The 288,358-nt window shown below is 37.7% G+C and overlaps 6 protein-coding genes, 1 long non-coding RNA gene and 1 pseudogene across 21 annotated transcripts; 6 read left to right on the forward strand and 2 right to left on the reverse strand.

Moving 5' to 3' along the window:
• Positions 1-4,775: 4,775 nt before the first annotated feature.
• On the reverse strand, positions 4,776-61,089 carry LOC118972306 (uncharacterized). Its single transcript, XR_005061211.2, has 3 exons — positions 43,276-61,089; positions 34,116-34,162; positions 4,776-8,456 (listed from the first exon to the last, which is right to left on the reverse strand). It is a non-coding gene; the product is annotated as an uncharacterized lncRNA (long non-coding RNA).
• Positions 42,654-122,764, forward strand: DSE (dermatan sulfate epimerase). 7 transcript variants are annotated; one of them, XM_017653499.3, is made up of 7 exons: positions 42,656-42,930; positions 61,099-61,236; positions 66,881-67,349; positions 113,981-114,234; positions 115,474-115,713; positions 117,821-118,028; positions 120,119-122,764. In XM_017653499.3, exons 2-7 carry the CDS (start codon positions 61,125-61,127, stop codon positions 121,869-121,871), a joined length of 3,036 nt encoding a protein of 1,011 aa, XP_017508988.2. In that variant the 5' UTR covers positions 42,656-42,930; positions 61,099-61,124; the 3' UTR covers positions 121,872-122,764. The 7 variants fall into 7 exon arrangements, with proteins under 7 accessions (XP_036873555.1, XP_073075534.1, XP_017508988.2 ...); XM_017653501.3 differs by lacking the exon at positions 42,656-42,930 and adding an exon at positions 61,394-61,482 and having other exon boundaries at positions 61,098-61,236; XM_037017660.2 differs by lacking the exon at positions 115,474-115,713 and having other exon boundaries at positions 42,654-42,930.
• Positions 122,765-137,545: 14,781 nt separating this feature from the next.
• Positions 137,546-139,718, forward strand: CALHM6 (calcium homeostasis modulator family member 6). Its single transcript, XM_017653503.3, has 2 exons — positions 137,546-138,325; positions 139,011-139,718. Exons 1-2 carry the CDS (start codon positions 137,798-137,800, stop codon positions 139,431-139,433), a joined length of 951 nt encoding a protein of 316 aa, XP_017508992.3. The 5' UTR covers positions 137,546-137,797; the 3' UTR covers positions 139,434-139,718.
• A 32,081-nt stretch (positions 139,719-171,799) lies between these two features.
• Positions 171,800-215,508, reverse strand: TRAPPC3L (trafficking protein particle complex subunit 3L). Its single transcript, XM_017653498.3, has 5 exons — positions 214,216-215,508; positions 210,986-211,083; positions 208,218-208,317; positions 177,432-177,617; positions 171,800-174,104 (listed from the first exon to the last, which is right to left on the reverse strand). The coding sequence occupies exons 1-5, from the start codon at positions 214,255-214,257 to the stop codon at positions 173,985-173,987; spliced, it is 546 nt and encodes a 181-aa protein (XP_017508987.1). The 5' UTR covers positions 214,258-215,508; the 3' UTR covers positions 171,800-173,984.
• Positions 179,915-185,953, forward strand: CALHM5 (calcium homeostasis modulator family member 5). Its single transcript, XM_017653497.3, has 2 exons — positions 179,915-180,555; positions 183,968-185,953. Exons 1-2 carry the CDS (start codon positions 180,016-180,018, stop codon positions 184,355-184,357), a joined length of 930 nt encoding a protein of 309 aa, XP_017508986.1. The 5' UTR covers positions 179,915-180,015; the 3' UTR covers positions 184,358-185,953.
• On the forward strand, positions 211,490-230,935 carry CALHM4 (calcium homeostasis modulator family member 4). Of its 2 annotated transcripts, XM_017653496.3 has the most exons (4): positions 211,490-211,548; positions 219,430-219,434; positions 221,238-221,299; positions 223,439-230,935. In XM_017653496.3, exons 1-4 carry the CDS (start codon positions 211,490-211,492, stop codon positions 223,823-223,825), a joined length of 513 nt encoding a protein of 170 aa, XP_017508985.1. In that variant the 3' UTR covers positions 223,826-230,935. The 2 variants fall into 2 exon arrangements, with proteins under 2 accessions (XP_017508985.1, XP_017508984.3); XM_017653495.3 differs by lacking the exons at positions 211,490-211,548; positions 219,430-219,434 and having other exon boundaries at positions 220,260-221,299.
• A 4,651-nt stretch (positions 230,936-235,586) lies between these two features.
• RWDD1 (RWD domain containing 1) lies at positions 235,587-259,901 on the forward strand. Of its 8 annotated transcripts, none has more exons than XM_017653492.3 (7): positions 236,065-236,280; positions 243,671-243,736; positions 245,698-245,828; positions 255,414-255,557; positions 256,263-256,395; positions 256,896-256,958; positions 259,605-259,901. In XM_017653492.3, the coding sequence occupies exons 1-7, from the start codon at positions 236,208-236,210 to the stop codon at positions 259,724-259,726; spliced, it is 732 nt and encodes a 243-aa protein (XP_017508981.1). In that variant the 5' UTR covers positions 236,065-236,207; the 3' UTR covers positions 259,727-259,901. The 8 variants fall into 8 exon arrangements, 5 of the variants coding, with proteins under 5 accessions (XP_036873565.2, XP_017508982.3, XP_017508981.1 ...); XM_037017671.2 differs by having other exon boundaries at positions 236,227-236,280; positions 245,706-245,828; XM_037017673.2 differs by lacking the exon at positions 245,698-245,828 and having other exon boundaries at positions 236,185-236,280.
• A 19,108-nt stretch (positions 259,902-279,009) lies between these two features.
• On the forward strand, positions 279,010-280,136 carry LOC140845762 (cyclin-G1 pseudogene; annotated as a pseudogene).
• Positions 280,137-288,358: the final 8,222 nt, after the last annotated feature.

Raw genomic sequence — 288,358 nt, forward strand, 5'->3', positions numbered from 1 at the left:
TGAACTATCTTGGACTGGACTAAATTGTTTTGCCTTTTCATGGTGATAGCGGTGGCTGTAGGCAGGTTGCAGGTGTGTCAGCTGGGAGAAGAAAGTCCTTTCCTGCTTGCTGGATGCCGTGCCCTTCTCTGCTGCCTGTAATGGTTACCCGCACTCCTGAAGCAGCCACGGGCTTAGTCCCCTTAGCTGCTGTGGGCGGGGTCTCCATCAGAGCAGCATGGAGCCCTGAGGGGAGTGGCATGCACTCCAGGTGCACTCTTCTGTGCTAGCAGCACCCCTGCCAGGCAGCTGTGTAGCAGCAGTGGCCTTTGGTTCTGGCCTGGGCAGCTGTGCATTGGGGCTGGGATTACGGTCAGCTGCTGGGAGCACACCTGCTCCCTCTGGCTCAGCTACAGGTGTGTGCGTGGCTCTCCCACGTGGGCCTCTACTGGACTCCTATGGCTTCACTGCCGCCTGTATCCAGGCTGTTCAGTTGCGCCGCTGCAGGCAGCCTCTCCTGGTCCTCTCTGGCACTGTTGGCATACGGATCTGCTCCCGGTCCCTTCCAACACCGCCATCCCCGGCACACGCTGCCACTCTCCCACTACTGGGCCAGTGTGCCGGGGTCCATGCCAATTGGAGGAATGACTGGCAGGCTTGTATCTTACCCCCTTTGTGTGATGTTGAGTTCTCCCAGATGTAGATGTATCCTGGCTGTTGTACTGCATCCACTGGTGTATCTTTTAGGAATAGTTGTATTTATTGTATTTTCATAAAGATATATTTTTTGGAGAGGAGATTTCCTCTGAACTACTCATGCTGCCATCTTCCCTTGATCCTCCCCTATGTTTTTTTTCTAAGAGTTTTATGGTTTCATGACTTAGAGTCAGGGCTTTTTTTTTCCTGGTCTTCATGCGTTCACAATAAGGATATAAGATTTTGCTGTTTTATCATAAGACAGGCTCTGAGGCAAACTATGCTTGTCAGAGAGGTGATAGTATGGATTGCAGCATGTTTAATTAAATTGCTCCTCCTTCCTTTACTCAATCTCAATTTAATTAAGAATTAAATTTGAAATTAGTTTGCCTTTTTACTTTTTCTTAGACTTGAGGGTCATGGGAATAACCTTAAACTTAGTCATTTCATTTTCATTTTAACCTTCACAGTTATCTTGCAACTCAAACAAATATTAGTCATTTTAACAATGGGTTAGAAGAATTATTTGGACATTTCATAGGACTTTGGCTCAGGTAAGTTACAAGAATAATACATTTTCTCAGGAATTATTGCTTTCCTGATTTTGGATCTCCCATAAATTTTCTAAGTTTTATCAGGCTCTAAAAGTGCTTTAGCAGAATGCTGTGGCTTAAATATATTTGGGGAAATTATCAGATTCTCTTTATTCACAATATAGTACCTATATCATCTAAGGAAAATTTTAATAATATTGTGTAAAAATGCATTTTATAATTTCCTTTAAATTTTTCCTTAACCATTGTTTACCTATTCATGATGTAAATGGAGCCCAGTAGTAGCCCTTATAAAGCTATTATAAAGATGCTTTAGGAGGTGACTGGAGCTACAGGCAAAGTGATCCCTTCTTCTTACCCACGTCCTCAGAGATGTCAAATAAAAGCTGTGTTTAACAGTATTTACCTCTAAACTATGGCATCAGCAAGAGCTACATTCAAGTACAGGAATCTGTCAAGAGGCAGGCTCTGGTCACATTTTCTTAACATCTGTCTTCCAGCCACAGACTGAAATTCTTCTAGGAGTGAGTTGAGAGGGTCTGATGGGGATAACCCCAAGCCTGTGTCACCTCCTAGAGTTACTTGTCCAGATTCTTCTACCTCTCTGGATGTCTGGACATATAATAGCAGGTAGACTTACTTAATATTAAGTGCCAGGCACTGTTTCAAGCACCTTACATGTGAAATATGTTTATTCTTCACAACAATTCTATAAAGGTAGAGAGTGCAACACACACATACTTTCTTGGTCCCCTGCCCCTACTTTTCCCCCTCTATTGTCTTATCACTTTGATGCACATATTTTATTTATTTATTATGTTGCTGTTTTGTCTTTGCTATAGAATATAAATGTCACAAGGGCAGGAATTCCCATTGGTTTTGATCACTGGTATACCTCTAGAACAGAGGCTGGCACTCAAGAAATATTCATTGGATGTTGAATAAATGAGGTTCATAGAGAGTAAATAATTCACTAATGAAATGAATGATGCTGATGAAACTAGTAAAGAGGCAGAGTTACGAACTGATCACAGGCTGTTTATCTCCAGAACGCACACTCTAAACTGTGTTACACTGTGTAAAATTAGGCAACTGATGGCTTTTAAAGCTATGACTCATAATATTAATTTCACATTAGAGTTATATCTGGCACTTTAAAAAATACAGATGCCTACTAATCCCCACTATGCTCCATTAGATTCCCCTGTAGTGGGTCTGGAGTCACTCACTACATTTTGTCCTAAAATTTCCAAGTGAACTTAATTGGCATCTAAAGTAGAGAATCAATGCTTAAACTTTATCTCAGTAAATCCTTTAATTTTATATATCTTTGAAATTTATTATTAAAGGAGTTCAAACTAGGCTGGAGACAGAAAGGCAAATGGAAGAGAGTAGGACTAGAGCCTGCTTCTGAGTTACATTCATGATCTGGCTTACAGTTGGGTTCATGGTTGAGCTCATGAATGTTTCTATAAAGATTTACCAATTATGGGACTATATCAAGCTGAAAAGCTTCTGTACAGCAAAGGATACCATCAATAGAACAAAAAGACACCCTACAGTATGGGAGAATATATTCATAAATGACAGATCTGATAAAGGGTTTACATCCAAAATATATAAAGAGCTCACACACCTCAACAAACAAAAAGCAAATAATCCAATTAAAAAATGGGCAGAGAAGCTGAACAGACACTTCTCCAAAGAAGAAATTCAGATGGCCAACAGGCACTAATCATCAGAGAAATGCAAATTAAAACCATAATGAGATATCACCTCACACCAGTAAGGATCGCCCCCATCAAAAAGACAAACAACAACAAATGTTGGCAAGGTTGTGGAGAAAGGGAACCCTCCTACACTGCTGGTGGGAATGTAAATTAGTTCAACCATTGTGGAAAGCAGTATGGAGGTTCCTCAAAAAGCTCAAAATAGAAATACCATTTGACCCAAGAATTCCACTCCTAGGAATTTACCTTAAGAATGCAGCAGCCCAGTTTGAAAAAGACAGATGCACCCCTATGTTTATCGCAGCATTATTTACAATAGCCACAAAATGGATGCAACCTAAGTGTCCATCAGTAGATGAATGGATAAAGAAAATGTGGTACATATACACAATGGAATATTATTCAGCTATAAGAAGAAAACAAATCCTACCATTTGCAACAACATGGATGGAGTTAAAGGGTATTATACTCAGTGAAATAAGGCAGGTAGAAAAAGACAAGTATCAAATGATTTAACTCATCTGTGGAGTATAAGAACAAAGAAAAAAACAGAAGGAACAAAACAGCAGTAGACTCACCAAACTCAAGAATGGACTAAAAGTTACCAAAGGGAAAGGGACTGTGGAGAATGCATGGGAAGGGAGTGATAAGGGGGAAGAAAGCGGGGGAAATTACTATTAGCAGACATAATGTTGAGAGGGGGCATGGGGAGGGCTTTACAACACAGAGAAGACAAGTAGTGATTTTATAGCATCTTACTACACTGATGGACAGTGCCTGTAAGGGGTATGTGGGGGGACTTGATGATGGGGGGAGTCTAGTGAACATAATGTTGCTCATGTAATTGTAGATTAATGATACCAAAAAAAATTTACCAATTAATCCTAAATGATACAAACACTGGCCTCTGACTCATAACTAGAGACTTTACAATAGGCTGATAATGAACTAATAATGATCTATATGATTTAAAGTAAATGGCTTAACCATACAGTGCTTTAACCACTTGTCTTAGGTATTAAATATATATTCTCTAATAATAATATTAAATATATAATGGCATATTATATATTATAAAAGATAATAATAGTCTATTATGTATATATTATTATAAATAATATATATTCTATATATTCTATTACATTAAATATACTTTATGTCTTGTCCACAAGGAATTCAATAATCTTGCACCAGCAAAGAAACAGAATTATGACTCTAATATCCCATTAAGAAAAATAACTGTAATGAGGAATGTTCTGATAGAAAATGCTATTATTTTTATTAAAACAGTAATTAATAATTTCAAAATTATTGTTCCCTTTCAGATATCTGTGTCTAACAATAGATGGACATCCCAGCCTCCCCTCCCCCCCGGGATTGGACATTAGGAAATTGCTTCTTTCACAGCTCTTAGTTAATGATCCACACTCTACTAGATAAGTAGTATTTTTAAAAAGTACTTTTCTGGTGAAACATTATCCCTTCAAATCATGAGATAATCTTTGCCACAGCAATGCAATGGAACATGGAGCAGAATGACTGGAAATAATAGCTATCCCAGTAAGATTGTTATTTGCTGATGTGGTAGGTAACTTACTCATCCTAAAACTAATTACAGTAAAGAATGTATTTAACATATACCTGTAAAACTGAACATCCTTTTTTTTTTTAAAGTACTGTGCAGATACCTTAACTCATTCACTCATTTACTTTAAAAAATTATGTGAGTTTATGCTCTAAGAAGCAGATGCCATTTCAGGATTAAATATGCAACAAATTTATTAGGGTAAATGCCAGTAACAGAAAGTAGGGAGGGGAGAATGGAAATACAAAATGTGAATCTCATAATATTCTAGTGTTATTTAGAATCCTCCAGTGCTTTCTCATGGCCATTAGAATGTACAAAGTAAACTGAACATGGCCTGTGAGACTGCATGGTCTGGTGTCTACTCACTTTCACAACCTCAATTTTTTAATTCTTTCCCTTTACCTTTTTCCTCTCCAGACATGTTGGTGAACTTTTAGCTTCTTAGAAAATGTACTTCTGTCTCTTGTTCACAGGACTTTGCATTTGATATTTAGTCCCCACCTTTCCATGTAACTAAATCCTATTCCACTCACATCTCAGTTTAAACGTGACATATAAAAATACTGTATATGAATTCAGCAGTCAGTAGATGTCCCTCCCACTCCTCACCTCCAACTTTCAAAGGGATTTTCTTTATGCTAACACACAGGAGGTACAGTTACCAAAGCCATGTCTGCTGCTGGCCTTTCCTATTAATTCCACCATGACTTTGATGTGACTTTATTTATATCTTATTTAGTCATTTTAGGTGGTCAGATTTTCCTTAGTTTTCAGCCTGACTTCAGAGTACATGCAGTAGCAGGCATGATCAGGAAACCAAGATATTTTGCCTAATTTTGCCTACTCTGCTTTAATAGCTGGGAATGAGTGTAATAGCTGGGAGTTGGTCGTTTGGATTCATGGCAAGGACATGAGTTTGGGTGTCAAATTCAGGTTGTGACTCCAACTCCACCCCAGACAGCTGTTTGAGTTGACCCTTCAGTCTCAGGTCTGCATGGGCCAAAAGGACAGAGGAATCATGGTACACATGGAAGAACATGGTGGGTGCTGGTTGTTTAGGTTTGGAATCTTCACAAGATTGTTGTGAGGATTGAGGATTGCATGCAATGATATATAATATAAAGTACAAAAAGAGCCTGGCTTTGTCAGACACCAATGGTAGACAAATCTGGGTGGCCCTTGAGACCCATTATCACCCCTTTACCCCGCCAATTTTGAAACCCAGTCAACCCGAGTTCCCTCAGGCTGCTAATTGACTATGTCCTTCCATTGCACATATGTTCACTGCCCTCCCCCGCCCCATCCCTGTCAGTGTGTGGAGACTTACAGGGGCCAGGTGTCATCCTTCTGAGAGTTTGTATAGTCCTGACCTAAATCTTGAGTGATGAAGGCACAGGTGGTTGGTTGGGTGCACTCTCCTACTTGTCTGCTTTTAAGTATTCTCTTAATTAATCCCATTTCATATTTGTGCTATGGGTCACTGCCCATGACCCTTTTGCATGACAATTGGAGACCAGTGATAATTGGTAGGAAGCAGCAGAGTTTAACTGGCCCACCAAGGATGGGAAACAACCCTCATACAGGGGTCTAGTCACCTGAGAATCTAGGGCCGGTGTTTGCTAGTCCAAGATCATGTTTGGTGACACCAGAAGAGTCCTTCAAACACCAAAGCTCTCAAATCCTCAAGTCACTGGAAAGAGGTGGATTTTCTACAAAAGAAAACCTGGAAGAGTGTGACTCCTAGTTGTCTGATTTTTGTAAAGTTTCAGATATCGTTTTAGCAGGTCTGGGTAGAGGCCAGGCCTGTTTTTGAAGATGTCCATCACAAGCTGTAATGTGTACTACTGGATAAGGGCTGCGGCAGTAAGTCATCTCCAAAGTCCCATCAACTCTAGTTCAAGAGGCAGGTTTCACTGTAAAAATATGGGTTCTCTCCCTTGTTTTGTTAGAGAAATTATATAAAATAATCTGTTTGTAACCCTACCTTGCCTTCCTCCCCAAATTTCTTGTACCTTTCATAGTTCTTCATAAAATCTGATGCCCTGTGTTGCATCTGGGGTAAATACACAGTCTCCTGCAAAGTTAAGATGTTTATACAGCTTTTGTATGTCACACTGTGATGCTCTGATGCATGTTATGTAATTTTTTTCTGCATTCCACTTAAAGACCACTACTCTGTTTTACAATTTCTCCTTTTTATATGCAAAAGCCATTTTTAATTTGCTGTGTGACCTACAACATGCATTCAGATACTTTCCTGGCCCACCACTACAGTAACCAGGAGACAGCCCGCATCCTGGAGGAGCACACAGAAGATGGAAGGCTGAGAAGTAAGAGCCTACAGAGAAGAAAGGAAAATCTGAGGTAAGGGTTTTCTTCAGCTTATTCTTTGGAAGGAAAACCTTAATGTTTGAAATATCTTAGGGGCTGTTTGTGCCAAGAGTTACGAATCTTTTCCCAATTACTGTGATATTCATGCCAGTTTACCTCAAGAACTTGCTGATAACATTTAAATGATGCCAATGTAACACTGATTACCGGAGCCCTTTCATTCCATGCTGTGGGCACCCTGGGCATCCTTTGGCTGATGCTGAAGAGGCCAAATCCTGACTCACTATAATCATACTCCTTTTCTCTTGCTTGGCCAAGAAAAACTGTTAACATTCTCTTTCCATTTGTCAAATGTAAAGATACTGGGTGTCTCTAAAACTTACTGCTGAGCTACAGAGCATGAATTAGGATAGAAAGAAAAGTAAAATATATCTACATTTAAAAGGGGGAAATAGTGTGTAAGGGCAAGTAAAGCAGACAGATCACTAGAGAGATGAGAGAATAACATATTTTCCTAAATCCATTCCAGTGGAATAGTCCATAAAGATGGAAAGCCCAAATTAAAATATAACCCTAAGTAGACTCTTTAGAATGATTACAGTCAGGCAGTTGGGTTGTCATGATGTTTCACATTTCCTAAATGTAGCCTTGATGCTGATGTTGGGGATCATTTGTGTGTTCTTCAAATATGCAGGCCTTATACATTAGCCTTGGAGCTCCTGGAGAAACGGATGGCTTTCCCCTGATACTAGCGGGTTCTCGAGTAAGGAAAGGAAAGAACAGAGACCAGTCATGGGAAGGTATTTCCATCCTTCTCTAGAACAGATTCTGTTTTATGTTACTTAGTTACCCAGCACATAATGAAGAATGATCTATTATGATTCAAAGACTTTACAGGATTATTTCCTAGTAGAAAATTAAATGTTTCATGAATGTCTCCTTCTTATCTACCACAAGGTGAGCAAATAAATATGGAAGGGAGGGTAGGTTAAAGGACAGGGTTAGAAAAAAGTTTTGAGCTCCCAGATGTGACCTTGGGAGGCTGTATCTTTATCAGAGCTGTCTTTTATGAGGTTGAGGTTCCAGAAAAGATGAAGTTGGAGGAGGATGAATTTTCTTGTCAGAACCTTGGGCAAATGATTTGCTGGAAGAACAATAGCTGGTGTCCAGTGGATAGAAATCACTGGGATTGCAGTTCATTTAGAATTCAGAACTGCAAAGCATTCTCCTAGTACCCATGCCCAAAATGCTCCCAGTAACTATTTCTATGTGTTGCTGATGGGCTCATTATTGGTGTATGTTTCCTACCTTAGTGGCCATTTTACATACTTTTTACAAAATGTCTTACTGTATATTTTATTCGGTTAATATTGAGGGCAGTTGAAATCATTATTTGTGTTACTACAGAAGTTCTGTTCTTACACAAGTAAACTCAGAGACAACTGCTAAACATTAGAACTCTTAATTGGCACGTTTGCTGCTTTCAGTACAAGTTCAGGTTGCCCAACAGCGGCCAGAGCAGCACTTCAAAGCCAGAAGGGCAGCAAGTCATCGCAGTTCAGATTCTTCCCTGCTTCCCTGTGGAGGGGTCAAAACACAAACATCCTCAATTGCTGCAGCAGGAGGGAACAGGCCATCAACAGAATCCAACAGGAAACACTAAAGGGAAATTTCTTCTATTTATTTCGTGACTACTAAGAAGGATGTAGTTTAGTTTTTCCAACCAAACTTGTCAGTAAATCATGGAAAACATGTAACATGTAGCATTTTAATTAAACTCTGATTGTGAAGAGATTTAAAGTCGTTTTTTTTTTCAGTTATTTTACTTACTACAATTTATGCAATACTACATTGTTAAGATACTGGAATTTTACCATATATATATATTTTTTTAACTATGAACCAGAAATGTAACATTTGCTGCAGCTTGTTGAGAGTTTCCATATTATTCACTGAGCCTTTAATTAAATTTCTCAGCTATTTCCTTTCCAGACCCAGGAGGGTGTGCAACATATTAAGCAGAATGATTTCACCTCTCCTCAGGTTGTGATAGGGCGCTGAAAGTGTCAGATAAGGCCAGGAAATACCTCAGATGGTACGTCAGAGGTTTGTTTGCCTTACTAGAATTTGTAATCTTGGCATAGCAGTGGGTTTCCACTCCATTACATCAGAGTATATTACTGCACTGCTAGTGATGGCAGATAAGCAAAAATGAAGCACATTTTAGTGATTTAAACCAGCCTAGTGAAGGAGCAAGAGGGAATGTAATTGTATTTTTAATGAATATTTCCAGAAATAAATCAAAAGTTACTTCATTATTCTTATAACTACTTGGAATCTCTTGATTCCAGAAGACTATTTGGCCTGCTGGTTCAAAGGAAATCAATGTTCCTTTTCAGCTTCTCTCATTATTTTTCTCATCCAGCCAGTGGTGCACCAAGGATGGGATGGTAGGATCAGTCCAACTCTGGTACAGGCAATAAGGAAGTGCTTTGTGTATAGAAAATGTAAAAGGAATAACATAAAATAATAAAATAATAACAAAAGCCAGTCTGCTTTTTATTATCACTGTGCACTGAGAATATAATTCTGACAATGATGTTCCTCCTTTCTGAAAAAATCTTTTGTTGGTCTCAGTTCTAAACAACTGTTGCAATTGAAATTTAATGATATATAAGCTGAAAATTACTATATTTTAAAATTACTTCTCCTGTAATAAACATTATATTCTACATGGAAGTAATTCTAACTCTTCTGTATGTGAACTCAGCTAAAAATGTTTATTTCAAGAATAAACAGCCAAGTTCTGTGTTTTCATTTTCATAATCACTGTCCTATAATTTTTTATTTTGAATCTATATTTAAACACAGGCCTACATAGTGCCACAGGGGTTAGAGATATGAACTGAGCTTAAAGTGAGCTCAAATGATTCACAACCATTACAAACTTTTGAGACTTTTACCAGACATAATACAAATTTATGCTGTATTTTCTGGTGGTGTTTTAGTGAAAATTTTCAGCTGCAGAAACATATGAAAGCTGATAGAACTGATCCCAAAGAACAAAGACATGGCATTATTGAAGTTTCTGGAAATTTACTGTGAAATGGGATTTTTATGAAACTCTGATAAACTTATCTTTATTTTACAGTTGTCCTGTTTGTAGATCTGTTTCTTCATGTGAAAGAACTTTGAAATTAAATTATTTTAAATGTCAAATTAAAATATTTGAAATTAAATAAGAGGTGTCCTTCAACCAACTATGAGTATAGATACATTGACAGATCTGGGTATACTGTTTCTTGGCCCATAAATGTGGGAACATCAATTTGACAAAGCCATTGACAAATTTGCAGAAATGAAGGTTCAAAGCCAAGAAACACAATGGGATTATTCATCACCATGGCAGAGCAATAAATATTTTTCTCCTTTAAAAAAATATTAATGTACTTAAAAAGCATTAAACGTTAACTTTTTTCATTTTATTAATTTTTCCCAGCATTACTATATGTGCAAAATTTAATGAATGAAAATTGTCACTGCATTTCTTTTCTAGAGATAAAATTGTTATTTAATTTCTTCATTATTACTGAAAATACTTTTCTTATATAGAGGAAGAAATGCCAAAAAATGGTCCCTTTCAGATGGCAAGTATACTAGTTATGTCACTGCATTCATCTTTTCATTTTTAACTCAAAACAGACAAAATGCATTCCTTTTTAGTACCACAACTATGTTTTTGAAAATTATGTCAAAAAGCAGTTCATTTTAATAAGGCAAAGTCATAGTAACCAAGAAATAGAAGGAACTATCCTTCAATACAGCTTTCATCCACTATAGATTTGGGTAAAAATTATATTTAGAATAAATGTATGCTTTATGTTTTAACTATTTTTGTGTAAACTTAGAATGATGAAAAAAAACATAGCCTGTGAAATTTGGACATGGGGAAACAAAAATTGTGAATATCTATTAACAACTGAAATATGTTGACTCTCTAACTAAAACCTTCCACTCCAGGTCCAGATAGTTTCATTACTTAACTTTAGCCAATGTTTAAGGAATAAATATATTTATGCCATTTCAGAAAATAGAAAATAGAAAAACAGGAAACACTCTGTAACTTAATTTATGAGGCCCATTATAACCTTGATACCAAAACAAAAACAGGAAATTATGAGGAAAAATTTCTGGGCAAACTGAGTCAATAAATATACCAAAATTCTTAATGTCAGCTAACCAAATAACACATATAAATATTACATCACCAGTAAGTTAGTTGAGTTTGTTGTAATTATGCATTGTTACTTTAAAATTAGAAAATCAATCAGTGGAATTTATTCCACTAGAAGAATAAAGCAAAAAATCATATGATCATCATACTAGAAAAGTGTGAGAAACACAGTCACTGGTCCAAATTCAATAAGTGGATATGGAGACAAAGAGAACAGAAGAGTGAGGCTTTAATAAGTCTTGCAAGATCAGGTGTTTGGTGGGTAGGCACACCTGGGAAGTTTGGTGCCAGTAATTTATTTCCTAGTGCCCAAGTCCCTCCCCTGGTTTCTCATTGGCTGAGTACTGCGGGGTTCACATTCTTTCCCAGATGTCTCCTAAGCCTGTTATATCTATCCTTAACATTTGTCTTAACCTTATTGGTAGGTTTAAAAAAACTCAAATAGGTATGCCAGACCCATATCAATTCCCCCACCCCCACTCAGCCTGAGCAGCTTCCACCACTGGCCCTTTGTTAATACCTTACTGTCAAAATGTTGAAACATCCTAGTGGGAATAAATCACACTTAGGTTTTATACTCTTTCCTAACAAAAGCAGTTGATTAAAGTCAACATTTGTTTATGATTACAATACATCTTTTGGCAACTAAGAAGACAATTTCCTTAACTTAGCAAAGGATATCTACAAAACACCAACAGAAAACACCATAGAAATATTGAAAGCTTGCTTTCTGAGATCAGGAGTAAGAGAAGTGAGAGACTTATCACCACGTCTGGTCTGCCTTATACTGAGAAAGGTCCTAAATCAGCATAGTAAGGACAGAAAAAGAATTTAAAGAAGGAAATAAAACTGCTTATTGTATGGTGTGACTTTGTGTATAAGAAATTCCAAAGATCCTACAGACAGATATTAGAATTAAATGAGTTTAACAAGGCTGCTGAATACAGCCTTATTAAACTCATTTAATTCAAATGTCTATGTATAGGTTTTTAAAATTGCACTTCTATGACAAATAACAACAGAAAATAAAACTGAAAGAAAATTTATAATAATATAAAAATATTTAAAACTTAGGAGTAAGTATAAAAGAAGGTGTGATACATACAAAATCCCTGAGAGACACTGAAAAACAAAAATTAATGAACGCCTATACCACATTTATGTATTGGAAGACAGCATTTAAAAATGTTAATTTTCCGGGGGCGGAGCCAGGATGGCGGCGTGAGTAGAGCAGTGGAAATCTCCTCCCAAAAACACATAGAGCTATGAAAATATAACAAAGAAAAATCTTCCTAAAATAGAGACCACAGGACACAGGATAACATCCAGACCACATCCACACCTGCAAGAACCCAGCGCCTTGCAAAGGGGAGTGCATTTTGGAAGTCTTAAAGGGGCAGGACAGGTCACTTAGACCAGAGGCAGGGAATCTGGGGATCTCTGGGCACTCTAACCCCCTGGGCAGCAGGGAGCACAGAGGCCCCTTACAGAGATAAATAGCCTCCAGGCCGCTCCCCCTCCAACGGGGCTCCACCATTTTGGAGGAACAGCCCCAGCCAGGCCAAGCCCACAGCAACAGCGGAGATAAACCCCAAAGCAACTGGGCAGGAAGCAGAAGCCCTGTCTGCGCACAGCTGCCCAGCACAAGCAACTAGAGGTCGCTATTCTCCCAGGAAAAGGCTACAAACCAACAAGAAGGGAAGCTCTTCCAGCGGTCACTTGTACCAGCTCTGCAAACTATATCTATCACCATGAAAAGGCAAAACTACAGGCAGACAAAGATCACAGAGACAACACCTGAGGAGACAGACCTAACTAGTCCTCCTGAAAAAGAATTCAAAATAAAAATCATGAACATGCTGACAGAGATGCAGAGAAAAATGCAAGAGCAATGGGATGAGATGCAGAGAAAAATGCAAGAGCAGTGGGATGAGATGCAGAGAAAAATGCAAGAGCAGTGGGATGAAGTCCGGAAGGAGATCACAGATGTCAGGAAAGAGATCACAGAAGTGAAACAATCCCTGGAAGGATTTATAAGCAGAATGGATAAGATGCAAGAGGCCATTGAAGGAATAGAAGCCAGAGAACAGGAACGTATAGAAGCTGACATAGAGAGAGATAAAAGGATCTCCAGGAATGAAACAACACTAAGAGAAATATGTGACCAATACAAAAGGAATAACATTCGTATTATAGGGATACCAGAAGAGGAAGAAAGAGGAAAAGGGATAGAAAGTCTCTTTGAAGAAATAATTGCTGAAAACTTCCCCAAACTGGGGGAGGAAATAATTGAACAGACCATGGAATTACACAGAACCCCCAACAGAAAGGATCCAAGGAGGACAACACCAAGACACATAGTAATTAAAATGGCAAGGATCAAGGACAAGGAAAGAGTTTTAAAGGCAGCTAGAGAGAAAAAGGTCACCTATAAAGGAAAACCAATCAGGCTAACATCAGACTTCTCGACAGAAACCCTACAGGCCAGAAGAGAATGGCATGATATACTTAATGCAATGAAACAGAAGGGCCTTGAACTAAGGATACTGTATCCAGCACGACTATCATTTAAATATGATGGTGGGATTAAACAATTCCCAGACAAGCAATAGCTGAGGGAATTTGCTTCCCACAAACCACCTCTACAGAGCATCCTACAGGGACTGATCTAGATGGGAGCACCCCTAAAAAGAGCACAGAACAAAACACACAACATATGAAGAATGGAGGAGGAGGAATAAGAGGGAGAGAAGAAAAGAATCTCCAGACAGTGTATATAACAGCTCAATAAGCGAGCTAAGTTAGGCAGTAAGATACTAAAGAAGCTAACCTTGAACTTTTGGTAACCATGAATCTAAAGCCTGAAATGGCAATAAGTACATATCTCTCAATAGTCACCCTAAATGTAAATGGACTTAATGCACCAATCAAAAGACATAGAGTAATAGAATGGATAAAAAAGCAAGACCCATCTATATGCTGCTTACAAGAAACTCACCTCAAACCCAAAGATAAGCATAGACTAAAAGTCAAGGGATGGAAAAACATATTTCAGGCAAACAACAGTGAGAAGAAAGCAGGGGTTGCAGTACTAATATCAGACAAAATAGACTTCAAAACAAAGAAAGTAACAAGAGATAAAGAAGGCCACTACATAATGATAAAGGGCTAAGTCCAACAAGAGGATATAACCATTCTAAATATATATGCACCCAATACAGGAGCACCAGCATATGTGAAGCAAATACTAACAGAACTAAAGAAGGAAATAGACTGCAATGCATTCATTGTAGGAGACTTCAACACACCACTCACCCCAAAGGATAGATCCACCGGGCAGAAAATAAGTGAAGACACACAGGCACTGAACAACACAGTAGAACAGATGGACCTAATCGACATCTATAGAACTCTACATCCCAAAGCAACAGGACATACATTCTTCTCAAGTGCACATGGAACATTCTCCGGAATAGACCACATACTAGCTCACAAAAAGAGCCTCAGTAAATTCCAAAATATTGAAATTCTACCAACCAATTTTTCAGACCACAAAGGTATGAAAGTAGAAATAAATTCTACAAAGAAAACAAAAAGGCTCACAGACACATGGAGGCTTAACAACATGCTACTAAATAATCAATGGATCAATGAACAAATCAAAATAGAGATCAAGGAATATATAGAAACAAATGACAACAACAACACTAAGCCCCAACTTCTGTGGGATGCAGAGAAAGCAGTCTTAAGAGGAAAGTATATAGCAATCCAGGCACACTTGAAGAAGGAGGAACAATCCCAAATGAATAGTCTAACATCACAATTATCGAAACTGGAAAAAGAAGAACAAATGAGGCCCAAAGTCAGCAGAAAGAGGGACATAATAAAGATCAGAGAAGAAATAAACAAAATTGAGAAGAATAAAACAATAGCAAAAATCAACGAAACCAAGAGCTGGTTCTTTGAGAAAATAAACAAAATAGATACAACTTATTAAGAGAAAAAGAGAGTCAACACAAATCAACATAATCAGAAATGAGAATGGAAAAATCACGACAGACTCCACAGAAATACAAAGAATTATTAAAGACTACTATGAAAACCTATATGCCAACAAGCTGGAAAACCTAGAATAAATGGACAACTTCCTAGAAAAATACAACCTCCCAAGACTGACCAAGGAAGAAACACAAAAGTTAAACAAACCAATTACAAGCAAAGAAATTGAAACAGTAATCAAAAAACTACCCAAGAACAAAACCCCGGGGCCGGACGGATTTACCTCGGAATTTTATCAGACACACAGAGAAGACATAATACCCATTCTCCTTAAAGTGTTCCACAAAATAGAAGAAGAGGGAATACTCCCAAACTCATTCTATGAGGCCAACATCACCCTAATACCAAAACCAGGCAAAGACCCCACCAAAAAAGAAAATTACAGACCAATATCCCTGATGAATGTAGATGCAAAAATACTTAATAAAATATTAGCAAATAGAATTCAACAGTGTATCAAAAGGATCATACACCATGACGAAGTGGGGTTCATCCCAGGGATGCAAGGATGGTACAACATTCGAAAATCCATCAACATCATCCACCACATCAACAAAAAGAAAGACAAAAACCACATGATCATCTCCATAGGTGCTGAAAAAGCATTTGACAAAATTCAACATCCATTCATGAGAAAAACTCTCAGCAAAATGGGAATAGAGGGCAAGTACCTCAACATAATAAAGGCCATATATGATAAACCCACAGCCAGCATTATACTGAACAGCGAGAAGCTGAAAGCATTTTCTCTGAGATCGGGAACCCGACAGGGATGCCCACTCTCCCCACTGTTATTTAACATAGTACTGGAGGTCCTAGCCACGGCAATCAGACAAAACAAAGAAATACAAGGAATCCAGATTGGTAAAGAAGAAGTTAAACTGTCACTATTTGCAGATGATATGATTCTGTACATAAAAAACCCTAAAGACTCCACTTCAAAACTACTAGAACTGATATCGGCATACAGCAAAGTTGCAGGATACAAAATTAAAACACACAAAATCTGTAGCTTTCCTATACAAAAACAACGAATCAATAGAAAGAGAAATCAGGAAAACAATTCCATTCACCATTGCATCAAAAAGAATAAAATACCTAGGAATAAACCTAACCAAAGAAGTGAAAGACTTATACTCTGAAAACTACAAGTCACTCTTAAGAGAAATTAAAGGGGACACTAATAAAGGGAAACTCATCCCATGCTCATGGCTAGGAAGAATTAATATCGTCAAAATGGCCATCCTGCCCAAAGCAATATACAGATTTGATGCAATCCCTCTCAAATTACCAGCAACATTCTTCAATGAATTGGAACAAATAATTCAAAAATTCATATGGAAACACCAAAGACCCCGAATAGCCAAAGCAATCCTGAAAAAGAAGAATAAAGTAGGGGGGATCTCACTCCCCAACTTCAAGCTCTACTACAAAGCCATAGTAATCAAGACAATTTGGTACTGGCACAAGAACAGAGCCACAGACCAGTGGAACAGATTAGAGACCCCAGAAATTAACCCAAACATATATGGTCAATTAATATTTGATAAAGGAGCCATGGACATACAATGGCAAAATGACAGTCTCTTCAACAGATGGTGCTGGCAAAACTGGACAGCTACATGTAGGAGAATGAAACTGGACCATTGTCTAACCCCATATACAAAGGTAAACTCAAAATGGATCAAAGACCTGAATGTAAGTCATGAAACCATTAAACTCTTGGAAAAAAACATAGGCAAAAACCTCTTAGACATAAACATGAGTGACCTCTTCTTGAACATATCTCCCCGGGCAAGGAAAACAACAGCAAAAATGAGCAAGTGGTACTACATTAAGCTGAAAAGCTTCTGTACAGCGAAAGACACCATCAATAGAACAAAAAGGAACCCTACAGTATGGGAGAATATATTTGAAAATGACAGATCCGATAAAGGCTTGACGAACAGAATATATAAAGAGCTCACACGCCTCAACAAACAAAAAACAAATAACCCAATTAAAAAATGGGCAGAGGAACTGAACAGACAGTTCTCCAAAAAAGAAATACAGATGGCCAAGAGACACATTAAAAGATGCTCCACATCGGTAATTATCAGAGAAATGCAAATTAAAACTACAATGAGGTATCACCTCACACCAGTAAGGATAGCTGCCATCCAAAAGACAAACAACAACAAATGTTGGCGAGGCTGTGGAGAAAGGGGAACCCTCCTACACTGCTGGTGGGAATGTAAATTAGTTCAACCATTGTGGAAAGCAGTATGGAGGTGCATCAAAATGCTCAAAACAGACCTACCATTTGACCCAGGAATTCTACTCCTAGGAATTTACCCTAAGAACGCAGCAATCAAGTTTGAGAAAGACAGATGCACTCCTATGTTTTTCGCAGCACTATTTACAATAGCCAAGAATTGGAAGCAACCTAAATGTCCATCGGTAGATGAATGGATAAAGAAGATGTAGTACATATACACAATGGAATACTACTCAGCCATAAGAAGTGGAAAAATCCAACCATTTGCAGCAACATGGATGGAGCTGGAGAGTATTATGCTCAGCGAAATAAGCCAAGCGGAGAAAGAGAAATACCAAATGATTTCACTCATCTGAGGAGTATAGGAACAAAGGAAAAACTGAAGGAACAAAACAGCAGTGGAATTACAGAACCCAAAAATGGATTAACAGGTACCAAAGGGAAAGGAACTGGGGAGGATGGGTGGGCAGGGAGGGATAAGGGGGTGGAAGAAGAAGGGGGGTATTAAGATTAGCATGCATGGGGGGGAGGGAGAAAGGGGAGGGTGGGCTGCACAACACAGAGAGGACAAGTAGTGACTCTACAACATTTTGCTAAGCTGATGGACAGTAACCGTAATGTGGTTGTTAGGGGGGACCTGATATAGGGGAGAGCATAGTAAACATAGTATTCTTCATGTAAGTGTAGATTAAAAATTAAAAAAAAAAAAGAAAGAAAGAAAGAAAAGGGGGATTACTCCTTAATAGGATAAAACTATTGGTAAATCAAAGATCAACGCATGCTTTAAATATCCTTAATGTTGATCACTTAAAGGGTGTCAGATGATCAGCTATGGAGGTACTCTTTTCTGATAATATTCGTTTCTCTTAATTAAAAAAAAAAAAAAAGCAGTTACTGTGTGCTGACCTCCAATGAGTTCTGCACAGTGGTGTAGAGGGCATGTCAAAGTGTGGGCAAAGGGTCTGTTTGTTTCTACGCAGAAGATCAAGGCCTAGCTTGGATACCCAGAAAATGAACTAAGATACGATATGAGGAGGAGCTTCTGGCATCAGCACTCTCTGGAGGACTTGTGCCAGGGGATGATCATCAAAAATCCTCCACAGGGATCCGGACGATGCTGCGGTTGTGGCTGCATCCAGCCCACCGTCTCCTGGACTTGCCATAAGAATGAGGAGGGAGATGTCTAGGCTGGCATGTGCATACAGTGAGACAACGAATTTGACCGGATCTGTACTGTTGGAACTCAACCAGGAGTTGGGAGGGGTGCAAGTTGTAGCACTCCAAAATATCATGACTATAGACTATCTATGGTTAAAAGAACATATGGGATGTGAACAGATCCCAGAAATGGGCTGCTTTAATTTGTCTGATGGTTCAAGTACAGTTGGACAATATCCATCATATCATAGATTAATTTTCACAAATGCCTAGGGTGCCTAAATGGTTTTCTTGGCTTCACTGGAGATGGATGGTAATTATAGATTTGCTTCGTTTATGTCACCGTATTCCTGTTATGTTAATATGTGTGTGCAAATTAGTTAGTAGTTTAAAACCTATACATACTTAAGGTACTCTACAAGAAGATATGTCAAAGAAATAATCAATCCTCCCAAGTTTCCTTCATATGCTACATCTATAGCTTTTCTTCTTCCTTCCTAATTACAACCCTTAAATAGAATTTGTGCCTCATATCGAATTTACCGAGTATCATAATTCCTCCAGGTGGTAAAGATAGCTCGAGACAAGTGCTGGGCATAGAAGCCACAGGGCATAAATCTGCAAAGAAGTAAAAAGCTAACCTTTGCAAACAATATGGCTTCTCTCTCACTTACCAACTTTACATTTCCCTGTATGGCCCCGGAAGATGACTGGTTAGCCAGAGACGGGTAAGATTCCTCAAGGGAGGAACAACCTAAGATAGGCACAGTCGCAGGGGGGCTATCAGGTGAGAATTTGGGGATCAACAGAGGTGAGGCTCAGAACCTCACCCCCCCCTGCTTTGAGAGAAATCTTCTGCATCCGTGAATGTCTTGCTGCCCTTGTCTAGCCTGGATTAATACTTAGTCCATAGGCACACACCTGATCATCTGATCATCTACATTTGCCTTCTTACAGCACTAAACTATGTTTTCTACCTTTATCTTGCATCTACCTACCACTTCAGCATTTTATTAAAAATAAAAATAATAATAATAATTGGAGAAATGTGGGATCAACATATAAATCAAGTACAAAAATCAAACGAATATTCATATTTGACCTGATTATAGGTCATATTGCATGATCAAAACCGAAAGTTTCTGTGATGACTGCCCTTGTACTGTTCACCATGTAAGAATTTATTCACTATGTAAGAATTCGTTCACCATGTAAGAACTTGTTCGTTATGCTTCAGAAGATTGGGGACTGACGAGAATTAGGCTTGAGATGGATTAATGATTGTACATTGAGCGTTGACCCCCCTATACTGAATTTTATTGTTGTTAACAACCATTTGATCAATAAATATGAGAGATGCCCTCTCAAAAAAAAAAAATGTTAATTTTCCTGAAACTGGGTTTTAGACTCAATAAAATTCTGATTAAAATCCTAGAAAGTTCATATGTGTGCTTATGTGTATATATGTATTTGTATGTGTATATGTATATGAGAAACAAAGAAAGAGAAAAATGAACTTGAAAATATTCTAAAAAGTATATATGAAAACTCAGAGGACCAAGCATCAGCAAGACACTCTTAAATAGGAGGAAAAAAGTAGCAGGATTTGCTCTACTAGATATTAATACTTTTTGTATGTCAATAATAAGATAGTGTAGTACTGGGGTAAGAACAGATAAAAAGATAAATTCAACAAATCAGAGTCCAGAAGGAGACAACACCTTTGAAATAATTCATCTATGTATTAAACAGGGCACAAAAAGTAAAAACAAAAGGAAAAGATTGATCATTGAATTATGCTAAAATTAAGAACCTACATTTATCAAGAGACATCTTTAATTACCTGTAGTCAAGCTACAGAGTAGAAGAACATATTACATATGCAAGTCTTGTATCCAGCTTATATATAAAAAACATCTACAAATCAATGTATAAAACAACCGATTGAAAAATAATAAGCATTTTACAAAAAAAGGATACCCCAATTGCTAACATATAAAAGAAAATGTCTTTAATTTCTGTAATAATCAAGGAAATGCAAATTAAATTAAATGCAAATCAAAACCACAGTCTAATACCACTAGATTTCCTCCAGAATAGCTAACACTAGAAATACTAACAATCTCAAGTATGGGTGAGTAATTGGACCAACAGGAATTCTCATTCACTGTTAGCTATAAAGAAAGAGTGGAATTAACATGTTTCATGTCAATTCATGGATTGAACCAGCAAGCACTGACCAATGCCTGTCTCAGCTGCCCTTCAGGGTGGGTACTGTGTCTTTCCAGTTTACAAATAAGGAAAGCCAGGCTCAGGAAAGTCAAACATCTTTAATAAATCCATAAATCTGCTTAGTCAAACAACCTGCCTCTAAACCAGGTCTTTTCAACTCTTAACTCTTTTATTATTATCTTTTCACCATATCTATAAAAGCATCCTTTTAAAGTGCTATCCTCTCTTTTTAAAAAAGAAATATAAAAATTTCTCTTTTAACAATTTAAAAAATATCACTCTAATTACATTTGATGCCTTTTGCTCCTTACCCACAGGTAAGACTGCAGTTTAGAAAATACTGTGATCTGTGAGAGAAATTCAATTCTTTGCTATGTTGGTCTACATGCTAGCTGGTTTATTTTAATGGATTATATTTTACTTAGTGAACATTATTGTACTACCCTGTTTACACATATATCTCTCACTATTAAATTCTATTTTTGAAGGCAATTTCTTATTGCTATGTCTTTATTATTTACAGCATATGACACAAATGTCTGCTGAATGAATGGATGAATGTTAATCCTCAACAGCTTGACTCAGAGTGTGCAAGCTCCCATTTTAACCTTTTTAAAGAAAGCTTGAAAACACTCTGCTAATTTCCAGTGGAATTAAAGCCAAATTATGTTCTGAAAGGTAAGAATTCAACTTCATTTTTGCATTTGAAGTGATTCACAAACAATTCCACTTCTTGTTGCTCTCTTAATTCATATATTACCCAGTTCACAAACTATATCCAGTGAGTAAGGCTCTCTTTGCTGATGGTATTGTTTCTGTCTCCTCTTCTTTGTCAGAATTATGTTAGCATATGAACATCTCTTCTATACATTTGTATTCAGATATCAACTCATTTGGAATCCAGGAAGAATTTAATTTGGGCTATACTTAATAATAAAAAACTGTTTTATAGAGGGAGATCTAAAAATATGTACCTTGAAGTGTATTAACAGAAAATAAATTTCTGTTGAAAAGATTCATAATGACCTAAATAGAATTCAAACATTTGAATAAAATAATGATATACAAGTCTACAAGAATTCAAACATTTGAATAAGAGAATGATATACAAGTCTGCAAGATGCTAAAAATGTGATAGAGATAATTTTAGCCAAAGTCATGCTCATCTGAATGTAATAGTTGTAATTTCTAAAAGTTGTGTTAAAAATAAACATTTTAAAACTAATGCTATAATGTTACCTACATGAGTGACATGTGATCTGCTGTATTTGCTTGCATTTTTAAAAGAATTCTACTAATATAATTACATTGTACTCAAAATATCTATGCAGTTTAGGCTAAGAGTATAGTCTTTGTTGCAAAAAATACTAATGACTATGTGATACATATATCAATATGTATGGCTATAATGAAAATAGCTAATGATAGTGATAAACTGGAAATGTCCAGTTTACATTATACCTTTTTTAAAGCAATAACCCTATGAACTATATATACTATCATAACCCCTACTTCATAGATAAGGAAACTGAGGCATAGACAACAAATACTTGCTCAATCACACAGCTGATAAGTGGTAGAGCTGGTATGTGAATCTAAATACTTTAATTCCAGAGCTTCTCTTCCTCACTGCCATGCTAAATACCTAATATATGTGAAGAAAACATATAAAGTTGCTTTGAGAGGGACTTATTTTTACTTAAGTTTTGCCATAGTATCATTATTCATCATTTAAAATTAGGAATGCTTTAATTACAGAATATGGATGAATTGAAAAGCATTGGCATTACAGATTACAGAGTCTTGAGGTCAAATATTTAGAAAAAAATGTTTTGATGAGGTCTGAGATTTCAGACATATCACATAGTAAATGAGTTTTACATACTTTTTAGTGACTATTAGTGAGCAGAAATGGCCTGTGTGATTTCATTTTTTTAGAAATGAATCTGAGGACATTGAATGTAAATTAAGTCTGCTCTGATTTCTGTAGACTTTCTACTCCTGCATTTACTAACACCTTTGGAGGTTTGAAGGATCATCACAAAACGTGGTTTAGTGTCCTGATTAACCTTACATGTTTTGCTCTATTTATCTTCAATTAATATCATCCTTTCATAGTGAACTTTTAAAATTTGGATCCTATGAATTCCGAATTCATTATAATTCATGGATTGAATCAAAGCTTACCTTTGACATAAGTACCGGGTGAGTGGAGAGCCTAGCTAAACATTGACCCACACCCAACCAGCAGCAGCAGAGTTTTTGATACCTAATTTGCAAAAGTCCTTGTAGCTTATCCCATTCAGAAAGCTGTAGAGTGATGGAAAGCTTTTTCCACTTTCCAGCAAAGTACTGTACAAGCAGCAGCATGTTTATAAAAACAAGCAGCTTCTTGCCAGTTATTCAAGATTCTCCAGCTTCTTGTTGTCAAGGGTCTATGGACCTCTGAGGGCTTGCCTGGACATCCTTGTGCATGTCTGTCTGGACCTACAAGTACCTCAATGGTTACAAATAACAAAACCAAGTATTCCAGAAAGGTTTGCTCTGATCTTCATTGTGTTCGGCTCACATGCCCTGTGCTAGAATCTCTGTTCATCTCTATTACCAGTAACTTGGTCCTGTTCAGTAGATAGTTTGTCTTCATGTCTGTAACTGGCTAAAAAAGTCCAGAGTGGGATCTCCTTCATCCCAACTCTGTCCATTTGTTCACCATATTCCATGGCCATGTGTCCTGGACTTTTCTTCTCCCATAGCTGATGTGGCCACTCTCTGCTTCCAAGATCTAACATAATGTTAAATCTTAGAACATTTACAAGTTGTCAGGGAACATGTTCCCACCCACAAATAATAATCTTTTTTTTTCCCATTTTTCACTTTTCTTTCTTTTTTAAAGTCATGGTTTATTTCAGATAAATTGAAAAAAAATTCTAACTTTTTTTCACAATTGCAATTTGGGGTTAGTAAAGGGAAGTGGTGAATACAGTTTAGAAAGCAGTATTCTGCTCAGATTTTATTTTTTGAGCAATGGGAAACTCATTTTGTTGTTTTAACATGTTGTTTAACAGCAAAATGATCAGAGCTATGCTTTAGAAATATTAGTCTATTATATTTTTGATGGAATAATGAAAGAAGAGAACAAGGTCATGAAAGCCTCTTATTATCAGTCTGGGTGATAAAGTGATGAAATCCTAAACTAAGGAAGTAGCAGTGGAAATGAGTAGAAAGGAGAAAATTATCAGTAGAATTATCAGGACTTAGCAACTGAGTAAAGTGGAGGGGAGAAGGAATGCAAAACATAACTGAGCTTTCAGGTTGTCTGTTGCCCACTCTAAGTGCTAATGCTGTTATATAAATGTGGAATAATTTCCATTCTGCAGTTAGGGAGCTAGTGAAATATACAGGAAGAGGCATTTAGCCAGGCAATGGAAATACTGAAGCCATGTTATAGGATTTGAAAGTCACTTTACTAATAGTCTATAAAAAAAATGTATGAAATTTCTGTAAGAGTGTATAGTAAAGAAAGATGAGTTGCATGGTATTTTAAAATATACTCACTGAGAAAAGAAAGATTGAAAAAGAAAAGTACACAAGGGAGGAACATTCATGAAGGCGTGAGGGTACCCGTGACAGTACACAGTCCTAGAAGGCCAAGGAGGAGAGTTTCAGGAAGAAGGTTTATCTGCTTGGGGTTTGTTGAGTTGTTGTGCCTCTTGGATACACAGATTACTGTTTTTATATACAAATTTGGTAAGTTTTCAGTCATTATTTTTTCCATTTTTCTGTCCCCTTCTCATTGTTCTCTCTTTGTGGAGCTCCCATTACATGGATATTGGTGCATTTAATGTTGTTCTATAGGTCTCGGTTCTTCAGCTTAGATAATTTCTACTGATCTGTCTTTAAGTTCACTGATTCTCCCGCCATCTCGAATCTGCTGTTGAGTCCTTTTAGTGAATTTTTCATTGCAGTTTTCAAATCCAGAACATGCATTTGGTTCTTTTTCTTTTCTAATTTATATCACCCTTCTGAGAATTTCTCTTTGTTGATTCATTGCTGTCATGCTTTTCTTTAGTTAGGTTTAATTTCGTTCTTTAAACTAAATAGCTCTCTTTAAAATGAGTGCTTTGTACTTTTTGTCTGCAAATGTCTCCAACTTTTAGGACAACCAGAGACTATTTCTATTGACAGCATTATTTCTTGAATGTGGGTCACACATTCTTGTTTCTTTGCACATCTCATAATTATTTTGTTACAACTGGACATATTAGACAATATATTGCAGTAAGTCTGGATTCTGATTTTTTTCCTACTTCTGAAGGTTATTGTTGCTGCTAATTTTTGTTCACTTGTTTAGTAACTTGCCTAGGTTAAATTTGTGAAAATTTTCTCCCCTGACATTAGTATGTATGGATATCACTGATCAGTTTAAAATCATATATAAATGTACTTATATGTATATGTATATATAGATACACATATACATATTTACATGCTATATATATCTTATTATATATGTACATCTGTTTTTAATGAGCACTTTTATATATATTTATATATGTATATTTGTATATCAGTATATATATGCATGTGTATGTATATATGTAGTATATTTACACACACACACACACACACACACACACACACACAGCTGTTTTTATTTCAAGCCTGTTTCCTGAGGGTTTCCCTGTGTACATATGGCTTAGTGATTGGACAGAGGTTTGTGTGCAACACCTTAAGCCAGCAAGGCTTCTGTCCTCTGTTATATACTTTTGGTCAATCTCTATATGTGTAGGGTAGTTCACTCAAAGGTCAGGCTGTTTTCAAGTCTACTCCAGCTCTAGATTTTACTTTCTCCTGGGCCCTTTCTTATATACTTTGTGCATGTACACAACTCCAGGATTCGCCCGGAATGGGTGACTAGCTTTGACCTCAACCTCAGACTAGTAGAGCCATTGTCTCTCTCTGTCCACCTACCTAAGAGATTATTATTTCTGCTAAAAATGCTACTGGGAGTGGTTGTCTTACACCACTCCAGACTGAGTGAGTTCACACTTACCATGACAGAGTGCCAGTCCTCATGGCCTGCCCTTTTCCTATAAAATCTCTGTCCTTATGGAGTGGGGAGCAGGCAGGGAAGCAGCTCCAGGCCAGAATGCCACAGACTCTCATTATTCTTATTCAAAGTTCAGCAATTTTCAAGCCTAAACACTTCTCAGATTGGTGTATGCCTTTGGTCATACAACGTTTTCAGAATGTTGAAATGATTGTTTTTGTCAATCTTATCGAGCTTTATAGTTGCAATTTGGAGAGAACATTTGTCAGTCTCCTCACATAGTCATAACCAGAAGCTCTCACTTATTTATTGTCTTAAAAAATGAATTACATATTAATTATGTTTCATGTTTACATCCATAAAAGTTTTTAAAAGAATACCTCAATATACTTTTCCCTTTTACAATGTTTAGGAATCTGAGCTTGTAATTTTACCAGATCCAAGTTTCATTTTCAAATTTTTTATCAAAGTTTTTCTCTATTGCAAAGTGAACTGTATGTCATAAAGGGGTAGGATAATAAAAAAAATTGAAAAGTGATTTCCTATGCCTTCATAAAAACTGTTAAGTGGATATGGTTGAGGAATAGTATGAAGGTCAGTGTAGCATCAATCTACATTATTCTAGGACATACTTCCTTACAGAGTGGAAACATCTTATTATTTAACTTCTGTGTCAACAAGCTTCTTTTAAAGAAGCATAATTACAATCAGAGCTCATTCTTCAGAGAAAGGAACTTGCATATCTCCATTTCATATCACAAAAACTTATTCCAGAGATCCCTTCATAAGCCAATCTGAAAATCACATTTAGAAAATCACATTTCAGCACATTGAAAAATACATATAGGTCTTGAACTTCTATCCAAATTTTCTCAGGGAAAAGTATTAAACAGGACTTGATCATTATTAGCCAAATAATCATATAACAATACACTGACATAATTGCCTACTGTTTGAGAGAGCAAAGAACACAGTCACACATTGTGTTGTACTCAGTTGATGATTCTGATATTTAAGAGTGTTTCTTAAACAGCAAGTAATGGCTTTCTAAATATCAGTCAAGTTCTTGCTATTATATGGTATTCTCAAAGGGGAATTGTGTTCCATGCATGTATTTTCACTAAACGTGTACACTACATGTAAACATACTATCTGCCTCTAAGTAAGGAAAATAGCTTGGGTGTTTTCCATGACTTTGGACATGAACATTTCATTGTATAATGATTTTCCTGGCATATCTTCCTTTCAGAAAGAAAGTCCTGAAAGTCCTGCTTCATGAAGAATTCTAGTCTCTCTTCTGTATTTTATTAATTTACGGAGAACTTAACAGTCTTAGAAAAAAAATTGTTCATTTGTTAAAAGGCATTCAAATTGGCTAATGTTACTGATACTTTGGAGGTTGTTTTTTCTTAGTGTTTAGTAGACCATTTGTTGTGATTAAGCATGATTTTGATTCTTTGTCTACTTTCCTCTTTTCTCACAAATAGGACACACCATCAGTAACTTTCCTGTAACCGAGATATGATGTTTTCCTCTTGCTCAAGCCCCAGTCTCAAGAATCCACAGTCTCAGAACCCTTACTATAAGGGAACAGCTGTCTGCTTTCAGTTTGCTATCGCATAACCAGATGTCCTGGCAGCAAGAGGGTAACCCTTGGTGGTTCCTGAGAGAAACAAAGGGTCTGAGGTAGAAGATAAAAACAAACCTGATACTTCATTTTACATCTTAAAACTCTCGTTTTTTGTTTAAGAAAAGTGCTAACAAATTGGTAACCTTATTAACATTTAAATTCTTAGGAATCATATTTATAGCTGATTATATTATATTCTTATTATAAGGCTAAATATATCATAGCCACATGCTATTACATTCTATTTATAGTAGTGCTTGTTATTTGTTAATAACTTCATTATTCTTACCTCATTATAAAATAGTTACATAAAATACTGAAATTTTTAATAATTTCACAAAGAGAAAAAAATGTTTTCAACCATCTTGGATTATTTTTCATGAATCCAGTGTCTTTGAGTGTTTAATTTTAGAAACTTGAGTTTAACAATTTAAATCAAATGATCAGTCTTTGCTGATTAGCATCTTCTTCTCTGCCATCAGTGTACTCCAATTCTGATCTCTGGATATTTAGGAATTTGAGTTTGTAATTAGAAAGCTCCCTGGTGAACTATCAAAACTATCAATGGAGACAAAGATCTCGAAGAATGTTCATCTCAACTCTAGAACCTAGAGAACTGTCTCTTAATAATTACACACCTTTTTAGTGACTGCAGTTTTCCTATCCCAGAGTGCCACTCTTAGTTTATGAGAACTTTAAGTCCCATCATTAAACCTTTACTAACTAACTGTGTATAACCTCTTTGGTTACACTTAATTTCCACTGGACTATAACCAAAGCCCATTTTAGTCTCTCCACATCACCTAGGAAAAGTTAGTTAAAATCTCTAGACCTCAATTCTGTTTGTAAATACATAAAATGAAAGGGTCAAACTAGATGTCTAGCTATAACATTTCATGATTTTAGGCATTTATACATTCTTGGAGTCAGTATCAATACATAGTGGTGCTTACTGAATGTCACTTTGAGCAAATCAACTATTATTTACATACACGTAGCTTCCTTGGCACAACCAATCCTTTCAGATCTTAGCTTATCCTGCTTATCCTGTTTATATATCAAAGGATCAGTTCAACTAAAATGACTAGTAAGAACCATTTTTTTTTCTCAGTCACAGGATTTCCCCAAACATGAGGCTGCCTTAAATGATAAAGAACCTGTCCCAGGAGAATCTCTCAATATGGTGCTGAGCTGGCATGAATCATTGATCCTAATGTCTAGCCTCTGCATGGAGGTAGCTTAGAGTGGTGGTTCTGAAAGGCAAAAGGATTTAAAATCCACAGGGTTAGTGCTAGGTGGGACAGAGGTCAGTAGCTCTTAAACTGGGTAGTAAACATCAAGAAATTGAAAAATAAAAAGTAGGAATTTGGGGATGCTTTGAGGGGCACACTTCAAACCACCAAAGCCTTAGATGTTCATGTTAAAGAACTGAGAGAGTTGAGAAAAAACATCAGTCAGTTCTGGAGCTCCACTCATTCCAATAATATGCGTGGCAGAGAAACCACTACCCATTTTGCAACAAAGCAAGTCTTGGGCAAGCTTTGAGTAGGCAAAAATTGGCTTCCCAAAACTGATGTGGCTTGACAAGCCAACCCCCACATATGCCCCACACACAGAGCCTTCCTTTCTTTCCTTTTCCCTTTCCCCTTCTTTTCATCCTTCTGTCCCTCTTCTTATTATTCCCCAATTCTTCTTCTTTTCTTATTCTTCTAATTCTTTGCTCCCCACCCCAACCCCCACTCTTTCCCAGAATGATATGTGGAAATGTAGAATATGTTTGTCAGACAAGTCCATCAGGAATTGTTAAGAGTAGGACAGAAGTAGGAGTCTGGTAGTTATAGTAAATTCTTGGACATTACCTCATTCATTTATGTTAGTTAAGTACAAAAATTAAGGTCCTTTCTAATTTATTGCTTAAATATGCATATGAGTAAATGTGTGTGTATATGTATACAAGGAAGTGTATATGTTTGTGGGTCTGTGTTTGCATAAACAATGATGGATATTTTTCCAAATGAACTGATAATGACCTCTAGTGGTTTAGAAGAAGGAACTTTATGTTCTACTTTTCCTCTGGAGAAATTAAAAGATTACTAAGGGTGGTGGTGGGAGGGTGCAGAGACATTCATGTGTGTGTGAATGTATGAGTGTTAGGTAATACTGGGCAGAAATTTTAGGGATTACTTTCCTTCATTAGTATTCCAAATAAAGCTGTTTATGTCATGGATAGTTACTGGGAATAAATATCTTTATGAAAGTTTTCTTAATTTCCAGAAAATCTTAGAAATGTTTATCAGCAAGGTCTTTAAATAGACTTTGTTTTATTAACAGTAATAGCTACTTTTGAGTATTTATCTGGCATTGTGTCCAACATTTACATTCTTTATGTCCTATCCTCATAACCTCAAAAGATGGACATTAACATCCTCAGGGAGACTGAGATTTAGGAAGGCTAAGCAACTTGCCTGAAGTTATAGAGCAAATAAATTGTACAGCTTTGACTTGAGCATATGTCTGACTATCTCTAGTCATAGAATACTTGCCATTGTAACAAAGGAATTCAGATATGCGGCTTATTTTATGATTTTTCTCCTTTGATGAGAGTTTGTCTCTATGTCTGCTTTTTTGGGGACTAGAATGACCAATGTAAAATAACTTGATAATAATTATTTTAAGTTTAAGAAAATCTTATAGTCAGTCTAAACTTACTCAGATACCATGTACTGAATAATATACCATGGTTCTTAGAAGAGGTTTTACAGTAGATGTAAGCAGTCTTCATATACTTAATCATAATGTTATCTGCTTTTAACAAGTGATGTGGCATCACTTTCTAGAATCTAGATTTCAGGTAACTTCCAAATATACACCTACATATGCAGAAATATTTAGAGGTAATATTTCCTGACATATCTCTGTACCTCCTCATAAAAAGAATGAGGATAATATTTAGTGCAGGCTGCACAGGAAGAGTCTCCTTCCTCTTATTTGTCCTTGAAATGTGAGTCAAGGATTGGGAATTCATTAAGTAAATGTTTACCCAGACTATATAAATTTAATGATCAAAATCGCTTTTAAAAAATTTTAAGGAAGTTGGAAAATATTTTTATTTCCAACTGATAATCTGTTTTTATTTATTGAAAAGTCTCTTACTTGCTATGTGCTTCTTGGTTCTTAGACAACATAAGCTGATGTAGACCTTACAGCTACTCTAAGCTTCAGCCATTGTTCTCAAGTCAGGCTTTTTTATTTGCAAGAAACAACACTGCTTCGTGTTATCTCAAAAGTCATGAGTAATTTTAAGAGAAGTAAGTGGAGGGTTTGTACAAAAATGAACGAGGAAGCTCATGGAATTGCTGCACAATAAGGCCTTACAAGAACTTCAGTTAAAGCTAGTCAGATTGGGAAGCAGCTCAAGAAACCTCACTTGTTCCACTTCAGGGAAGGATGATATTTTTCTGGTGTTAATTTTTAAAATATTTGGTAGCATTTACCAGTGAAAGCAATTTGTCCTGGACTTTTCTTTGTTGGGCTAGCTGCAGGGGAGTGTGGTGGTAAACACTGTCACAATCACTGTGACAGCTTCTGCTATGCGGCTGCTCTATTGGAAGCCCCTGCTTTTCTTCCTTATTCTTAGATAAGAGTCCTTATTATTCTTAGACCCTAGACTCCTTTTTCTTCATTCCATTTATTTTAATGTCTCAGCTTTGCCAGGCTGGGTAAGGTGAAACCAAAGCAAGATACTCCTCTAGGGTCCCAAAAGGCTGGGTAAGTGGGTCGCTTACCCCGCTAATCCTTTCCTCGCAAAGGGAACTCTTTCTAGCTATGAAGTTCATTCTTGGCACTGAGAAATCCCAGCTGTGGAGTGCGATGATACAGGCAAAAGGAACTTGTCTTAATTGTCTTTTTATGCAGTTATTCTCAGGTTTTTTATTCCACAGTTTTGCTAAAGTTTCTTAAGTGGACTCCAGAGCTTTTGAAGAGCTGATTTTGTTTGCAGATAGCTGTCTAATTGTTGATCTTTGTGAAGGGAAGGAGATGGTGTCTTCTGTGTCACCATTTTGGTCTCACCTATTGGTGTTTGGCTGATTTTTAAACCTTCTGCTCCAATTAGGCTAGAGATACCTTCCTCTACATTTGAGACTCATTTCCTTTCTCTTTGGGATAACATTGCCTAAGGCTAATTCAACTAACCTGTTTTCTGAAAGTTCCCTAGTAGCCCCCTTTGTCCATGCTTAAATGATTTTGGAAGTCTGGAAAGCAGACTTTTAATACATGTGCCCATTTTCGTTTTTATGTGAGTAAAATGAAATCATTATGAACTCTTCACTCTGCTAAGTTCTCTCAACTACTCTGTTGCTATTCAACTGAAGACATCTGAAAGTGAGTATCAGCCTGGTTTGTGGGCAACCAATCTACATACAAACATTAAAGAGGCTCAAAATTAGATCTGTAACTATAGATGCAGCTCTGTCAAGTCACCAGCTGGATACATCCTGGCAAAGTAGAATCTGACCTCCTTTGTTTTGCCACAACTGCTCATTATTCTTTAATATATTTTAACTTTAAAAAATTAAGCTGCCTTCAGTACCTGAAAGCATCCCATGCTATCAGGATTAGTGTTGAAATATTCCAGCCCACACAGTGGACAGAAGATAGTCCTCTTGGTACCTATCTGGAGAGTCTCCAGAGAGGATGCTGACCACATGGCCACTGTTGCCCTTACTCCACCCACCTCTGAACACCATGAAGTCTGTTAGTGATGAGGTTTTCAAATACTGCCCTGCATGCTAATACAAACTGTCTGAATATAAATTTATCTAGTGAGATTTCCTAAGATATGACCCATGCCCAAGGAATTGGGTAGGCTTAGAAATTTTGTTTAGGTCCCTCCAGTAATTTTCTTGAATAGCTAGCTTCTGGAACCATGGCTCAGAACATCAAAGAAAAATATAACTCCTTGTGCCTATCTTATGAACTTTACACTATTATTTATAGCTGTGCTATCGAATATGGTAGATGATAGCCACTATTTACACACAGCTATTGAGCACTTGTTGTGTGTGTGGTTACTTGAGATTTCAAAGACATGTTGCAGTAACAATATTTTGGACATGTTGGGTTAAATAAAAATTTTATAAAATCTATTTAACTTGTTTTTACATAATTTAACATAGTTACTAGACCTTTAAAATTACATGTGGAGCTTGCATTATATTTCTATTGGACAGTCCTGATCTAGAAGGCATCTGTCCCACAGCTTAGGAATTTTGAGTCTTAAAATTCTCAAGTCCAAGGAATCTTGTTGATGATACAACTCTTTCATTTCATAAATGAGGATGCTGGTACTCAGATGGATGGATGAAGTGACTTATTCAGGTCACCTAAGTTGGTGAGAGGACCAGGATGTCCAAATCCCACATATCTGATCCCCATCATCCGGTGCTAACTGCCCCCTCCTGTGCTGCCCATGTTTGGCTGGAGTAGCCACACTGAGTGTTTCAGGTTTCCTGCAATTCTGGAGCATAGAAAGGCTTACCACATGATGCCCGTCCTACAGTCTCACCAGATCCCATCTGCATACGTCATGCATCCAAAATTCATTGCTGAAGAGCAGTATTTGGGCCTTAAATTGATGTCTCCCTTTTTCACAATCTCACATTAATTCCTAGTTTTGACTCCACATGGAGCTGTGCTTTTAGCAAGGTCTTGGTATCTTTCTAAAGCATGGATCAAAAAACAAAACAAAACCAACAGCAACAAAAAAACCCTCTAGCTAATGGAGAACTGAGAACCACTGAAATTCATTAATGATGTTTTGTCCCCCAGTGTTTACTACATCCTATTTTCTTAGGTGCTCACAAGACAATGTTCTCTCTTCTCCCTCCTCTAGTATTAGTTCGCTCTTTGGAAGGAACAAATACTGATGGATGGTGAGCAATTCCTTGGCTCCTGCCCTTTAACCATAAAAACAAGTTATTTTTTACACAGCATCAGCAGACCTTGCTTATGTAAAACTTTTTGAAGCTGAAAAATATTTTTCCTTCTTTCTCACCTTTAACAAAATTAAAAAATTTTAAATTAAATTAAAATTGTGTCATTGGTAGCATCTAAAATGTTTCTAGAATCTCTCCCCACCAAACAGGAGTATTTGCTGTTCAGAATGATGCATTCCAGGGACCTACTTTCTTGGATGATTCTAAGCCTGTTGAGATCCATGTACATACATGTCCCTAGGTGTATGAATATCCATTTGCTTGTGTGTGTCAAAGTCAGTGAAGGTGCAGAGAAATGCCTGGCTAATGTCTTGCATTTTGATATATACTTCCTGGGTTCTTTAGGTTTAAACTGAGCTATCAAAAAGAATTTATAGAGAGTAATTAACCCAAGGCACTGATTAAGTAACATGATTTAGTAAAATAAGATTATGTGAATAAATTGGGTTTTAGGATTTCTTAGGACTAGGTCACTGAAATGCTTTATAATTTCAGTCCCTACTGTCTAGTTGAATTCCCAGCATTGGCAGAAAGCAAGCAAGTTGTCCTTGCCTGGCTGCAAAGCCCTGTATCCAGTACAGCAGAATCTCTAATTGTGGTCCCCCTTCCCTCATTACTTACCAGGGTCCTTCACTGCCGCTGATTCCTTCTGAACATAGAGAGAGTTACTGTGAAAATAAATAATCATAGATGACAGGTTTAGAGATTATGGTATCAACACCACCGGCAGCAGAAGACTACAACCTATGCCGGTATGCACACACCATGCAATTATTTATAAATTGAGGAGGTGGGAAGAGTTTTTAAAGTTCTCTAGATTTGTTGAGGGGAAGAGCTATTCTTTAGGTATTAAAAACCAAGGAGGTAAAGTACTGGGGGAATTTGGTGTTTTGGGTCTGGGATGTGGAGTCTTTGGATATATCCTTCCCAGTGGCAGGATCTAATGAATCATCACCACCCAGCTGGGCCTTCTCATTGATAAGCTGACGATTTCTAGTCTGTGGGGAAGCCCTGGTGCCTTACAATTTTAGTGATTGTGAAATTTCTTGGTGTGCCTCAAGAACACATAATCTTCCTGTTAGAAGATCTATGCCACCCTTGGGAAAATCTTAAAGGTAGTGCATTGCTTTAAAAACCTTATCTATTTACTTCTGTTTCCTTCTCCTGTCAGTATGAGCAGGCTTCTAATGCCATGAGGTGTTGGTTTTTAAGCACAGTTGTCTCTACTTCTCATTCAGTTAAAGCGTTAAGGTATCTTCTTATGTGTTTAACAGGAAGATTTACATGGGTTAGAAAGAGTTCAGAATCCACTGTTTCAGTATCATATTGCTTAGAGGTCTATACCCAACATCTCTCTACACATACACAATAACCCCAGTGCAACGTATTTAAGCTGCAAGTTGCAATCCTTTAGTGGGTCTTGAAATCTATTTAGTTGATCAAAAACTGTCTTTTCTAAAGAAATAGATTAAAAAGATATAAACATTGATTTCTGAAACTTTTATACATATCTACTTCTCTTTGTCCATCATTTATCTATCACTCTACCTATCATCATCTATCCATATTAGTTTTAGTTAAAAACAAAAGGGTTTGAAGAAAATCTGTCTTGAGGGAACTGTCAGAAACAGATTATTAGACTTTGTTACAATTCTTGTGATTTCTCAAGAAACTAAATAAGGCACACTTCCTTTAAGTTTGTATATATGATGATGTCCTTCTTTCACAACTTCCTCCCACAGTTCTCATATTATTTTGCTTGTTTCTTTCTTTCCTTTTAAAATTGTGCGTAGGATATTTAGAAAAGGCATACTGCAGAGTCTTAAAGACATCTAGGTAAATTATCAGAGGCCTTTGCCTGGGTGGGTTGAGGCTCTCTGGGCCAGACCAGGCTCACGTTCCCCATCCCTGGAGCCATCCAGCAGAAGAGGCAGGTGGGACACTGGCTCCTCAGAGGTCTTGCCTTGGTGGCACTACCTGTCAATGGGGCATTAAATAAAAGAGGTTGTAGAAGAATTTAGGCACTTGTTCAAACACTGTCTTTCATACTTTAAGTGTGTGCTTGGAGACCAGTAGCCAATGAGACTTGCTTACACTTCTGAGCAGTAGGAAACACAAAAACAGTAAAAGAAATTTAAAGTGAAAAGTTTATAATGCTATCTAAAGCAGAGCATGATTTCTGAAGAAGGTGTCATAAGAAACAGTGTTTCCCTATACAGTTCTGGCACTTCATTTGCCCACTCAGGACGTAGAATCTGGCAATTCTTTAACTGTTGATCCAGAATAATTGAGTTGTCACTTGTCATCTCAATGCTGAAGCAACAAGTCACCTACAAAAATAGAGGCCAAAGTAATTGATATTTTCCGATTTATCCTTCATCAGAACTATTCTGCTCAATGGAGAAAGGAAGATATAGACACACTCGGCTGCCAGTTCCTGGTAAAGCAGCAAATAAGACTTTCTTATATATTTCTCAACAAAGAAAATACACAAGATTCTAACTGACAATGATGATTTCAATAAAAATTTTTTAAAATGTTATGTTTAGAATGGTATTTTAGCAACTTCCTCACTGAAAGTGAACAGTATATTTTACCCAGCTTCTTAGTAACCAAATGCAATTTAACAATAACCATTATTATCATAATTTTATGGATTTCAGCAGTCATTGTTAATCATCATAATCAAATTTAAATATCTTTTTTCCTATTTATAATTTTAGGTCAGCTACCATAGTTCCATGTCTTTTTTCCTATATTTATATATAGCAATACTGTTTTAACATAAGTTAAGTTCAGAAGCTTTTTTGGCTCTCAGAAAATGATATCTGACAGACCAGGGACATACAAAAGTTAGTATTATTCTTTCAAACTTAGAATAGAAACTCTGTAATATAGCTCTTTCATTTCAATATAGTATATATAACTGGCAATGTGGTTAAATGGAAACAACTGGGAGTTTTGAAATATTACTACAGATCAGAATTCTACAATACTTCCTTTTCTCTTCAAGCATATGTTAATCTCAGCACATCTGTTGTTTTAAGTGTTATGTAGTTCGTTTTTCTCTCACAGAATGATACCAACTGATTCGTGAGGCAAGTTTTCTTAGGTTAAATTGCTAGGCCATGGTCGTTCTTAATGGCATCCAATAAAAGCAAAATTCATATGGCAGCATTATTTTCAAACAACTCTCCACCAAATTATGTTGTAAATAAAGTTGCTTACAGAGAAGGAATATTGCTACTATGTATGTTATTGCTGAATTTTCCAAATTTATAGGAGAAAAAAAGAGTCAGTTTCTTCTGGGGTCACACTGATAGTATGTGAAAGACTCAGTCCTAGAGCCCAGAATTCTCAGTTTCCAGTATTAACTGATTCATTTCTCACCAAACAATTAAAATTTGTTTAATTCAGGCACATTTTAGTGACTTTTCCATTATAGCATAAGCCAACAATGTTGTATGCTTTGTTCTCTGTCTGCTTCATAACAACTGCTATTTGTTACAACATGTTGAATGACTGACTGATCAGAAAGCAAGATTTTATATATATACACATATGTACCTACTAATGTGTATATGTGCATATATGTGGCTGATCTTCACATCATAATATTAATCTGCCTACCAAATCAGAAACACAGTTATCTAGCATTATCCTTCTTGTATAATAGCAAGAAACTTGGAAAATCAATTCATGCAAAAGAAGGATGAAAATTTGTTAAAACTTTTGGATGCTTTAAAAATCCTAGGTATAATGAGGATACATGAATCAAGATAGGTAGAAGTTTACTGAAGATATCATCTCAAAAGCAAAAGCTTGGTTAGGTAGGAATTGTAAGTATTGTAGTTTTGAGCTTACTTTGCCCACATCAGTGGAAAATTATTTATAATTTATAACATATACCATCAAGTTTAGTAATGCTAAACAAAAGGGCCATCCCTTTTACATTTGAGTAGGCATTTGATTCCTCCAAAAATAAAGTTTGTTCCTCCTTATGTATTGACATTTTGTTAATGGAAAGAATGCATCTTTACATTTTTAAATAAATTGCCACAATTCATGTAAAATATGATAACCTAAAGGGTAAATTAGTTATATTTTTGGCCAATGATGCAGTATGGAGAAGTGGAAAAAAAGAGTTTGCCTAGAAACTAGGAGACTTGACTTCTCTTCCCATCTCTATCAGTAATTAGCATCAGGAACTGATAACAATCACCACCTTTGTTAACCTCCGTTTCAGATGAAAGGGTTGGAATATAATTATTCCAAGTTTCCTTTTCTCTTTCTTGCATAGATGATAAGTGCTCTTAAGGAATGCATTTGTCTGTTAGCTGGAGTTTGAATTTAAAATTTTGTTATTGCAGCATTTTTTAAAAGCACCAGTGTTTTACATTTGGCCATGAAGAGTAAAAATGGCCATCTAAATATAGCACTCTTAAAAAATCATTAAAATTAAAAGAAGAAGAAACAGTTTGTATTCTTTGGAGTTAAGTTAGAAAAGGATATAGAAAATGTCATTGGATTACTTAGGTTTAACATACTTAGGTTTAACATCAGCTACCTGTCAATTAGTCCTCATCTGAAAAATACTAACAAATGCAAAACAGCCAAGATTTTCTTGGCTTGATATAATTAGCCTCATCAGCAGAAGAAAAAGTCTAAATAACCTGGCTGTTAAATATGTGGGTTTTCTTGGAATTTATTATTTTTAATACTTGGGCAGCAGAAATGTGAAGGGAAGCATTGACTATAATCTGAATGCAACTTCACTAGTTCAACCAATACTGAACTCAAGTATTAAGTCCCCAGACTTAGTATGTCCAACAAATATACTTAGAAATAAGTGTATTTGTGAACTGGTATAAAGGAAAACCAATCTTTGCAATGTTTTATGTAATTGTTAAAGCAGTATAAACGTGGTAAATAAATGGTCATCTAAATATAATGCTTAATTTGGTTCAAGTGTCCATTTAGTACCACTCTTATAGAAAGGTAGTCCCCAAACCTTCTGTGTATTGGAATCACAGGGCTTCAAACACACCAGTCCCCATACTTTGATTGGTACAGGCTACAACCTGGGTATCAGAAGTTCTAAAAGCTCCCTAGATTGTTCTAATGTGCAGCAAAACTGGTAAAAGCTGAGTAGTTTAGTGGGAAGAGCCTGGATTTGATATCAGAACACTGAATCATACATGGTCTGCACCATTTATATCTTCGGAAATTCACTTCACCTTTCTGAGCCTTTGCTTCCTCATCAATCAAATGAACACAGTAATACTAATGTCAGTTCAGTGCCTGTAAGGATAAAATTAGATGCCTGGGGAGGAGCCTGGCATACTTTATGATTTGTTAGGAGATTGTGAGGCCAGGAAATATGTACAGGAAGAAGAATTATATACAAAAGACTCAAATTGTGACTGGGGGTGGAGGGGGTGGCAACTCCATTATGATTAAGAATGTAGGTACATGTATCCTTTTGCTTTAATGATGAAAATGAGGTTTTCAGGGCTTCTTAAGCCCTCTGAAGATGAAGCTGTAGCAGTGGTAATGGTGAGGACAGGTCAGCACTGGCAGTCAGGAGACAGTGAGCCCAGTAAGGGAGGCTGGAGAAGCAAGCCCACAGTGGATGTGTCAGCCTGTGTGGTTCAGGGCTGAATGCTCAGAAATGGAAGGGGAAGCTGAGGAGATTACCACTGAGTAAATGCAGGTATCGGCTTGAGCCAATCAAAATGATCATACTTCTTCAGTGACTCAAGGATGACTCTTTTAGGTGTAGTTGTAGATAGACTAATTCAGCCTGAGGGAGAAAAAGAAAAAAAGCACTTCTAGAATTGAAGAAATTATACAGCCCTGGACTAGCTGGCTGGTTAGAAAACCTAGAGGGCAAATTTGGGTTTAATTTAATGAATTAAACTAAGTGAGAACAGAAACCATGTATTTATAACAGCCCTGTAAAACTGGGCTCCATCAGGATAGAGCCAAGAGTAAACTAAGAACAACAAAAGCAATACACTGTTTGTTTTGTTCCGAGAAGAGCAAATGGATGACAAGCCAGAGCGAATTCTCTTTTCTCCTTTCCTTATCATGAAAAAAAAAGAAAAAAACCTTTTACTGACAGTAAAATGAACTCTACAAGAGATGATTGAAAACTGAAATAGATGAAGAACTTGTAAGAACATACCTAGCTCTGTAAAACTTAACTTTTCTTGCATAAAAATTATACCTCAGCAAGGAGAGTTTATACATAAGGACTTTCATTTTAAAGTAGCACAGAGGGAAATGGACACTAAAAGACAAATTGGGGTCTTTTCATGGGCAAATGGAGTTCCAGTTTTCAAAAAAGAAACAGCTTCATTCGTTGACAAGGGCCTTTTCACAGATCCTGAACAAAACTAATAAGCCTATTATTAAAGTAGTATCTGGGTACTTAGGAAAGGAAGACATTCAAAAGTTATAGGAATTCACTAAGTAGTCAATTCCTTTTTTTGACAATGTTGCTTTACCAGTAGAGTGAGGACATCTAACAGACAAAGCACATCTGTTTAGGGCTGTATCTAGGAGGAATGGATGCCTTTTTCCTACTCCCTAGGTAACTGTGGTACCTTTTTCTAATTTCTACTAAGATGCCATGCATCCATGCACATTAGCTGCTCTGGGACAAAGAAAGAAAATAAGACTTTAAGTAACATGTTGGCCCTCAATTGATGAGAATGTTCATCAATAGTGTGCTAATTCAATGTCACTTGGCAGTGGAAGGTGCCAGAAAATGAGAAATTGAATGATGACATGGCATGCAGACTGAGTTTGTAGAAGATATGAAACTGGGAGGTAGAATTGCTCAATTAAATGATTGATACCCAGCATGTCAACAAGCTAAAAAGAAGAGGCCTAACTCAGCACAATAAAATTTAATAGAATCGCAAGTTTAGTGCTTACACTAACTTAATGAGTGTAGGCTGAGAAGGTGTGTTTGGAGCAGTTGTAAAAAAGACTTTACTACCTCAGAGTTTAGTAGATGGGAGTCATTAGAGTAATATTACTGCCATAATAGCTCCTAGGACTTATTTGGAGGAAATGCACTAATTAGGACAAAACCATTAAGCGTATTTTTACTCTGTGTTATTTGGATGAAACCTTGAATTCAGTTATTGGGATTATATTTTGAGAGGGGTGATGGCAAAGTAACCCACCTTCCAAGGGCTTTCAGAAAGGAAGAGGAAAAGCTGATGGAGTTGATAAGTACCCAGGCAAACTGAAGGACTCTTCTGTGGAATAAAAGCAAGATGCATCCTGGAAGACTTCAGAGACCATAATTGCAGAATTTTGAGGCCTACCTTCTGGGGGTCCCTTTGCAAGAGGTAGATCCACAGATTTCCATGTCAGTGGAAGGTAAAACTGGTAGTGAAAGGGAGCAAATGACAATGGATACTGTCTCCTTTGAAGAGTTCTCAATTCTGGTTATACATTATGATCATTTGGGAAGAATTTTTTAAATGCTGATGTTTAGACTCTGATCCTAGAGATTGTGATTCATTGATTTGGTGTGGGGTCCCAATTAAAAAGTATCTTATTCAAGCTCCCCTGCTGATTCAATGTTTTTAGGTTGGAGAATCACAGAGCTAGATGACTACAGGTTCAGAGATTAAATAAGTCAAATCAGATGTTTTCAAGTAGTATGCTTTCCATATACTACAGGTAGGCGCTTTCACAAGTAATTCTAATTGAATTAATGCATGTAAATCCATTAGAGTAGTGTCTAGCACCCTCAAATATTAGCTATTTTTATTCTATCCCCTCTATAACTGTTGGGTGGAGGTACTGGCTCTACATCACAGGTGAGGACACTGAGCCTCTGAAGTTACGTTTTCTAAGGCCCTTCATTCTAATTACAAAATAAGGATTCAAACCAGATTAAAGCTAGTTCTAAATTCTAGAGCCTCTTCTCTTTCCACAAGCCATCTAAAATGGCTGAAAGTCTATGTAAGTCAGTGGTTTACTTGAGTAACATTAAAACAATTCAATAAAACCACTTCCTTTTGACCTGCTTATGAGCAATCTTTCTTCATATGCAACTTCTGAAAAACAGAAGCATAAAAGTATAAGACATCCACAATTTTTTCCTAATGTGGCCTGATGGAAACTCCTCTGCAGGTCTTAAGGACCTCTGAGGACAGGGAAAATGGACGAAGGTAGCCCTTTAGAACTTAAAAGCACATTGAATCAAAGGAGAAAATCACTGCTTCCAGGTAAAACATCTCCAATTCTAAAGACTAGGTAAACACTTGTTGCTTCTGTCCCATCTACTTCTGCTAAGTTAATGACGTACTAACACTGAGGGAGGCCAAGTTAGCCTTAGGTGATGGCCAGGGTTACACCTGACATTTCCCTGGAGCCAGACTGGACCAGGCTGTGTGCAGTTGCTGCTTTAAAAAGGGAGGAAACTTCTCCACGGGGGCTGAGATAACTAAGGTACAAATTCTCCTGAAAATCTCAAGTGAAAGAGAGCTCCCAGGTCAGCCTGCAGGCCTGGGAGAAAACGTAAATGAAATATTCTCTGGTAAGCAGCCTACATCAAATATGCTGTTCCTGACTTTTGATGATTAAAATCCACTCAGTTTGCAGGGTTCAGTGCTTTTGGATTTAGATTATTTCGTTAGTACAGTTAAGGCATGAGCTGCTTCTAAATAAGTTATTTCTTCCCTTCTCTCTGAAAAGAGCAAAACCGAATGCAGGAGAATCCGAGGAGTAACTATTTTGGAGAAGGCGAGGGGAGGGCAACAGCCCCGGTGGTAAGGTTCTCAACGTTTTCCAGGATTTTCTTCTCTGGGCTGTCCAGAAGCATCAGCCTCTCCCTCTGAGCCTCCAAAAGTATCTTTCAGTTGGGGGCGATTCCAGAGTCGAGCCCGAAGCATATGGGTCACTGTAAACTAGAGCAAGTTAAAGCCAAAGAGGCCCTGCGGGGCAGGGGTGCGTGGAGTCGGGGCCCGAGTGGAGGAAAGGCCGCCCGCCGCGCGGAGCTGTGAGTCCCGGAGAGGAGGCGGGGCGGGGCGGGCCGGAGGTCGGGGTCCGGGGTGGGGAAGGGTCCCCGTCCCAGGGTCCCCGTTCCCCCTCCCAGTCCTCGCCTCCCGGGGCTCCGGTGACGTTGCGGTCTCCTCCTACCTCCCTCCTTCCCTCCAGCCGAGCTCAGCGCCCGCCGCGTCCCGCGCTCCTCCCCCGGCGTCCACACCCCGCCCGGTTTGCAGAGCGCCGCCCGGGGCTGTAGCGGCGGGTCCCTAGCCGCGGCGCCCTCCGACACCCCAGGGGCAGCGGGGGCCGTGAGGCTCGGCTCCGAGGGCGCCGGGGGCCCAGGCACCCTGGCGTGAGGGGCTCTGGAGCCTGGGCCCAGGCTGGGGAGGCGACGCCCGGGAGGACGAAGCGGCGGCAGGGAGAGGTAAGCGGAGGGGCGCGGGGCGGGCGCCGCCCTGGGCCCCGCGCCTCGCAACTTTCTTCCGGAGCCTCGGGCGGGTCGGAGCCACGTCCCCGGCCAGGCGCTCGGCGTAGGGAGCTGCGCGCCAGGGCCCAGTTCAGCTGGGCTCCCGGAGGGCGCCCAAGGCGTGAAGCTGGGTTGTGGGTTTTCCCGGTGGAGGGGCAGCCTAGGGGCCGGCTTTCAGTCCCTTTGCACCCCTTGGGCGCCCTGCACCGCGCCGGGCGCACGGTAAGAACCTGGAGATCATTTTCGGTGTGTCAGATCTGACCGCCACAGGCACTATTTCCCGGGACCCTGGCTCCCTTCTACCTGGTTGGGTGCACAGCCCCGAGTCCTCCTGCCGCTGCCTCCCTTGCTTATTGGGGTGGTGGCAATCGCGCGTGCTGATCCTGGCTCTGGCAGCCCGCCTGTGCGGCTGCGGAAGCCCGGGAAGCACGTCGCGAGCCTCCCCCTGGATTCCAGCGCTGCTCGGCTCCGCTGTCAGTCGGCGGAATTGTTGGTAAACCTCCCTGCGAGGCAAACCTCAGGGGAGGGGGGCCTGACTCACAGTCTGGGGAGCTCTGTAAACAGTGCTACGGGGAGCTCAAGATACATCTTAGCTGGAATCTGAGCTAGGTTTGTGACCTGAGAACTCATTTTCATCGCTCTTGTGAGGCAGCAGCCTCCGCTTAGGCCAGCTGGCATTGAAGGTTGAAACCGAATCCGTTGCTTAAAAGCGAGAGGTGAACCTCATTTACCTGAAATTCCTTAGGTGAGGAAATGTCACTTAATTCTAGGGATCTTGGTGTAGTGAAGTTATTTAAAGTTATTTTCATTAGCCACGGTTTAGTTAATGTTACATTAAATTTGAGAATAGACATTCTGAGAAATAGTTTCAAAATAGTTTTTTTTAGTATTCTATTTTTCACATCTTAGAATTTAAAATTTCAGGAATTCCTTTTACTTCATTTTCGTTTTAAATTTCTCAACAAATGATAACCTCAGAAATATGATGTGCAATATTTTGCAGAATATTCAGACAGTACTGCAAAAATGGAATCACATAAAGTCCATGGAAGAAATCAAATACAGGAATATATCTAAGTATTGTCCATCATGTGTCACTTTTTTCTTTTAAGGTCACCAGACAGACATTAGGCCTTTTTATGAAGTGTGTAGTTACAATGTGTTCTAATAAAAATGGAGATAAGATGGAATTTAATGCCTCCGTCATCTAGTGACCCTTCTCTGTGGGTTCAGCAAAAAGTACATGACAGCTCTGGTTACTTAGGAGACATTCAGAAATATAGAAGAAATTGCCCTACCTCTTTTGTAACTGCTAATGTAGAAAGGGGAAAAACATAAAAAAGCAGCATATGAGAGTTTGAGTTTGGGAGGGATCATTTTTTCACTGAGGGGTATATCATGTCAGTATCAGTTTCCTCAAGTTTTAGTTAATTAGTTAAAAAACAGTGGCCTCAAAGTACTTTTTTATATCCAGGTTAAAAAATATTCATAGCACAGGCACCAAGTAAAAGGGAAATCTCAAAAAAAGAAAAGAAAAAGAAAAATCAACTTGGACAAAGAGGGAATTTCCAACAGAACACAGTATAGGATTTTGCCACCTTGGGAATGTTAGGACCTTCCTGGTCCTACTGGATAGAAGCTGCCTAAGTTCCTCCCTCTGTGGTTAGGGGCCTAGAGTAGGAAGACGCAGGGTAAGAAGTCAACTAGGTTAGCCACGTGAGGTCAGGACCACCTAGTGACTAACAATCTGTGCATCTGTTTTAGTATTTATAAAATTAGTCCACAAATTAGCTGATATAGGTTTGCAATAAGATTTGCTGTCTATCCAGTTTAGAATCTTGCAATGCTGCCTTGTGTGGACCCTCTGGTGATCCATGAGGTCAAGTTCATAACTTCACAGATGTTGTTCTGCCTTTCCCAGTGTGTTATTATAAAGATTTTCTAATCTCTGAATTTTTTAATTTTTAATTTATTAGAACAGTGTTTTAAGATCATAAGTGGAAATGCATTCTGCAATTAAACAATAAAATACACATTTCTTAAAGTTACTTGTTGTAGATTATTTTGGTATTCTACTGCCTTGAATCACATTATATTACATGAAAGAAATTACATGATTCACATTCAGTATATGATTTCAGCAAGTGATTGGAGAGGAATAAAGGAAGATAAAATCTTAAATTGGGTTTTAATATATCAGAAATCTTTGTTTTCAAAAGGAATAAAGAAATTTGTAAAAGCCAGCATTTTGTAGTTGCAGCATATATGAAATACTACTTAACTGTTAGCATGTTTGAGTTGTAAATATAGTAATAGTGTTAGTGTTTTCAACCCACTTCCTCCCCCTACCACCCACCCCTGCCCAGTAAAAAGAGAAATACTGTAATTGTCCTGGAATATAGATGGCAGGCCTTTGAGGGGATAAAGAACCTGGGGTAGAGGGAACTTCATCATCATGGTAGATGTCATTTTATTTCTTGACTGAGGCTGAATCTTTATTATTCTGGAGTGGATAAGGCACCTGATGAGATTCAATGACCAGCAACCTTCTGAAACAATGTGTCCAAGGAGAGGGCAGAACAGTTCTTACTACTAAGCCTTAGGTTTTTCTCATCTTGGAATTACATTGTCTTCCCCATAGTGATTTGTAGAATAAAAGTCCTTGGGGGGTCACCAAATTACCAACAAGTGTTTGCATGACATAAATGTTCTCAAAACCCAGAGTCAGTGCCTAGTGTGGGAATAAGGCAAATAAAAAAGCCTACAGTACCAAAAGGAGAAATGATTTGCCCTTGAAATTCTTATATAAATTAGTGTCAGAATGGGAAGTAGAGATTAAAATTCTAGATTCCTGAAGCACTAATCCATGCTTCCATTTGGGGATATCAGTAATTAGAAATGGATGAATTTCAAAAATTATGACAACTGTAATGTCCAATTCTAATAAGAAATTCCCTTTTATAAATTCAACTTTGCATTAGGTAGTGATGTAATTGTTCTTTAAAAGGAAAATTTTCCATATACATTTGTGAATAAATATATCTCCAAATTCTGACCCATCAAAACTTACTGCTTCACACCTTCTATTTATGTAAATTGGTTATCTGTCGGTGGAGAAGTATTGCAGAAAAGAGAAGTAGAAAGTATTGTGGATGGGATAAATAGGGACCATTAGGGTTAATAAACTCTTGCTTACAAATTCATACATGTTTAAACAGTTGAAAGAAAGGAAAAATCCCTGGTAGATCAGATGGCTACATGAATACTTACATTTTAAAATTGCCTAGTACTTTTTAATTTTTTTCAGCTAATTCTACTATTTCCATATTTTAGCCTAGTAGAAATGGAAAGTGATGTAGAGGAGGTGTCTTCCTCATTTTAGGGGTGTGGAAAAGAAAATACTGTGAAGGTAAGAGATTTGTCTTATCATTTTACAAATAATTAGTGGCCTATCTTAAATACGAGATGAACCTAAACTGCACACTTAATTCTAGTTTTCTCATTTATGACTCCAAATTCATGTATTAAAGACTTAGATTTCATTTTCTGTAGATCTAGTTGATTATTCCTTTGATTACTCATTACTGCCCATGGTCTGTCAGCTTCCTAGAATGCCTGTGTGCTGCAGCGGCTTCTGTAAACTGGCAGTTTACAGACCCCTGTTCCCACAGTGCCCTTCTCTTCCCCTGGGCTCTGTCTCTTCTCATGCCTTCTAAGGATTTCACTGTGTGGCCTGTTCTAATGCCTGCAAAGCCCTGGGCTGGTCGCTCAGTTCTCATTCACTGGCTTCAGGTCTTTGGTAGCTTTGCCAATTGTGTTGCTTGCTTCTGCCTATCTAGGCAAGCTCCAGCGTGTTGAAGGTGTGCATTCCAGATCCTTGCATTCCAGATCCTCGTTCAGATGCCTAGAAGAATATAAACCTGCAGGAGGCAGAGTGTTTAGAGAGCCTGGTGGAGATTACAAAGAAGAAAAGGGAATGCTTTTAATTTGGCAAGAGAAGAAAAGATCGTTGAGGCCTTCTGTTTATTTCTTGAATGGAGTAGTTTGTTTAGTTCTTAATTCAGAGTTAACACTATGAATTTTAATGTGCATTAAGATTCCCACTGGATTTCCTTCTGTTTGTTTCAACTTCATTCAGATATTCTATAAACATGATCTTGCTAAGTATTGTCATCAAATGTTAGTAAACAACTCCTGAAAGAACAGAATTTGTCTCCTCAGTGATATGTAGAAACTATAAACATACTATGATAAGCACACTTTGTTTTGGTATTTTGTATTTGGGAATAGTTATAAAGTTAGCTCTGTTTTTAACAATAAAACAGAAGAGATATGTACAGTTAACCTATCTATTGTAGGTGTCTATATCTGCTTTGTCCTAAACACGGCCAGAGAGAGCTTGCAATTGAGTGTATGTGTCTAAATGCCAAAATAACTTTTTTTGGTATTACTTATGGAATTAATAGTGCCTCTCTTATCTCCAATTAATGTGAAAAATAGCAGGATAATCATAGTGATATTCCCTCTATATGTTTAAATTAGTGTACTTTCCCTTTTAGTAGAAATTGAATAGGTCCACAATCAGTTAAAAAGTTGTCATTTAAGTCTTCCCATTTAAAATACTTATTGCATACACAGATGCCATAGAGCTATAAAGTTGTATTTGTTGATTAAATCAAGGCTTTTGCATTCTTCTTATGTATAACAAACAACTACTAAGCAATAGGCATTTAATGCATGCAGATGTTATACCACAATAAAGATGAATCAGCACTTGGTAAATCTGAAAAGGAATTTGTAACGGGCATGGGCTCACCAAACTTGTGGGTCTATGATATTTTTATTGATAAAGTATGCAGGCAATATACTGGCTTTTCTGTTGGGTTCTACTGGTTACTGCAAGAAAAATGGTGGTATTTGTCAGCAGTTCCTGAAATAGGAGGTAACATTAGGTTGATTACATACGTTTTAGTGTAAAATGAGGTAATCTGCAGATTATGTTGTGAATCTAGCAGAGATTACCCATTAAAATAGATAAAACTACAAATTGGCACTTTCATTTACTTTGAAGTATTGAAAGGGTTATTTTGCATTCTAAAGTTAGCTTACATCCAGATAATTGTGTCATGATGAATCAAAAATTGCATTATGAAAATCAAGTAGCTTAAAAGTATGCGATGCCAGGGTGTACTCAGCACCCTGACACAAGGGGCAGAGCATTGGGAGGAGGCCTGACTGCAGGGTGACACTGCTTACCTTCTTTAGAGTTCTGACTGTAGACTTTTCTTCTTGAAACAGCGCTATTTTTGTTGTTTGAATATCTGAGGAAAGGCTTTAAGTGATGGATTTCCAGAATTCCACAAATTCTGGCAAAGAACTTTTCTTGGGGCTTTTGCAATCTAATGATACTGTTCTAGGAAGTACAAATGGGGCCAGGCTCATCAACCCTGTGGATAATCAGGCATGGGCCAGCTGGATTTGGGAATCACCTGCAGTGTTTACCCTTCTCCCGTGGGGGGGAATGGGCCTGGCAGGAAGCAAAAAGTATACTGAGAGGGAATGTTGAACAGCTGTTTTCCATCCTCCCTGAAAAAGAAGAGGAAATCAATGTACAGCAAGCATGGAGAGGGATTTATGCTAAATACGGGGAAGTTTTTCTGAGTGTTTAAACCTTTAGAATGGATTTCTGAAGGAGGCCTTTGAGTTTTTCTCTGTTCTGGGGTTTTGATTTTATGACTTTTGCTCATCTGGATTTGAAAATTTTAGGAATTAAAAATGATTTAACTATATGTGAATCTAGAAGAAAGGGTCAGTTTTAGTTGACATGCAAGTGCCATTATAGTTTCTACTTAGCATTTTTATTTATTAGAACAAAGTATATGCTAAGTAGTTAAATATTTTTCATATAAGATTCCTTCAGCATTTTATTCTAGTACACATAATAGTATCTGAACACTTCTGTATGCTTAATCTGTTTTCTCCCTGAATGGGTCACTTTTCTCCACATACTATTTTCATTCTAGAAAATCATTTAAAAGGGTCTTGGCAACAGACTATGATGTTCCATTTGAATTTTCAGAAATATCTTTTACATTTCTCTGCTTCATTTTTTATAATAGAACTAGACTGGCAACAGGGGCCATATAAACATATAGGACATTCATCAGTCATGTGGTCAAAATATAGAGGTTGCCTGTGTTAGAGTCTAGAAGCCTCTCTCATATACCAAACTTCTTGCAGCTGTATTAATGGTTAAGAATAATAATGATATTTATAGAAACAGAATATGAACTTTGTTTCATTTTTGTTTAAGAAGATAGACTCTCTATGATTGATTACATGGTTTAAGGCCAGTTCTGTTTCTACTCAGTATTAAAATTAGATCGTATCTAAGATACAATTTTCCTAAAAGTAGGCTCATTTTGATGCAGCAAAAGGTGTTGGAAAATGCACTTTCAGCCATTATTGAGTCAGTGGACTTGGAGGATGCCAAGAAGTGGAATGCAACAGAAATGTCTTAGGTACTTAGAATTCAGTTTCAACTTCATTTAAAGTAATTTTGAGCTACTTTTCACAATTACCTTTCTCAAAGGAAATTCTAATTCTTGGAAGTAGTGAAAAAACTAGTTATCTTAGGAGTATCTTTTGCTGATACCATTGGTTGTGAGCTTAAAAACTCTGTCTTTACTAAGCCTTCCACAAGTTCGAGCCTCTTGTTCTAATAAGAACCCAGGCGAAGTAGAGAGCAAAATAAAAATGATCTGTTGCTTTTATGTAATAGTTCAATTTATCATTTCTTAAACACTAGTGTGAAATTTAAAGATCCATCATTTTGTTGTAAACAAACCAGTATTGTTCTGATGGGATTCCTCCCGTTAACTGTGTGCTATGTTGGGGTCAAATATTTCCAGCATTAAAATTTTTAAACTTACTGTGAATTGCATAAAATTAGTCTATAAAATTCAAATTAACAAATGGTATTTGACTATCTGCTGTTATAACTTGGGAACTTTAAAAATTCAGTTTTTACTTCTACTTTTTAAATTTCATATTTCGAGTTTTAGGATAAGTTGGGCCACATTTATTCTTATTAATGTGTGTCAGTATTTATATTACTTAATTGCCATAAAATGATAAATCCCCTGCCTGAAGAAGTTGGATTGAACTAGTAGTGTTAGGGTGGTTATATAACAGATCCTTATTTGTTTGCTTACACCCTTTTTTCTTGGTGAAGCTGCCGAAGTTTGGTTCAGTGATTGCAAACTTCAGAAAAGATAAAACTGTTAACTTAAAAATGAATGCTTTGATATATAATTTTTTCCAATGTACTTTGTGCCTGGAGAGATAGGTGAAAGGACCTTATACTTTAGCGATAGAAATGCTGAAAGGACTTAGTCATTCAGCAAGTATTTGCCAGGTAGTTCTGTGTTTGAGGGGATGTCTGGGTGGAGGAGATGAGGGGAGGCATGCAAAATAAACATGACATGGTTTCCAGCTGTGGGGAGCTATAAAATCGGGTTGGAGAAAGATAACTGAGTATGAAACTTTATGAGAACAGTTAAGTGCTGAAGAGACAAATGCATGCAGCAGAATTGCAGGAAGGAAGAGATCTGTAAGGGTGACACAGGCAGAAAATACTCAACTGGGAAGGGAGTATGAATTAGGCCTCAAGAAGATTTTTTTGCTAAAAAGGGTCAGGGAGGAGGGGGTGTGGGCACTGCAAGAAAGCATTGCAAGCAGGGTGTCCAGCTGTGTGAAGGCACTGGAAGAGAAAGCAGAGAAATGGAGTGGCTGCCAGGTTGAGGAGAACTTCCTGGAAAAATTATGGGAATTCATTTATTTCCATTTATGATATTCTCTTTCCTTTCTTTCTTCATTCTTCATCTGTTCTCTCATTGTTTTCCACAAATATATTTTGAAGGCCTGTATTGCTGGTCATCAGTGGTCCTTGACCCTGTAGGAAAGACAAAGAAAACTAAGACCCCTGACTCATAGCAGCTTATACCTGCCTGAGCAGGTGAGATCTATCTTAAATCCCTTTTGGATCCAGAGAGGACTGAATAAATGCGAGAAAGGGAGATAATGTGTACTGTCAAATAACAGTAAATGTGTGATTAGTATGAAATGCATAAATTAGTAGAGACAGTTAAAGTTAGAAATGTTCTTGTGGGCCCCGTTTTAAGGCACAACTTGGACATTACCTCCTCAGGGCATCCTTCTTCTTAGCCAGAATTTTAACTTCTGTTCATTTCAATAACAGTTTGTGATTCTCATGCTAATTTCCTTTTATTTTGGTGGTTTGTTTAAATATTTTATTTCTTTTGCTATCTAATAAGACGGTATAAGCACCTTCTTGGCTGGCATCACTCTGAATTTTCAAAAAATATTGAACAATGTACATATGAGGCCACACAGGAGACCCCTTATGGATGAATTTGGAAGGGAAGGCCTCAAAGAACATTCTTTGAGGAAGATAGGATGTTGGGTGTGGATTAGGTAGAAAGAGGGAACCCATGAAAGAGAGTAATGGTGGGAATAAAGGATTAAAAATGTGAGCTGTGTTCAAGCAAGGAAGAGCAAATAAGTGTGAAGGGAGCATTTGTGTGAGGAGAAAGTGAGTGGTAATATTGAAAAGGTAGGCCAGTCCTAGATTGTGGAAGCTCTTGGATGAGAAAGTTGTTCATTTTACTGTGGGAAATAGAGGCCTTTGAGTAGAAAAGTAATATGATGATGGTGATTAATCTGTGAGGAACTTTCTGGATCCCAAAGATAATTATTTCATAGATAGCCCCATCAGACTGCCAGGGTTATATCTTGGTTCCTTCAGTTTCCATGTGACCTTCAGTAACTCAGCTCATCTGTGTCAGTCTCCTTAGCAGTGAAAAGGGGGTATTGCTAGTATCTGCATTATGGGACTGTGGTGGAGATAAAATGAATTAATCCATGTGAAGTACATAGCATAATTCCTGCTACTTGGTAAGCATTGTTTGTACATTTATTGTTTATAGCAGCCTCTGGTACAGAGATAAGAATTACTATCTCTTTTTTAGAAATGAAAAAATCGTAGAGCTAGGACCTTGTATTAGTTTGGTAGAACTGCTATAACAAAATGCCTCTAACTGAGTGTCTTAAACAACAGAAATTTATTGCCTCACAGCTCTAAAGGTGAGAAGTCTGAAATCCAGGTGTCAGCGGGGTTGGTTCCTTCTGAGGCCTGAAGGAGAATCTCTTCCATGCCTCTCTCCTGGCTTCTGGAGGATTCTGTCAGTCTTTTGCATTCCTTGACTTGTTGATGCTTCCCCTCTATCTCTGCCTTCACTGTCACATGGCACTCTCCTTGTCTATGTCCCTGTCCAAATTTTCCTTTTTTATAAAGATTCCAGTCATATTGGATTAGGGGCCCATCCTATTCCAGTATAACCTCATATTAACCAGTTATATCTGAAATGACCCCATTCCCAAATAAGGTCACATTCTGAGGTCACATTCTAATTGGGGATTAGGACTCCTAACATCGTGAGTTTTTGTAGGACACAATTAAATCCATTACAGACCCTGAGTCAGATCTTTTGAGTGTTTACTATGACCAGTGTGCCAAAAGGGTTGTAGAGAAGAGGAGGAATCTGTAGGTTTATATGAGAAACAATTAATGAGCTGGGCTTGGCTCTATTCTCTCCTGTTGTGGAAGTACACCATTCCCTGAAGAGCCACAGTGACGGACATGCCATGTGTGTGTCGCTTTCTGCTGAAAGGAATCTTTTACGTTTCTTCCTTCTTTCTTGCACGGCATTCTCTGTGGCTTCTTTCCATTTTGGGGTTGGAGATAAAGATATTAAGGTAAGTTTAGGGACATTATACTTATACTGGATAACTTCAGTCTTCTCTATAAATTTGGATGATATATCGCTGTCCCAAGATATAGGTTAGAAAGTAAGAATTGAATACTTTTGGAAAATCTGAAGTATCAAAGTATGGATTTTGCTTGAAGAATCAATTGGAGATGAATAAGCAGGTAGATGGGCAGCTGAGAGGTAAGACAAATTGATTCCTTTCAGGTTTATCATAAGGATTGAGGTAGAATAGACAAATATTCTTAATCACTGAGGAAGTTGACTATATCCCCAAACAAAAGAAATTACCTGTGATGATCAAAAAGAGTCAAATGGTGAATTCAAGAGGCAGAAGTGCCAGGAGAGTCCCTAAGAGTAACTCCAGGGTGGCTCCAAGAACTGAAGCGCCTGCTGCAGTTTGCCTGTGGGTTGGGGAGTGAGAGATGTGGCCTCATGGGCGAGCACAGCAGGGGGTAAGGTGTCACTGAAAGAGTCAAAGGTACTTTATAAAATCGTTAAATTGGAAGGATCCTAAATGATATCTGGTTCCTCTCCCTTGCCCCATTTGCCTCAGCAATCACCTGACAGTTGGTCGTCTAGTCTCCACATTCACTTAGGACAGGACATGAGAAGAAAGTTTAAAAGTAAGATCAGTACAAAAGGAGTTTTCTCCAGCATGAATGAGGAGAGTTTCATCAGGTTTGGCCAAATGAAGTAGCTCGGTGGCATCTGGCTGTGAGCAGAGATGGAGTAAAGTGGGTAGGAGGGGTGTATGCCTGCATCAGGAGATGCAAAGGCTGTGGCAACACTACCAGAGTAGGATGCTAAATGAAGTACAGGCAGTTGACTTACAAGACAAGGATTTGGACAATGAGCTAAACATTCATGGCCTTGGACATACCCACAGACGTTACATATCTGGCTATGTTGCAGACTCTGAATTGTTATTTCTGGCATTAGACATGAGCTTGTGGCTTTGTGGCCAGAAATTCAGAGTTGATTCATTCGTTATGCACAGCATGTATAGTCTCCGGTGGTCTAGTAAACCTTTTCCTCTCCTCAAGAATTGCTTCTGGACTACTAACACTTTGTAGATCTATAAAAATTCACCATAGTAAGTTTTTTTAAGCTCATGTAGGAATGGTATAGGTATAAAATAATTCATTAGATAGTATCCTTATTCTTTTGAATTCTCCAGATAAAAGAAATGTTAGCCGTACGGGAAGTTTTTTTAATTTGCAAATAATAGCATTAATAAAGCCCTTATATTGAACCATTAAATAACAATTGAAATCCTTGGGAATATGGTTAAAAGTGGAGACATGGAGGGAATCACTTTGAATTTTAAAACAGAACCTTGATAAAAGTCTTAGCATTGAAACAATCATCTAGTAGAAAGAAAGGCCTGGCTGGTCCAGGCATGAGTAGATGGGAAGAGTGGCTCCTGTCTAATGCTGCCCATTAGATGGGATGCAAGTTTGGAGGTGGCATTTAGGAAAGGACTCCATGAAACTCATCCGTGGCCTGTTGGGAAACAGCAAGAGACACTCAGGGGCTGGCCTGCATGTTCACAAGGGCACAGTGGGACAGTGGTGTTCAGCATGCCAGCCACAGCTGGGACCAACTCAGTGAGAGCCTCGTGCCTCAGGGAGGACTGGAGGGAGCTGGTGAGGCAGCACCTCTCAGTGACTCTGTAATAATCACCCTGAGGATTCTTGAAAGGTTTAAGCACTGTAGTATGTTTTATCTTCAAATGGTTTGCCTTGGCACACAAAGATTTTTATTGCTTCTTTTTACATAGTTATATTTATATAGTGATATAATTATATGTATAGTTATCTTTTGAGTTTTAAAGGTTTAAATCTTGACACATGCTTTGATCCATTCAATAAACAATCTCTGAGTGTGTATGAAGTGCTAGGCAGTCTTCTAGGTGTAGGGGAAGAGGCCGAAAGCAAAGTGCCCCATGGAGCTTACCCTGTAAAGGGGGAATCAGACACACAAAAGAACTAAGTAAGTTATATAGTAGATCTGAAGGTTATAACCACAAAGAAGAAACACAAAACCCAGAACAAGTTAGGAAATGGTGGCAGTTGTGTGTGATAAGGATGTAATTTAAATGGGATGGTCGTAGCTGGCCTCACTTGCGAAAGTGACATTTGAGCAAATACTTAGGAGTGAGGAAGCAAGCCATGTGGATGCCTGGGGGAAACACTGTAGGCAGAGGGAACAAGCACACAGGCACTGAGGGAGTGAGCACACCCGACGTGTACAAGAACAGCAAGGAGGCCGCACAGCTAGAGTGGGGAAAGAGATGGGCAGACCTGCAGGACGGGAAGGCAGGGGTGACGGGCCATGGGGAGACCTGTAGGACAGGAAGACAGGGGTGACGGACTGTGGGGAGACCTGTAGGACAAGAAGACAGGGGTGACGGGCCATGGGGAGACCTGTAGGACAAGAAGACAGGGGTGACGGGCCGTGGGGAGACATGTAGGATGGGAAGTCAGAGGGGTGACAGGCCGTGGGGAGACTGGTAGGACAAGAAGACAGAGGGGTGACGGGACACGGGGAAACCTGAACTATGAGGATGGAGCCAACAGAATTTGCTGATGGCTGGGATATGTAGTCAGAATGGGGAAAGGAAGGAGGGGGTGTTTGGGCCTGAATTGCTGGCAGATTTAGTTGCCAGGAGCTAAGAAGGGGAGGTCCTGAGAAAGCAGTAGTGCCTGTGTCTTTGGGTTAATTATATCTATGTATAATTGTTTTACAAACCAAAACTGTGGTATTCCAGGTTTTGATTATGATTCAGAACATTTTGAAAGTACTGAGGGATTTTGATGCCAAAAAACTATGATCTGTGAGTCAAAAATGAGAATAAAAAGAAGTAAATATAAAAATGTTTAAGAATGTGAAAGCAGTGAAAAAAATAAATTTTATCATTGATATGATATTTAAAGATTGAAAAAAATGGGAGAATGCTAGAATATAAGGAATGAAAAAGAGCTTCATGTACAGTGACATAAGCATCACTCCATATATACTCATCCAATAAAATGGCATTTTAATTTTAATTAGATGATCTTGAATTATAGGTTTAATGCCAGCAAATTACTTTCCCATGAAATTCTTTTAAGCCTTTTACCTAACATCTATCTGTTTCATTTTACATTAACTAAAGCTTTTAGGCAATATGTAAGTCTAGTATATTCTTTCATGTCCTTTGCTTCAACAGCAAGTGAGAATTGTTTTTCTCAGTATAAGAGAAAAATAGCAGAAGTTGAGTAAAGAGAGAGATTTGGTGAAAAATGCCACATTTCCTTTTCTACTGGGACAGAGTGTTACAAAAGGACTCTCATAATTCTAACAGGAATTTAGATGATATTTTAAAATGAAGTTGAGGGGGTATTCAGTATCACTGTGGGGCTCAGTGATTCACTGGAAGGACTCACAATAAGCTGTTATAATCTTGCATATGGCTTAATACAATCGAAGAATACAGATTAAAATCAGCTATGGGAAAAGGCACATGGGGCAAGTCCAGTGGAGACTAGGCTCAGGCTTCCAGGTGTTCTATGCTAGGGGGGCTGCGTTCCCAGCGACAGTGTGTGACAACATATGTAAAAGCCATGTTGCCAGTCAGGGAAGCTCACCCTTGCCTTCATGTCCAGGGCATTTATTGGGGTTCAGTCATGTAGACATGAAGTACTTGTATGATTGACTTAAGCTATTCATACTCTAGCCTCCTAGTACAAAGATAGGAGTTCATCATAAATCACACTGTTAGTATAAACTAACTAATCAAACAGGTACCACATGGCCTAAGGCCTCAGGCATACAAATAACTCTTTATCAGGCAGAATATTACAAGGCCTTAGAGCTCATCTCCCTTGAGCCAGACAAGGGCCAGTCCTGAAGACAGGCCTTTCTTGGAAATGTGTGGGGTTTGAGCCATAGACCTGCTGAGTTAACCCTTTCCTGCATAGCATGAACATGGTATTAGTGCCTCTTAGAGTCATTATTATTAGAGGGTAAATTTATAGGACCTGATGTTGGAGATGATATAAGGAAATACCCCAAGTAAGCATTGTTGTAGCTAAATTCATAAGTTAGTGAATCAGAGTAGGTTACATATGAGAGGCTAAACACATTTTGTGGTGCTTCACCTGAACATCTGTTATGGATGTCATGACTCATCTCACAGAAGTTTGCAGATATTGGGCTAGAAGAGCAGAGGCACTGAACTGCGAGTATATGTGATATTGATTGGAATCAGGAAAGAGGTGGAAAGGAGAAAAGGAGGCCTGGAAGTTGATCTGAGGCAGAGGAATTAGCTCATTTGACTCTGAAGGCCAAGAAATCCCACGATCAACTATTTGCAAGCCGGACTCCCAGAAAAGCTGGTGGGTCAAGTCCCAATCCAAGGGCGAGAGAACACTGATGTCCCAGCTCATGCAATGAGGCAGAGAGGGAATATGAATTCTCCCTTCCCTTCCTCTGCCTTCTTGTTCCACTCAGACCTCAGTGGACTGAATGTGGCTTACCCACATCAGGAAGAGCCATATGCTTCTCCCAGTCTACTAATTCAAATGCTAATCTTTTCTGGAAACCGTTTCGCAGACACATCCAGAAATAACGTTTGACCAAATATCTGGGCACCCTGTGGCCAGACAAGTTGACACATAAAATTAACTATCACAACTGTTAAAAAAAGAAGTCACATACCTAAAAATCAAAGGGGAAGAGTTGATTACAGAAATAAAGATAGCTGTATCCACAAACTCAAAGAGTTACATTACCAAATGAAAGTTCATGTACATTGCCATTTATGGGACATAGAAAATATATTTTGATCAAACATAAGATTTCCAAAAATTCTATTTAAATTCAGTAAATTTTTTCATCTTTTAAATTTCATCAAGACAGATGTTTCTATGTTTAGGATGTCTTTCTGACTTTTAAGCACATATATATCAGTGTGGTGTATCAGTAAAGCTCTCTCTCTCAATTTTGATGAGGAAATTGTTTTAGATTCATAGACTTCTATTTTCCTCAGATGTGTTCAGTTGCTTGGAATATGTAGTCTGCAAGTTATAAATGTGCTGTAGAGCAGGAAGGAGAAACCCTTGGGATCAAAGGCTTTATATTTGTCAAAGTATTTGATATTTTTAGGCTCTTGAAGATTGCAAGGTTATGAATACACAGTGCTGTGCTCCTATTTGAAAAATAACTTCTTGTGAGTGACAGTTTTGTGAGCACTTCCTCCTGGTATCATGGCCACTTCCTTTCAGTTGGACTGATCTTGGTGTTCCCATTGAGAAGATGATGACTGCTAGCATTTACCAAACACTCCCTAAATCCTTGGCACCCTTTTATGCTTCATGTATATCAGCTAATTTAAGATCACAGAAACCCTGTGAAGGAAGGTATTATTACTTTATCCACTTTACGGAGGAGGAAACAGGATGCAGTGACTCTGGGATTCAACTCCTAGAAGTCTGGCTCCAGCTTTGTGCTGTCAGCCAGCCACTAATCATGTTCTGAGATGAATGGTGATAACTAGCATTTATTTGGAACACTTACTGGAAAGTAGTCAGTGCTTTATAGGTGTTCATCTCATTTAATCTCCCAGCTAGTCTGAGACAAATGTAATTTTTACCTTCATTTTAACTAAAGGAAAAGGTTTAGCTAGTTGGCTTGTCCAGATAATTTAAATAGTTATACTACTATAAGAAAGCTACACTCAGCCCTGTGCCAGGCCTTTTAACCACCTCACTGGTCTACCTCAGAAATCTATGGCTGAAAGAAAAATTTTACCTTAGTTTTTCATGGTTTAGTTTAACTTATATGAAATTGTTTGAGGTTATATTTAGCTATTGGCTTCATTATCTTTATTCATCGTCTTTTTTATGCTTCATATTTTTTAGCCAGTAATACCAGAAAAGTATGTTTTCATGGTTAAAGCTTTTGCTGAGAAAACCATAGCTGCTTTTCTAGACCCTTCCAGCAAATATTTGGTTACTTACTGTTTAGAAAATTTTGAAAAGAAAGATTGCTAATTTTCTTCTGGGGCTAGATATAGTGAGTTAAATTGCTTTGGACTAAGGGAAATTCTTATTCATTTTTATTGTCAGAGTAATGCACTTGAAGTTAAAAAAAACACCTCAGAAACACCAATTTCTTAGATTTTTATCCTGTGGTTTTTTAAGGCAGAGCATAGTTTTTCTTGTTTTCTTTGTAACCTTATAACTAGCATAGTTCCTGGATTTAATAGATGTTTAATACATAACTGGATTAATTTATAGCTACAAGAAATCCTTGCTCTTGACATAGATAGGAAATTGATATTCCAATTCTGGAAAACAATGCATTGGAAAACTTAGTAAGCATAAATTACTACTTCTTTAAAAGATTGAAAGTATCAAGAAGAAATATACTTAATTATATTCACCATTAAATTATTCTGAAAGTATCAGAATAAAAATTCTGAAAATACTTTAGGACGTTGTATTCCAGCACCTTCATCAAGAAAATCAGTTAAAATTGCAATAAAGAAGTAGCAATCAGACGTCCAATTGTTAGACTGCTAGATAAGCTAGAATTTATTTATGCTTTATTTTAGAAAGTATAACCATTCCATTTTACCTTTTAGCCTTTTTTGTAAGCAAAGTACTCCTAATCTTATCAATAACTTTTTAGACCCCCATCTCTACCCTGCTTTCTTTTTGCCTCCATGAAAATGATACAGATTTTACTTTCTTTCTACATACTGTGTAAGACAACCACTCTCTCAAAAGCTGGATCTTAGTGGCTTTTAGTTTTGTGTTAATGTGTGTCAGGCAAAACTCTACTTCTAAATTACCCCCCTAGTTTGATAGCCACGAATTTACTCATTTAAGTAGGCTCTGGTTAATGGGAGATGGAGCCTTCAGACTTGACATTAGACATAATTTAGATTAATTATTCTCATATAAGGAAGTTATACATTATCATTGTTTGTATAGGAAAGAAGTGAGGTTCAGATTATAATATGAGAAAGTGTGTTATCTTTACAAAAACTTTTGGGAACAACATAGAAGTGTTCTTTGATTGTACAGAGCTCCACTTAGCTTACAGACCTAACCTAAGGGTAGTCTAATGTTGAGTGTGAAGGTGTTGAACACCATTATTATACACGGTGAGGTTTTGCTGTGTGGGTTCAAGGTTATAATTACTCCCTCAGTAGTTGTGTAAATTCTTGGGGATTTCATATGCTCTGATTTCATATTGTGGATTTTTGTTTGGAAATGACTTTTTGGAGGAGATATATTTCATTTCACCCTTAAATAAGGAAACAATAATAAAAGGAACCTCATTTTGATTAAAAGCCCTTGGTTTTAAATTTTTCTTTTTTGGCTGAGTCCATAGGCTTTACACATGAGGGAGTATAATTTTAGGAATGATTGTATAGTACCAAAACCATATGTTTTCTCAGGATTTGACATATTTAAGAATAATGTCAGATTTTTTTTAATTGAAGTACTGTTGATGTTCAATTTTATATTGGTTTCAAGTATATAACACAATGGTTCATCAATTATCCTAAAGAATAATGTCACATTTATTTCACTGCAAAAATTTACCAAGGACATACAAGGTTTTATTTTGATATTGAAGAAAAATTATTTTTCAAAAAAATTATCCTAAGTATATATTTAATAAAATTGAAATAGAAAAGTAAGGAGAACTTTAAAAAATATGTAAATTCCATAAATTAAAGTATTTGGAAACAGTAGCATAGTATGTGTGAGACCATGGCAAGATCTTTCTGAAACACTTAGAAATATGTTTCTCTGAAAGGTAAATCCTCAAATACATCAAAGAAGGAAATGTGTAGCTCTTTTAGGATTAGGATATTAGTGCTGTCAAGACCTCAGAGTTTGCCTAAAACCTGATTGGAAACCTAAGGACGGAGGGAACTCGGTTTCTGATGGAAGCATGACCAAGGAAGAATGCTGACTTTTGCAGCGTCTGTACATTTTCCAAGGGAGGGTCTGACATCCAGGGCATTCAGGTGTCTGGGTCTGCCAGCCTGTGCTAGCCCTTCATGGACGTGGGCACATCTAGTGTTAGCATGGGAGGTATTTCACTTTCCTATTGGGTAACTAACTACTGTGCCCATTCATTGGGTTGGGTGAACTGGGACAGCTACTCCTGGGCTGAGCTTGGTGAGGGTGATGCCAGGAGCTGTGGAGGATATACATTTTGCTCTTCTTTCCTAAATAACAGTACAATTCAATTAAAAATATTTTATTCTCAGTTATTTCCCAAGGGCGTCTGTGACAGATGCTGACAACACAGCGTCCTCTCAAGTGCAGTTGTGGTGACCTTGATTGGTTGACTTGCCTCAAGCACAGGGCCTTTCACACGACCTTTGTTCTGATTCCTTGTTCACCAGGTAATTTAATAATTTAACTTCCTGTATTTTCCAGTGAAGCCAGAAAATATTTCCTAATCTGCTTGTATTTTTCATAAATGAATGCACTGGAATTCTGATTTTTATATATTTTGGAGAAGAAGTTTTAGTTTTATTAACCTCATGTGGCATCTCCCAGGATGATCAGCTGAGACACGGATGGCATTGACTGAGCTGAGACCCTGAACTAAGGTTAATTCATCAACTCTGGCAGCAGATGTCCCCTAGGTACTCATGTATTAATTTATTACTAATATTAATTTCCAAAATATTAATTTATTACTAGGAAACAGCTTCCCAGTCAGAGATTATATTTTCCAGCCTTATTGTGTCACCAGGCCTTTCTTTTGAAAAATCTTAGTAAGAAATCATCACCTTTTGTACACCAAGAATTGCTAGTCTTGGGAAGCAATCAAACTCAAATAATAGTTTATTTGTTAACTTTGGGGGGAAAAAACCTCCAACAAATACTTGAAAAATTGTAAGGGTCATATGCTTTTCTTTCCAGTGAGTGCTGAGCTTACTGGGAACGATGTGTTAAAGAGTTAGGAGCACTGCGTTTGAGTTCCAGCCAAGTTTCTAACAAGTGGCACGACTTTCCCCTAACATCTCTGGGTCTCATTCTTTTACTTATAATATTTAGTTTCTTTCAAATAAAGTATTTTAAGGATAGGTTGACATAATCTTGTCTATCTTCTCTTTTTATTAAAAATAACCTTTACTGATCTCTTACTTCAGGTCAGGTTCTGTGATAAATACATCACATATTTAATCTCCCCCTGAAGTTGAAACCATTTTATGGATGAGAGAAAGGAGGCTTTGAGAGCAGAAGTCAGTTGCTTGAAACTGGTAGACAGCAGAGCTGGGATTTTACTCAGTTCTGCTAAACGCCACACCCATATCTTAATCTAATCTAATGTTGTGTTCTTTACACTAGGCACATATTATGAGAACATTTTTAATCCATCTTAATTTAGGACATGTTTTACTTTCTACAGGGTGATCTCTCCTCCTTGTACTTTCTATATTTTCTAATTTCAGAAGAATTGAAAGAACTTTTGCACTACCATGTATTTCATTTATAAATAGTCCCAGACCATTTGGAAACCTATTTCATTTTTGAAACTCAGTGTCCTATTCTAGCTTTCAATTCTTCTCCTTCTCATCATAGTCTTTCTGGACTTTCTTTGTTGTAAGGATGACAAAATGGACCCTTAATGTTGAATATTGTTAAAATGTTTTATTAAAGCAAAGAAATTTGACTTAAGATTTAGGAGATTTGGGTTCTAATTCTGCCTCTGAAAATTACTCTAAGATACTGCTACAGTAACAATATATAGTAACTCTTAATACTGTTTTGCCTCATTAAGTTATTGTAAAGTAAAAAATCATTTATGGTAAAAGGTGTTTCACACAAAATTTCTCTGTATGCTACAGTTTTAATGGCTGCAGTGACTATTGGAACCTGAATTAAAGCAAAATAATTTTAGGCTTATTGTTGCTCTGTGGATAATTAGAATGCAGGCATCTTGTTAAGTATTTTTTGTATTATTTGGCTTGGCCTAAGCATAATGCCAAACTTTGACTGAGGCAGATTTATCTAGGGCATACAGGCAAAGAAATGATCAAACTGCCATCTGAATTGTCTTGTAGTAGCAGGTTATTTCTTAAATGACTTATATTGTATTCATTGATTAGGTCAATATTTAGGAATGTTTTGTTCTCTAAGTTGTGTAGAGTAAGACAAAAAAAAAAGGAAGGAAAATGGGATTAGGAAAGTTAGTGCATTATAGTGGAGGAAAAGAAGAAAGACTTTAAAGGAATGGGGCCCAGTAGAGTACTTCAGAAATACCGTGAGAATTGAGTTATTGGTACAGTGCGTATTAGAGGCAGCTGCAGAGGGTAACCTCTGATTTTTGCCATATTGATGCTCTTGAACTGAGCCAAGTGCAACTGAAAGATTTACGGGAACTAGCGGTGCTCTGCCATTTCTGTAATACTTTGAGCGAGGGGAAGAATGTCTTGAGAGACTGACCACAGACATCTGCAGGCACAGACTTATTTGTCCAAGGTGTATGTGTGTGTGTGAGTGTGTGAGTAAGTGTATGTATGTGTATATGAGAGTGTGTGGGAGTGTGTATGTGAATGTGTGTGTAAGAGCGTGTGTGTTTTGTGGTGGGGCAGTAGGAGAGTCAGAGTCGGTCATTCTGGTAAACTCATTAGCTTCAGTAGCCACTGTTCAGTTTCAGCATCTCCCCAACATTAGTCATTTGGGCATCACGTTCAACATTTTTTGCTTTTAACCAATTTTTTTTTAACTTACTTTTAAACCTGAATGTATTTTAAGCAGGAACTTTATATAATCTGTTGAAATCTCAGGTTTCATGTGCTAGTTGTAAGTTTTCCTAATGTACATGGAAAATAAGTATATAAAATTAGCATAAAACCTGCCCCTCTGTGCTCCATCTAAAATTCTCTTGAGAAATGCTCCGTTCATCTAACTTTAGCTCTTCTTTTTAGAGTGGGTACACAGAATTCTGAAGGTAGAAGTTTGACAGGGAAACCCAAAGACTGGAAATAGGGGGTTTTTTTGGTGGAATTTTCTGGACAAATTTAAGATAGTAGATGGGAATTAGGTCTCCTTTGGGTTATCATCCTAATGCAATTTTGGGGTAGATTTCAGTTAAGTTTAATTTCTTTTTCTTTTGAAAAAACTGCTGAACAGTTTTTAAGCTCCAGGAGTTTCTAGGCCTTGTGAGTGTTTTCCTCCGTTAGTTTCCCAGAAAAACAAATTATTTTTTTCTGAATAAGTCTGAACTTGCTTTGGCTTCAAATAAGGGGAAATAAAATTTCACCTTGTTCTTTTTAGTGGTGATACCTACTTTACCAGCTCCTAAACCCAAGAGTCAGTTCAGTTCAACAGTATCTGTGAGCTGCCTTTTGTATGTCAAGCACAGTGCTAAGCTGCGATGCAAAGAGGAAGCTATGGTTCCGCCTTTGGAAGGCACAGCACATGAAACAGTCCAGTGAGATACAGGCATGCGTCAGATACAGGAGAAATTAACTGGGTAGATCAGCAAAGGCCTTCATATAGCTGGAAGAGCAATGGAGGCTGAGTACATTGGGTGTGACATGAGGAAGGCAGTGCACAATTGTGCCACTGTAAATGCTGTGGTCCTTTTTCCTCAGGCGTTCTGCAGAAAGATGACTGTTCTGCAGAATGTCTGTGGGTTCTGCATTGGCCCACATGGTACCCCAACAAGAATTAATGTTTTAAATATGTGGTACATCCTTACTGCCCTGACACCCTCACATGATTTGAAGCAATAACTAGAGAACCTTCAATAACAGTTGGCATGTTGAGATGGCATCATTCGCAAAACAACATCTTAATGAGGATTTATGCTTCAGAAACAACTCTTCTCATTTAAGTACACTTAGGCATGTCCTGAGTAATTGGAAGCAAAGTGGTAGAAGTGCCTGAGATCATAGTATGAGTCTCACATTGTGAAGGACTCTGTAGCATCCCTAACTATCTGAGCAACTCCAGGCCTGGGTAGAGGATGGTATGCATTAGGGAGGAGAAAGGATATCAAACAAAGTAGACTTAGCCATTGTTAGGGAATGTTTGTACAGAATCTGAGATAGAGAAATTCTGGTCTCTACATAGCTTCTTATCCATTCCCCTATAACCCAAACCCTGCCAACCCACTGAGAACTTGAGCTACCCATTCAAATACCAGTAGTAGAGAGAAGATCTTCAATTCCATGCATGTAGGGGTCAGTTAAAGGAGAAACTTACAACCCATCCTAAGCCTGGGTCCCTAAAACCCCACACTGTTAATTGCATTGATGACTGCATCCAATCTTAGATTTTTGAGGATTTAGTATACACAGGCTTGGTGTTTTGTTTTAATTGTTAGCACAGTTATTTTCTGAAAAGAGCTAGAAAAGTAAATCCTGGAGTTGGGGAGGCAAAGTGAGGACTGAGCATTACTGTAGACCCAGCTACATCTCTGTGTTGCCAGATACCACACCCCTCCTCAGAAGACTATTTCTTTTGGCTAGATCTCTGACCTTGAAAGATCCAGCCAGCCGCCTGGAAGCTTTGGGTGCTAGTCATAATATGGGTAGAGTCCAAGAGTTATTTCTATTTTATATATTTTATTTAGCATGGCTCTACTAATTTTTTTCATCACAAGTTCTACTCTTGAAGTAAATTTAAAATGCTTCACAAGCCCTCTGCCAGAAAGTTTCATATATATAGCCTAAAGCACGTTCAGAAATAAAAGGGATACTAGAATTTATGGCAGCATCCGCAAGCACTGCCATACTGCCTTTCTCGTGGAGATACATCAAGTTGAGAATGTGGGTTGATGTCTAATGTGTGTTAAGTTCTTAGTTTTCTTTCTTCTGAATGTGATGAGGCAGTTTTTCCCTGGAAAAATAGTTTGTGTTTAGCTGGGGTATTTTTGATTTTTCTCCATTAGTCTCTCCCTTTAATAATTGAAAACTACTGTTCATTATTTACATAAAACTTTCTTTTTCTGGTCTGCTTTCTATAACCTTTCCCCTCTGAAGAATTTTAAGAATTCCCTGACTTTCCTCTAGGGGATTTATGCCTGCTTTATCCCAGATGTGGGACATAGAGTAGACTGAGGGCTTTTTCCAATGTTCCTACATTTGAAAGATGTTCTTTTAATGTGTGAGCAGAGCTGGCACTGAGAAAATGATTTTTAAGAAAGTTAAGTAGTTAAAATATGTAAGCTTGGTGAGTTTGGTTTAAACGTCTGACTTACATCAAAATCCCATATGCAAAATGAACATGACAGTAGTTTCAAATACTAAGGGGAAACATCACGTGTTTTATTTCAGCCTTTTGATTCTGGGATTTTATTTTCTTGCTGAGGGCATGTCAGTTTCGAGTCCTGGACACTCCACGTCTGGCCTTTCACTGCACACTTGCTGACATCAGATCAGGGAAGCCATGGGGCTGTCAGATGTTTATCAGCAGCTTTCAGCTTCTCTGTCCCCAACCTCTGCTGACACAAAGAAGTTATCTAGCCGTACTCATGGTGTTTTGTCTTCTGAAATACTTACAGATATGTTGATCCTTATAGCTGTTTCAAAGTGTAGAATTTTGGGATGTGGGGAGAAGTTAAAGAAGGCTGTATTAACTAAGACAGGATTTTCTCTTTTTTCCTAACATCCATTCACATTCCCAGATGATGTTTCACCACCAGCTTTTGGTTTTGTGGTTTTCATATTAATGTCTAAAAAATACTGTAAAGTCTAAAATTTTGTGTGATAAAATGTGAGAAGAACACCAAGGAGAACTTGTCTTCCCTACTTGAGCAAATACACTGTTTCCTTAAGTCCAAAGTTCTGTTTTCCACAATGAATACATGTCTGATGTGTCGTGTTTAATTAATTAATTAAATCATTATGTTTTAGTAAGTTTCTTCCTTGTTCAAAATTTTCTTGTATTTTTATTAAATTTAAATTCATAAGCTTTATTTGTCAACACTTAGACCTTTTCCAAGAAGGGAGGTTGTTACTACCGTATTTCTTACTTTGCCACATTCCCCTGGCTAATGTGTCCTTCTCTTCCTTTCTCCTTCTGTAGGATCTTTCGAAGATGGTTTGGCTGCTTTGGAGATTTGGAGATCTGATGCCACAATGAGGACTCATACACGGGGGGCTCCCAGTGTGTTTTTCATATATTTGTTTTACTTTGTGTCAGCCTACATCACTGACGAGAACCCAGATGTCATGATTCCTTTCACCAATGCCAACTACGACAGCCACCCAATGCTGTACTTCTCCCGGGCCGAGGTGGCCGAGCTGCAGCTCAGAGCCACCAGCTCACATGAGCATATTGCAGCCCGCCTCACCGAGGCTGTGCACACCATGTTGTCCAGTCCCCTGGAGTACCTCCCGCCCTGGGACCCCAGGGACTACAGTGCCCGCTGGAACGAAATTTACGGCAACAACTTGGGCGCCTTGGCAATGTTCTGTGTGTTGTATCCTGAGAACATTGAAGCCCGAGACATGGCCAAGGACTACATGGAAAGGATGGCGGCTCAGCCTAGTTGGTAGATTTTTGTCTTTTACTTTTTACTGTATTGACTGTGCAATTTAAATAACTGAATTCATATTCATATGAAATTTCAGAGACTGGATTTTCACATACTTTGTGTGTGTGTGTGTATGTATGAGTGAAGGGGAGGGGTTACTTGTAATTTGTGTTACCAGTGGCTTATGAATGGTCCATAATTTCAAAAAGACCAAGAAAAGTTCATGTTTAAAATTTTAGAAGGGAAGTGTTTAGATACAACCTAACCAAAGAAAAAATAATTTGCTGTATTAAGTAAATCGTATCATCTTGGTTGTTGAGAATTCTTTCCCCCTTCTTTAACAAACATATATTGCCATCATCTGACCTCCCACTCTGATAGACCTCAAAGTGGTTAATACCTTTTGCCAGCAAGAGATATCAGCCAATTAATATTTATTTGCACTTTATTGACAATTAGGAGCTAAAAGTAAATGTGATAGGTTTAACTGGCAATTTATAAACAAGACCTTACCCAATAACTACCAAATTGTCCAAACTGTAGGAATACCAGTTTTGCAGTTTAATTATGTAAAGGATTCTAAGCATGTAATGATTTACTTTCAGAAGTTCAAGATTTGAGAACAAATTTTTTGTCTCTTTTTGATTAGTTTAAATTTATTTGGTCTGTAATTAATGTGTCTACCTGTTAAAAAGAGATGGGATGAATTGATAAAATTAAGGATTCTATAAATATTCTTTTTTGTTTAATTGAAGTATCACTGATATACAATCTTATATTGATTTCAAATATACAACACAGTGGTTTAACAGTTACCCATATTATTAAATCCTTGCCCCCACTAGTGCAGTTATTACCTATCAGTAGAGAAGGATGTTAGATTGTATGGGTATTCTTACTTAAACTGGGTTTTTATACACATTCATGGTTCAGTTATACTAAAAAAATTACTAAGTATTTTACCAAATTACTAAAAAATAAACTAAAACTATATGAAAGATCCTTTCAAAATTATGTGAGCTACTACTTATCATAAGGCTGGAGAGAGCTCAATTTTAAATGCTTAGAAAAATCAGTGAATGCATTTAATATTTTGATGAATTACATCTCATGTATCAGAGTGGTAAGGAATGGGGTAGTTTCAAGCTTCCTGAATTCTGATAAAGAAATTTAATAATTCCTAACTTTCTGCCAGTATGTTAAGGAGTGCTGTTTGTTACAAAGTTTGAAGGATTTTTTTTGCAGTTTCTTAATAAAAAAGACTATGGAAGAGTTGGCATTAAATCTATGTCAGAGCTGAGTTTTTAAGGCTTATTGTTAAATATGTATAATCATTTTAAAGCTTACAATGTTTTAGGTTGAAAAGGATCTTTTTATTTGATTTGTTTCAAAGCTAAACCATGTATGCAATAGTGTCTGATTTTGACACTAATTAACTGACCTTATTCTATTATTGAAACCAAGAAAGGAAATAAAAGATATATGAAAAATTTTTTGATATTTGAACTACAAGATTATATTTTATCAAATGTTGAAATTACTCATTTAACTTGTACAATTAGCTAAAAATGGCAACCATATGTACTTTATTTAGAAAACCACCTTTGTTGACTACAAGGCTACTTTTTTTATAAGATTCTTTTTGATTTAGATAGATAAGTGAAATTTAACAGATTTAGATATGGATGAAAATGTCCCAAAGAGATACTTACTGTAAAAAACTCACCATTTCATGTCACGAAAAAGTAGCTATGATGTGTCATTTCTTCACTGAGGTTTTTAGCACAAATACAGTAATGTTAGAATATTTGCACAAGACCACTGTAATTTTATTATTGTAATGTAAAACATTCAAGCATATAAATACCAACTTGGATGAGTGCTGTCATTAGAAATGATTAGACTCCTGTGATAAAAGAAGGAAAATAAATAACTTCAAATAAAAATGATAACTTTCTTACAGCTTCTACAAGTTCAGATTTATTGATTATTTGAGATGTACATAAATTTACCAGATAACTGGTACTTTATTCATGGTAGTATTGGTAAAAATAAGTATAACTCTATGCCATAACCAGTAACCCAAAAGCCAGTCTGTGATTTAGTAGATTGAACAGTTGACTTCTTTCTCTTGACCTCATAGAAGCTGAAGGTCAGAAATTGAGAATTTACCTTTTTATCAGGTTTATAGTTCCAGAAGTGATCCTAGCATAAAAATTTAAGCTATGGGAACATTTTATCTTGGCAAGTACTGCTACTAGGTTGTAATTTTCAATGATTTTTATGTAGATTTTAACTTTTTGAAAGCTACCTCACCCAACCCCTAGACTCTTAAATTTTTGTTTAGTTTGTAGTTGAACATAGCCATTTTTTGACAACTTAAAGCACTGTTAAATGTTTTTGTAATCCAACTATCCCAGTTTAAATCAACTAAATCATATGTACCCCCACTATGCACAAAGAAGTATGTTGTGGGTGTTGTCATTGTCTTAGGGTATAGTTCACCTATATTTTGGTTTCAGAGACAAAAAAAGAAAGACTAGCTCTTACTTACCAAACAGATCAATAATTAATATTATGGAATTGAAAAATATAGGTCCCTATAATGGCTTCATCAGACTGAATACATTTACTATTTTCCTTGAACAGCATTTCTACTTTATTGAAAAGCAGTGACTAAATTGAGTTCTTTCATGCATTCAAGTAATAATTATTGAGCATCATTTACATGTCATGCACTATGCTGGGTATTGGAGATTCAAAGATTAAAAAATAACCCAATAATTTATAATTTGCACTTAGCGTAAGGGGTGCAGACATTGGGTAGCTAGGGCTCTATCTTCATCTTAGAAAAGAGTATTAGCATCACTTAAGGGGTTTTATTAGTTTTTGCTCATGATCTGCTAAAAGGTGTGTATCATGTTTCACTCCAGGGCAGTAGAAAAGCACCAACTCTGGAGTCACAGTGCCTGGATTTGAATCACAGCTCCCCACTCTTCAGCTATCTTACTTCAAACTAACTTGCTTAATTTGACTGGGCCTTAGTGTCCTGATGTGTAAAGTGGCAATAAGAGCAGTATCTACCTCACAGGATTGTTAGGAGGATTAAATGAGATAATGTAAAGTACTTAGTAGAGTTCATGTCACATAATAAGCCTTCTGTTAATCAGAATACTGACACTAATGTTAATAATGTTAATTATTGTTACTGTTATTTACTGAGTACTTAAACCTTGTTTGTTTTATAATTTGGTATATTAGACTCTAAAGAAATAGTATTTGTTTGGGATTTATTTGGAGACTTTACTCATCATTGTTCAAATTGCTCTCACAACTAGAACATCTGTTTAATGACAAAATTTTTATTTTACTTCTGGCTTTGTTCCAGTAAAACTTCCAAGGATGCTCCCCTGGGCTCTTTTTTATGCATATACAAATCTGATGGTAGCACCAATGAGCAAGGCTTAGGGGAGAGTAACAATGATGTGTCTTTTGTCTGGTATTAAAAAGAAATACATCTAAGATATAATACATGCATATAAAGTTATTAATGTGGTTCATTTCACTTGAATACTTTGTCAATAAGAGCTAAGAGGTACCATCTATAGATTCATTATTTAAGAATTTTGGACCTTTGTAAAAGAAAAGTTAAATGGAAAATATTATCTAATTATACAGATCTTCTTATATGTCCTTCTAATAGAAGATACTACAGAGTAGAAAAGGAATCTTGATAATGATGATGGTAGTGGTTAAAAAATATCACTGTGCAGAACTTCTTTCTTCTTTAGCTTTATATTTGTGCATATCTCCAAGCACCCAGATGAACTGGGCACCAGAGTGATAAGATCTATCCATGTGCTGTATCTGCCTTTGCAGAGATGCCTACATTCTCTCTTAGAAGCTTTCTCCTTTTGTTCTTCTGCCTTCTGCTAATGCTGATATGTTCTTCGTAACAGTAACAGAGTGGTTTAAGATTGTTCTTAACTTAGTTCTAAAAATAAAATTTAAAAAGATATTATTTTAAACGATATATACAAAATAGCAAATTGTTTTCAGCATCAATAGTAATGTCTTCGATCTTCGAAGCAAGACTTTCTCTTCCCTATACATCTTGTTTTCCAAATGAGAGCTAGGATTTGGGTAGCATTTGGTTCTGTGTCATATAAAACCTTGATTTGAACTTAATACCTAACCACTTTAAGAAAGCCTGATGAGCTGAGATCATAAATCTAGAGCTGGTAACAATACAAAATGCATTTTATTGCACTTAAGGTGAATTCATTTTTTTATGTAATATCACCTAGTCCCTAGAGCAAGTTATATGTATGCCAGTTGGCGCATGGGGTTTTCTCATTTACAAATGGTTGCTTTCTGAATTCAATCCTTATACAACTAAGAACATATTTGGACCTCAAATAACTAAAAATTCTCCCTCATTTTTTTTCCCCCAAAGGCTTAAACTTTAAGGTAGGAAAATAATAAAAAAGCTTTTCTCAGTAGAGATTTATAAGAGATTTTCAAAATAATAAATTTTTGGAGTTTTTGGAGTTGGCACATGTTACTCTTACCTAAAATTTTCATATGTATGTATATTTTTATTTACTTATTTATACTTATTTCTACTCTACCTTTCTTCTCTGAAATTAAGTCAACATGAAATACAAGATTCAAATTAGAAGTAGATGAGAAAGAAAAGAGGGAAGAAAAAGAATTGGGACCATCACCTCGACTAGGAAGAAGCCAGTTGCTGAAATGCATCTTACCTACCATGAATAAGTTGCAAGACTCCCAGAGTTTTGTTAGCAGCAAAGAAATTAGACTTATTTAGTTTGAAGTATTGAGTGCCCATGGGATTAAAAACATACCAGTTACTCTGTAGAACTATAAGGATCAGAAGGAATTTTTTTTTGCCAGATTGGATTGAGGGCAGGGCCATGTTTGTTTTGCTCATGCATGTATTCCCTAGCTCTTAGTATGGCATCAAGTAGGTCTCCATCGAATGAATGAATGAATGAATGAATGAATGAATGAATGAATGAATGAATACTATAACATCCCTGGGTGGAGAATCTCCAAAGTGAGTTCACAAATGAAGGTGAAGAGGAGGGACATAGGGTTTAGCTCCAAGCTAGTTCAGCTTCCCTTAGTCTAGCTTCATTCTTCACTAGTATTTTGCATAAGGAGAAAAGTGAAATGGCTGCATATTTCTCAGGCAGACTCCCTATACATTGTGTATCTCAGCTGAGCTCATGGTGAATGGGTTGTGGTGCACTTGCCATTACACGCCACAGCAAGTTCTTATAGTGATCTTCTGTAGTTAAAAACAAACAAATGAAAAACTCAACTCAGATAATTATTGGAAACACTACAGAATCACTTAAGAAAGGCACAGTTAAGTTGACCATATTTTACTTAATAGTGTGAAGAGATGAATGTATTTAAAGAGATTTAAGATAGGACTGTAATAAAAAGGATTTGTTCAAGCTCCAGTTGATAGCGCATGATTATCCCATGTGTATTTCCAATCACCGGCTTTTTGAGGTTTTTATCTAAACAGTATGACTCCTGAATGGGCCTAGAATGGTGATCTTTGGAGGCAGAGCTGTGCTAGCATCTTGACTCTGCCATTTTGTTAGTCATGCATTCTTTGGCAGTTTCTTTAACCTCTGTGAACCTCAATTTCTTCATCTATAAAATGTGGAAGGCTCTTCTCATGCAAGGCTGTTCTGAGGATTAAATGAGTTAATGCATGTTTAGCTCCTTGCATTATGTACCTGGCACGTAGTTTTACTAAAAAGTTATTATACAGAAATAGGTATGAATGTGCAGCTTTATTCTCAAGGTTCTTGTTACACAGTACTCTATTTTACCTGCTGTGTCACTCTGGAGTTGTGTTTTTTAGAAGCATTGGTTGTGAATCATTCTTTCCCCCTTTATGGTATTTTTGCTCACTTATCATCACAAAATAAATCACAGAGGAAAGAAATTACTTCACTCTTGCATTGGAGCCAGTCAACTACAGGAAATCAGAACTGGTGAGGGAAACAAAGAAAGTTGAACTTTTGGACAGAGAAGTAATTAGATTTTTATTTGCAGCAGACTCGGTATTAAATTCTTGCCCATTGATTACAACTTCTGAAGAGTGATAGCTGAGAGTGTATTTGCGAAATAAAATAAAATAATAAAAGCAAAGTAAGGAGAGGAAAAAAGAAAAGAAGAAAGAGAAGCCTCTGGCATATTGAAATGAACCAATGAGTTTCATTCCTATACATTCCAAAATGAAGAGTGTGCCTCCCTGTCCCAGCCTCTTCTGCTGGGCTCCAAATGCAGTTCCCTACAACTGTTACACAGGCTTTTTACTTTCTAAATTACACTTTAAGGCTGGGAATCAAAGTGGGGAGGGTGTGGCTGGGTCCTACTATGTGGAGTCACAGCACTGGGAGTAAAAAGATCAAGTTTCCCTCTCATGACTTTGCAATGGAGAAGACTGGCAGGCTTAGCCCAGAATGCACCTGGAATCCATTGGATTCTAGGAAACAAATGCTGGGCTCTCAGAAAACCTAGCCCTCAATTCCCCTAACTTTTTCTCATTCATGTTTTCCTTTCTTTTACCTTCCTTCTCCCTGCCTTTCTGCCTCTCTTTTTCTCTGTTCCTTGCATTCTGTGACTGAAGAAAGTAATAGAAGGCTAGTGGTGGTGACTACCGTGGCTTTTTATGATGATCAGATTTCTTTACAATTTAGAGAAATGCATATTAGGAACCTGTCCAATTCCCATCTTGAACACTATTTCATAAGCAGGTTGTTGTCAGCATCATTCCAGATGAAGACCTTGGGCAGGGGTTGAGATTAGGTGACCTGTGGTTGGAGGACACAGATGAAAAGCTGCTAATTGAAGTGAAGTCAGTTGCTGAGGCTAGCTGAACATCTCCTTTTTTTAAAGAAAATTTCAGTATCATTGATATACAATCTTATGTTGGTTTCAGATATACAGTACAGTGGTCTAACAGTTACCCATATTAAATCCTCACCCCCTCTAGTGCGGTTACTATTTATCAATGTAGTGAGATGTTACAGATTCATTAACTGTACTTTCCATGCTGTACTACTGTCCCTGTGACCAACCCATATTGTGATTGTGAATTATTGTGCCCTTTAATCCCCTTCCCCTTCCCCCCGACTCTCCCCAACCTCTCCTGCTTGGTAACTACTAGTCCCTTCTTGGTGTCTATGAGTCTACTGCTATTTTGTTCCTTCTGTTTTGCTTTGTTTTTATACTCTAAAAGTGAGTGAAATCATTTGGTATTTGTCTTTCTCTGCCTGGCTTATTTCAGTGAGCATAATACCCTCCAGGTCCATCCATGTTATTGAAAATGGTAGGATTAGGATTTATTTTCTTTTTATGGCTGAATAATATTCCATTGTGTATATGTACCACCACTTCTTTATCCATTCATTTACTGATGGACACTTAGGTTGCTTCCATATCTTGGCTATTGCAAATAGTGCAGCAATAAACATAGGGATGAATATGTCTTTTTAAATCATGGATTTAATTTTTTTCAGGTAAATTCCTAAGAGTAGACTTACTGGATCAAATAAAAATATTTCTATTTTTAGTTTTTTGAGGAAACTCCAGATCGTTTTCCACAACAGTTGCACCAGTTTACATTCCCACTAGCAGTGTTGGAGGGTTCCCCTTTCTCTGCATCCTCACCAGCATTTGTTATTTCTTATCTTTTGGACAGTGGTCATCCTAACTGGTGTGAGGTGATACCTCATTGTGGTTTTAATTTACATTTCCCTGATGATTAGTGATGTGGAGCATCTTTTCATGTGCCTATTGGCCATCTGTATTTCTTGGGAGAAGTGTCTGTTCAAGTCCTCTGCCTATTTTTTAACCAGGTATTTGTTTTTTGGGTGTTGAGGCATATGAGTTCTTTATATATTTTGGATGTTAACCCCTTGTTGGATATGTCATTTACAAATATATTCTCCCATACTGTAGGATGCCTTTGTGTTCTGCTGATGGTGTCCTTTGCTGTACAGAAGCTTTTTAGTTTGATTTAGTCCCACTTGTTCATTTTTGCTTTTGTTTCCCTTGCCCAAGGAGATGTGTCCAGGATAAAGTTGCTCATGTTTATATTCAAGAGATTTTTGCCTATGTTTTCTTCTAAGAGTTTTATGGTTTCATGACTTACATTCAGGTCTTTGGCTGATCATCTCCTATAGAGTGTGATTGTTCACACATAGCCATCTGTTTCAAATAAATCTCCATTATTTCAAATACAAGTGAAGATATAGTATGTTTCTTTCTAACAACAAATTTGATATGTTTTACAATAATCATACACAATTGAAAGGAAGCACAAGGTTAATTCTGTTCTCTGTGGGATCTGTTTGTTGTTTGATTCTAAGATGCAGTATTGCTGCCACCCTCAACTACTCACTCTCTCCCATCTCCTGCTCTTTCAGTGTAATTTTGCCTGTTTGAACACAATGTGGGCTTTCAGAGTTGCCAGAGGGAACTGTGCTTAAGACCAGAGGAACCCTTGTCCCTCTTTGATGGGGTTCTACATCAGCAGCCCTCACCCCATGTATATAAACAAGGGCAACGGGAATGGTCCACACAGTCTTTACAGTCTGCTTCTTAAATTTCTAATACTGAAAACTTGCAAAACATGTTTGAATTTTGTGCACTGCTTGGCCTATATCTTGAGGGAAAATGTTAATTGGCAGGTTTTGCATGTATATCTGCATTCTCAGTGGTGCTTCATTATCACTTTTTAAAAGTTGGGTTTATCTACCAGGTAAAATAAGTATTCAGTTCTAATACCACTTAGGATGTAGGGTTTTGCTGACATTGAATTCTTACTAATGCTGTGTAGCTTTATAACTACTAGAGAGTACTAACGACATGAGTCTACCCAGGGAGTCTCTTCCACAGCCAGGTAGTGTGTTCTACCTGTTATCTTCAGAATGGCTTTTTACCTCTTCATCACCTTTTGCCATATCCATTGAAGGGATACATTTTAGCCATGCTTAAGGCAATCTCTGTCATCCTCATTTCCTTTTCCTTTCTGGTGTCTCCATGCTGTCTTAGGACTGCAGGAGGAAACATAGTCAAAGACCTCATTGCTTATCTCACATAAGCCTGTGGATTAGAAGGTTTGTGTGTGGAATGGCTTGGAGGAGGGGAATGAGTTAGAATATTATATTATTCTAGGAAGGAAACAAAACCTCTGTTAAGACAGTGAGGGTGCAGAGAAAAAGGAATTTAAGAGACATCCAGGACAGGGAAACTACACAGAGTTAGGTCGGATATGGGAGACTTTTCTCAAAGTGTGGCTCTTTCTTCAGAATCACATTGGTATTCTTAAAAGGAAAGACGCTTGTGCTCTACCCAGACTCAGTCAATCACCATCTCTTGGAATAAACCAAAGAAACTGCCCTTTTAACAAGTCCCCCATGTGATTCTGAAGCACACTAAACTTTAAATAGTAAAAGAAAGGGAGGTGTAAAGAATGGTACTTGGCTTTTATCTTGGGTGAATGGTTGCACAGTGATGCCCATATAAGATAGGAAATACAGGAGAGAGAAAATAATTCACTTTTTTATGTGTCTTTTTGTATCACTGTTTCTTCATCTGTCTCACTTTGTCTCTGTTGGTATCATCAACTGTATGGACAGATGAATTCAAAGCCCTCTGCCCCTGTTAGCATTACAAAGGCTAATAGGTACCTTTGACAAGTATCTTGGGTCGTTTTAATTACTGTAATGATTTGGACCCCCTGGCCATCTCTATGAACTCCATCTTGCACTGTCACCTGCTTCCGTGGCTTTTGCACTGCTGCTGCTAGGCTTTGCAGAGGCTGTACCTCCAGCCATTTATTCCCTCCATCTCCTCTCTTCTGTTCTTCACTCTTGCTACTCTGCGAATGCATTTTGCTCTTGTTGTTTGTGTCGTTAATGCATGTGGATGAGCTCTTCAGGAAAAAGTATCTTTAGGTGAAAAAGAGATCAGCCTGTCATCCGAATCACCATAAAACATGTCATCATGCAAAACTTAGAGATGTTTTAAGTCTTTATTTTCTAGAATTTTGTGGTTTCAAGCTTTTCACTTACAGGCATTGATGTGTATCTTACTAGTGGCCCACTGGGACCATCTGTACTGGCATTTTCATCTCTGCCTGAGTCTGGTGGCAATAAGTTAACAGACCAGCTCTGAGCTGGCCCTTGTGCCTGCTAGAATCCCACACGTATTCATCCCTTTCCTTCCTCCTTTCCTTCCAACTCAACACAGACTTTAGGATCCAGTTTAACTTCTCCTTCCTCCTTGGTTTATTTCTCTAGCCCTTTATCCCCTCAGTTCCCATACTTATTATTTTTCATGTCACTTGTTGGTTTCCAGTTGTAAGTAGGTTATTTTCTACTTGGTTCTCTGATCGTGAGTATATGTCTTCAAGATTCAACCTCAAAGAAACTTCTTTCTAGAAACCTCCTGGACTCCAACTTCTACCCATACCTTGGCTAGTGTGATTCAGATATGTCAAGAAATCTATGCAAACTCTTATAGGATGTTTCACCCCCGCTACAATTCTTGGTTATTTGTTTGCCTCCCCTACTGGCACATAACTTTTCTGAGAGTAGCACCATCATCCTGTTTTACCTTTGAGTCCAGGGAGCCAAATATGGTATATCAGCCACAAGGACACAATATGATAAATTACATTGAATGGATGAGTAAATGAATGACTTTGTTTTGACTGAGAGTCTGAGCTTACCAGCAACAGCCTGGGTCTGTCTGCACCTCTGAATCTGATTTGGTGCCTCTTGTGCTGTGTGTGCTCATGTTTGATTGGCCTCACTGTTACTCTGAAGGCCTGCCTATTGTCAGTCTGTGATCACACACATACTGCACCTTTGGCCCATTTGGAGGCCAGTAGGAGGTGTCAGGATAGTTTGGCAGTCTTGAATTACTGGGTCTTTGAAGTGCTTCTCCTCCACCTGTATTCTCTCCTCCCTAATCTCTGAAATTTTGGCGTCTAGCATCTTAACACTGTATGTATGTAACCTCAATATCATTTTTTTCACTTTAAAACCATCTGCTTCAATCTTTTAAATGAATGGTAGTGATGTTAGGCAGTCGGAAGTGCTACTTTATTGGAATTAAGAGCAAGGACTTTGAGGCCCGACTGCCTGTATTCTTTTTTTTATTTATTTTATTTTATTTTATTTTATTTTTTTGAGAGGGCATCTCTCATATTTATTGATCAAATGGTTGTTAACAACAATAAAATTCAGTATAGGGGGCTCAATGCTCAATGTACAATCATTAATCCATCTCAAGCCTAATTCTCGTCAGTCTCCAATCTTCTGAAGCATAACGAACAAGTTCTTACATGGTGAATGAATTCTTACATAGTGAATAAATTCTTACATGGTGAACAGTACATTCATCACAGAAACTTTCGGTTTTGATCACGCATTATGACCTATAAACAATCAGGTCAAATATGAATATTCGTTTGATTTTTATACTTGATTTATATGTGGATCCCACATTTCTCCCTTTATTATTATTATTATTTTTATTTTTAATAAAATGCTGAAGTGGTAGGTATATGCAAGATAAAGGTAGAAAACATAGTTTAGTGCTGTAAGAGGGCAAATGTAGATGATCAGATGATCAGGTGTGTGCCTATGGACTAAGTATTAATCCAGGCTAGACAAGGGCAGCAAAACATCCACGGATGCAGAAGATTTCTCTCAAAGCAGGAGGGGTGAGGTTCTGAGCCTCACCTCTGTTGATCCCCAAATTCTCACCTGATGGCCCCCCTGCAACTGTGCCTCTCTTAGGTTGTTCCTCCCTTGAGGAATCTTACCCGTCTCTGGCTAACCAGTCATCTTCCGGGGCCATACAGGGAAATGTAAAGTTGGTAAGTGAGAGAGAAGCCATATTGTTTGTAAAGGTTAGCTTTTTACTTCTTTGCAGATTTATGCCCTGTGGCTTCTATGCCCAGCACTTGTCTCGAGGTATCTTTACCACCTGGAGGAATTATGATACTCGGTAAATTCGATATGAGGCACGAATTCTATTTAAGGGTTGTAATTAGGAAGAAAGAAGAAAAGCTACAGATGTAGCATATGGAAGGAAACATGGGAGGATTGATTATTTCTTTGACATATCTTCTTGTAGAGTACCTTAAGTATGTGTAGGTTTTAAACTACTAACTAATTTGCACACACATATTAACATAATAGGAATACGGTGACATAAACAAAGCAAATCTATAATTACCATCCATCTCCAGTGAAGCCAAGAAAACCATTTAGGCACCCTAGGCATTTGTGAAAATTAGTCTATGATATGATGGATATTGTCCAACTGTACTTGAACAGTCTGAGAGAAATCAGACAAATTAAAGCAGCCCATTTCTGGGATCTGTTCACATCCCATATGTTCTTTTAACCATAGATAGTCTATAGTCATAAGATTTTGGAGTGCTACACCTTGCACCCCTCCCAACTCCTGGTTGAGTTCCAACAGTACAGATCCGGTCAAATTCGTTGTCTCACTGTATGCACATGCCAGCCTAGACATCTCCCTCCTCATTCCTAAGGCAAGTCCAGGAGATGGTGGGCTGGATGCAGCCACAACCGCAGCATCGTCCAAATCCCTGTGGAGGCTTTTTGATGATCATCCCCCAGCACAAGTCCTCCAGAGAGTGCTGATGCTGGAAGCTCCTTCTCATATCATATCTTAGTTCATTTTCTGGGTAGCCAAGCTAGGCCTTGATCTTCTGCATAGAAACAAACAGACCCTTTGCCCACACTTTGACATGCCCTCTATACCACTGTGCAGAACTCATTGGAGGTCAGCACACAGTAACTGCTTTTTTTTTTTTTTTATTAAGAGAAAGGAATATTATCAGAAAAGAGTAACTCCATAGCTGATCATCTGACACCCTTTAAGTGATCAACATTAAGGATATTTAAAGCATGCGTTAATCTTTGATTTACCAATTGTTTTATCCTATCAAGGAGTAATTCCCCTTTTCTTTCTTTTTTTTTTTTAATCTTTAATCTACACTTACATGAAGAATACTATGTTTACTATGCTCACCCCTATATCAGGTCCCCCCTAAAAACCACCTTACGGTCACTGTGTATCAGCATAGCAAAATTTAGAATCACAACTTGTCCTCTCTGTGTTGTAGAGCCCTCCCTCCCCTTTCTCGCTCCCCCCCATGCATGCTAATCTTAATATCCCCCTTCTTCTTCCCCCTCTGATCCCCCCCCTGCCCACCCATCCTCCCCAGTTCCTTTCCCTTTGGTACCTGTTAGTCCATTTTTGGGTTCTGTAATTCTGCTGCTGTTTTGTTCCTTCAGTTTTTCCTTTGTTCTTATACTCCTCAGATGAGTGAAATCATTTGGTATTTCTCTTTCTCTGCTTGGCTTATTTCACTGAGCATAATACTCTCCAGCTCCATCCATGTTCCTGCAAATGGTAGAATTTTTCCTCTTCTTATGGCTGAGTAGTATTCCATTGTGTATATTTACCACATCTTCTTTATCCATTCATCTACCGATGGACATTTAGGTTGCTTCCAATTCTTGGCTATTGTAAATAGTGCTGCGATAAACATAGGGGTGCATCTGTCTTTCTCAAACTTGATTGCTGCGTTCTTAGGGTAAATTCCTAGGAGTGGAATTCCTGGGTCAAATGGTAAGTCTGTTTTGAGCATTTTGATGAACCTCCATACTGCTTTCCACAATGGTTGAACTAATTTACATTCCCACCAGCAGTGTAGGAGGGTTCCCCTTTCTCCACAGCCTGGCCAACATTTGTTGTTGTTTGTCTTTTGGATGGCAGCCATCCTTACTGGTGTGAGGTGATACCTCATTGTAGTTTTAATTTGCATTTCTCTGATAATTAGCGATGTGGAGCATCTTTTCATGTGTCTGTTGGCCATCTGTATTACTTTTTTAGAGAACTGTCTGTTCAGTTCCTCTGCCCATTTTTTAATTGGGTTATTTGTTTTTTGCTTGTTGAGGTGTGTGAGCTCTTTATATATTCTGGACATCAAGCCTTTATCAGATCTGTCATTTTCAAATATATTCTCCCATACTGTAGGGTTCCTTTTTGTTCTATTGATGGTGTCTTTCACTGTACAGAAGCTTTTCAGCTTAATGTAGTCCCACTTGCTCATTTTTGCTGTTGTTTTCCTTGCCCGGGGAGATATGTTCAAGAAGAGGTCACTCATGTTTATGTCTAAGAGGTTTTTGCCTATGTTTTTTTCCAAGAGTTTAATGGTTTCATGACTTACATTCAGGTCTTTGATCCATTTTGAGTTTACCTTTGTATATGGGGTTAGACAATGGTCTAGTTTCATTCTCCTACATGTAGCTGTCCAGTTTTGCCAGCACCATCTGTTGAAGAGACTGTCATTTTGCCATTGTATGTCCATGGCTCCTTTATCAAATATTAATTGACCATATATGTTTGGGTTAATGTCTGGAGTCTCTAATCTGTTCCACTGGTCTGTGGCTCTGTTCTTGTGCCAGTACCAAATTGTCTTGATTACTATGGCTTTGTAGTAGAGCTTGAAGTTGGGGAGTGAGATCCCCCCTACTTTATTCTTCTTTTTCAGGATTGCTTTGGCTATTCGGGGTCTTTGGTGTTTCCATATGAATTTTTGAATTATTTGTTCCAATTCATTGAAGAATGTTGCTGGTAATTTGAGAGGGATTGCATCAAATCTGTATATTGCTTTGGGCAGGATGGCCATTTTGACGATATTAATTCTTCCTAGCCATGAGCATGGGATGAGTTTCCATTTATTAGTGTCCCCTTTAATTTCTCTTAAGAGTGACTTGTAGTTTTCAGAGTATAAGTCTTTCACTTCTTTGGTTAGGTTTATTCCTAGGTATTTTATTCTTTTTGATGCAATTGTGAATGGAATTGTTTTCCTGATTTCTCTTTCTATTGATTCATTGTTAGTGTATAGGAAAGCTACAGATTTCTGTGTGTTCATTTTGTATCCTGCAACTTTGCTGTATTCCGATATCAGTTCTAGTAGTTTTGGAGTGGAGTCTTTAGGGTTTTTTATGTACAGTATCATATCATCTGCAAATAGTGACAGTCTAACTTCTTCTTTACTAATCTGGATACCTTGTATTTCTTTGTTTTGTCTGATTGCCGTGGCTAGGACCTCCAGTACTATGTTAAACAACAGTGGGGAGAGTGGGCATCCCTGTCTGGTTCCCGATCTCAGAGGAAAAGCTTTCAGCTTCTCGCCGTTCAGTATAATGCTGGCTGTGGGTTTATCATAGATGGCCTTTATTATGTTGAGGTACTTGCCCTCTATTCCCATTTTGCTGAGAGTTTTTATCATGAATGGATGTTGAATTTTGTCAAATGCTTTTTCAGCATCTATGGAGATGATCATGTGGTTTTTGTCTTTTTTTGTTGATGTGGTGGATGATGTTGATGGATTTTCGAATGTTGTACCATCCTTGCATCCCTGGGATGAATCCCACTTGGTCATGGTGTATGATCCTTTTGATATACTGTTGAATTCTGTTTGCTAATATTTTATTGAGTATTTTTGCATCTACATTCATCAGGGATATTGGTCTGTAATTTTCTTTTATGGTGGGGTCTTTGCCTGGTTTTGGTATTAGGGTGATGTTGGCTTCATAGAATGAGTTTGGGAGTATTCCCTCTTCTTCTATTTTTTGGAACACTTTAAGGAGAATGGGTATTATGTCTTCTCTGTGTGTCTGATAAAATTCCGAGGTAAATCCGTCTGGCCCCGGGGTTTTGTTCTTGGATAGTTTTTTGATTACGGTTTCAATTTCTTTGCTCGTAATTGGTTTGTTTAACTTTTGTGTTTCTTCCTTGATCAGTCTTGGGAGGTTGTATTTTTCGAGGAAGTTGTCCATTTCTTCTAGGTTTTCCAGCTTGTTGGCATATAGGTTTTCATAGTAGTCTTTAATAATTCTTTGTATTTCTGTGGAGTCTGTTGTGATTTTTCCATTCTCATTTCTGATTATGTTGATTTGTGTTGATTCTCTTTTTCTCTTAATAAGTTGTGCTAGAGGCTTATCTATTTTGTTTATTTTCTCAAAGAACCAGCTCTTGGTTTCGTTGATTTTTGCTATTGTTTTATTCTTCTCAATTTTGTTTATTTCTTCTCTGATCTTTATTATGTCCCTCCTTCTGCTGACTTTAGGCCTCATTTGTTCTTCTTTTTCCAGTTTTGATAATTGTGATGTTAGACTGACTATTCATTTGGGATTGTTCTTCCTTCATCAATTGTGCCTGGATTGCTATATACTTTCCTCTTAAGACTGCTTTCGCAGCGTCCCACAGAAGTTGGGGCTTAGTGTTGTTGTCATTTGTTTCTATATATTCCTTAATCTCTATTTTGATTTGTTCATTGATCCATTGATTATTTCGTAGCATGTTGTTAAGCCTCCATGTGTTTGTGAGCCTTTTTGTTTTCTTTGTAGAATTTATTTCTCCTTTTATACCTTTGTGGTCTGAAAAATTGGTTGGTAGAATTTCAATATTTTGGAGTTTACTGAGGCTCTTTTTGTGAGCTAGTATGTGGTCTATTTTGGAGAATGTTCCATGTGCACTTGAGAAGAATGTATATCCTGTTGCTTTTGGATGTAGAGTTCTGTAGATGTCTATTAGGTCCATCTGTTCTAGGGTGTTGTTCAGTGCCTCTGTGTCCTTACTTATTTTCTGCCCGGTGGATCTATCCTTCAGGGTGAGTGGTGTGTTGAAGTCTCCTAAAATGAATGCATTGCAGTCTATTTCCCTCTTTAGTTCTGTTAGTATTTGCTTCACATATGCTGGTGTTCCTGTATTGGGTTCATATATATTTAGAATGGTTATATCCTCTTGTTGGACTGAGCCCTTTATCATTATGTAGTATGCTTCTTTATCTCTTGTTACTTTCTTTGTTTTGAAGTCTATTTTGTCTGATATTAGTACTGCAACCCCTGCTTTCTTCTCACTGTTGTTTGCCTGAAATATGTTTTTCCATCCCTTGACTTTTAGTCTATGCTTATCTTTGGGTTTGAGGTGAGTTTCTTGTAAGCAGCATATAGATGGGTCTTGCTTTTTTATCCATTCTATTACTCTGTGTCTTTTGATTCTTGCATTCAGTCCATTTACATTTAGGGTGACTATTGAAAGATATGTACTTATTGCCATTGCAGGATTTAGATTCGTGGTTACCAAAGGTTCAAGGTTAGCTTCTTTAGTATCTTACTGCCTAACTTAGCTTGCCTATTGAGCTGTTATATACACTGTCTGCAGATTCTTTTCTTCTCTCCCTTCTTATTCCTCCTCCTCCCTTCTTTATATGTTGTGTGTTTTGTTCTGTGCTCTTTTTAGGGGTGCTCCCATGTAGAGCAGTCTCTGTAGGATGCCCTGTAGAGGTGGTTTTTGGGAAGCAAATTCCCTCAGCTTTTGCTTGTCTGGGAATTGTTTAATCCCGCCATCATATTTAAATGATAGTCGTGGTGGATACAGTATCCTTAGTTCAAGGCCCTTCTGTTTCATTGCATTAAGTATATCATGCCATTCTCTTCTGGTCTGTAGGGTTTCTGTCGAGAAGTCTGATGTTAGCCTGATGGGTTTTCCTTTATAGGTGACCTTTTTCTCTCTAGCTGCCTTTAAAACTCTTTCCTTGTCCTTGATCCTTGCCATTTTAATTTCTCAGTGTCTTGGTGTTGTTCTCCTTGGATCCTTTCTGTTGGGGGTTCTGTGTAATTCCATCATCTGTTCGATTATTTCCTCCCCCAGTTTGGGGAAGTTTTCAGCAATTATTTCTTCAAAGAGACTTTCTATCCCTTTTCCTCTTTCTTCTTCTTCTGGTATCCCTATAATATGAATATTATTCCTTTTGGCTTGGTCAGATAGTTCTCTTAGTGTTGTTTCATTCCTGGAGATCCTTTTATCTCTCTCTATGTCAGCTTCTATACGTTCCTCTTCTCTGGCTTCTATTCCTTCAATGGCCTCTTGCATCTTATCCATTCTGCTTATAAATCCTTCCAGGGATTGTTTCACTTCTGTGATCTCCTTTCTGACATCTGTGATCTCCCTCCGGACTTCATCCCACTGTTCTTGCATTTTTCTCTGCATCTCATCCCATTGCTCTTGCATTTTTCTCTGCATCTCTGTCAGCATGTTCATGATTTTTATTTTGAATTCTTTTTCAGGAGGACTGGTTAGGTCTGTCTCCTTCTCAGGTGTTGTCTCTGTGATCTTTGTCTGCCTGTAGTTTTGTCTTTTCATGGTGATAGAGATAGTGTGCAGAGCTGGTACAAGTGACCGCTGGAAGAGCTTCCCTTCTTGTTGGTTTGTGGCCTTCCTCACCTGGGAGAATAGCGACGTCTAGTGGCTTGTGCTGGGCAGCTGTGTGCAGACAGGGCTTCTGCTTCCTGCCCGGTTGCTATGTGGTTTATCTCTGCTGTTGCTCTGGGCGTGGCCTGGCTGGGGCTGCTCCTCCAAAATGGTGGAGCCCCGTTGGAGGGGGAGCAGCTGGGAGGCTATTTATCTCCATAAGGGACCTCTGTGCTCCCTGCTGCCCAGGGGGTTAGAGTGCCCAGAGATCCCCAGATTCCCTGCCTCTGGTCTAAGTGTCCTGTCCTGCCCCTTTAAGACTTCCAAAAAGCACTCTCCAAACCAAAAGAACAACAGCAATAATGAGAGAGGGAACAGAAAAAAAAAAAAAAAAAAAAAAAAGGAAAAAACACATAATTTTTTTTTTTTTTCCTCAGGCGCCGGTCCCAGGCACCCACTCACTGGTCCTGCTGCCCTGCCTCCCTAGCACCAGGGTCCCTGTCCCTTCAAGGATTCCAAAAAGCACCCGCCCACTGGTCCCGCAGGGAAAAACGCGGGATATTCTTTGTCCTTAGGCGCCGGTCCTAGGTACCCGCTCACCAGTCCCACCACCCTGCCTCCCTAGCACCGGGGTTCCTGTCCCTTTAAGGCTTCCAAAAAGCACTCGCCAAAAAGAGAAAAAAGAAAAAAAAGGGGGAAAAACACGCGATTTCCTCCGTCCTCAGGTGCCGGTCTCAGGCACCTGCCCACCGGTCCCGCAGGGAAAAACGCGGGATATTCTTTGTCCTCAGGCGCCGGTCCCAGGCACCCGCTCACCAGTCCCACCGCCCTGCCTCTCTAGCACCAGGGTCCCTGTCCCTTTAAGGCTTCCAAAAAGCACTCGCCAACAAGTGAAAAAAAAAGGGGAAAAACGCGCGATTTCCTCCGTCCTCAAGTGCCGGTCCCAGGCACCCGCTCACTGGTCCCGCCACCCTGCCTCCCTAGCAACGGGGTCCCTGTCCCTTTAAGGCTTCCAAAAAGCACTCGCCAAAAAAAAAAAAAACCGCTCCAGTTTCCTTCCATCCGCCGGGAGCCGGGGGGAGGGGCGCTCGGGTCCCCCCGGGCTGGGGCTTGTATCTTACCCCCTTCGCAAGGCGCTGGGTTCTTGCAGGTGTCGATGTGGTCTGGATGTTGTCCTGTCTCCTGTGGTCTCTATTTTAGGAAGATTTTCTTTGATATATTTTCATAGCTCTATGTGTTTTTGGGAGGAGATTTCCACTGCTCTACTCATGCTGCCATCTTGGCTCCACCTATTGTTTATTTTATTTTTATCTTATATTTTTTTTATTTTGATATCATTAATGTACAGTTACCTGAACAACATTGTGGTTACTAGACTCCTCTTATTATCAAGTCCCCACCACATACTCCATTACAGTCACTGTCCATCAGCATAGTAAGACACTATAGAGTCATTACGTGTCTTCTCTGTGCTATACTGCCTTTCCCGTGTCTCCTCCTACCGCTACATTATGTGTGCTAATTGTAATGCCCTGTTTTCCCACTTATCCCTCCCTTCCCATAATCCTTCCCTTAACCATATATGCTTGGGTTTATATCTGGGCTCTCTATTCTGTTCCACTGGTCTGTGGGTCTCTTCTTGTGCCAGTACCAAATTGTCTTGATTACTTCAGCTGCCTGTATTCTAATCCCATTTATGAGCTGTATGAATGGGAGCATATTCTCTATGGCTCAGTTTCTGCACCTGTAAATTGGTGATAAACACCTACCTCACAGTGCTGTTTAGAGGATTAAATGAGGTACTGAAACATTACCTGACATAATGTGTTAGCATTACTTTTATCTTTACCTATTACTTTTCTTATATTTTATGTTCTTATAAATTGATGCTAACAGTGGCAGTTTTCATTTTTTAAAAAGTGTATGCACATTCATTTTATATAAGTTGTGTAATTATTCTGTTCTTGGCATTGTGCTAGGTATTAGAAATACAAAGAAAATGAGGACAAATTAAACATCGTGCCTTAAATTATTGATCTATGGAAGATATAAACTACTAGGCAGTATTAGTTTATATGCTATGATTCGGAAAGTGCCGGGTGTCGTGGGAAGACAGAGAGGTATTTTGCCCAACATTTGGGCTTCACCTGTTTGAGCCTGAAGACTAAATAGGAATTAATCAACTGGAGGGGGAAGATGGCATTTGTCCCAAGCAGAAGTAACTGATGTTCAAATGCTGTGACTTAAGAAAGCAGAATGCTTTAGAGGAACTGAAATTCTACTGTAGGGAGGAGACCAAGCATTGAGGCTTTAAGTAGAAAGCCAAATGTTGCAAGGCCTTGTCCACCATTTAGAGGAGCTTGGACTTTTCCTTACAAACATTGTGAGGCCACTGAAGGTTTTAACTGGGCAGTGATATGATCAGATTTATGTGTGTGTGTGTGTGTGTGTGTTTTAATATTTTCATTGCAAAATAAAGTAGAACCCCAGACAAACAAATGTGTAGCTTCGTAAAGCAACTAAAGCAAACTAAATTTTTGCTACAATCTATGTGTGGAAGAATCCCAATCCTTTGACCTGCATGATTTCCCAGTCTTGATATTGTTGATTACATGCTCAAGGTGCAGCTCCCAGAGGTCTTCCAGCCTTGGTATTTCCTGAAAACTGACAGCTGGATTCTGAGGCTTAATCCAACTCAGTTTTGATCACTCTTGCCACAAGCAGAGGTGGTGGCTCTCTCTCATCAGGAGGCATAAAATGGTTGCTGGTTTCTTCATATGCCATATGCGTGTCTTAGGAATAATCTCTGACCCCACATGGAGAGTCAATTACAGAGGTCAAACCAGGAGGACCATTTAGGCCTTTTGTGTTTATCCAGATAAGAGTTTCAGATAGGAGCCCTGAGAATGGAAATAAATGATGGGTTCTATGAAGGTTTAAGAATTAGCATGTATAAGACTTGACAACTGTATTTGAGGACAAAGGATAGTTCTTTACAAAATGCTGAGAGGATGGTGGGAACTTTCAGTGAGATTGCAGCATTTGGAACTGTTGCAGAATGCTGATAATGGGTTTGGTTTGGGATATACTGAGTCAGAAGTGCCTGAAGACCCCAGAGAGGTCAAGTTCACATCTCTCAAGCATTATTTTTAGCTATTTCTTGTTTGCCAGGTGTGTATTTTCACTTTAAAAAATGTCATCAGAAAAAATTATTTTATCCAGTATAAAGTGTTTTCAGTACAATGATGATAGAAAATTATAGAAAGGAAGTTCAAAGAAGGTCAGATATAATTAAAGGAGGCCTACCACAATAAATAACTGAGTAACAACCAGCAGAATGGAAAGAAAAGGCAAGTTGCTAATGCAGCGTCACAGCCACATGGTGTCTTCAGTCGCTTCCTGGAGGTGAAGCCATAATGAAAACCCAACCAGGCAACACTCCAGGAGGGAAGCATCAGCTTGAGTGCATCATGCTGTTTCTTCTGAAGTTTAAAAAAAGGAAAAAAGGAGAAAAAGCTTCTGTGAATTGTAGATAGGGGTTTGGGCTTATAACAATTATTGAGCAATTAAGTTTATTTCTGTAATTCATTTACAGTGAATTCACTATTACCAGAAAAAAATCTTTGGAAAGGAGGAGATATGAATAAATCCACATATATTGCTAAAACTTTGTATTAACATTAGTATTTTCCTGCCCTAAACTTTTGGCCATAATTTTGAAAAACCGCATGGAGTTTACTATTTTGCCTTCTTTGCAGAACCTGTTGACATGAGAAAAATTTCAATGTTTTGCTAAATCCAGTTTGAATCTTCTCCTCTCTGTTTTTCTACCATGACAAACTTAGTTGGAGAAGATGGAGAGAATGAGATCATATTCAGCCTTTGGGGTAGGGTCAACTTTGTTTTCAGTACAACAGATAACTCTAGATCTAAAATGGGAGTGTTTAATACCCATGGTATGTTCAAGATAGCTCACAAGTTTGGCTTTTAATTTAATTTTAGTTTATTCATTCTGTTTTGCACCAACATCTGACATAGCACATCTCCAAACTTTTTTATGATTCACAAATAAAAATCATGGCCTTTTCCATTTTATTGCTAAATTACTTCCTAAGAGGTACTCTTTGAAACTGTGTCCCTAGGACATGAAATAAAATAAACATTATGGGTACAGGGTGCTGTCCATAGGCATTATTTTATTCTCTCTCAAATGTAAATGGCCTCAAGCCAAACAAAATTGCCTTGGGGTTGAGTTGGGTAGTGAGAGATGTTTTCTTGTTTTTCTGCATAATGATACATTCACTTTTGTTCTGGAATTGACTGCCTGGGCCTATTTGGTATTTCCCATCTTCCTTCTTTACATAGTACCTCCACTTTGAATGTTCTGAATGTCTCTGGTCTTCTGGATTGCTTCCTGGTGACCTTACAGTGAGATTTTCCCTCAGTGCTGGCTCCAGACCCTATGCTGGAAAGTTCTCTGGGCAGCTAGGTCTCAACCTGCAGGATGCATCTGACAAGCTGCTTGGTCGTGTCATCTTTATCCTTTAAGACAGTGGCTGTCACACCTTTTTTGACTGTGACCCAAAGTTGGAAACGAAGTTTACATAATGACCCAAAATACACATAACTTTAACTCTACATATGTAAATATATAACTAAAGATTTCAAAAATCATCCCTTGCATTTAAGTCATGCTCTGCACTCTACTGTTTTCTATTCTATTCCATTTTAAATTCCACTGAAAATATGCTGGTCATAACCCATTATAATCATCCATAGTCTTTTAACAGCTTATGATTTATTATTTGAAAACTCTGCCTAAAATTCTGATAAATAAGCGATTCCTTTTCAGAGAACTCTTTTTAAATGTCCCTCTTCTTGAATATCGCCAGTGAGGGAACTGCTTCACTCTTTGAGGTGGCCTCTTTATTCAATAATTCTAGGGTTTAGAGTACTTGTTGTGAAAATATATTAGGAAGCATCTTTTTTTCATTAAGAAACAGTATAAGTCTGTGATTAATGATTACATTTCAGATTTCCAGGGCTGAGTGGAATAAATTTTGTACCACCTTATTTCCTATTGGCACCCAGAATAAAATCAGCCACAGTTGATTCACTCTTTTGAAAAGACAATTTCAGCAAAACCATTAAAAAGCATATTGTAAAAGAGAAGAATTTTGATAAAGCCTTAAAAACTGGGAATCTTGGGTAAATATTAACCTCACTAAGGAGAAACAGTAGGAGGAAATCAAATACTGTTTCATGTTTCCTGCACCTTCAGTTCTCCCTCATGTTGGTTTCATATTTTCCTGCCATTAGGGCAACAAGACTTAGCAATGTGAGTACAATCTTTGCCATTGTTATGGTGTCCCTCACTTTTTAAACTTCTTTGTCCTTTTGCAAACTGTATTGTCAGAAGTTTAAGGGATTGCTCTTCAAACTAAATGGGAGTCAACTGCATGTTCGGGCAACAGTAGAGGGATGGTGGTTACTAGATGGCAGCGATGGTGGGTCAGAGTCCTTAAGGCCAGTGTATTCATTGCTAAGGTAGCTGTAACAAAATACCACAGATCCAGTAGTTCAAACAAACTGAAATTGATTCTTCCACAGTTCTGAAGGTTGAAAATCTGAAATCAGAATTTAGCAGGATCGGTTCCTTTTGGAGGCTCCAAGGGAGAAACTGCCCAGGCCCCTCTCCTAGCTTCAGGTGGCTGCAGGCAGCCTGTGGTGCTCTCCTTGGTGTGTAGGCGCACATCTCCTTCTCATGCACATCACCCACCAGCAGCACGTGTATGCTGCTTATCCCTCCATCCTTCCAGTGTGTCTGTTGTGGTCTGATGAGATGAATATGAAGTGTTTGCTTATTTTAATAGGTGTTGGGCTATTCTGTCTGACAACTGAACCATATCATACATACTGATAGCTTTTCAATAGTGCACAACTTGTTTTCTTTAGGATTAAAAACAATTTGTTTGATTTGCCTAGTATCCTATATATTTATCACTAATTACCAACCAGATTTTCACTCAGTTATTTAACTCTTCTCTGAATCCATTCTTACCAGATATTCTTAATAAGACATTACAAATTTCTCCTGCTATTTGGAAGTAGAGTGCCCCTATGAAAGCTTTCATGAGCAGAAGTGCCATAAAGCCAAGAAGCAATTACCACTAATAAACATGGAAAAATTTTGGAGTACTCCCAGACCCCCCAAAAAAACCTCTTTTAGGCTTTCATGATATCTTAAGGACACATCTTGCTAATAGATGCACAAAATAAATCAAGATAAAGCACAGATTCTCAGAGACACAGTTCCAAGCTGGGGCAGCTTGATACTGAGAAGGTGAGTGTAGCTCCTGGGAGGGAGCTCGGTGGGGCCAGTCCCTGCCCAGGGTGCAAGCTGCCTCCAGAACAGCTCACTGCAAAACCAGTGCTGACCTTCTTCATAAAGGTGACCTTTATCTTACCTTTTTTCATAAAGGCGTAAATCCTCTTCAGATTTCTTTTAGTTGGTGAAAACAGGTCCTAATGTAGGTCTTTAATAAAAGTGAAGTGGTATAATATGAACTTTAAAAAACTGTAGGATACCCGTATTCTTAAAAATTCGTCATCTTGAAGAGGTAACTGCGAGAGCCTTTCGACATGCTGCGTCTTAGATCTACACGGCTTGTTCTCCTTTTCTAGCTTGTGTCAGATCCCCCCCACTCCCCTTCCATGACACGAGTGTCATGTTGTGTTCTTTTTTGGTATATGTCTTAACTGATATTGCTCTCTGAAACTTTGAGCCTCTTTTCCATGCCAGCAGAGCTATGAGATTCTGGGACAACATGTCCTTGTCTGGGGGAGTCTGTTTCCATACATTAATAAACACTGGATGGTCTCTTTCAGTCTGAAACTCATGCCTCATAGTTCTTGGAAATTTTCTCAATATATTTTATTTCTTCCCTGTTGTTATTCTTTGTTTTATTTTTTGGTTCTCTTATTCACATATTCAACCTTTTGGACCAATCCTCTTATTTTCTTTCCTCTCCTCACTTTTTTCTATTGCATTGTCTGATTTCACTCCTTTCTTGAAATTTCTTCAGCTTTCCTTCAGCCCTTCTGTTAAGCTAGTCTTCCTGCTATTTTCTTTCCATTTTCAAAAGACTTATTTTGGATTTGAAATTTTTTTCTAACTGTGTAATTTAATTCCTCCCAAGATGCATTTATCATTTTGTTAATTTGGTCCTCCTCTTTCCTGTTACGGGATTTCCTGAAATCTCTAATGGTCATTGACTGCTCACTCCTATATAAGAGTGGGGTTTTATATTAGTTTCCTATTGTTGCCATAATGAATTAACACAAATGTAGTGACTTAAAACAATATAGACTTATCTTACACTTCTCTAGTTTGGGAGTCTAATGTGGGTCTCACTGGGCTAAAATGAAGGTGTTAGTAGGCCTGTACTACTTTCTGGAGGCTCTCAGGCAAGGTTTATTTCCTTAACTTCTCACAGCTTCTAGAGGCCACATAAATTCCTTTGTTCTTGGCTCCCTTCTGCCATCTTCAAGCCAGCACATTTTGTCTCTCTATTTCCTCTAATCACATCTCCCTCTGACAACGGCCAGGAAAGATTCTTTGCTTTTAAGGATCTATGTGATTAGTTTTGGTTCACCCAGATAATCTAAGATAATCCCCCACCACAAGGTCCTTTATTTAATCACATCTGCAAAGTCCCTTTTGCCATGGAAGGTAATATGTACATAGATTCTGGGAATTAGGATGTGGACATTTTTGAGGGGAGCATTATTCTGCCTATCACAAGTTTTAAACAGCTGATTGTCCACTCTGTGTCTGTGCGTATGGGTGGGGCAGGTGGTGAGGATGGGGTTCTGTGCACCATAAAGTTGATAACAATTTGACTAAACCTTTACCTGGGGAAACCCTTGATGTCAGAATCTCTATTTTATTTTTAAAGATGTACATTTAGTTAAACTAGGTAACACTATTTTTATAGCATGATATTTATTTTTTATTGAAGTGTATATAAACAATATTGGTTTCAAGTATACAGCATAGAATCTGTGCTTCATCTTGATTTGACATTTATCTATATTATTAAATGATCACCTCTGTAAATGTAGTTACTATCTGTCCTCATACAATGGTGTTACTGAACTGATCAACATAGAGAACAACATAGAGAATATATATTCTCTATGCTGTACTTTCATCCCCATGACTAATTTATATTATGATTGAGAATATATCCCCTTCATTTATTTACCCACCCACCCCAATCCGCCCCACCCATGGTAACCATTAGTCACTTCTAGTATCTATGAGCAATAGGTATTTTGTTTTGTTTTTAGATTCCAACTACAAGTGAAATCATATGGCATTTGTCTTCCTCTGCCTGGCTCATTTCACTTAGTATAATACCATCTAGGCCCATCTATGTTGTTGCAAATGGCATGATTTCTTTCCTTTTTATGCCTGAATAACATTCCATTTTGTATATGTACCATATCTTGAGCCATTCATCTATTGATGAACACTTCTGTTGCTTCCAAATCTTGGCTATTGTAAATAATGCAACAATAAAAATAGTAGTGCATATTTCTTTTCAAATCAGGGATTTTGTTTTCTTCTGATAAATTCCCAGAACTGGAATTACTGGGTTGTATGGTGTTTCTATTTTTAGTTTTTTGAAGAACCTCCATACTCTTTCCATAGTGGCTGCATCAATTCACATTTGCACCAGCAGTGTAGGAGGGTTCCCTTTTCTCCACAGCCTCACCAACACTTGTTATTCCTTGTCTTTTGGGTAGTGGCCATTCTGACTGATGTAAGGCAATATCTCACTCTGGTTTTGATTTGCATTTCCCTGATAATTAATGATGTGGGTTATCTTTTCATATGCCTGTTGGTCATCTGTATGTCTTCTTCAGAAAAATGTCTCTTCAGGTCCTCTGCCCACTTTTTAAATAGGTTATTTCTTTATTTGGTACAGAGTTGTATGAGTTCTTTATATATTTTGGATTTTAGCCCCCTATCAGATAAATCACTTAGGAACATATTCCCCCATATTGTAGGCTGCCTTTTTGTTCTGTTGATGGTGTCCTTTGTGTACAGAAGATTTTTAGTTTGATGTAGTCCCACTTGTTTTTGCTTTTGTTTCCCTTGCCCGGGGAGATGTATACAGAAAAAAATTACTCATGCTAAAGTTTAAGAGATTCTTGCCTATGTTTTGTTTTCAGAGTTTTCTGGTTTCATGTCTTATATTTAGTTCTTTAATACATTTCCACTTTACTTTTGGGTATGGAGTTAGACAGTAATCTAGTTTCATTCTCTTGCATGTACATATCTGTCTAGCTTTCCCAACACCATTTACTGAGGAGACTTTCTTCTCCCTATTGTATATTCTTGCCTCCTTTGTCATATATTATGATGTCAACATCTTGAGATATTTATTCTCAGTTATAGAGTACTTACCCTTAATGTGTCGTATTATAATGGCAGTAGATGATATGTTTTTAATTTTGCATGTTATAAAATTTACATTGAATTTTAGAAGATAAGTATATAGATATACACACTTTTTATAACTAATCAGTTATTGTCAAAGCCAACATTATAAATTGTCATTCTTTTCTGAACTTTTTAATTTGAAAAATTTCAAACATGCATAAAATTTAAAGAATTATGTAATTAATATCTACTTACCTGCTCAATTCCTGAATTAAACCATTATTGATATTTTCAGAGAACCAATTTTGCCTTTGTTGATTTTCTCTTATTACTTGTCTGTTTTGTATTTAATAGACTTTGTCTTATCTTTATTATCTGTTTTCTACTGTTAACATTCGATTTAATTTGTACTTCTTTTTCTAGCTTCTAAAGATGGAAGCTTAAATAATTGGTATTATACCTTTTCTTTTCCAATATAAACCTGGTAGGACCATAAAATTTCCTCTAAGGACTGTGTTAGCTATATGCCACAACTACAGACAGTTTGTAGTTTTCTTTATCAGTTGTGATCACTTATAATTTTGTTTGTGATTTCTTCTTTGACCCCTGAGTTATTTAGAAGTGTGTTTATATATATTTGACTTCTCACTAATAGTTATTGAGTACTACTTTTATGCCCTTGTTGTAAAAGCATACTAAAATGTTTTCAGTCCTATGATATTTATTGAGATTTGTTTTATAGCCTTGCAACACTAAGGAGATTTTGGTGAATATTTCATGTGCCCTTAAAAGAATTTATATTCTTTTTACCGACTTGGATGTAATGTTTTATAGGGATCAATTAAGTCAAGGTGAATGATAGTGCCATTCAGATCTTTTATATTCTTTTTAATTTTTGGTCTTATTGTTCTATCAATTTATAGGAGAAGAACATTAAAATCTCAAACCAAAATTGCAGGTCTGTCTTTTCCTCCTTTTAGTTCTGCAAATTTTTGCTTTATATATTTTTAATGTCACTTAGTAGGATACGCAAATACTTAGGATTGGTGTATTTTCATGGTCAATTGATATATTTTCATTATAAAATATATATTTTTGTTTCTGGAAATACCCTTTATCATGAAGCCTACCTTGATACCTGCATCTTTATTCCTAGTGCTTGCATGATTTATCACCTCTCATCCTTTAACTTAAAATCTGATTGTGTCTATATGTTTAAAGTATATCTCTGTAAATATATTTCCATTTTACTTTTTTAAAATCCAGTCTGGCAATCTCTTTACATTGTGGCTTTGTCCATTTACATTTATTGTAGTTATTGATGATTAGGTTTAAATGCACTTTCTTGGCATTTGTTTTCTGTTTATCTCTTTTGTTTTTGTTTCTCTATTTTTCCCCTCTTGCCCTCTTTTGAGTTAGTCAAGTATTTTCTACTATCTCAGTCTATTGTTTCTATTGGCTTTTAGCTATACTTCTTTGAATGACCATAGTGGTTGCTATGAATTACAATATTTACAATATATTTGTTAGAAGTTTGGAATAATGAGTATGCACACACACATGAATAAATATAAATACTAGAGGAAAAAGGCCTTTTACATTTGTCCACATAGTTATCCTTTTTAGTGTTTATGATTCTACTATATAGAGTCTGGCTTTCATTTAATATCATTTCCATCAGCCTGAAGGACTTCTTTTAGCATTTCATGTAGTCCAAGTTTGCTGGTAATTTTCTCAGTTTTCATTTATCTGAAAATTAAATCTTTATTCCCCATTCAATCCTTTCAGCATTATTGAGGTACAATTGACAAGTAAAATTACACAGGCATACCTTGTTTTATTGTGTTTTGCTCTAACACTTTGAAGATACTGTGTTTTTTATAAATTGAAGGTTTGTGGCAACCCTGAATCAATCAAGTTTATTGACACAATTTTTCAACAGCATTTGCTCACTTCATGTCTCTCTTGCAATATTTCAAACTTTTTCAATTTTTTTTATATTTATATTTCTTGTGACCAGTGATAGAAACTCGCTGAAAGCTCAGATGATGGTTAGCAATTTTTAGCAATAGTTAGCTTCATTTTTAATTAAGGTATGTACATTGTTTTTTAAAGCATATTGCTATTGTATACTTAATAGACTACAGTATAGTGTAAGCATAACTTTTTTATGCACTGAGGAACAAAAAAATTCATTTGACTCATTCTGTTGCAATAGTCACTTTATTATGGGTAGTCTGGAACTGGACGTGCAATATCTCTTAGATATGCCTGCAATATATTTAAAGTGTATAACGTGATGACTTGACATACAAACACATTATAAAAGGATTCCCACAATCAAGCTAATTAACACATCCATCACATCACATATTCACCTTTTTGTTTTTGCTCTTTTTATGAGAACACAGGTTATATGCTCTTAGCAAATTTCAATAACAAAATACAGTATTATCAACCCCAGTCACCATGCTATGCATTAGATCCTTAGACCATAAGTGATGGCATGCAATTTTTGTCTTTCTCTGTCTGACTTATTTAGCGTAATGCCCTCCAGGTTCATCCATGTTGTTGCATATGACAGGATTTTCCTTTTTATGGCTGAATAATATTCCTGGTGTGTGTGTGTGTGTGTGTGTGTGTGTGTGTGTGTGTGTGTGTGCATGTGCATCATGTATTCTTTATCCATTTATTCACTGACAGATGCTTGGGTTGTTTTCATACCTTGGCTATATGAATAATACTGCAATGAACATGGGAGTACATGTATCTTTTCAAGCTATTGAATTAGTTTCCTTTGCATATACCCAGAAGTGGATTGCTGGATCATATGGTAGTTCTCTTTTTAATTTCTTGAAGAAACCCCATACAGTTTTTCATAGTGGCTGCAATAGTTTACATTTCCAAGAGTGTACAAGGGTTCCCTTTTCTCCACATCATCACCAACATTTGTTATCTTTTGTATATTTGGAAATAATAGCCGTTCTAACAGGCATGAAATGATATCTCATTATAATTTTTTCACTTGCATTTTCCTAATGATTAGTGATTTGAATGACTTTTCATGTACCTGTTGGCCATTTATATGTCTTTTTTGGAAAAATGTCTGTTCAGTTCTTCTGTCCATTTTTTAAAACTGAATTAGAGTTGATATACAACCTTATATTAGTTTCAAGAATACAGCACAGTCGTTCCCCAGTTACCCACATTATCAAATTCTTACCCCAATTAGTGCAGTTACTATCTCTCAACATAGAAAGATGTCACAAAATCATTGGCTATATTCTCCATGCTGTACTACTATCCCTGTAAACAACTCATATTATGATTGAAGATTTTTGTGCCCCTTTATTCCTCTCCTGCTCGCCACCCACCCATCCCAAACCCTGACCCATGATAACCACCAATCCCTTCTCAGTGTCTATGAGTCTATTGCTATTTGTTCATTTTGTTTTGTTTTTAGATTCCACAAATAAGTGAAATTATACCATTCTTTGCCTGGCTTATTTCACTCAACATAATACCCTCTAGCTCCATCCATGTTGTTGCAAATGGTAGGGTCTGTTTTCTTCCTATGGCTGAATAATATTCCATTGTGTATATGTACCACCTCTTCTTTATCCATTCATCTACTGATGGACACTTGGGTTGCTTCTGTATCTTGGCTATTGTAAATAGTGCTGCAATAAACATAGGGTTGCATATGTCTTTTTGAATCCGAGAACTTGTATTCTTTGGGTAAATTCCTAGGAGTGGAATTCCTGGCTCAAATTGTATTTCTATTTTTAGTTTTTTTTTTGCGGAACCTCCATATTGCTTTTCACAATGGTTGAAGTAGCTTACATTTCCACCAGCACTGTAGGAGGGTTCCCCTTTCTCCACATCCTCACCAGCAGTTGTTGTTCTTAGTCTTTTTGATACTGGCCATCCTAACTGGTGTAAGGCGATATCTCATTGTGGTATTTATTTGCATTTACCTGATAATTAGTGATGTGGAGCATCTTTTCATGTGCCTGTTGGCCATCTGAATTTCCTTGGAGAAGTGTCTATTCATATCCTCCACCCATTTTTTAATTGAGTTATTTGTTTTTTGATTGTTGAGGCATGTGAATTCTTTATATATTTTGGATGTTAACCTCTTGTTGGATATGTCATTTACAAAAATATTCTCCCATACTGTAGGATGCCTTTCTGTTCTGTTGATGGTGTCCTTTGCTATACAGAGCTTTTTAGTTTGATGTAATCCCATATGCACATGTTGGCTTTTGTTTCCCTTACTTGAGGAGATGCATTCAGGAAACAGTTGCTCATGTTTATATTCAGGAGATTTTTGCCTATGTTGTCTTCTAAGAGTTTTATGGTTTCATGACTTACATTCAGGTCTTTGATCCATTTCGAGTTGACTTTTGTGTATGGGGCTAGACTGTAATCCAGTTTCCCTCTCTTACATGTAGCTCTCCAGTTTTGCCCACAACAGTTGTTGAAGAGGCTGTCATTTCCCCATTGTATGTCCATGGCTCCTTTATCGTATATTATTTGACCATATATGGTTGGGTTTGTATCTGCGCTTTTTATTCTTCCAGCTTTATTCTTTCATCTCAAGATTGTTTTGGCTATTTGGAATCTTTTGTGGTTCCATATGAATTTTAGAACTGTTTGCTATAGTTTGTTGAAGAATGCTGTTGGTATTTTGATAGGAATTCCATTGAATCTGTAGATTGCTTAAGGCAGGATAGCTATTTTAACAATATTAATTCTTCCTATCTACAAGCACAGAATGTGTTTCGTTTATTGGTATCTTTAATTTCTCTCATGAGTGTCTTGTAGTTTTCAGAATACAGGTTTTTCACTTCCTTGGTTATGTTTATTCCAAAGTATTTTATTCTTTTTGATGCAATAGTGAATGGAATTGCTTTCCTGATTTCTCTTCCTGCTAGTTCATCATTAGTGTATATAGGAATGCCACAGATTTCTGTGTATTAATTTTGTATCCTGCAACTTTGCTGAATTAACATATTAGATTTAGTAGTTTTGGAGTACATTCTTTAGGGTTTTATGTATAATATCATGTCATTTGCAAACAGTGACAACTTAAATTCTTCCTTACCAATTTGGATGCCTTTTATTTCTTAGTGTTGTCTAAGTACAGGACATCCAGTACTATGTTGAATAGAAGTGGGGAAAGTGGGCATCCTTGTCTTGTTCCCGATCTTAAAGGAAAAGCTTTCAGCTTCTTGCTGTTAAGTATGATGTTGGCTGTGGGTCTGTCATATATGACCTTTATTATGTTGAGGTACTTCCCCTCTATAACCATTTTGTTGAGAGTTTTTATCATGAATGGATTTTGAATTTTGTTGAATTCTTTTTCAGCATTTTTCAGTGGTTTTTGTCCTTCTTTTTTGTTGATGTGGTAGATGATATTGATGGATTTTCGAATGTTGTACCATCCTTGCATCCCTGGCATAAATTCTACTTGGTCATGATGGATGATCTTTTGATGTATTTTTAAATTCAGTTAGCTAATATTTTGTTGAGTATTTTTGCATCTATGTTCATCAGGGATATTGGTCTGTAATTTTCTTTTTGTGTGCTGTACTTGTCTGGTTTTGGTACTAGAGTAATGCTGGCCCTGTAGAATGAGTTGGGAAGTATTCACTCTACTACATTTTGGAAGACTTTAAGGAGGATGGGTATTAGGTCTTCACTAAGTGTTTAATAAAATTCAGCGGTGAAGCCATCTGGTCCAGGAGTTTTGTTCTTAGGTAGTTTTTTGATTACCTATTCAATTTCGTTGCTGGTAATAGGCCAATTTAGATTTTCTGTTTCTTTCAGGGTCAGCCTTGGAAGGTTTTATTTTTCTAAAAAGTTACCTATTTCTTGTAGGTTTTCCAGTTTGTTAGTATGTAATTTTTCATAGTATTCTCTAATAATTCTTTGTATCTCTGTGGTGTCCGTAGTGAGTTTTCTTTTCTCATTTCTAATCTGTTCATGTGTATGGACTCTCTTATTTTCTTGATAAGTCTGGCTAGGGGTTTATGTATTTTGTTGATTTTCTCAAAGAACCAGCTTCTGCTTTCATTGATTCTTTCTATTGTTTTATTCTTCTCGATTTTATTTATTTCTGCTCTAATCTTTATTATGCCCTCCTTCTACTGACTTTGGGCCTCATTTATTCTTCTTTTACTAGTTTCATTAATTATGCATTTAGCCTGTTCATATGGGATTGTTTTTCTTTCTTGAGGTAGGCCTGTATTGCAATTCTTTTCACTTAGCATGGCCTTCGTTGCGTCCCTCAGATTTTGGGGTGTTGAATTATTTTTGTCATTTATCTCCATGAATTGTTTGATATCTGTTTTTATTTGGTCATTCTTCCACTGTTTATTTAGGAGCACATTGTTAAGCCTCCATGTGTTTGAGATTTTTCATTTTCTTTGAATAATTTATTTGTAGTTTCATACCTTTCTGGTCTGAGAAGCTGGTGGGTGCAATTTCCATCTTTCTGAATTTACTAGTATATGGCCTAGTATATGATCTATTCTTTAAAATGTTCCATGTGTCCTTGAGAAGAATGTGTATCCTGCCATTTTTGGGTGTAGAGTTCTGTAGATGTCTGTTAGTTCCATTTGTTCTAACGTGTTGTTCAGTGCCTCTGTGTCCTTACTTATTTTCTGTCTGGTTGATCTGTCCTATGGAGTGAGTGGAGTGTTGAAGTCTCCTAAAATGAATGCATCACATTCTATTTCCCTTTTTAATTTTTTTAGTATTTGTTTTACATATCTAGGTGCTCCTGTGTTGGGTGCATTGATAGTTATAATGGTTATATCCTCTTGTTGGACTGACCCCTTTATCATTATGTAATGTCCTTCTTTGTCTCTTGTGACTTTCTTTGTTTTGAAATCCATTCTGTCTGATACAAGTACTGAAACTCCTGCTTTTTTCTCCCTATTATTTGCATGAAATATCTTTTTCCATCCCTTCACTTTTTGTCTGTGCATGTTTTTGGGTTTGAAGTGGGTCTCTTATTGGCAGCATATAGATGAGTCTTGTTTTTTATCCAGTCAGTGACTCTAAGTCTTTTGATTGGTGCATTCAGACCACTTAAATTTGGGGTGATTATCAATAGGTTTGTACTTATTGCCATTGCAGGCTTTAGATTCATGGTTATCAAAGGTTCAAGGGTAACTTCCTTACTAACTAATAGTCCAACTTAATTCACTTACTATGCTATTACAAACACAATCTAAAGGTTATTTTTTTCTCCTTGTTTTTATTCCTCTCCCATTCTTTATATAATAGGTACATATTCTGTACTCTTTGTCTATCCCTTGATTGACTTTGGGGGCAGTTGATTTAATTTTGCATTTAGTTAGTAATTAACTGTTCTACTTTCTTTACTGTGGTTTTATTACCTCTGGTGACAACTAGTTAGCCTTAGGAACACTTCCATCTATAAAAGTCCCTCCAAAATACATTGTAGAAATGGTTTGTGGGAGGTAAATTCTCTCAGCTTTTGCTTATCTGGAAATTGTTTAATCCCTCCTTCAAATTTAAATGATAATCTTGCCTGTTAAGTATTATTGGTTTGAGGCCCTTCTGCTTCATTGTATTAAATACATCATGCCACTCCTTCTGGCCTGTAAGGTTTCTGCTGAGAAGTCTGATGATAGCCTCATGGGCTTTTCTTTGTATGTGATCTTATTTCTCTCTCTGGCTGCTTTTCATTGTCTGTCCTTATCCTTGATCTTTTCCATTTTAATTATTATATGTCTTAGTGTTGACTTCCTTGGTTCCCTTGTGTTGGGAGATCTGTGGATTTCCATGGCCTGAAAGGCTTTCTCTCTCCCCAGATTGGGGAAGTTTCAATCAATAACCTTCTCAAAGACACTTTCTATCCATTTTTCTCTATCTCCTTCTTCTGGTACCCTCATAATGCAAATATTGTTCCATTTGGATTGGTCACACAGTTCTCTCAATATTCTTTCATTCCTAGAGATCCTTTTTTTCTCTCTGTACCTCAGTTTCTTTGCATTCTTCTTCTCTAATTCATGTTTCATTTACTCTCTCCTCTACTTCATGTAATCTGCTTTCAAATTCCTGTGTTGTATATTTCATTCTGGATACCACATTTTAAAATTTGTATCTCATTCTTGAATTCCTTCATAAGGTGTTGAATATTTTTATGTAGCTCCATGAGCAATTTATTTTTATTTTTATTTATTTATTTATTTTTTTGAGAGGGCATCCCTCATATTTATTGATCAAATGGTTGCCAACAACAATAAAATTCTGCATAGGGGGGTCAATGCTCAATGCACAATCATCAATACATCTAAAGCCCAGTTCTCGTCAGTCTACAATCTTCTGAAGCATAATGAACAAGCTCCTACATAGTGAACGAATTCTTACACAGTGAACAAACTCCTACATGGTGAACAGTACAAAGGCATTCATCACAGAAACTTTCGGTTCTGCATCATGAACCACAAACAAGCAGGTCAAATATGAATATTCGTTTGATTTTTATACTTGATCCATATGTGGATCCCACATTTCTCCCTTTATTATTATTATTATTTTTATTTTTAATAAACTCCTGAAGTGGTAGGTAGATGCAAGATAAAGGCAGAAAACATAGTTTAGTGTTGTAAGAGAGCAATTATAGATGATCAGGTGTGTGCCTGTAGACTATGTGCCAATCCGAGCTAGACAAGGGCAATAAAACATCCATGGATGCAGAAGATTTCTCTCAACATGGGGGGTGAGGTTCTAGGCTTCACCACTGTTGTTCCCCAATTTCTTACATGATGGCCCCCCTGCAACTGTGCCTGTCTTAGGTTGTTCCTCCCTTGAGGAATCTTACCCATCTCTGGCTAACCAGTCATCTTCTGGGGCCATACAGGGAAATGTAAAGTTGGTAAGTGAGAGAGAAGCCATATTGTTTGAAAAGGTCAGCTTTTTACTTCTTTGCAGATTTATGCCCTGTGGCTTCTATGCCCAGCACTTGTCTCGAGGTATCTTTACCACCTGGAGGAATTATGATACTCGGTAAATTCGATATGAGGCACGAATTCTATTTAAGGGTTGCAATTAGGAAGGAAGAAGAAAATCTATAGAGGTAGCATGTGGAAGAAAACATGGGAGGATTGATTCTTTCTTTGACATATCTTCTTGTAGAGTACCTTAAGTATGTATAGGTTTTAAACTACTAACTAACTAGCACACACATATTAACATAATAGGAATACGGTGACATAAACAAAGCAAATCTATAATTACCAGCCATCTCGAGTGAAGCCAAGAAAACCATTTAGGCACCCTAGGCATTTGTGAAAATTAGTCTATGATATGATGGATATTGTCCAACTGTACTTGAACTGTCTGAGAGAAATCAGACAAATTAAAACAACCCATTTCTGGGATCTGTTCACATCCCATATGTTCTTTTAACCGTAGATAGTCTATAGTCGTAAGATTTTGGAGTGCTACAACTTGCACCCCTTCCAACACCTGATTGAGTTCCAACAGTACAGATCTGATCAAATTCATTGTCTCACTGTATGCACATGCCAGCCTAGACATCTCCCTCCTCATTCCAATGGCAAGTCCAGGAAACGGTGGGGTGGACGCAGCCACAACCGCAGCATCGCCCGGTTCCCTGTGGAGGCTTTTTGATGATCATCCCCCGCCATGAGTCCTCCAGAGAGTGCTGATTCTGGAAGCTCCTCCTCATATCGTATCTTAGTTCATTTTCTGGGTAGCCAAGCTAGGCCTTGATCTTCTGCATAGAAACAAACAGACCCTTTGCCCACACTTTGACATGCCCTCTATACCACTCTGTAGAACTCATTGGAGGTCATCACACAGGAACTGCTTTTTTTTTTTTTTTATTAAGAGAAAGACATATTATCAGAAAAGAGTACCTCCATAGCTGATCATCTGACACCCTTTAAGTGATCAACATTAAGGATATTTAAAGCATGCGTTAATCTTTGATTTACCAATTGTTTTATCCTATCAAGGAGTAATTCCCCTTTTCTTTCTTTTTTTTTTTTAATCTTTAATCTACACTTACATGAAGAATACTATGTTTACTATGCTCACCCCTATATCAGGTCCCCCCTAAAAACCACCTTATGGTCACTGTCTATCAGCATAGCAAAATTTAGAATCACAACTTGTCCTCTCTGTGTTGTAGAGCCCTCCCTCCCCTTTCTCGCTCCCCCCCATGCGTGCTAATCTTAATATCCCCCTTCTTCTTCCCCCTCTGATCCCCCCCCTGCCCACCCATCCTCCCCAGTTCCTTTCCCTTTGGTACCTGTTAGTCCATTTTTGGGTTCTGTAATTCTGCTGCTGTTTTGTTCCTTCAGTTTTTCCTTTGTTCTTATACTCCTCAGATGAGTGAAATCATTTGGTATTTCTCTTTCTCTGCTTGGCTTATTTCACTGAGCATAATACTCTCCAGCTCCATCCATGTTCCTGCAAATGGTAGAATTTTTCCTCTTCTTATGGCTGAGTAGTATTCCATTGTGTATATGTACCACATCTTCATTATCCATTCATCTACCGATGGACATTTAGGTTGCTTCCAATTCTTGGCTATTGTAAATAGTGCTGCGATAAACATAGGGGTGCATCTGTCTTTCTCAAACTTGATTGCTGCGTTCTTAGGGTAAATTCCTAGGAGTGGAATTCCTGGGTCAAATGGTAAGTCTGTTTTGAGCATTTTGATAAACCTCCATACTGCTTTCCACAATGGTTGAACTAATTTACATTCCCACCAGCAGTGTAGGAGGGTTCCCCTTTCTCCACAGCCTGGCCAACATTTGTTGTTGTTTGTCTTTTGGATGGCAGCCATCCTTACTGGTGTGAGGTGATACCTCATTGTAGTTTTAATTTGCATTTCTCTGATAATTAGCGATGTGGAGCATCTTTTCATGTGTCTGTTGGCCATCTGTATTTCTTTTTTAGAGAACTGTCTGTTCAGTTCCTCTGCCCATTTTTTAATTGGGTTATTTGTTTTTTGCTTGTTGAGGTGTGTGAGCTCTTTATATATTCTGGACGTCAAGCCTTTATCGGATCTGTCATTTTCAAATATATTCTCCCATACTGTAGGGTTCCTTTTTGTTCTATTGATGGTGTCATTCACTGTACAGAAGCTTTTCAGCTTAATGTAGTCCCACTTGCTCATTTTTGCTGTTGTTTTCCTTGCCCGGGGGGATATGTTCAAGAAGAGGTCACTCATGTTTATGTCTAAGAGGTTTTTGCCTTTGTTTTTTTCCAAGAGTTTAATGGTTTCATGACTTACATTCAGGTCTTTGATCCATTTTGAGTTTACCTTTGTATATGGGGTTAGACAAAGGTCCAGTTTCATTCTCCTACATGTAGCTGTCCAGTTTTGCCAGCACCATCTGTTGAAGAGACTGTCATTTTGCCATTGTATGTCCATGGCTCCTTTATCAAATATTAATTGACCATATATGTTTGGGTTAATTTGTGGAGTCACTAATCTGTTCCACTGGCCTGTGGCTCTGTTCTTGTGCCAGTAGCAAATTGTCTTGATTACTATGGCTTTGTAGTAGAGCTTGAACTTGGGGAGTGAGATCCCCCCTACTTTATTCTTCTTTCTCAGAATTGCTATGGCTATTCGGGGTCTTTGGTGTTTCCATATGAATTTTTGAACTATTTGTTACAGTTCATTGAAGAATGTTGCTGGTAATTTGATAGGAATTGCATCAAATCTGTATATTGCTTTAGGCAGGATGGCCATTTTGATGATATTAATTCTTCCTAGCCATGAGCAGGGGATGAGTTTCCATTTGTTAGTGTCCCCTTTAATTTCTCTTAAGAGTGACTTGTAGTTTTCAGAGTATAAGTCTATCACTTCTTTGGTTAGGTTTATTCCTAGGTATTTTATTCTTTTTGATGCAATTGTGAATGGAATTGTTTTCCTGATTTCTCTTTCTAGTGGTTCATTGTTAGTGTATAGGAAAGCTACAGATTTCTGTGTGTTCATTTTGTATCCTGCAACTTTGCTGTATTCTGATACCAGTTCTAGTAGTTTTGGAGTGGAGTTTTTAGGGTTTTTTATGTACAGTATCATATCATCTGCAAATAGTGACAGTTTAACTTCTTCTTTACCAATCTGGATTCCTTGTATTTCTTTGTTTTGTCTGATTGCCGTGGCTAGGACCTCCAGTACTATGTTAAATAACAGTGGGGAGACTGGACATCCCTGTCTGGTTCCCGATCTCAGAGGAAATGCTTTCAGCTTCTCGCTGTTCAGTATAATGCTGTCTGTGGGTTTATCATAGATGGCCTTTATTATGTTGAGATGCTTGCCCTCTATTCCCATTTTGCTGAGAGTTTTTATCATGAATGGATGTTGAATTTTGTCAATGCTTTTTCAGCATCTATGGAGATGATCATGTGGTTTTTGTCTTTTTTTGTTGATGTGGTGGATGATGTTGATGGATTTTCGAATGTTGTACCATCCTTGCATCCCTGGGATGAATCCCACTTGGTCATGGTGTATGATCCTTTTGATATACTGTTGAATTCTGTTTGCTAATATTTTATTGAGTATTTTTGCATCTACATTCATCAGGGATATTGGTTTGTAATTTTCTTTTTTGGTGGAGCCTTTGCCTGGTTTTGGTATTAGGGTGATGTTTGCTTCATAGAATGAGTTTGGGAGTATTCCCTCCTCTTCTATTTTTTGGAACACTTTAAGGAGAATGGGTATTATGTCTTCTCTGTGTGTCTGATAAAATTCCGAGGTAAATCCGTCCGGCCCCGGGGTTTTGTTCTTGGATAGTTTTTTGATTACCGTTTCAATTTCTTTGCTCATAATTGGTTTGTTTAACTTTTGTGTTTCTTCCTTGATCAGTCTTGGGAGGTTGTATTTTTCGAGGAAATTGTCCATTTCTTCTAGGTTTTCCAGCTTGTTGGCATATAGGTTTTCATAGTAGTCTTTAATAATTCTTTGTATTTCTGTGGGGTCTGTCGTGATCTTTCCATTCTCATTTCTGATTATGTTGATTTGTGTTGATTCTCTTTTTCTCTTAATAAGTTGTGCTAGAGGCTTATCTATTTTGTTTGTTTTCTCAAAGAACCAGCTCTTGGTTTCATTGATTTTTGCTATTGTTTTATTCTTCTCAATTTTGTTTATTTCTTCTCTGATCTTTATTATGTCCCTCCTTCTGCTGACTTTAAGCCTCATTTGTTCTATTTCCAGTTTCGATAGTTGTGATATTAGACTATTTATTTGGGATTGTTCTTCCTTCTTCAGGTGTGCCTGGATCACTATATACTTTCCTCTTAAGACTGCTTTCGCTGCATCCCACAGAAGTTGGGGCTTTGTGTTGTTGTTGTCATTTGTTTCTATATATTCCTTGATCTCTATTTTGATTTGTTCATTGATCCATTGATTATTTAGAAGCATATTGTTAAGCCTCCATGTGTTTGTGAGCCTTTTTGTTTTCTTTGTAGAATTTATTTCTACTTTCATACCTTTGTGGTCTGAAAAATTGGTTGGTAGAATTTCAATATTGTGGAATTTACTGAGGTTCTTTTTGTGAGCTAGTATGTGTTCTATTCTGGAGAATGTTCCATGTGCACTTGAGAAGAATGTATATCCTGTTGCTTTTGGATGTAGAGTTCTATAGATGTCTGTTAGGTCCATCTGTTCTAGTGTGTTGTTCAATGCCTGTGTGTCCTTGCTTATTTTCTGCCCGGTGGATCTATCCTTTGAGGGGAGTGGTGTGTTGAAGTCTCCTAAGACGAATTCATTGAAGTCTGTTTCCCTCTTTAGTTCTGTTAGTATTTGTTTCACAAATGCTGGACCTCCTGTGTTGGGTGCATATATATTTAGAATGGTTATATCCTCTTGTTGGACTGAGCCCTTTATCATTATGTAGTGTCCTTCTTCATCTCTTGTTACTTTCTTTGTTTTGAAGTCTATTTTGTCTGATATTAGTACTGCAACCCCTGCTTTCTTCTCACTGTTGTTTGCCTGAAATATGTTTTTCCATCCCTTGGCTTTTAGTTTGTGCCTGTCTTTGGGCTTGAGGTGAGTTTCTTGTAAGCAGCATATAGATGGGTCTTGCTTTTTTATCCATTCTATTACTCTGTGTCTTTTGATTGGTGCATTAAGTCCATTTACATTTAGGGTGACTACTGAGAGATATGTACTTATTGCCATTGCAGGATTTAGATTCGTGGTTACCAAAGGTTCAAGGTTAGCTTCTTTAGTATCTTACTGCCTAACTTAGCTCGCTTATTGAGCTGTTATATACACTGTCTGGAGATTCTTTTCTTCTCTCCCTTCTTATTCCTCCTCCTCCCTTCTTCATATGTTGTATGTTTTGTTCTGTGCTCTTTTTAGGAGTGCTCCCATCTAGAGCAGTCCCTGTAAGATGCCCTGTAGAGGTGGTTTGTGGGAAGCAAATTCCCTCAGCTTTTGCATGTCTGGGAATTGTTTAATCCCGCCATCATATTTAAATGATATTCTTGCTGGATACAGTATCCTTGGTTCAAGGCCCTTCTGTTTCATTGCATTAAATGTATCATGCCATTCTCTTCTGACCTGTAGGGTTTCTGTCGAGAAGTCTGATGTTAGCCGGATGGGTTTTCCTTTATAGGTGACCTTTTTCTCTCTAGCTGCCTTTAAAACTCTTTCCTTGTCCTTGATCCTTGCCATTTTAATTGTTATGTGTCTTGGTGTTGTCTTCCTTGGATCCTTTCTGTTGGGGGTTCTGTGTATTTCCGTGGTCTGTTCAATTATTTCCTCCTCCAGTTTGGGGTAGTTTTCAGCACTTATTTCTTCAAAGAGACTTTCTATCCCTTTTTCTTGAGCATGGTATGAGTTTCCATTTATTGGTATCTTCTTTAATTTCTCTTAAGAGTGTCTTGTAGTTTTCAGGGTATAGGTCTTTCACTTCCTTGGTTAGGTTTATTCCTAGGCATTTTATTCTTTTTAATGCAACTGTGAATGGAATTGTTTTCCTGATTTCTCTCTCTGCTAGTTCTTTTATAGTGTATAGGAATGCCACAGATTTCTTTGTATTAATTTTGTATCCTGCATCTTTGCTGAATTAAGATATTAGATCTAGTAGTTTTGGAATGGGTTCTTTAGGGTTTTTTATGTACATTGTCATGTCATCTGCAAACAGGGACAGTTTAACTTCTTCCTTGCCAGTCTGGATGCCTTTTATTTCTTTCTGTTGTCTGATTGACATGGCTAGGACCTCCAGTACTGTGTTGAATAGAAGTGGGGAGAGTGGGCGTCCTTCTCTTGTTCTCGATCTTAGGGGAAAAGCTTTCAGCTTCTTGCTGTTAAGTATGATATTGGCTGTGGGTTTGTCATATATGGCCTTTATTGTGTTGAGGTACTTGCCCTCTATACCCATTTTGTTGAGAGTTTTTATCATGAATGGATGTTGAATTTTGTGGAATTCTTTTTCAGAATCTGTTTTTTGATCATGTGGTTTTTGTCCTTTTTGTTGATGTGGTGGATGATGTTGATGGATTTTCTAATGTTTACCATCCTTGCATCCTTGTAATAAAATTCTACTTGATCATGATAGATGATGTTTTTAATGTATTTTTAAATTCAGTTTGCTAATATTTTGCTGAGTATTTTTGCATCTATGTTCATCAGGGATATTGGTCTTTGTGGATATTCTTAAGTGAAAAAAAATTTTTCTTTCTTTCTTAAAGTGCATGGCATCCTGCAGTATCACACAAGGGTTACTAGATCACTTTGGTGCCTATGCCTGACCTTGTTAAGGTGCCAACATTTTTAACCTGTTAGTGCTTTTGCACTATTAGTGCAAGTTTCAATGTATACCATCTTTATATTATTATAAATATAATTTTTACTTTTGGACTACCTAAAAGAGTGTTAGAGACCCCAGGGGTCAGTGAACCTTACTTTAAGTACAGCCCACTAAGGGGAGAAAGTGTAACTTATAAAAAATAGGAAAACAGTAAACATTCTCCTAACCTCCTTTCAGCTGACTTGCCAGTAAAATTATCCTCCATGCCTTGTGTAATGTGGCAGCTACTCTCATGGGATGCTGAATGTCAAAGTTGGGCACCTGCTCTTTCCTATGTCCATTAATCTCTGTTCCTCCAGTACAGTTACATGTGTATTAGCAAAGTGTCCATTGTATTTGCTCTCAAACTAGTTTATGCCATCTTCACTAATAAATGTAATTACAAAATGTTTATAGTATCATGTAAATAGACTAAGTGTGAGTTCAAAAAAAAAAAGAATGTGTCTAAAACCAACTTAAATGCTTTCGAATGACTTATTGTAAAAAACTGCTGTCATAATTAAGTATGGATGAGAGTTATAAAAGTTTAGAGAAAGCATAAAAATCTAGAAGGAGTCTATATTTTTTCACAAGTACCTTTAATTTCATCCTATATTTAAAGAAACTAGAGCTGGAAATTGTGGTGATGTGTTACATGTTGTCTTTGCAAGAAAGAACAATGAGACTGATCCATAGACCCATACTCAAAGAAAAAGTTTTAGCTCACCTTCAAAAGATAAGTGAATGTGTTTATGTGTAGATATTTTAGGCTGAAGTAAAGTCCATAGTTAATGCTTGTATCTTTTCTTAAGGATTCACCACTTAACCAAATTTTCCAATAGATTTACTAGCCACTAGTCAGGATCACATTGAATTAGATTGTTTCTTTGCTGCCATCTATGAGCTAGAAGCAGTTTCCTTTGGTTTCCATGATAGTAAAATATACTCTTTTCCATTATTGCACTTGGTATCTGAAGCTGGGTAAGATTGTATTGATAAAGGATTTACATAAGCCTTTTAGATTTACAGCTATCACAGGCCAGATTTCATAATGATTAGTGATGAACCTGATGGTACCATAAGCTTTTTTTTTTTTTTGGTCAGTATGCTAGTATTTTGTTGAATTGGAAACTGCTTGGAGTAGCCACTGTATGTGGGAGCTTGGAAATTTTCACAGAAATTGCATAGTGATATTTCCTGAAGGATAAGAATTATGTTAAATGTTCTTTTGTCTATAAATTCATTGATTAATCAGACATGTTAAGGCTGGAGTCTCTCTCTGCCTGGCTCACCAATCACCATGGACAGGGAAGATAGTATTCTTAACTTCATGGCACGAGCCTGCAGTATGAGTTTTGTTTTTTTTTCCTTAGAAGTGGGGAATTAATTCACACTTTTCACAGTCTATTTACAACCAGTACACACTGGCAAGCTGGATGGCAAGGTGGTTGTTATCTGTGGCCAAAGAGCTAAGGAACTTATCAACCTTAGTCTTGTTAGCCTGTGGCCATATCACCAACATAGCTAACCACACACTGAAATTATTATTAAATACTAAAAGGATTCCTCCAAATTTCTGGTTTCATAATGATAACACATTCACTGTCAACAGTGTTGGCTTAGTTTTATAGGCTTGTTCCTTCATTTTTGTTTTCCAAAAATGTTTATTGACAGTCTATCATATGGAGGATTGGGAATCTAATAGTGAATACAACAGATAAAATAGAACCCTGCACTTGCATAATTTAAATTCTAGTAGGATCTACATATGCATATACACATGTACATAAACTCAGATATACACACACACACACACACACACATATATATACATAAATGCCAATAGGAAAAAAAAAAGTGAGATATTGGTTGGAGAGTGATGCTGAAATTCTGACAGGGTGACCAGAGAAGGCCTCAAAGATCATGCCTCTAATATAAGCTCCTAAAGACCGAACATAGTCTGGAAGAGGTAGTCTCTGAAAACACTTTTAAGTATTCTTGACCAGGTGTTGGTGGTGGTTTCTATGGGGAAAATATAGCATGTTAATTTTCACTAATTCCAACTGAAATTTAGTATTTCTGCCAAATCATGAATATAGATAACCAACTATAATAATATTGGGAGGACCTGTAACTTTGTCACAGATATTTTCATACCACATTCTGGTTATCATGGACATCTCAAAATATTGTTTATGCTCATCACTACTTATAAATATGGTAGTTACTATCACTGCTCTTAAATCATGTCATTTAATGCCTTAAAAAAGCACATATATCACAATTTCAAAAAATACCTGTATAGTTACATTTTAAAGTAATGGATTTCCTTATATCCCTACATATTGTATCTTTATGAACTTTAAAACATATTAAGAAAGAACCTAAGACTTCAGTAAATGGCCAAAAGAGGTTCATGGCATAGAAATGTTAAGCTTTAATCCCTGATTGAAAGCTTCCCTCTGCCACCCCACAAGCACAGCCAGCTCTTCATTTGTTTCCCTCTTTCAGAAATTGCTCACATACATCCAGATGGGGAGGGTTTTCTGGGTAAGTCCATAGGGTTCTGATTGTGAAAGATCCTTTTTAGCTTCCTGTTTAACACAAGCCACAAGCTATTAAAATATTTGCAGAATAATGTAGCAAGTGAGGCAGAAATTTGGCTTCCTAGGAAGTGACAGCTTGATACTTTACAGATCTGCTTTTAGGCATCTCCAGAAGATATTCAAAGCGCCTTAAAGGTAATGCAGTTTATTTTATGAGAAGAAACAAAAGTAAAAATTCTCAGCATCTTGATGTAGCCAGAAGCAGGAGAGAGAAAAATGTTATCTCTGTAATTTTCACATTAGACAAATTTATGCTGTGTCTATATGGAAGGAAGTCAATTCTGTGTCATTAAATTCCTTGGATGATATCTGCAATTATGTCTTTTAATTCTGAGAAATAGACACATAAAAAGCGTGGTGAAAGCTCTGAGCCTTGTTGCACTCATCTGCATGGTTCATTTCCTCCTACAGGCTGGTGAGGGATGCTCCTTGGGATGAAGTCCCACTCGCTCACTCCCTGGTTGGTTTTGCCACTGCCTATGACTTCTTGTACAACTACCTAAGCAAGACGCAACAGGAGAAGTTTCTTGAAGTGATTGCCAATGTGTCAGGGTATATGTATGAAACATCATACAGGAGAGGATGGGGATTTCAGTACCTGCACAATCACCAGCCCACCAACTGTCTGGCCTTGCTCACGGGAAGCCTAGTTCTGATGAATCAAGGTGGGTGTGGACTAGCTGAGGGGATCACGCTGAGGGGATACCCAAGCTGACATCATAGTTGCCTTGTTGTAAGCAAAGCAGCTTTATGACTAGTCTTAGTACATGCTCCCACTTGGATTTAGGCTGGGAGCTGGTGGTTCCTGGGCCTCTGAAAGCCCCCACATCCAGCATATCTAGGTCATGGCTGGGTGTTCATCATTGATGATCACACACATGTCTATGGAAGTGAAGCAGTATGACTCCATCCACATTAGGAAGCAACGAGCTTAATTTTATCTTCATGTATGTTTAAATACAAGCAAATAAAACAAACCTTAAATCTAAACACCCAGGTTCAGATCAAAGTTCTGTTCATGTTTAGTCATGTGCCAGAGGTCATGAACAAGTCCACCTTTTGTTAACTTTGGAGTAGTAATGCATAATTGAGTTGTTAAAAGGATTAAGTAAGGTTTTGTTCAATGCCATTGTAAATTATGTACAGAAATGTGAGGAGTTGTTATCATTACCTAAATGCTAGTCTTTCAAGAATTATACAAAGCTAGGATTTTTGAGTCAAAAGGATTTTATAAAAATTTTTAGACGAATTTTCAGTTGAGGAGATTGAAAAATGTGACAGGTTGAAGAAGTGCATAAACAAAATCAGGTCACTCATTTTTGGCAGATTCGGGGCTCCCAGTTAATTTTCTTCTACATAGCCCTCCAGTCGTCTTTCCACCCTGCTGTGCTGTCCTTTCAGATCCTGTGGAATCTGAAAGCAGATAAAAGACTGTCCTCTGATGACAGAACATACTTAAGACTGTTGCTTAGCCTTCATAGTATTTGCAGCTTACTACAGTTCCTATAAAAAATGTTGCATAAAGTGATAAACTTCAAAAAACATTTTCAAGTAATAGTTTAAAGTAAGTTGAATAAGTCTTGAAAGTTCTTTTCTGGCAGACATAAAGTTATGTAATTTTAGATTGATGTGGTTTCAGTTTATTGAAGATTGGAAAATGACTGGTACGTAAAGGTCTGTCTCCATTTAATTAATAAATAATCTGTATTCAAGAATTTCACTTACATAATGGACCCATCACAAACCTGGATTAGAAGGATGTTATTTATAATGTTAATAAGTGACAGTTTTATAAAATGCAGTTTGTAACTAGTCAGATGACTCAGAGGGTCTTATGTGGCCATTTTCTTGTTTATGCTTCATTACAGCCTTAGTCATTGTCCCCACATATTTTTGTCCTTCAGGGTATCTTCAAGAAGCCTACTTATGGACTAAACAAGTCCTGACCATCATGGAGAAGTCTCTGGTCTTGCTGCGGGAGGTGACAGATGGCTCCCTCTATGAAGGAGTTGCATATGGCAGCTACACCACTAGATCACTCTTCCAGTATATGTTTCTGGTTCAGAGGCACTTTGATATCAACCACTTTGGCCATCCATGGCTTAAACAACACTTTGCATTTATGTATAGAACCATCCTGCCAGGTATAGTGAGGAATGGGAAGTGGAAAACATGAGCTATTGTAACTTCTTCTGATTATGAAAATGGGTTAGACCAAGCAAAGAAGTGTGGGGTTTGAGTCATATTGTGATTAAAGGGTTTTTTCTTTTAAATCACAAAAGAACTCAAGAATATTTAGGGAGTTAATGTAAGGATTTGTGATTCAGTATTGTAAATCTTGAAGCTTGATGGATAAAATACAATTTGTGCATCCATAGGCTCTTATTTCTGTATATGTAAAACTTGCATACATATACAAATTCATTTTCATGAATCTAAACAGAATATGAACATTTATGTTTACATGTTAATTTTCCCTTATATGTTTCTTTATTGATCCTGTTTTTTCAGTTTTTATTTTTTCCTTTCAAACTACGTAGACATGATTCAAAATGAAAACTTATACCTATATATTTAAGTAAGAGTTTTAGTATTTTCTTTAAATATTTTATTTAAAGATTATAAAACAGAAAACTAATCCAAAAATGAATTACTATAAAACTTGTAAATTCTTGTTGCTGCATAACTTAGCCTTCTAAGGGAGCTAGCTCTAAAGAAAAGATATGTATGATTTCAGAATTTATTCATTCCTAGGAAAGCTTTATAATTCCTTATTTCCAAGCAGGGCTAAGATGTCAGAAAAAGTTTAGGAGGCAAATTTTCATCAGGATGGGTTTTTTTCCCCCTGTGAAATTAAATTTTTAGATAACGGTTCCACAACTATAATAAATAACTCAGTATTTAAGTCTTTTTGCCCTGGTTGTATACACATGGGTTGGATAGAATCTTCATTATTGGACTAGTTATACAAAAATACTGTAGAGCAAAAAAACCATATTAAGATTTAGTTTGCACTTACATTCATGACCCTGCTTAGACATGAGGAGAAGTCTTTATTTGTTTTTTTTTTTTTTTTTTTGTAGTTTATCTTGGTAAACAAAGGCCATCTAAAGCAAGGGACATTTAAGAGTTCTCCATGCTTTGTAATTTGATCTGAGATCTAATGACCAGCCACACTGGGCTTGCATCTGCTGTGAGCTGTGTGTGTGGCTACTTCCTAAGCTGAAAAAGACAATATAAACACCTCTTAAAGGAACATTCATGTATTTATGACAATTAACCCAACAAACTTTAGGAAAATCTATATACCAGGTACCCGACTAGGGTACTAGGCAAGGGACTGCAAGAAGAGTAAAATATTATCTGCTTTCAAGGATCACACAGATGAATAAAAGATGCAGAAAATCATATTTTATAAAAAGTTTTACTTGGAAGAGCATTTACCAAACTGGTAGAAGCAAAAACATCTGTAAATTATGTAAATATAGTCATGGTAGCATTTCAGAAGGGGTTCTGTGTTAAGTCAATATAAACTTGGAACATGATGGATCAAATTTCTCTTAACATTTCTCTCTTTTTCTCTGTGTGGTGATTCTAGCAATGATTATTCCTGGCTAGCCCAGAGTTTTCCCCATTCTTCTTTTTTAAGAATGCCTAGAGCACATTTGGTGTCAGTTGCTTTTGTGTCTCTGACCTATTCCAGTATGATATTTGCCTTTTCTCTCTTTATCTTAAACTTCCAGAGGTACGTATTTGGCAGTGTCTCCTATGGGAATCCTTACTTTCTTCCTATGGAAACTCAGTTTCTCTACTAAACCTGTAACATTGGATGTACCTTAACTTGAAGCACCTTGGCATAGATGTAGTAGAGCTTGTGCTCATTCCGGGTTCAGGAACTCACTACACGCAAGAGAACAGCCTGTGTATCTCTGCACACATAGTTGCACATAGCATGGACATTGGAGAAAATGAGAAAGGTGGGCAGTGTACATAAATAGTTGTGGCATTCCCACTATCAGAGACAAGTTGCCAAAGAATAATGCAAACTTGCACACATGATTTGTGGGAGGTCTTCAGAGGGGTTCGGATTACTGTTCTGACTGGGGCATGGGCATTATGGTTTCGTTAATTATTTTTCCAAGATACACAATTGATTCTAATTTGCAACCAACACTGAAAGTCATTACTTAGACCTTTATGGGAGTATGCAGTTTTAAACTTACCTTAGTTCTGTCAAACTTCTTTCCCCAGGGTTTCAAAGAACTGTGGCTATTGCAGACTCAAATTACAACTGGTTTTATGGTCCAGAAAGCCAGTTAGTGTTCCTGGATAAATTTGTCATGCGTAACGGCAGTGGTAATTGGCTGGCTGACCAAATCAGAAGGAATCGTGTGATGGAAGGTCCAGGGACACCATCCAAAGGGCAGCGCTGGTGTACTCTTCACACAGAATTTCTCTGGTATGACACATTGGGCTGACTTTAAAAAGAAACTGTACCCAGAGGTACAGTGTGCTTGTTTTTTGCGTTAAAAAACTAAAAACTAATCTAAAGCACTTTTTAATCCTTTCTCTATGCCACCTAAGTGCTTGCAGCTTCAGTTCATATCACGGTGTTTAAAACTCTGGTAGAAACATTTCCTTACATTTAAGATCTAATTACTGTTTGCAGATTTTGTTTTTCTTATAGTTATGTCCTAGGCTCACACTATTTCATAGATAAGCATATTTTGGTTTACATCATTTTTGAAATCATGTCAAGAGAAAACCCACAAAATTTAGACTACGTTATTCTGATAATCACAAAAAATAAAGGTAGAAAAGTATTTTGTTTTGTTCTGCTAAATGGAGCATTATAACCTAATAACAAAGCTGTTACTAAATTTTCAAAACTATTTAAAAATATTTGACAGTATTTGGCACTTTCACTTTGATAATAAAAGAACCATGTAATTTTTTTGCCTTAATCTTTTAAGCTCAGAAGGAGAAGCCAGGGTCTCCTTTTAAAAGTACTGCCAAGCATGTTGTTGGCATCCAATAAATTAAAATTACAGGGAACTAGTTAGTCATTAATGCCTGATGTCTTTTCTACCTATTAAAATTTGTATTCAACTCCAAAATAAGCTCCTATGGTTCAATTTCTTCTTTCCATTATTTTTTAAAAATTTAAACAATTATGAGGGGGTTTAAATTTAACCTTGTTTAAAATTTTAATTTGTTTAAATTTAAACAATTAGTAAAGGGGTAACTATCTATAATTTAACCAGAATTTTTAAAACTAGTTTCACAAATTAACTAAATGAACTAAATATATGCATATGCAACCATTTTTGACACCTTGTTAGGGGTATGAAGTAATTATTTACTAGTGTTTTCACTTACCCATAAATAAGCAACCAAGAGAGCTCTATAAAGCTGACTATAGGAGTCAGATTAATGCTAAATCTAACTTGGTTCAAAAATCTGCCTAAAGGAATATGCAAACTGACCAAAAACTGAGAGAAGTACAGCCAATTCATCTTGTATCTGAATTTGTTAAATCACAATAATTAAGGCAGCATTATTATAGTAGGCCTAAGCAATTCCTGATGTCCTGACACAAACTCTAGAACAACAGATGAAGTAGGCAAAATCAAATACCAGTAAGATTAACTCTACCATAGGTTATGGCAAAGGTATTTAAGAGCTAATTACACAGGGCTGCTTTTCTTCCTATCAGCAGGAAACCATAACCTGTCAAGTTATTTCAAATCATCAAAGACAGTTATATTTATTAATATTTTGAGGGCTTTTCTGAATCAAAAACCTGTGTTCTTAATCACTGTGGAGGTTTAATGTTAATTGCTACATTACTTTGAAAATAAACGTTTATCATAAATAAAAATAAGAGGCCATTTGTTGTCCAAAATGCATGACAGCATTTGCAGATTAAAACAAATCCTTTGGATCTGGACTTGGCAGTGGTAGCCACAACATTAATCAATCAGTATTAATACTTTCCTGAATCTCATGCATTTATATTTCTAGATGTAGTATTGGCAGTAAATTTTATCTAATTTGTGGAGTTCAACTCTCTTTAAATTAATTTTTTTAGAGTTTAAAAAGTATCTACCAAACTATGAATAATATGTCTTGTTGAAAATAACTTCATTACAACTCAAGGCTTGTTAGAGTCCAGATCCTAACAGGAGTTTCACTAGAATAGGAGCCCCTCAACTACAACATTAGATGAAGTGCTTCATTCTGTGAGCCCTGTTGTTTGGATGGCAGCTCTGAAGTTGTTAATGTAATCATTAGCCCCAGCAATTACTTCAGGGTAAAACCCAAGGATTACAGGATGTATAAGATGCACTCCTGTCCCATTCCCCAGCACATGCTGATTATCGGCAGGTGTTTTCAGAAATGTCCCTCATACAGTCTGCACGGCCAGTGCTCTGGGGAGCATTTGAGCATTGCTTCCTCCAGCCACATTACCATGTGCCATCACAGTTCTGATGTATTACTTTACATCCATCAGAAAACCATTTAATTTTAAAAAATTAATCCTTCCAGGTATGATGCCAGCTTGAGATCTGTTCCTCCTCCAGATTTTGGCACACCTACATTGCATTATTTTGAAGACTGGGGTGTTGTGACTTATGGAAGTGCACTGCCTGTAGAAATCAATAGATCTTTTCTCTCCTTCAAGTCAGGAAAACTTGGGGGACGTGCAATATATGACATTGTCCACAGAAACAAATACAAAGACTGGATCAAAGGATGGAGAAATTTTAATGCAGGGCATGAACACCCTGATCAAAACTCATTTACTTTTGCTCCCAATGGTGTGCCTTTCATTACTGAGGCTCTCTATGGGCCAAAGTATACCTTCTTCAACAATGTTTTGATGTTTTCCCCAGCTGTTTCAAAGAGCTGCTTTTCTCCCTGGGAGGGTCAGGTCACAGAAGACTGCTCATCAAAATGGTCTAAATACAAGCACGACCTGGCAGCTAGCTGTCAGGGGAGAGTGGTTGCAGCAGTGGAGAAAAATGGAGTGGTTTTCATCCGAGGAGAGGGTGTGGGAGCTTATAACCCACAGCTCCATCTGAAGAACTTTCAGAGGAATCTGATCCTCCTGCATCCACAGCTTCTCCTCCTTGTGGACCAAATACACCTGGGGGAGGAGAGCCCCTTGGAGACAGCAGCAAGCTTCTTCCACAATGTGGATGTTCCTTTTGAGGAGACAGTGGTAGACGGGGTCCATGGGGCTTTCATCAGGCAGCAAGATGGTCTCTACAAAATGTACTGGATGGATGATACTGGTTACAGTGAAAAAGCAACCTTTGCTTCAGTGACATACCCTCGGGGTTATCCCTACAACGGGACAAACTATGTGAATGTCACCATGCACCTCCGAAGCCCCATCACTAGGACAGCTTACCTCTTCATAGGGCCATCTGTAGATGTTCAGAGCTTCAGCATCCATGGTGACTCCCAGCAACTGGATGTGTTCATTGCCACCAGCGAGCACGCCTATGCCACTTACCTTTGGACGGCAGAGGCCATGGGACAGTCTGCCTTTGCACAGGTCATTGCAGATCATCAGAAAATTCTGTTCGACCAGAGTTCAGCCATCAAGAGCACTACTGTCCCTGAGGTGGAGGACTACAGTGCTATTGTGGGACAGAACCTGCAGCATTTTAAACCAGTGTTCCAGCTGCTGGAGAAGCAGATCCTGTCCCGAGTCCGGAACACAGCTAGTTTCAGGAAGACTGCTGAGCGCCTGCTGAGGTTTTCAGATAAGAGACAGACTGAGGAGGCCATCGACCGGATTTTTGCCATATCACAGCAACAGCAGCACAGCAAGTCGAAGAGAAGCCGACGGCCAGGGAAGCACTACAAGTTTGTGGACGCTGTCCCTGATATTTTTGCACAGATTGAAGTCAATGAAAAAAAGATTAGACGGAAAGCCCAGATTTTGGCACAGAAAGAACTGCCCATCGATGAAGATGAGGAAATGAAAGATCTTTTAGATTTTGCAGATGTAACATATGAGAAACACAAAAATGGTGGCTTGATGAAAGGCCAGTTTGGACAGGTGCGGATGGTGACAACTACTCACAGAGCCCCGTCACTATCTGCTTCGTACACGAGGCTCTTCCTGATTCTGAACATTGCTATTTTCTTTGTCATGTTGGCAATGCAACTGACTTATTTCCAGAGGGCCCAGAGCCTACATGGCCAAAGATGTCTTTATGCAGTCCTTCTAATAGATGGCTGTATTTTATTGTGGTTGTACTCTTCTTGTTCCCAGTCACAGTGTTAGCACTGGTGCCATAAATTACTTGATCATTTTGTAGTCCCAAGAGTCTGTGCAACAAAAAAAAAACTTAATTGCCTTTGTTTGTTAATTGGATTTTTTTCCGTGAGATTCATTTTAACAAATTAAGGGGAAGATATTTTCACACAAGAAAGCAGAGACGTGGAAATCAGAATTGGAACAAAGAATTTATCAAAGAAATAAGAGCAGCTCAGTTGTCCCATGGTATTTCTGGAAATGTTTGACTTGGCTAATTTAGCAGTCCTTATAATATCACACTTAGAAGAAACAAATAATCTGATTTTAAATAACGTTTTTATTAATAGAAACAAAAAGATTCATGTATAATTGGGTTTTATTATTATTAATTTAATGCTATGAGCAGTTTCCAGATACTATCTTATGTAAATGACTGAAGCACACAATTCTGAGAAATACAGAAAAATTTTTAAATGGTGTGGTCATGTTGAAAAACAAGAATGGCAAAGTCTTGGTATGGTGGCATCAACTTTCCTGGAAAGTAGTTCATTAGTTAAATGAGAAACAGGATCTATGATGGCAAAAAATCATTAAAAGTTTAAAATTTATTTCCAGTAGAAAACATATATATCAGTGAGTGAGTATTTCCTTGATGATGTTGTTGTCTGCACACACATAATGTATCTATTGGTTGTTCAATAAATCAGACAATTACAGATAATTTAATTCTCTATTTTCCTTATATGGAGGATGGTTATAGACTCAATGACTAAACCACAGAACAAAATAGTTTATATCCTGAATATCAATTTCAAAACCAAAGAAGATGGAGGGATGCTGAAATTTGTATATGATTCTTACGTTTTTTAATAGAAATATTTCTTTAAGTTTATTTTGCTAAATAAACATAATAATTGTGATTTCTCTATGGTGTCTTTCTTCTTTTGTTCCATTATATTCAACATGCATGCAACAGTTTTGAAACCATTGAAGAGAAATGTCTATCCTTATATGTGTTAATTTAACTTTTGATGTGGTATTTGCCTTAAAATCTTTTCTGCTTATTTACTTTTTTGTTGTTTGAACATACTTCAAATGTTTAAAACAAAAAGCTAACTTCTGATATTCAAGGAATATCAAAGTTAAAAACATAAAATTACCACTGTTGTTTTTGATCAAGTCCTCAGGTGGTAACAGCAGCCCAGAGTACTGGAAACATGTTCCCAAGATTATACTTCAGCATAAGAAAATAACATACTGGAAAGGAACTTAAGAGTAAAGTATCTCTAACATTTAGCATATTTGAGTTTTATGTATTTCTCCCTTGAAAACAGAATATATGTTTGGCTGAAATTTTAAGTAAAGATGCACTCACTGATTTATGGAAATAATGTGATGATTTCCTTTTACTTGGCCTTTTTGTTCATGGAAGTACCCATATATAACAGAAAACAAGCACAGGCAGAAACTCCTATGAGCCCCTTTTTTCAGTTCCAATTTTGAACCTTAGATAAAGAAAACAGAAGTATGACTTTCAGCTGTGCTTTCACTGGTTACAGTTGGAATCCAGAAAAAGACTTCTGAGGAAATTTTTTTTTTCTTTCATGGAAAAAGTCTCTAGGGAGGATGTCATTACATACTATTTAAAAGAATAATGTTTTCAAAAGAATAATGCTTCCGTTTTTCCTGCATAGATGCTGTTACTGGGATTTAAACTTGCTTTATGTGACAGATTCTCTGTTTACTTAACCTTATTCTACATTCTCCTCTTCTACTCTTTCCTATTCAAAAGAATGAGAAATGATCAGAAGCAAATTTTGGAAAAAAAAAAGGAAAATTGCTGTTTGAGGCTTCCAAGCAAACCTAATCTCAGAACCAAAAACTCAGGCATACTTTCTAGAAGAGATGAAAAGTGCAAGTGCCAAATCCAGTGTTACTATTGTTTGCATTAGTTTAGGGCAGACAATAAATTAGTTGCCATAGAATGACCCAGTCTAACACAGTAGTTCATTTTTAAAAATATGGTAATCATGTATCTTTAAAACAAAATTAACTAAATGTTTTTGTTTCCTTCTAATGGACCTCATATTTATTTCACTTTAAAAGAAGTTCCACAGGCAGTGATTTAAGTGGTTAAGAAAATAGAAAAGACTGCTGACACAAATCACTTCTCTTTATAATGAGACATGTTTTATATCAGGAAAAGTGCATATTTGAAGAAAAGTATGGAATTCTGTATTCTTCAGAAAACCAAGCAATGTTAAATATCTCTTATAACTGAGTAATCAGTTATGGGATCTGCTTCAGTGCCGCTCACTATGACTGGAGTGTTTCAAGTTCATTGGATAATATGTGAGCTGTTGTTCATGGGACTGGCAGGACTTTTCATCCCAGGCTTAAAGAAGATTTGGGATTTAGCACACAGCTTGTTTGTGCAGAGGAAGCAACATATTCCATGGTTGGCACCTGATTAGCTTATAAAGTAGCCACAATGATGGATGGAGACCTGTCGTCTGCTGAGAACATTTTTGAGATCATTGTTATAATTGTTAATAAAGTCAGGTGGAAGACCATATTTTGGAACTTTTAATAATTAAAATATATCACCTAGAATATTGAATTAATTCTTCCACAAATATTTTAGTCATAATTTTAAGGAAGTACTAAATATGCTAAGGTTATTAGTAAGTAGTTAACAATATATGCTCACTGGAAAATACGGGTTTTTAAAAAATTTACATTATGATTACTATTTTTTTAATTCTTGATAGTTCACAAACCACTGACAAAGGAATGAAAAATTTCTCCAAATTTTTAAAAGAAAGCAAGTTATGAAATATATTTGTAAGTTAAAAAATCTATGGTTTTCCTTGGAAATATAAAAACAATACTAAAATGGGTACAGTCAGGGTAGGAGGGCCATGCAATTTATTCTAAACTAGGCACTTTTGAGAGTTAAAGGAAATGCAAATAACAAATATAGACCAAAACTCTTCTAGGAAAACTATGACCCATGGTTGTTTATGTCACAGATTAACTTAGGAAATGAAAGGGGCTAGGGAGGTGTATGAAAGTCTAACATGAAATTTAATGCTTAAAAATGAACTTGAGGTTATCTGATCAAGCCTCCAAAATCTGCAGATGAGGAAGCAGGCAAAGGGGTCTATCCTCTCTCTCTCTCCCAGCGCTGTGCTTATTTCGTTTCTATTGGCAAAGTCCTTTGGCTTGATTCTTTCCTCTTTAGGTTTATACTGAGAAGAGGTCAGCTTCTGCAGCTTATTTGGCTTTATTCGTAAAGATAACATGTTTTTCCAGCAATGTTTCAGCTAGATATTTGCTTTATGTTACATAATGTCAATGAAGTACCGACAAGTTTTCAGGAAATGAGAGAGATTCCACTATATAGTCTACATATTTAACTTTGGTCATCTGTTTTAATAGACAGATTAAAACTCTGTTAAAAAAGACATGTAGTCATCATGTGAAGAGTAAATCTGTAGTGGAGGGGAAGATTTAATAATGTGGGTAACTGTTGAACAGACATGTTGAACACTTAAAACTAGCATAAGATTGTATATCAACTATATTTCAATTAAAAGTGAAGTTGCATTATGACTTGTTCTTTTTCTTGGTTGTACAGTTTCTGGGTTTTTTTCTTTTTTTGTTTTGTTTTTTTGGTGTGAGTTATATCATTTCTGATCGAAAAGCAAAATAGTACCAGAAGGCTTATATTTCTAAAAATCTGCCCGCTCCCTTCTTTCTCCTGATTCGTTGCTTCCTAGAAGTAATCAATTTCTGGCTGTCTTAGGTGTGGCATCCAGTCTGTCCTTGTTTGTGATAAGGTCTGAAACTCCCTGCTCCTAAAGAAGATCCAGCTTTCCTCTGTGTCCCCTTTCCTCACACCTGTTTCATCTGCCCCAGCCTTCTGGCAAAGCTACCGTGACTTTGACCGAGTCAGTGCTCAGTACCTTGTAAGGGTGACCGGCATGTCAGCCACATAGAGCGCGGTCTTTCTTACTTCCCTATACAACTGTGGTTTCCCAAGAGTTAATGATTATTTCTTTTTCACATTTGTTTAGTTGTCAAGCAGTCTCATTTCATCCCCAAACATTCCAATTTAAGTATGAATCTCCTCACTCCCTGTTCAATCACATCTGTAACCTGGCAGTTCATTTTTCTCTTTGGGCCAACTCTCCTTGCTTGTCGGTTATCCTCAGATTTCATTTCTCCCTCACTGAGAATTCTCTGTGCCTCTTTTCCATGTAAATGTTTTCCTGAATCCCATGCTTTCCTTTTTCTTCATTAATGTGTCATTTTGGTGAAGCATATCCTCCCTGAGATTCCTGAGAAAGAATGTATGGGGAGTAAATATTTTGCCTCCTTCCATGTCTGAAAAAAATGTTTATTCTCTCCTTCACTTGATTGATTACTTAGCCAACAAAGCTAGGTTGGAAATAATTTTTCCTCAGAATTGTGGAGATATGGCTCCCAGATCTTCCAATTTCTGGTGTTGCCACTGAGAGTTCTGTTAACTAGTTTTCTCTCAGACAGGGCAATTTTAGCAAGAAAGAAAATCTCCTATCTTCTCCCTGGTTAGTTTGGTGGCAGGATGCTAGAAAAAGTAGCTTAATAGACCTAACTGCTTTTGTTCTCAAAGTAAAGAGCAATGAGGCTAGAGGTCTCATTGTTCGGTAAGTACACACTCACTTATCCTCTGACAAAGAAGGGCACCTCCACTCTCAGCTGTGCTGTCTTGAAACTGGAGCCCTCCTCTCACTGTCTAGGCAGTCAAAGCCTCATCTTCTGATGCAGTCTGAGCACAGGCTGGCTGTGCACCACACAGGTACATCCCCACTTTCAGAGGCACCTGCTGCTAATTCCCGAGCATCCTTGTGGTTCTACCCCAATACTGTCCCTTAATAAACTTAGGAAATTGTCCAAAACTTTCTGCCATTTTTATTTTCAGCCTGCCTGTTTCAGAGTCTTCCCCTACATTGGTGTATCTGGAGCATAGGGTGAATAGTGGAGGATGGTGGAAAATGAGGCTGGAAAGGTAGATGGGGGTGAAGGGGATGTCCCTTTTCTCCCCATCCATTTAATTTTTAAAAAATAGTTTCAGCTATGTGAGCAATCTGATTAACCCCAACAGTTGGAGGACCCTCTAAGTGGGGAAAGTAAAAGTGATTCTCCTTCTGCATGGCTCTAGAAATTGGTTCCTGGGAAGTCTGTCACGGAGGGTCATGGTGATTTCACTGGGGAGTCCCCGGCAAACACTCATGGTTTGGGATGGTTTTGGTTTAACAGATTTTCTTAAGGCAAGAACTTCTAAAAACATTTCAGTCATCCCAGCACTTTCCAAATTAAGCAATGAAAAGTGATTTTGGTACATATTTAGGAATTATTTTCTGAACAAAACCATTTTCAGTGGCTTAGGCACCTTCTTTTTCTTTCAAAGAAATAGTAATGACAGGACACTGGAAATACCATTCTGTGTGAAGGGAACATGCTTCCAGTTTTCCCTAATTTTGACTTTTCAATGTTTATTGTTTACCACTTTTTAATATTTATGTTTATCAGGATAAGAGACAGCAAAATAAAAGAAATTCCCATCGGTTGTCAGATAATCTTGATTTCTTAGCTTTTCACCCACTAAGGAATTTGTTTTACTGACTAAAGGATGGATCCATGCCATTTATTGGAGTTCTAAGGAGAATTCTTGGAGCACTATATATATTTAAAGTTTGAAAGGAGAATGTGATTAATTTGAAAGATAATTTCACAGAATGTTTTATCAAAGTTGAAATATAAGTTGCAATAACAGTTTAAAACATCATTACTGAATGCTACTGCCCTTCTGTAGCTCCCACTTAAGAAGACACAGAAATAATAAAAATCGCTCCTCTATCTGCTTTCCTCACTAGACTGTGAGGAAAGCAGAGATTCCTTGAGGGCAGAGATTATGTCTTTTGTTCACTGTATGTCCACAGTTCTTACCTAGTACTGGAACATACATGGTCCTCTAACAATACTTGACACACTGACTGAATGAACACGTGCAAGGGGCACAGACGACTGATCCTGGAAGACTTCAGCACACAGAGCCCCAGACCTTACAGTGAGCTCGGTGATGCCACTGACCTCCAACATAGCTGTGGATTTTGACTCTGAGAGATAATCCAACTAGATCCTGGAGCTGTTTCAACATTGTCACCTCTGGGCTATTTGGTGGCCCTATAATTCAATCTCCAGAACAGGGTACACGAGAGACAGATGTTAACAAGGTGCTCATGCAGCTGCTCAATGGCCGTGTGGTGGTCCTGAGCAGGATAGAAAGCCCAGATGCCAAAGTACAACTGCAAAAAGCACACCATTTGTGGGGGACATTATAAACCACTAGTGATCAACAGACTGTGGCTAAGCTTCAGCCTTGCCCATAAGAACACCTCTTGAGTTCACGAAATTGTGTAATACAGCAAGGCCTCACCAGCACAGCAACTCACTAGACAACATAGGACAATGTAGTGGGAATGCAGGCAGAAGGTTGGTTATTCAGCAGACTTTGCAGCCACACCCACACACATGGAGAGTCACACTGTGGCACCCTGGAGTTCACGGCCTCCTGAGAAAGGCTGGCAAGGGGAGTATCTCATGTAAGTTGCTGCGTATTTTCTCTACTGCTAAATAGATTTTATGTGTTGCCTAGTGGGTGTTTTAAGAGCCCTACAGATGAGAGGACCTTTATGAATTCATTGCTGAGGAGAGGTCATTTTTTTATTTTTAAAAAATGTTTAGATCCATAGGAAGAAGCAGGGAATGAAAGAGTATCTTTTAAGTGTTTTGCTTTTTAAATAGAATATAAAGAGCCCACATGCTAGGCTCATAATGTGCTAAAATTCATGGAAACATTACCTAGTCCATATTTATTTTACATCATTATTATGTTAGACCATTTTGGATAGCAATGATAATAATAACTATCTTACTGAGGCCTATAGAACAAGAACTTTGTACGCATCTGCATACTGATTCCAGAAGGACATACAGAAGATACAAGCTACAGCCTCATCTTATAAATTAGGAAGCTAGGCTCACAGAGGTTAAGAAATGTGGCCAAAAACACACAGCCAGTAATCATGGGTACATGAAGGTCAAAATAAGACAATGTTTTAATATTTACTTTTAATTATTTGGAATGCTCAAAATGCCACATTATAATCACTGAAGTATTAATATAATCATTTAAAGTGTATGACCATAATAATATCAAAACTATTAAAGTCCCACTGCAAATTTTTTACCTTTAATCTTGTGAAACTGCAAGAGCTATGTTTGTTTTTTTTTGTCAAAGTAGATTTTAAAAAAATAAGACACACTAAATGATATCTCCATATTTTAGAAATTGCTACTATTTATCATAGTTTAGGATCCTGCAGCATGGCTTACAGAGAGCGTAAGATATACCACCAGTACAAAATCAGACTTCTGCTTTTCGTTTCTAGTCTCACCTTAAACCCAAACTGTGAGTCACTTTGAGTCCTTTAAAATAGAAGAGCTTCATAAACACAAAACAAGTTATTTAGTAATTTCTTTCTATCTATCTGTTCATTTAGAATTACTCTCTGGACTTTGCCCTTAGTCTTAAATTGGTGTGGTTTCTCAGGTGGTTGAAATGAATGAAGTCATTGTAAAACTACAATGCTTTCAATTGGCTGGCTAATATTTTACATAAAATAAACATACTTTATTACCCTCTCCTAAGTAAGACAAAGATTTATCTGAAATAATTAACATGTATGGAGATATACAGGAGGCTATAAAATGTTTCACAATACATGCATGTTTCATATAGCCAATCCCTTGTCATTCATATTGCTTTTTAAGTCCCAGCATTGTATGAAAGGACAAAATGGAATTACAGTTTTTGTTTTCCTGTTTTGTCAGGTTTTAAACATTTTTTTGTTTTTCACTTTTCATTGAATTTTGTCACTTCTTGGCTGAATGTATTTTTGGAGGTCACACCTGTTTCTCTCTAGATCTAGAATTGTTTATTAGAAAATGTTACAATTGAAAGGGACCCTGAAGATCATCTAGTCCAACCCTCCCATTTTACAGTTGAGGAAATACCTTGCTTGGCTTTTCTTCACTTTAGAGCAGGTGAGGGCATTGCCAAAGCTAAACTCAATGTTGCCTGCTTTGACTTTTCCACTGTAAGTTGGACCAAACGTAGGTTGGGGAATAAACAAACAGGGTACAAAATAAATTTATGTTCCCAACAGTCTGGCTGTTGGATTGTTCTCCTGCAATCTAATTTCAAGTAAATTGTGGACTTGAATGATTGAATTATGTTGACTTATTTCACTGAGTAAAGACAGTTAATATTTTGTTCACTGAACATCTGATTCTTTCTTTGGTCCTCTGTTAGATGAGCAAGCCAAGTGTTAGTGCACATACAGCACAGTAGCGTGCTACGATGGTGAAGTAGCACCCTCTAGCAGATTTCTGAGTCACCACTGTTGAAAAATCTTCCAAAATGTAACTGAAACTAAAATGTTCTACTGTCCTGGGTTGTCTATATTACCTCACTTTAATTCTAACAAAAATTGTATGACATCAGTTGAGACAGCTTTGTGAGGAGATAAAGCTAATATGCAATGAAGTGAGGAAAGAAGAGAGATGTGGACAGGGAATGACTGACTTTACTGAGGGGTGCAATGGCAAATAAGAAGAGGTCCTGACCCTCTGGAAGCCCCCAGATTAGTAGGTGAAACAGAACTCTGGAAAGCAATGCTGCATTAGAATCAAGATGCACAGGAAATGGAGCGGTCCCACACATGACTCTTGAGGTGGTTGCTGGACATATAGGGGGAAATACCTGCTAGTCAGTTAGAAATGCCCATATAGAATTTAGGAAAGGGAGGGGGTAGAGATGATTTGGAAAGCATAATGTGCAGTTTGTTGTCAAAGCCATGGGAAAGGAGAATAATTATAACTGAGGATATGTTTTGAACATGTACTAAGTGCCAGGCACTATTCTAAGAATGTTATATGTATCAACTCACTTAATCTTCCCAATAACCCAATGATGCAAGCAGTATGACTATTTTCCTCTTACAGATGAGAGAACTGAGGCACAAAGAGGCCAATTAGCTTGCCCAAGGTCACACATCTTCAGTGAAGATGATTCAGGAAGTGTATGTAGAAAGGACTGAACTCTGGTGGTACCAATATTAATGGTTGAAATGAGCAGAAAACTGGGAAGGAAACTTAGATGAACAGTCCTCAAATTAGGAGGAGAGCCAAGAGAGTGTCATTAATAGCCAAACTTAAATTAATAAAGTAAGTGCAGGTCCTGGCACTACTGGAGGAGGCCAAGTAGAGTCAGGCTCTGAGTCTAGGTGACAACAGACCTATTCCGGCTTGGCTCATTGCTTTCAGGAAAGTAAGCTAAACCTCTTTAAGGAATCTCATGATAAAACAGAGAAACAGTTATTTTCATTTGGTTGTTGTCTATGGCTAATGTAAAAAGAAAAATCCCACCCTTAAGTGATTCAGTTATGTGTATAGGAAAATGGTGGAGAAATGGGGCAGGTAATAGGGAAGATGAGCACTACGTACCAGACAGCTCCACTGGGCAAACAAGTTGAGTTGGGCAGCAGCAGGGCAGGAGGAAGCTGGGAGGGAGGGCCCCCGCTCTGTCATGGCCTGTAGCTCCACTGTTCCCCACCATGGCTTTGTGACTATGATGAAAGTGGGTGGGAGGTGGCTGTGCAGGTGGCCCTTCGGCTACACCTGAAACCTGCCCAACGGGCCTATCATCTCCCTGGTGTAGCCCTGTTCCTCTCTAGGTAGACTTACCTACTGTTTGTCAAAAGGTAGACAATTTAAGATGCCTTATATTATTGGAGGTGGGTAGAATGCTCAGACAAGCATGACCTCTGGAGAAGGGCTCAAGTTCTGAGCTGAATAAAGCAGGCCCAGTGTTGACTTTGTAAGTAAAAGAGGAGAAAATCCACCCATCCATTCATCCATCCATTCATTGATTTATTCCCACAGATACTTATTGAACACCTATAATAATGTCCTGGGCACTATGCTAAGATCCGTGTAACCAAAAAGGAGTCAAATCAAGCATGATCTTTGTCTTCATGAAACATATAATTGAAGGGATATTGAATAAAAGATTCTAAAGTTCTCTAATATGGGAAGGAAAGAAATATGAGGTAAAAGAGATTAAGGGGTTCATGGGGAAATTTAGAAAGACTGGTTACAGAACATGTGGTAGAGACTTCCCACGTTCACCCATGTCCAGTTTCTCTTCCTTTAAGGCATGTGAGAGGACCATACTTCCTCTTTCCTGGCAGTTAGGTGGAGCCCTATGACTAGTCAGGATACTGGCAGCTGAAGCAGGCACTTCCATAATAAAAACCATCTCTCATCATCCCCACTACCTGTTCCATTTCTCCACCATCTTCCCATATCCACATAAAACTGAATCACTTAAGGGAAGGACTTTTCTTTTTTACTTTAGCTATAGACAGCAACCAAAAGGAAATAACGATTTTTCTGTATTTTCTTTTTAGATTCCTCAAAGATGTGATTCCTTTCCTAAAACATGTGTCATTAGCTTAGCAATGCAATGGTGGACAGCATGGAAATTGCTAAATGGATTCTGCAGAGATGGCAATTTTTGTGTGGTTGCTGATAAAACTGACTCCTGCATTAACTTGGTAAAAAGATTGCCATAGCTACAGAAAACATAGTTCTAGGCGAACAGATTAGAAAATAACGTTTCTGGTGTGTGTTGGTTACTACTGGCTATGTTTTGGCAAGGATTTAGTAGCTCAGAAAAGAATTCATTGTTTAAGCAGAAATGAAAGAGAATACAGATACTTGAGAAAATTGAACATTTCAATATTAGAACACCTGACAGGTTTTAGAGTCCAAACATTGAGAAATTGAGGAAGCCTTTAAGACAAAGTCCATTAAAATAAACCGGTAAAAAAGCCAAATTAAAAATATGTTCTTCACACTTATTGGTAATACCTCTCAATAAATTAAGGAACTTCAGGGCAAAGAAAAAATTAAGATATTCTACTGGATAAAGAGCCAGGACCAAGATCAAAATAATGGTGTGGCTTTTTCATAGGTAAACAGTCTCGTGTTTACTCAGGGTACCTGTAACATGAGAGAGAGATAATGAGCAACAGCATATAGTAGATCTGAGAACCATGTTTTGAAAGAGTTCTGAGGCTGAAAGTCTGAGATCAAGGCACCATATGACCACTTCCAGTGCCCTCTTCCTAGGTCACACCTGGTGCCTCCTTGCTGTGTCCTCACTTGGTGGAAGGCTCTCTGGAGCCTCCTTATAAAGTGGAAAACCCTTGATTCTTGTGACCTCACACTCTGCAGGGTTCTGCTTTGCTATCTTCCTTGGCCACATACTTAATGGGAATATGTCCTTCTTGAGGGCTTGTGCTGAAGCAAAGAATAAGTGGCCATGGATGATAAAGCTTTATCACACATTAAAATCACTACTAAAAATTTTTTGAATTGATAAGAAAATATAATTTAGTTTACCAAAATTCCTAATAGACATAGGTTTTAAGAACCATGGAAGGAAAACTAGGATCTCTAACAGCCTTCTGGTGTCAGATGATGACGATGACAATGATGATGATGATGCTAGGTTTTCTGAGTTAAAATAATCATCTTTTGTAAGAAAAAATGTTTTTTTTTAGTGTGTGAATCTGTGAATACTTAAAATTTTGTATAGGTTTAAAAAATTCATGCTACGAGACAGGGGAAGTAATTTGTAAAAAGGTTACTTGAAATGTCTTGAGATTGTTACTTAACAAATGACCCTCCTGTGTCAGGGAAAGAGTCTGAAGAACCTTTATAAGCGTTCAAAAATCTGAAGATAGTAATGGGTTCAGGTTTTCAAGTACATAGATAATATATTCACACATTATAACATGGAGAAAGATATTCTTGAAGACTAAGAGTGTGTCAGACTTTCTCAATTTACGGGCTAATTCTGGCACCTAAAATTGTCTTGCGCATTGAGTATGCTTAAAAGATGTATCTTTATTTGATTTTATTCTTGTTAGTGGGTCTTGGGGCCAGGACTAATACTCTCCTAGAATCTGGCAGTCATATTCCAAGTGGGTCATAATATTAGTCTGAGTTCTCATGAAGACCACAGAGAATAATGTTTGAGAACTAGCTCACTGGAAGACAACTGTAAGGAACTTTCAGATTCAGTTTGAATGCGTATTTCCTGTCAAGAGTTTCTCTTGCTTTGTTTTCCAAGAAATGTTTTGTGCTTTCTGAAACCCATTCCTGACACTGATAAGGACAGTGCTAAATAACAAAGTGCTGCAGTTAAAACAAAACAAAACCCATAATCATTGCTTTTCCAGTGTACTTAACATGAGAATCTCTCACTCATTTCTTAAAAGCTAAAGTAAATTGATGTTAAACTATAGGTTTTCAAAAGTGTAAAGGTCTTTCACATACTTTTTAGTCTGCTCTTGGAGAAATCCTTAAATCCTCTCCACACCATTAGTATGTTACTCTATTTCCACTTCTAAGCGATGTCTTCTCAGAACAGAGCTGAATATAAAGGGCCAGGGAATTTTCAATAGACACAGACTAGAACCACCCACTCACTGCTCCAGAGGTGGTGGGGGTAGATGTCAAGGTCCTAGGCTTAATTGCAGGTACTGGGAGAAAATTCAGGCTGGCAGGCAGAACCTGGGCTCTCAAAGCTATGGAGACCTGTAATAAGTAGAATGATTATCAGTATCTGGGAGATCCCTAACTGGGAAGAGCAGTGGCAACCCCAAGAGGTGGTGTTTGGAGACACAAGCTAACAGGATAATAAGTCAGGATGCAGCAGAGCCTGTGACAAGTTTCAGGGGCAGGATTGTAAACTGCATCTGGTCTGTAAAGTCCTTAAACATGACCTTCCACCTGCAGCTCTGCCCTCATGATGCCCTACCCTCCTTCTCACCCTCCATGTTCCCTTTCCTCTGGCTTTCTTTCCACCATAAAATATAACGCTCCTTTGCACCCAGAGCCTCGATCATTCATATTTCTGCTTATATGTCCTCTCCTCATAGACACTTTCTCAGGACTCACTCTACCACATGATTCCATTTTAATTATGTGCATAGCCTTGAGGACTTACTCTGCTTTACTATATTCCCACTAGAATATAAGCTCAATGAAAGCAGGCTATCTCCTTGTCTTGTTTCTTCTTGTATCTGATAATACCAGGTACTTTTATAGGTATCTAGCATATTCTGACATGTTGGTGAATGACTGAATGAACAAATGAGCTAATTAATAAAATTGTTAACAAATGAATTACTCTAGCTGGGATAAAGGACTGACAAAAGTTTCTGTAACTAAAACTATCTATAAATCAAATCATAGACTAAATAACAGGGGCAAGAGAGAAGAGGAAGCCTGTTGCCAGTTGCAAAAATCTTAATAAATGAAGGGAATGAAAACAGATGGCAGGAGGTGTGCTGAAGAACTTAAGCCTTGGAGGAGAATAAACCATTAGAGGATGGTGGAAAAGCCATGGTTTTGACAAGGCAGTAATGGGAGAATGGGAGCCTTCCTTCTTGTTTTGTGGGAGAATAAATAAACTTCACTCGAGAGGACAGAAGAGTACATCTTAGTTAGATTACAGTTAAGGGAGATTTGGATAAAGTGATCTGCACAAATGTTGTGGATATAGGGGATTTGTTCAGGATGGTATATGAAAAGTGCGGAGGGGAGGCAACATCTTAGAGGAGTGGAGTGGGGGTGAAGAACAGTCCAGAAATAAGAGGAGAGTTACCTGGAAGGAAAGGAAGATCTTTTTTTGGAAATGTAGGATTACAGAGATGACAGCCATAGCAGAAGGGATTTGCCTCGAATGTGCACCTTTGTTGCAAGTTTACAGGGAGCTGGGCAGTACTCGGTCTGATCTCAAAGATGAGGGCCTCAACTGATCTACATGACAAACACCGATTTGGGGGTGGCTTTTTCACACACACACACACACACACACACACACACACACCGACTTTTCATAAAAATGCTATGGAATGGTGGTTTTGTGCCAGGCACCTGTGGTGTGAGGTAGCTAAGAAAGAAAGTTGGGGTAAGAAAAGCATAATAGGTTTCTTGCCCCCTTTTAACAATTCACTCAATTCCATAAGCTATTTATTATTCACAGGAAAATAAACAAACATAGTGGATGGGTGCCAACAGTGACCAGTTTGCTGTGACCTACCCATCCATACTCCATTCCACACATGCTCCTTGAAGTGAGGTGGACAGCTAAGGACACACCAATTCTCTGAAGGTCATAGAGGATTGCTGAATCATGGAATAGAACCCTTGGTCTAAGATTGAGCATTTGGATTCTTTAATTACATATGCACCGTAACTTGCTGTCTATTATCAAAAATGCAAATAAGATGTAAACCCTCACATTGAGCATCAATTTAATAGGCACATGCACAACGTAAAGGTGCTTTTACACAGGTTGCTAAGTTCACTTGTCCCAACAATCTTGAGAAGTGAGCACCATTACCTTGCTTTTACAAATGAAGATGCTGAGTCTTAGAGGGACTAATTTATTGAATTCAGACACAAAGCACCTGACTCCAAAGCCCACCTTCTTTCAAGTATACTCGCCTCAGTTCAGAGAAGGCTCTGTTTCACAGAAGTGGTTCAAGTTTGTGTCAGAGCAACGCTGCTTTGAGAAAACTGAAAGTGGAGGAAACCACGTTACACTTAACACTTGAGTAACACTGGAGTTAGGGGCACCAACCCCCACAGTCAAAAATCTGTGTATAACTTTTTGATTCCCCAAAAACTTAAGCATGAGCAGCCTTCTGCTGACTTGAAGCCTTACTGATAACATAAACAACACACATTTTGCATGTGTATTAAGTACTGTGTTCTCACAATAAATCTAGAGAAAGGAAAATGTTTTTTTCAAATTGTCACACATCTCCCTCAAATTTTTCAATATATTTATTGTAAAAATCCCTGCACATAAGCGGAACTATGCACTTCAAACCCATTGGTCAGGGGGTCAGCTGTGGTTCGCTGCAGTTTGAAATATTAAACATTTGGTTCAACTAGTGTTTTTGGAGCAATCATGTCCCCCCACCCCCACCCCTCCTAATCAATTTGGTGGTCACTGAGTAAAAATGTGACACTACTCCAGATACTGAGTGTTAGGACATACCTGGGGAAATAAAAAGAAGCAGTAGTCAACACAGTATATTAAGTCTAATGTCCTGTGGGAGATCCGGTATAGAGAATAGTCAGTGTGAATTAGGCTGGTAGTTCTGTCCACAAAGGGGACATGAAGGGGCATGAAGCGGACAGAACACCATGGCGGCACTATAACTTGGGCTGGGCTTTACTGTACCAAGCTTATGAAACAGAAAACAGAAATCTGTCTTTGAATAATGTCTCCTAGAAATGACCAGGTTTTTTGTCATTATTTGGTCTTACTGGGAGTTGGTTTAGGAACTAGGGTGCTGTTGTCAATAAAGGAAAATCTGGTGTTTTTCCCAAGTCATGAAGGGTAAGGAAAGTCCTTTGTTTGCTGTCGGTTGAGTATAACAAAGGAACAGAGTCTATCCTTTGCCCGAGTTCCAAAACTGGAGGAGCAAGGTCAACAATGCCTCCGGAAAGGGCTGCATACTGGGGAGGACAAGGGTGTCAGTGCTTGGGATTCTTTGTTAGGGTTGGTTTGGCTGAAATATGAAAGCGAAAGATCATGAAACCGGATAAGTCCTCTTCCTTTTTCTGAGGTTGCTTTTAGAGCGGAAAGGCCCAGTCCTCGGTCCACCCAAAAGACCTGAGGAGCTGGGCAGTTAAGAGGCAGAAGCTCCCGGGCCCTGGGGTACGAGCGCCCACGGCGCCCTGGGTAGAAGGCCATGGATAAGTTTCGGGCCGTGCTGGACCTGCACCTCAAGTACCACAGCGCGCTGGGCTACGGCCTGGTGACCCTGCTGACCGCGGGCGGGGAGCGCCTCTTCTCCACCACGGTGTTCCAGTGCCCCTGCAGCGGCACCTGGAACGCAGCCTACGGCCTGGTCTTCCTGCTGGTGCCGGCGCTGGCGCTCTTCCTCCTGGGATACGTGCTGAGCGCGCGCACGTGGCGCTTGCTGACCGGCTGCTGCGCGCGGGGCGCGCGCATGGGCTGCGGCTCGGGATTGCGCGGGGCTCTAGTGTGCGCGCAGCTCAGCGCGACCGCCGCGGTCGCGCCCCTTACCTGGGTGGCGGTGGCGCTGCTTGGGGGCTCCTTCTACGAGTGCGCCGCCAGCGGGAGCGCCTTCCTGGCGAGGTGTCTGTGCGCTGGCCGCGACCCCGACTGCGAGGTCCAGCTGCCACTGGTGCCCTGCCACCAGGCCAAGGAGTCCAACGTGCAGGACCTCCTGAAGGAGCTCAAGGCCCAGTCACAGGTCAGGTGCTGGCGCTGGAGGCGGTGGGGAGGATCCGATCCCAGAAAGGCGGGCTACTGTGGGGCGCACAAGATGAAGCAGAAATCAGTGCCCTTTTAACAGACCTACGACACCCAAAGACAAACTTGGAATGGCTCTTGGCTTCTACTTAGCCGGCAGGCGAATGTTTACATAAAATGAAAGCAAAGGAGGACGTGGTATCAGGCACCTACTCTGTGCCAGGCAGGTACCACGCTAGGTCCTTTGCCTCCTGGATTTATTAGGGCTTTATAGCAAATACACTGAGTCTCGGTCAAGTTGATCGTCCAGCCAGAAGAAGGCAGAAGACTTGTTAGGGGTGCGCCTGGCTCTAAAGCTACTATGGCACACTGCTTCTCAGTTTATGAGGTTCAGGAGTTCTTTAAAATGCTTTTTTCATAGATTAGCCGAAATTCCACTTTTTGCGTTCTAGGCGACACATAGGCTGCTCTCTGGATCCTTGACAGAACTTGGAAAATGCCGGGTCAAACAAGCAGTTGTACTAAGGGGTTTGGGAGATTACTACTACTTCTTTCTTTTAAGGGATTAAGACCTAAAACTTGCTTGATCATCATCAAAACTTTGAGTAGTTGAAACTTTATCTAAGGATTAAAAAATTTCTTATAAAAAATGTGACTAAATTGCTATTTTGTTATTTTTTCCTAAGGTGCTGGGCTGGATCCTGATCGCAGCTGTTACCATCTTGCTTCTGATTTTTACATCTGTTACCCGGTGCCTATCTCCAATTAGTTTCATGCAGCTGAAATTTTGGAAAATCTATTTGGAACAGGAGCAGCAGATCCTTAAAAGTCAAGCCACAGAGCATGCAATGCAATTGGCAAAAGAGAACATTAAGTGTTTCTTTGAGCGCTCACATCCAAAGGAGTACAACACACCAAGTATTAAAGACTGGCAGCAAATTTCATCACTATATACTTTCAATCCAAAGGACCAGTATTACAGTCTGTTGCACAAATATGTTAACAGAAAAGAAAAGAGTCAAAGTATCAGGTCTTCTGAAGGAGACGTAGTGGTTCCTGTCCTTGGCTTTGTAGATTCACCTGGTATAAACACCAGTGCTGAGTTATGACCTTATTTAAGAATAGGAAAAAAGTTCTGCTTCACTTTCAAAAAACAAACATTGGTATTGTTTATCACTGCCCCTCCCCCCCCCTTTTTTTGGTCTTTCAAATTGTGGAAATAGAATTTTAAATTTACCTCTCTGTTGCATTCCTAAAAAAAGGACACATGGTTAAATGATTCATTCAAGGTGACAAACTGTAACTAGATCAGAAGTTTTATATTCCTAGTCTAGGATCCTTTTCAACTAAATAGAAATGCTGCTTTCAAATAAAAGACTTTAGTAGCAGAAAGAGTGAAGGGACAACTGAACTTCAGACCTTTCTATTAGGTTATATGATGTCAATTTCAAATTCACTTTCTTACAGATGACACCTTGTTTGGAACTTTAAAATACTGGCATTTTATGGCTTTCAAACAAAAATACAAAAAAATCAGAAAAGAAAATAAATTTTTTAAAATAAAAAAGTTGAAAAACTAGAATAGTTGTATGCATAACTTCTTTTTAGTTTATAGTGTCAGAGGGAAAATTTGATAGCAGCTATAATAAATTTTAAATATTTACAAAGGTAGAGAGGGTAGCTTTACGAACTCTCATGTAGTTATTACAGAGCTTCAACAGAGTGGGTAAGTCACATGAAACCTATACCATACAAACAAATACAGAAATACAGAATTGTGACCTGATTTAGATTTGGGGAAGAGGGAGGTGGGAAAGTCTGTAAGAAACTGAAATCTGTAGAGTAGAAGAGCATTTCAGTTTGCAGAGCAGTATGTACAAGGACGGGTGAGAAAGTTCTTACCACAGTAGGAAGCCTAAAGGCAACTGGACAAAATAAGCAAGGGAAATATCTTGCAGCCCTTTGAAGTCATGCTTTTCATCCTATAATCATTTTAGGAAAATCAATCCTTAAATTGATCCTATTCAGTGGAAAAAGGAATGGCAGGGGAAAAAGTGAGAGCCAAGGTAGAAATGGAGAGACTAATCAGGAGGCCACTGTGGTGGAGATAGGTGGGAGTGCATTTGAACCCGGTTGGTGGTGATAAAAATAGAAGTAGTAGATTCAAGGTAGGTTTGACCATGGACATCATAAAATCTGTTGACAGAAAGGATGCAAGAATTTTTTGAGGATGATGCCTATTTTGTTGCTTGGTAACAGCAGGACTTTGCAGGGGATATTAGATTATCATTCTTGCCTACCCCCCAAATTTATGGCTGTTTTAAAATGAGATATGAAAACTTTTAACTGTAAAACAAATTGAGCACCAATCATATTTAGTCCTTCTCCCTCTTTTGGCAGACTGCTGTGCTAGCTTCTCTTTGCCCTTTGTGGCAAGGGGCAGTTAAAGAGAATTAGTTAGTAGGCTGAATATCCTGTTGTTGAGGTAACAAAGAAGTTGGCAACAGAAACTGCATGCTCAGGTATTTTCTATTCCCCCCCAAAATTTTTGAATATCATATGCTTACTTTCATTTTTGCATCCTTTATTTCATTTTCCAATTTCTTTTATATATTTGTCCCTTTCAATATTTGTTTTTCTAGTCTACCATTATACTTACACCTTCATTAGTATCTTATTGTCTCTATTTTATTGACTTACACTCCACTTTCTCTTACACAGTCTTTAATAATTACTGTTAATGTATATAGTCTTGAGACAAAAAATGATAATGGTAGAAACTGTGTGAAGTAAAATGTAAAATTACCTCATTTCTTTACAATATTTCCTTCCCAGAGGGAGCCATATACTGTGTCCACACAAATATTTTCATCTATATATGTGGTTCTGCAACTTTTCACACAAAACATCATTGATCTTTATATGTGTGTGTGTATATATATATATATAATATGTATATATATATAACATGTGTATATATATATACACACAATAATTTACTCCATAAAAAAGTATTGTATTGTAGTCTCCTTATTAGTAAGATATCCCTTTTTTGTTAAAAACACATAAACACATACACATACACCTTCATAAAGTATATGAAGATAAGCACCAAATTGTCAAATTTGGTCAATTCTGGAGACTACTGGGGGCAGGGTTTTTAAACCTCATGCCTTTTGATCTTTGGATTTTTTTCTTTTACAAATGAATAATAAATATTGGCTGTAATTAGAAAAGATGAAAAAGAACCCTTACACTAGTGTAGGACTTTACAGTCATCAAAGCAGTTTTGAATCTTTCACTTCCTTTCATTTTCATAATTTCGTGGGATACCCATGCAACACATCACTCACGCTTATAAGTGAGGAATCGAGGGTTAGAGAGGTTACTTACTAGTCTAAGGTCACATGGTCAACAAAGGCAGAACTGAAGCTGGAGAACTGACTCTTTCCAGATCATGTGGTTCAAAATGACAACTTGGCTAATATTATCACTAGGCAGACTTTTTCCTTTTTAGCGCATGTGAGCTAAAGATACAGATGTCCTTAGTGATTCCCGATATTTTTCATCTCATTCAGAAAATTGGCAGTTATTAATAGCTAAGACCACATTGAATAAACAGTGAGGTCAGGAAACAGCAGTTATTTCATGGTGGGGACACAGCAGGGTAGGACACGCTGCTCCTCTGAGCCTGGTTTCCAACAAGCTACATCAATGGCTCAAGAAGCATTTCTACACTTGATGTATATTTATTTGCTGGTCTACCAAGTAATTCTTCATAATCACTTGGCTTTATGCTGCCCTAAAACCTCCAACCTTAGAAGACATTCAGACACAGTAACTACTATTAATATTTGCTGAAAATCAAATTGTTCCAAGAGATGATTCCTCAATATTGAGTACTGGCAAGATGATACATCTTACCGAGTGTGAGAGTATACTTTGTTTCTAGGGTCCATTCAAAGTCATGGAGAAAAACATCAATGCTCTATGAACTGATTAAAGGAGCAAGTCCTGAAGGAAACATGTGAAAATAGAATTAGCCAAGTACACAAATGTCTTTGGCTGGAAAATATCTTGTAATCCCTAAGTTGCACAACATCTTCCATCTTATTTACCAGGTGGCCTATTGTAAATAATTCTAAGACAAAAGATGGAGCAATGCTCCCTGAGTCAGCCCCAGCAGTAGCGGCCACTGTCTAGTTTGCCATCAACAAATTCCCACTGAGTACCTGCCCCATGTCAAACACGGGGCCTGTCCTGAAAGCAGAGCCTTTAGTTGATTTTATTTTGTCTCTCCTTCTTCATCACCCCCTTATGAAATATCTCTTATGAATTGCAATGTTAGGACTGAATGCTTGTATTACATTCTTTTTCCTTTTTATTTATTTATTTTTTATTAAGGTATCATTAATATACAATCACATGAGCAACATTGTGGTTACTAGATTCCCCCCATTACCAAGTCCAGCAACATGTCCCATTACACTCACTGTCCACCAGCATAGTAAGATGCTATAGAGTTACTACTTGTCTTCTCTGTGCTATACTGCCTTCCCCATGCTCCCACTACATTACGTGTGCTAATCATAATGTCCCTTAGCCCTTCCTTCCTCTCAACCCTCCCCAGTCCCTTTCCCTTTGGTAACTGTTAGTCCAGCTTGGGTTCTGTGAGTCTGCTGCTATTTTGTTCCTTCAGTTTTTGCTTTGTTCTTATACTCCACAGATGAGAGAAATCATTTGTACTTGTCTTCCTCCACCTGGCTCGTTTCACTAAGCATAACACCCTCTAGCTCCATCCATGTTGTTGCAAAAGGAAGGATTTATTTTCTTCTTATGGCTGAATAATATTCATTGTGTATATGTACATCTTCTTTATCCATTCATCTACTGATGGACACTTAGGTTGCTTCCATTTCTTGGCTATTGTAAATAGTGCCAAGATAAACATAGGGGTGCATATGTCTTTGAATCTAGGCTCCTGCCTTCTTAGGGTAATTCCATAGGAGGAGAATTCCTGGGTCAAATGGTATTTCTATTTTTAGTTTTTTGAAGATCCTCCATACTGCTTTCCACAATGGTTGAACTAACTTACATTCCCACCAGCAGTGTAGGGGGGTTCCCCTTTCTCCACATCCTTGCCAACATTTGTTGTTGTTTGTCTTTTGGATATTGGCCATCCTAACTGATGTGAGGTGATATCTCATTGTGGTTTTAATTTGCATTTCTCTGATGAGTAGTGATGTGAAGCATCTTTTCATGTGCCTCTTGGCCATCTGGATTTCTTCTTTGGAGAAGTGTCTGTTCAGATCCTCTGCCCATTTTTTAATTGGCTTATTTGCTTTTTTGGTTGTTGAGAAGTGTGAGCTTATTATATATTTTAGATGTTAACCCCTAATTGTATATGTCATTTATGAATATATTCTCCCATACTATAGGATGCCTTTCTGTTCTACTGATGGTGTCCTTTGCTGTACAGAAGCTTTAGAGTTTGATATAGTCCCACTTGTTCATAGTTGCTTTTGTTTCCCTTGCCGGGGGAGATGTGTTCAGGAAGAATTTGCTCATGTTTATATTCAGGAGATTTTTACCTATGTTTTCTTCTAAGAGTTTTATGGTTTCATAACTTACATTCAGGTCTTTGATCCATTTCTAGTTTACTTGTGTATATGGAGTTAGACAGTAATCCAGTTTCATTCTCTTACATGTAGCTGTCCAATTTTGCCAACAGCAGTTGTTGAAGAGACTCTCATTTCCCCATTGCATATCCATGGCTCCTTTATCATACATTAATTGACCATATATTCTTGGGTTAATATTTGGACCCTCTATTCTGCTCCACTGGTGTATGGGTCTGTTCTTGTGCCAGTTCCAAACTGTCTTGATTACTGTGGCTTTGTAGTAGAGCTTGAAGTTGGGAAGTGAGATCCCCCCTGCTTTATTTTTCCTTCTCAGGACTGTTTTGGCTACTTGGGGTCTTTTTTGGCTCCATATGAATTTTAGAACTATTTATTCCAGTTTGTTGAAGAATGCTGTTGGTACTTTGATAGGGATTGCATTGAATCTGTAGATTGCTTTAAGCAGGATAGCTATTTTGACAATATTAATTCTTCCTACCCAAGAGCACAGGATGCATTTCCATTCATTAGTGTCCTCTTTAGTTTCTCTCAAGAGTGTCTTGTAGTTTTCAGGGTATAGGTCTTTCACTTCCTTGATTATGTTTATTCCTAGGTATTTTATTCTTTTTGATGCAATTGAGAATGGAATTGTTTTTCTGATTTCTCTTTCTGCTAGTTCATCATTAATGTATAGGAATGCAACAGATTTCTGTGTATTAATTTTGTATCCTGCAACTTTGCTGAATTCAGATATTAGTTCTAGTAATTTTGGAATGGATTCCTTAGGGTTTTTTATGTACAAATCATGTCATCTGCAAACAGGGACAGTTTGACTTCTTGCTTACCAATCTGGATGCCTTTTATTTCTTTGTGTTGCCTGACTGCCATGGCTAGGACCTCCAGTACTATGTTGAATAACAGTGGGGAGAGTGGGCATCCCTGTCTTGTTCCCAATCTTAGGGGAAAAGCTTTTAGCTTTTCACTGTTATGTATGATGTTGGCTGTGGGTTTATCATATATGGCCTTTATTATGTTGAGGTACTTGTGCTCTATACCCATTTTGTTGAGAGTTTTTATCATGAATGGGTGTTGAATATTGTCACATGCTTTTTCAGTATCTATGGAGATGATCATGTGATTTCTAATATTATACCATCCTTGCATCCCTGGAATAAATCCTAGTTAGTGATGGTGTGTGATCTTTTTGATGTATTTTTGAATTTAGTTTGCTAATATTTGTTGAGTATTTTTGCATCTATGTTCATCAGGGATATTGGTCTGTAATTTTCTCCTTTTGTGGTGTCTTTGCATGGTTTTGATATTAGAGTAATGCTGGCTGGCCTCATAGAATTAGTTTGGAAGTATTCCTCTTTCTTCTACTTTTTGGAAAACTTTATGGAGGATGGGTATTATGTCTTCTCTAAATGTCTGATAAAATTCAGCAGTGAATCCATCTGGTATGGCAATTTTGTTCTTGGGTAGTTTTTTGATTATCAGTTCAATTTCATTGCTGGTAATTGACTGTTCAGATTTTCTGTTTCTTTCTGGGTCAGTCTTGAAAGGTTGTCTTTTTCTATAAAATTGTCCATTTCTTCTAGGTTGTCCAGTTTGTTAGCATATAATTTTTCATAGTATTCTCTCATAATTCTTTTTATTTCTGTGGTGTCCATAGTAATTTTTCTTTTCTCATTTCTGATCCTGTTTAGATGTGTAGACCCTCCTTTGTTCTTGATAAATCTGGCTAGCTGTTTATCTATTTTGTTTATCAGCTCTTGCTTTCATTGGTTCTTTCTATTGTTTATTCTTCTCGATTTTATTTATTTCTGCTCTAATCTTTATTATGTCCCTCCTTCTACTGACTTTGGGCCTCATTTGTTCTTCTTTTTCTAATTTCATTAATTGTGAGTTTAGCCTGCTCATATGGGATTGTTATTCTTTCCTGAGGTAGGCCCATATTGCAATATACTTTCCTCTTAGCACAGCCTTCACTGCATCCCACAGATTTTGCTTTGTTGAATTAATTTTGTCATTTGTCTCCATATATTGCTTGATTTCTGGGTTTTTTTTGGTCTTTGATCCATTGGTAATTGAGGGGATTATTGTGAAGCCTCCATGTGTTTGTGGGATTTCTCATTTTCTTTGCATAATTTATTTCTAGTTTCATACCTTTGTGATCTGAGAAACTGGTGTACAATATTAATCTTTTTTAATTTACTGAGACTCTTTTTATGGCCTAGTATATGATCTATTCTTGAAAATGTTCCATGTGAACTTGAGAAGAATGTTTATTCTGCTGCATTTGGGTGTAGAGTTCTGTAGATGTCTGTTAGGTACATCTGTTCTAATGTGTTGTTCAGTGCCTCTGTGTCCTTACTTATTTTCTGTCTGGTTGATTTGTCCTTTGAAGTGAGTGGAGTGATGAAGTCTCCTAAAATGAATGCATTACATTCTGTATTCCTCTTTAATTCTGCTAATATCTGTTTCACATATGTAGCTGCTCCTGTGTTGGGTGCATAGATATTTATAATCATTATATCCTCTTGTTAGACTGACCGCCTTATCATTATGTAATGTCCTTCTTTGTCTCTTGTGACTTTCTTTGATTCGAGCTCTATTTTTTCTGATACAAGTACTGCAACTCCTGCTTTTTTCTCCCTATAAGTTGCATGAAACATCTTTGCCATCCCTTCACTTTTCATCTGTGTATGTCTCTGGGTTTGAAGTGAATCTCTTGTAGGAAGCATGTAGATGGTTCTTGCTTTTTTATCCATTCAGTGACTCTATTGTTTTGTTGATTGGTGCTTTCATACCATTTACATTTAGGGTAATTATTTATGGATATGTACTTATTGCCATTGCAGGCTTTGGATTTGTGGTTACCAAACGTTCAAGGACAGCTTCTTTACTATCTAACAGTCTAACTTAACTCACTTATTATGCTATTGCTATTATAAACAGAGTATGATGATTCTTTTTTCTCTCCCTTCTTTTTCTTCCTTCTCCATTCTTTATATTTTAGTGTCATATTCTGTACTCTTTGTGTATGCCTTACTGACTTTCTGGGTAGCTGATTTAATTTTTTTTTTTTTGGTTAGTATTTATTTGGTCTACTTCTTTTGCTGTGGTTTTATTTTCTCTGGTCACAGTTATTTAGCCTTAGGCATACTTCCATCTAGACCAATCCCTTTAAAATATGCTGTAGAGATGGTTTGTGGGAGGTAAATTCCCTCAGCTTTTGCTTATCTGGGAATTGTTTAATCCTTCCTTCAACTTTAAATAATAATCTTGCTGTATAGAGTATTCTTGGTTTGAGGCCCTTCTGTTTCATTGCATTGAATATATCATGCTGCTCCCTTCTGGCCTGTAAGGTTTCTGCTGAGAAGTCTGATGATAGCCTGATGGGTTTCCCTTTGTAGGTGATCCTTTTTCTCTCTCTGGCTGCTTTTAATACTCTGTCCTTGTCTTTGATCTTTGACATTTTAATTATTATATGTCTTGGTGTTGTCCTCCTTGGTCCCTTGCATTGAGAAATCTGTGGACTTCCATGGCCTGAGAGAGTATTTCCTTCCCAGATTGAAGCAGTTTTCAGCATTTATTTCTTCAAAGACACTTTCTATCCTATTTTCTCTCTTCTTCTTCTTCTTCTGGTACCCTTATAATGTGAATATTGTTCCATTTGGATTGGTCACACAGTTTTCTTAATAGTCTTTCATTTCTAGAGATACTTTTTTCTTTCTCTGCCTCAGCTTCTCTGTATTCCTGTTCTCTGATTTCTATTCCATTAACAGTCTCCTCCACCTCATCTAATCTGCTTTTAAATCCTTCCATTGTTTGTTTCATTTCAGTTTTCTCCCTCCTGAATTCATCCCTTATCTCTTGAATATTTTCCTGTAGCTCCACCAGCATGCTTATAACTTTTATTTTGAATTCCTTTTCAGGAAGATTGGTGATTTCAGTCTCACTGAGCCCTCTTGCTGGTGTTTGAGGGAGTTTGGATTGAACAAGGTTCTTCTGCCTTTTCATGGTCCTGGAGCCATGGGAGTGGTCGTTGGTGAGTGGCGTGGGTGTCAGCTGGGAGTACAAAGTCCCTTCCTGTTTGCTGGTCACTGTGCCTATCTCTGCTGTCTGTGCCAGTTAACCACGCACAGGGAGAGGCCTCTGGGTTAATCCCCTTAGCTACCTTGGGCAGGGCAGCTCTTGGAATGGCCTAGGGCACTGGTGGAGGTCTCAGGTGAGCAATGCGGGTTCTGCCATGAGAACAAAACCCCTTCATTGCTCCTGGTGTCTTTACCCATGTCCACTTTCTGTGCCCATCAACGTATATAGGGAGCAGCTTCTGGGTCTTGGCTGGTTAGCTGTGCACAGGGAGAAACCTCTGCATTAAGCTTTGTATGTTGCTGTATGCAGGGTTGCCCTCTGGCAAGTCTGCACTAATAGCAGGGACAGCCAGTTTATATGCAGGTGATGGCACAGAGAAAGGAACAGCAGGCAACTTATCATAGTGAAGGGCCTTGGGTCTGCATTGCCAACCAGGGGAATAGGGTGCCTGAAGTTCCCAGCCTGCTGTGCTGAGTGTACCAGGACGATTTTGTCTACCTGTTAAACCCTTGCCCCTTAAAGGTTTTTAATGCACCTGCTTTTCTTTTGTCCTAGGGCAGCCAGGTGTGGGAACCTGTTTGCAGTCTTAGTCTGACTTTGCTTTTCAGCTCCTCTAATCTTCAGAGCACCATGAAATGTGGGTCTGTGCTCCTGGGGCAGATTTGTATGGCTGATTTCCCCACTTTGATTCTTTTCCTCCTGCCAGTGAGCTGGGGTGTGGGGAGTGCTCGTGTCCCACTGGGTAACAGCTTTGTACTTTACCTTTTCTCTAAGATGTTGTCTTCTCCCAGATGTAGACTGGTTGTTGTACTGTTACTTCTGATCACTTTTTCGGGAATAGTTGTATTTGCTGTATTTTCAAAATATATGTGGTTTTGGGTGAAGATTTCCACCACACTACTCATGCCACCATCTTTTCCTCCTCCTCTTGTATTACGTTCTTGTCTAAGGAAAGTGACCTGAATCAAACAAGGGATATGGTCTGTCAAGACCATTTTCCATAAGGAACAGAAACTTAAAACTCCCAAATGAAAAAAAAGTTCTACAAAGTAAGGCAATTTATTATCATTTAAAAAATTGTGGGATATCAAACAGAGTATATGAAATATTTATGTACATTTTCATCAATAATTACAAAGCAAACATTACCCCCAAACCCATTTACCCATATGCGCCTTCACAATCCCAAATCTCCCCATCTAGAAATACAAGGTGAAGTATCATTTCCTTACTTTTATCTAGTTTTACTAATGTGCATTCTTGAACTATTAATATTTAGATTTTGCCTTTTTTGTACTCTATATCAATCAAATCATCCCTAAGAATTGTTTTTATCTTGTTTTTGTTTGTGAGACTCATCCATATTTTGTCTAGAACAACTTATTTATTTTGATTGCTGTATGGTACTCTGCTACAAGAATATACTGCAATCTAGTTAATCTAGTTATCCATTTAGCAGCTGATAGGAATTTATTTGGATTGTTCCCAGCTTCTTACTCTTATGAGCAATGCTGCAGAAATGGTATTTCCATTTAGTATACTTTTTGTCATTCTGGTGAATCAGTAATGGTATTTTTCACTGTGGTTTTAACTGGCATGTATTAAGCCGTTAAAGGCTCTTAGTATATTTTTATATATTTATTAGATGTTTGGATATCCTTTTTTATGAAATGCCTATTCAAGCCTTTTGCCCATTTTTTTACATTTGGGTTATCTGTCTTTTGCCTAGTGATTTATAAGATTTCACTATTATTCACTCATTTAAACTAAAAATTATTTATCGATTGCTTGCTTTGTTTTGGGCATGTTTTAGGTACTTGAGATACATCAGTGAACTAACAGCAAAGAACCTTATTTTGTGAAGCTTACATTCTCAGAGGAGAGAAAATAAACAGTGAGCATAATAAATAAGTAAATGAGTATGTAAGAGGAGAATAATAATATGGGAAAAAAAAGAAAAAGGAGAACACTCTAAGAGGCCTTAGAAATGTGGGAGGTTGGAGGGCTGTTGCCCTCATTGAGAAGTAACCTTTGAGCAGAGACTTAAAAAGTTTAGGAGTCAGCCAGCGTGGCTTGAGTAGGAACAAAAGTAGTCCATGAGAGCAGAGAGGTAAGGGAGTGGGAGGCAGATCACATAAAATCTTTGGGCCACTGTGAAGACTTTGGTTTTTACTCCGAATGAACTGAATGACCCCCTCACACATTTCTTATAACACCTAAATCATCTGATGACTGAGTTAGACCATTGGATATTTTAGGATAATCAACAGAAGGCCAGAACATGCTGATTTGCAAGAAGGGGAAGTGATGCTCCTTTTTAGACTGTATTTGGCCATAGCTCTGGAATTAGGGAAATGATGCCTAATGGTCTTTACATTAAAGGAATGTTATGTGGAATTAGTCCGATGGTAAGTATATGTGTATGTACGTGTGTGGGAACATGAGGTCTTATATGGTGGCTTGTGTATATTTTTGATTACTCCACATGGTGAGGGACCTCTGTAGAGCCTCTTTTATAAGGGCACCAATCTCATTCATGAGGGCTACGTCCTCATAACCTAATCACTTTCCAAAGGCCCTACCTCCAAACACCATCATATTGAGAATTAGATTTCAGTATGAATTTTGAGGGGACACAAATATTCATTTCATAGCACTGTTATTGAAAACCTTAAATTGTACCTGCTTCCACTCCATCCGACTTACATTTTCAATATTCTCCAATATGTAATCTCTTATATAATCAGGCCTTCTAACCTTCTACAACATCCATTAAACAACATGAAATGCTCACTTGCACATCTCTGCTCAACTGGTTCTCTTTTCTGTCATTTTCCCAGTGTAATGTCTAAGATTTGGTTTTACCCTATTTACAAGCTAATTTTTACCCTGTGACTGTATATCATGGAAGCTGGCAGAAGAGATGGAATTTCTGGGCCAATGACAAAAAACTGTATTAATCACAGCAGAGCAAATAGCATGAGCATTATGTTTGCATTTGTTCCCGTTTCCCCAAAGTCCTATGGGAACAACATAGAAGGCTAAGATGGGTACCTGTACACAGAATGGGCTGCATTACTGGACAGAACACTGATCTTGGGGCAGTACCATTTTATAGCAAGTAATAATCAAGCCTGTTCTTTGTCCAAGAGGGAGATTACTTCATCTCTCAAGGTTGCTTGTTCAAACACACTCTGAGAAGTGTTCTGGATAAAAAGCAGTTGGAGCCTTGCATTCTTGGAATACTAGTAAAGCATATAAGAGCATGCACAATATTTCAAGCCCCCTTTCAAGTCATACTTCCTCCTCAAAGCATTCCCCAGTAACATCAGTCCATGGTAACTTTTTCCTTCTCTTATCTTTTATGACATTACCTATCAAACTACAGTAGCACTTGATCATACTTCTCTTTGTATCATATTAAAACTATGTGTTTTCTTTTCCCAGTATGATACCTTCTGAAGACTTTAAAAAATGTCATCTTGAAAATGCTCAAAACAGCAATAAGACTGATAAAAACAAGTGAAAAGGATTAAATTTTAAATATTTTATTAAGATGAAAAATTTTAGTCTTCCAAATATTTCTTGAAATTTTAAGACACAGGGTACATAACCATAGATAATAAATCAGCAACCAGAGACTGTATTTTGGTAACTACATTATCCTAGATTTGAAAACCATGTACTTATAAATCAGCAATTTCTTATGTTATTTTTTGGTGTTTTGTGTATGGCACTGCATTTCTTAAAAACATATTACAGCATAAAAATGATATAAATATATTTAATATTTCTCTTATATATAGCAAAGAAACAAAATTTAAAAGAGAAAGTTTTTTGTTTTTGCTTTATCATGGAGCATTCACCAACAATTTGGGTTACTGATGTTTCACAGAACACAGTTTGGGAAACATCTCAGACAGTCAGAGGCAGATGGAAAATCAACTGTTGTTTGGCTTACTTCGTAATATTCTTAAATCACACAGTCTATCCAAAAAGAGCTACTTTAACAAACTCAAGTCTGAGACATGGTCAGGCTATAGGGCATCTTATTCCAATGGCCAAGCAGATAGACACACAGGGGATTCATTAAGTCATGCTTCATTTCATGGAGAACAGATAATCATATGTTAGGCATCTTTAAAGATAGTTGAAAGCACTCAGAGAAAGGACAGTGCATGAAATTAAAAAACAGATGTTTTTTCTTTTAAAAATCAAAACAGTCCTAACCCCTTTCTCAGCTCCCAGCTCTACTCAAGACTTTTTTGATAAGACAACTGTTCTTATTCAATTTGTGTGCAATCTAAGAAGACTAACTTTAAACAGTTGCATTCATTAACTTTAACTATGTTTGCCACTGTGCATGTCAACAGAATCACATAACCTTTCCAGCCTCATAAGCACATTTATCTCAGCTAGATGCTGCTTAACTCTCCCTGCAGATGTAAGGTGAAGCTCTCTCTATAAAGTAATCATTTTATTTTCTTAAAATCTAAACTCTTACTCCAGATCCTCTATATTCATGCTCTAATTTGGGATTCAACAGCTTATACTTATTAAAAATTATACTTTGTAAATATGATTATTGGCAGTGAAACATAACTGAAAGGGGTACTTCTGGTTAAAATTGTTGGCTTAAAACTACATATTCAACCCCTCCCCCCAAAAAAAGCCAAAGGATCTTTTTCCGTGTCGTACAGCAACCAGAGAACAGGAGATAGAAAAGCAACACAATTTTTGGAAGTTGGAAAGGAGATGGAAAGTGGTAATTGTCCTAACAGAGCTGAGAAATCTGAATCCCAGGCAAAACTAGAGAAAAGTAAAAAGCAATATAATTTGTACTATGGAACCTGTAGAAGTGGCTAGGGAGCTAGCAGCTCCAGTCACCTCTGGAAATGGGGGTGCTGGAGGCAGGGCTAAAAACAGGATTGGTTGAAAGCTTGTTTAAGAAGAATTGGTGTGTCAAATCTCTGTCCTCACTCCACCTGGGCAACTCCTTCATCCTACGCTAGCAGAAGATGGGGATATTTTAAGCTCTAGATAACAGTTTTTCAAAAATATTTCTTAACTGAGGGACACTACGCTAGTTGAAGGCAGGGACACTATATTGAACAAATGGGAATTAAGTTAAAATGTATATACTGAATTTTTATTTCCTTGGCATTCTTTCCCAACCTGACTCCCAAGATGCTGGCATTCAAGTCTTTATCCTGCAAGCAGTACGGCAGAGGAGCCATATATAGCAAATATGATTACCCAAGAGAAGAGATTTCAAGAAAAGACACATTTTGAGATTCACTTTAAAATTTCCCAACATGTTATCCTGTGTTGAAGTTCATAGTGTACAAACTCCACCAATGTTCATATTTCATCCAATTTGGCTTAGATAACCAAGGAGCTCCAGAGAGCTAAGGAAAGTATAAAAGATGGAAGCCAAAACAAACAGAAAGTTCCTTGGAGGGAACAGAAACGATGTACTTTTAAGAAAACTTAAAAAAAACCCTATTATTAATTATTTTAGATATGTAAGATGAGATATTACATGTATGAAATGAGAATGGAATGGTATTAAAAAGCACTTAGAGGACAAGACAATTCTTGAAAATTTCCAACATGCTAACAGAAATAAAAAATGCAATAGAATGATTGGAAGACAAACTTGGAGGAAATAAAGAATTAAGATAAAGAGACGGAAAAAAGAAAAGTAAAGAAAATTAGAGGATTAGTCTAGGAGATCTAACATCTTACTAGTAAGGTTCCAGAAGACATCAGAGGAAGTGGATAGAATAGCATAAGACTTTATCACAGAAATAATTCAATAATTTTCCCCAAATGGAAGGCATAGGTTTCTAGATTGAAGAATTCCATTAGGTGATCAGCACAGTGTAGAGATACAGACCCACACTGAGATGCATCACTTTTGGAACACTGTAGATAAGGAGACAATGCTCAAATCTTCCAGAGAGAAATAAAAGACCAAGAATCAAAAATCAAATGGCACTGAACTTCTGAAAAATAACTGGAAACTGATTAATCATGCTTTCACAAACTTTATTACTTACTCTTTTTTTATTGAAATGTAGTTGATATACCATTTTATATTGGCTTCAGGTATACAACATAGTGTGATTCTACAATATATACATTACTCAATAAATGTAGTTACTATCTGTCAACGTACAAAGAAATTAAAATACTTTTGACTATATTCTTAATGCTGTACTTGTGTCCCTGTGACTAATTTATTTTATACTTGGAAGCTTGTACCTTTTTTAAAATTCATTTTATTATCATTAATCTACAATTACATGAAGAACATTATGGTTACTAGACACCCCCTTCACCAAGTCCCCCCCAACAAACCCCATTACAGTCACTGTCCATCAGCGTAGTAAGATATTGTAGACTCACTACTTGTCTTCTCTGTGTTGCACAGCCCTCCCTATGCCCCCCACCACATTATACATGCTAATCGTAAGGCCCCTTTCTTTTTCCCTGCCCTTATTCCTCCCTTCCTACCCCTCCTGCCCAGTCCCTTTCCCTTTGGTAACTGTTAGTCCATTCTTGGGTTCTGTGATTCTGCTGCTGTTCTGTTCCTTCAGTTTTTCTTTGTTCTTATACTCCACATATGAGTGAAATCATTTGGTACTTGTCTTTCTCCACCTGGCCTATTTCACTGAGCATAATACCCTCTAGCTCCACCTATGTTGTCGCAAATGGTAGGATTTGTTTTCTTCTTATGGCTGAATAATATTCCATTCTGTATATGTACCACATCTTCTTTATCCATTCATGTATTGATGGACACTTAGGTTGCTTCCATTTCTTGGCTATTATAAATAGTGCTGCGGTAAACATAGGGGTGCATCTGTTTTTTTCAAACTGGGCTGCTGCATTCTTAGGGTACAAGTGGAATTCCTGGGTCAAATGGTATTTCTATTTTGTGCTTTTTGAGGAAACTCCATGCTGATTTCCACAATGGTTGAACTAATCTGCATTCCCACCAGCAGTGTAGGAGGGTTCCCCTTTCTCCGCAACCTTGCCAACATTTGTTGTTGTTTGTCTTTTGGATGGTGGCGATCCTTACGGGTGTGAGGTGATATCTCATTGTGGTTTTAATTTGCATTTCTCTGATGACAAGCGATGTGGAGCATCTTTTCATGTGTCTGTTAGCCATCTGAATTTCTTCTTTGGAGAACTGTCTGTTCAGCTCCTCTGCTCATTTTTCAATTGGATTATTTGCTTTCTGTTTGTTGAGATGCGTGAGCTCTTTATGTATTTTGGATGTCAACCCTTTATCGGATCTGTCATTTATGAATATATTCTCCCATACTGTAGGGTACCTTTTTGTTCTATTGATGGTGTCCTTTGCTGTACAGAAGCTTTTCAGCTTGATATAGTCCCACTTGTTCATTTTTGCTTTTGTTTCCCTTGCCCAGGGAGATATGTTCATGAAGAAGTCACTCATGTTTATGTCCAAGAGATTTTTGCCTATGTTATTTTCTAAGGGTTTTATGGTTTCATGACTTACATTCAGGTCTTTGATCCATTTCAAATTTACTTTTGTGTATGGGGTTAGACAGTGATCCAGTTTCATTCTCAAGCTTATACCTTTTTAACCCCTTTATCTATTTCACCTCCTCCCCACACCCACCATGGTAACCAACAGTCTTGTCTAGAGCACACAGTCTTCTAGAGGTGGCATCAAGGAAATGAGGAATCCCCTAAAAGATAGAGGGGAAGAGAATGTCTAAAATGATGGTGAAAGGAAAAGACAAAAACAATGATAATTTAGTCCTCCATAATAAGATTAGCCTTTATGGGTTAGTCAAGGTTTAGAAAGAAATAAAGTTAAATTTTTAACAAAATTATGAATTTTTAATATTTTATTGGAAAAAATCACTTCAACCTCTTTTAAATAATGCACAGTGGCTTTAAAACATGTCCACAGATTTTTTTTTGAAACTCCATCCTTGAGGATATAGAGGTTAATTCCCTCTCTTGATTATATGTTGGATTTAGTGACTCATTTCAAAGTAACAGAAAAATGTGGATATACATCATCATAGGTCATTAAAACCTCCTTTCTCTCACTCTCTCCTGGATTGCTTTCTTGATGGAATTCAGCTGCCAGGTTTTGAGGATTTTGAAGCAACTTCTGGAGATGCCAAAGTGGTGAGGAACTGAAACCTCCTTCAGGAACTAAATGAATGTCCTGTCTAAGCCATTGAGTTATGGGGTTATTTGTTACACAATAGAAGCTAACTAATACATAGTCTTTTGAAATTTATAACTTATGACTATAATGTTCACCCTCCCCACCATTGGTGAGTGACTGTACATTTTATTTCTCTACCTGAATGTCACAGGCTTCACTTTCCCAGCTTGTCAAGTGGCAATTTCTGGAGAGTTTACACATGTGTGAAAAGAACTGTAATTTTGATGGGTATAGGAACTGGGACTTTTATGTATCCTGGCTGCTCAGCACCTCTTGTGCCTTCCTGCATTACAGTTCTCAACAACATCAAAGGCTTATTTAAATTTTGAGTCAGTTCTTTCCGTGCTGCAATAGTTAAGCAACAAGACAGCATCAGAAGGCTTGAGTCTTCTTTAAGAAGTGAACTGATAGAAAACTTAATGTGCTTGAAAATAATGAGAAGAGATTTATGCAAGGGGGGAAAGAGTTTGAGGATTAATGATAAGAACAGAGAAAGCTGAGAAACTAAAAACTATTCTACTATTAAAACCAAAAGCTGTGGAGGAAAGGAAATCTACTCTTACGCTGCTTGGTCCAGTGGTCAATAGTGTTTACACAGATATGTGTAACCACTGAGTATTGCTTTAACTCCAATTACATAGTAATAGTGGGGATAAGGGTCAGGAAGATTGCCTGTGTGGGTGGTTATGATAGAAGCTGTGTATGAGAAAGTCTTATAATTCTTATGTGAAAATATAACCATACTATTTACAAAAACAAAGCAAATGGCAGAATAATTGGTTACAGGAGTAGGAAGGAGACATTGATTGTGAAGCAGGAAATGGTAGAAGGTTGGAGAGGTGAAAGTCAAGGAGGGAAGGTAGGCACATAATTTGCACTTTTATCTGACTCCGAATTGTTTGCATGAATATGTTATTTTTTCTATTAAGGTACGATTGATATACATTCTTATGAAGGTTCCACACGAAAAAACAATGTGGTTACTATATTTACCCATATTACCAAGTCCCCAAACATACCCCAATGCAGTCACTGCCCATCAGTGCAGCAAGATGCCATAGATGGACTATGTCCCTTCTTTGTGATACACTGTTCTCCCTGTGATCCCACACACCATGTGTACTAAACATAATAACCCTCAAAACCTTCTCCCTTCCTACCCACCTGCCCTCCCACACCCCTCCCCTTTGGTAACCACTAGTTCATTCTTGGAGTTACTGAGTCTGCTGCTATTTTGTTCCTTCAGTTTTGCTACATTGTTATACTCCACAAATGAGGGAAATCATTTGGCATTTGTCCTTCTCCACCTGGCTTATGTCACTGAGCATAATGTCCAACAGCTCCATCCATGTTGTTGCAAATGGTAGGATTTGTGTCTTTCTTTTGGCCAAATAGTATACCATTGTGGATATATACAACATCTTCTTTATCCATTCATCTACTGACAGACACTTAGGTTGCTTCCATATCTTGGCTATTGTAAAAAGTGTTGTGATAAACATTGGGGTGCATATGTCTTTTTGAATCTGAGAAGTTGTATTCTGTGGGTAAATTCCAAGGAGTGGGATTCCCAGGTCAAATCATATTTCTATTTTTAGTTTTTTGAGGAACCTCCATATTGCTTTCCATAATAGTTGAACTAGCTTACATTCCCACCAGCAGTGCAGGAGAGTTCCCCTTTCTCCACATGCTCACAAGCATTTGTTGTTCTTAGTCTTTTTGATGCTGGCATTCTTACTGGTGTGAGGTGATATCTCATTGTGGTTTTAATTTGCATTTCCCTAATGATAGTGATGTGGAGCATCTTTTCATCTGTCTGTTGGCCATCTGAATATCTTTGGAGAATTGTCTCTTCATATTCTCTGCCCATTTTTTAATCGAGTTATTTGCTTTTTGGGTGTTGAGGCATGTAAATTCTTTATATATTTTGGATGTTAACCCCTTGTAAGATATGTCATTTACAATATATTCTCCCATACTGTAGGATGCCTTTTTGTTCTGTTGATGGTGTCCTTTGCTGTACAGAAGCTTTTCAGCTTGATATAGTCCCATGAGTTCATTTTTGCTTTTATTTCCTTTGCTTGAGGAGATGCATTCAGGAAGAAGTTGCTCATGCTTATATTCAGGAGATGTTTGCCTATGTTATCTTCTAAGAGTTTTATGGTTTCATGACTTACATTCAAGTCTTTGAACCATTTCAAGTTTACTTTTGTATATGGGGTTAAACAATTATCCAGTTTCATTCTCTTGCATGTAGCTGTCCAGTTTTGCCAATACCAGCTATTGAAGAGTCTGTCATTTCCTCATTGTATGTCCATGGCTCCTTTATCATATACTAATCGACCATATATGGTTGGGTTTATATCTAAGCTCTCTAATCTGTTCCACTGGTCTGTCGCTCTGTTCTTGTGCCAGTACCAAATTGTCTTGATTACTGTCACTTTGTAGTAGAGCTTGAAGATGGGGAGTGTAATGCCCCCAGCTTTATTCTTCCATCTCAGAATTGCTTTGAGTATTTGAGGTCTTCTGTGGTTCCATATGAATTTTAGAATGATATTCACTAGTTCATTGAAGAATACTGTTGGTATTTTGATAGGAATTGAATTGAATCTATAGATTGCTTTAGGCAGGATGGCCATTTTGACAATATTAATTCTTCCTATCCATGAGCATGGGATGTGTTTCCATTTATTGGTATCCTCTTTAATTTCTCTCATGAGGGTCTTGTAGTTTTCAGGGTATAGGTCTTTCACTTCTTTGGTTAGGTTTATTCCTAGGTATTTTATTATTTTTGATGCAATTGTGAATGGAATTGTTTTCCTGATTTGTTTCTCTGTTAGTTCATCATTAGGAATCTTGCAGATTTCTGTGTACTAATTTTGTATCTTGCAACTTTGCTGTGTTCAGATATTAGAGCTAACAGTTTTGAAGTGGAGTCCTTAGGGTTTTTTATGTACAATATCATGTCATCTGCAAACAGGGACAGTTTAACTTTTTCCTTGCATGTCTGGATTCCTTTTATTTCTTTGCATTGTCTGATTGCTGTGGCTAGGACATCCAGTACTATGTTGAATAGAAGTGGGGAAAGTGGGCATCTTTGTCTTTTTCCTAATCTTAACAGAAGCTTTCAGCTTCTCACTTTTAAGTATGATGTTGGCTGTGGGTTTGTCATATATGGCTTTTATTATGTTGAGGTACTTGCCCTCCATACCCATTTTGTTGAGAGTTTTTATCATGAGTAGGTGTTGAATTTTGTCAAATGCTTTTTCAGCATCTATGGAGATGATCATGTGGTTTATTCTTTCTTCCTATTGAAGCGGTGGATTGTGTTGATGGATTTTCGAATGTTGTACCATCCTTGCATCCCTGGGATAAATATTACTTGATCGTGATGGACTATCTATATTTGAATTCATTTTGCTAATATTTTGTTGAGTCTTTTTGCATCTATGTTCATCAGGGATATTGGTCTGTAATTTTTGTGTGTGTGTAGTGTCTTTACCTGGTTTCAATATTAGAGTGATGCTGGCCTCATAGAATGAGTTTGGAAGTATTCCCCCTTCTTCTACTATTTGGAAAACTTTAAGGAGGATGGGTATTAGGTCTTCACTAAATGTTCGATAAAATTCAGCGGTGAAGCCATCTGATCCAGGAGTTTTGTTCTTAGGCAGTTTTTTGATTACCAGTTTGATTTTGTTGCTGGTAATTGGTCTGTTAAGATTTTCTGTTTCTTCCTTGGTCAGCATTGGAAGGTTGTATTTTTCTAGGAAGTTGTCCATTTCTTCTAGGTTATCCTGTTTGTTTGGTATATAGTTTTTCATAGTATTCTCTCATAATTCTTTGTATTTCTGTGGTGTCCATAGTGATTTTTCCTTTCTCATTTCTGATTCTGTTTATGTGTGTAGACTCTCTTTTTTTCTTGATAAGTCTGGCTAGGGGTTTGTCTAGTTTGTTTATTTTCTCAAAGAAGCAGTTCTTGCTTTCATTGATTCTTTTTATTGTTTTATTCTTCTCGATTTTATTTATTTCTGCTCTAATATTTATTATGTCCCTTCTTCTACTGACTTTGGGCCTCATTTGTTCTTCTTTTTCTAGTTTCATTAATTGTGAGTTTAGACTGCTTATATGGGATTGTTATTCTTTCCTGAGGTAGGCCTGTATTGAAATATACTTTCCTCTTAGCATAGCCTTGGCTGTGTCCCACTAATTTTGTGGTGTTGAATTATTGTTGTCTTTTGTCTCCATATATTGCTTGATCTCTGTTTTTATTTGCTCATTGATCCATTGCTTATTTAAGAGTGTGTTGTGAAGCCTCCATGTGTTTGTGGGATTTTTCATTTTCTTTGTGTAATTTATTTCTTGTTTCATACATTTGTGGTCTGAGAAACTGGTTGGTACAATTTCAATCTTTTTGAATTTGCTGGGGCTCTTTTTGTGGACTAGTATACAATCTATTCTTGAAAATGTTCCATGTGCACTTGAGAAGAATGTGTATTCTGCTGCATTTGGGTGTAGAGTTCTGTAGATGTCTGTTAGGTACATCTGTTCTAATGTGTTGTTCAGTGCCTCTGTGTCCTTACTTATTTTCTGTCTGGTTGATCTGTCCTTCAGAGTGAGTGAAGTGTTGAAGTCTCCTAGAATGAATGCATTGAATTCTATTTCACCTTTTAATTCAGTTATTATTTATTTCACATATGTAGGTGCTCCTGTTTTGGGAGCATAGATATTTATAATGGTTATATCTTCTTGTTGGATTGACCCCTTTATCATTATATAATGTCCTTCTTTGCCTCTTGTGACTTTCTTGGTTTTGAAGCCTATTTTGTCTGATAGAAGTACTGCAACACCTGCTTTTTTTTTCTCTATTAGTTGCATGCAATATCTTTTTCTATCCTTTCACTTTTAGTCTGTGTATATCTTTGGGTTTAAAGTGAATCTCTTGTAGGCAGCATATAGATGGGTCTTGCTTTTTTATCCATTCAGTGACTCTATGTCTTTTGATTTGTGCATTCAGTCCATTTAAATTTATGGTGATTATCGATAGGTATGTACTTATTGCCATCACAGACTTTAGATTCATGGTTACCAATGGCTTTAGGTTAACTTCCTTTCTATCTAAGAGTTTAACTTAACTCACTTAATATGCTATTACAAACACAATCTAAAGGTTCTTTTCTTTTTCTCTTCCTTTTTCTTTCTCCTCCATTCTTTATATACTAGGTATCATATTCTGTACTCTTTGTCTATCCCTTGATTTACTTTGGGGATAGTTTATTTAATTTTGCATTTGCTTAGTAATTAGCTGTTCTACTTTCTTTACTGTGCTTTTATTTCCACCTAATAAGGTGACAGCTATTAAACCTTAGGAACACTTTCATCTATAGCAGTCCCTCCAAAATAGACTGTAGAGATGGTTTGTGGGAGGTGAATTATCTCAGCTTTTGCTTATCTGAAAATTGTTTGATACTTCCTTCAAATTTAAATGATAATCTTGCTGGATAAAGTAATCCTGATTACAGGCCTTTCTGCTTCATTGCATTAAATATATCATGCCACTCTCTTCTGGCCTGCAAGTTTCTGCTGAGAAGTCTGATGTTAGCCTGATGGACTTTCCTTTGTGTGTGATCTTATTTCTCTCTCTGGCTGCTTTTAATAGTCTGTCTTTATCCTTGATATTTCCCATTTTAATTACAATGTGTCTTGGTGTTGTCTTCCTTGGGTCCCTTGTGTTGGGAGATCTGTGCACCTCCATGCCCTGAGAGACTATCCCCTTTTCCAGATTGGGAAAGTTTTCCGCAATTACCTCATCAAAGACATTTTCTATCCCTTTCTCTCTCTCTTCTTCTTCTGGTATCCCTATAATGCAAATGTTTTTCCATTTGGAATGGTCACACAGTTCTCTCAGTATTCTTTCATTCTTGGAGATCCTTTTTTCTCTCTGTGCTTCAGCTTCTTTGCATTCTTCTTCTCTGGTTTCTATTTCATTTATCATCTCCTCCACCGTATCCAACCTACTTTTAGTACCCTCCATTGTGTTCTTCAATGATTGGATCTCTGACCAGAATTCATTCCTGAGTTCTTGAATATCTTTCCCTACCTCCATTAGCATGTTAATGATTTTTATTTTGAACTCCCTTTCAGCAAGATTCCCAAGGTCCATGTCATTTAAATCTTTCTTGGGAGTTGTATTAATAATTTCACTCTGGACCAGGTTCCTTTGGCATTTCATATTTGTATATGGCACCCTCTAGTGTCCAGAGGCTCTACTCTCTGGAGGTGCTCAGCCCCTAAAGCAATGTCAGGGGTCAATATCACAGGGGAGTGGTATTGGTGCCTGGGGGGAAGAACGAGCTGTTTCCTGCTTCCTGGCTGCTGTGCTTGTCTCAACTGCCTGAACCAGTGGGCCGAGCACACAGGTATAAGATTTTGTCCCAGAGCAGCTGGATATGGATCCCTGCTTTCCACAAGCAGCTGGAATCCCAGTCTCCCCAGGATCTCTGCCTGTCCCAGCTTTCCCACCCCCATAATCACAAAAGTATGATGAAAGCACCATGAAATGTAGGTTTGTGCTCCCAGAGCAGATCTCTGGAGCTAGGTATTCAGCAGTCCCAAGCCTCCACTCCCTCCTTGCTCTGTTTCTCTTCCTCCCACCAGTGAGCTGGGGTGGGGGGAGGGCTTGGGTCCCTCTGAGCCACAGCTTTCATAGGTTATCCTGTTCTGTGAGGTCTGCTCTTTTCTCCAGGTGTATACAGCCTGTCAGATTCCTCTTTCCTGTTGCTCTCTCAAGGTTAGTTGTATTAATTATATTTTCCTTTTATATGCACTTTTAGGAGGAAGCCTCTGTCTCACCTCTCACGCTGCCATCTTTCTGCTTCTACCCATTTCTTTTCTGCTCCTGCTCCTAGGCTGCCAAAGGCACCTGGGAAAAATCTCACAGCATGAATATGTTTTTAAGTAAATTTAAAAAGAAAAGAGAAAAAGACAATTACTAAAAAGTCACTGAAATGTGTGGAGAGAATCTGTAAATGTTTCCATGTTACTAACAGGTGCTTTACATCTTTTACAATGCTAAATTATCTTCCAGGGATTCCCCAAGTACAGTCTTTACATCTACAGAAAGGAATATGTACATGATATTAACTTCCACTTAAGATCTTCCAACATTTTCTGAAATGATTAAAAATAATCCTATGACTGGAGCCATAATGACTGGCTCTTGGAAAGGAATGTTTTTGTGTTCTGAGATGGAACAAAATCTCTAGTGACCAATTGAATTGGTTCTGGTGTCTATTATTTCTCTCTTGATTTCAAGTATGAAAAACAATATTCTTGTTATTAAATAGGCTTTGCTTATTTTAGCCTTTCCTTCTTGTGCCAATGTTACTCAAAAATTTTTGAAGCAGGAGTCAGTTTGATTTAATAAATATTTATCAAGCATTCATTAAATTGACCATTGTCTAGTATGTGATCCCTATAACCAAATAACTAATTGCAATGAGATTTGTGCAGAGATTAATGTGTGTACCTTTCAAAGAAATAGTAGAGTGATAACTTGCCTTGGAACTGCCTCAGATATTTAAGGAATAAGGAAAGATAATAAATTGTCTAAGGAGTGGGAGAGAGGTGATAAACAAAGGCTTTAGACAACATTAACCCTGAAGAGGTTTTTGGAAGATGAATTGTTTGCCAAGTGTACAAGCAGGGAAACTGCACAAAGAAGGAATAGCATGTGAAGAGACACAGAGGTACAAAGAGTACTGTACATTTATTTAGCAACCATTACTTCAACATTGCCCTAAACTCAAGGGCTGGAGAGGACAGCAAAGGGCCAGTCACAGAGGGCTTCGTTAATTATCATAGGCAATTTATACCTTGCCATGAGGACAATGGAGAAGCAGGCAGGAAATTGGTGATACCGTCGGATATAGGTGGATCATTCTGGTAAAGGATTTTTTAAATCTGATATTATGAAAATTATATAAACATAGAGAAAATATAACAAGACACTACAGACATAGGTTGAACAATTGTTAAAAAATTCAAAAAGTGTTTATAATGGGAAATTTCAAGAATAAACAAATAGAGAAAATATAATGAAGTCTCATGTACCCATAAGTCAGTTTCAACAATTACCAATTTGTTATTAATCTTATCTATGCTCCAACACACTTACCTCCATCCTCAGATTATTTTGAGGCACATGTTAAATATCATATAATTTCTTCTGTAAATATAAGTATATCTCAAAAGAAAAAGATGCTTAAAAAAAACACCCATGGAATGCATACAGTGAGTCATAGTATAAACTATGGACTCTTGGTGATTATGATATGTTCATGGAAATGTTGATAATGGGAAGGCTATGCATGTGTATGGGGAAGGATGTAAATGGGAAATCTCTGCATCTTCTTTCACTTTTGCTGTAAATATGAAACTGCTCTAAAAATTAAAATTTTAATTGAAACAAAAACAAAAATCACCTCAAAAGCAAACAAAGAAAACTTGACAATACTATTATCACACACACCTAAGAAATAGCAGTAATTCCTTAATATCATCAAATATCCAGCCAGCATTTAAGTTCTCACTTGCCTTGTAAAGAAAGGTATTACTTGTTTGAATTGGTGTTCAAATAAGGTCTATGTACTGCAAAATTGATATGTCTTTTAAATATCTTTTAAAAATCAATTCTTTATTGTAGTCATCAATCCATTGTTATATTTTAGACTGTTAATTGTGTTAATTATTATGTATGTTAACATAACATAAAATGATAACCATTATTAAGTATACAATTCAGTAGTACAGGTATCCCCAGCATTCTGAAAATTCCATTTGCAGATCTACTATACATAGTTAACTCAATCAGTCCTCTAATGATAGACATTTGGTTGTCTTTATTCTATAATTAATAAATGTATAGTCTTTTACGTACATCTTAAAATAATATTTTGCCATATTTGATTAATCTTTGTGAATTAGCTTAAGGAAAAACACAAATATGTTATATTTTCCCAAAATTTTTTAATATATATCTCTAAAAATATGCTATTTCCTATATAACTACAATGCCATCCTCACACATAACATAATTAATAAAATGGTAGTTGTGTTTCAGGGAGAGCAAGAAAAGAAAGCCATTTCTCTTGTGATAAGAATGAAAACCAGAGCAGTGGCTGTGTAAAGGGAAAACAGGAAACTGATTCAAGGGACAGGAAGGATGGGTATTACTCAGCAAGACTTGGTTGTATAATTAGCACTTCTTTTGTGGTTCTTTTAAGATAACTTTAACTATGAGGGTAAATTAAACCTCTTTTGATAAAAATGTGCCCACTTTCATGCTATAGTAATTTATAGGGTTTTTAATTTTAAGAAGCATATGCCTTGAGGAAAAATAGCCTTGGAGAGAAACAAAGGACAAACAGAACATTTACCCTATTTGTCATGGAGACTGGTCACACAAGAAAATTAAGGGGCAGAGCAAATATGAGTAAAGCTATGGCCTTCAGCCTAATCTCCACCTTCTTGAGCAGAGCAAAGAACATGGTTCTGTGCATGATCGGTAAAGGCCTCCTAGGTATGCTCATGACCAAAAGAAACTGTGATTACCAGGGCACTTTCTATGTGCTTTATTTTGGTATTTTGGGGAACCTTGTCATAAAAGCTTGACATTGGCAATAAAAGGCCAAATGAATAAGATAAAATGGAGAAAAATCTTCCAAGATGGGCCAGTTAGACCCATCTCATTCATTCATTCATTCTGCACGTTTGTCTCTCAAAAAACAAAATGCTATCTAGTATTGATTGAATGTCAGAGACTGTGCCAGGTACTGGGAATACAAAGATAAGTAAGATGTGCTCTTTGCCAAAAAGAACTCACAGAGTAATTGGGAAGGAAGACATATAGGAAAATAATCAGCATATAGGGGAGAGATATGTGAAAGGCACTAAAGAAACCAGAGATTAGGGTGCAACTCACTCAGTCCAGAGGTGGGGTGGGGAGATGGATCAGTTAGGATAGTCTTCACTGAGTAGATGACACATGACACATGCAGGTTTGTAAGCTGGATGTCACTTAACGGCTAAGGAGTATAGTATGTTCTAGAAGCTATAAACGTCTGAGAGGCTTGCTGTGTAACTGTTCCCTATCTGATTTGTATTGTACAAAGATCATTTGATTTCAGTGTGGAGAGTGAAATGGACATGGAAAACCAGTTGGGGAACAACTTAAAGAGTGTGGAGGAAGCCCTGAATTAAGGAGAAAAGAAAGATCTAGAGTAGTTCAAGATGTAGAGTTAATAGAACTTAGTGACAGGTTGGATGTAAGTAGTGAGAGGGAGGGAGTTAGAAATGAATGGGAGGCTTTCAGTTTTAACAATGGGACCATTAACTAAGAAATGGAATGTTGGAAGAAGAAGAGATTTAGCAGGAAGTAAGAGGAAATAATGAGCTGAATTTTGGATACACAAAATATAGGCTTCTGGGATATGTAGGTAGGTGGAGTGATAGTAGGGAATAGGAGCAGATGGGTGAAGAGTGTAGAAAGCAGAGGTTTTCTGTGAAAGGGTTGTATTATCTAGGGGGAATGTGTACCTTGAGGGAAGTGCCAACCACAGAGACTGCTTATATCAAAATTTGGGGAAGGAGGAGGGACCAGAGGAGAATGAAAGAGCTTTAGGAATAGTCAGCTGAGATACAGGAAAAGTATCAGGGTAGAGAAATTTAAGGTAAGTATTTCGACACAGGTTTGTCCAGTTTCAAAGCTGGTACTCTCTTAGTTTAGGGTGCTATAACAAAATTTAATAGACTTGGTGGTTTAAACAAAAAAAAACTTTTATTTTCCACTGTTTTGGAAGCTGAGACATCTAAGATCAGATGCTAGCAAACACAGTGTCTGGTGAGCCCCTCCTCCCAGATAGCTGCCTCGTCTTGAGCCTCTTTCTCTAGGAGCACTGGTGCCAGCAGGGGAGAGCACCCTCAAGGCCTTGTCCAGCCATGATCACCTCCCCAAGTTCCCACCTCCAGATATGATCGCATCGGGGATTACAGGGTTGACATAAGGAAATCTGAGGGAGGCAGTCAGTCCACAGAAGGTTCTTTCTGCTGTATCGTGTTTTCTTCAAGTTTGCCAGTGAAAGGGTGAAGGAAGTACTGTTAGGGAAGCAGTGTCAAGAGAGTGATTTTTCCAGAATGGTGGAGACTTAAGCATGCTTTTAGATTCATGAGACAGAGCCACGGAGAAGGGGAAGGTGGGTAAGGGACAAAGTTAAGGTCCCTGAGGAAACTAGGGAATGCTTGTGTCTCTTTACAAATAACCAGTTCTATAGACCAATGATTATTTATTCAATTTACTCCTCCCAGGGGTCTTCCTCATGACATCATTATCAACTTTTCCAGTCTCTGTAATCTTATCAATTTAAAAAAGTAGGATACTTTAGATAATACCCATGGCCATCTTTGGTCCTCAACTTTTGTATTTATAGCTTTTTCTATAAAGCCTACCGTCCCAGAACTGGAAACGGCTTTTGGAGTTAATGCATGGTTGGTCTCCCTGCTCCCAAGCCAAAATTTACTGTAAATACACTCACCTTCAAAAAGCAGCCACCATGCATACTGTTGAGACCCAGTTCAACTATGTTCAGCCATATTAAACTTTAGACTATAGAGTACAAATATTTGTCAAGAGACAGCTGGCCCAGTCTATGCATAGGAACACCATCTTAATTAACTAGTGGTCTGGAGAAGTGGAATTCTTGGCAAAGAATTGCACTTTGAGCTGTCTAAACTCAAGCAACAAGTTTTGGGGCTCTTTTCCCCCCATTTGTTCATTTTGGTTTGACATCCTCATATAGGACTCCACCCAGCAGGTGCTTAGAAAGGCTGAAGAGGCAATTTTTTCACCTTCAGGGGGATTGAAAACCATACACTGTTTAGACCTGGAGCTCTTCCAGACTGTCTGAAATGTCTAGGCAGCCCAAGACAGTCATATGGTACAGTTTTTAGGGACTGCTGACAGTGGGGGAGGGGATTTTCTTATTTCTGTCAATTTTTTAAGTGTCTCTCCAGCAGTAAAAATTATGCCTGTGGACACTTTATTCATTAGCTTCAGTTTTTGTGTGCTTTTCCGGGGGTGTTTTTTTCAACAGTGGCGTTTGTCAGCTTTTCATGGGATTCTGTGTGAACCCTTGGAAAAATCTTTCCTAAATGGGAGCAATGCCATTTATTTTACATCTTTGTGAAAATCACTTCACAAGTCTTGGTAGTCCAGTTATGTTGCTCAGTGGTCATTTCTCTGGGTACCATCAGTAGTTAAAGAATGCAGGAGTCCCTGGGAGCAACTCTGTAGCCACAAGTCTTCTCTGCATAGAAGAGCTCTCTAGAAGAGCTCACAGTGCCGTCTTCTGTCTGCTTCTGGGACAGAGGAAATCCTGCTTATGATCCAGGTGGAGTCTCAGGTAAGCACATCCAGTCAGAATGTTATCCCTTTTTGTTGGTGTGAGGGTGGAGAATCATCCATTGGAGCACAGGTGATTCTATTTCTACCCCCCACCCTCCAGGCATATGTATGATCATTCCACCTGAAGGTCACGGCATCCCCTTCTACTTCCTCACAACGTTGCTTCATCAGCCATTCCTCTCCTATATTTTCCAAATGCCTACATTTAAGAAATAAAAATAAAAGCAAACCGCCCAGCTTTACACCAAGTACCCCATGTCTCTTTCCGTGTGTGGTCAAGGTCCAAGATTTATCTAACACAGCGTCTCACTTCCCGCTGACTCTTCGACCCCCCACAGTGAGGTTTCTGCTTCTATTTTACCCTGAAATTGCTCTGAGGCAAAGAGCTCCCTACCAAATACGATGTCCCTTTTCTGGCCTAACTTTCTTGGTTTTTCTGTGGCATCTAATACCTCTGCCCACACTTTTCTCCTTTGGCCTCTCTTGGCCCCAGTGTTACCAGCTTCTCCCACCTCCATCTCTGACGGGAAGTGTGGTCCTCACTTGTGCTCTTCTTTCTGGCTGCCTCTTGGAGGGCGGCATTTTTCGAGATTATATTTTTGTTCCTTATCTTTTCTTTCCCCAGTGTTTCCATCCATATACACTGCTTTTACTATTAGCCATATACTGATGACTCCAAAGTCTATCTTCAGTTCAGAACTCTCTTCTGAGAACCTAATGTTGTTTGGATGTTTCATAGGTACCTCAGTCTCAAAATACTCAAAGCTTATTAGCTTCTTTACTAAGCTCATGCTTCTTCCTGTGGTCCTTCATTCAGCCTCTTAAATTAGACACTCTGGGGCCATTGCCACCTCCCTTTACTCACCAGCCCCAGGTCTTAATGCAGTTAAAGCACCAGCAAATTCAACTCCTTTGTAGTTCCATACCCAACCGCTTCTACCTGTTACCACCCTAATGCCTCACAGATTATTATGAAAATTAAGTGACATACCACATAATTAATGTGCCTAGCATCTGATAAAAATCTTAATTGAATTCCAAACCAAGAAAGCAGCATTTCCAGGTGTTTCTATAGTTTGTTATATACAGTCCACTGGGAATTAACATTTCCTCTTTTAAGCCATTACAATTTATGTGATTTACACACTAAACTGAAATAGCAAGGCACTAAATAAAGATTTAAGCCCCTGGGAGTTCCAGAAATTAGAGGATTATTCTGACTTTGTAATACTCAAGTGACTCCTGATGTGATTTAAATTTCCAGTAAAAAGTTATGTAGTGACAACGACTTCTAGAAGAAAAAAAATTGAAGACATAAGAAAATGAAGAGGACAAAAAGCAAAGAAAGATTTAATTGGGGCAGACAGTCTGAGTTTAAGGGAGAACAAGGAATTTTCCTAGAACATTTGTTTCTCAACTGTTCTCATCTCCTAATAAAAACTCAAAAAATAAAATTTTGCTAATGATTGTTGTAGTAATATGTTGTTTTCAATTTTAGGGTGACTGTTGCTGATTGAATAAGAATTGGGTATTTCCTTCCAGATCATAGACTGGTACATTTTACCAGCTGCATCCCTTTTCTGTCTGCTGTTTATCTGCTATAGCCACTGCTTGTTGACCATTGTTCTGGAAGGTTTACCAGAAGTACAGAAACTGGACAGATTTTTTTTCAAAGAATATTTAATCAAGCAGAATAAACAGAACTTTGCTCTCTTTTTAAAGAAGGAATCTTTCATCATACCAAGATTCTAGGGTTAGTCAAACGCTTTCATCGTGGATTACTGCAGTGTTGCTGAGGAGAAGTTAGTCTTCCGAGTTGGTGGGTGAGGCTATGAGATACAAGGAACCCCCAGAGTCTACAGTCCCAACTGGAAAGATCCTTAATAATGGATAGTATTATATCTCTCAGCATTTACTGTATTAGTTTACATTTAGCAGATCTTGGTTAAAGTGGCCTCTTTGGTTACAAAAGTTTTAATGTCATTCTCTCACTTCAAACATCTGTTTTTCTAAATTTCTACTTTGGTCCTTCATAAACAGAAGGAAGAGGGAACTATTCATAACAGTCCATTCCAACTGCAAAGAGACCCAGGCTTCTAATAATTAATGGATGAACCTGAGAGATTTGAAAAGACATTAAGTAAGTGTGCAGACTGCTGCGGGTTGGTTATATTTCTGATATATTCCTAGCAACTCTCAGTAGTGAATAGGCAACCATGGCAGTCCTCCTTAGTAAAAAGCTCAGGCAACAATCTGGTGATGTCATTTTAGGGGCACTAACCTATCTCTCTGACCCAAACCTTTCTTCCTTTTTGGTTTTTCCAAGATGGTACAAATCTCTGCATTGATCAAGGTTTGGGGTTCAGAATGAAGGTTTTTATGAAATAAAAGTATGATAGAACTGCATAGTTATATTGTGCAACTTCCATAAGCCCTTTATTAAAAAGACTCAACTTCACATGGCAATGAAAATCCACTGGTTTCCCAGAAGATGTTGTGCAACCTTTCTTTACTCTGAATCTTTTTTATAGAAAATTTTGTTTTTATGGATCACCACTCAGTTTGTAGAGAGAGAGCATTTCTCTGGTCTCTGACAATCTCTTTCCTTGGTTTTCCTTACATTATCTTTTCTACCCATATCCTCTTTCCTTCTCCATGAATCTGGATCCTTCCCATTTATTCTTTGTGTCCAAGGTTAAGGATACCCAACATATCGTTGACTAGGAATTCTAGACCCATGTTTTATGTTATAGTAGCTGGTAGCCACATATGTCTGTCAACCACTGAAAATATGACTAGTGTGACTGAGGAAATGAAATTATAGTGAAGTTTAATTTTATTAATTTAAATGTAAAAACTTAAGCTATTTAACAGCCCTAAACACAGTTTTATTGTTTTAATGGGACTACACCTCACTGTAAGCTTTGAAAATTTTAGCATTGAATTGAGATGTACTAAAAATATAAAATACACACTAGCATTTCAAGACATAGTATTAAAAAAAGAATGGACAATGTCTCATTAAATGACTAAAGGTTGAAATAATATTTTGGATAATTAGTCTAACTGAAATACATTACTAAAATTAGTGTTACCTCCTTTTTATTTTTAAATGTGGCTTTTAGAAAAGTTATAGATGTGGCTGTCATTCTAATGAACAGGACTTTCCAGATTATCACATTCTTTAGGATGGAGTGTCTACTGAATACAATAGTCCCTTATCTTCAATTTTGCTATCTGTGGTTTCTGTGACCTGTGGTCATCCACAGTCCAGAAGGAGATGATCCTCCTGACATACCATCAGAAGGCCAATGGTAGCCTAATTCTGTGTCATCCACCTCACTTCAACTCATCACGTAGGCACTTCATCATCTCACATCATCACGAGGAGGGTAAGTACAGTACAATGAGAGATTTTGAGAGAGAGAAATCACATTCACAGAACGTTTATTACAGTATATTGTTATAATTGTTCTATTTTGTTATTGTTAATCTCCTACTCTGCCTATTTTATAAATCAAACTTTGTCATAGGTATATAGGGAAAAACACGGTATATATACAGTTCAATACTGTCTGTGGTTTCAGGCATCCACTGAGTCTCTGGGAACATACCCTCACAGGTAAGGGGGGACTGCTCTACAAACAAGCCTCTTGGTTATACAGATCACCTTTCATTGTATAAATTCAATGCCCAGAGAGTAGCCTCCCTCTTTAAGGTGAGTGAAAAATGGGTGGAGGAAAAAAGCTCATACTAAAGCAATCATCAGTTCTAAAACTCAGTATCATTAAGAGTAATAGTTGCAGATGCCTCAGGGGTGGGTAATGAAGACACTGAGCCAAGGGAGTTGAGATGGCTGGCTTGGGGGAGAGAGGACAAGAAGGCATTACCAGGCAGGAAATACTCCAGGGACATTTTCAAGAGGGCCAATCAGGTGCTGATTTAAGAGGGAGGCCTTTAGACATTAATATCTTGGGTTCCTGTAGGGGTGAGTGTACTGTAAAGGAGCAGGAAATTGAGAAGAAGAGGGAAACATCTTGAAAAGAAGCTTTGGGATACATTGTAGACATTCTTCCAGAGGCATAAGTTTAAAATGCATGGCATTGTGATATCCCTTCTGGTATCAGATAATATTCTTCTTCCCGATTTTACTCCTGGTCTTCTGTGGAACTGGCTTGAAGTTCTTTCACGGATGCTGCAGCTGCCCCTGTCACTGTATTTGGTCCTTAATACCTACTTCAATGTCCTGTTGAAGAGACAGCTGGGTAGGTGGGGAATAAACTAATTTCCCATAGTCTTCTAAAGTCCAAAAATGTAAGATTTCAGTGGTTATTGATGTCATTTAAACTCATGGCTATAATGTTCCATATTTATCATGTCCAATCTTGTCGTTTTACAGATGTGAGAGAAAGAGAGAGAGAGGAGAGAGAGAGAGAGAGAGAGAGAGAGAGAGAGAGAGAGAGAGAGAGAATGTTGAGAGTTTCTGTGCCTTGCCCAAGCTCAGACAATAGTCAGGATCAGCTGAAGCTGCTGGAAGTAGAACAGGGACTGTGTCTTCAGGCTCCTGAATCCCAGCTGAGCTCTACTGCTACCATACCGCTTATGCCAGTTTTAACTGATGTGCCAGACTAGCTGTAACTTTAACTTGTAATTTGAGTTCTCTGTAGAGCCCAGTAGATTCTGGACTTCTGGCTGCCCCTGTGTGCCAATGATCTGGTAAAGATTACTGTGTTTTATTCAATCCAATACATTTTGAATTTTAAATATGTTCTAGTCACAAACAAAATTAATTTTGTAAGATTTTTAGGGGATAAAAATGATAGCAAAAATTCTAAATGCCTAAGTTTGGCATTAAGAAAGTACTCTCAAAAATCATTATTTACTATTTGTTTTAGAGATTTCCACTTGATCATCAGCAGTATATCATGAGAGAAGGATTTGGTTAAAACCAGCTACCTGAAAATTAAATGAATTAAAATTAAACGCTATTTTTAAAATTGTTATGTAATATGTGGAATTCATGTTTGCTATACTTATAAGGAGTTATTTATATATGAAGTCCTGTGGGCATGAGATAAAAAATGTGTGATTTACGAGCAAAGAAAAATAATAGCTTTAAATCCTACTGCCCTGCATTTCACATTTCTACCTGACTTATAAGCCTTTTAAAGTCCATGCTATTAAACAATTTAAAATTTCTTTAGCTATATGTGTTTCACTAATATTAACTCCCTAACTAGCCACCCTGTGGCATTTTGCATGTTATTCTTCATTTTTTCCGTCTATATTTTCTCTCATCTAGCTTTTTCAGAAATGTTATTCCTATTTCTGTCACGCGGTCACCTTTTAGTCTGTCTTGCAAAAATGTAACATCAGCAGCCAAATGAACCTAGGAAAGAAAGAAAGACAAAAACAGCCCTGGGTCATTAGGGTGTTTATTTAAAACTCTAAATTTTTCTGTCTCTTTTTTCCAGCTTTATGTACCCCATAAGGAGCTAACTTTATGGAATGATAAAAAGAGCTTGTTCTGTGGATGAAGGGCCCTTTGCTGAGTGTTCTCCAGCTCAGTGGTGTGAGTCTGCAGAGAGAAGGGCAGTCCAGGCCAGGCCCAACTTGGATGACTCCGCTGCAAGCCCAGCCAAATGGGCCCATTGTTGCTCACAGTGCAAGGCTGAACAATGGATCCATCTCAAGAAGAACACAAATTTCCACCTCAAAGAGAGCCTTGACCCAGTGTGCCTTGCCAAGTGGAATTTCCAAGGATAAATGTATTCTTAACTGATTCCTCTCCAACTGACTTGCTATAAATCATTCTGTCATGAGCTAAATAACATAATCATGTGTCCTAACAACATTTAGCAATCACTTAAGGCTTTGAGAGCTTTGGAAAAATATTGATTAAATAAATTATAAATATAAAATTAAAGATTAAAATTATAGACATGAATATTTGAAAGCCAGGCCTTCTCTTCCACCGTAAAGCATTTTCTGTTTCCCAGACATTGAAGCCCTTGGGGCTTCTTCTCTATTCATTAAAATGTACTCACATAATAGCAGCATATTGCTGATCTATCTTCAATAGAGTATACGTTCAGCTATTTAACTTATTGAGATGAATAAGATAAATAAGCAAAAGTACCTAGTGAAAGCACATAATGAGTGAAAAAGCCTGGGTCTAGTAGGCAATTAATTACTATTTATTGAATCTTATTTGACCCACTCCCCTCTCTTACTAAGAATCCCTTGACCCACCCATCCATATTTGTTAAACCACAGACTTTGTTGTGCCAAATTACCCAAGTCATGGAGGGTACAAAACCCTTGCCTTTGTGAAGCCCACCTACCACGCAGTAGAAAGATGCAGACTGCATTTTGAAATATAGAAGCTAAATTAACCCTCATTCTCCCCTGCTCAAGATTTCCTTTGTCTTTGTTAAAATGTAAAGGAAAATCAATTAAAATAACAAGGAATGTACATTGAAGCTACTTGGGTATTTGGGGCCACATGAGGCCTGATATCTCTTTGTCATTCGATATATATAACCAACTGTCAGCTGTGAAAGCTGCAGACCTTCTTCATCCTATTTTTGACTTGGTTTTATGGTTCATCCCTTTGCCAGTAAGCTCTCAGAACAGTTTCATTCCCCTTTCTTGACTTCATGGCTATCAGTTGTTAAGACAAGCCTGAAAAATAGAGTAGAAGCATGAAGGATCTGTGTGAATAATACATTATTTATATTATTTGTATTTTGTTCTTTTGGATTAACTGTGACTATATCCTTCCCATAATTACCACTCATAAATAAGAATTATATGGCTGCCTCATTAATAGGCCAACACATGTCTAGCCTTTGGCTACTCTCTGGTCCCACATTTCTTAATAGTTAAACTTTTGGAAAAATGAAACTTATTTGACTATAACCTCTTTTTAAGCTGCCCTTGGCTCATGAGTTTTTGACAGATTATCTTCTTCCTGCATGTCCCCAAAACAGCTTTTACCAAGGTCTTTCTTGACTTTTTAGTTCTTACAAATTGTGAATATCTTTCAGGCTTTAACTTAGCCTCTCTGCTATCCTTGATCTTGTGAGTCACCCCCTCTTCTTGCAATACTCTCGGCCTTTGTGTGGCTCCATTCTTCCCTGATATTTTTCCCACATCTGATTCCTCCTTGTTTGTGTCCTTTGCAGCCTGTGTACTCTCTCTCCCGTCTACTGATACTGTTTCTTCGTAGGGTGCCATCTGTGACTCCTTTTACTTCTTCCTCGACACTCTCCCTAGACATTTTATGACAGCTCCAATGCCTCTTTGGTTTGCATCTCTGTGACTTCCAGAAATCTCTAACAGCTGCCTGCTGGACATGGCCACTTGTGCGTGTGTCAGACATCCCATCCCTGCAGCTTTGAAAGTGAGCTCCTCACTCTGCCTCTCCCAAGCCCCGGTGTACTCCCCCTGGCTTTGCTCTCTTGGTTAATTGTGCCATCATCCTTATGTATTGTTCAAATCCTAAAAATAATTCCTGAATCTTTTTTTTCTCAATCTTATCCCTTTTAGTCAAATGATAACCAAGTCTTAAGTCTCTTCTACATTCTTACTGTTGATCGAATCAGTCTTCTCCTCTCCACTACTACTATCAGGGCTTTATTCTGATTTTTCCTGAGGTTACCCTCATCAACTGCTCTCCCTCCCTGCAGCATTGTACCTACCAATACACTTTCACTTTGCTGACAAAGGCATAAAATTCCTAAAATGTAGATTTCAAAATATCATTCCCTTATTTATAAACCTATAAGTCTCTATTGCTTTCCATTTAAAAATCCAAATTCCTAGGCTTATCATATATAAATCCCTTTTTTAAAAATCAGGCCTCTATAAAGAATTTAAACTTCCTTTCTCATGACAATAATTTTCTCAATCTGCATGTCACTCATATTGAACTAATTGAAGTTCATAGTTCCTTGAATCAAACATATTGTTGTGCCTTTGATGTCTTCTATTACTTGGAATATTAGTTTCCCCTGCCCTCCTTACCCCAAGGCCTTAACCTCACTCCTATTTATCCTTCAAATGCCAGCTTAGAGTTTCTCTAGGACATCATCCCTTCATCCTCCTACCCTACCCCAGGTCCTCCCTTAATCATACTTCTTTTACTTCTTTACGCATCTGACTTCTCTACTGGACAGAAGATTCTTGAAGGGCAGCAATGGTGTTGTTCATCTTTGTATGCTCAGTGCTGATCATTGTCTTAGTCAAATCAATGAACAATACAGTGTGAAGGCCAGCCTTCAAGAGAGCCCGCAATGGTCCCCGCCCCTGTTATTCACACCCTCAGGTGGTACCCTCCCACACTGCCCCAGGTTTGGCTGCACCTGTTGTGATTAGAGCTACAAAGAGGCCTATGTGGCAAGAAACTTCCTGAAGCCTCTAGCCAACTGCTAGCAAGACATGGAAGCCATACGAACTAGCCTGGAAATTGGTTCTCCAGCCTTGGTCAAGTCTTCAGAGACTGCAGCCCTAACCGAGAGCTTGACTGCATGCGTATTTAGCTGTGAAAGGCTCCAAGTCACAGCCATCTAGCAAAGCTGCTCCTAGATTTCTGATGCTCAGAAACCATGTGAGATAGTAAACATTTGTTGTTTGAAGTGGCTCTATTTGGGGGTTATTTGTTACACAGCATTAGATAATGAGTATACCCAGAAAAATGAAATATGTGCTTTACCATTTCCAGGGCACCTCTGATAATGCCACAAAGTAAATTGCAGTAGCACAGAGAAGATCGCCCAGCAGGGAGCTCCTCCACAAACTCCACCAGAGGATTCTTGTCTAGAATCAGGGAAAATTCATTTCTGCTTGAATTGTTACAGGTCACACTTGGTGTAACTCCCAAGTACATCTTGAAAGCAACCTAATAAGAAGGGAAAAAAATTTACTCAAACTTGATCTAGAACATATCTATTAGTAGGGCACTCAAATACCCTGTTCAGTCATTCGATACAATGATTAGGAACGTGGATTTTGTTGTCAGGAAATCTGGGCTCACACTTAGCTTTGGAATTTACTGATCCTCTCTGCCTTGTGCAAGTCTTAACCCCTTTTATTCTTATCGAATATCCTAAGGGACTAGTTTTCTGTGGGGACAATATGGTTTATGAAATAGTTGAAGCATTGTTTCAAAAAACCTTTTTCAAAAATAAATATTCTTTAGGAGGGTAACAAATTACAGAAATTAAAGTATTATTAATCATGAACATACTAGCATGATGGTTGTCAGTGAGCCTAGCAAAGGATAAGATCCTGAATTAGAATGGACCTAAGATACATCTACCAGATAGGAAGGTGATAGAGCAGAGGGTGCTCTGGGAAGATTAGACCCAAGAGTGTGTTTTGGGAAGTAATGGGAGTCGTATCACTAAGGATGAAAAGTCTTTGCGAAGGAGCAAGTGGTAGTTGGTGAGAGGCACATAAATGAGTTATGAAATAATGTCTCAAAAATGTCTGCTCTCTTAAAGGGTTTAAAGAATTTTACAATGTAGAGATTGTGGAAACCTTGGAAACTATTTCTTTTATACATCCAGTTTCACAAATGAGTAAACTGGGATTCAGAGAAGTGAAATGACATGGCCAAGGTTATACAATAACTTAGCTCCTTGGTTTCTAGTTCCAGGCACTTCTTTTTCACAAAATGCATTGGCCTGGAATTTGAAGTTTATTAATGGAAATTTGTTAGCTTGATTGTTGTAGTCTTTCAAGTGCCTTAATTAATTCAATTTTAAAAATTAAGAGCAGTGTAGCTCAGAAATTGAAACAATTACCTTAAATGATTTATAAGTAGAAGTACTAACATGTTTATCATTCATTCATTCATTCATTCATTTGGTACTGACTGAGTACTGCCTGCCTAGCATAGTGCCAGGTACACAGTGGAAGTTTAATAACTACTTGAAAAACAAATTATTGAATGAGCATCCATTCTCTGTTTGACACCACGATTAGACCCAGAGCACAATAGTTAATAAGAAGTAGTTCCTGTTTCATAAGAGCTCATGGTCAAAAGGGGGCTGCAGATATTAAACAAATAACTACAATCATATGATAAGTTTGGCAAGTTCAATGTTATATGCTAGGAAGTAACCCTGAAAATATTTCCAGAGGAAGATGTCTATCCTGCTCATGAATATTGAGTAAGAGTTTGTTGGGTGGACAAGGTAGGGCAGGGTAGGGGGTTATTCTAAGTGAAGGGAACATGTCACAGATGTGTAATACCATGGTGAGGTTCAGAGGAAGTTGCATCTATCAGTATGGGCAGCAGGGAGCCCCAGATGTGTGAGTTGGCTAGGGCAGAATTGAATTTCCATTTTAAAGAAATATTCTTTGCATCATCATGGAGGATGGATTTAGGATTGAGGGTTAGGGTAGGCATGAGATCAGAGGCTAAAATAAGAAGTTACCATGATAGTGTAGGGAAGAAACGAAGAGTATCTTTCTCATTTTGTCTTTCTTTCAAAACTCAAACTCTCCCTAAACTTTTCAATATAAATTTCAAATAGCCCAAATCCTAAAATTTGGTTCAAGTCTCTAATGCTAGTCAGTTTTAAAATATATAAAATAAATCTTCCATTCGTTATGCTTCAGAAGATTGTAGACTGACGAGAATTAGACTTGAGATGGATTAATGATTGTGCATTGAGCATTGACCCCCCTATACAGAATTTTATTGTTGTTAACAACCATTTGATCAATAAATATGAGAGATGCCCTCTCAAAATAAATAAATAAATAAATAAATCTTCCATATCTTAAGCTGAAGTAGCAAAAATAGTAGTCTTGAGTAGCAAGAGAAAATAAACATCATGGACCTCCAGACTTTGAGACTTGATTTGGCTCCAAAGCAATTGACTGAGACCCATTTCTGCTAATGCTGATTCTGCTGGCTGGAAAATTCTTAAACTATTTTTTTTTATTTTATTGAGAGTTAAGAATTACTTTGAGAATCAGAATTTCTTTCAGATTCTCAATCAAGTGGATGGCAACTGAAAATGGAGGCTGTGCCTTTTAAATTTACTCTAGTTCTCAGTGTTTTGCTTCTAGTTTCATGGCTCAGTATCCACCAGTAGGAGGCATTATCTGAACGGGGTTGGGAAATATTCATTCCTAGGGAATGACATTGTTTCCTTATCTGGCTGAATTCAGTCTGAGAAGGAGGACTGTTGTCTGTAATGAAGAAAGAGCTCCACCCTCGGTCACCGACACAACTGCTCTGCTAATAAATAAGCACAAAGCATTTCCCTTTGTTCATCTCCAACATGGATGCTTTTCAGGGGATTTTAAAATTCTTCCTTAACCAGAAAACTGCTATTGGCTACAGTTTCCTGGCTCTGCTGACCGTGGGAAGTGAGCGTCTGTTTTCACTTGTGGCTTTTAAGTGTCCCTGCAGCACTGAGAATATGGTCTATGGGCTGGTTTTCCTTTTTGCTCCTGCCTGGGTGTTACTGATCCTGGGATTCTTTCTAAACAACAGGTCCTGGAGACTCTTCACAGGGTGCTGTTTGAATCCCAGGAAGATCTTCCCCAGAGGCCATAGCTGTCGCTTCTTCTACGTCCTCGGCAAGATCACTCTGAGTTCATTGGTGGCTCCCACAATGTGGCTTTCCGTGGCTTTGCTCAATGGGACGTTCTACGAATGTGCCGTGAGCGGGACGAAGAGCTCAAGACTCCTAGGACTGATTTGCAAGGGTAAGCCCCCGGAGTGCTGGGAAGAACTCCACAAAGTATCTTGTGGCAAAACCAGCATGACCCCCGCGGACAATGAAGAGCTGAAACTGTCCCTGCAGGCCCAGTCTCAGGTAAGGAAGGACAGACTTGCCTTTTTGTCCAGCATAAGCAGTACTGTTGGCTTTGTACTCCTCAGCCCTGTTAGAACGCTTTAAAACTAAATGGAAATTGCAACATGAATCAGGGGTAAGACACTTTCAGGAAAAGCTTTTTAGAGGTTAGATGGCTTAGTAAAATTGCTGATTGGATTGTCTTTCCACTTCTGAAAGGAAAATATCCTCTGGGTTATGCATATGTAAATACTTAAGTACTTTAAAATAATCTCTCTAGGTTGACTCTGTAAATAATGCATGACACTAATTCATAATTGAGTGTTAAGGGCAGAGCTGTAATTAGAAATTGCTGCCTTCTATCAATTATTTTTAAACTGGTTTCTCAGAAAAACCCACACACAGAGCATTCACCTATTACAATGTAGCTGAACCAAATGAGTTAAACTTTTCAAAGTTGCACGAAATATAATTACTATGGAGATTCCCTTGAATGATTTCTGTCAACTGCTGTCTCTCTATATAAATATTGTCAAGATTGAAAAGAATTTCCCCATAAAGTAGGAGTTGGCTGTCTTTAAATAGTCTTTAGTGAAAAGTGACCATATTCTCTGGGGACGTTACATCCTATGCTCTTTGTGCTGTACAGCTGAAGTTCTTACATTACTTTAGAAGCTCAGGATTTGGGGCATTGTTTTATTTAACAGAAAGCAAGCATAGCTTTACCTAACTGATGCAGGGAATCCTTCCAAGTGTATAAGCACAAATCCAGATGTGAAGCCTTGCCCGGCTCTCAGGAAAAGACTGAATTCCTGCTGTAAGTTGTAGGAATTGCATTCTTCAAACCAAAGCAAGCAATACAAGTGTATAAACCAATCCACAATTTGTCAGACATATAATTTGTTTCAGAATAAGTGCACTGAAAATAGTAAAATTTTGCTTTTCAACAAGGACTTGCCTTGTCAAGAACATAGCAAGGCAAAGTCTGTTTTTCAAATCATACTTTCTGAAGCTAGTCATACTCTTTTCATAAACTGGTAAGTCTAAAAATACCCCCAAACAAAATCTTTTGTTTAATGCACAAAGCACATCTTAGGTAAAAATAAGCCAGGCTCCCAAATGTCTTTCTTCTTTTGTTGAAGGAAGATATGAATTACAAATGTTATGGTGCAATGAGTGATTTATGATTTATGTCCTCAGGCACCAGCCTCCATTCAGTTAGTGCCAGATCCAAATATTTATCACTGTGTGAGTTTTTCTTCTCTAAACACAGGCATGAGGAAATCATGCACATCCTGTCATAGCTTAGCCTGGGCACAGTGATCTCTTTACTGTTCAGCAGAAAGAGAAGGACCTGGGCAGATTCCTGGGGGAAGATGGATGAAGGATGTGGAAAGGGGAGCTGTGTCAGTGGCAGGTGCTGACCATGGTGGTTCAGATAAGCAGGAGCTAAGAACAGTCCAGACTTATAGCTGGGAATGTGGGAAAAGGGCCCCATCCATATAGCCAGTGGCTCTCTGTTCTTAAGGAAGGTAAAGTGGAGTAGTGGCAAAAACTCAGTCGGGAAGTTGGCCAGCCTTGGGCTTGAATCCTGACTCTACCATTTACCTGCTAGGTGACATAGAGCTAATGGTTTGATCCCTCTGAGTCCCAGTGTCTTCATAGTTGGGGGTAATAACACCTACCCTGCAGGGCTGCTGGGAAGTATAGAGAAAATGGATATAGATGGGCTTAAAGCTGCTGGGACAGTGAAAATTCTAAATTGAGAAGAAAATGGCCAGGGCTTGAGAAGGATACTCATGTAGAATGGGACACTGTTGAAGGCTGGGGTGGGAGCATCTACCATGTCTAGTTAGATTATGGGTACTGTGAAGTGGGCAGACTTAGAGAGCTCAATGGTCAGCATTCAGGAGAGAGAGCAAGGTAACGTGAAGGCCATGGTGTGTGGGGAGGCGGAGTCTGAAGCTGATCGAATAGTTTACGACTCAAGCAGAACTGGCTCAGATACTGAGGTGGCATGACCCGTGGTTCCAGAGACCGGGCTATGTGGAAGATGGAGAAAAGAGGGAGATTTGAGATAGCCATCCACGAGTGATTTAAGGCAAATATAAGGACACTAACATGATAGGAGCTGTCCTTCACTCATTAATCATAATGACAGAAAGATACTGTGAGTTCAGTAATGCTTTTACACAAACATATATAATTTGAAAAATTACAGCATGTCATGATAGCTAATATTGAATGCATGTGTATGTCTGCATCATCTGATTTTAATCCCCAAATTACCCTCTAAGGTGGGTAACCCATTTCACAGTTGAGGAAACTGAGGCACAGATAACACCCATAGTAATGGGAAAGTTGACAATTAAACCCAATTAGTGCCATTCCAGAGTTGGCATTTATGTGGAGTCTGAGTCATGTGCAGTTACAATGACTCCATGGTCTAAGCCAGAGTGTGGGAACCACTGGTTTAAAGCACTGAGGCTTATTTGTGGTTCTGTTACTGCGTGAATGGATTCATTTGTAGATTATTGTTTCTATTCTCAAATAGGCCCATCTGAGAAATACTATGGGTCATTTAACTAAAATGTCAAGAGAACTTTAAAAGAGCTCTGTTAGTTTTCTGAATATGAAATTAATTCCAATTGTAAAAAATATAATTAGAACAACAAAAACCTTAGAAGATAAGTTGAAAGAGACATATGCTTTTAAAATTCAGAAAAAACCCAGTATGTATTTAGAGAGGAATTTGTTTTCTCCAATTACCAAAATTCAGAAACAATAATACTAAAGGTTTCAAATGAATCTAATTATTTTTTCCCCACTTTCACACAGGCTTTCGATGATTATAGCTTCAGTTTCCTTACTGTGTTATGTCTTTGTTGCCTTATCATGGGTAATCAGTAATGATATTTCTCTCAGTAATGAATCACAGAGGTTCTGATGTTCTCTGTAAATAATGTAACATGTATATGGAATGTAACATGTAACATACAAACAATGTAACATGAAAAAAATCAGTCAGTAGCCATGAATATGTATTTATTATCAGTGTCTGAAAACACTTGGCTAAGGAAAACTTACTCAAACGACCACATTTACTCATGCACAGAATTCTTTCCTCTAATAACTAATAGTACTTGAGGGCTTGGTTTATCTGATTCTTAGATAATGTATACTTTCTGCTCTTCTCCATTTCCCAGCCTTCTGGTTATTTCTTTGCATACCAGCAATGGTGGGCAGAGTGGCAAATAGAGATTAGGTAAACCCTAACTTGACTTTGTTAAACAATTCAGGTGAAATATTTCAGTTGAATTATGGCAGTGGCTGTGGTATTAATTCATCCTTACTCTTCCCAATAACACTACCCCAGCACCCTAAGAAATGGCTTTGCTTTTTTACATGCCCTTAGTATTTCCTTCTTTCTAAGATTCTAGGATGGTGCCTGATTTGCTCAGCATCTTTCCTCTCTCTGCTCACCATTTGTTATGCTCGCTGCCGATCTAAAGTCAGCTACCTTCAGCGGAGTTTTTGGAAGACGTATGCACAAAAGGAGAAGGAGCATTTGGAAAATACATTCCTGGACTATGCCAACAAACTGAGTGAGAGAAACCTGAAATGCTTTTTTGAAAACAAGAGGCCAGATATCTTCCCCATGCCCACTTTTGCTGCCTGGGAGGCTGCTTCTGAGATGCATTCCTTCCACCAAAGCCGGCAACACTACAGCACCCTCCATAAGGTGGTGGAGGACGGTCTGGACCTTAGTCCTGAGGACGATGAGACCACAATGGTACTCGTGGGTACTGCCCACAATGTGTAGCTCATCCACCATCGCTGACTCATGGTGTCCACATTACACTCATTCTGACATCTTCCTACTGCTTAACAACAACCTCTGTATCTCAGTGTTTTCTCACATTTAGCATTTCTTTATAAGCCAATAACACAAAAGAAAGCAACTTGCTAGCTCCCAAGTGCAGACAGTGTCATCATGTGCTCAAACGGATGCTGGGAAAGTGGCAAGCACAGTGACAAAGGTGTTCCTGCACTGCTTGGGGCTGGTCTCGGTGACTTTGAGTTCTAAGATTTTAGGATTCAACAGTGGACTCATGCAAGGTCTGCCACTCTATATAAATACTGGTCATGGCATCTGGGGTCAGCAGTGGTGACTGGTGAGTGAGCAAGTGACTTTTAATAGATGGCTGTACCCAAGGGGACTTGTGGTATAGTCAGTGGAAATTCTTGTCCTGTAAATCTATCCTATTGATTTTCAAGAAGGTTTGAAATTCATTCTCTCAGAATCTGAAGATAATCAGTTCTTAAAAATAATATACTGAAAGGATATGATGCATAAAATTCAGAGTTTTTCACATATTCCCACTGCGCACTGAAAATATGCTCCTACAGATAATTTTTCCCTCTTTGACCCCTTTCTACATTAAAAAAATACACATACACACACAGAAATGTACACACACATATGTGTACTTATATTTATGACTATATTGATATAAAGACAAATATATTAATACTATATATTAAAACATTTTTTTTCAATCCAAAAGTTTGGTTATTTCTTTCAGATTTTAAAAGAAATTCAAAATACTTTTGTGAGCCCCTACAAGTATTATGGGCTCTAGGCACAGTGTCTACTGTGCTGAATGAGTAAGTCAGCCCTGATAGGAGATCTGGGGAAATTGTCCAAAGTGGTGTTGGTTTAAAAATCTTCTGAAGTTTTATATTTATCAGAAATAACACTTATTTTTCATTTTTCATTCCACATTAGTTTAAGTACATATGCTGTATGTGCCATATATATAATATATATTTAGAATTCCCCTTATACCTCTGAGTGCAACTGATGTTTAAGGGACAGGCACAGTGTTTTATATTGTGATTCACACTTTATTTCACTAAGAGTCCTTGTCTCCTAGTAGAGAATCCTGGGGATGAAACCTTTTCACCATGGAACATTATCCTAAATTGGAGAAAGGCCCTTATTATGTATAAAACCTGGAAAATACCCTTGGGAACTTGGAGGTACAGGATCTGGTGTGTGTGTAGGTGGGAGAGTGAGAGGTGGGGGTCGTGAGGTTGCAATATTAGAAATATTATTTGGGTTTTAAACATGGTGCATGATAAAAGCTTAACCACTGACACTCAAAAGAAAAAAAAGTCTTGATTTGAGGTGTTTGCCTATTTCCATGTGTAATTTCAAGTTACCAGGTTATGTCATTGAAGGCAGAATTAGGAAAAGATGCTTACTACATGCTATCTTGAGCTGGTATGAACTTTCAAAGGTTTTACAGTTGGCACTTTTTTTTTTGCATTTACATTGATTTTAGCCAAACCAACTTCAGTGTATCTTTCGTGCATCTGAGTTTCACTTTAATAAACTTAACCATGGTAAATTAAACATGGCTCAATGTCTCCAGTTGAGAGATGGCATCTTATTCTCTTCCTCTTGGATATGGCCTGAATGAACCAATAGAATGTAACCAAATGGAAGACAGACTGTAAAAGTGTTGCAGCTTATGCCTTAGTCTCTGGCAATGCTCAGCCTGGTGGAAGCCAGCCACCATGTAGGAAGTTCAATAACCCTGAGAATTCCAAGCTCTGAAGGAGGCCATGATAGCCAAGTGGAGAGACAGAGAGGTGAAGTGAGAGAGAGAGAGAGAGAGAGAGAGAGAGAGAGAGAGAGAGAGAGAGAGAGACAGGTGCCTGATCAGGCCCAGCACTTCCAGTTATTCTAGATTAGGTGCCAGACATGTGAGTGAAGAAGCCATTTTGGACATTTCAGCCTCAGTGGACATTCATGGAGAGGAACCAGGGAACCCAGCAAACAGCCAACCTCTGACCTGTGGTCCTCATGAAGCCATCCCAGCAATCAGACTTTTGAACTTCCCTGTCTGAGCCTGCAGACATTGTGCTCCCCATTATGTCTTCTTCAAATTCCTGATGCAGAAAATCATGAGCTTAAATAAATGTTTGCTTTTAAAGCCACCAAATTGTGGTAGTCTATGAAGCAATAGATAGCCTGAACACTAATACATGAAAATAAGAATTTATTAAAGGAGAGAAATTAGAGGTAAATTGAATTTAAACATAGAGTTATACAAAGATTTTATGCATAGGCTTTTCCTTAATATGTTTTCCTTCTAGATCCAGTTAGCAGTGTATCTTCTATAGAATGATTTGATAGATGCTGAATAGGCACCTCTCCAAAAGAGCTTCACCAAAGCCTGAGGTTCATTTTTAATTATTTCTGGTTAAACTTGGTTTGAGAAAAACACAACTACTACTGGTTAAATTCTTTTTAAAGTAAATATTACTGGGAGGAGTAACATCTCACTTGCCATTATTAACTAAAAAATATGGTAGGGGAGGTTACAGGACAGGTCTTGAGTGAACTAGAACCAGATTGTCTTCTAGTCTTGTTCTTCAACATGTTGTATTCAAATCGTCAGCATCATATCATGAGGAATTTTGTTAGAAATGCAGAAACAGACCCTATCTCAGACCTGCTGGATTAAGTCTGCAGTTTAACAAGATCTAAGATGACTCCTATGCAACCTAAATTTTAGAAGTGCTGAGGAGGATTAAAGATGGCAGCGTGAGAGGTGAGACAGAGGCTTCCTTCTAAAACTGCATGTAATATGAAAATATAATTAATACAACAAATCCTGGTTGTATTGAGGGCTGTGCCAGACTGCATACACCTGGAGAAAAGAGCAGACCTCACAGAACAGGGTAATGTACCAAAGCTGTGTCCCAGAGGGACCCGAGCTCTTCCCCCATCCCAGCTCACCAGCAGAAGGAAGAGAAACTGAGCAGGGAGGAAGTGGGGGCCTGGAACTGCTGAATACCTACTCCGGAGATCTGCTCTGGGAGCACAAACCTACATTTTTGCTTTCATGATACTCTCGTAATTACGGGGTTGGAAAGCTAAGCAGGCAGAATTAATGGAGAGACTGAGATTCCAGCCACTTGTGGAAAGCAGGGATCCATATCCAGGTGCTCTGGGACAAAACCTTATACCTGTGTGCTCGGTCCACTGGTTCAGACAGTGGAGACAGGCACAGCAGCCGGGAAGCAGGAAACAGCGCGTTCCTCCCCGCAGGCACCAATACCACTCCCCTGTGGTGTTGACCCCCGACATTGATTTAGGGGCTGAGCACTTCCAGAGAGTAGAGCTTCTGGACACTAGACGGCGCCATATACAAATATGAAAAGCCAAAGGAACCTGGTCCAGAGTAAAATTATTAATACAACTCCCAAGAAAGATTTAAATGACATGGACCTTGGGAATTTGCTGAAAAGGAGTTCAAACTAAAAATCATTAACATGCTAATGGAGGTAGAGAAACATATTCAAGAACTCAGAAATGAATTCCGGTCAGATATCCAATCATTGAAGAACACAATGGAGGGTACTAAAAGCAGGTTGGATATGGTGGAGGAGATGATAAATGAAATAGAAACAAGAGAAGAGGAATTCAAAGAAGCTGAGGCACAGAGAGAAAAAAGGATCCCCAAGAATGAAAGAATACTGAGAGAGCTGTGTGACCAATCCAAACGGAAAAACATTCGCATTATAGGGGTACCAGCAGAAGAAGAAGAGAGAAAAAGGGATAGAAAATGTCTTTGATGTGGTAATTGTTGAAAACATCCCCAATCTGGGAAAGGAGATAGTCTCTCAGGCCATGGAGGTGCACAGATCTCCCCACACAAGGGACCCAAGGAAGACAACACCAAGACATATAGTAATTAAAATGGAAAATATCAAGGATAAAGACAGACTATTAAAAGCAGCCAGAGAGAGAAATAAGATCACATACAAAGGAAAACCCATCAGGCTAACATCAGACTTCTCAGCAGAAACTTGCAGGCCAGAAGAGAGTGGCATGATGTATTTAATGCAATGAAGCAGAAAGGCCTGGAACCAGGATTACTTTATCCAGCAAGGTTATCATTTAAATTTGAAGGAGGGATTAAACAATTTCCAGATAAGCAAAAGCTGAGAGAATTCACCTCCCACAAACCATCTCTACAGTCTATTTTGGAGGGACTGCTATAGAGGGAAGTGTTCCTAAGGTTTAATAGCTGTCACCTTATTAGGTGGAAATAAAAGCACAGTAAAGAAAGTAGAACATCTAATTACTAAGACAGAGAGGAAATAAAAGCACAGTAAAGAAAGTAGAACAGCTAATTATTAAGCAAATGCAAAATTAAATAAACTATTCCCAAAGTAAATCAAGGGATAGACAAAGAGTACAGAGTATGATACCTAATATATAAAGAGTGGAGGAGGAAGAAAAAGGAGAAAAAGAAAAGAACCCTTAGATTGTGTTTATAATAGCATATTAAGTGAGTTACGTTAGACTCTTAGAAAGTAAGGAAGTTAACTTTGAACCTTTGGTAACCACAAATCTAAAGCCTGCAATGGCAAAAAGTACATACCTATCGATAATCACCCTAAATGTAAATGGACTGAATGCACAAATCAAAAGACATAGAGTCACTGAATGGATAAAAAAAACAAGACCTATCTATATGCTGCCTATAAGAGACTCATCTTAAACCAAAAGACATACACAGTTTAAAGGGTAAGGGAAGAAAAAATATTTCACACAACTAATAGAGAGAAAAAAGCAGCTGTTGCAGTACTTGTATTAGACAAAATAGACTTCAAAACCAAGAAAGTCACAAGAGACAAAGAAGGATATTACATAATGATAAAGGGGTCAATCCAACAAGATGATTTAACCATTATAAATATCTATGCTCCCAACACAGGAGCACCTATATATGTGAAACAACTACTAACTGAATTAAAAAGGGAAATAAAATGCAATGCATTCATTCTAGGAGACTTCAACACTCCACTCACTCTGAAGGACAGGTCAACCAGACCGAAGATAAGTAAGGAGACACAGGCACTGAACGACACATTAGAACAGATGGACCTAACAGACATCTACAGAACTCTATACCCAAAAGCAGCAGAATAAACATTCTTCTCAAGTGCACATGGAACATTTTCAAGAATAGACCATATACTAGTCCACAAAAAGAGCCTCAGTAAATTAAATAAGGTTGAAATTGTACCACCCAGTTTCTCAGACCACAAAGGTATGAAACGAATATTAAATTACATAACGAAAATGAAAAATCCCACAAACACATGCAGGCTTCACAACATGCTCCTAAATAACCAATGGATCAATGACTGAATAAAAACAAAGATCAAGCAATGTATGGACACAAATTACAACAATAATTCAAAACTGCAAAATCTGTGGGACACAGCCAAGGCTGTGCTAAGAGGAAAGTATACTGCAATTCAGGCCTACCTCAGGAAAGAAGAACAATCACAAATAAGCAGTCTAAACTCACAATTAATGAAACTAGAAAAAGAAGAACAAATGAGGCCCAAAGTCAGTAGAAGGAGGGACATAATAAAGATTAGAGCAGAAATAAATAAAATCAAGAAGAATAAAACAATAGAAAGAATCAATGAAAGCAAGAGCAGGTTCTTTGAGAAAACAAACAAAATAGATAAACCCTTAGCCAGACTTATCAAGAAAAAAAGAGAGTCTACACACATAAACAGAATCAGAAATGAGAAAGGAAAAATCACTATGGACACCACAGAAATACAAAGAATTGTTAGAGAATACTATGAAAAATTATATGGTAACAAACTGGATAACCTAGAAGAAATGGACAACTTTCTAGAAAAATACGACCTTCCAAGGCTGACCAAGAAAGAAACAGAAAATCTGAACAGACCTATTACGAGCAATGAACCTGAACTCATAATCAAAAAACTACCTAAGAACAAAACCTCTGGAACAGATGGCTTCACTGCTGAATTGTATAAAACATTTAGTGAGGACCTAATACCCATCCTCCTTAAGGTTTTCCAAAGAGTAGAAGAAGAGGGAATACTTCCAAACTCATTCTATGAGGCCAGCATCACTCTAATACCAAAACCAGGTAAAGACACCACAAAAAAAGATAATTACAGACTCATATCCCTGATGAACATAGACGCAAAAATATTCAACAAAATATTAGCAAACCAAATTCAAAAATACATCAAAAAGGTCATCCATCATGATCAAGTAGGATTTATTCCAGGGATGCAAGGACAGTACAACATTCGAAAATCCATCAACATCATCCACCACATCAACAAAACAAGGACAAAAACCATATGATCATATAAACAGATGCTGAAAAAGAATTCAACAAAATTCAACATCCATTCATGATAAAAACTCTCAACAAAATGGCTATAGAGGACAAGTACCTCAACACAATAAAGGCCATATATGACAAACCCACAGCCAACATCATACTTAACAGCGAGAAGCTGAAAGCTTTTCCCCTAAGATCAAGAACAAGAGAAGGATGCCCACTTTCCCCACTTCTATTCAACATCGTACTGGAGGTCCTAAATACGGAATCAGACAACACAAAGAAATAAAAGGCATCCAGATTGGCAAGGAAGAAGTTAAACTGTCCCTGTTTGCAGATGACATGCTATTGTATATAAAAAAAACCCTAAAGAATCCACTCCACAACTAATAGATCTAATATCTGAATTTAGCAAAGTTGCAGGACACAAAATTAATACACAGAAATCTGTGGCATTCCTATACACTAACAAAGAACTAGCAGAGAGAGAAATCAGGAAAACAATTCCATTCACAGTTTATCAAAAAGAATAAAATACCTAGGAATAAGCCTAACCAAGGAAGTGAAAGACCTATACCCTGAAAACTACAAGACACTCTTAAGAGAAATTAAAGAAGATACCAATAAATGGAAACTCATTCTATGCTCATGGATAGGAAGAATTAATATTGTCAAAATGGTCATTCTGCCTAAAGCAATCTGTAGATTCAATGCAATTCCTATCAAAATGCAAAGAGCATTCTTCAATGAACTACAACAAATCATTCTGAAATTCATATGGAACCACAAAAGACCTCAAATAGCCAAAGCAATTCTGAGAAGGAAGAATAAAACTGGGGGCATTACACTCCCCAACTTCAAGCTCTACTACAAAGCCATAGTAATCAAGACAATTTGGTACTGGCACAAGAACAAACCCATAGACCAATGGAACAGACTAGAGAGCACTGAAATAAACCAACCATATATGGTCAATTAAGATACGATAAAGGAGCCATGGACATACAATGGGGAAATGACAGCCTCTTCAAACAGCTGGTGTTAGCAAAACTGGACAGCTACATGCAAGAGAATGAAACTGGATTATTGATTAACTCCATACACAAAAGACTCAAAATGTATTAAAGACTTTAATGTAATGCATGAAACCATAAAACTCTTAGAAGACAACATAGGCAAAATATCTCTTGAATATAAGCATGAGCAACTTCTTTCTGAATGCATCTCCTCAAGAAAGGGAAACAAAAGCAGAAGTGAACTCATGGGACTACATCAAATTAAAAAGTTTCTGTATGGCAAAGGACACCATCAACAGAACAAAGAGGCATCCTACACTATGGGAGAATATATTTGTAAATGACATATCTGACAAGGGGTTAACATCCAAAATATATAAAGAACTTAGATGCCTCAACACCCAAAAAGCAAATAACCTGATTAACAAATGGGCAGAGGATATGAAGAGACAGTCCTCCAAAGAAGAAATTCAGATGGCCAACAGACACATGAAAAGATGCTCCACATCATTAATCATCAGGGAAATGCAAATTAAAACCACAATGAGATATCACCTCACACCAGTAAGTATGGCCATCATTGAAAAGACTAAGAACAATAAATGCTGGCGAGGATGCGGAGAAAGGGGAACCCTCCTATACTGCTGGTGGGAATGTAAGCTAGTTCAACCATTGTGGAAAGCAATATGGAGGTTCCTCAAAAAACTAAAAATAGAAATACCATTTGACCCGGGAATCCCACTCCTTGGAACTTACCCACAGAATACAACTTCTCAGATTCAAAAAGACATATGCACCCCTATGTTTATCGCAGCACTTTTTACAATAGCCAAGATGTGGAAGCAACTTAAGTGTCCATCAGTAGACGAATGGATAAAGAAGTTGTGGTACATATACACAGTGGAATACTATTCAGCCATAAGAAAGAAACAAATCCTACCATTTGCAACAACATGGATGGAACTGGAGGACATTATGCTCAGTGAAATAAGCCAGGCAGAGAAAGACAAATGCCAAATGATTTCCCTCATTTGTGGAGTATAACAATGAAGCAAAACTGAAGGAACAAAATAGCAGCAGACTCAGAGACTCCAAGAATAAACTAGTGGTTACCAAAGGGGAGGGGTGTGGGAGGGCAGGTGGGGAGGGAGGGAGAAGGGGATTGAGGGGTATTATGTTTACTACACATGGTATGGGGCATCATGGGGAGAACAGTATAGCACAGAGAAGGCACGTAGTGGATCTGTGGTATCTTACTACACTGATGGACAGTGACTGCATTGGGGTATTGGTGGGGACTTGATAATATGAGTAAATGTAGTAACCACTTTGTTTTTCATGTGAAACCTTCATAAGAGTGTATATCAATCATACCTTAATAAAATAAATTTAAAAAAAAAGAAGTGCTGGAGTACTGGTTTTCAAACTTTTGCCCATGTTGAAATCATCTGGAGGGCTTATTTAAATGTCAATCCCTGAGCTCTAGGGTGAGGCAGGAGCATTTGCAATTCTCATGACTTATCATGTGAGGCTTATGTTGTTGGTCCAGGGATCACATCTTAAGAACAACTGCTCTGAAGCATCAATCAGGCCATGCTGGAGAAGGCAGGCTAGTAGAAATTCAGAATCTTGAGCCTCACCTCAGATCTGCTGAGTCAGACATCTTTGTTATGATGCTATCCATTGTATCTGAGAACATGGATGGGGTGCCTTTCCATTTATTTTCCATTTATTCAAGGCTGCCTTGTCCTTTGGGAATATTTTATAGTTTTCCTCACATGAGTTTTGCAAGTTTTGTATATTTGTAGGTATTCTTCTTTGCTTCTATTTTATATGGTTTCTTTTTTCCATTATATTTCTAAGAGATGGTTATTTGAGTACATGAAAAAGCTATTACTTTATGTATATAAGTTTTATACTTCTCTACTTTTCATTTACTGTTTTATTCTTTGTTGGGCTTTTCAGAATTAGAAAACCACCATTTTTCAAACTCTAGTGATGTAATGTATCTGGGCAATAAATAATGAATTCTAAACTACCAGGTGAAAGCATGCTGGGGTAAGGACTATGCAATTGGAAGCCATTCATCCATCTTATCATCCCTAAAAATGGACAAATACTATGTGCCTCCTAATGTTATGCAGTGAAAGAGTAAGTGCATGGTACCACCTATAAAATATTGTTTCCTAAAAAATTGAATATGAATCTAACCAAGACCTTAGACTAAAGAACTAGCTTCCAGGAAACACAGGCAAAATAATAATTTAATTAGCATCATGAGGAAGCAATCAAATAAACCGAGAATATAAGACATTCTATTTGACATATGACATAGTGTTGCACAGACCAATGACATTATAAAAGGAAGAATAAGAACTGCATAAGAGATACAGTAAACAGAAACAACATGTGGGCCTTACTTGCATCCTGTTTCAAACAACCAACTACAACAGGATATTTCTGAGATCATTAGGGTAATACGGATGGGTATAAAATGGATATTAGATGATTACAGGGAATTTTTCATTTTGTTTTTCATGATAATACTGTGGTGATTTATGTTTTTTAAAAAGTCCTTGTCAGTTACATACCAAAATATTTATGTTATTCTAGTCTGGAATAATAATGTGTAAAATTTTCTTCAAAGTATTTCAGAACAAAAGGGAGAGCTGAAAAATGAAACAAGATATGCAAAATATTGATAATGATTAAAGCTGAATAATAGGTACATGGGATTTATTACATATTAGTTTTATATTTTTGTACGTTTGAAAGCTTTCATAATAGTTTTTCAAGGAAATAAATTGTACACGCTCCTCAGTTCTTTTGCTGAAGTTTAGTCAATCAACTCCTGCTTGCCTGGAGTTTACCTTCTAGTATTCTCAGAAAACGTTCTCAGGAATACTATTCCCTGAATTTCTGTATTCAAAGTATTAGTCTGTTCTCTATTTGAAGGACAGCTTAGCTGTTTCACACTTTCACTACTTGAGTATATTTTGTGTTACTCCATTGCTTTCTGTCATTAAATGTTGCTAAGGAAATACTAGATGCCATCTTGATTTATTACTAACACGATGTTTTTGCTGTATCCTCACAGGATTATTCTTTATAGTTAAAGTCCAATAATATTACTATATATGCCTTAAGATAGAACTACTGGGTCAATTTTCTCTGCAAAAGTTATATTTTCATTATGGAGAAACATTTTCTTTAGTTTCAAAATAATGGAGTTTGTGAGTTTCCCCTTCATCACCTTATTGCTGTATATGATTTTCAAGAAACATTATGGTTTCAGATTCAGAACTAAGTCACTGCTATGTTCCTATAGGAATTTCATTGATTTAATAATCTTTTTAACAAACTAAGTGAATCTTGTGGCCTTAATTCTTGTTTCAACTAAGCCCACCCTCTCTCCCTCTTGTCACTCCTCTGCAACCCTTCATTCTGCCATGCAACCAGCATAGACTTAACACTTGGCTTTTTGATATTTGCAGCCCCTGACCTATGAGGTAAATAGCAAGGAGCAGTGGATCTGTATGTGGATGTCTTATGTGGCTGCCACAAGGATGAAGATTTTTCTCCTTTTTTTGGTTGCTGCCTTGATTCATCTTACATCCATCACTGCCCAAAATTTCCAAGGCACCCTAGACTGCCCTTAGAAGCTAGAACAAGGAAGGATCTAGCTCCAGTTCTAATAATTTATAGAAGTGGCTTCTGACTAAACCTTAATGCTGCCCTAAATGTGTCCTGGGATGTATGAGATTTTAGGACAGGCCAGATGGTAAGCTGAACTGCTGAGGCTGGAGCTTTGAGCACAGAAGGAAACCCCACAAGGAGGCTTACATTACTTGTAGGCAAGGCAAGTGTCAGTGGCTTTGTACTTATAATTATTTGAGTAGGATTTTGATCAAGGGTGTTAGGTTAGGGGTTGGAACATACTTATTACATACATAAAATGTCATATTTGAGACAGGAGGGAACTTCAAATAATATTTCCATTGTTCAGTTGTTTGTTAATATTGATTTATGCAGAAAGAATACCTGTCTAGCGATAAGAGACATCATATTTTACATTTTGCTTCTCCAGTAAAGAGGAAAGACAGAATGAACATTTATTGAATACCTATTATGTGCTGGATACTTTACATATGATTTCTATTTAACATTTCACAAGTATACTGGGGAGTATTATTGTTTCTATTTTTATGAATAACACTAAAGTGTAAAATTTTTAAGTCACAGATAAGAGAGATAGAGCCTAAATCTGGACCTGAATTTGTCTGACTCTTAACTTCCACCACACAAACGCGGCCTCATGTTGGTGGAATCTCAAGTAGTCATTTAATGTTTAAAAGAATGTTCCCTCATTTGTAAAATTAGAGTGTTGGATAAGTACACCCTAGAGTTTCTTTCTGTCATCCTAAATTTTACAACTAACAGGATGTGAATTCCCAGCCAACTGGCTTTTTAGTATACTCTTGGGAATTGATATCTATTTCCAGCTTTTCTGGTCTCTGTCAGGGCCGCTGGCCTCTTTCCCATTCTGCACAGCTTTTTAACCATGGGTTTCAAGATATTTGGTACAGTTATGATCAAATTATGCTGCTCATCAGTAAGGTCAACTTCCAAATTTATTTCTTAGATAAATATGACAATTGATAAAGAAGGAATTTTCAACTATGAAAAGTTCATAGAAGATTAAGAGTAGTCTCCAAACTTTAATTTTTATGTCTTTTAGAGCCCATTTTTCTGTCTGCATTACTGTGTTTTTGTAGTTTTTGATTTCCTGACCTACAGCCTCACCAATGCCAGAGAAAAATCCTTAAAAATCTTAAATTGTATGAAAACTGAGATTAAAATGGGGAAAATGATTTATTTTAATTAATTCAGCAAATCACATTCTCTAGATCATTTCAAAGAATAGGATAAAGTAAGAAAAGTATGAACTCAAGTGATAGTAATTTTGCTTAAAAAGAATACCTCTAAATACGTGCATCCTTTTTCAGAGCACATGATCTATAAAATGGTTATTAGTTGCATTGTAACATCTTATTCCTAGATTTTTACATAAAGGGATGGGCTTCTGCAATAAAAATGATTGCTAATGGTATTAGTAGAACATGATTATTTCTCCCAGGGGTTTTGTTGGTATTTGTGTCATGGGAGAAATAGTAATATATGAAGAATAGTAATTCGTGTTGTAAATGGCTTGCTTCCTTAAACAACTGGTGAATTATAATAGAATTTCCCTGATGCTATATATGCAGTAAATCAGTTAAAAGAAATATACAGTTACAAACTAGTGTTTCATTAGTTTCCATTTTCTTTGGAGCAAATGTCTTGGAAGACACAGTTTCTCTCCCTTTCTCCTCCCCAAGAGATAAACTCATCATACCATTGGTGGGCTGAGCTCTGTTTCCATCAGGACTATCTTTATTATGTCTCTCTGGTGTTTTCCATTTCTTTTGCAGTGACAATTTTATTTGAAACCCAAGAGATAAAGTGAGAGGTAGTCCTGGAAGAATTTGGATGGAGGTCTAGAGGCATGGAGGCTCTCACATGTCCCTGGCCTCTAAGAAATCACCCTGGAGCACCAAGGAACAGTCTGAAGGATTTCCTCTAAAGCAGTGGATGCCCAACAAGATAACTTGGGGAGCTGATACCTGGACCTTATTTCCAGAGACCATGATTTATTGGTTAAAAGTAGGGCCTGCTCATTAGGCTTTTGGGGAAAAAGCCCCAGGTGATTCTGTGGAGCAGTAAGAATTGATAACCATTCCCCTGAGCAACATTGAAAGATCAGAGCAAGGCTGCACAAAATCTTACTTTGGACACAAACTAAGAACCACACCAAGCAGGGATGAATCACACCATGGCTTGCCTCCCCAGTGGGTCCCTGAATCCTCAGGCCAGGACAGATCCTGCTTCAGCCCTTGGGGTTTTGTTTCCTAGAGTTTCCCTTTATAGTTTTCATCCGCTGGTAAAGAATTTCATGTAAGCAGTTACATTGATAGAATGTTGCCAACACTTACTGTTTTCCATCCATACTTTTAGGTCTAGTTAAGTCAGTCACAGGAATTTCATCTAAAAAAGTTAAGCTTTAAAAATAAAACCAAGAATCTCCAAAGGAAAGTTAGGACAGCCTAGATTTGTATGTGTTGAGATTTCTGGAAGATTAAAAACTCCCCACTAGAACGTCTTTGGTAATAGTGCAGGGAGACGAGACAGCTAGATAAAGACAGATTTCCTGTAAGAACTGATCATAAACAGAAGAGAAAGATGAACATTCATAAGTGAGAGGAAATAACTTACAGAATTTAGTGAGAATATAGAGCCTTAAGATACTTCTCTGTGACAAAAGGAAAAATAATGTTGTGCAAAGGTAGTCAAAATAAAGGTTTAAGGGTAATTTTCCTACAGGTGCCTTGCCTTCATATTGGAACAGTCATAGTAATTGACGTGGTCTTCTAGGGTAGATGCAATCATTCCACACACCCCACAGACATTGTAGCTATGCACACATGCTTTTCCACAAAAGAAAACATCCTATGCTTTTCTTTTCTCACCCCTCCCAGGAGTAAAAGGGGAATAGATCAAGTGTGTGAGTGTTTATATAAGACAGTTCTTGCCTATTCAGAGAGAGAATAAAGTCTAAATTGTTATGTTTGTTTAAACAAAAACAAGTTTCTTATTTTTAATAATCCATCTGCTATATTTCTGGCTGATGGTAAAAATTCTCAAAATGTTTTTGAGTTCCTTTTGGTGTTAACATTCACCATGTTTTAAATATTGAGAATTTTATGACTATAAAGGATTTTTCTTTTGATTTAATTTTTTTCTATTTCCTTCTTCCCTGCTCAAAAATGTTATTAAGTAGGAAAATGGTCTGTTATTCAACTAACTGTAAGGCCTGCCTTCTCTGGAATGCTGTGTGGTGTTGTGCTGTGACTTCCATGGAATTTAGTCCCGTTTATCAAGGGCTCCCACTTATTTTAATACCATATGTTGGAAAAAGTGAAAAACAGAAAGCAGTTCGATAGGTCCCTACCAGTAAATTGCCAGTTGGCCATCGAGAAATAGTAATTAATAGCAAAGAGAGATGTTTTATATAGACTTAATCTGATTTGCTTCCATTGTTCTGTTGAGGGATGAATAGAAGCAGTAATCCTGTGAAGGTGTTGAGATGAGGCCCATTGGGTGCTTGAGCCCTGGGATCCGCTTGCCTGCACTGCCGTGAGAGCTGCTCTCTGTGACCTGGTGTCCAGCTGCCACCTTGTTGCTTGTGAACCTGCACTGTTCACATCTGCCCAGACTGTCGGGACTAACTACTGAGCCTTTCATGAGGCTCCTATCCTGGCTGCTCCAGCCTCCCTGCACAAGTCACCTGGTAAGGGATGGGCTGCTCTCAAACCCAGCCTAGACTCTGAGGCCTCTGCCATTCCAGCACCTCAGTTGCTGCTGCAGTCTTTTGGATTGGGCATGAGTGGCACATTACGGTAATGGCTAAATTCTCAAATGTCTATTCACAAATTAGGATAAAACAGTGGCAAGGTGTCTAGGTATTTTACCATAGAGGAATCTTCGTGACTGAGTTACAGCTGTTGGCTGGCTGGTGGCAGGTGAAATGAGTGGTAGCCGCCCAGCTCGGGCTCCCTGCGCCCCACCCTGCACCATAAGGATCTCCCCGCAGGTTATCTTGGGTACAGCCCTGAGCTGCTGCAGGTGCATTAAATTTGAGCTGAGTGGAAGGTACCTTCCCTTAGATTCTGTGTGGGGAGCCCAGAGCCTCTCCAGATCCAGGAGGGCAAAAGGCTGAGCCAGGGCATGTTATCACTAGGTGAGGCTGACCCCTTGGCAGGGGCAGTGATGTGCTCCCAGCTCTGATGAGGTGAAAGCATGAATGAGTCACCTTTTAAGATCATCAGCAAAAAACAGTCACCCACATCAGTGAGAGATTTTGACAAGCACACGGGTTGCCTAGTAGTAAAAAGACTTCAGGTCTTCCTCTATTTTGTGCCATTCAGGCTGCACTTCATAGTCTGTCCCTTAAAGTAAGTTGTGTTGTAAGAGGAAAGGGTGTGTGCATCTTTTGTCTTTGTGTGGGGGGTGAGGTGAAAGGGGTAGGGAATAGAGGCAACTTTAAAATTGGGACTTAAATTTTCTTAAAGAAAGAAAATTCAAAGGACAGGGAAAAAAGCCTCTTCATTTTGTTCATATAATTATGATGCGACACAATTCCTGTGTTGTACATTGTACTGAGTGCATTACATTTAGGCTTATACACAGAATTGTAAAATACGGTGACATTTAAGGAAAGTGTTTTTTAAATGTACATTGTTTAGGAAATGAAAGAATCAAGATGTAATCAGAAAGAAGAAAGAAGGGAAAGTAAAATACAGAAGCATAAGGAATTAAACTGTTTTGTTTTCAAGAGAAAGGAAAAACCTAAGACACGCTGATGCCTCTGACTGGAATAGCCTGGCTCAAGGTGGCACTTCGGCTGGGCAGGTTTCCTCTTCACATAAAAAATCAGGTCAATCTCTGGTAACATTCTCTCAGAAAACACAAAATGCCAAGAGAAAGGACTGAAAAAAATTTAGAAAAAGAAACAAAAGCAAAATCCCCATAGGATTAAAAGACCAAAGGAAACTTTTTGATTGGTTCCTCTATAAGAAATTCAAAAGAAAACCTAATACTATCCACTGTAATACATCATTTTTCTTAGGAGAATTTGGTTATCTCCCTTCCACCAATGTGTCCCTCTCAGCAGACTGTTCTGAGAACTGTCTGTTCTACTGTTGCTAATGGTCTAAAATATTTACTTTCTACTGACAGTGTGGTCCCATTTAGACTGCTTCTTAGGGGAAACATTTTTTTTCTAAAGGTTTGCTTACTTGATTATAATCTGCGAAATGCATACCAAAGACAATTCCCTCTACTTCAGTACCTTGTAGTTAGCATGCTAAGTGGAGCTTCCTACACTATTCTGTACAGGAACCTAGCCTCTGAAAACCACACACCAGCACTGGAAAGATGATAATGTGAGCAGAGGGTTCCTAGGTAAAGTAAGACTCATAAGTTACTGTTACTAATTTCTTAGACAGGAAGAATGAGGTCTTTACCAATTTCTTTGCCCCATTTTGGGAAATCTCAGAGTGTTTTTCATACCAAATGCCCTTCCTGAGGCGGTTCCTGTGATGACCAGCCTCTGTGGCTCTTTGCCCTGCCCTTCTGACCACACGTAATGGACTAGGATGGGCATTTGCGAGCTCGAGCAGTCTGTCCATGGTTTGGCTGTGGGCCTAGAAAGCTCTACCCAACAGAGGGCAAGTGATGACTGGGCAGGTTAAAGACTCTCTATTTGGGACTCTAAATATGAGATACACAGAGAGAGTCTGTTTGGGTGAATGGGCAGAAGACAAGATACCTGGAAAAAGAGGTTAAGCGGAAGCAATAAGGCAGCAAAAACTGTGAGGGAGCAGAATCATTGACAGGAAGAGAAGATAAAGAAGAATAAAAATATATTAGCAGGTAGCTACTAAAGCAGAATAAGCAGAGAATAAGTGAGTCACCAAAATGATGGAGGACTGAAGTAAGGAACACTAATGGCTGCTACTGAGATGACAAGACAGACTGAAGGATTTTCCAATTTTTGTTCTTCTATGAGTCTTAGCTGTTGTGTCCCAGAATATCCTTACAATAAACCCCTAGGACTTGACATAATATAATACCAGCAATGCAAAGGAGTCTACCTAAAACAATTTGGCTCCATGATGAATTTTAGGATATATTTCAAATATTTTCCATAATACATAGAAATGATTTATTTAAATAATCAACTTTATCTCTAACTTCTCCTAATAATAAAACTTTATTACAAATGTGTTTGGAAAGCATGAAGTACATTTTTGTGTAACTAAAGAGATACTTGAGATACTTTTTAGAACAGAGATAGGTACAATTGTATTTTCTATTTGCTCTTATTGTAAACTGGAAAAGATAGATGCCTGTTAAGTAAGTTAAGCAAAATGTTACATCTAGTGATTTGGTTACCTGTTTAATGCTTACTTTTTGTAATCATAATTGATCTCAGTGTAACAAGAATGAAACTCCCTCTTCTGGAACCTTCTACACTTACTTACATAGTGGGATAAAATAAACATTTCAATAAAAGTATCAAGATGAATTCACTGTCGATTACTTAAAGAGAATCAGCTTTTTTCCTGTCCAAGATCCTACTGCAGTTCAAATCCTGTTAACTGAGGGTTTGTTATTGAGAGCAACTAAACAGCTCTGAAGCACTGGATTTTCAATGTAGTGAATATTGCTTGAAATAAGGTGGCTTCTGCAGGTGACAGGAGTGAGGATGGGTGAAGGGACAGAAGTCTTTAATTTGGAGATTAATGTGGGCCCTGCCCTTTTCTGGACAGAACAGGAGGAGCAACAGTGTCTAGATATGTGACAAGATTTTCAAAAATTTTCTAAATCCACTTTAGCAATGGCTAATAAATGTGCCAGCATGCTGGTTTGCCATGGTATGGTGGGCCATACTCCAAGAATGCCTGAACTGTTCCTCCTCTTAAAAGCTTACAGATGTGATGGGGAAATGAAATTTCCCCAGAATGAAAGATAACTTCACTGGATAATAAAGTATGAAATCAAACAAAGTTTATGTACATTACCGTAACCTGAAAGAAACACATATTTTTTCCATTCTTTGTAAAACACTTTTGCTCTAATTAGGTGAAGAATAGAAGAATATACAAAAGAAGAGGGTCAAGATCAAATCCTTGGAAGATCAACAGGCACAAAACACAGTGAAATTTTCTTAATCTTGAACGTTAAACTAAAATGCAGACTTGTGTTGCTCTATTTTGAAAATAACCATGTTCTAAACAGGGTTAATTATGAGTTCCCTTACCTTCCCAAGGTTATTCTGTCATGTTAACTTACTCATCTCAATGCTGCAACTCCTGTCGTCTCCTATAATGCAAACTAAGTTTCGCCCTTTGGCACATCAAGACGCATCGATATTTTGAAAATGGACCAGGTCAACTTAAGGCTGTAAATCTAAGCCTCAGCTCCAGCTACACCTTTCAGGTAGGTAGCAGCGTAAGTGCCAATCTGCCATTGTACCTCATATCTCACGTCTTGGACAGCCAGGGAAGAGAGCACAATCTTCTGGTCAGCCGTGTTCTGGGGTTCCTGCCCCATAGTGTCATTTAATAGCTCCTCTAACAGTAATAAAGTAGATTTAATAGCTATAGGGGAGAGCACATGGATTTGGTTATATAGAAATTCATAGACAAAGAGTGAGACTGTATTTAATAAATCTCAGTATTTAACAGAAAGAAGAAAGGTTTGCATATTGAGAATTGTGTTCTTCAGTCTATTTTGCATCTTCAGCTGCAGGAAGTTGACACCAGCCTGCTAAGAAGAGAATGCAGCATCTCTTGCCACATCTCCTTTCGACCAGACAGCTGAGCTGCCCTTAGAGCTAAGACACTTCCTGTGTGGACATGCAGTTTGGATAGGGTCAAACATGAGGCTATCGAAGTAGTAAAATATAGCCACAGAAATGTAAGTAACAATCACAGTGGCTCATGCCTTCTGTGCTGGTTGTTGGATTCTTGCCTTTCAGCCCCAAACCCACTCTGCATTGTGCTGCTTGTGATGTTGGAGGTGGATCTTGCAAACATTTCTCCTTTGCCAGTAGAAGGCTCTGTAGGTACACAGCAGGAAGAAGGGACTTCTCTTCCTGACTCTAATGTGCCTTTTCTTGGTTTGCTCTTGCTGGAAATGGTGTCTTGTGGTGTGTGGGATACCCTGAGGTGCTCAATTCCCAGCAATATATTGGGTTCCAATTTTTTAACTTGCTAGTTCTCACTCACTGCCAGCTTCAGCCCACATACACTCCAGTGGAGTTTCCTGCTTATCAATTTTAATCCATAATTCACTCCCCACCAGTCTCAGTCTAGAAGGGGCCTTTTCTACCATTCATAGGCTACAATCACAAGTCTTCAGAGATGTTTGAACCCCAGCCTTGGGAAGAGGGAACTCCCTTTAAAATGTTCACTACCTTTGGGTATTTTCCCTTAGTGACAGGGTATCGAGTATGTTTTCTTTGTAGCTAACCCTCTGTAAATAATTCATAATGTTTTATTAAACCTTCCTTGCTGAATGATTGTGTGGTTTCTATCTCCTGATCAGGCTCTTATTGATTCACCTTCCAAGCCATGGCACATCTTTCTGAAAATGTCTATTAATGGGTCAGATTTTGTTGTCCCTGTGGAAGTATCAAATCAGTGCTTCTGAGTACAAATCTGTATGAAAGATTGCAATTCTATGGCCATTCGAAAGTGACTTAGGAGTTTTATGGCTCAAAATATTGGAATTCCTTGTAGATTTACCATGGCAGTTTTGTCCATTCACATTAGAAGCAGGATAAAAGAAATATGACTGCATGATTTGCTGGAATCCTTTTCTGTAGACTCAACTGTAATTTTAAATGGATCATTCCATTATAATTTAAAAATCCAGTTAAAAGACCCTCTGCCTTTTAAATTCCTTCCTACATTACATTCCTAAATCTTTTGCCCTAGAACTCATGCTCATCGCCTTCACTGTTTAGATTTTCTTCCCCGTTTTAAGCATCCTCATTTATATTGCCTTCTATGAACATTTCCTTTCAATTATTTCACTGACTTTATATCACTCACCAAAAAGAAACTTTGTTCACATTATTTAAGTAAAATTTCAATTTATACCATTTAAAGAAAAAGATCTCATTTTTGCTTTCCAGAATTTCCAATAAGTGCCATATATTGGGTTCCAATTTTTTAACTTAAGTATCAGAATTTCAAGTTTTACAAGTCTTCTCATATTTTTATATATTCTATACTGTATTTTTCTCTATTTAAGAATTTCATTTTATTGTAGCAACACCAGTGATGTGCTATTTATACAGAAAAATGATAAATTCCTTCTATACACCTCAGAGCAACCATCATAATGACACTGACATGCCAGTGAAAAGCTTTCCCAACTTTCATGAGCAGAGTTTGTGGTAGGCCAAGCAGCTGTGAACAATACTAGTAACTAGAAGGTATGGATATTTTGAGGAAGGCTTTGAAAGCCAAACTTGCCACCCTCAGCTATTTATGATTACAGTTCTGTGACCAGATTTTAGCTAGGGAAAGCAATATATGAAATACAGGAAACTACAACTGAAGGAGTTCTCATATTTCAGATTTAGATACAGAAACTGAGGTTCAGACAGGCTAAATGGATTGCTCAAGGTCACACAATGGGAAGGATGTAGACTCTTACCTTTTAATCTCAATTACATTTGACTTGGTTGGACTATTGCTCTGAATCTGGTAAGGATCAGAGCTCCTTGTGTTTAAATTACTTTTAAAAGGCAACATTATAATATTTCTTGTCAAGTTATGATCATCTTTATGACCATCTTAATTTTAAAGATCGTTTGTCTCTAGTTAGCTTCTCCTAATAATAAAACTTATATCATTAATGTGTTTGGAAACCATGAGATACACTTTTGTGTAACTAAGGAGGTGTTTTTTAGACCTTAGACAACAGAGAGGTATAGTTACATTTCCTATTTGCCCTTATAATAAACTGAAAGAGATTTATGCTTGTTAAGTTATGGTTAAACTTTCTAGTACTTCATTGCTATGAAGTACTTCATTGCTAAATCAGTTATGGTAACTTTATTATTTCAAATTCCATGTTTTCATTTTTTTCAGAACAATGATAATAACAGGAGAAAACCTTCAAAGGTAAATTTTAAAAAAAAACAGTTTTTGGACAAAGCATTGGAATTAAGTCAGAAGAATTAAATTCTAAGCTGGCTTTTCTTACTATGTGACATGCTGACATCAAAGCCTCATTCAGTGAAATGGGGCTAATGATAGATGCCTTTTTCATATCACAAGGTCCTTGTAAGGAAAAGTAGATAATAGGTGGGAATTACTTTGAGGTTTTCTGGAGAAAATATCTGTATTACTTAAAGCTTTTCAATATCATGTTATAATGCTGCTAACAATTTTTATAAATTATGTCCTATTTACAATTTAGGCATCACCCAAAAAGTGGACTTGTATAAAATAGATTCACATTTTAAAAATGGATACATTTTAATGTTGCAGAAATATGAGTTTAGAATTAGTCTGTCATTTTTCTTTTATAGAAAACGTAAGATCTGACTAAAGATCTTTGATTAATGATTTGGCTTCTGTCATGGGATTTCTCTTCAGACCACTAGATGGTGCAATTTGTAGTCTAAACCTTGTCAAAAGAATTTTGTCAGAAGCACAGTAATAGAGACCGGCTTTTGGAAAAGGCAAAGTGAGGGAAACAATTTGGAATAGTTCTTAATACCTAAAGAATGTTATTAATGCCTGGGGATACATAACCATCTCCTCTCAGAAGAAGAGCAGCGTAGAGCATCAGTTCAGGCAACTGTTCCTATGTCAGTCTTTCAATAGGTTTCTTCAGCTAATCAATTCTCCTCAAATTCTTTCTCTATTTCCCTCTCTTTCCTTCTCTGGAATCAGGGCAGAGGTCAGGAGCTCTGGGGAAGCCACGGTACAAAGGTGCTGAGCACCTGAGAGGCGTGGTGATGGCACTCTGTGTAAGTGCCTGGTCTGAGGGGGCAGCCAAACAAAAGTCACAACCATTAGAGCCCGGCTCTGTTCCTGACCCTGCTATGCTCTACGGGCAGCATGTGACTATGGTAAACTTCCTCTGACTTTGCCCTATTTATTTATAAATCTGACTCTGTAACATTTGACTCCTCTTCCCCTGAGAGAGCTTACAAGGATTAATGAGATAATGGTGCAAAAGCTAGGACTTTTAACGAAAACTGCTACTTATAAGCAAAGCATCAGTGGGTGAGTACATAACTAAAGTCGGATATTAAAATGCTCCTGAATTGGGTGACATCATGCTAACACGTAAAAGAACATTTTTCAGAAGTGAATATGATTACGAGGGAGGAAATCAGGCCTTTGAATAAAAATGCAAAGTCCAGGAGGCAACCCCTCTGCACAAGAGGAGGCTGATGAAAAAGTCTCTTCACTGACAAGAAGGAATCTTGCATGGGAGTGGGAGTAGGAGTGAATCTTTTCCAATTCCTTAGGACAGGAGGAGCAGACAAGAATGTACATGATGTCAGAAAGGTCAGAAAGACACGAAAAGTTTAGAGAAGAGGTCTTGGAAAGTGGATGTTGTACATGTTCTTAGCTTTATATCAAACAGACCTGTTTCTTTTATACTTTTTTTATCGTGGTAAGAACATTTAATATGAGGCCTCCTCTTTTAACACATTTTTAAGTGTACATTATTGTTGATTATAGGTACAACATTGTACAAAGACCTCTAGAGTTCATTCTTGCTTCACTGAAGATAAAACTTCATGTTCATTCATTAACTCCCCATTTCCTCCTCTTCCCACTTTACAAAATCAACACACATACAGTGAAGAATCTGGGAATCCCTGCTGGATTTATTGAACATTATTTAATCAATGGAAGAGAAAACCAAGTGAAATTTCCATGGGGAAAAAAAAAAATCCCAACAACTTCCAAACATATTATAGGGAGGCTGAGAGGCAGCTAGTAAACTCACAAATACACATATTGGTTTTCCAAGTGTCCAACAAAGGGCTTAAACTATGGCATTAAGTATGGCAGTGGGGAAGGGATTGCCTCCCTGTCGTGTATGGCAATGGGAACCTTAATAGGTCAGTTATGAGAACCTGGAGACAGTATACCTGGACCTCATAAACATCTCGTGTCCAAGCACACTGTCCAGGTCTCCCACAAGTGGGCAACACTAGGTTAATAACCATAGGTCTGCAAATTAAAGGAATTCTGGCTAAGGATGCATTTCCTGATCTCATATTTAAGGAATTTGAGCTGCTCCCAGATGATTCCAAGTTGTCTCTCATGTATCAGGGCTGTGAAGGTTTTTAGAGTACCTACATTTACAGGAAGCTTTATTTTTCTCTTGGGAAAACATTGCTCTGAGAATGAAATGGCTACAACAATATTCTCTGTAACAGCCAAACACTACCTCCTTCCATGTGCTGAAAATGATTATATAAAGAAATTGGTTTGGGACATGCATGTTACAGGGTTGCCCTATTACATTCCCCTTCTGTTTACCTCCTCAAAACATTTTCCCTGGTGTGGGACATATACTCCACACACACAATGTGGTCAGAAAAATCTATAGATGCCTAAATGCCTGGAGGCATTTACCTTTGTTCACAATAGCTTTATTTCTGTGCTGAAATAAAATGCTTTTCAATCAGAATCCTCTCTCTCAGCACCTAATAAAGAATCCAGATGGAACCTGTTCTATCAGAGCAGAAAACCACCAAACTCAAGATAAATAAAATATTTTCAAAACATAGTGATAGAACTAAAAGTGCATTTACCTGGGCAATTATGTCTGTAATTTCTGAGTAACTATGGCATCTTCTCACGCAAGATCGAGCTAAAAAGTCTTCCACCAGTCGTGTTCCAATGCCATATCCCCTGTGGATCAAGAAAAAAGTGTGGTCTGAAAATAAATTATTAGTGAAGTCTATCAGTGTTAAAGAATAATCTGTTTAGCACTTGCAGATGTGGTTAACAAAGTAAACTAAACTTGACAAATCGAACAGCTATTTGGCAGCTGGCTCCTTATTTGTCCTATAGACCACAGAAGGAGAGAACAAACTCATCCAGGGAATACTAGTTTCCTATAAGCAGAAGAGTCAGAGGAGTCAAGGCTGGCCCAAATGCGGCAGTGTAAATTCTAGGCTGGTATCATAGACTAATGTTCCTTATTGACAATTAACTTTCTCATCATTAGCTGTTGGCAGAAACAGAATGAGGGTCTAGCTAACTTGCTGTCTGCTACAAGTGCACTACCTGGATGCTTATTCTTCTCTTAACATAGTCACCATGGTAGAGGGGCAGGCATGTTTGGAATGGGTGCTGGAAGGAGGGGAAGAGGGAACAGAGAAATGAATTTTTGTTGCCAGTGCAGTTTTCAGTAGTTAGAACTCTGATGCTTAGTGAAAAAAAAAAAAAGGAAAAGGTGAGTCTCAGAAAATTCACTTTTCATTCCTAGGAAACTGAATCTATAGGACCTGGGAAAATGTATTTGTATTATTCTTTAGCTCCACCTCACAGCGAATAGCTTGAGTCATAACTGAAATATAATTCTGAAAGCATTTTACTGAGATGTGATAACCCAATTAAGTATGTGGCTAGGATGGCTGAGGAGACACCTTGAACAAAACAAACATAGAACTTCCCATCTAGCTTAGGAAATCTGACCTTGCTGTGGGAAATAAAATGGAATAGGATCGCTTTTGCCAAATGACTGGCACAAAATTTCACAGCCGCATATACATAAGCAAGTGAAATGATTTGAACTGAGTGACACAAGGCCCAACAAGGTAAAACAGCAAGTTTGTAGAGCCAGTATTTGTCCAAAGGGACTAAAAAGGGGGAGATACTTGGTGACTGGGTTGTTGGCGGGAGATAGAGTTGATGTCAGAGTGAAACTAACTCATTCACTTTATGAGATATTCTATTTATAATTCTCAGTGGATAGAAATATTCAGTTTAGCTTACTGGCCTTTCAAGAAAAATGTCTTGTGACTCTAGCCAGGAAATTCACACTGAAAAGACTTTTAAAGAATACAATGTATACTTTACAGAGATAGTTGTACCAGGATTTAAAAAAAAATGTTTACAGTTTTCTCAGGTTATGCATACTCACAGGCTTGCTCACTAGGGACAGTGGGGGAAGCCAGAACTCTGTGGTCAGGGCAGCATGCTTACATATATCTTGCTTTGATCAAAGGCTATGTTTCTGCAAGGTAGATGCTTTCAGCAGAAGCTATTAAAGAAATCTAAATGTGAAGTATTATTTTTCTTAAGCAAGGCCTTTCTGCAGCCTCTCATAATTTATCCTTTAATATTTCACCCATATTTGTTGAAGTGTGCACTCAAGTAGCAGCTAAGGTGTGTTTTTTTAGTCAAATAAATGAGTTTCTTCGTTTTCTACAGCTGTTCCACAAAATAATGCAAATTTAGCATAACTTCTGGAAATGTTACATCACATGTTTAAGTATGACCTCTGTGTAAAATAGCTTAAGCAGCTCCCAGCACCAGAGGTGGTTTAGCTTAGGAAGTGCTTCTGACTAATTAGGAAAGAAATGCAAAACAAAACAAAACAAGACAAAAGGTAAGTGGACCAAAATAAACACAGAACAATGAAAAATTACTTTCCAAAAGGAAAAGGATAAGCCTATATAGAAAGAGAAGACACCAAGGGTTCAAAACAAACATCTTTCAAGCTTTCCTTCATATTGTCTTTTTCCTGTATTCCAGCTGAAAACACAGCAAACCTTTCTGCAAAGCTCTAAAATGCTCATCAAGGCTAAATTTCCCCTTTAATCTGGTTAACTAAATCTTTTAACAAGTACAGGTTTTCCAGACTTTGCCCTGTTATTCAGGATCCATAATTATGAGGTTCAAAAAATGTTGACAGGTATTTTATTATCAGACAATAATCTGATGATAATATAATTATTCTGAGAAAATTAAAGCTTGAATTTATGTAGAAGCAATCTCCATTAATAAAGAGGAGAAATGACATTGTTTTAAAAGGAAGGAGTGGGTTTCTGTAACATTTTTAAGTAATGGTGAAAGCATTTGAACAATAAAAGCACTACACAGGAAAAAAATAAATCTCTCTTCTACCAGTAATGCCCAGTCTCCCAGTTCTCTCAAGCAACTACCGTTAGTAGTTTTTTACATATCCTTTCAAAGATGGTCCATGTCAGCACATATTTATATTGGAAGAAGTTATGTTAGAATAAAAGACTTCTTAAAAGAATCAAATATGATGATCTATCATATTGTTAAAAGAACCTTTGCTTATAAGCAACTAGCAAAAAAATTGATTTCTGACTAAAAAGAATAAGCTCCATGTTTGATATTCATGGAAAACAAATTCCTTCCTGTTATTGTATACTTTATGACAAGCCAGTTCTGGCAGTTGTCAGAAATTATTTTCAGCTTTAAGTTGGAATTCATTGAAATAAAGGAAGAGCTGGTGAAATGGAGCAAGTCATTAGGATGGACAAAATGCAGAGGATGTTAAGAAACAATGTACATTTCACAAGAATGAAACATTTCTACTTACATTTTGTCTAAATATTTATTCACATCTTCATCTTTTTCATAATCCTTACACAACTGAGCAACAAGAGCTCCATAGGTGAGGACAAAAAGATCTTTGTTCTGGAGAAAAAAGGGTGTGTTTCCATTATAGGCAACATTATGAACATTATGCTACTTTATTTCTTTTTAAATGAATTGTCTATTCAGTTTTTCCAACCTTCTAACTAATTATTGCAATAAATTTTCACTTCTGGGAAGAAATGGTACCCACATTTGGACACATTTCCTAGGAGAAAAAAAAAGCTGTGAAATAAGATAAATTTCTTAACATGAAAAGATCTTTCTATGCATTTGCTTACTTTATATAACTTACAAATGTATTTTCATGGAGGAAGGTTTTTTTTTTAAAGTAATTGCTAACAAATTCCTATTGTTCTGGAATGGTTATTGGTATATGCTAACCATGGTCGCAGTTGGAAGGAATAATTGGAAAGTGAGACTTTTCATGAGTCTGGGTAAATCCCTAATGGGCTCCAGATCTGCCAAGGAGACCATCAGGATGAACCCAACTGTAGCAGAAAACTTGTGAGATTTTTTTTCTTCATACTTAGAGAAGAAAGGAGAATTTGTATTTTCTTTACAGATCTCCAAAATATATCCTATTTTCAGAGTTAATTAAAATGAAAACTAAAACTAAGAATAATTTAGGTTTGGTTTAGTATAGATAGGTAGAAAATATGGGAGCCAGGAAACACAAACCTTAATCAATCCATTTAAAAACATCTTTTATTTTGCTTCTGCTATTGAATACCTTCTAACTAAGGGAGGAGGTTATTAGAGATCATTTGTTCCAATGGTCTCCTTCCTATAGAGGAGGGAATGAGGGCTCAGGAAATAGGAGTGACTCGCCCAACTAGCCAGAAGCCAGCAGAGCCAAGATGGTGCCTGAGACTCTGGTCCCCACTCCAACACAGAAGTTGCCCCCGAGATGCACGAACATGAGCCTCAGAGTAGACGTGGCGAGAGAGGGTGGTAGGAAGGGGAGCCACTGTGGAAAAGAATCTTATTTTGTGCATTATCCTGTATTTTTATGAAAGGTCAAATGTGGATTCCAGGTTGGAAGAGGTGTCCTTACCTCCAGGCCCATATACCTCGGGCAGCCTAACATGGAGGGGAAGATAAGGCCCAAAGACATGTACTCCATTTTTTTTTTAAAGCATGGGTGGAAATAGCTCAACAAAGCAATAATATTCTTTTGGGAAGTGGCTTCTATAAAATATATAAAATATATATGTAAAATATTAAAAAATATAAAATATTATATAATTTTCATCTAAATCCTTCAAAAATTGGCCCTATTCTACCACTGTCCATTCCTTTATGTATGGGTTTATATCACAACAAATATGTTTCTTTAATTAGGTAGAACATTAATTATAACTTAATAAGTTTTAAAAGAATAGATCTAAATAGTATATGCACATATGAACATTACTTATTTTGAAAAATATAAGTCAAAATGCCATCAATTTGTATAGAATATACATTGATGTATATTATCAGACATTATCTGACATTACAGTACATTACCAGACATTACAGTAAGGGCACTAATATATATAATTCAGGTACAGGAAAATAATGAGTACTTTAATATTCCTATTTGAAACAAAGATGTAAGGCAAGTGCTTTAAACAAAAATATTGTTAAACAAATCACTGAAAGGTAACCATGCTTTCAATTTTAATTCAGTTCTTATTTAAATCTTCCAAGAACATAATCACAAGTCACAAAAAATGTCTGTAAATTACATATGAAATATCTGCCTAACATATAAGGAGTCATGGCAGAAGATAAATTACTACTATGTGGCAATATTACAGCATAAAAATAAGCAATGGTGAAGAAGAGAGAGAGAGAGAGAATGATCATGTGGTTGCTGCTACTAAAGGTAAAACAAAAGAATTTGAAAAAGAGAGAAAAGGAGATCAAGTTATACCCTGCTTACATGCCATAGCCTCAGCATTGTGCCAGTTATAATTAAGACCAAACTGAAATCATGGCATTTTCTTCTCTCTCTCTCTCTCTCTCTCTCTCTCTCTCTCTCTCTCTCTCTCTCTTCTTTCTTATTCCGTTGGGTGGGAATTAGCTATATTTTATTTCAGCTGAGTTTCAAGTTCAATATCCATAAAAACCAGTTTTCTCCATTCCTCTTCATGGCCAAAAGCCAGACCTTGACCTACATGTCCAGTAGGTTAAAGAAAAGATCAACATAAATATATCATCATGGTTTACAAAGCAGTCATGAGTAATGGACAGTCATTTCTCACATATGAAAAATACAATACCATTAATTTTCTCAGGAGGCTTTGGATATATGAGGATAAAAATGTGTTTTAACTGGTATATAAGTCAAGTGATTATGTGCAATATGAACCAGGTACAATTTTTTTAGTATTTGAAAGCTCCACATAAAAATAAATGAAGATCCCAGAATGCCAGAGAGGGCATCTGCAGGTGGGGTGTGTCTCCTTGCTTTGAGACACAAGTGCTACTTCTATAATTCTGAGTACCATAGCTGAAATTATTTAATTTTATCCAATGTCCATCAGTCTCCTGAAATAATTTAAAGAGCCTTAAATTTAATGATGAGTTTTCACATCTGCAATTTCTGAATTCCTAATGAGGATTAAAGAATATCTAAATCTAATCTTCAAATAATTAGGTTTTAAAAATAACTCTGGACTTGAAATATATAAAAAGGGTAATAGCACATACCAAATTACAACAATAAACATACTGAAGATAAAGAAATACATGTTTAAAAGTAATCTCTTAATACCAGGTTTTTTAAATGACTTATTCCTGCTCAGTTTAACACATAATCAACTATTTTATATAACTTTCATTTCCTAGTTCAAGAAGTATGAAATACAAAGAATTGCTTAATAGTTTGATACTTTTCTTTCAGTAACAAAGTAAGAAGTTGACACTTCTATAGATTTAATTAGTCCAAAAAAAGATCCTAAAATATGTATAAAGAATTGATTAGTCTGTTATAGTAAGAAGAGATCATTGTAACTATTCCCAGAGGTGTCATTTGTGATTCATTTCACTAAAGACTCCCTTGCTTCATGCAAAAGTCTATTTTTAGCATCACCTTTCAAAATAAATCAGAAATCACTCAAGAAAACATTTTCTGTGAAGTAGACAAAAAAAATCTCTGAGAATATGTTTATAAAAAGATCTTACTATTTTACGGTATTCTGGTCTTCTGTGTGCAGGGCGAGACATAGTGCTTGAAAGATGAAGAATATGATCTTCAATTCTTTTCTTTGATTTTTACCTTAGAGGTGTATCAGTCTTTGTCCTTGTTTTGTCTTGCAAGCTCTTCCTTGCTTTGAGACACAAGTGCTACTTCTGCACTCTATTGCTTTTGCTTTTCACTGAACTGAAGAGGAAAACAATCAGAAATCGAGCTGTTTTATCCTCACATACCTTGCCACTGATCAAATACTGCTTTACTTGTGAGGACAAGTTGTAATCTAGAGGCATAAAAGCTGATAGTCGGAAGTCAGACCAGAAGCCCTGGCTACTGAAAATTCTTTAGCCCAAGGGAGTGTACAAGAGTGGTGCTTTGATCTCATGCCAAGGCGTTGTTCTAAAATCACAAACAGAAACCTTCACAATCCAAAATAGATCTAAATGTTAGCATTATTCAGTCTTCATATTGATTGCTGTGTGAGTTCAAGACAGAATCAGCAACCTATAGGTAATAAATCTTGGGTTTGAACCTAATCAACAATTCTAATGGGTATCAAATTATCACCGAAATAATGGATATTACAGACCTCCATCTTGTGTGATCACAAAATTCAAATATCTCATCACATTTTTTTTTCATAAGCAGCAGTTTTAAGGAGTGATAAAATTTGGTGCTGATATTTTCTTACAAAACTGTTGCTCAAAATGGGTGTTCTACAATTTAATAATGTATATAACGATTCTGTCAGAGAAAGCAAGTCCTTAGCTTCCTTTTGATAGTTCCTGAGATGTGAGCTGTTGAAGGCTTTATTTATGCAGGAGTTTAGATATTCAATGTTAAAACAAGAAACTCCCTCATCTTGACAACTGCAAGATACAGAAGATCAAAACAGTTCCAGACACAGAAGCACAAAACGCAGTTTAAGAAAATAGTTGCCTACTTATTACAGCCTGAGTCAATCAGCCAGACATGTTCTGTGAAATTCTTGCTATGAAGTGAAAGACTGCTGACACTTTGAAGAAGAGTGTGGTGTAGTTGAAAGAGCCTAGGATGATTGAAAGGCTCAAGCTAAGTTACAGTTTAGCCATTTACTGGCTATGTGACCTTGGACAAGCCATTTTATTGCTTATGCGTCAGTTCCACATCTACAAAATGGCCATAGTAATACCCACCTCACAGAATATTGGTGAATATCAAAGAGATAATGTGGGTTATAAAACATATTATAATGCACTGTATAAACAGTAATTATGCTTGCAGGTAAATATATTGAATCAGATTCTATGATACTTAGGGTATTTCCCTTAATGCCTACGTTCTATGACACTATTCCCAGGAAAATCAGTTTTGCTGGATTGTGGTACATGGGAGGCTTTTCAGTAGCAGATTATAACTCTTCATATTTATATGAGCTTTATGGTTTACAACATGGTTTTCATTTTCATCTCATTTTAATTTAACTGTTAAGTAGTCAATACTGTAATTGTTACCATTTAACAGAATAGGAATCTAAAAGCCAGGATGTGAAATTTGTACAAGGTTAGCTGGGTAGTAGTCAACAAAGAAGGATTTGGGTTAAATTTGCTGACTCCAAATCAAATTTTTTTATATTGCGCACAGTCTACTTATATTAGAGCAAACTATTTTAGTGGTAGACTCATAAAAGGTACTAAGGTATAGTGATGACATGTTGCTGGGCCTAGTCTGGAGTAATTCCCAGTTCTGGAAAACACATAGGAAGAGCCTGTATACTTGGTGGTCAGGGAGTGGTGGTACTGGAGTCGATTTCACTATGAGAATCCAGGACATCATGTGTGCAGCATTTCTCCCCCTCTTCCATGCCCCTTCTGCCAGGACCACCATACGGCTTAAGGAAGAAGTGCCTGCCAGGTGCTCCTGCACAAAGACACAAGCTGCATGAGCCTGGCTGGTAAGCACAGCAGCAGGATGCTGGCTTATTGGTATTCAGACAGGAAAACCCACTTGCCTTCCCCAGGCTCTTTCCTTTTTTGTGAAATTGCTGTTCACTTAAATAGAACACAAAAGATGTGTTCCAGACAAGTAGGTGATATACAATGTCTGCCCTGGCAGCAAACTAGGAAAGAATCATTTCAAAATAATGCTGAAAAGAAGTTTTCCCTCTTTTGTTGGGAGCTCTCTCAGTCTCGGAGCTGGGGTTGAGTGAATGACACCTTCTTCACAATCTCATTTTATCTGCGCTGCAAACCATCCAACCCAAGTAAATGGGAAGCTGGGCCTCCCCCATGCTTGTGCCTTGGGAGACAGGTGGGTGGCTGAGTAGGCACTGGGGAGAAGCTCAAAGAGGAGATCCATCACTGTATGATCATCATCTGGGATCACCACTTCCAGCTGCTGTAACATCTGGGTAAGGGGTTTATCTTTTTTGCAGGTTCTTTTTATATTTACGTCTGCTTTTGGTGTTTATTTTAATCAAATTTCTTTATATAAAATCAGAGTTGATATGCTTGGTGCCCCAAGCCCCTGAGGACAGCTCTGGCCATCAGACCTAATTTCCCTTATCAATGTGTCAGCATACACTTAGTGAATGAACTGGTGGGTCCCTGCTGGGGAGTAGACATTTTATGTGTTGGACAGATAGGGGACAGCATGCTAAATTTTAACAAGGAAACCATTTGGCTATAAAGCCCATAAGAAAAGTGATTACTCATAGTTGTAAGATGCACAATCATCGACCAGTGACACACACATTCAGCAGATGAAGTCATTAGTTCTTTTAACAGTAAACAATAAAACTTAAAGATTCATCATCAACTCCTATACCGTAAGACTCTGACACCCCATAGTGACTTCTAATCAACCAATGCTCCATCCTTTCCTACAGTTTCCTGAAAGAATGGCCTACAATTTCCTTCTCTATTTCCTCACTTCCCATATACTCTATTAAATGGATTTTTTAAGATATAAAAATTTAAACATAAGGAAGATTTGGTACTTACTACCAAGCTCTACTGAACAAATTATCACATATACATCAGGCTTTGGTTTAAACAATAAAGCAGTAGAGGCACAGTTGACATATCCTGTACCCTCCTTGATACTATTCTTTCCTCTTCAGCCATCACCACTCCCCAGAACTTGGTATTTATCATTCCTATACATGGTTTTAAATATACATTGTGTTAGAAGCCACAAAAAATACGTACTAATAAAGCTTCCTGTAATATATCACACTGCACACATCCTACAGCTTGCATTCTTCTTTCAAAGTTATTTGTTAAGGTTTATCTATATGCATAGTTGTCACTCTAGTTATTTTCACAGCTCTATAGCAGAGGTTGGCACACTTTTCTGTAAAAGGCCAGATAGTACATAATGTATGCTTCAAAGCAATATGGACTGTCTCAGCTACTCAGGTCTGCTGTTATGCTGGGGAAGCCGCCATAGACAATTGCAGAATAGGTGTGGCCATGTGCTAATAACTTTATTTATAAACATTGAGATATGGATTTCATGAAATTTTCACATAAAATATTTTTAAAAAATTTTCCCAACCATTTAAAAATGTAAAGAGCACTCTTAGTTCACAAGCCATACAAAACAGGTAGTGGGCCAGTTTGGCATATGAGACAGATTGCCCACCGCTACTACAGCTTTCTACACGATGGTTTATTAATCTGTTTCCTTGTTACTGGACACTAATACTGAAATTTCCTTTGTTATCTTGTACATGATCAATATGTTTTGGCAAATAATTTACTGGGAATTTATAAAAATGTTTCTTCTCTCTTTTCGGTGTATGTAATACTATATATATATATCAAAGTTTGCTAATTTTGTTTTTCACATCTTTTATATCCTAATGTTTACTGAATGAATCATTTCTTATACGGATATATTTGAAACATCTCTCTATAAGAAATCTCTTTATAATTTGATGTTTTTGCTTTGTTTATTTATTTCAAAGCTATGCAGTCACAGACATACAAGTTGATGGTTGTCATATCTTCATGAAATGGTTCCATTTGTTATGATGGAGTGTTCAAAATCAGCCCTTTAGATACTTTCTGCCCTCAGTTCAGTTTTGTATTATATTAATATTATTATCCCAGTGATATATATTCCAATACTTTTGCTTTTCAAGCTTTGTTTTGGGATGTCGCTTGTAATCAGCCTGCCTCTATTTTTTAATCACTCTGTAGGTGAGTTCACTCCAGCTTTGGTGTGGCGGTTAAGAGTGCATGCCAGACTACCGTGGCCCTAATCCTGGCTCTTCCATTCACCTCTGCGTGGCTCTGTGCAATTTTCTTAATCTCTCCAGCCCTCAGTTTTCTCATCTGTGAAAAGTTGAGGATAATATTAGTACCTCATCATATGGCTCTGTGGGGATTAATTGAGATATAATTGATACACAGTTTAAGGAGTTATAGCACTTACACATCCCTGAAGCCATCAAACCAATCAATAGAATTAACATTTCCATCATACCTGTTTTAACTGCATTATCTTATATTCTTTGTCAGTGTGATATCTGTTAATAACAGGGCCACGCTAACAAAGTAATTTATAACTCCCATGTGACCCAGAGCCTCTCCTCTCAATCACCTTCTTATTTAACTCTTATAGACCAAACCAACATTTCCCCTGCCCCAGATCCACTCAGGACCAGGCAACAGATGAGTAGCAACACCCCATATTCCCCAAAGCCCCCCATAATTATTTAAACTAGCTAATCCTGAACCCTGGCCTTCCCTTTACCATGGAAACCCCAGTAAAAGCTTTGACTGAAGCTTCCTTCTTCTGCCTCCTGACCTCACCTGGTGCCTCCCCAAGTGGGCCCATGTGGCCTGGCATGCCCCCTTCTCTAGATAAATGTAAATAATAAATTCTTCTTTCAACTTCTTTCAGTGTTGATCCAATCACCTCTTGAAGGATATTTTAGTAGCGGTATCTTATAACTATGTCTTGCCTTTGTTGTATTTTTTAAAATAAAAGGCAGTTATTTCTATAGCTAATAATTAAAGGAACTTTTAAAATGTCGTATTTGTACTCATCATTCTTCTCTGCTCTCCTGTCTTTTCTCAGAGTTCATTTTTCTCATTGCTGAAATATATCCTTTAATAATTCTCTTAATGAGGTTCTATGAGTGGTAAATTCCCTTAGTCTTTATCAGTCTTGCTCTGCCTTAAATGACAATTTAACTGGTATTATGCACCCTGAAGGTCCTGTCTTCTGGTCTCTGTTGTCACGATGAGAGTCTGCCAGGCCATTGTCAATCTTGTATAGATTTGTATCTCTCCTTTCTGGTAGCTCTTAAGAATCTCTAATTTCACGGTCTGCAGTTTTACTGTGACATTTCTATATACGGATTTATCTTTACACTTCTGAGAACACCTAGAACTCTTCTGATGCAAGAACTTGGATTCTGCAAAATTCTCATTTACTTCTCTTCAAATATTGCTTCTATGTCTGTCCCTTCATTTTTCCTTCTGGAACTTTTATTAGAAAGATCATAGAGTTGCTTAATCTGTCTTCTATGTCCTTTAATTCATTTTTAAAATATATTATATTGTGTTTTTTGTGCTGCACTTTGGGTAAATTCCTTAGCATTATGTTTCAATTCACTAATTATGTATTTAACCATGTCTAGTAGAGAGTTTATTTGAAAAATTTTCAATCTTATTCACTTTTTATAAGTCAACCAAGCCTGGTCTAGTTGTTTTATATAGAAGTTAAATGACAGACATTTGCTGACTAAATAAACATAGAAAATACCTTACATATTGGATCATTTTATTTCTTGTTTATAGATATATCTTTATTAATTCCAAAATATCACATGTTCATAAAACAAAAAGATACCATATAAACAAATGTGTCACTTAACTTATAAAGCAACATGATATTACATTATATTCTGTCAATACAGCTACATTTTAAATAAAGTTAGAATGTTCTGTGTGTTGTGATTTGGCTTTGGGGTTACCCGAGTCTTATTCTTCTCTTTGGAGAGGCTGTTGGGATCTTCTGGCAGAACTCTTAGGTTATGGAAATTCCAGACAGACCTAAATTTTAGATTGCTTTACTATTTGGTAATTTTAGTTATTCTTTATGTGATAATTTTATGGCAACCAAATCCTGATCTTGTACAAAGGCCAGAAAGTTCTCTGGCTTCTGCTGCTGTTTGCTGGTGCTGAGCATTTTGTATCACACAAAGCAGCACATGGAAAGATGGCAGAAGGTTGCTTTGCAAGAAAACTGTCTTCTTTTTAGTCGGAAGATACACTAAAGACATTTTCTCCCATACCAAATGAATCTTTCCTTCACCTTCTTCCACCTGTAATCTGAAGTGCATTTATTAGCTCAGGATTCATTAAGTACACAAGGAAAGATGCCAGAATCCTTTAAACATGTAAGGATGTTGGGTCACTTGACACAACCAGTTAAACCAGTAACATCCCATAGTGGTTACAGCTGGCGGAGTCTGATGATCAGAAAGGGCTACAAGCTGATTTGTGTAAGAGCTTCCCAACAATGAGCACAACTCTTAACAACGTTCTATCTTCTCTGCAGAAAAGTGGAACGTTTATCAATTCTTTAATTGCTGCTTTGACTATTGGTGGGCAACAACTGTTCTCCTCTTTCACATTCAGATGTCCCTGTCAGGTTGGGAAAAATTTCTATTATGGTTCTGCTTTTCTAGTCATTCCTGCTGTGATTCTTCTGCTTGCTGGCTATGCTCTAAGAAGCCAGATGTGGACAATTACCAGTGAATACTGCTGCAGCTATGCACCTCCACGCCGGAGAATCAGCCTCCTGGAACGCAAGCTGGCTTGCCTCAGGTTCTTCAGCATCACGGGGAGAGCACTTGTTGCACCATTAACGTGGCTGGCAGTGACCCTGCTGACAGACACTTACTATGAGTGTGCAGCAAGTGAATTCGCATCTGTTGACCATTACCCAGTGTTTGAGAATGTCAGTGCCAGCAAACGGAAAGAGATCCTAGCTGGGTTTCCATGTTGCAAATCAGCTCCATCTGACATGATGCTGGTGAGAGATGAAGTAGCACTTCTGCACAGATACCAGTCACAAGTAAGTTCTTGATTTTTTTTTCTGCTATGCTATCCCATATTAACTACAGTCACTGACAACATTTCACATTCCTGCTGCTTTTCATATTGTTGGATTATGAAACACAAACTAGGTGTCATTCACCAAACTGATTTCTACTGGGCAGCTATCTAAGTATAGTTAGGATGTTGGGCTTTAGAGTCAGCAGACGTGGGTTTGAGTCTTGCTCTGCCATTTATTAACATGCAAAAAAACCTTGAGTGAACTATATAACTTATCCATGCTCTACTTTCCTCAGCTGTAAAATGGGGATATAAATGGCATCTACCACATAGGGTTAGAGTAATAAATGCACTAATATATCTAAAGTGCTCAATATTATATCCAGAATCTTACTAAGTTCAAATTCCTTCTCTGCCCATACCTCATTCTAAAATAACTTCCTGACATGTGTTTCACCCCATTTTGATTTACCTTCTACACTAATGCCAAAATCATCTTTCTAATGGATATTGGATGATGAACCCCACTCCTTATATAAAGTCCTTTAGTGAATTTCTACTAGCCTAGCACAAATTCAAATTTTTGGCTGACATAAAAAGTGCTTTAATATCTGGCCCCTGAAACTTTAACACATGACTCCTATGACCCTCTGAATCCAAACTTCTTGAGGTTCTCCCAACTCTTTACTCTCTTATTTTTCTGTCTTCTTCTCTTATAAGGAACTCTCCTTGCTTCTGCTGAACTCCTCTTTAATAATTTAAGTCTGAGCATTATCTCCTCTGCAGAGTACTCCCCAGAGGAGATAATGCTCTGGGTAGTACCCCCTGCTATTCCCCTTCCTTAAGTGAGTTCATGTCTACTGGGCTTCCTCTGACCCTGAGTTTACTCATTTCAAAAACTATCACTTTTACTGTATTTCTTGGTTTGCTATTTTGTTTCCCTCTTTAGGTTAAAGTCTGTGGAAAGAATGAATGTATCTTAAGTTATTCACATGTGAGTCCGCATAAGCAAGCACCACATACAGCACATGGTGGGAGGTAACCTGGGATTCCATAAGTGACAGCTGATGAATTAATGGGCATCAGAGACAGACTTCCCTCCACCATGCTGGCTTCTAGTAAGTTAAATTTCAGTGAGTGTCACTGTGTAGGTTTTAGCCTCCATACAGTGCAGCTATCCTGCTGTGTATATATTGGTAATTTTAGGCCTGGTGGTGAATCACAGATTGTAAAAGACACCTTCACTTCCCAGACTGTGGCTGCCTTCTGTGGCTTCCCTATATGTGTGCAACCTGTCTCTGTCACTTTATGTAACAATTGTTAAATACTGAAAAAAGAATAATTAAAAGGTATAATTAAAATAATTAAACTAAAATAATTGAAAGAATAAGATAAAGGATTCTAAGAGTAGAAAGAAACCATTTAAATCAGGCTTGAAGAGTGGACATTATATAGTTGCAAATACGATCTAGTTCATTTTCCTTTCAAAGTACATTTCAAAAATGAATCATAAAACTGGTCAGTAAAGGCTATTTGAAAGAAGAGGGAAACGAAAAGGAAAATAATAGGGTACTGTACATTAGGGACATGAGAGTCTGCTTACTGACTTTCTTCTTTAGTCATGAAAAATAAAAGGAAAGAGCAACTCAGGAAGAAATATTCATGAATACTGTTGGCAATTCATCAAAAACACCTTATGATGTGACCATTATTATCTATCATATCATCATCTTCATCAACATAATTATGAAGTGGCTATTAAGCACCAACAAATGCTTGAGACTCTACCTGATGGTTGAAAAGTAAATTTGAGCTAAAAGCAAAGAATGTTTATATACCTTATGCAAGGGTAATTGGTGGGTTATAGTGTCTGCCACTTCAAGGACGGTACTTAGAATCCTTTCCGAGTTAACTGGCCCATATCCTTTGGAATCTAAAGCCATGTTGAAGTGGTTGGCCCACACCATCCATCACACCTGCATGCATCTATGTGGATGTCCATACTAAATGATCAGCACTTTGTTAATATGGCAAAGACTAGAAAAACAAATTGCTTACCCACAGTTTAGTTCTCTATAGAAATCTCTTTTATTATAGGCTGTTCATAGAATATTTGATGTATTGATATTCTGTTTTTCTTTTTAAAAATGATGCGAAGATGCTGGGCTGGATTTTGGTCACCTTGGCAACCATCGCTGCCCTTGTCTCCTCCTGTTTGGCCAGGTGCTGCTCTCCCCTCACCTCTCTGCAGCATTGCTACTGGACCAACCACCTCCACAATGAGAGGGAACTCTTTGAACAAGCTGCAGAACAGCATTCACGGCTCCTCATCATGCAGCGTATAAAAAAACTATTTGGTTTCATTCCTGGAAATGAAGATATCAAACACATCCGTATCCCTTCATGCCAGGATTGGAGAGATATTTCAGCACCCAGTCTTCTCTGCATGGGTGATAACTTGCAAGGTCACTACAGCTTCCTTGGGGACAGGGTGGATGAGGATAATGAGGAAAGCAAATCAGGAGGTATTGAATTAAAACCCTGATTATAGCACTTTCACAATTCAGGTAGCTAAGCAGATACTTTATTTTTGTGATGATGGAGTATCAATGTAATCTCTTCATCTTTTTCTCTCTCTTCTGATATTTGTTTACCTAAGTTCATCTGAAATGCTATTTTCAAAATCAGTTTATCTGATAATTGTGCCAGTCTCTCTTCTTGAAGTTTTACTGATGGTTTGGTAATGGCAATATTAGCCTAATTACAGTAATACATAATTTTAAGTCATATCAAGATCTAAATCTTGGTTTGGTTACTTAGTAACTGTGTGAAAATTAATATTTTTGAGTGCCATTTTGTTATCTGTACTTGGTATTTACCTCATAGAGATGTTGTGAGGATAAAGTGTGATAATATAAGCAAAGTGCTCAGCAGAGCGCCTTTCATAAATATACGTGCTAATAAGTGTTACTTTTTCCCTTCCTTAGTGTCTTCTATCACTATTTTTCCTGTTTCTAATTTCTGGTTTTCTTTATTTCTACCTCTATATTATCCCAGAATTTTCAGTGCTTCCTCCTCTTTCTTCAAGCTTAAATATCTGACCTTTTGGGGAACCAGGATAAAGAAACTTTCCTAAACTGGTCACATGTAAGGGAGAAACACATGTGTGAAAGTCTTGAGTCATCCTGCCATAACCAGGGGAATATGATGCATTATTGTATTATCATTAGTATCGTAAATGTTATTTTAGCACTTCCATACTAGGAGCATTTTTATAGCTATGACATATAAAGTTTATTCTAGAGAGCTTTCCCTGTGTGGCCCACTACAGAGACACCCCCCTGTGACTTTTTATTATCAAAATGCAACTTTGCACTCATTTCATTTGGGAAAGCAAAGCTTCATGGAAGAAATAGTCTATTTTATGTGAAATATGGGTTCCTTAGCATAATTGAAACAAATAGAAAATTAATTTAAGGAAACAAATTATTTTTAAAACTAGTAAGAGATGCATAGTGTAATACTTTGTTAGGGCAGGAGGTTTGCCCCTTACTATTACTTAATGGACAAATCAATTAGTTTCATCTATAAAATAAGGATAATGGTACATTACCTGCTAGAAGGCAAGGAACTAAACCAAATGTATTCTTGAGATTCCCTTCTAAATCTAATAAGATTTTATGTTAATGTTTATATGCATACATGTCAATATGTATACAATATGTATACAACAGTTGTAGGCCCAGGTTGTTTCTATTGGAAGGAAAATACCACTGAGTTTAATTCTAAGTTTTTCTAAAGACATTTTCTGGCATTCTGGCATTCCTTTTTTTTTCTTTTTTTTTTGAGAGGGCATCTCTCATATTTATTGATCAAATGGTTGTTAACAACAATAAAATTCTGTATAGGGGACTCAACGCACAATCATTAATCAACCCCAAGCCTAACTCTCAACAGTCTCTAATCTTCTGAAGCATAATGAACAAGTTCTTACATGGTGAACAAGTTCTTACATAGTGAATAAGTTCTTACATGGTGAACAGTGCAAGGGCAGTCATATCACAGAAACTTTTGGTTTTGATCACGCATCATGAACTATAAACAATCAAGTCAGATATGATTATTCATTTGATTTTTATACTTGATTTATATGTGAATCCCACATTTCTCCCTTATTTTTTTTAAATAAAATGCTGAAGTGGTTGGTAGATGCAAGATAAAGATAGAGAGCATAATTTAGTGCTGTAAGAGGGCAAGTGTAGATGATCAGGTCTGTGCCTATAGACTAAGTATTAATCCAAGCTAGACAAGGGCAACAAAACATCCACGGATGCAGAAGATTTCTCTCAAAACAGCGGGGGTGAGGTTCTAAGCCTCACCTCTGTTGATCCCCAATTTCTCACCTGATGACCCCTCTGTGACTGTGTCTGTCTTAGGTTATTCCTCCCTTGAGGAATCTTACCCGTCTCTGGCTAACCAGCCATCTTCTGGGGCCATACAGGTGGCATTCCATTTTTAAAAGAATATTAATCTACTGATTTTTTTCAAGCAGCCAAGGAAAACTATTCTACCTAACTCTATTTGCAGTACTGATATGACATTTACAGGAGGGATCTTTAAAAAAGTAGAAGCTGCAGTAGGCAACTAGGGTCCTGGTTTAGCTTTAGCTCTGATATAAATGAGCTGTGTAAATATCAAAGGCCACCCGCTTTGTTCTCTATATAGTCTCCTTCAGCCCTAAAATTCTATCATCCTATTTATCTAAGAACTTTTAAAATTCCACTGTATTGGGACATACTAATTAAATCAGTACTTCATCCTATGCTCAATTATTTTATTCATTTTCAGGGAATATACTACAGTAAATACTTTTCAGTAAGATTTTTCAATTAACAGCAATATCAAAGAGTATATGAAGTTAAAGCATTATGTCATCAGAAAGATAATAGGTGTTTATACACTCTAACACCTGGAAACATTCTTTCTACTAGATTCTGGAAGACCTTTCTACATCAAACAGTTTGAAACTAGGACATACACAGTTTATATCTGAGCCAGTTAATCATGACCTTCTACTATAGCTTTCTAGCAAAAGATTATAGTTATTCTTTGATTCCTCCACATGGCTTCAAAGGGCTTTATAGCATCTATGTGAACATTTAAAAGTTAGTACACTTTCTTGGCCTCATTGTATATTATCCATTTCAGGTTAAATAAGCTTCTAGTCTTTTTTTTGGTCTAGAGTATTCTTTTGTTCCACAGCCAGTAAGACAAAACTTTTCCATTAAGAACACTGTACTTCCTCCCCCTTATGCTTAATGGATTTATGTAATTTTAATACATATAATTAAAATCAATTATGTGCTAATACTACTTTACATTTAGCTCCCAAATGCTTTTGGCTACTACATCAAATACTGTAGCTTGGCATATATACAGACTTGCTCATTTCTTAGCTTCATATTTGTGAGCTCTCCCATCCCCCACCTCAAGCTAAATTGCCTTCTCTCCAAGAGACAAATACAATTGCAATGTTCAGATGTGTTTTTCTTAGCTTTGTTTATGTTTTCCAAAGGCAAATTGAAGCATACTTATACTCATCATCTTTGCTTCCTTTCTTTTCTCTCAATCTCCAGTGCTATTAAAAAAAAATTCTAATGCACGATTGTCCTAAGAAACACAATGTGATTTGTTTTTGCACTCTGTTTGTAGCTCAGAGGTTAAAATCATATTAACTTTAAAACTGAAATATCACAGCCACCCAAAGGCCTTCCAAATGCAAACCAGGTAGCTATTTACTACCTCAAAATATAAGGTGTAGAGATACAATTTGACTTTTAAATACGTCTACCAAAATTTAGCCCTGGTCACTAAAGAACAGATATTGATTGGCAGGCTGCCCTCTGAGTAGGCAGCTACACAGACTAGCTCCCTGACTGTGGAGCACAAATCTATAAATGTGACTCCTGGAGCAAAGAGCAATGGCTGGTATTTCCAGGGAGGCAAATTACATTATTCCACACCTGCGTTATTATTCTGTATTAACTACCAGCTGTGAAAAAATTTTTCTAATCTCAGTACGCCATACTTAAGAAATTAAAGTATTCTTTCCTCTGCTGCCTCCTTGTGGCCCAGACATGAGTCTGCACCCATCTTCAATGAGCAGTAGTGAAAATAGTATGCAGTGCTTGGTATGTGCCAATCACTCGAAACAAATTGTCCCATTTACTCCTTATAACAAACTGGTAAAAAGAGTCACATTTTATAAAATGACTTACTGAAGTGATGTTAAATAACAGAGAATGTGAAGGAATTTTGCATAAAGTCTTATGCAATGAAAGCTTTCTCATTGATGTAATTATTTTATTAGATAACTGGTGAATCATGAGCCATAATTGGAATCCAATAAAATAAGCTCCTCCATTTTACTGATAAAGTCAAGCAATTTGCCAAAGGTTACATACCTATAAGTGTTAGAGCCAGAATCCAGACTGGGGGGTCTGACTTCTTACCCTGCACTCCATAGCACTGTGCTGGAATACAGCAACTTGAGGCAGTTTTTCAATTTTCTAGGGCCCTCTAAGTGTCAGGAGAATACTTTTCTTCCTGTCAATAAAGAACTAAACCATCCTGAGCTCCAACAATAAGGTGCCAAATCACATTTGAGTTCCTGTCTTTCCACTTCCACTGTACCTGCATAAATTAGGGCTCTCCTTCAAGGCACTGTGCTTAGAAAAGTGACTTGTCCACTCTCACTGGGTCATAACTTTGGCCCTGAGCTACCCAACAGCCAGTGGCACTGATTCTCTTGCCACAGACTAACTGCAGACTTCCCAGGAGTCCCAGGCATTCTCTTGCTTATGCAGAGAATGCACGGGACACCATGAGGACCTGTCAATTTGTGTTCAGTAGGCTATAGTTAGTTATGAAGGGTCAAATGAGGGTCAGGAAAACACAGTCTCTCATCATTCATATAGTTTTGCATGAGTCAGTCTTTCTGGGACTTTAATTTTCCCTTGTAAGAGATAAACTCCTAGATAAAAGAGGGTGATAAACATGGGAATGAGTGATTAAATCACTGAGTCAAGGACCTCGTTGAAGAGTCATTCTAGCGAAAGCTATTTAGAAAAAATATTCAGAAAAATGGCACAGAAAAACATGCTTACATACCTCAGAGTTTACATACTGTGGTAGACTAAATGATGGCCCCTCAAAGATGTTCATATCCTAGTCCCTGGAATTTATGAATGTTACTTTATACTTTATATGGCAAAAGAGACATTGCAGGTGTGGTCAAGGTAAAGATCATGAAATATTATCCAGAATTACCTTAATTGGCCTTATATAATCACAAGGGGCCATATGAGAGGGTAGCAGGAAGAATCAGTCAGAGAGAAGGCAAAGTGGCAACGGAAGAGAAGTGTCAAGGAGTGTCAGAGTGATGCCTGAGAAACTGGACATTGCTGGCTTTGAAGTGGAAGGGGGAGTCATGAGCCAAAGAAGAATGAAAGCAGTCTCTAAAAGCTGCAAAAGGCAAGGAATTGGACTCTCCTCTAGAGCTTCAGAAGTAACACAGCCCTGATGACTTTAAGTCCACTGAGACCTGTGTCTGACCTACGTCAGAACAGTAAGAAATATACTGTTATTAATAGTTACAGAACTATAAGATAATGAATTTGCATTTTTTAAGCCACCAAGTATATAGTAGTTTGCTACAGTGGCAACAGGAAATTAATATACATACCAACACACACATTTTAGGAGACTGTGAACCCACAACCTGTCATGAATGACATCCCCTGGATTCAGACCTCTTCAAGGTAATTTCTAGCACAAGCATCCCATGATTCTACATGCACTGATGCTCTGCCTTGGGCAAAACTGTTATTCCTGGAAAGTAAATAAATATATCTATAACATACTATGTTTTATAAAATACAATATGTTCTAATGTTTTAAGGTGTTCTAAAGTGCAGAAATAACAGCTGAATATACATTTTGTATGTATTTATATGCACTTGTATGTATATACACTTCATATGTATTCGTATTTCAGCCAGAACTACAATAAGCATATTTTTCTTCTCTTATTGCCAGTTAGTAACATCAATAGGTCTATGCACTAAAGACTATTGCATAATGTGGCCATATTCCAGTTGTGAAATATAGGAAAAAACTTATCTGAAACTGTGGTGATTTATTAATTATACAAATTTTATAAATCAAGAATAACCGGCTTCTTATTTAGTTTCTGCCTCCCATTCCTTCACTGAGATAGTGTCAGTTTGAGAAAGCTGTCTACAAAATAAGCATCTTTAATTCTCCAATAATGATTTAATAGATCCTTTAGGTTCTGTGAAAAAGGTCTGTATTTTGTAGGTAAGATAAAGCCAGTGAAAAACCATCCAAGTTACTACTAGCTGAGCTAGAATAATAAAATTTAGTATGCAGTACATACTACCTGCCATCAGGGTGTGACGCACTTTGAGCTCATTTTCCTAAATTTTCTGGGACCCACCCTTGTGGGGTGCCGCAAGCCGGCTGACCACACGGACTTGTTTCTTTCCTTCTGCCTGCTCTCCAACCCTCTTTCCCAAGCCAGGTGAGTGGGTGGGTATTCAGACTAGAGGTGCCAACTCCCATGTACAGCACCAAGGCATGGAGTGGCTGCAAGCCCTTTACTTGCTCCGCAGGCATTGTGTGAGCACCCCCTAGGCTGTGCGCCTCTGATCACGGAGTCTGCTGTGGTTGCTCATCAAGTCGTCCCAGGCTTACAACGGGCTCTTTAGATCGCTGCCCCCTCTGGTAATAATATTGAGTTTGTAATGTCCCGAGTTTGTCAAGTGTGTACTTTGCAAGCGAATGGGATCACTGGACTTGATCCGCCCCTCATCTGTGGTCCCAGCTGATGGCGCTGTGTGGAAGGTAGCATGCAGCCAACACTGAAAGGGATCCCAGTGATGATGGCCTAAGGAAATCAAGAAAAGTCACAGAAGATGTGTATAGTAAGTTTAAGGTGAGAAGAGAACAAATGATCACTCACATTTTCCTTCATACTTTGGGTAAGACTTGCATCTGTGGATATCATCAAGAGAGCACTGTCTTTGAGAAAATCCTTGGATCAACATGATGATGGAACATAATGAGTAAAGATGGGACCAACCATAAATGGTATTGTTAGGAATGTTAGGTAGAAAGACTGACATGAGTAGCCAGGGAAAGGCTCAAGGAAAAACTGCCCAGACTGCCCAGAGAGGGGGTCCCAGTGAGGACAACAAAGGCTTTGCAGGGAGAGAACTTCTTGCTTACTGGGACCAGGCCAAATTGGTCCCAACCTGATCCCAATATGGGCATAACTGAACAAAACTAAAAACTGCCTGAAACACACCTCATCATAATCTCATTAAAATAAAATTGGGGTTTTGCTTTCTTCCCTTTGGGCTTTTCTGTGTACATTCTGGGAAAAGTCCTGTTCACCAAGAGGAATGGGTGTGTAACTAGAGCTGTCAATCAAAAGACCTCACCCTGTTAATCAAAGAAATGCCTCCCAGCTAGGTCAGGATAAACAGACCCTCCCCTAAAAGTCTGGTGCCTTGGTCTACCTTGACTCTGGTCCACTCCTCCTCTGGAGTGTATTCAAATAAAACTTTTACGCTGCTCCATTATGTCTCTACCTTTCAATTCTTTGTGTGGGTGGGGACAGGAACTGAGGAGAACAAACTCAACCTATAACAATTTTAAGTAACTTAATGTTGCATTTCCCTAACCCTATCTTCTTGCATACCTCTTTACTCCTTCATTTTCCCTCCTTGCATTTCCCCACCCAACCCCTTTTAATCAAAGCAAAGGGTTGTGTGTGTGGTGGTGGGGGGCAGGGCAGGGCCCAGGTTAAGGGGTGGGGGGAGGAGAGAAAGTGAAGAGGGAGGAGGAAGAAGGGAAGAAAACAAAAAGTCAAAGAGAAGATAGAAAGTATCAAAATGGTTCTTGCTAGGGTGGGTGAACAGGAACATGTACAAATGCAATTTGTCTGTCCATTTCATAATTTATCCATACATGCAGGACAATGTTGGAAGTGTAGCTCACTTAAAACTAGTGACAACCCTTCTTTATTGTTGCACAGAATTAAGGCCCCATCTGTTGTATGGTTCATGACATCTAGACCCACAGATACCAACAGACCCACAGATAGCTCTTTTCGGCCATGACACCTTGGGTCAGAGATGTTAACTGCTAATTTTGAAGTTTGTTTCCATACAACTGGCTCCAATTATGCATGACCTTGAGGAATCATAGATTCTTACATCTGGAAAGTATCTTTTTGCTCAATTCCCTCATTTTATAGATTGGAAACTAAGACCAAGAGAGGGCTTGGCTTGTCAAAATACATATGGTAAATCAATTGTAAAGAAAGGCTATAAGCTACCCTTAGAATGAAGTAATTCTAAACTAATGACCTCTCTGCTTCCATTTTACCTTCTACGGTCTACTATGACTGAGCACAGCAGAGTGATCCCGCTGCAGTGTAAATTAGGTCATGTCACTTCTTTGCTTGTACTTCAGATTAAAGGCCCAGTGCTTTTAAAGTAATATGTTACCATTCTGTTGGATTCATTCTCATTCATACATAGAATATATATATTTTCCGAGTGCCCACAGTTGAGCACTGCCCTATATGCTAAAATCCAGTAAAGATACCTGCCCTTAATGGAATGTAAATGCTAGTGGAAGTGGGGAGGAGAGAATAAACAGTATTTATTGCACTGGAATTAACCAGTGCAATTTTAATGTGACATGGGAAATATAAAATAGGGTAAAGGTGATACAGAATACTGAGGAAAGAGTGGTTGTAATTTTAAGTAGGCTGGTGGGGGTAGCCTCATTAAGAAAGTTCTCTTATCAATTGAGATGCTGTTTTTCCCAGGATCATGTCTTGGAAGTGATGAAAAATGAAGTCAACAGACAAGAATACAGAACAACCAGCAGCGCTTTCAATGAAGAACGAAAAGAGAAGGATCCTGCTAATCAGGAGGGGCTTTGAGAGGAGGAGATCATAGGCACTGGAAAGGAGAAAGTCCACCTAGTTGCCTAGGACCTGTTGCTAGGGCTAGATTTGGAAGTCCACAGGGTTACCTAGGACTTGTTCTGGGACTGGGCTGGAATCAGAACCCCCCCACCTTGTTTAAGCTGGCCATTTCAGGAAGTGGTTTCTTACGCATCGCCTAGGCTGGCTGACCACAATGCCCGGTTTCATCTTGCTTAGCCGATCTCTACCAAGACAACATGCCCTGTTCTAACTACCCCACCAGTTACCTCCTGCCTCAGTTACATTGGAGGAAAGAGTTGGAAGTGAGGGAGTAAGCCTTGTAGGTATGGAAGAGCATTCCAGGCAGAGGGAAGAGTAAGTGCAAAGTCATTAGGAAGAGAACCTGCTTTGAATGTTTGAGGAATAGTAAGGAGGCTAGTGTGGCTGGAACAGAGGATGGGTAGCAGAGCAATAGGAGAGATCAAAGAGGTAACAAGAGGTCCAGATAAGGGTTAGGGAGACAGATGTGCCTTTAATCTGAGATGAGAGAGGGCAGTTACAAGCAAAGGAGTGACATGACCTAAATTACTGCAGCAGGATCACTCTGCTGTGCTGTGTCTTAGCAGACTGTAGAAGGTAAGATGGAAGCAGGGAGATCATTAGTTTGGAAGTGATACTGAGATTCACTACCCCTCAAGGGAACTCTTCAGAGTATACAGAATGAGAATTTCATATGGCTGTTTGTATTTATGACTGGTGATGAGTCACCTGACTAAATGAAACCTTAGCCACAATGAACTGTTTGAAAGCTAAGATTAACCTCCAAATAGGGAATTCTAAATTTTGTGCCTCAGAGTAGTGAAACTGCCTAGAAAACTCCTAGGGGAAGAAGTGTGCCAAAATTTTTTAAACCAAACGTTAAAGCAAAATTTTTTTTAAAGACTGATAATATTAGGAAATAGCAACTGTGAGTTCCAATTATTTGTGGAAGAAACTTAGATGAATAGTAATGAGTAAGAGGAATCTCTGTGGGACATTTTTCTTTAGTAATAAAGATGAATAGAAATCAGCAACAGAAAATGATGTCCTTCAGAGGATGTTATATATATTTAAAAATTACAAATAACACTGATATCCTTCCTACTTTAGAATTTGCAACGTGTTTTCATATACATTATTTCATGTTACCTGAAAAATCCTAGCAGCTTATTTGGCTTATAAGCAGCTAAGGCTGGGCTTCTCCCATCTGGCTCCAGATCCCATTATGGTTGCTCTCACTACACTATTTGCCTACCAGCAAAGCTTGAATACATTGTCCTGTAACAACTTTAATCATAAATTAAAAATGTAACACTAAAAGGAATGCAGTTTGCTTCATAAAAACTCTTCACTTTCAGGAAGTTAAATGCCTTCCTATATTCTGTAGTGTTTCTGTCATTGTTGAACTGAAATTAGAGAACCAAAAAACTTAGTGATGCTCATGCAGGTTTAAAAAAGAAAAACAGGATCTAGGTGTCCATAGAGAATGCCAGGCCAGCTGCCACCAGGGTGTGTTTTCTTGAATACATTAGCACTGGAACTTCCTTAGGAAGTTATTTTCAGTATTTAAAAACAACAAAAACCCACTTGAGGATTCTGAAATATGAAGGCTTAACAGCAAAAATGTAGCAGGTTTCAAAGGTTATTTTACTAAACATTCTAATAAAATAGTAAGGCAAGTAAAGGCACACTCCATTTACTAAATTAAAACCTACAGTCAGTATCAACCTTTTTCTCATACCTTAAATTGTTCTGCTGCATCTCATCTGTTCTGATAGGCTGTGTTTTTATCATCAGTTAGGACAAGTTTTAAAATTTCAATTTTTTTCTTTGGTCAGTGGATTATTTAAAAGTGTTACTTTCTTGCCAAATTCATACTCTTTATCACCTGTCATTTTGGCCAAAAGAACTTCTATAAAGTTGTTCTAGAAAAAAATCATTTTTAACTCCTTTCTTGCAGCCCACATCAAACTCTCATAACTCTGCCTTCAGTGTGTATGCAGAATTTGACCAGTCTTACCACTTCCATCTTACCAGTCCAAGTCACCATTGTCTTTTGCTTGTACTATTGCCAAAGCCTCCTAATTGGTCTTTCAGACTTTGTTGCCCTTAAGTGTATTTACACTTGGTATCAGGGGCGGTCTTTCTATAAATTAACGGAGTCATATAGTCATTCTTTCATTTAAACCCTTCAATCATCCTACAAGATCTGTAAATTCCCCCACCTCCCAGCTTAACTGCATCTCTCACATGGCTTCCAAATGATAGCGGGCTTGCCTCTAAGGACAGTAGCACTGGCTGTTCCCTGTCCAGTAGCTTTCTCTGGCAACAAACCATTGACTTCTCTGAACTGCCGATATCCAAAAAAATAAGCATTTTATGTTTGCAAAGTTACCTCATATATTTTATTTGATTCTCACCATCATCAGGAGCGTTTTCCAGTTTTTTCCTGGAAGTTTTAAGAATGCCTCAAACCTTAATACTTAAGTATTAAATAATCAGTAGCAAAATATACTGGAATGCTTTGTTTTAATGTGTTCCTCTGCTGTAAGAAAGCAATACTTCGCATAAAAGATCAAGATACCTTCTGGTCCATGGAACATCATCATTTGAACAAGAGAAAACTTCAGCCTTCATAATTAGGGCGCTCCTTATTTCAAAACAAAGTTTCTTACTTCCCCCACTACAAAAGTGAACCCAGTTATAATATACAGGAACAAAGGAAAATATAAAATAAGTGTTTAACTCGGATACGTTGCAGTATTTTATTACTTTTCACATCTTTTTGACTTAACGGCTGTTTCTTTATTGTAAACGTAACTGTAAATAGTTCTTCAACATACTTCTCATAGAAGTACAATGTTTCAGCCGTTTTCTTAGGTTTTGCCAGGTGCTTTGAAAATTTTCTTTGTAACTCCTGTGACGAACTTGGAGATAATTGAGGCATATGTTTTAAGTGTTACTTTCTCAGTTTTATTCTCCCAAATCAAAGGTTCCTATGGATACTTATTTAGGCTGCTTATCAAGAATGCTACTGAAATCTACACACCCTTCACCACTTCACATAAAATAATCACAGACATTTAGCTCTATGTCCAGCCGTGTTTACTTTACAAAGTGAAAAGCGAAGCCTGGAGATGTGACTCAAGAACCCAAATCTCCGGAGTTCCCTTCGGTTTCTCCCCGCGACCGACTCCGCCCGGCTAACGAGCGGGTCGAGCCGACCCTTCCGGACCCGCCCGACGCGCTAGCAAAGCCTCCGCTCCTCTGCGCAGGCACTCGATGCTGGTCTCGGCCACTCGCCCAGCAGCCGCGGGACACCAAGGAACCAGAGATTCAGAAGCGCAGAACCACCCGAACCTCACTATCAGTCGACAGCGAGCCGCACATCCGCCCACCCCCGGCCAACTACCCGATCGCAAACCGGAAGCCGGAAGCGACGGAGTTCACGGGCGCTCTCAAGTCCCGCCACGGAAACACCGCCCAGCCCCGGCGCCAGCCTCGACACATCGAGCGAGGAGGCCGCGAGGAGTGGCTCCGCTGGCGCAGGCCCTGGGAAACCCGAGGAACAGGACCGAGGTGTCTGTAGCGAATGCCAGACCGGCTGCCGTCATCGTCCCAGCAGATCCCGAGCGGGCTTGGCACAGGCGGCGATTCAGTGCCCAGCCGGCCAGGCTCAACGAGTCGAACGCCGAGCTAGCGAGCAGGCGGTGGCCGCCGGCGGGCTGTTGCTTAAGAGGCCCGGCCAGACCCTGGGCCCCAGGCTCCCTGCTGCGGACTCTGCGCCAGCTCACGGCGCGGCGGTGGCCCGACGCGGAGCGCCGCCTGCGTGTCTGGTCGTCCATGGGCAGCAGCGAGGGCCACGATGACAGATTACGGCGAGGAGCAGCGCAACGAGCTGGAGGCTCTGGAGTCCATCTACCCCGACTCCTTCACAGGTGAACCCCGCGGGCGCCGGTCGCAGCCTCCCGGGGTGCAGTGGGACGGGCTGGAGCCGCCGCTGCCCATAGCCTCCCGGCCCAGGAGGAGACGGCACAGCGAGGCCGCGTGGCCGCCGGCCCGTCGCTCTCTCCTCAAGTTCCCCCAGCGTGTTCAGGCCGTTAGGAGTAACCGCGACTGTTTCTTTTCTCCGTCCCAAGGCTGGCGAGGTCCCCGGAGAGTGTCAGGCCTGGAATTGGATCGGGGCACATTGGTTTATATGTAATTTACGGCAACCCGAGGTTTAGTGAAATAGCGCGAAAACAAGATAAAAATGCCAAGTGGGAATAGCTCTTTCAAGAGCTGCAACGGTGTCAGTTTTCACATTTTTCAGCTTTATTCAGGTAGAAGCTGTTTTTCGTAGGACGGTGTTTTGAAGTTTATGGGAGTCAGAGTGTACCCAGAGTTACCCAAAACTTTAAGAGTAACATTGTCCCTCAAGTTTGTGGTCTTTCTTTTCTTTCTTGCTTTATGGTCTGGCATTGATGTAGCGCAAATCCCAGTTCTACTGTAGAATCGCAGGTTGTTAGACTGGCAGGGGTATTAGACATCTTCCACCGGGACTCCTCTGGCTGCAGGCAAGGTAAAGAAAGTTCAGGAAGTTAAGTGACTTGCTTTGGGTCGGCCAGCGGGTTGGCGACAGGACTGGTACTAAGCATTAGGTCTGGAACGCCTTTCCTGCGCCTTCACATTCCTTGGCCCAGACATGTGGGACTTGGGATCCCGCTCCAGCTGGGATGACGGGGAACCGAGGATTACGTGGCAGGTCGGGCTACAGTAAAATAGTAATGAGAAGTTCATTAGGTCTATTTAAAAGGGAGAGAATACTTACTTATGTATTAAGATGCGCTTCAGATGATTCTGAAAATGCAGCAAGATAACCATATCAATAATATGGCTTCTCTCACATTACACTCAGTTTTTGAGAAGTGATCAAATGAAGCCAGTATACTCAAGTAGAGCATAGGCTGTGGGACATTCCCCATTCCTTCCTTTGTTGTGCATGATCGATTGTTAGAACACAGTGTAATAGTACATTATTTTAACTCATATACTCCAACCTCTCTCCCTCTCAACTGTTTATAGTTTTCTTAGTTCCCCCTTTTGATCACTGCTTGCAATGGTAGCAAATTTTGTTCTGCTTTGCCAACAGGCAGATGTCTCTCAGCTATCCTTGTATAGCTCCAGTCCTGTTCATGTTCTCTCTCACCAGCAGTACACCTGTACTGTGAGGATGTTAAGGGGATGAGTGAAGAGGGGTTTGAGAGTGTCATTACCTGGGTGAGTGCGTATGGAGTCTGGCTCCCTTCTCTATCCTTGCTTATATGTCATTGTGTAAATAAAATAGAATATAGGGTCAGTTGTTGGATATTCTTAATTGTGACATTTGGTCATTTCTAGTACACTAGAAATGTAACAGGCATGAATACTGTGAGTAGGCAATGTTAAGAAAGCATAAGATATGCTATTTTCATTTCTTTGGAAATAAGATATCCCTCATTAAATACTATGCATATAAGCATTTATAAGTGATATATTTTTAACCCTAAAGCAGTCTTGTGGTTCTTACAAATCTGAGACAGTTCCGTGTCTTGTCAGATGCCAAAAGTACTTGAGGATTCTGAGCCATGGTAATAAAAGACAGTTTATGAATCTTTGATGTATTCAAGTAGTCCACAGTATCAGCTGAGCCCATCTAATTCCTATCAGCATTCCTTCAAGCTTTACAATAAATATTTAAAATGAGATGTCTTGATTTGTAGTTCTTTAGTAATTTTCCTTACTCATGATCATATTCTTTATAATCTCTCAGAAATGGTCAGAGGTCTTTGGAATGTTTACATGTTTCATTTTTTGAAATCTTGAGGATTTGCAGGTTTATTGTTTTACAGTCTTCTCTTGTGTTGATGATTTCATACTTTAATATTTTTGCACCAGGTTTAAGAAAGACAGCTTACTTGTGGCAGTTTGCCAAGGAACAGTAATTTGTAGTTTTCTAACTTCATTTTAAATTACATTTAATATTAGATTTGGTAAGTGATCAGTTCCATGAATGAGGGAAGTGTTTATACATATGTGTATGTGTGTGTGTGTGTGTGTGTGTGTGTGTGTGTGTGAGGAGAGAGAGAGAGAGAGAGAGAGAGAGAGAGATGGCTGAGTGCTTGACAGAGAAGCTTTTGTTAAGCACATCATGACCCCCTTGTGGATGTTGAAGAGGCACAATCCATCCAGCACATAGACCTAGCCTAACCTCAGAACTGATTGCTTGACTATTTGCGAAGAGTTGGTCCAATGTTGCATTTGTTGTAAATTATAACAAATCATAATATAGTTTCTTCTTTTTGCCTGTTCTGTAGCTTGATTACACATTGATCCAATCCTCCCAACAACTAGTCGTCCAAAATACTAATGGACTCTCCTGACACCACATTCTCCTTCATTTGACAAGGTTTTGCTAAGGTAGTAGAATTTGGTTATTTCCATTTCTGTATTTAAATCTGTGGCCCTGGGGAGTTTTGTTGGAACAAATCAGTTGGCTTCAGGCTAACCAAATAATAAGTTCCTTTAATTTTGTTCGGTCTTACAAAGAAGGCTACCTGATGCTACTTTTGATTATGTCAGTACTTCTAAGTAGCAGTCAGTACTTCTAAGTAGCATCCATAAGCATTTACCAGCTGTAATTGCATCTTAGAGATGGGGCAGAAGCCATTTTGTGAAAGTAGCTTTTCAAAGACATTCCCTAAGGATCAAAGGGCCATACTTTAATTGTGAAAACTTTTGTCATTTTTGTGTTCTTTAGTGTACCTTTCAGCTACTATCTCCATGATCTCTATTCTTGACAAAATCCTTAATTCTGTAAAATTTACCATCATTTGCCCCTGTATTACTTGACATTTCTGCACTTCCACTGCTTCCTTCCACTATGTCCAACAACCTTACTCTTTTTCTTGAAAGTATTTTGATCCACTCACAGTGTTAGAAATCTGGTGTCTTTAGTGAAGGCTACTCTGCTTACCGCAACTCACAGTAAAGCATTGGAATGGGATTATTCCTTAATCAGACCCTGAGTTGTGATGAATCATTCCCCTTAGCAAGTTCTATTAAGTAACTTTCCCATCCCTATTTTAGTCACATCCAAGCTTTGGAATATTATCCCTTTACATATTTTGTTTTATATTTGATTAGGTTCAGCTGTGACAGAAAGCACCAAATAACAGTAGTTCTTAAAAAGGTGAAAATTTATTGCTCTTGCACTAAAAGTTATGTAGCTCTAGTCTAAGAGTATCTCTGGACCCAAGATTCTTCTTAGTTCTCTGTTATCCCTATGATGTAGTTTTCACCCTCATGGTCAAGATGGCACCATTCCTTTTCCAAGGCAGTAGGATAATAAAGGAAATATTATAGAAGTAAAAGACAGCCATTTCTTAAGGAAATTTCCTAGAAACAGTCAAAAGAACTTTTCTGCCTCCATGTCATTAACTGGAACTTAGTCATTTGGTGAGACCTAAATGGAAAATGGAAGGGAGTCTGGGAAATGTAGTCTTTATTTTGGTTGGTCAGTATGCTTGCTTTAAAATGGTATCACTGGAAAAAGGGGAGAGTGGATATTTTGAGATATTAGCAGTGTTCTCCAGTATCCCTTTTTGTTGTTGTTCCTGGTTTACAATTTTTTTCTCTGTAATGGCTGCTTGGTATACTGGGTACATATCATTTAACCTCTCCAAGCCCCAGTTTCCATATATGTTTGATGAGGAATAATGTAAGTGTAAATACTTTATAACTGCCAAACAATTATAAGATACTCTTTGCTAGATATTTACCTGGTTACTGATTCTTCTAATACTATTGCCCCATAATTTCTTGTCTTTGTCTATGAATGGTTTTGATTTCCATTTCCTTCAACTGCATGGGGGCATAGCCACACCTTGGACATACCATCTTTAAAATTTTGGCATCTGAAATTCCTCTTTCTGTCCATGAATTTTGTAGCCCCACAGCTCTTCATTCCCATTCTTTTGCTGAACATGCCTCTCATCATAATTTCTTATGGATTGATGATTTATAAACTTCTTTCTTCTCCATCTTGCCTTCCTAATCTATTTGGTTCCCAAAGTCAGGAAATTCAGTGATGTTTCTTGCTAGTATCCTGGTGCCCTCATTTACTGAAAGGTTTTCTCATTTACCAAGTATTTACTATGTGCATTGGTAGAAGCTCAGTCTATTGGGAAAAGACATTGGATAAGTAATTTATAACATACTGTGGTGACTTTTTTATGGAGATATATATAGGATGCAATTGGAACATAGAGTGGAGGGTCTGAGTTGTTTTGGAGAACAGAGAGAGGATGAGGAGTAAAGTGAGTGAGACTCAGAAAGGGGGTACAGTATATGCAGAAGCATGACTGTGAGAAAGCAAACTGTGTTCAAAGGACAAGTGAATTGGTATTGCTAGAACATAAAGTGAGAAATGAGTATCATGGAAAATGAGACCTGATAAGTAAACAGGGGCCAGACTGCAAAGGGCTTTGTTAGGGATTAGATACCATCATATATGCCAATGGTTCATTGCTTATTTTCTCCCCACGTAGCTGGTACATATGGTGCATATTATAGACATGTCAGACCTGGATCTCAAGAGTGGGGATTGCTTCACAAGTAAAATAGACTTTTCTTAGGAGTTTTGTTTTTACCTCTCATATGCTGCTTTTCTTTTATGCTCTGGCACTTTTTCCTCCTCTTAATTTTGTTACCCCAATTCAGGATTCCTTACAAAGCTTGTTGGCCTTTATTTCTCTCTGGTGATTCTTATTTATTTCTCTCTGGTGATCTGATGGTTTTAGATGTGCATGGTCCCAAATTCAGCTTAGGCCCAGCTCTCTTTAGCTCCATTTGCCCGTTTCCAATTGCATACTCGGAATCTCCAACTGAAAGTACCCTGAGTCTTCCAAATACATCATACCTAATTTTTCATTTGTATTTCTTGTTTTTGTTAGTGGCATCAGTGTCCTCTTCCGCAAATTCAAAGTGTCATCCATCAATATCTTAGATTCCTCCCTGTTCCCACTGTCCTCATTGCTGCCAACCTTGTTCAGAACCTCATTAGCATTGCTATGATAATTTTAATAGCTATCTAGTTTCATCCTACCTCTTAGTCTTGTTTCTCTCCTATTTTATTCACTGTTGGTAGATTTATTTTCATATGTTTAGAAATACGATTCTGACCATATTACTGCAGTCACAACTATCACTGTGTACAGCCTAAACTTTTAGCTGAATTAATAACTAGTTTTCTTCACCTACACATCCATCCATCAGATGGAATAATTTCTTATTCATTATATTCCTTAAACTTTCTCACCACTATGCCCTTGCCTCTGTGTTACTCTCACCTACATTCCTTTCTCCGTCTCTGCTTACCAATATACCTTAATTCATAACCGAGCTCAAATGGCTTCCCTGGAATTTCTCAGCTGAAAAGTTTTCTTCTTTTTAAATAAAACTCTTTACAGTTTATTCAGTTCTATCAGTTACATGCTGTATAGCTTTGGGCAAATTATTTAAGAGCTCTTTTATTTCAGTTTTCACATCTAAAGTTGGGATAACACTATATTTGATTGTAACACTTTCATTTTAACATCTGAAATATGAATCATCTTGTAATTGATTACATATCATAGTTTAATTGGCAATTATATTTTCTTAGTAGTACATAGAGTAGGGTGCATCTCATACTTGATGCATCCTAAGTTTGGTGAAATATGGTACTGCTATAAAAACATGACCTTCATGTGAGAATTAAAGGATCTTTGTGTAAATGCAAAGCACAGCACAGGCATAAAGTAATGCTTGATAACTGTTAGCTGTTATTGGGTATAGATGACCCCTAAAGTACAGCCTAATTGAATCCCAGAAAATAGTAATCAGTTGGAATATCATTAGGTTGAGTCCTTATTTCTATAGTTGCAATGGTTTCTTTTTCATGACATGTAAATACTGAAGTTGGTCATGGAAAGAAGTAGGAATGAAATACATCAAATATATTTTACACACATTTGTTAAAAAAAGATAAGGCCAATCATAGTATGAAAGCTTTATTATAACTGCCTTTCAGGGACTTTTTCAGCATGGGCTGAACTCCCTGAAATCCATAGTAGTCCAATGAGTCTTTTATCTTCCTGACAAACACCTTTCTAGTAATCATAGGTATTCATCATTGCTTCAAGGACTTTTAAACTTCAATTAGAATAAACACATATATATGTCTTAGAATTTTATTGATAATGAATATTTATGAAGGCCTCAAAAGTTCTGGAGGAAGCTGACTAGTTTCCATGGTGACTTCTTCAGACATCACCTGGCTCTTTCATTTCACAAAGAGGCTGCTCTGAGCTGCTACCAACCCTGACAGTGCTTTCCAGCCAGCGCAGGCTTTTTTCATGGGCTCAGCAGCAATTACAGGTGGCTTGAATTTTTCTTTACTCTAATAATGGTTCTGAAAACAAGGTTTCTTTGTTTTTATCCTTTCATCCCATGAATTTAGCTCTTTCACTGAGCCAAAATTTGTTGAGTTACTAGATACTGCCAGGTACTGACCTCAGAGCTCTTAGATAGTTTTTAAGTATTCCTGTCATAGAGTAGATAATAAGCATATGTAGAGTGTCTGATAGGTATCAGGCTATGAAATAGTATATAAAGCTATCTTATTTACATATATGTTTATTTATATGTCTTGCTTAACAAATTGTAAGCAGTTTGATGTTTGAATTCATGGCTAACTTTGTAATTCCTTAAAAGGTGGTAGAGGTTCAATAATTTGTGAAAAATAAAGTTTGGTTCTAGAGGTGATGTGGAAGGAAGAGATAGCTGGAAAATACAAACCCTAACAAATTAATATTTACTGTTTGTCATGAAAATTCTCAGTTACACTTAAGAATATTTAAGTATAACAGTGATAATACTGAATATTTATCAGTGCATAGTGTCTGATGAGAAACATTGAACTTTTTTTTTTGTCATTCTATTTGGGAATTTTTTAGAACGTGATTTTCCATGTGTATAGTTGGAAATTTTGAATTAAAAGTAAATTAACTATTTTAATTGATTTGATAAAACTCCCAAGAGGGTATCTACTATAGGTATTTCTTTCCAGATTAATGACAACCCTAGATTTAAATAGACAATTGGTGGACTTTTTATCGCTTGAATATTCTATTCAGTTCTATTTGTGAAATGGAGATATAGGCTAGGGATCAATTTCCAGGACTGGGTAGTGATATTTTGCTAATAAGGACAAGCATCTGCCTTGTGAAGCAGCTTAATAACTTAAACCCTTTGTATATTTTCTTGCAGTATTATCAGAAAATCCACCCAGCTTCACCATTACTGTGACATCTGAGGCTGGAGAAAATGATGAAAGTAAGTCTAATCAGAAATACTTATGGTTTTCTTAAGCCTCTTTCTCAGGAATTTTACTCATTCTTCAGCCATTGTGCTGGGCATGGCAGGTGTAGAGGTGCTATGGTGCTGTTACGGGTCTCCTATGAATGTTGTGTGTTACTAATCTGTATTTATTATGTAAACATGACTTCTAGAGAAATAGGAAGTTAATGAGATACATTTGGACACAATGTTTTTAAAAGGGAAAGGGAAACAGTAATACAGCAGATGGAGAAAAGATAGGAGATTTTGGGCCTGGATAAACACTTATCTGCATGTCTCTTTAGGATAGATGTTCTATTGTTACTCAAATATTATATACATAAAACCAGATAAATGACTAAAACTAATAAATTATGCAAAAAAAGTACATGAAACTAATAAATTACAATTAAGTAAGTTAATTTATATTTGGCAGATGTTGGGGGAGGAGTATCTGGAGTTCATTTCCATCTTTAGTCCGGTTCAGTTAATATTGTAACTTGATAAAAACATGTTAGTTGGTATTAACTGCAAGGATTTCTTTTTTCCTAGGAAGATAGTCAACTAAAATTCTGCCATGAACAGTCAGTAATACTAATTTTAGTGGTATCACTTGATAACTCTAAATCTGTCTTGTATAATGGAAAATGAGGTTAACATTGAGATGTTAGCTGAAATCCAAGTTGAAAGGATGTTGGGTACAGTTACCTACATATATGTACATAGATAGAGATGTTATATGTATAAAATCTCAAACAGAACATGAGCATCCTTTCACATTTTAAAATGTAAATATATGCATAGAAAGATACTTTAAAGTATCCTTTTAGAAATACATTTAAGTACTTTAAATATGCCAAAATGGTAATAGTGATCTCTTCCTGATCCTGGGATTATTACTGATTTTATTTTTCCCTCAGTGTACTCCCAAATTTTCTATAATGAATGTCTATTATATCATATAGTAGAATCAATAAATTAGGAAAAAACCACCCTTATTCTAGAAATATAATTAGAAATGTGTCTATTAAAAAAAATGCCAAAAGGCACTATGTGCTTACTGATTGAACACTCAATTTTTCTTATATCCATTCTTCATAAAATTCTTTGTTGAGATCATTTACAAAAATTAAAATAGCAAACTACATTTTAAGGTGTTTTTTCCCTAAATTTGAGTAAAAATCATTGAAGTCAGGAGGTTTTTAATAATCAAAATATGAGTTCCAAGAAAGGTGAAATCTAGGCAAAGGATCATTGTGACTAATACATTTTAACAGAAAATAGTTAGCATTACTGCCTAGTTGCAAATTGCCTGATAGAATTGAGAATTTATTAGCTGAGTTGCAGAGAGATTCCTTGCACTGATGTGTCTGTAAGGATCTCACTCCTCTACAAATGTCAGATTGTGAATTGGCACAAGCCAGAAGAGTGAGTGAAAATGTATAGACAGGTTAAAAATTTCTCAGATAATCTCTCAAAATGTCCAGGTGACAACTGTGTCAGCTAGCATCTCCTGCTGCCATTGTGCAGATAGAGATACAGACTTCAGGACTAAAGTTAGATCTTTTGCACTGGGAACTGGCTTTTGTAGAGGCCTGAAAATGAGCCTAAGGTAGTTCTTTTTCTGTGTTATATTCATTGCTTTTTGTTCATCTTAAGAAGGGTTTTAAAAAGAGTGGCTTTTTTCCATCCTCTTTCTTGGACATGCAATATGGTAAAAATGTTTCATATGTTAGAAGTGATTTTTAGTATTCTCGAATTATTTTCACTTATCTTTGTGGTATGTGTTTTTCATATTAGTAATTGGTTTCATAGTGTCCTTGTTTTCCTTTACAGGAAATTCTGGTGTGCTACTTTTCATTGACACACTGTAAATTAATTACTAATTCAACCAAAATGTTGACTTTATACTTTACATTTTAAGGTATTAATATCAAATTCTTACCTTGTGTCTTGAGCTGTCCAGACTACCCTCAAATTTACATATAGTGAAAAATATCCAGATGAAGCCCCCCTTTATGAAATATTCTCCCAGGAAAATCTAGAAGATAATGATGCTTCAGATATATTAAAATTATTAGCATTACAGGTAAGGAAATAATGAATTTCATAATAGGATTATTTGATTGGCTTTGAACAAGTAGAATTATATAGATATAAGCATGTATGTACATATATGTGTGTCACTGTCCATCAGGATAGTAAGATGCTTTAGAGTCACTGCTTGTCTTCTCTGTGCTATATTGCCTTCCCTGTGCACACACTATATTATGTGCACTAATCATAATGCCCCTTAATCCTCCTTTCCCACTCTTCCCACCCACCCTCCCCAACCTCTTACCATTTGGTACCACTAGTCCATTCTTGGGTTCTGTGAGTCTGCTGATGCTTTGTTCCTTCAGTTTTTGCTTTGTTGTTATACTCCACAGAAGAGTGAAATCATTTGGTACTTGTCTTTCTCTGCCTGGCTTATTTCACTTAGCATAATACCCTCTAGCTCCATCCATGTTCTTGCAAATGGTAGGATTTGTTTCTTTCTTATGACTAAATAATATTCCATTGTGTATATGTACCACATCTTCTTTATCTGTTTTAAGTGTTCATCTACTGATGGACACTTAGATTGCTTCCATGTCTTGGCTGTTGTAAATAGTGCTGCAATAAACATAGGTGTGCACATGTCTTTTTGAATTGAGAAGTTGTTTTCTTTGGGTAAATTTCTAGGAGTGGAATTCCTGGGTCAAATGGTATTTCTATTTTTAGTTTTTTAAGGAACCTCTATATTGCTTTCCACAATGGTTGAACTAGTTTACATTTCACCAGCAGTGTAGGAGGGGTCCCCTTTCTCCTCATCCTCGCCAGCATTTATTGTTTCTATTCTTTTTGATGTTGGCCATCCTCACTGGTGTGAGGTGATATCTCATTGTGGTTTTAATTTGCATTTTCCAGATGATTAGCTATGTGGAACATCTTTTCATGTGCCTGTTGGCCATCTGAATTCTTCTTTGGAGAATTGTCTGTTCATATCCTCTGCCCATTTTTTAATTGTTTTATTTGCTTTCTGGGTGTTGAGTTTTCAGTGTTGATTGTGAGCCCTTTATATATTTTGGATGTTAACCCCTTGTCGGATATGTAGCTTATAAATATATTCTCCCATACTGTAGGATGACTTTTTGTTCTGCTGGTGGTATCCATTGCTGTATAGAAGCTATCTGGCTTGATGTGTACTCCATTTGTTCATTTTTGCTTTTGTTTCCTATATTGAGGAGATATGTTCATGAAAAAGTTCCTCATATTTATACTCAAGAGAGTTTTGCCTAAGTTTTCTTCTAAGAGTTTCATGGTTTCATGACTTACATTCAGGTCTTTGATCCAGTTTGAGTTTACTTTTGTGTACGCCATTTGACGGTTTCATTCTCTTGCATGTAGCTGTCCAGTTTTGCCAACACCAGTTATTGAAGAAGCTGTCATTTCCCCATTGCATATCCATGGCTCCTTTATCATATATTAATTGGCCATATATGTGTGGATTTATTTCTGGACCCTCTATTCTATTTCCTTGATTTATGGCTCTGCTCTTGTGCCAGTACCAAATTGTCTCGATCACTGTGACTTTGTAGTAGAGCTTGAAGTCAGGGAGCGTAATCCCCCCAGCTTTATTCTTCCTTTTCAGGATTGTTATGGCTATTCTTTTGTGGTTCCATATGAATTTTAGAACAATTTGCTCTAGTTCATTGAAGAATGCTGTTGGTATTTTGATAGGAATTGCATTGAATCTGTATACTGCTTTATGCTGGATGGCCATTTTGATAATACTAATTCGTCCTGCCTGTGAGCGTGGGATGTATTTCCATTAATTAGTGTCTTTAATTTCTCTCAAAAGTGTCTTGTAGTTTTTGGGGTATAGGTCTTTCACTTCCTTGGTTAGGTTTATTCTTTTTGATGCAATTATGAATGGAATTGTTTTCCTGATTTCTCTCTCTGCTAGTTCATTGTTAGTGTATAGGAATGCAACAGATTTCTGTGTATTAATTTTGTATCCTGCAACTTTGCTGAATTCAGATTTTAGATCTAGTAGTTTTGGAGTGGATTCTTTGGGATTTTTTATGTACACTATCATGTCATCTGCAAACAGGGACAGCTTAACTTCTCCTTTACCAATCTGGATGCCTTTTATTTCTTGTGTTGTCTGATTGCCATGGCTAGGACCTCCAGAACTATGTTGAATAAAAGTGGGGCCAGTGGGTATCCTTGTCTTGTTCCCAATCTTAAAGGAAAAGCTTTCAGCTTCTTGCTGTTAAGTATAATGTTGGCTGTGGGTTTGTTCTATATGGCCTTTATTATGTTGAGGTACTTACCCTCTATACCCATTTTGTTGAGAGTTTTTATCATAAATGGATGTTGAATTTTGTTGAATTCTTTTTCAGCATCTATTTATATGATCATGTGGTTTTTGTCCTTTTTGTTGATGGATTTTTGAATACTGTACCATCCTTGCGTTCCTGGAATAAATACTACTTGATCATGATGGGTGATCTTTTTGATGTATTTTGAATTTGATTTGCTAATATTTTGTTGAGTATTTTTGCATCTGTGTTCTTCTGGGGTATTGGTCTGTAATTTTCTTTTTTTGTGGTATCTTTTCCTGGTTTTGCTATTAGAGTGATGCTGGCCTCATAGAATGAGTTTGGAAGTATTCTTTCCTCTTCTATTTTTTGAAAAACTTTAAGGAGGATGGGTATTAGGTCTTCAGTTAAATGTTTGATACAATTCAGTGGTGAAGCCATCTGGTATTGGCCTTTTTTTCTTAGGTAGTTTTTTGATTACCAGTTCAATTTTGTGGCTGATAATTGGTCTGTTCAGTCTTTTTCTTCCTTGGTCAGCCTTGGAAGGTTGTGTTCTTCTAGAAAGTTGTCTATTTCTTCAGTTTACCAGTTTCTTTGTATATGGTTTTTCATAGTATTCTCCAATAATTCTTTGTATTTCTGTGGTGTCTGTAGTGAGTTTTCCTTTCTCATTTCTGATTCTGTTTATGTGTGTAGACTCTCTCTCTTTTTTTAATAAGTCTGGCTAGGGATTCATTTATTTTGTTTGTTTTTTCAAAGAACCAGCACCTGCTTTTTCATTGATCTTTCTATTGTTTGATTCTTTGCGATTTTCTTTATTTCTACAGTAATGTTTATTATGTCCCTCCTTCTACTGAATTTGTGCTTCATTTGTTCTTCTTTTTCTAGTTTCATTAACTGTGAGTTTAGACTGTTCATATAGGATTTTTCTTCTTTCCTGAAGTAGCCCTGTATTGCAATATACTTCCCTCTTATCACAGCCTTTGCTGTGTCCCACAGATTTTGTGGTGTTGCATTATTGTTGTCGCTTGTCTCCATATATTGCTTGATCTGTGTTTTTATTTGGTTATTGATCCCCATTGATTATTTAGGATCATGTTGGTAAGCCTCTGTGTGTTTGTGGACTTTTTCCTTTTCTTTCTGTAAACTTGTTTTCTTTTCTTTCTTTTTTTTATTAGGGTATCAATAATATAGAGTTTTATGAAGGTTTCACAAGAAAAACAATATGGTTATTACATTCACCCTTATTATCAAGTCCCCCCACATACCCCATTGCAATCACTGTACATCAGTGTAGTAAGATGCCATAGAGTCCCTGTTTGTCTTCTCTGAGCTATACTGCCTCCCCTGTGACCTGACACACCCATGTGCACCAGTCATGATACCCCACAATCCCCTTCTCCCTCCCTCCTCGCCTGTCCTCCTCTACCCCTCCCCTTTGGTAACCACTAGTACCTTCTTGGAGTCTGTGAGTCTGCTGCTATTTTATTCCTTCAGTTTTGCTTTGTTGTTATACTCCACAAAAGAGGGAAATCATTTGGTATTTGTTTCTCTTTTCCTGATTTATTTCATTGAGCATAATACCCTCTAGCTCCATCCATGTTCTTGCAAATGGTAGGATTTGCTTTCTTCTTATGGCTGAATAATATTTGATTGTGTATATGCACCACATCTTTAAGTGTTCATCTACTGATGGACAATTAGGTTGCTTCCATGTCTTGACTGTTGTAAATAGTGCTGCAATAAACATAGGGGTGCATATGTCTTTTTGAATCTGAGAAGTTGTTTTCTTTGGGTAAATTCCCAGGAGTGGAATTCCTGGGTCAAAAGAAATTTCTATTTTTAGTTTTTTGAGGAAATTCCATATTGCTTTCCACAATGGTTGAACTAGTTTACCTTTCCACCAGCAGTATAGGAGGGTTCCCTTTTCTCCGCATCCTTGCCAGCATTTATTGTTCCTAGTCTTTTTGATGTTCATCCACATTGGTGTGAGGTGATATCTATCTCATTGTGGTTTTAATTTGCATTTTCCAGATGATGAGCTCTGTGGAGCATCTTTTCATGTGCCTGTTGGCCATCTGGATTTCTTCTTTGTAGGATTGTCTGTTCATATTCTCTGCCCATTTTTTAATTGGTTATTTGCTTTTTGGGTGTTGAGCATGAGCCTTTTGTATATTTTGGATGTTAACCCCTTGTCGGATATGTAGTTTACAATATATTCTCCCATACTGTAGGATGCCTTTTGTTCTGCTTATGGTGTCCTTTGCTGTATGGAAGCTTTCTAGCTTGATGTATTCCATTCATTTTTGCTTTTTTCCCCATGTTGAGGAGATATGTTCATGAAAAAGTTGCTCATGTTTATATTCAAGAGAGTTTTGCCTATCTTTTCTTCTAAGAGTTTTATGGTTTCATGACTTACATTCAGGTCTTTGATCCATTTTGAGTTTACTTTGTGTATGGAGTTAGACAATAATCCACTTTAATTCTCTTACATATAGCTGTGCAGTTTTACCCACACCAGTTGTTGAAGAGGCTGTCATTTTCCCATTGTATATCTATGGCACCTTTATCATATATTGATTGACCATATGTGCTTGGGTTTATAGCTGGGTGCTCTAGTCTGTTCCATTGGTCTTTGGGTCTGTTCTTGTGCCAGTACCAAATTGTCTTGATTATAGTGGCTTTGTAGTAGTGCTTGAAGTGTGGGAGTGTATCCTCCCCACTTTATTTTTCCATCTCATGATTGCTTTGGCTATTCAGGGTCATTTTTGGCTCCATATGAATTTTAGAAGTATTTGCTCTAGTTCTTTGAAGAATGCTGTTGGTATTTTGATAGGGATTGCATTGAATCTGTAGATTGCTTTAGGCAGGAACACCGTTTTGACAATATTAATTTTTCCTATCCATAAGCATGGGATGTGTTTCCATTTATTGGTACCTTCTTTAATTTCTCTCAAGAGTGTCTTGTAGTTTTCAGAGTATAGATCTTTCACTTCCTTGGTTAGGGTTATTCCTAGGTATTTTATTATTTTTGATGCAATTGTGAATGGAATTGTTTTCCTGATTTCTCTTTTTGCCAGTTCATCGTTAGTGTATAGGAATGCAGCAGATTTCTGTGTACCCTGCAACTTTGCTGATTTCAGCTATTAGGTCTACTAGTTCTGTAGTGTATTCTTAAGAGTTTTTTATGTTCACTATCATGTCATCTGCAAACAGAGACAGTTTGATTTCTTCTTTGCCAATCTGGATGCCTTTTATTTCTTTGTGTTGCCTGACTGCCATGGCTAGGACTTCCAGAACTATGTTGAATAAAAGTGGGGAGAGTGGGCATCCTTGTCTTGTTCCTTTAAAGGAAAAGCTTTCAGCTTCTATGAGTCAAGTATGATGTTGGCTGTGGATTTGTCATATATGGCCTTTATTATGTTGAGGTACTTTCCCTCTCTACCCATTTTGTTGAGAGTTTTTGTCATGAATGGATGCTCTTTGTGTTATTTATTTCTACTGGTCTGACAAGCTGGTTATTACAATTTCAATCTTTTTGAATTTACTGAGTCTCTTTTTGTTTGCTAGTATATGATCTATTATTGAAAGTTTCCCTGTGCACTTGAGAAGAAATGTATCCTGCTGCTTTGGGTGTAGAGTTCTGTAGATGTCCGTTAGGTCCATCTGTTCTAGTGTGTTTTCAGTGCCTCTGTCTCCTTATTTTCTGTCTGGTTGTTATGTCCTTTGTAGTGATTGGTGTGTTGAAGTCTTCTAAAATGAATGCATTGCATTCTATTTCCCTTTAATTCTATTAGTATTTCATATATGTGGGTACTCTGTGTTGGGTACGTAGGTACGTGGGTATCCTCTTGTTGGACTGACCCCTTTATCATTATGTAATGTCCTTCTTTGTCTCTTGTGACTTTCTTTGTTTTTAAGTCTATTTTGTCTGATACAAGTACTGTAACTCATGCTCTTTTATCCCTCTTAGTTACATGAAATATCTTTTTCCTTCCCTTCCCTTTTCATCTGTGTATGTCTTTGGTTTTGAAGTGAGTTTCTTCTAGGAAGCATATGGAAGGGTCTTGTTATTTTATCCATTCAGTGAATCTTTGTCTTTTGATTGGTGCATTTAGACCATTTACATTTAGGGTGATTATCAATAGGTATATATTTATTGCCATTGCAGGCTTTAGATTCGTGGTTACCAAAGGTTCAAGAGTAACTTCTTTCCTATCCAAGAGTCTTAACTCACTTAGTATGCTATTACAAACACAATCTAAACGTTTTTTTTTTTTCCCTCCTTATTCTTTCTCCTGCATTCTTTATATATTAGGTATCATATTCTGTACTCTTTGTCTATCCTTTGACTGACTTTTGGGGTAGTTGATTTGATTTTGCATCTGCTTAGTAATGAATTGTTCTACTTTCTTTACTGTTGTTTTATGTCCTCTGGTGACAGCTGTTTAGCATTAGAAACACTTCCTTCTTTAGCAGTCACTCCAGAATATACTGTAGAGACAGTTTGTGGAAGGTAAATTCTCTCAGCTTTTGATTATCTGAAAATTGCTTAATCCTTCCTTCTAATTTAAATTATAATCTTGCCAGATAGAGTATTCTTGGTTCAAGGCCCTTCTGCTTCATTGGATTAAATATATCATGCCACTCTTTTCTGGCCTGTAAGGTTTATGTTGATAAGGCTGATGATAGCCTGATGGGCTTTCCTTTGTATGTCATCTTCTTTCTCTCTCTGGCTGCTTTTAATACTCTGTCCTTATCCTTGATCTTTGCCGTTTTACTGATTACATGTCTTGGTGTTGTCTTCCTTGGGTCCCTTGTGTTGGGAGATCTGTGCACCTCCATGGCCTGAGAGACTATCTCCTTCCACAGACTGGGGAAGTTTTCATCAATAACCTCCTCAAAGACACTTTCTATCCCTTTTTCTCTCTGTTCCTCTTCTGGTACGCCTGTAATGCGAATATTGTTCTGTTTGGATTTTTCACAGAATTCTCTTAATATTCTTTCATTCCTTGAGATCCTTTTTTCTCTCTGTGCCTCAGCTTCTTTGTATTCCTATTCTCTAATTTCTATTCAATTTACTGTCTCCTTTACTTCATCTAATCTGCTTTTAAATCCCTCCATTATATGTTTCATTTCCAATATTTTATTCCTCAATGATTGAATCTCAGTCCTGAATTTGTCCCTGAGTTCTTGTATTTTTTTGTGTACCTCCATGTGCGTGTTCATGATTTTTATTTTGAAATCTCTATCAGGAAGATTGATGAGATCAGTTTCATTTGACTCTTTTTCTGGTGTATGTAGGACTTTGCTTTGAATTGGGTTCCTTTGACATTTCATATTTGTATGTGGCACCGTCTATTGCCCAGAAGCTCTACTCTGTGGAGCTGCTCAGCCCCTGGAGCAATGTCGGGGGTTGCAGAGGAGTGGTACTTGTGCCTGGGGGGAGGAAAGAGCTGTTTCCTGCTTCCCAGCTGCTGTGCCTGTCTCTACTGCCAGAACCAGTGGGCTGTGCACACAGGTGTAAGCCTCTGTGCTTTGTGTTTGCAGCTGCCATGGACAGGGCCTCCCTCTGGCTGGCCTGCTCCAGGGCAGGGGCTGCCATTTTGTGAGCGAGTGCCAGCCTGCCTGGAGGAAGGTGCCACAAGTTGCATGTTACGGTGGGGGGCCTTGTAGTTGCATAGCAAGCCAGGGGGATGGAGTGCCTGAAGCTCTTGAAGGTTCCCAGCCTGCTGGGCAAAGTGCACCCATACAATTTTGCCCACCTGTCTTTTCTCCTGAGCAGCAAGCTCTGTGCAGTCCTTGCCCCTTCAGCAGCCCTCTCACTGTTAGGAAGTCTCAGACTGCCCACCTTTCTTTTGTCCCAGAGCAGCCGGATGTGGATCCGTTTTCCACAAGTGGCTGTTATCTCAGTCTCCACCTGTCTTAGCTTTTCAACTCCACTAATCTTCAGAGCACCATGCACTGTAGGTTCATGCTCCCAGAGAAAATCTCCAGGGCTGGGTGTTCAGCAGTCCCAGGCCTCCACTCACTCCCCACTCCATTTCTCTTCCTCCCACCGGTGAGCTGGAGTGGGGGAGGGTCTTGGGTCCTGCCAGATCATGGCTTTGGAACATTACCCTCTTCCACCCAGGTGTATGCAGTCTGGTGCAACCTTCTTCCCTGTTGCTCTTTCAGGATTAATTGTATTAACTATATTTTCATATTATACGTGGTTTTAGGAGGAGGCACCTGTCTCACCTCTCATGGTGCCATCTTTCCTTCCCATTCCAGTAAGCAGATTTATATATTTAAGAATAGCTAAGAGGCAGTAATAGAGTTTATGATGGGATGGGAATATTTGGGCTGTGTGAGTGGAGGTATGATTCTCTGAGATGGAAGATTTAGAAATAGATTTTGTGCAGATGATGGTTTCAGTGTTGAAATACATGTGGGTCATCCAAGTCGTTGTCCAGTTGGTAGTTTAAAAACTCAGGGGAGAGATTGTTGAGAGTCAGATTTAGGATCCTTAGTGTGGAGAATTCACAGAGGATTACTGGATTACATAGAAGAGGATTATAGAAGCTAGTTTGAATCTCTGTTCTCATGGAGGGCCCAGGAGATGAAATACCCACTCAAATTGTGCTGATGACACCCTTATTAAGAATGCTTGGAAATCTCTCCTGCCTATCGCATGGAAATTGTCTTCTACATTTTGGATTTTTTTGGTTTACTTCCTTGGAATCCTATCTTATTTCTCTGGGTAAACTAGGTGTCTTGTTTTATTTAATTCTGACTTCAAATGACCAACTTCCAAATAGCTTTTGAATTATTTTCCTTTTGTGAAGTGGAAGTGCTTTTATATTTGGTTTTAAACCATTTCAAACTGAAAGAAAAGGCACATAAAGGTACATTACAAAAGTACGTACTTTCTTTATTACCTGTTATGTTAGAAAATCACTTTGGCCTCAAAGTTCAGTTCATTGTCACAGCTCTTAAAATATCCAGAAAGAACTAAAACAAAACATGATGGAGAACTGCTGTTACTAGCTACTGTAGGAAAAGGTTTTCTGAATTCTATCTACATTTATGATTGTTAGACAGAATTTATTGAAATACCTATTTTTGGTTGGATTTAGCACACAACTTGTAAAATTTAAGATATTGTTATACATATGCTCAATTTTTATGATCATTTATCTAAATGTGAACTTAGGGTATAGTTGAATTAGTAATCATATTTATAAATGCATGGAGCTTAGTGATTATGCTAAACCTCTTTCATTGGTTAGTTTTTATTTTTCTGAGAAGCATGTTTAATGCTACAACTTTTTTTTTTGGTTACATAGGCAGAGGAAAACCGTGGTATGGTGATGATCTTTACTTTAGTAACAGCTGTGCAAGAGAAATTAAATCAAATAGTAGATCAAATAAAAACTAGACGAGAAGAAGAAAAGAAACAAAAAGAAAAAGAAGCAGAAGAATCTGAAAAGGTATATCTAAAAGCCATTTTCTTTCATTATTCTTTAAATCTGTTCTTCTTTGGTTTGGTTTTTTGGTTTTTGTTTGCTTTGTTTTTGGAAATTCCAGTAATTTTTTTCCTTGAAATCACAAAAATAAAAGTAAATTTTAGCAGGGCTTTACTAAGTAAAATTTGAGAGGTACCTCATTCAGTTGGTGACATGGCATGAGTAATGATTAGTAATCATTAGTAAAGCTCATGCAGGTAAGATAAATAAATAGAAATTATTTCACTTATGGTTAGAGTTTAGAATTATAAAGGTCCACCAGAGCAATTTAAACATAAACTATAAAAAAAATCTCAAATTCTGAAATGAAGTAAAAATGATAAAGCTATGGTATTAGTATTGTATGTTGATTTGTATTCAAAACACATTAATTACTTACAGAAACAACTTTCTTCTTAACAGTGAATAACAATGGGATGATACACTGCATATTATCTTTGTTTTTTTGTAATTAAAATAAAAAGTAGACTGTTCTAGAGTAAATTCCCAAAATCAATGAGAGTATCCTGTGCAGGCAGAAATCAGGTTAAGTATTCCAAAACTTGAAACAGTTCTTTGTGCTTTTCCTTTAAGTGATGATACAGATTCATTTATCTGGAGGATCCTTAGGTGTTATGCTTTAAACTGTTGTCTCATTTGTCTGGTGACATGTCTTTTTAATTTTCTAAGCAATTATTTCATGGCACTCCTGTTACAATTGAGAATTTCTTAAGTTGGAAGGCCAAGTTTGATGCAGAACTCTTGGAAATTAAAAAGAAACGAATGAAAGAAGAAGAACAAGCTGGAAAAAATAAATTAAGTGGTATGACTCCTGCTCTCCCCCCCCCCAAGTCCTCCTCTATTACTTATATAGCAAAAAGATCATTTGGACAGATTTCTGTAAGAAATAGTATACTTAGGAATCTAGGACAAAAAGAGAAACTATTCTCTCTGCATGATGTTTCTTCATACATAATTATAATTAATTTTTGTGGCTTATCTTTGATCTAACTAGTGCAATCAGTACATCTTGGGAATAGCTACCAGGACCTTCAGGATCGATCAGAAGCCTTGGAAGTGAATAGAGTCAAACCTATTTGTTTTTCTAGGACTCCAAGGCAGACTGGATTTTCACTTGTTCCATTTTAATGCAAATACATTTCCTATGCCCCTTAGCTACTTATGAAATTTGTAAATTTATTGAAATTCACAGAAAAACTGGTTTTCAAACTTGTTTTCTTGGATTATTATACTTTTTAAAGGGCTGTAGGAAAGATGGAGGAAAACTACGCCATTTAAATTAAACATATTTTCTTCTTTCAGGGAAACAACTATTTGAAACAGATCATAATCTTGATACATCTGATATCCAGTTCTTGGAGGATGGTAAGATAGTAGAATTTTACATGTACATTGTATGCTATTTTTAATATATTAAACCATAAAAATTAGTGGTAAATCAATGTAAATTTTTCCTCCCAAGGCTGTGAAGAAATACATTTTGAAGAATAAATTCTAATGTAAATCCATTTATACATTAAAGTATAGCAATGTATTTAAAAAAAAATTCTCTGGTAACTTAAACATGAAAGATAGCAATAAATAAACAATTATGGTCACATTACCCTCTGACAGTTAATAAACCAGGCCACTGTGACTCAGGTGACCTGTTTTCCTCAAATTTCTAGGAGCACACTATATTCCATAGTTTGTAATGGAGTTTTACAAAAACCTCAAGTCTGGAACTTCTCATTACTTCTAACCAAAAATCTTATATTTCATACTACTATTACTATGTTTAGACCATCTAGTCTCTTAAGCCTTCCTTCTCCTTTCATTCTCCCATCTGTCCATGGATATTTATTGCACCCCTGACTGTAAGTCAAGTGCTGTCCTGGCCGCAGAGCATATAGCAGAGAAAATTAGATTCCCTGACTCTACTGAGCTTGTGACCTGTGTGTGTGTTTTAAAATTGGACTCCATATTCAGTCACACCTCCAAGAGCATCCTAAAGTTCTGCACATCATTAGCCTTCCGTCACACCCATCTTGCCAGTTAGGGAACCTGTAGCCATTCAACCTTTTTCCTGAACTATCTGCTACAGAAGGTTAAGAAGCAGTGTTGATGTGGCCCACAGTTATATCATGCTTCGCAACCTGAGCTGAGTCCTTAATGCAGTCAGCATTTTATTTTTTTACATGTATTTCATTACATTCTTGATTTCTACAGTCCTAACAACAACATCAGAACAGAAAGAATGTCCTCATCTAGCCCCCTCTCAGTTTAGTAGCTCACTGTACCTCCTGTTTTGAGAAATTCCAGATACAGAAAGCTTTGTCTTATTCTTTCTTGCACTTTAGAAATTTGACTCTCTTCATTCATTCTTGACTCTTTCCTTTCTGACGGATCAGTATCTCCTCATATCCAATAACTCATCAAAACTTGTCTATTGTTTCTGTCTCTAGAATGTCTTTTTGGCTCTTTCCTTCTGATTTAAATGTTTTATCGTTTTTCATCTGGATTTTTGTGGTAGCTGCTTAAATTATCTTTCTGCTTTAGTCTCTTCCTCCTCCTAGAGTCCTATAATCACCACCATCTCAGGTGGAATTTCTAAAACCCTTATTTAATTATGACATTTCTCTCCTTAAAATTCTTTAATGGTTCTCTTGCTTAGAAAAAGGTTGACCTATACCATCCTCCAGTCTGGCTCTCATCTGTTATCTTCATATATTTTTCCTTAAGAATCTTGTGTAAGAAGTATTCAAGGTCTTACCTTTTCTCTCTGCCTTTGTGTGTGCTTCTACTCAGAATTGCTTTTTCTTCTTGTTGAATTCAAGTTTATCATGAAGATATTTCAGATGTTATTTGCTTTGTGAAGTCTTCACTCTCTCTCCTAGACAGAATCAGATATTTTTTGGCCTGGACTTAGCAAATTGTATTTTATTACTAAACTGCTCGTGGGCGTGAAGCAAGACTTCTCACAGAGTTGAGTGTCATTGGGCTACAGTCTGACAAGAAAGGAAGGTGAACAATTTTTGGTGACTTAAGAGTACTATAATGTCCTACCTACCTTTATGTACTTCAGACAGACTGAAAAGTAGAGATGTTTGATGAAAAGCCTGGGTATTGCTTCCCACAGAGCTTAGACATTTGGAATTTTGGAAAGGCATAACTGGTTACAAGGGTACTAGGTAACAAAGAACAAGTAAGACCTATTGGTTAAATAACAAGAATAGTTGGTCTTCAATGATGTACATATCTGCCACAATTAAAAGAGGTAAACAGGCGTGGGTCCCATGGTCCATGAAAATATTAGTTTGCAAGCTCCCTAGCAGCTTGATAATCTGAAATCCATGCCCCCGTGTGAGGGCAGGAGAAATCAAAGAAAGTCAGGCCACTCTTGATTGGCAGGTGGAAGGTTTAGTAAGCAAGGGAACATACATATGAGGCTTATCTTGGGATACTGCAAAATAAATAGATCTCTGCATCTGCCCACCAAATCTTAAATGTTTATATAGAGGCTTTAACGGAGTTCAGTAATGTATACCACCTAGATGGGCTCAACAACATATCACTGTCTCAAGGCTCTGTCCTTAGAGCAGCCTCTGGGAGCAGGGAAGGCAGGTGGAATGCACATTCCAAGGACCGGAGGGCGTGGGAAACCTCTGATAGCTGGCATCCAGCTAGTGAGCCAACTGGTTGTTGTTTTCTTGAGGACCTCTACCAGCAGATAATCAACTTTGTACAACTAGGGCATATCATTATTGTCTTCAACTTACAACATGTAACATTATAAATAATTCATTCTAGGGAGGCTTTTTTTTTAATAACTGGATTTTTTGAACTATGACCTGAAAGTATGAAGTTGCTCTTAAAATATGTGAGTCTCTGCAGATCAGTATAGATCATTGTTGGTATGATGTGACATACCACAGGTTAGGGTTTCATTCCTTGCACCTCACATGCACATTCAGAAGTTCTGTCTTTTTATTCCTGAGTATAAGACTGTAGTTGAAATCTTTTGTCTTGCAGCTGGAAACAGTGTGGAGGTAGATGAGTCTTTGTTCCAGGAAATGGATGATTTGGAGCTGGAGGATGATGAGGATGATCCAGATTACAATCCTGCTGACCCAGAGAGTGACTTGACTGACTAATGAACTGTTCCCTTCTGCAGAGAGTCTTGACTGCCATAGCATCTGTGGCTATGCTGAGAAGGTGATGGTGATTTTCCTCTTTTTTTCTAAGAAAAAATGATTTTCAGGAGAATATTCTTCTGATAGCTTTCATCATTGAACTGAATAAACTGACCATAAAATTTCAAATATAAAATGTTCAATCCCTTTTATTGGTGGGAAGAAGGTCACATTTAAAATCAGTTAGTGTTGGAGAGAAATCCTGCCCCAAACACCAAGACTTAAAGATAACATTGTTGCTGTGCACGTGTGAGTTAATATATAAGTAAGTGCAGTAACTCGAAATTTCTATGCTGGAGAAGTGGTGGCTTAAATATTAGAAGATTGAGGTGACTACAACATTAAACTTTCTGAATTCTGACCTTTGAGCATGTTAAACTTAAGTCTTAACAAAACCAGTAGTCCATATTATATAGTCAGGATTTTAGGCCTATAGTCCTGTTTGAATCAGAATCATTTGTGGAGGTAAAAGTTGTACACTCCTAGGCCCTTCTCAATTTAGGTTAATAAACACTGAGCTTCAATCTGAATTTTAAAACAGTGAAATCTCATGCCAGTGACACTGGCGATTCTGATGTACACTTCTGATTAAGAACCTCTTTCTTACAGGTTGTAAAGTCTATGTGTTATGGTGTTCCTTTACTCTTCTAATTAACCAGTTTGAAGGGATCTGCATTCTTAGGGTTGTATACTATCTGCAAGAGAACCATAAGTCCACATTTGTGTTCATGTGAGACCTTCTCTGTAATAATTCATAATGATTGACTTGGGGACTCCAGGTAGGGGCAGTCAGGTTTCATACAATCATCTTATCACTGCAGTTTTAGAGGGCTTTTAACCCCAATGGGAATCACTTGTACTATTAAATAGCTGCTTCCGCTAAAAAAAAATACATATACCACACACCCACAAACACAGCAGTATCAATCTCACATTTATTTTTGGAGTCAGACCTCATGATTAAAATCAAATTACTTAAGAATATCATTGAGGAATTTAATACTTTCCACAAGCCTTAATCTCAACCCATAAAATGGAATAACAATAATATTCAGCATTTCTGAGCCAGAGAAAAGTCCAAAAGTTTGTGTTGGTGAGATTTTGCTTTTCCTAGGGAGAGATGCTTTTTGAAGCTAATCAGCAGATGCATAAGAACTTGAAAGAGCTGTTCAGTTTAGTTTAGGAAATGGCATGGGGAGCACTGTAATGCTGAGGTGAGTGAAGACTTGACCTTGAAGAGTCAAGTCATTCCACCTCCCCCAATAAATGATTTTTAAGTCTAAGTTTTATACGTTTTTTTTTTTATGGGTATTGAAGTAGATTTTCACCTTTATCATTTTAGAATGTAGGCAGAAACTGGTATGGAAATGAAGACAACCTGGTTAGTTTTAGTGATACTCCCAAGTATTTTCATCCACAGTAAATACTAACTTTGCTGTTAATATTTTTTGGCTTTATATTCTGAGAATTAACTGAAGACTCTGCTTCTCAATCTGGAGAGCATATAATCCCAGGATGTACAAAAGTGTGGCTAGTGGTATTTGAAATAATAATTGGCCCATCTTGGGTTATCGCTTTTGCTCTTCAGCCAAGTTTGGGAAAATTTTTGTGTTTGTTTTTCTGTTCTAGCTAAATTGTATAAAATATTAGAAGATTGAGGTGGCTAGAACATTAAACTTTCTGAATTCTGCATTCTGAAATGCTGCGTTAAAATACTGGGTTGAAAACAAACACAAATTTATGTATTTATTGCTGTATTCCTGTAACAATCTCTGGCACTGACTAGGTACCTAATATTTACTGAGTGAATGAATTATGGATTTGAATGCAAAATCCTCATGCATTTGAAAGATAAAAGAAGTGTTCTGTTTGCCAGTGCAGCTTTGAGTAGTGCTTCTAGATTTCAGCATTAGTTCATGTACTTCAGCCAGCTGGGATCCCTTCAAGTGAATAAATACTGATACAAGGCAATAATTCTAAAAGGTTGTATAAACATTTCTTAGAGTGAGACCAAGAGGAATGATCAATAGCATCTCTTCCACATGAAAAGAATGAGTTCATTAATTACACCATCGCAAATTTCACAGATATATGTGCCAAAAAGCAAGGAGATGATTCTTAGTGTCCAGAGAAAGGACATTGTGGGTTTTCAGTACTTACATGCTAGCCCATTGTTAGGTGTTACGAGGGTGCAAACAGAAAGCAGGTAGACTACTTCAAGTAGCTCATGGTGTTTTTCTTTCAGAGGAAATATATGTCAGCCAGCAAGGTAGGTATTATATGATTATGTATTAAAATGACTCACTTCAAGAACTGTAATTTAGAGAGACTATTGAGGCTACAGTGATGAAGTTATTTACAAATGACACATGAAGTGCCAGGTCATACAAATATGAGAAAGTGAGTGACACTAGCTCATTGCTGCTTCAGTACCTATATCAGGGTAACATGAAAGAATGCTGCAAAGAAGATAAATAGTGAAGTTTACAGGCTTCTGTTTCATGTCACCTTGTTGGGAAAACTCAGCAAAGGACTAAGAAAGAAAAAGGGTGAGTTATGTTGGGAATGCACTAAATCCCCTCCATTAAAAGAAAAGGAAAATGCTGGTGGAAGGTCAAGAATATTATAAAAAGATAACAAATCATATTTTTAAATAACAATGCTGTGCAGAGCCATATTCTTATGTGAGGTCAAAGGAAAATCAGTAATTATTTAAAATTTGGGTATTCATGAATTTTACAGTAATTTTTTTTTTTAAATGCTGCATTAAAATAGTACTTCTCTTAATTACTGAGTTTTAGGCACCTGCTTACATTTTGTACATGAAGTAAGTGCCTCACTTACCTCACCATAGTCCTTGGTAGTTCAGAAAAGTGATCTGGGTTGCTTGGCCTCCCCAGGAATGTTACAGGGGAAGGTCTGGAGGTGGAACCATGTGGAACTTTCCAGTAAGAAGGGCTTCTTTCTGTAAGTGGAGGTGCTCAGTGGACAAACAAAATGAAGCCATTTATTACCAACCCCAAGCAGATAGTTCAGCTAAAGCAGTCAGGGATATGGAAATGACTGGAGTGTGGACTGCTGCCACATGCCCAAGATGGGGAAAGGCAGGGTATGGGCTGTGGCCATTCCAGTCCAAACATACCTCAATGTGATGTAATCATTTAGGTGAATTATACTCCAAATTTGGTATTGTCTTTAATAGATTGATTCTTGTAGAACTCGTTTTGAAAGTAATGAATCTAGAACATTTTCTACCTGTACTTTTGGGATAAAGTTTTTTAAAACAAACTTGTTATTAATTTGTATGTATCTTCGGACATGTAAGTTTTGTTTTCAAAAGTATAAGAAGGATCTATCTCTGTTATCTAAAGGCTATAATTAAGGGTGTTTTCTTTCAAAGGTAAAATAATGATTTACCTTATTGCCAAGCCCTTGATAATGACATTGAGGACAGTATAGCCATATTCTCAGAGGTATGCATTTTATGTCTGTCCATTTCCCAGCAATTTTCAATTTATGGGATTCTGTTAGAGACAGGAAGTATCTCTGCACATGTAATTTTTAAGTGGGGAGATTGGGATTCTCTCTGACTTTGGAGCTCAATGGGTAATGAACCCACACACAGAAGCTTGCACACAAATGGGAAAAAGTGAGGATTTAATATTTAATACTTAATATTTCAGTTCACTAAACTTTAATGCATTGCATAGTGTGAACATCTGTGAGATGGTTTTGGTGGAAAGGGTGAGACTTGGAATCAGGCTCTTTTAACTGGGAGATTAAGAAACAGTCACCTGCTGATCCTCAATTTCCTCATCTGTAAGATGGGGATTATAATACTTGGTTAATGTGAAAAAAGTTATATAAAAGGAAAACTAAACATACTCAAAATTGGTCATTTAACAGGGAAATTCTTTCAGGGCTTTGTCTACAAGTCTCTCCCAGCTCACCCTTTCCACATGATTTACCTGCCTCTAAATGAGTAAATGATAGTGAAGAAATACACTGCTATGGACTGGAGGTTTGTGTCTCTCTCCAAATTCAAATGTTGAAATCCTAACCCTCAATGTAGTGATGATAGGGGCTAGGGCCTTTGGGAGATGATGAGTGGGATCAGTGCTCTTACAGAAGAGGCCCTTGAAAGCACCCTTGATTGCCCCTTCTGCCTTGTGAGGTCACAGTAAGAGGACAGCCGAGAAAGTGGGTTCTCACCAGATGTGAATCTGCATGTGTCATTCTTGGGCTTCCCAGCCTCAGAACTGTGAGAAATTTCTGCTGTTTGTAAGCCATTCAGTCTATGGTATTTTGTTTATAGTAGCCTGAAAAGATTAAGACAAACATTCCTTGATCTTCCTTTGCCATTATTTCATTAAAAAATCAAATGCAGGAAAAATCAAAAGACTGTTTAGCAGTGTGGGTGGCACCTCCTTTAGCTAAACTTGCACAAATATTGCCCTGCATTTGCCTCTGCAGTGGCAGGATGGCCTGAAGTTAGGACAGTTGTGAAGGGAACCACAGCCCCTGAGATCCCTGTTTGATCAGCTGTGGTTTTGGTTGGACTGCACTGCACCCAGCCTCTCCCTCTGCCCAGTCATGCTTCCTTCAGTCCCTCATGGCTGTTGTCCCTGAGAGCCCCTCCCTGTCTGCATGCTCATCTCAGCTGGTTTCCTGGGAGACAATGACCATTCACATCTTACATGTGTTGAATTAAGACCAGGGTGACCTACAGCAGGACAGCCACAAAGAGCAGATCTTGCTGAGGGCAGTGTTTGGTAGGACAGGTCTTGAGCTCATGCCCTTGGTTACCCACAGACCCCAAGTGGTGCTGGGAAAGTCGTTTGGTGGGGTTTGGAAATGTGTGGGAACATTTTTAGTTTCATAATATATCAGTGTGGCAAGAAGCCAGGATACTAGACCATTTCTGATCTGAGAACTGTCCTAGAAGCCAAAAAACTGAACCCTGCCCGAATTTCTATGTCCTGTTGGCCTTTTGTGGCTGTGAAAAATCCATGTGACTACCTTAATGTTGTTGACCCATTCCATTTTGCATATCTAACTTTGTTTTGCAGTTTTAATAACCACTGATTGTTTTAAGAATGCAATTACCATGTAAATTGAGGAAGGATTGTACTTGGCTGTGTTCAGAACCTAGCAAGAGTTTTGAACATTTAAAAAGTAACATTGCTGATAATAGTGCCTTGTATCACACCTGAGTTACCAAAGCAATGTTTCTTTTTTATGCATTAATGCTTGTATTTGTGGTATTCTACTTATAGATAAAATGATGTGGCTGTTTGTTATGTTTTATAGTAATATTTAAGTACTTCATATATAGATGCATATTTTTCTTTCTAATTAGGGCATTAACTTTTTTTCAAATATCAAATAGTTAGGTCATGTTATTAATTTATCTTAGGAAAGTAAAGGAGTTACAATTTTTAAATAAGGATTTCACAATAACATGCTTTACACTCACTGGAATTTCTAAAATTAAAAAGATGGAGAATCCCATCTTTGGTTGGTGAGGATGTGGAGGAACTGGAACTCTCACACTGATATGGAAGTGTAAAATTGTTCAAAACTTGGAAAACTGAGTTTCTCACAGCAAATCACACATCTACTCTAAATAAAATGAGCCAGTATTCCTAGATATTTATGCAAGAGATATAAAAATGTGTAAGTGTATATTAAAAACATCTTGTACAAGAATATTGATAGTAACTTTGTTTCTAATTGTCTAAATCTGTAAACATCCTAAATGTCCAACAACAGCTAAATGGACCAATGGTGTTTTATTTATGCAACAGAACACTACTCAGCAATAAAAAGGAATAAACTATTGGTACACATTAAAACATTGGATGAAACTGAGGTTAGCAAAAGATAATTACTATTATGTATATGAAGTTTTAGAACAGGAAAAGCTGACTTATTTTGATTAAGAAAATCAAAGCAGTGGTTACTTCTGAGGTATGGGGGATTTCCTGGCAAAGGGTACATGGAAACTTTCCCAGTAGAGGGATATGTATATGTTTTCAAAAATCCATCAGTTGTACATTTAACTTAATAAGTTTTATAATATGTATACCATACTGCAGTTTAAACAGTATAGAGGAAAAAATGGAAATAAAAGAAAATGGTGAGGCCATGATAGGGTTGGGAACTGTTTTTCTAGGATACAGAGAAGTTACATGAAGCACCTGTGAAGGATGATGTGCTAAGAGAATCTACTGACAAAAGATGACCTGGGGATAATGGGGTCCTGAATGGGAGGAACTTAAGACATTAGAGAAAGTGAGGTCTATGGTCAGCAGCAGTAGTTGCCAATTCATGCAACAGACAGTGGTGCTCAAGGCCCAGTACAATGAGGGACATCTTAGTGGAGGTCAGCCAAGCTTGAGTTGTCAGAAAGCAAGCCCAGACTAAAAGGGCCTCCCTCCAGCAATATGTAGACTCCCAAGTTCCATTTGTGTCACATGGCCTTTTTTGGAATGAGGAATAGGAGGGAAGATCTGTTGCGAGAAGAGAAAGCCTTGAGAGGGAGTTTAAATCATCTCAAAGTAAATCGATGTCCTTCCCTTGATATTGGGAAAGGGGGATTTAATGAATATGGTGAAATTGGTTGTAGAATATTGAGAATTTTTTTTTTCCCACACACTACTGAGTCATAGATTGTAACCTGTTTACTGGGTTGTAGGGACCTTTTAAAGCCATGTGTTGAATTTGAATCATTTCTACTAGGAAGTGGCTTCTAGGGAGCAAGTTCCTTAGCTAATGAATAAACATAGAGGATGCTCTATTAAAGGTATATATGAGTATGGAAATCATGTAGGTCCTGCAGTTATACTTTAAGAATATTAAGTGTTAATTTATATTTTTATGATGAAAAACTAAGCACATGCTCAAGCTTATCAAACAAGTTATGAAATTTATGTGAATTTCATTCTGAGTTACAATATGATGCAAATACAGTACTACCATTTCATAGAAATTATTGTTCACAATACAGTCACTTAGGCCAAGCACAGGTCATATTCCTCAGATTGCTTGTACTAGTGGATATGTAAATAATGTTAAATTTAAATACCTACTTTGATCATGAAAGGTCACTCTCACTATCTAACACACAGAATGAGTAAATTGTCTTGAAAATGCTCTATTCTCAGGTGCTGTCTAGTGGTTAAAGAACCTATTGTGTTTTTAGCTGCCAGTACAGCTCTGCAACTGCGGCATACTCCAAGGACATGGGGGCAAAATAAAAAACAAACAATAGGAAAATATATCTCCTATCTGAATGCTTCTTTGTTTCTCCTCCAGAAAATTCCTGACTCTGTTTACTCTTGTATCCTCAGCTAATTGTATGTATGTGTTTCCAGAGTTTATAGATGTTGGGAAGATGGGGGCTGTACCAGCATACTTGAACTGCAATTTGAGGGATAGTTTTGAATCTAGGATTTTATGAAACTTTGGGCACTTTTGATGGGCTTTAAGCTTTCACTGACCACAAGATTGATCTCAGACAAAATCCTGACCTCCCAGGTAGGATTCTGTCTCTACTGGAGTATATGTAATTTTTTTTTTTAAGTGGGAAAAACCTGTTTATTTCTTACAAGCAATCCACTTCTGCTTTCCCATGTCTCTCGTAACCCAGCTGCAGAAGAGGCTTCCCCCCAACCTCTCTAGTCCAGATATGCCCTTGCTGGCCCTTGTAATCATCTATTGATATGGAGATTGATTACTTCTCTCCACCTCTTGGAAACACCTATTGATATGGAGATGCACTAAAGCCAGGTGAGAGACTCTGGAAATACTGCAGTTTTACCCACAGCCCACCCCTCCAGAAATCTCACCTTACAATCTACTTATTCTTCATCTTCCTCAATGGATCCTGTGGAAGAAAACTGAAGCATTGTAAACAGACTAATGACATACAATAGCAACAGCAATAAAATCATGATAATTCTCAAGCTGGAGGATTTAGCTAGGTTCAAAGTCCTATGCAGCTTAAGTCCATAGCTCAACCATCCACAGGCAGTCATTAGTTGAACATATAATATTTTTATACAGAGAAATAGGCACTATAGTTGTTACTTGGTATTTGGCCTTTCTTAGTTTCTCTAACTTTTTCATTGTTCCTGTATTTTCTGTGTAACAATCACACTGCACACAAATGTCATCACAGTCCCTATTTAGATGAAAAGTCCAGAGAGTAGAGATTATTTTTAATCTCTCAATCACCCCCATTGAAATGAGAAAATAGGGAGCAACATCAGTATTTTGGCAATGTGTGTCATTCCTTTTCCCACTCCCTTTGGAATTACAACTAATTGAATATCCATAACCAAACAAATGTGCCTGTGCCCAGCACAAGAGGACAACCAAGAGATCCATCCATTTGTGGATCTCAGAGTGTGTATATTGGACCTTGTAGGAAGGTGTGATTGGACCTTGAGGGAAACTACAGAGTCATCAGAGTCATGCAGTAGTGGGGGCAGTGGAGGCGTTTGCAGTCTCTAGCAGAGAAGGTAAAAGTGAAAGTGTCGTGAAGTCTGCCTGGCGGCCTCAGTACAGCTATAGGAACCTATTGCTGCTCTTCAGGAACACCTGGATTTGTGTGGAGAGAACTCTGTGACTGGCAGGAAGGAAAGAACAGGGAAGAAGACAAAAGATAATTGAATGAATGCATTATTTGCTGTCTGCCCTGGGATTTCAGCAAGAGTACCAATCATGTACCTTTGGGACTTCCCACTTAAGGATCCCCCTATGGGGTGGGTATAACCGAAGCCCCAGGTGGTAAGCCCCCACATCCACTACTCTGCTACCAGCATTTTTGATAACAGTTTGTAGGTGAGCTCACAACTTTAGCAGCGTGTCAGATTCTGTAAGAGAAACCAAACACTTTTGCTATAGTTGCCACCCTCTGGAAAACAAAGGTTTCTAATTGCCAACCTGTTGAACTACTAGAATCAAAGCAAACAAAGCCTACCTTAAATAAGAAAGTTGTTCACTATAGATGAGACAACAGAGGTAAACACTAAGAAAAGTTACAGTAATGCGGTATCCTAAAGAGAAAGCAACAGTTCTCCAGCAATCAAACTCAAAGACAGGGAATATTGAAATCTAACTGATAAAGAATTCAAAATGGCTGTTAGGTAGAAATTCAATAAGCTACAAGAAAAGTCAGGCAATTCAAAAAACTCAGGAATAAAATTACTGACCAAAAAGAGTACTTTATCAAGGAGACTGAAATTATTTAAAAAAACAAAAACAAAAACCCAAAGGAATTCAGCATGATGGAGTGCATTAGAAAACATTGAAAACAAACTAAATCAGATGGAAGATAGGAATTTAGCAATGATTCAATTGAAAGAAGAGACAGAACTGTATTTTTAAAAAGTGAAGAAATTCTGCTGGAGTTATCAGATCCTATTGGGAAAGCCAATATAAGAATAATGGGCATACCAGAGGAGATTAGAGGGAGAGGAGTGCAGGTAGTTTATTTAAAGAAATAATAGGACTTCTTAAACCTGGGTAGGAACTGTACATACAAATACATGATGCTAATAGTACACCTTATCATAGCAATGCAAAAATACCTTTCCAACGTACACTATAAATAAAGTTAAAAAACCCAATAATAAAGTATTTTAAGGCAGCTAGGGGAAAATAACCTATAGGAAGCCCTTTTAGGCCATGAGCAGATTTCTCAGCACAAACTACAGGTAGCAGAGTAGAATGACAGTCAAAGTACAATTGATGCTTGAAAGCATGGGTTTGAACTGCATGTTTACACTTTCACGTGGATTTTAAAACAAATATGTTGGAAAATTTTTTGAAATTTGCAATAATTTGAAAAAATTTGCAGATGAACCTTAGCCGAGACATATAAAAAGAAATTAGAAAAGAGGTATGTCATGAATGCATAAAAATACATAGATACGAGTCTATTTTATCATTTGCTACTATAAAATATAAAAGTATTGCAAAAAAGTTAAAATTTATTTAAGCTTACATATAGAAACCTTACAGACCATAAATGGTACCATTTGCAAGTTGGAGAAATGTAAACAAGTGTAAAGATGTAGTATTAAATTTTAACTGCATGAAATTAAATATGTGCACTGTGCTACTGTAATAATTTTGTAGCTATCTCTTATGTACTGCTTAAAATACTGATCATCTCCCAGTGAACACTTCCCTCTAGTAAATTGTGCATCACAATAAAACTAATCTCTTTTGGGTTTCACATATTTTTCACTGTGTTTAGTACAATATTGTAAACCTTCAATAACATCTTGGGACCTACACAAAGTGCCACTAGTGATGCTGGAAGGCCCTCAAAGAAGCAGAGAGAAGTCATGACATTACAAGAAAAAGTTGAAATGCTGGGTATGTACCACAGATTAAGGACTGCAGCTGCATTTGTGCATCATATCAAGGGAAATGAATCTAGTGTGAGGATCATCTCAAGAGAAGAAAAGGAAACCTGTGAAGCTGTCACTGCAGCTATTCCAGCAGGCTCAAGAAAAACCTTGCATTTTTGTGAAATATATTTTTATCTCGTATTGAAAATGCACCTTTTATGTGGGTACAGGATTATAATAAAAAAGGCACTTAAAGACTTTAATAAGAGTGAAGAAAAAGCAAAGTCATTATATGAAAACTTTAAGCAAAAAGAAAGATAAGGATTTAAGACTGGAGAATATAGTGCCAGGAAAGGATGGTTTGATAATTTTAGAAAGGGGTTTGTCTTAAAAAGTGTCAAGATAGAAGAAGCATTCTCTGCTGATGGACAGGCAGCAGAAAGTTCCTAGTAGCCATTAAGAAAATCGTTGAAGACAAAATAGAACTGAAGGAACAAAATAGCAGTAGACTTAAACAGACTCCAAAAAGGGACTAGTGGTTACCAAAGGGGAGAGATGGGAGGGCAGGTGGGGAGGGAAGGAGAAGGGGATTGTGGGTTATCATGATTGGTGCACATGGTGTGTGTGGGGTCACTGGGAAGACAGTGTAGCTCAGAGAAGACAAATAGGGACTCTGTGGTATCTTACTACACTGATGGACAGTGACTGCAATGAGGTATGGAGAAGGACTGCATAATAACAGTGAATGTAATAACCACATTGTTTTTCTTGTGAAACCTTTATAAGAGTATATCAATGATACCTTAATAAGAGAAAGAAAGAAAGAGAAAGGGAGGGAGGAGGGAGGGAAGGAGGGAGGGAGGGAGGGAGAAGGAAGGAGAAAGGAAAGAAAGAAAATCGTTGAAGAGAATGGATACCTGCATAAACAGATTTTCAATGCAGATGAACATGCCCTATTCTAGAAAAAACGTCACAAATGATACTTATCAGTAAGGAAGAGATGTGAGCACCAAGATTTACGCAAGGAGGTAATTGGCTAACTCTATTGTTTTGTGCAAATGTAGTTGGGGTTCATGATCAGGACTGCCCTTCTCTAGTTCTTCTAAACCCTGAACCTTGAAGGGGAAAGATAAATGTCAGCTGCTAGTGTTTTGGTTATACAACAAGAAGGCCTGACAATAACTCTTTCTGGATTGGTTCTATCAGTGCTTTGTCCCTGTGTTGGGAAGTACCTTGCTACCTAGGGACTGCCTTTTAAAATTCTTTTGGTATTGAATAATGTCCATGGCCAAACAGAACTCCATGAGTTCAGTACTGAAGGCACTGGTGTGAACTACTTGCCCTCAAACACAGTATCTCTATTCTAGGTCAACTGTTAAGTCTCATTACACATGGGACTCTATAGAAAAGATTGTCAGTGCTATGGAGGAGAACCCCAGTAGAGAGAAGGTCATGAAAGTCGGGAGGAATTACACTTTGAAGATGTCACCATTGTTAAAGTAAAAGCCATGGAATATCAAGCCTGAAGCAATAAATTCTTGCTGGAGAAAACTGTGTCCAGCTATTATGCTTGACTTCACAGGATTTATTACAGAGGCAACCCAGGAAATCAAAGAGATTGTGGATATGGCAAAAATGTGGAGGGTGAAAGGTTTCAAGATAGGGATCTTGGAAAATTCAAGAGCTAGTAGTACCACATTAGAGGAATTAGCAGAAGACAACTGGATGGAAATGAATACTTCCAAACACCAGTGCCAGATAATGCAGAAGAAGATGTAGAAAAGCAAAACCAGAAAACAAACTGACATTGGGCAAAGTCAGAAGGGTTCCACTTATTCAAGACTACTTTTGACTTTTTTAGGACATGAACCCACTATGATATGGGCGCTGAAACTGAAGCAAATGGTGAGGGAAGATTGGTGCTAAAAGAAACATTTTCAGAGAAATGAACAGGGAAAAACAGAAATCATGAAGTATTTTCATAAAGTTACACCAGGTGTACCTGCCTGTCCTGCCTCCCTTTCCACCTTCTCCACCTCTTCTGCCTGTGTCTTCACTGAGGCAGCAAGACTAACCCCTTCTCATCCATCAGTGTAAAGATGAAAAGGATGATTCACTTCCTTGTTAATAGGAAATAATCATCATAATCATGTTGTACAGTTAATAAACTTACCTGTTATGTATATGTAGAAGTGTCTTCATGTGAAAACCTACCAATTGTACAGAGAGGACTGTATGAGAATATTTTGTCATCATCATATCATAAATATTCATCATGTAGGATGTCATGTCCAAGACTTGTATGGAAATGAATAGCCTATCCTTACATAAGCTTAAGGTGAGTGATATTTAATATAAAATCAATAGTGTGTTACTGTTTTATAACTTTGCTTTGAAAGAATTACTCTACAGTATGCCTTTCTCTCATAGTCGGAGACACTATGTTACAAGCCTATCACCACAGATAAGTGCTTTTTAAAAAATGTAATGTTTCCAAAACTATTATGATCATGAGTGTAATACTGTGTGCCATAAAAATTTTATGAATATTTATTTAATACTATGTAGGCTAGGCTACTGTGAAACAATCAGTGTACACTAGGCTAACTAAAATGATCATAATGCTGCCTCTTCATTATGAATGCATGGATTATTATATATGTAAATATAAATTTATTAAATTTTTTTCATTTTTGACGTCTAGTGTAAGTAATACATGAAAGATGACAGCAGTAAGTCCTTACATGTGAATAACTATGCCAAATGTAAATGAATGAACTCACCAAGCAAAAGGCACAAAGTGACAAGATGGATTAAAAAACTAGACAAAGTATATGGTGCAAAAAGGAGACTCATTTCAGCTCTAAAGACACACATAGGCTCAAAGTAAAGGGATGAAGGATGATATTCCAAGCAAGTGAAACCAAAAGAAAGCAGGCACAGCCTGCTTTTTTATATCTGAAAAAATAGATTTCAATCCAAAATTGGTAAAATGAGACAGAGGAAGTCATTCTATAAGGATAGAAAGGTCAAAACATCAAGATTATTACAATCAAATATATATGCCCTTCACACCCAAGAACTGAAATATATTAAGCAAATAATAATTGATCTTAAGGGAGAAATAATAGTAACAATAATAGGGACTTCAATGCCCCATTTTCAGCAATGGATATGTCATCCATACAGAAAATCAACCAGGAAAAATTAGAATTGAAGCACATTGAGAACAAAGAGGCTTAACAGACATATATAGAACATTCTGTCCAACTGCAGCAGATTCTCAGTACATATGGAACATTATCCAGGATAGATCATATGGTAAGACAAAATAAATCTCAGCAAATTTAAAATTACAACCATATCAAATCTTTTCTGACAACAGTGGGATTAAAACTAGAAATCAACAAGAGAAAAGAAGATCTACATATATATGAAAACTGAACAACATTCTTCTGAATATCTAGTGGATCAAAAAATCAAGAGAGGAATAAAAAATTATCTCAAAACAAATAAAAACAATACAACATATCAAATCTTACAGGATGGAGTAAAAACAGTTATGAATGAAAGTTTATAACAATAAGTGGATATATTAAGAAACTAAACAACTAACACTACATCTCAAGGAACTAGAAAAAGAACAAATTAAGCCCTAAGGTAACAGAAGGAAGGAAATAATTAAGATCAGAGTTGAATTAAATAAAACAGACCAGAAAAACAATAGAAAGGACCAATAAAACAAAGCTGTTTCTTCAAAAAGATAGAAATGGCAAATCTTTAACTAGGCTAACTAAGGAAAAAAGAGAGAGGATACAAATAATTGGAAATGAAAGCGAAAACGTTAAAATAGACACTATAGATACACATAGGATCATAAGATTATTATATGCCAACAAAATATATAACCTAGAAAAAAGGGATACTTTTCTAGAAACAATCTAATAAGACTGAATCAGGAAGAATAGAAAATCTGAAAGAACAAAAAGTAAAGAATTTGAATCAATAATTAAAAACCTCTCCACAAAGAAAGCCCCAGTAGCTCATAGCTTCACAATGGAGTTCTACCAAACACTTAAAAATTTAACACGAATCCTCCACAACTCTTCCAAAATATTGAGGAGAAGGGGACATTTCTAAACTCATTCTACAAGGTCAGTGCTACCCTGATGCCAAACCAGGTAAGAATACCACAGGAAGTGAAAACAGTAGACTAAAATACCGGATGAATATAGGTGCAAAAATTCTCAAGAAATTAGCAAACCTAATTCAAAACACATGAAAGGATTATACACCATGAGCAAGTGTGATTTATTCCTGGGATGTAAGTATGGCCCAACATACACAAATCAGTAAATGTAATATTTCACATCAATGAAATAGAATAATTCCATGATCATCTCAATAGATGGAGAGAAAGCAAGTGATAAAATACAACATCATTTCATGCTAAAAGCCCTTAGTAGATTGGGAATAGAAGGATGATACCATATAAGACAAACTTACAGTATCTTACTCAATGGAGAAAGTTTGAAATACTTTCCTGTAAAGTTAGGAGCAAGACAAGAATGCCCACTCCCCCAGCTCTTATTTAATACAGTGTCAGAATTGCTAGCTAGAGCAACTAGGGAAGACAAAGAAATAAAAAGCATCCAGATTGGAAAAGAAGAATTGGAATTATTACTTGCAGATGATATGATTTTGTATATAGAAAATCCCAAAGCGTCAAGCAAAAATTGTAGGAACTAATCAACGATCTCAGTAAAGTTACAGGATACAAAACCAATATGCAAAATCATTTGCATTCATTTACACTACTTGATGAAACAAACAAGAAATGAAAACTCTTTCATCAACAATAGCATAACAAAACTATAAAATACTTAAGAATAAATTTGGCCAAAAGGCAAAAGATTTGTACAATTAAAACAGACTTTGCTGACAAGAAATAAAAGTCACAAGAAATAAAAAGATATGCCATGATTATGGGTCAAGAGAATTATTATTGTTAAATATCCGTACTACCCAAAGGCCTCTACAGATTCAACACAATCCCCATCAAAATAACAAAGGCACTCTTTGCAGAAATAGAAGAAACAATCCTAAAATTTGTGTTCCAATAATTTGTGATACATCAAGATGTAGCTCTATTCATGCTTATCCACTTGTGTTTTTTAAACTTTATAGATGTGGAAATTAATGCTTTTCATCAAATTTGGGGAGTTTTTGGCTTTAAGTTTTTCAAATATCTTTTTCTACAGTTTCTCTTCCCTCCTTCTTAAACACGTTGTAAGCTTGATGTTCTCCACAGGTCTCTGAAGCTCTGCTCATTTTTCTTCACTTGTCTTCTTGTTCTTCATGTTGGATAATCTCAATTAACCTGTCATGTGTTCCCCGAGTTTCTCTCCTGCCCCATCAGACTTGCTATTGAGACAGTTTAAGTGACTCATCACATAGAAGATATTTTTAATAGCTGCTTTGTTTGCTAAGTTCAGTATCAGGGTCCATTAAAAGATAACGTTTGTTAACTGCTCTATTTTCTGTGTGCATGTCACACTTTGGTTGAAAACTGGACACTAGGTAACATTCTACCTGCTTAGGATTTTGATCTCCTCCTGGATGTGGCCGTTGTTGCTCCTTTTTTGCTTTGTTTTATTTTTAATTGTTTTAGTTCTGTAGAGGCTGCTTCCCAGGAGTATGAATACTTCCAAGACTACCCTCAAATTAAAAAAAAAAGTCTTTTCTATATTTAAGTCTGGGCCAGCATACTTTAGCAGTCAGTCAATAACCAAAGGTTTTCCTTAAAACCTTCAGTGGGTAAGATTTTCACCCTTGCACTCTTACATGTTTGGCAAATAATAAATTACAATAACAATAAATTTGGTTTTCTTTTTACACTAATCATTTTAGTTAATGAGTCACAGTTATTGTTTTCTAATCATTAACAGACTATTCTTGGAATGAATTAGTTTATTATTTAGAAATCTCTGAAAGAAAAAGACAGCCTGAATAACTACAAGGTCAAAATTGTGTCACATTAAACACTTCCTTAGCAGTCAAATTTCTCCAATAAGAGGGTTTGAAGCCTTCCTTTGGATCAAAATTTTACTTAATGAGAGGTGATAATAGGAAAGATGTAACCGTGAATTCCAAACCTATCACAGGTAGTTCAAAGTAGGAAGTACAAAATGGCTTTACCTGATCAGTGCTTACCCAGCAGGGGCTAAGGAAATGTGTCGGGCAGGTCTTGAGTTGTGTTCCAAGCCAGATAGTGGGCCAAAGTCAGCCTTGCAAAGGAGTCAAATTATCTTAGTATATGGGAAGAAATATCTGTCTTTGAAAAAACACTAACAGCAGAAGAGAAACTGCAGGTAAGGTTAATAACCCAAGAGAATATAGAAGGAATTTGAGTGGGCCTTAGAATATTTATCCTTTTTGGCCATTCTATTCAGAAGACAAACTCACTGGATAGAGTAGGAAACCCATGAGAATGATGACACAAGGAGTATTTGAAGGACCAACCCCAGCACCTAACTAACTCTGTGATGGAGTGGTATGAAGATCTTATTAATACTTGCCCCATGAGTGGAATGATGGTAGATAAGTGGAGAATGGTAGATAAGTATTACACCTATGTGAATCATCTTGCAGAAATTGTGCACGTGCCTAATCCTTCAAAGTAAATCTATTTACTACCCCATATATGGCTTTCTCCTCTTTTCTTCTTAGTTCTTCATATTATACCTATTCTCAATTTCTTCATGAGAAATAATTACAAAGGTTTAAATGTACCAGTAGTAGTACCAGACGTAGAAGCACCTTGATCCATTGTACTGGCAACTTATGGACACAAGACGGTTATGAATGGGATACCAGGCAAAAACATCCTTCCTTTCTGGAGCTATTCCTATGCAGAAACTTTGAACCCTGCCCAGGAACCCCGAGTAGCTTTGATTTGGTTGAATCATTAACCATCCATTATTTGTGATAAGTGGAACAGGCATTTCACCCATGTGCTGGAAAATGGTAAGTCAGCATGTGCCTAATCCCCCTCGAGTGAATTACCAATTCTGGGGACATTTCTTAATTGGTCAATAATTACATCTCTGTGGAATGTATAGTCTATCTTTCTTTTTCTCCACCTGTGGCAATGCAATTATTCTCACATGCATTTATATCAGAACCTAACTCATCATTTAAGCAGACTCCTCAGGTGAGTAGTTTCATTCTTTCATAGGCACAGAAACTTTTCCCTTCTTTCCTTCTATGTTCTTTGGTTGGTTCTGTAATTAAGTTTACAGAAGACAGAAAAGCAAGAGAAAAACAATTTTAAATACCTACATATAGGAGCACCTTAAGACATTCAGGCAATATACTGAGACTGATATAATGCCTGAGCTGAGGAGAGGGGTGGAGGGGTCTGGGGCTTCAAGGGGAGGAGAAGGATTCACCTGAGATTAGAACAAATGTTTGGTGAATATATGTCTCCCATGCCATGCGGATAAATTTTTCTGATATGAAAAGTACCTTTGGTAATAGCTCTTTTCCTGGTATAGGTCCTCTAAGTTCTTTCATGCAAAAAAGGAAGTGGCAAAAAGCTTCTCATGAGTCTGGCTAGTCTTAATTGCCTTCAGCTCAAAACAATTCACATGCCAATATGGCACATTCTGGGGTGATGTCTTCTGCTCCCATTCAGTCCCATCTTGGAAACTTCCCTAAGAAGTTTTTTGGTCCCAAAATTTGGTTGGCACGTTGCTCCAAATCATGAAATCAGTCTCTTAGCCCTGACAATAGATCAGTTCATTTAAACTCATTAAAGAAGACAGTGATACAGGTTGTTCAGGACATCATGTATTTAATAAGAGGCATTTCTATGGAAGCTAGAGAAAATCAATGGATAATGAGTGGAGCAGTCTATAACCCCAGTTTCTCAGTTGAAGGCAGTAGTGAGATATTTTTGAACTTTGGGATTAACAGTTTCACTTGGGATAAAGTCAGGCAGTGGGAATCTGACAAATTTTCCTGGTTTGCATATTGAATATCTGGTGATCTGAGTGGCTTTGTAGTAACAGGCATGGTCCATAGAAAAGTTGCTGTGGTAATTCCTCTGATGTTTAAAACAGTGTATCCAATTTAACATGTATTCTATAAAAGGCAGGATTTGGTTCTCAGTGATTCCAAATCAGAAGGTTGGGAGAAAATTAGACATGTTAGTTTGGAGGGTTATAGCCAAATATTGGAGGAAACTACAAGAAGTTTGTATACAGTCCAGTTTACAGGTCAAAAACAAAACCTCAAAGACAATGGACAGGACTTAAATCATATCCACAGGGCTGTGGTATAGATTTTTGCTGAAATATAATTTTTTTCTCTACAGTTACAGAGATAATTAAAATAAGACCAATTTGTTTGCAGTATATGTGTAGTCTCATCAACCTTGGCGTGATTATTGACCTAAGTGTAATGGGAATAGATTGATTCTATAGACTCCTTGACAGTCGGCTTTGTTGGAATATGCCAAAAGGAGTCTGAGTTTGACTTTTAAAAATGTCTTCCTTCGGCTCCGACCTGACCCCGAGGTGGGCGGTGTGTACGGGCTGGCGCTGCGGAAACCTCCACCCAGGACGGCTCTCCCTCCCGGGGCCACTCCCCTCTTCCCCGCGTGTGCCCTAGTCTTGTAGGCCTCTTAGATCTAGTATTGTGGGGTGAGGTGAGAGCAGGCCCGGGGAGGGTGCTTATAGCCGAGGAGCCGCAGTCACAAGCAAGATGATAGAGGTACTAACAACTGACTCTCAGAAACTGCTACACCAGCTGAATGCCCTTTAACAGTTGAGATGTCAGCCAAAGGTCTGCGGCTTGAGACTAATTGAATCAGCAAATGATAATGGCCTCAGAATGACGGCAAGGCTAAGGAACTTTGAAGTAAAAGATGTTAGTCTAACTCAGTTTTTTGGCTTTGACATGGAAACGTTCTCTCTAGCTGTGAATTTACTGGACAGATTCCTGTCCAAAATGAAGGTACAGCCTTGGGTGTGTTGGTCTGAGCTGCTTCTATTTAGCTGTAAAATCAGTAGAAGAGGAAAGGAATGCCCCATTGGCAACTGACTTGATCCAGATAAGCCTGTATAGGTTCACAGTTTCAGACCTGATGAGAATGGAAAAAATTATATTGGAGAAGGTGTGTTGGAAAGTTAAAGCTACTACTGCCTTTCAATTTCTGCAACTCTATTACTCATTCAAGAGAACTTGCCATTTGAAAGGAAAAATAGCCTTAATTTTGAAAGGCTAGAAGCTCAATTTAGGGCATGCCACTGCAGGATCATATTTTCGAAAGCAAAGCCTTCTGTGTTGGCATTGTCTATCATTGCACTGGAGATCCAAGCACAGAAGTATGTAGAGTTAACAGAAGGAGTAGAATGTCTTCAGACACATTCCAAGATAAATGGCAGAGATTTGACCTTCTGGCAAGAACTCGTATCTAAGTGTTTAACTGAATATTCATCAAACAAGTGTTCCAAACCAAATGTTCAGAAATTGAAATGGATTATTTCTGGGCGCACTGCATGGCAACTGAAGCATAGTTACTACAAAATAACCCACCTTTCAACAATTCCTGAAATGGTCCCTTAACTGGACTATTATGGCAACGGAAAACTTGGAAGCCCTTCTCCACAATCCTGAGTTATGGATTCCATAATAATGTAATGGGTTTAAGCTGTGAGACCTCAAAACATCACAACTAGAGTAGCATTGATGCCCTCAGGTTTGGGAAAACTGCATATTATTCTGAAGTGGAATTATACTAAAATTTGAATTCATCTGTGATGCATAAAATAAAGGGTAAGAGCACAAGTGAGATGCTAATGACAAGCCTGTCAAGATAAACTGTGAATCTTCATTTCTAACATTGATCCAACTTTGTATATTGGGTCAATATATTGCATTTAGATTATATTAAAAATGGTGACCTACTTAATTTAAAATTTAAATTTATGAGGCTTATATCAAAACCAACATGTCAGAAAAGAACTTTTAAGGTATAACGAGTATTACTATTTTAGACAGTAAAAGTGGTTTGTTGTCACCGATAAAGCAAGTAATTGACTATCCAGAAATGTGGACTTCATTGCTACATAGGAATTACATTTAAATTTGAGAGCTTTTTATATAAAGTAAAAAACTGCAGACCTAGTAATCTTGACATATTATCTTCAATGTTTTTTTCTAGAAAATAGGTAATGTTTGTATCCATGACAAATTTTTATACAAAATCTGCCTCAATCTAGTCCTACCAACAAAATTTGTTTTTGTATCAGTAAATCAAATTAACGTCACTCCAAAATCTTACTAACACTGGAGAAGTTTTTATACTAAGGACTGTTTGTATAAAACTGCCATCGTTTCTAAATTTGAATTTTGTTTAAAAGGAAGTAAATAGACTTCCACTAATTGCCCCTACTGTGCCAAAAAGAAAATCTTAAGGAAAGTAAATAGGTATCTTCATAATTATGAGGTTGCAATGGTAGTGTTCAGGATTTTCTCAGTCAGTCAGTATAAGGAGATCTACAGCATTAAAAGTATTATAAATGGTTACTCAGTGCAGTGTGCAGCCCAAGTCCAGTACTTGGCAGTACCCGATTTTGACATCATGTTATGAATAAATAACTGAATAATAAACCAAAGAACCACAGTATATCTTATATTTTTGTAAACTGTGTTTTATGGATAACTTTTCAGTTTTCCTAACTTCACTACCATTAAATTTTTCTATTAAGGGATATACCTTTCAATAAAGTTATTAAAATGCAAAAAAAAAAATGTCTTGAGGTTAGGAAGCCAAACCAAGGAATTGCCATCAGATTTAGCTTGTAATACCTAAAAATTTGGATTAATTCCTCTCTTCTTGAGGTCCTCACATATCCTGAGGTTTCTGGGCCTGCCAGGAATTGACCTCCCTTGCTCACCAGGTAAGGCTGCTGGGAACCCTATAAACAAGGTACTAGGACAATTTTTCCAAGGGGCTGTATTGGTTCCATAAAGTCACCCTTAGTTGCATAAAACTGTCTGGTCATGTGAGTCTATGTGTATCTCCCCCAAATATGACATGCCAGTCAGGGACTTGGTAATATCATCTGTGTTTCCAATTGTGTCCTGTTGGAAGGGGAACAAAATCTTATTCAACATATGCAAATGAATACATAACTAAAAAAATAGAGTAGTCACTAAGAGTTTCTAAATTCTAGAGGGAAAGGTATGGTGATGGAGTAATTGTTTCATCCTATTCCAAGTGGTGCCCATTACCAAACTGCTGATTGCTTAATGGAAGATAGAAAAGGTTTCCTTAAATATGGAGAAACAAACTTTGAAGAATGATCAAGAATTAAGCTAAAAGCCATACAAATTAGAATCATCCTCACTTTATTCAGTCCCATGTAATTAGTTCTCATTGGTCTTCATCTTTTTTTTAGCAGTTTTATGAAGCCATCAATTTCTTCTTTAGAGTTCTTCAAATTCTTACCCAGTTCAGTGCATGATCTGAATGTTATAGAAATATGGTTGTTAGAATCCTTTTCATTAATCTCACTGAAGACAAGTACTTTTAGAAAGCATCAGAGTAAAACAGTACCTCTCTTTTCCTGTGTTGTCTTGTCTGTCTGTTGGTCTGTTCTTGGGAACTCATTGCTGTTGGCCCAGGCACCCTCCCACTCTGTGCCATATGATTATCCATAAACTGATCTCTTATGTAAAAAAAAAAAAAAGAGAGACAAAAGTCTTAAAAATGGCCATGGTTAAAGATCTGGAGACTTTATTATAATGTACATGATGAAGAAGTTTGATATTTCTGTCTTAACACAATTTAAAGTAGGTTTAGCGTCACTTCTTATTTAACAGTATTTCCCATGTCAACTTAACATAGCAATTAAGCCTAATCAGTTTCTCATCTCTCTATTTGTAAGGAGAGAGAACATATCTTTTAAGATGTTCCAGGGATGCTCTGCAAAATCCCGAAATTACTATGAGGTCAACAAGACTTCATTTAGAATTTAGTTTTGGGGATTTTTTTCAAAAATACCAGAAAGTTTTGAACACTTGATTAAATAGGATCATAGGTCACTTTGATACAATACTTCGGTCACTATTTAACTAAAGTGACAATAACATATTTAAAAAGCCAACAAATAGGATCCATGGTTGTGAATAAAATTTGCTCTTTTAATTTTAAACCTCAGTTTTCTAAGGTAATCAAAGGCCTGGTAAAGACAAGCATAGGAAATTATTTTGATAAGACATAAAATCTTTCCTTTGCAGGTTGATTGGTTAAAAGATACAGAAAAATGATTCACAATCTATGAAGAGCAGTCTAATGGTCTAGGAAAACTGTCCTGTTAGGTGATGAAAAAAATTAAGTCTCAGCCTTACATGGGCACAACATGATATTAAAGCTTATCTTTTAAACCCTTATAACAACAATTCTATTTTAGCCACCTTGACCATAGAAGGTATAAGTTTCTCTTTCTCTATCCCCAGTTTCTGTGTTTATTTAGCTGCCCTTGGCTTTTCTTTATCTCATTCTGAAATAATCAGCTGTACCTTAGAACAAGGTTCCTTTAATTTCTCATAACAAAAATGCAACTGCGTACCTCATAAATTTTCTTAGCCAAAAACACATCTTTGTATCCTTTTCCATACAAGGATGTTTTCCTTACTAATTATAGTGGTCAGAATTCCATATATTAGTTTTGTTAACCCCTAGAAATGGTTACTTCAGTTGAAAACTAAGAAGAAAGTAGTGGTGAGCCCTCCATTCCACCAGGAATGTGTACATTGGCAAATTTATGAATATATTTTGTAATGTCTAGAAGCATATCCTTTCTCAGAGTACAATTTTGGTTTATGTGGTACAAGACATGTTTTACTGACATATCCAAACATGTTTCTTTTTGAATAAGCTAAAAGTGAATAAACATATCTCCAATGATTACTGTTTCTTTATTTTTTCTACTTAGAAATTATCTGTGAGATATCACAAATATCACTGTGAGAGAGTCAGTGAATTTTAATCATTTAACTTAGCAAAACTCTGGGAATGTAAGTTACCAGAGAGAATTGGGAAACAAATACACATATCATAAAATGTAATAATTGTTGAACAATGTACATAGAAATCTTTAGCACATTCACTTTTGTTTACTTAATTCTCTTGTAATTAATAAGCATGTTTAGATTAGTCATGAAAATTTCATGAGCCTTTAAAGCAGTCAGCCATTTTCTTTCATTATTTTTCCTTCTGACAAAGTGTGCACCAGAGATAACAGGATATTGGATATTTAGCAAAGCTAGGTGGAATGAAAGTGTATACATACTGCTGGTAAATCTAAGGCATGCCTGTTTTAATTAAACCAACAAATTTCAACTAGATTTTCATTACTGAAAATTATTCTAAATCCCATCAACATGGAAAACATTTGGGTTAGTTCCTAATATATTGCTGAGTGTTAGAAATATGTACTTTGATAAGCACTTTTTTTTTCTTTAAGCCAATTAAATAGAGCCTTTAAGAAATGAATTTGGTAATGCCACCCAGAGGTGGAGAAAAATACATATTATATTAAATAAAGGAGCAATTCACCAAGAAAGTAGAACTTATGCTATGTTTCACTATAAATAGAATATGAGAAAGTAGAAAATATTATGTATGATCATAGAGCAAGATAGGAGGTCTAGCTGTTTGTTTTCTATTCTACACCCATTTTGATCACAATAAAAATTTGCATGTCTTTCTAAGCATTTTATCTCCCCAGGAGGAAGAAGCATTCATGAGATGTCCTTATTTTCTTAGTTTGTTTCTTTGTCACTATTAGCACAGTAACATATTAGAAGACAAATAATGTTTCCTCTCATTGCCTATGCACACATTGTTTCACAAGCCTCCAACAGCCCCAACCATTTCTTCACCACATCTTTTAACTGGACTTGAGTGTTGCACTCAGAGAAATATCTTTGGCTACTATTAATTTGTTTGATCTATTTCTTTGTTCCATATTTTAAAGTATATTGTCATTCTCTCTGCCATTTCCCCAAGTGCTTTTCATTGCTATACCTCCTTCCCTTAGATATAAATGTTCTTGCTATTTGGTTATCTGTACTAAAGATGAATCCATTTTCATTCATTTCATGGTATTCTCGAACAGCAAGAATTAGATACTGCCAGATATTTTTAAATAGCTGGTTGAGTCATTTGAAGGCTGTGATTTATCACAATTTTAATTGTAGGTGTACACCTGATGTAAAATAGGCCTCAGCTCTGTATACAGTGAAGTTTTACATATGTCACATGCCCAGTGTTCCTTCCAATCCAACCTGCATTCAGGTAGAAACTCAGATATGGGGCATATGCATTCCTCCAAAGCCTTCTCTATACATTTCCCTCCACCAAGGAGCATATACGCCGTTTGATCTATGGGACCCATGTCAATGATCACTCTAGGTCCCTGGTGCATCTCATGCATCATTCCCAAAATACATAGGAATTGTTATGCTTTTTAAAAGATAGCAAGGTACACACATTCACTCTTCAACATTTGTGTAACTTTTACATAAGTCTTTTGTAACTTACTATTTTGCTGTTAGTAGCCATTGTGTATTTTTATATTCTTACTAGTAATTCTCATTATTCTTTCATCTAAACTAATAACATGTGCATACATATTTTAAAATGCATTCTAAACATATCCTCCCTGCCATTACTAAAAATGAATAATTGATTTCATGGTTGTTGATTAGATTTATATGTGAAAGTCACATAATTTCTGTTGGGGATTTTAGAAATTTGCGGCTCATCACATCAATTTGTGTACATTCCTTTTAAAAGCATCTTCACAAATTCATGCTCCTTCGTATGACTTTTCCTTGCTCTAATTGAGTATAATCATTGTGTGCCTTCTGATGCTCTAAATGTTACCTCCTGGGCCACTAACAATCCTCATTTTGACCATTGACCCTTTAGTGCTATCCTCAATAGCCCTGAAATTTGGTTCACTTTACGAACTGATGAAAATGTTACAGGCTCATATGTATTGTTTTCATCCCAAGACATGAATCAGCTACTCCTCAAGAAGCACTGCTTCTTTATAATGGAAGTTAGTATTCAAGCCCACATGAGGGCCCCAAAGTATTATTTAGGTTGTTCCTCTTGAACTTTGGAGGACAGCCATGAAGATACTCCTTAAATAAGTCTAGTGACAGAATAAATCTCTTTCTTCCTCTACCTTTCCATTCAGGGTCCCCCACTCTAGTTCTAGCTGTGAATTTGTGTTATTGGTCCAACCTATTTATACATTTCATAAATCTCATTTTGAAAAAAGGCTAGATTTTCCAGTCATAGTGTGACTTAAAATATTTTACCAATAACTTATTTCTCTTTTTTTTTTAATAATGACCCATGGTCCAGGCTTCCCTGAATTGCTTTCAAATTGTGCAGTTCTGATGCTCATCTTTGTCAGCATTCCTGGGGCCAGATATTTGGGAAAAAGGAAAAAAGAGGAACTTGAGATTCCTCTGGAAGAATCCCAAAATCAACTAACCTCAGAGTTCTTAGTATATAAAAGATTTTTCCTTAAGGGCGGTGATGATAATGAATGTCATATACACATAAATGATGACTCACAAGGCTTGGTGCACATTCTATGTGTGACCCATTATTTGAATGTTTTCCTTCACACCTTTATTTTGTGTCATAGTTGAAATTGTCATTATGCAATTTCTCAGGCTTCCTTATGAACACTCATGTCTGTTACTTCATAGTTTTACTAACCCAATTGCTCTAAACAAGTTGAAGTGTTAACAAATAAAATCGGGGCACTGCTCAGGGAGGGGACAAGTAGATGAAACCTTCTCTTTACCTAAACTGGATGTTCCCTAAGAGGAAGAACAACAGATATACATGTCAATTCTCAATAGAGATGCAAGGCCTGGAGTTTACTGAGTGACCCTGAATGTTCTGTACACACACAGAATAAGTCCCTTAAATGTGGGTTGGGCAGATATCAATGATATTTTGTATTCCTGTAAGATTATCTTGCTTATTGTTGTTAAGGAATTATTTCTTTTAGTTGATTATCATAAACAATGTTTTAAGTGAACCCTCTATTCCTTCCATGTAAAAAATACTTGACAAGTAACCTGTGTGTGCCAAGTAGTTGTGTTTTTTTTTCTCTATCAGTAAGGAAGATGTTAAGCATATACTGAAGGATAAGAATAATACACTTTGAGTTTTATTTGTGTACTGAAATGTGTTAGTAAAGTGTTCCAGTTCTCATAGAATTTTATAGTTTTTGAAGCATTGTCACCTGAATTAGCTACTTATTGCAGGGGAAAAGAATGGTGTTGCTCTCTCCACGTGGGAAGTTAAGAAGAGTTAAATCCTGAGATGTGTCTTGAAGATCAGTTGATAGTCTAGCAGGGTGAGAGAGGCACTGAGGGAATGAGAAACCTGAATACAAAGGTGACAGGTGAGCATGTACAACATGGTTGGGAGGTTGTCGATACTAACATTAGTGGGTCGCATACAACTGAAGTGTCTAAAGGCGAAATTATGATGGAATGAAAGCAACAGAAACAGTGATTCTCTCCTTTTCCTGAAGATTATTTATGTGTACAGAAACCCTAAAAATGTTATGTGCTCATTTTTTCATTTTTCAAATGTGAAGAGAGCACTGAAACCATCAGTCAATATGGAGGAATTCGTGGAACACTTTTTAAAAGGAAAAGGTAAATGAGCTTATAAACTAGCAGTAAGTTCAGACCTGTGGGAAGTTTTTCAGCTTAGCGAATTTGGCAGAGGAAAAAAGACTCGTGAAATGGAGTAGAATGGATTCAGTGGACAATTTATCAAGCTATGGATGGGTTATCTTGGATGATAATGTTCTGCTATTCACACAAATTCTACTCACTGTCACCCAAACTCAGCATATTGTAAAGATCACAAACTCATATTAGAAGGTAATATTTACATTTAACCATGAAGGAGTGTGAACAGATCAGGAATTCAGAGGTCTCTGTTTCAGCTCAGCTGAGAAGGGAGCTCAGTGTAGATCACAGTAGGTTGGGGCTTTGGCAGAACATAGTGCATGTGGAAACTTCCAGAGGCTTCTATGGGACAAAGTTCTCTCCCGCATTGTGTTCTGAGAAGTCAGTGTGACTGACTGAGCAGGAGCAATGCTGCTGAGATAGAGATGATGGTCTGGCACAGGAGAAGTAAGCTTAGTTTCTGCATCTCTGTGCAGAGCTTAGGTAACTACTCAGGGAGCCCACGTGGTCCACTGAGTGGAGCAGCTCTGTGCATCTTTGGGGTCAGTGGGAGAAGTGGGTCAGAGAGGGTCAGAGAAGATTTGTTCTTATGACTGTTGTTTGATTTTTTTCCTTTGCAATCCAAAATGAAAATGCTTTTCTGTTTATACAAAATAAGTTTGTAAGAAAAAAAATTTCTCCTTTAATGCACGTAATAGTTTCCGGTGGCAGCAGGATGATTCTCCTGTTAATCATGTGACAGGGAACAAACTGGACTCTAACAACAGAGTTCCTTTACCTTCTTTTGTTACTAAACATTCCTGCACCTGATAAGAAGGCTATAGTTTATTTCTCAACCTGTTCAATTTAGTTACCTAAATCCTTCTCTATCTTCCCCACCATATATGGAGGTTTTTGGTTTGACCGTATCAAAGGTTGATATGAGCACAAAAGTCACTTGAACCTTCAGTTCATAATGTATGAGGACATGATAAAGGTGAGAAGAGATTCTAACCAGCCTGGCCTAATGAACTGATGATTAATGTTTAGACTTCCCAAATGACAATATGGAATTAGAGATGCAAGAGACAGTGTTGCATGAGACTTTCTGCTGTGTCATCTCCCTATTCTATTCACCAAGTTTTCATTTACAGTTATGGACATAGATTTTCTTTCAAAAAATAATATGTGTGTGAGGGATTTCAGGATATATGCAGGCCTACATATGCTTGGTTATTTTGAACCAGAATTTTTCTCTCTCATTCATGCTTTATTCATTCTATTTTCTGCAGTATTCATTCTTCTGTCATTCTGGATTTAGTTTATCACACTGGGATGCATTTTTTTGTGGAATTTGATCTTGTGTGCCTTAGGTTGAGTAAGTCTATTATAAGAATTTTAAATAAAATGTCTGCATTCTTTAGAAAGAATGTGGCTTCCA

The sequence above is a fragment of the Manis javanica genome, chromosome 13, assembly GCF_040802235.1.
Source record: "Manis javanica isolate MJ-LG chromosome 13, MJ_LKY, whole genome shotgun sequence".
Taxonomy (NCBI): domain Eukaryota; kingdom Metazoa; phylum Chordata; class Mammalia; order Pholidota; family Manidae; genus Manis; species Manis javanica.

Coding starts and splice junctions, on each gene's coding strand:
- CALHM4 (XM_017653495.3), top strand. CDS start 220,742: ATGAGCACAACTCTTAACAACGTTCTATCTTCTCTGCAGAAAAGTGGA. Junction 221,300..223,438: donor TGCACAGATACCAGTCACAA/GTAAGTTCTTGA, acceptor AATGATGCGAAG/ATGCTGGGCTGGATTTTGGT.
- CALHM6 (XM_017653503.3), top strand. CDS start 137,798: ATGGATAAGTTTCGGGCCGTGCTGGACCTGCACCTCAAGTACCACAGC. Junction 138,326..139,010: donor AGCTCAAGGCCCAGTCACAG/GTCAGGTGCTGG, acceptor TTTTTTCCTAAG/GTGCTGGGCTGGATCCTGAT.
- TRAPPC3L (XM_017653498.3), bottom strand. CDS start 214,257: ATGTCTCGCCCTGCACACAGAAGACCAGAATACCGTAAAATA. Junction 211,084..214,215: donor GACCAGAATACCGTAAAATA/GTAAGATCTTTT, acceptor TTTTTTCTCCAG/AACAAAGATCTTTTTGTCCT. Junction 208,318..210,985: donor AATAAATATTTAGACAAAAT/GTAAGTAGAAAT, acceptor CTTGATCCACAG/GGGATATGGCATTGGAACAC.
- DSE (XM_017653499.3), top strand. CDS start 61,125: ATGCTGACAACACAGCGTCCTCTCAAGTGCAGTTGTGGTGACCTTGAT. Junction 114,235..115,473: donor CCTAGTTCTGATGAATCAAG/GTGGGTGTGGAC, acceptor TTTGTCCTTCAG/GGTATCTTCAAGAAGCCTAC. Junction 115,714..117,820: donor GTATAGAACCATCCTGCCAG/GTATAGTGAGGA, acceptor TTCTTTCCCCAG/GGTTTCAAAGAACTGTGGCT.
- RWDD1 (XM_017653492.3), top strand. CDS start 236,208: ATGACAGATTACGGCGAGGAGCAGCGCAACGAGCTGGAGGCTCTGGAG. Junction 236,281..243,670: donor CTACCCCGACTCCTTCACAG/GTGAACCCCGCG, acceptor ATTTTCTTGCAG/TATTATCAGAAAATCCACCC. Junction 256,396..256,895: donor TGGAAAAAATAAATTAAGTG/GTATGACTCCTG, acceptor TTCTTCTTTCAG/GGAAACAACTATTTGAAACA.
- CALHM5 (XM_017653497.3), top strand. CDS start 180,016: ATGGATGCTTTTCAGGGGATTTTAAAATTCTTCCTTAACCAGAAAACT. Junction 180,556..183,967: donor CCCTGCAGGCCCAGTCTCAG/GTAAGGAAGGAC, acceptor CTTCTTTCTAAG/ATTCTAGGATGGTGCCTGAT.